General features: G+C 37.5%; 4 protein-coding genes and 1 long non-coding RNA gene across 12 annotated transcripts; 3 read left to right on the top strand and 2 right to left on the bottom strand.

The window, feature by feature from the left end:
• The first annotated feature begins 25,742 nt into the window (after window positions 1-25,742).
• Window positions 25,743-28,164, top strand: Sp9 (Sp9 transcription factor). Its single transcript, XM_027946150.2, has 2 exons — window positions 25,743-25,763; window positions 26,737-28,164. The coding sequence occupies exons 1-2, from the start codon at window positions 25,743-25,745 to the stop codon at window positions 28,162-28,164; spliced, it is 1,449 nt and encodes a 482-aa protein (XP_027801951.1).
• A 10,261-nt stretch (window positions 28,165-38,425) lies between these two features.
• Window positions 38,426-78,320, bottom strand: Cir1 (corepressor interacting with RBPJ, CIR1). 2 transcript variants are annotated; one of them, XM_027946122.2, is made up of 10 exons: window positions 78,161-78,320; window positions 75,056-75,150; window positions 71,354-71,427; window positions 70,257-70,267; window positions 70,105-70,169; window positions 69,682-69,730; window positions 68,492-68,609; window positions 42,635-42,741; window positions 41,384-41,469; window positions 38,426-39,420 (listed from the first exon to the last, which is right to left on the bottom strand). In XM_027946122.2, exons 1-10 carry the CDS (start codon window positions 78,230-78,232, stop codon window positions 38,721-38,723), a joined length of 1,377 nt encoding a protein of 458 aa, XP_027801923.1. In that variant the 5' UTR covers window positions 78,233-78,320; the 3' UTR covers window positions 38,426-38,720. The 2 variants fall into 2 exon arrangements, with proteins under 2 accessions (XP_027801923.1, XP_071475158.1); XM_071619057.1 differs by lacking the exons at window positions 70,257-70,267; window positions 78,161-78,320 and having other exon boundaries at window positions 75,056-75,146.
• Window positions 78,321-78,350: 30 nt separating this feature from the next.
• Window positions 78,351-108,133, top strand: Scrn3 (secernin 3). Of its 2 annotated transcripts, XM_027946121.2 has the most exons (8): window positions 78,351-78,416; window positions 80,171-80,337; window positions 82,953-83,134; window positions 83,613-83,812; window positions 88,891-89,103; window positions 100,313-100,475; window positions 101,421-101,601; window positions 104,364-108,133. In XM_027946121.2, the coding sequence occupies exons 2-8, from the start codon at window positions 80,182-80,184 to the stop codon at window positions 104,532-104,534; spliced, it is 1,266 nt and encodes a 421-aa protein (XP_027801922.1). In that variant the 5' UTR covers window positions 78,351-78,416; window positions 80,171-80,181; the 3' UTR covers window positions 104,535-108,133. The 2 variants fall into 2 exon arrangements, with proteins under 2 accessions (XP_027801922.1, XP_071475159.1); XM_071619058.1 differs by lacking the exon at window positions 88,891-89,103.
• Window positions 107,858-151,008, bottom strand: Gpr155 (G protein-coupled receptor 155). Of its 6 annotated transcripts, XM_071619053.1 has the most exons (18): window positions 150,499-151,008; window positions 149,922-150,032; window positions 149,020-149,068; window positions 146,361-146,857; window positions 138,267-138,666; window positions 136,398-136,563; window positions 135,373-135,528; window positions 133,556-133,639; window positions 132,817-132,934; window positions 129,109-129,193; window positions 128,923-129,013; window positions 127,738-127,948; window positions 121,538-121,642; window positions 118,511-118,647; window positions 116,593-116,688; window positions 114,428-114,492; window positions 112,683-112,820; window positions 107,858-110,120 (listed from the first exon to the last, which is right to left on the bottom strand). In XM_071619053.1, exons 4-18 carry the CDS (start codon window positions 146,824-146,826, stop codon window positions 109,823-109,825), a joined length of 2,616 nt encoding a protein of 871 aa, XP_071475154.1. In that variant the 5' UTR covers window positions 146,827-146,857; window positions 149,020-149,068; window positions 149,922-150,032; window positions 150,499-151,008; the 3' UTR covers window positions 107,858-109,822. The 6 variants fall into 6 exon arrangements, with proteins under 6 accessions (XP_071475154.1, XP_071475155.1, XP_027801920.1 ...); XM_071619054.1 differs by lacking the exon at window positions 149,020-149,068; XM_027946119.2 differs by lacking the exon at window positions 149,922-150,032.
• Window positions 151,009-151,271: 263 nt separating this feature from the next.
• LOC139707646 (uncharacterized) lies at window positions 151,272-152,784 on the top strand. The gene is made up of 2 exons (XR_011709106.1): window positions 151,272-151,410; window positions 152,358-152,784. It is a non-coding gene; the product is annotated as an uncharacterized lncRNA (long non-coding RNA).
• Window positions 152,785-207,535: the final 54,751 nt, after the last annotated feature.

The raw sequence follows: 207,535 nt of genomic DNA, 5'->3' as shown, positions 1-207,535 counted from the left end.
GGGAGAAGTTTGATTTTTTTTTCAGGTCCTGCTTTTAAACTTTGTTAGGTGGGACCAAAAACATTTCATCTTGCCGCAGTCTGGCTGGGCACAAATCACGAGCCACTGAAGCAGGAACAAACTTTATTTCTGAACTCCACCAGCACACTCCACACACGCTCCGGGGAAAAATGCCGAACCACGCCACGCGGCTCCTCCCGGGACACACTACTCCAACAGGAGATCCCTCCTCTGGAATTCCCTCCTATTGCACTTCCCCAACCAATGGGAACTCTCCTGGAGTCCCGAGAGAGCTCCAAAGTAGCAGGCCTAGGCAGACAGCAGGGGTGTAATCTCCAATTGAATGCACATCTTAACATAATCATTATCATCTCAATGGCTTGCTGGGGTCACCTTTCAACCAAAAATGCCATGTCATTCCTACTTGGCTATGGCTCTCAGCATCATCTAGGGTTAATTTTGTTTTATTACTCAAACAAGACTTTCTAGGTACTCTGCAGAAAATCTGCTGAATTATGAGATTTTTCCAGTCTACATGGTAGGAATTGGGCCTGTGTGAACTCCTTATGAGTGTTTTTTTCCTCTAGGATCTAGTGTAGTTTCTTCACATGCATGTGCTGATAAGTACTACAGCTGAATACCTGATAGAGGCCCTGGACAGTTTTGGGTCACCCCCCTGCGCCCCCACCTCACCCCTCTCTAAGAAGCTTTTTCTTCTCTAATAATTTGTTTTGCAAACCAGCAGCTTTATTTCCTCCCAGCTCCCTAGACTCTTCTTGGGTCTCCACCCCTCCCCTGTGCCAAGCTGGGGCAGTCACTGGGTACACTTGACTTGCTTCTCCTCTCTCAGGGGTCATTGTCCTTCATTGTCTTATGTCCAAAGTCTTGAAAATATTTTTTTTAAATATTTTGTATTATACATATTTTTCTCTTAGTTGTTTCAGGAAGAAGGGGATATCTGGTCTCTGTTACTCCATTTAGAAACAAGTATGTACTACATTAAAGTTTTTAATTTATTTGGAATTTATATGGGTGCTAAACTTTCTGAGTTATTGAATTTCTGAGAATAACTGTGCCTCTCGTTCTCACTGTTTATTGAAAACTTTTAATAGAAACAAAATTCTACACTTAATAATAATTTTTACTCCAAACATATTTCCTTTGTTTTCAACCATTCAATTTTAATAATAGGAAGACTAGTGTTTGATTCTTATTCCTTTGTAAATAACTTATTTTTTCTTTGTACAGAGTTTTAGAATCATCTCTTATGATCTACTTAGGTGTAGATTTTTGAAAAACAGTGTCTGTAAAGTCATGAATTTGATAGAGTAATTTTAATATTACAACCTACCTACTATAAAATAAATAAATATATGATGATTGAGATAGAAAATTTGTTGATGCCATCTAAAACCATCTCCAGTGTCATCAGTGTTATCTCTGTCATCTTTTGGGAAAATTTGGGCTGAACTATAGAGTTAAGAAAAATTATAACTGATTATCAGAGAAATTTCTGAATGGGTTAAGATTACTGGAAATATTCTCCATGGGTTTTGATACTTTGGAATTTTCTGTCTAGATCTGAGTCTGTGATTTTCATCATCTTCGACTGGACAATGTTACATAGAACTATTTTTTTTTTCTATTTTTTACACAGAACTATTAAATTACAAAAAACTGATCATGCAGGGGCTGGGGTTGTGGCTCAGCGACAGAGCGTTCAGCTAGCACATGCGGGGTCCTGGATTCCATTCGCAGCACACAGTTATCTCATTCATAAAAAGGGTTAATGATGTCTCATATGATGGTTGTGAGAATTAAATAAGCCACTATATGTAAAGAGCTTAGTACCCAGAACGATGTTCATGTTGTTATTGGATATGAACAAACTTTGGAAGGAACAGAACAATAATAGCTATGACCAATTTGGTAACCCTCAAAATAAAGTCTGATATCTGCTGCCAGCCTGCCTGTTTTCAAGCTTGTCTCCATTATTCCTGTACATTTCTCTTCTTACATTTCAAGAAATAAAAGCTGTTTGGTTAGTTGCAACACTCTAACAAATCTCACTAAAGCATCCCTAGCCAAAGTCTTATCCTTATTGTGCTAGACTGATTACAAAAACTCCTCCAAATTTATCTCCTCCCAGCATCTTTATGATGTGACTATGTAGTTTCTCTCATCTAGAGATGGAGTCTATTTTTCCTACCCTTAACTCTCTATTGGCCTTCCTACTTTCTACAGAATGCAGCAGCAATTTCTGACCTGAATTCTTCATTCCTTTCTTGTGCTCTTTTGGAACTGTACCTTACCATAATAGCAAAGCCTGAAGATAAACCACTGGAGGATGAGGGTGCAAAGATGAATTACCTTGGCTATGCCCTCATCTCCCAACGGAACTACCAGCTGATCACAGTCACAAGTGAACTCAGCTGAGATCAGCCAAGCCCAGTCAGATCCTCAAAACTGCCTAACCGACTCATAGATTCATGAGCAAAAATGTTTCTATATGCTAAAATATATAAGTGAAAAAACTTCTAATAATTTCCGTAATTGATTCTTGGCTATTGAATGATTATTTTTGTTTTGTTTGTGGTATACAGGATTGAACCCAGGGCCTTCCCACATGCTAGGCAAATGTTCAACCTCTGAGTTACATCCCATCCCTAAATGATTGTTATCTGGGGCCATTTGCTTGGGGATTGCTGAGCATACATATCCCACCCATCAAAATAAATTGTTCATCTGAAAACGTGCCCTTGTTGTATCAGGACATTGCCAACATGATCAACTCATATGCATACTCAAGTAGGAGATTTCCTCCATAATGTTTAGACAGAATTCACAGTTCTTAGCCACTAAGATTATGTAACAGTATCATAAGAAATTTTAAAGAAAAGAGTGTAAGTAGTTGTTCCATCTGCAGGACGAATTCTTATAATTGGGACCATTAGAACCAAAATGTTTGCATCACAAAAGGATTTGAGACCCAACTGGTTAGCCTCCTGTTTGGAAACAGTAGTTAATAGAACAAAATCTGAGCACTGCTGGAGAATGCACTGTTTCTTGGGAATAGTCCCTTTATTTTTATTTTGTAACAAGAAGTGATGTGATTATATTATGGCACATTTTCTCCAAGGTAGATGAAAACAGAATAACTTTCTCTCTGGGTTGCTGGTGTTTCCCTTATGATTTTAAGGATGATTATGACTTTTTCTCTTTCACTGAACTGAAACTCTGCCATCCTGTATTTTTAGGACTGGTCTTTTGCTCTGGGCCTCAGTTTCCTCATATGTAACATAATGTTATTCCCAGGTCTCTTCTATCCTTGTGAGTTCATGTCAATTTCAGAAACAATTTTTCCCTTAATTTTTGCTCTCATCAAACATTTATTTTATATTTATTATATTCCAGGAATTTTCCTAGTCACTGGAGAGACAGCAGTGCATAATGACATATGACCTCTGCCTTCACCTTATTATAACAAAAATGGCAGCAAGCACATCAACAACAATATCTGATGTTGTGTTTCATTATAGGTTCCAAAACGCTTTTTTTTTTTTTTTTTTTTTTTTGGTATTGGGGATTGAACTTGGCCACGGGCACCGAACCACTGAGTCACAAACCCAGATCTTTTTTGTATTTTTTATTTAGAGAAGGGTTTTGTTGAGTTGCTTAGGGCCTCACTAAATTTATGAGGCTGGCTTTGAACTCTCAATCCTCCTAACTCAGCAACCCCCAAGCTGCTGGGATTACAGGCTGCACCATTATGCCGGGCTCCAAAGCACTTTCACAGGCATTTTTATATTTGACCTTCACTGCAGTGCTGTTAAAGGGCTAGGACAAGTATTATAATCTGCATTTAACCTATGAAAAAATTCAGAAACAGAAATATTAAGTAAATTGGCCAAGGCTATGTGAAACTGTAGCCTTAGAACCACTTAGGAGCAAGATTTTTTTCCTGCTGTATTTGGGATTGAACCCAAGACCTTGTGCATGCTGGGCAATCACTCTACCACTGAGCTACACCTCTAGGCCCAGAAGTTAGAAATTTTGGTTCTGATTATTATTATTATTTGGTGTTTTTGGTTTTTTTTGTTTGTTTGTTTGTTTTTGGTACAAGAGACTGAACTCAAAACTCAGAGGAGATTAACCACTGAGTCACATCCCAGCCCTTTTATTTTATATTTTGAGACAGCATTTCACTAAGTTGCTTAGGGCACTAAGTTGCTGAGACTGGTTTTGAATTTGTGGTCCTCCTGTCTCAGCTTCCCAAGCCACTGGGATTAAAGGCTTGCACCACTGTGCCCACCTCATCACAATTTTTAAAATGAATGTTATAAAATATTTCAAGCATGTTCAAAACTAATAATACAATAATCTCATATACCTATAACCCCAAATTTAAGGCTATCAAGATTTTGGCCACATTTTCCACTTGTTTTTCTTTGTGGAAGTATTATAAGCAAATCCCAAAGATCATGCCATTTCAACACTTTATACTCAAATATAAATCTTGAAAAAGTAAGAGTATTATCTTAATGAGACTATAGTTCCACTTTCAAACTTAATAATATCAATGAAAATAATTACTTTGTCTCATTTAGATATGTCTTTGTGGGTGTGTATGTATGTGCAACGGGTATTGATCTCTGGGGCACTCAACCACTGAACTACATCCCCAGATCTTTTTGTATTTTATTTAGAGACAGGGTCTCACTGAGTTGCTTAGTGCCTCGATGTTGCTAAGGCTGGCTTTGAACTTGCGGTCCTTCTGCTTCAGCCTTCCGAGCAGCTGGGATTACAGTTGTGCGCCACTACACACAGCTAAATATAATTCTTTTTTTTTTTCCAGTTTTAAATGGACACAATACATTTATTTTATTTATTTATTTTTAAGTGGTGATGAGGATCAAACCCAGTGCCTCACACGTGCTAGACAGGTACTCTACCACTGAGCCACAACCCTAGCACTAGATATGATTCTTTTTTTTTTTTAAGAGAGAGAGAGAGAATTTTAATATTTATTTTTTAGTTATTGGTGGACACAACATCCCTGGTTGTATGTGGTGCTGAGGATCTAACCCGGGCCACATGCATGCAAGGTGAGCGCGCTACCTCTTGAGCCACATCCCCAGCCCTAGATATGATTCTTGATGCTCCTTTAGGTAGAATGAAGCTCAAAAATCATTTTGCTATTCAGTCACACACTGACTGACTTTCTAGCCAAACATAATATAAATTTGTCTTAAAACAGTAGCTTATTGGTTTCATCTCTCCTTTCCCCAAAGCCTTTATTTTATGTTAGGGAATGCTGCCTCCCTTTTTTCCTTAGTATCTCAGTCTAATTATTCTAATGTAAGAGAATACCTGAGACTGGTAAATTATAAAGAAAAGGAATTTATTTATCACAGTTCTGGAGGATGAGAAGTCAAGGATCAAGGCATTGGCCTGTTTGGTGTCTATTGAGGGCCCAGTCTCTGCTTCAAGATGAAGCCTTGCGCTGGGTGCGGTGGTTAACACCTGTAATACCAGCGGCTCCAGAGGCTGAGGCAGGAAGATTGGGATTTCAAAGCCAGTCTCAGCAAAAATGGAGGAACTAAGCCACTCAGTGAGACAATGTGTCTAAATAAACTACAAAATAGGGCTGGGGGTGTGGCTCAGTAGTTGAGTGCTCCTGAGTTCAATCTTTGGTACCCCCCTGCCCCCCCCCAAAAAAAATATATATAGCCTTGAATGCAGGTGCAGTGGCACATACCTATAATTCCAGCTACTTGAGAGTCTCAGACATTAGGATCTCAAGTTCTAGGCCAGTCTGGGCAACTTAGTGAAACCCTGCTCCAAAACAAATGGAGCTACAAATGGAGCTAAGGAGGAAGCTCTGTGGTAGGGCACTTGCCTAATATGTACAAGACTCCACCACAGAAAGAAGAAGAAAGAAAGATGAAGCCTTCAATGTCCACTCCTGCAAGCTCTTTTTATAGCACCATCAAGTTCTTTTAATAGCACCATTAATCCATCCTTGAGGGCTGAACCTTCATGACCTCACATTTTCATTAGGCCTCATCTTCCAGCACTGTTGCAATGGAGATTAAGCTTCCAACACACAAATTTAGAGGGAACAAAAACACTCAAATGATAGCACTTAGTGACAGAATTTTTAGCTAGAAACTTGGTCACAAGGAATAAAGTCTTCCTGCAGCTAGATGTAGCTAGAGGAGTAAATTTTAGTACATGAAATGTTTACTGAAGTGTTGAATTGAGCTTCTGGAAATGTTCTGAAGGAGAGAGAGCATATTTTCTTTGCTGACTAGAAGGTAGAAGCAGTAGCTGGAATTTAAGCATCATGACCTAAGTAAAACAGGTGAGGCGTTCAAGAAAGAAACAGATCCCTGAAGGTCATGAAGTTATCATGTCAGTTTAGAAGGATATTTCTATCCTCCGAATTTCAAGCCAGTGTTATTTATCTTTATCTAATTGTTTTGACATAGGTAGCCAAACACACACTAGCTTTTACATATTTCTGTATAGTTTTTTTCTTATCCCTCAATTTTGGTAGAGCTAGACACAGAAAAATGGGTTAGTTCTTCAGCTAATGACTCTTCAACTAACGTAACTATTAACTGAGTTGTATTCCATAAAACTTAATGTTTTAAAATGATAAATGTTGGGCTGGGATGTAGCTCAGTGGCAAAACACTTGCTAAAATGATAAATGTTAGCCGGGGGTGGTGGTACACGTCTGTAATTCCAGTGACTCAGAAGCTGAGGCATGAGGATCAGAGTTCAAAGCCAGTCTCAGCAACTTAGCTAGATCCTAAGCAACCTAGTGAGATCTGGTCTAAAATAAAAAATAAAAAGGGCTGGGGATATGACTCAGTGGTTAAGTGCTCCTGGGTTCAGCTCCCAGTACCAAAATAAAGAAGGAAAGCAAAAGGGGGTGGGGGAGAAGGATCGGGAAGGGAGGGAGGCAGAGAGGGAGAAAGAAAGGAAAGGAAAGAAAGAAAAATGTTCACCTTCCAAAACTCTTTTCCCTTGGGACCAGCCTTGCTATATAATGAACATCATTTCTGCCTTCTTAATTAATAAACTACACAAATATACCTATTGTTTGCTTCTTAAAAGTGTTCTGTTCCTAAAGTTTGCAGAAAAAGATTTGGAAAAGGGTGGGAGAGGACTGAAATTCTGAATAACAAAAATTGGATGTTCAAACAAGCTCAGACTCATGACCTGCCTCAGAGCTCTGAAAGCAAATCACAGATTTCAGAGCTAGTCTGGGTGAACACAGTGAGCTGTCACAATTGATGTAGTCATTATCAGAAGATCACAGTATATGTACAGAAGTTCAAATATTGTCAACAGTTCTACATTTAAAAGATTTTTTTTTATGTAATTTTACAGCTGGTAAATCAACCCCTGATGGCATAGTGAAATAGGGCCAGAATATTAAAGTGTTTAAACATGGGTTTTTAATTTACTAACCAAACATTAGACCATTTTCTCAGTCGCAAAAGAAAAAGGAAAAAAATTGCAAAATATCAAAGAAAAGTATTGAGTTTTTTTCAAAGATGCAGGCTGATTTCCACAAATCTTTGGATTATGTCATCAAATGGAAGCTAATAAAAAAGAATGCACAACCAAGATATTGATATTATTTTTAATCAATAATTCTCTACCAGAACAATATAGCAAATTTTATTTTAAAGTTATATGAGTGATTGAGTGATTAGATCATCACCCTTAGTTGTGGTTCTTTGAGCCAATAAGAAATTCCAGTAGAATTCTGGACTGACTGCCGTTCATCTGCTTATGAGAAATTCAAAGAATTGTAATGCACTTACTAAACTATACATGTGAGAACATAATGTTAATTAAAACACTGCAAATCTTACACTTTTTAATTTTTAAATACCTGAGACAGTAAAAAATCAACTGTCAAATGGCAATCATCTGCACTCAGGAAACTCCTTTTTTATATATATATATAAAGAAAAAAGAAAAATGTTCACCTTCCAAAACTCTTTTCCCTTGGGACCATCCTTGCTATACAATGAACATCATTTCCACCTTCTTAATTTATAAACTACACAAATATACCTATTGTGTGTGTGTGTATATATATATATACACACACACACAAATTTATGCCAATAAATTTTAGGGTATATATACACATACATACAATAGGTATATTTGTGTAGTTCATATATATATATATATATATATATATATATATATATATACACACACACACACACACACACACACACACACACACACACACAATTGCAGACTGTATTTTCTAAAAGTGGTTATTTCCCAAGTGTTTCTTTTTACAATGTGACCTTAACATTTCTTCCAAAGGAGAGATGGAATTTATGTCCTTTTCCCTTAAACATGGGCAAAGATTTGTGACTGCCTCAACCAAGAGAGTACTGGAGAACCATGCTATGTAAATTTTGAGGTCAGATCACAGAAATGCCAATTGTTTCATCTTGCTCTCTGGGAACAGTCTCTGTAGGAAATCATCTGCATACTATAAGGAACTCCAAACCAGCCCATTGAGAAAGACCACATTTGAAGGTGGCCCAACTGATGGTCAGCATCATTGGTCACATATGGAAGTGAAGATGAATTTAGTAATTTCAGCTTCCAGTCCTTGAATCCTTTCCCAGTCTGTGCCCCACTCTAAGCCTTTGAGACTTTCCTGATGGTGTTTTATTTATCTATGGATCAATCGATCAATCTATGCATTTACTTATTTAGTTTTGTTTTGGTACTGTGGATTTCAACACAGTTATATTCTACCACTGAGCTGTATCACCAGTCCTTTTTTATTTTTTGTTTTGAGACAAGGTCTTGCTAAATGGCCCAAACTAGCCTTGAACTTGTAATCCTCCTGCCTCAGCCTCCTGAATCACTGGAATTATAGGCATGTGCCATCATGCCCAGCTCCACTGAAGCTTTAGATGTCCTGGAGCAAAGATAAGTCATTCCACTGAACCCTACCTGAAATTCCTGACCCACAGAATCTGTGAGCATAATAAAAAAGTTGCTTTATGCCAATAAATTTTAGGATGGTTTGTTATTCAGCAAAGCAATTGGAACATACATGTTACTTATAAGCAATATGAAAGATAATACTCTTAATTTCTATAAACTTCCCCTGGATAGAATCATAATAAACTTCAACAACAATATTTGACCCTTATTTTGCCCATTAAAGAAGACCAAGGCAAGGAAAAGTTGCCATTCATTCACCACATGCATTATTATTAGCTAGAACTAAGACCTTCTGTCTTTCAGAAATCTTTTCTCCAAAGTAATGCTGTCAGCCAAATTAGTCATATTTCATTTTTTTTCAAATTTATATCATTATGAGTAATTTCTATCTTGAGTTCTAGGCCCTTGACTCCCAATGTCAACTGAGCTTTCTACTTGAATATCCTACTATTATTACAAACATAGCTGGTCTCAAACCAAACCGAAGGTCTTCTTTGTAAATCTGAAAGAGAATAATAAAGAAAATGATACAACATGTTAAAATCTGGTGACTGTGAATATAATAAAGGGTAAACAAAGTGTATCTTTGTGTAATTTTTTTTTCCAGTGTGAGGATTGAACCCAAGGCACTCTACCATTGAGTACATTCACAGCCTTTTTTAAAAAATTATTATTATTATGGAAATTCCTAATTTCCTCACTCTTCTACCTAATTAATTATTGTCTTTATGTTATTGTAGACATTTTCTTTTCTTGTTTGTCTTCCCAATATTTAGTACCCCTTCTTAACAGTGTAACAGTGCCAGAGGCATGATTTTCCTTTGGAGAACCATTCTTCTCCAGTTTTGATCTTGTATAAGGGTGTGATTCTATCCCTTCCCTGATTCCAAGGATGGAAATTTAACTCAGGTGTAGCATCTCCCAGAAGGTCAATAAAGAAGCAGGTTTTTTTTTTCTTTTAATTGTTCAAGTAGTTAAGAAAAAGTCCTGATACTATACTGGTTCTGCTCTTCTTTCTTGCCTTAGAAGAAGAAATATGCATATATTTGCTAGCAAATATTGTTCATGGTGAGCTTACTATGAAAAAAATATTTTTTGCAAATAGAGTTGATTTTCTCTTTTTTTCAGTTGTCAGCCTGGCTCAAAATATAATTCCTCAAGTTGAAATATTATACTTTAGTAGGGCAATCTAAAATATAGTCCCAAGCTGGACTCTTCATTCTTTCAAACTTGGTTGAGCCATTATATTGCAAACAGTGACTTCCTTTTTCAGAATTTTAAAATTTATTTATCTTTTATTTTTTATCTTCTGCAAAATGACTAAATAAATAAATCCCAGGAGACACCCCGCCCCCGGGGGGGGGGAGGGAGACATCTTACTAACAGAAGCAGAACCAGCACTTCTTTTGCCACTTTTGATTTATGTATACCATAGCTTCAGGTTTTGAAACTTACCTTCCTTTTGAGGTTAAGGCAGGAGGATCACAAGTTTGAGATCAGCCTGGGCATTTTTTTTCTGATTTTTTAAATTGTTTTATTTGTTTTTTTTTTTTTTTTTTAGTTATACAAGGCAGTAGAATATATTTTGACATATCATACATACATGGAGTATATCTTCCCATTTTTGTGGTTGTACATGATGTGAAGTTACACTGGTGGTGTATTCATATAAGAACATAGGAAAGTTATGTCTGATTCATTCTATTGCCTTTCCTATTCCCATCCCTCCTCCCTTCCCCTCATCCCCCACTGTCTAATCCAGTAAACTTCTATTATTCCCCTTGACCTTTCCTTTTTGGGGATTCAGCCTGGGCAACTTAAAAGGGCTAGGGATGTAGCTCCATGGTGACGTGTTCCTGGATTCATTCCCAGTACTAAATGAATTAAATAAAGAAGGAGAAGGACCTAGAGTTATCTGCGTTAGGGAACATGATGGCAAGGGGGATTTTGTTGAAACGCAACAATTGTTTGCCAACATTCAGAGTCCAGTTGCTCCAGGAAGTCCTAATGCACACCTTGTTCTCCTTGTTTATTCTTCTCTACCTCCTTGAAATGTCAACACATAGCTTATGAAATCTACAAAACTCAATGCAGTATGCACCACACCCTCTCTCATTCTGTTCTCTCACTAACCAACACCATTGCCTTCTTTGGCAATGGCACACCTATCAGGTATTTCCAGAAAGATTTCACAGTAGACTATTGGCTCTTCTACTCCCTTTTTTCCTCTTGCTAAGTCCCCAGGGACTGATCCAATGCCCTTTAAACATCCCCCCTCTTTTTTTCTTTTTGTCCACTTTCTTTTAATAAATAAAGCCTTTAGATTGTTTTAGTTTTTCTTCTCACCTAGAAGCTCCACTGTCAGGTTGAGGCCCTTGTATGGTATCCAGTGATCAACACTGAATTCCATCCTCACTGGTATTTGCTCCTTGGAGGTGAAAAAATAAATGTTTTATAAAGCTCAAATTGGCCTTATCAAACAAAACATCTGCTAGATCAGTGAATGACTGGTGACAGCAGGAGACAACAGTGCTGGCCTCTCCAATAGAAGTCACTGCAGTTAATGGAAGCTATTATGGGAAAATTCTGGCAAGAAGTTTTCTTTTTCTTTCTTTCTTTTTTTTTTTTTTCTCCTCCAGACAGCTAAAAAAAATTTTTTTAAAGAAAAAAATGTATTCAGTTGCTAGGGTAACTGTGGTTTCAAAACTACTGTAACAAAAGCCAGATATCACATATCAAACTACCAAATTGTTAATTTGACTGGTATTATAAAATAACTACTTGAAAGAGATGTTTTCTCCTTATCTAGCTATAGAGAACAGAAGAAAGTGGAGAACAAGAGGAAAATGAAGGAAGAGGTAAAAAGGAAACTGGTGAATTTGTTTAAGAAGTGTTTTTTGCCTTTCTAAACATTTGTTGGAAATAAAAATCCCTTTATGTTAGATGCATTTGCATGCATCTATTTAGTCAAATTCAAAATATGAGGAAGATACTGGAATATCTTGTTTCTGATGTTCTCTACCCAAATTTCAAACCCTGACTGGGTTTTACCGGAATGATTTTCTGTGGGTGCTTGGTCAAGAAACTGGTTACTCGGAAGAGACATGCATGTTCTGAAATCTCTTATGGATGATTGTGTTTTCTGGGTTTTGCTTCTTATTTCTTGATTTCAAGGGAATATAATAAAGCTGTTAAGTGCTCAGATTCTAGAGTCAAACATAGCTAGGTCCGAATTCTTTTTCAAACCTTTACTAAATTCCTTTAACCTCTCGGAGCCTCAGTTTCTTCATTTTAAAACAGGTATCAGAGCCAGGGAATAGTTGGGCACGGCTGCAATCCTACCTGCTCTGTAGGCTTAGGCAGGAAGGCTGCAAGCTCAAGGCCAACCTGGGCAATTTAGTGAGACCTGGTCTCAAAACAAAAAGAGAGGGGGCTGGGAATGTAGCTCAGTGGTAGAGTATCCCTGGGTTCCATCCCAGTATGGCAAATATGTAAATGAGGCTATCAGAACAAAGGACTGACTTCAACAAATTAATTGTAAGGAAAGAAAAAGAGAGAGAGAGTCTCAATGTAAAAAAGAAAAGAAAAAAGAATGGAGAGGGACCTACAGAGTAAAAGAGACAAGAGGCAATCAACTAAATGTCATGTGTGGCTATTTAGATATAATTAAAAATAATTGTAGGGTGGGGTTGTAGCTCAGTGGCAGAATGCTTGCCTAGCACATGTGAGGCACTGGGTTGGATCCTTAGCATTGAATAAAAAATTAACAAAATAAAGGCATGATGTCCATATCCAACTACAAAAAAATTGTAGCTGGACATGGTGGGGCACACCTGTAATCCCAGCAACTCTGGAGGCTGAGGCAGGAGAGGCAGGAGAGCCACCAGTTCAAAAACAGCCTCAACAACTTAGCTTAGGCCCTAAGCAACTTAGCAAGACCCTGTCTCAAAAAAAAAAAAAAAAAAAAAAAAGACCCTGTTTCAAAATAAAATATAAAAAGGGCTGGGGATGTGGCTCATTGGTTAGTCACCCCAGTTTCAATTGCCCATTACAAACAAAACAAAACAATCCAACAATTGTAAAAAAATCATTTATGAGCCACCTGGAGAGAGTTGAATATTGACTAGATATTTGATAATGTGAAGGAATTATTTAAAATGTGTTTAGGTATAATTTATAACATGATATTGTGTTTTTAAATTATCTTTTGATATTTTGATACATATTGGAATATGTACAAAGAAAATGATATGATGTTTGACATTTGCTTCAAAACTAGGAGGAAATCAATGGAATACAAATGAAACAAGTTTGGCCAGGAAGTAACAATTATTGATGCTACATGATGGACATTAAGGAGTTTCTTAAAGTATTCTCTCTACTTTTAATATATATATTTGACATTTTCTATAGTAAATTTTTTTTGGGGGGGATACTGGGGATTGAACTCAGGGACACTGAACACTGAGCCACATCCCAGTCCTATTTTGTATTTTATTTAGAGACAGGGTCTCACTGAGTTGATTAACACCTCGCTTTTGCTGAGGCTGGCTTTGAACCTGCATTCCTCCTGCCTCAGCCTCCAGAGCCACTGGAATTACAGGTGTGCACCATTGCACCTAGCTATGTAAAAATTTAAAAAGAGATATCATTCATACTTATCTGATAATTATTGATGAATTCAATGAAATGCTGTATGTAATGCACTTAGCAGAGTGCCTGGAATATAATAATTGCTCAATAAATGTTTGTTACTCCTGTTAGAAACAAGGCCCTTTCTTTCCCACATACAGAACTATGGAAGCCAGACCAGGAAACGTATTGCTGACTGTGGCTGCTAACCTTACTTGTTTCAAAATAGGCAGCTGCTAGCTGTTATTGCATTCTTCTTCACCTAATCAGATTCTGTATTAGGCCCTGTGCTTCCCCCCACCCCCCACCCCCCCCACACACATACTATAATTCTGTTTTAGAATGGCTGTAGATTTTGCTTTAGTTTCACAGGGTTTTAATTAGGAATACTATTTCAATGGAAAGTGGAAGTCAACAATGTTTTTTAGCTCAACTACTAATACTGAGCTCATTGCTAAAAATTTCTCTATATAATTTTATGGTTAACCTTCCTAAGAATTCTTGAAATGAGAGGAGAAAACTGACAAGATTTGAGGCCTGCAAGATCACAGAATTATGTGGTGGGCCTTAGCTCAAACCCAGGTCCTGAGACCTCCAAAACGCCGCCCATCTAGGATTCCTGGCTGTCAGCTGTCTTTCTTTATATTTCCTTGTCCTAGTTGAAAAATAACTACAACCCAGAAAAGGCTGACATTCCCAATCAAGACTCTGAAACCCTGTTCATGGGTCCTGTGACTGAGAGGCAGCCCTGGTGTGGACAAGGTGGTGAAAGATCTGCATATCTGATAAGAAGAGTCTCAGTCTTAGAGTAGTTTGGGGCCCTGCAGAGGGAAGACTCAGAATGAGATTATAGAAAGAAAAAAGCTTTGAGGATTACACTGACATTTGTGTTTAATTTCCCTCTTATTTCAAATGCTATGCAACTTTTACAGGAAGAAGAAAGCAGTTCTCATATACCCTATTCGAGAACCGTTCCACTTCAAAAATTAAAAACAGCCAGCTACCATCCAATATTGTTGGCCCTAAATTCAAACTCCAGCTGTAACTTAGTTTAGGAGTTGTGCCGACACCCTAAATTTGCAAATGATGAGAGTTTAGAATCCTGCTTACATAAAGCGGGACAATCCATGTAAGGAGGGTGTCTGGTTACAACCGGAGTTATTGGTTGTTTAGACCCAACGTTCCCAAGAATAGAGGGGAGGGAGAAGAACCAGGAGAAACCGAAATTCTCGGCAACCAAGTTGCCTAAGGAGAAGTGTTAGTGCCTCAAACTCGAAGGTCAGCCTCTTGGGTCCCTTTCCACGACACCAGGAGAGGTTGGATTATTTCCGCAGCCGCTTGGAAGATTCCCAGCTAACCCTTTCCCTGCCGAGGCCAAGAGGCCCTCACTCCAAGGCTAATCCTGCAGCAAGGAGCCAAGCTGCAGTAAGGAGCCCACATCACCCCTAGTTGAGGCAGACCGCCCACCGTCTGCTGTGAGTCCCTTACCTTTTCCCCAGCGATAAACTAAGGTCTTCTTAATCAGGAAACTATAGCTATTTAAGAAGAAGCGCAAATAGCTCGCGCTGCGCGCACCCAAGCGTGACATGCCCCACAGTCCCGGCACCCCGCCCCAGAGCAAGGAACTCAGAGCCTCGGAGCAGAAGGGGTGGAGAAGAGGGAGCTAGCGTGCGGGGGCCGAGGTGTCCTGAACGTGGGGGCAACCCGCCTCTGGGCCCCGCCTCCAGTCTTACCCCCAGGCTGGAAACTGCTAAGTGAACTCCCCTCCTCAAAGCGGCAGATTTAGGAGGAGGGGTCGAAAGCCGTAGGAAGGGGGCGCTGAGCTCTGGGTTCTACCGCTCCGAAATCTGGCTCTGTCTCCAGGCTGCCTCAAACCCCTGGGCCGCCACGCGCTCCGCCTAGGGCACGGGTTGGGGATCTTGAAGTTCTTTTCTTGAACTGATGGAGCCGGCCCTCGACCCCTTGCAGGGTGGAGATTTCTTCCATTCCCCCTTCCTGGTTTCTCGGGTCGGAGGAAAGATGTGGAATTGGGTTGGAGTGAATATTCCGCGTGCTCTATAATTACGCACACACTGAAATCTTCACCGTTGACTTAAGTTACTTGGCGTTGCGAGGGTTGGGGCCCTGCATATTGATTAAACGTAACCTCTATTTACCTAAACAATAAATGTAGAGATTAGCAACGTTCACTTGATCACAATAATGGGGTTGACAATTAAGGGGCAATGTAGCCCAGATGTAACCGAGCCTATGAAAGACGTGCAAGCGGGCAGCGGACTTCTTGCGGAGGGGCACTGGGGGCGGGTGGGATGGGGGGCTGCAGCTTCGTAGACAGCCAGCGAGGTGCAGAGTAGGAAGCTGCACGGAGGCATTGCAGGGAACCGGGAGGAGGCCCAACCGCCTCCAGGCCATCCGACCCCCGAGGCACGAAGTTGGTTTTGAGGGACCTGAACACCCCCGCTTCCAGGGAGGTATCTGGAGCTCCAAGCCCGCCTCCCCGCGGCGATGTCACCTGCCTCAAGGCCGCCTCTCTTGCTCTTGCCTGGCTGGGAAGGAGGATGGACGCCGCTGGCAAGTGCCCTGGTGAGTGTGTCTGTGTCATCAGTGTACTTTCCGCTGTGGCAACCGGAGCGGAGGGAAGAGGAGGCACAAGGGTCTAGAGCGTGTGGAACCTTCCTCTACCCCTATTTATACCCTCCATTCAATACTCCAAGAATAGAGACAGGGTGGAAGGTATCCACTTGGACTCTGGAAGGGCGTGGGCGAGACATCAGTGGGTGTGACAGAGGAGGGCAGCCTGCCAAGGCGGGGCTCTAGAGTGGCCGAAATCAAGAAAGCTTGGACTTGTCGACCCAGGACAAGCCTGTCCTGGGAGATGTCATATGAGTCCTCTAGGGGAATGTTACAAGCCAGCTTTCTCAGCCTCTCACTGGGCTGTAGAGGTCTGAGAAGAGATCCCACTGCAGGAGGGGATTGAAAGGGGATTTAAAAGAACTAAGAGAAGAACTCAGCAGAGTGGAATTCAGGGTAATAAAGGACAGACGAGAGCAATTGTGTGTGTGTGTGTGTGTGTGTGTGTGTGTGTGTGAGAGAGAGAGAGAGAGAGAGAGAGAGAGAGAGAAATCATAATCCACCTAGGAAGGTTTCTAATCCTGAGCTCCCATCGCATATTGGCTGCAAAAGACACATGCATGTTGTTTCTCTGCTCTCTTCTGCGTCCCATAATTAATCCGGAATGCTTCCTATTCCACATTTAGAATAGGAAGGAAACAAAAGGATTTGTCCCAAACACCCATGAACAAGCCAGGACGAAGCTCCTTCCCGCCAAACTAAGGCGGGGAAATAAACAGCGCCTGCCCAAGGCTCTAGGCGCGGGAGCCCGGGAGAAAACTAGGCTGGTTAAGAGGATCTGGAGGCTCCGAAGGAGGGAGGTAGGAAGAGACCCAGAGAGAAGGTTGGGAAGGAGAAGAAGGAGGAGGAAGAGGAGGGACCAGCAGGGGCGGAGTCGGACTGGGGTGCTGGGGTTCCGTTGTAATCGCCCCCTCCCTGCCCAGGTACTTTCCACCCCTTGGCCCCTTCCCCCATTTTAAAGCTGAAGGCAGACCAGGAGAGGAGGGGGTTAGACAAAGGGAATTCTCCTCCTCTGGGACGGGTGAAGTGCGTCTGTCCTCTCCTTGCAGGCTCTGGAAAAACTGGCAGGATTTTTCTTGTCGTGAGAAGACCTAGGAGTGCAGCGGAGGAGACAACTACAAACAGACTTTGGATTGGGAAGGAGGGCGGGAGGACGGGGGCGGGGGCCAGCTTTGATCGCCTCAGCTCTGTTGTAATTTTGTCCCCGCAAGATAGATTAGCTGGAAGTCAGCCCCAGCGAGGAGTTCCGTTCAGCGGAGTCCCCTCCCTCCTTACCCCCCTCTACCTCGTCATCTCACTCCCGGAGCTTGGTCCCTGCTCCTCCCCAAGTCTCGCCTGAAACTTCAAGGGCTAATGATTCTGTGTACCCGCAGTGATCAGGAGGCCACACAGTTCTCCAACCCTCCGTTAAACAAATATGTAAGTCATCCTCCCTGTCTCCTGGGACAGACCGGAGGAAAGGAGGCAGCTGGGACCTCTGCTGGCAGTGTCCTCCGCTAGGGAAGTGGTGTCTCTGTGACCTTCCGCTGCTCGGCACGGTCTCGGTCTCCCTCTCCCTCAGCTCTTCCTTAGAAGAAAGAGGGGCAAAGAATATGCATCTCGCCACCCACCGGACAAGCCGGGGAACCTATGTCTTTGCTTGAAAAGTTTTCTAAATAAATTACTCTGGTGGTTCTAAGCTGTGATGAACAGAGACCAGGACCGACTCTTCTCCACCATCGCGTCACGGATATAAAGGATATGGAGGCATCCTCCCCCACCCCTTTCTTTCTTCCTCATATAAATCAGCCATATAAATCATTCGCATTGTTTAAGGTACATTGATCAATCTAATGGCTTGTAATAGGCTCCTAATTGCCACTTGCAGAAGCCTGCAGGCTCATGTTTCTAGGGGAAAAGTTCTGAATGCTAGCCAAAATCCACCTTAAGCTTAAGACTGGGCCATTACAGAACCCAGGAAGAGCACCAGGATGGCTCAGTCACTCCAGTCTCAGTGCTTCAGGGGAGGGAAGAAGGGAGTATTACTGGGGATATTTGCAATTTTTTTCTTCCAATTTTCAGTTCCATATCAGTAATTCATTGATGAGCAAAGCTTAAGCTGCAATTTATTGATTATTGTGGACTGAAGATCATTTTTTTTAAGTATCAGACAAGAAACCTTCCTTATTTTCAACCCTTGTGTTTGTATTGACAGTTAAAAACTTCCTTAGTCACAAACCAGTATGCTCTTAGTCATATCTTTTTCTTGTTTCTTTCAGTGGTAGTGGGAAATAACAAAGTGATGGTGTGGGGAATTTTGTTAGAGTCTGTAAACAAGTCAAAAATAACACCTGGCATTTAGCCAGGGGAATGTTAGAGTTCGTAAACAAGTCTGGATGGTGCCTGGCAAAATGCCAGAGGGAGTGGTTTGAGAAGTAACAAAAACAAGCCATTAAGTGTGGAGATTCCTTATTGGTTGACTGATGTATCTAGTTTATGCTAATTAGATAAGCTGTGTGGAATGTATAAATACTGCTCCTGTCCTGCAATAAACGGCTCCTACTCCTGCTGTATCAACGTACACAAGTTGTTCGTCACCCCCCCGTTATTTTGCTGCAGCCGGACTGCAGCAGATGGTGGCCTGTTACGGGGAGCCCCGGGACACTCGGGGGTAAGTGACGAAAAAAGCTGCCCGTCCATAGATAGGACGGGAGCAAATCTGCTCGTCCCTAGGCAGATAGGGCGAGAGGAAAAATGGTCATTTCAAGAAAATGGAGAAGATTGATACAGTATGTTTGTGTCTTGTTTTGTCTCAGTGTATTGTATTGTCTTTGTGATGAAAATATGGAAGGGGTGAGAAGTAAATTACTAAGGGAAGAAGGCACCCCAGTGGAACCAAGAATAGTTAGGGCATGTGTTGATAAGAGCCCAGGAACTCTAGTCAGAAAGAAAAAGAAAGTTCAGAAGAAGAAGGATTATCAGGAAAAAAGTTGCAGCAAAAGGCTATTACTAAATACTTTTCGTTACCGGAGGGTGCGTGAAGCGGAGAGGCGGCTGCCGAGTGTGCAAGCCAGTCACAGTGCAGCAAGGATTTTCCAAGAGGCGGCGGCAACTGGCTCTTCCCGGCCTCCTGGCGGGGGAGCTGGCTCTTCCACTGCTGCGAGCCCAAATCTAGACCTGACCTGGAGGCACAGTCTCGCAGGCTCTTGCTCCCTGTGCCTGGAAGCAGTTTGAGTCCGGGACACTCCCCAGGGCCATCTGGGGCTGCCCAGGCGCTACAGCCAGCAGAAGACGCTACTGGTGTCCCTGATGTTTGGTCATTTTCAATGCCAATAACTAAACTACAATGATTCTCCCACACCTGGAAGCTGATGAGTAATGAGCACTATTAATGCTTATTTCAAATGCAAAAAAACCTTGAGATAATGTACTAAATTGTTCAGAAGGTTGTTTTCTTAGCACCTGCTGGAATACTACAGGATTTTCTTTAGCCATCCGGGAGTTCCTGTCTTCGTTCCAGTGCCGGTAAAGACCAAGGTGGAAGAATTTCCAGTGTTGCTGAAAACCGGATGAAACTTCGGCTGAAAAACGGACGAGACTTCAGAGCTGTTGCTGTTTCTGCTGCTACAGCTTAAGCTAGCTGCCTGCAGAACTTACCTGGACTGTGATTTAAGCTAGCTGCCTGCAGAACTTACCTGGACTGTGATTTACCTGGACTGTGAGTTAATCTATTGAGACACTGCTTTACCTGGACTGAGACAACAAACTGTAATCTATAACAAATTGTAACTCGGTATCTTTGCTAAAGGTGTCATTGCTGGTATAATTTTTCCAAGGGCTTCTTGCATGGAGCCATCAATTGGCTTGGTATTGTGGCATTTTGTATCCTCCCTTTCTGTTTGTAGCAGGTTATTTATGGTGTTTCTGTAAAAACCACTATGGTCGTTATTTAAATTAAACAAAAGGGGGAAATGTTAGAGTCTGTAAACAAGTCAAAAATAACACCTGGCATTTAGCCAGGGGAATGTTAGAGTTCGTAAACAAGTCTGGATGGTGCCTGGCAAAATGCCAGAGGGAGTGGTTTGAGAAGTAACAAAAACAAGCCATTAAGTGTGGAGATTCCTTATTGGTTGACTGATGTATCTAGTTTATGCTAATTAGATAAGCTGTGTGGAATGTATAAATACTGCTCCTGTCCTGCAATAAACGGCTCCTACTCCTGCTGTATCAACGTACACAAGTTGTTCGTCACCCCCCCGTTATTTTGCTGCAGCCGGACTGCAGCAGAATTTGTTAAAGAGAAGGAAGAAAAAGCCAAACTTTCTGTAGGAGAGTCCTGCAAGGTATGCCTGAATGGTTGTTTAACATGGTACAGTTGTGCTTTCTTCAATCCCTGGATGAAGGAAGAATGAGTTGGAAGTTGGAAGCCTCCTCAAAAGCTGCCTGTGACATGATTAAACTGAGGAGGCTGGTCCTTTGGCTAGGAGAAGATGACTAATGACCAGAATCCCGTGACCATTGGCTTTCTTGATATTAGTTTAGAATTTATATGAAAAAAGTTAATTATTGTCTCCAATAGAGTAGAGTTGGCTAAGGCAACAAATGTGGATCATTTTGATAGAGATGCTCTGAAAAAGAGGAAAGTCAACACTGAATTCCACATTTGCTTAGTTTGAGGACCCCTCTACCATGGTTGATGAGAAAGGGAAGAAGGTACAACCCTAAGCCCAATAGGCCTCCCATAGTTTTCTAGTAATGCAGTAAACAAATCTATGATGCTTGTTTAATAATCTTCCAATAATTGCAGTCATTAAAATCATCACAGTCTACAGTCACCTTCCTTCCTTTGACACACCAGAGTCTTGTCTTTAATTGTTAATTCATTTTTGGCTCAGATAAACAGATCAAGGCAAGCTTAAAATATATGGCCCAAATACATCTAGCAGCAGAAAATTTAAACGTTTGGACTGTACTTGACAGACTAGGGCTTTTTAATTTCTCCAGTAGATCTTATAGAGGCAAGAAAGATTTGCATCTCTCACTACCTGTAAATATCAGTGATACCTCTGAGATAGAAAAAAAAAAGATGAAAGTCTCATTGGCCTATTGATTCTTCCTGGCTCTTTTATTTGCCAGGGTTGGACTGGAAGGAGGGAGAGCATTATAGAACAAATATTAAATGAAAGCTCAACAGAAATTGTGGGAGAGTTCCTCAATTTTCAATTAATTTTCTTGATCCATTTGATCTCAATTCGGGTGCTTTTAAAGATATAAATACATGTTAACCATAAAAGATTCCCTTCTAATCAAAGGCTGCATTTCATTTTCACTCACACTGACAAATTCCAACTGCAGGAAGGATTCACCCGACTCAACAGGCGTTAGGAGACTGTACTGGGCTTCCTTGCCTTTGCTCATGGCAGGCGAAGATGGCACACAAGGGCATCTTTTTTTCTTTTTTAACTCAAGTTATTAATATGTCTCCCCAACTCCCACACGGAGCTGACCTGATAATCACTGCTCTAGTGTAGATCATGCAAATGAAAAGCATAATTAATTGCGCAAACGATTCAAAAAGAGAGCTCTGTGGCTTAGCAAATAAATAAATAAAGGCAAGTGGGAGGACAGGTAAATGCTTTTTGCAAGCTCCTCTCCCTCTTACCCCCAACCCTACTCCACATCCTGGTTCTGGTGGCCCGGACTTCGACTGCAGCCAGCTCTGCCAAGGCGAGAACCTTGAGTCCATCCTCTTTCACTGCCTCCCCTCCTGCAGATATTCTCCATTCTCCCCAACTCCATCCCATGCCACCCCGGTGCTGTACATCCGCTGCGAAACTCTGCTTCTGGTCAAAACTCCCCAGGAGACTGGGCAGCTACCTAATATTTACCCAGCTACAATACCGAGGAGTGCAGACAATAACTGGTCTTCCTGCTCGCTACTCTGCTTAGTGCATCAGGGAAAAGCATTTTATCTGTAGCGTAGGAGCTCCAATTCTTCCGATCAGCCCTAAAGACGCAATTGTTTCCCCAGCTTTGCCTCTTTAACACAGCAACTTGAGCAGTTGCTCAGATCAAAGCTCTCTGGAAAGGCAAGATGGGAGAAACAATATTTGTTCAAAGGAAGTGAACTCTTCCCTTTAATTACCCCATTCTTCTTTATTAGGATTCATATTGAATTTTTTTTTTTGCAAAAAATTATGTTGATTTAACCATAGTGTATTTACGATGTAAATATATTCCAGGATGAAAACGTCACGGATCAATTGTAAAGGACCCGGATACATAATTTTAAAAAATCAGTTTCAGTGTATATGAGGTTCTCACCCCACTTTCTCTGCTCAGTCAGATTTGTTTATGCAGAATCGACATTTAATAGTGCTAATTGCACTCCAGTTAAATTGCCCTGATTGCAGAAAGGGAAGCAATTTTCATGCTCTCTGTCTGGGTTTGGAAGAAATTGTTTTATATTCACCTCTTTATAAAGAAGTGGAGATAAGGCACCGGGGCCTTTGCACAAATTGCACTTAGGGGCTGACTGGCAGCATTCAGGCGCTATAATAGAGCATTATTTGGCCGTTTTGAATAATGTAAAGCGTTTGCTGAAAGCTATTCTCCTGAAAATTGCTTTAACTTTTAAAAGGGTGATGATTCACTCCAAACCAGGCCTTTGTTACATTGTCATTATTTCCCCAAATGTTTTAACAGTCAGCTCAACACTTTAGCATAACACATTGATCTTTGTTTAAAAACTAGATTTTTTAGCGGATGAAAAAAATCTGTGTGTGGGGGGACTGGACTTCCTACGAAAAGATTTCCATGGGGCCCCACCTTAGAGTTGATCTGGCCCGAGTGTTTGTCTGCGTTCGTTTGGAAGATTTCCCTAACTTTTATTGTGATGCGGACGCGTGTCTAAAGGAATATCCGAATGCCCACGTCGAGAGTCTGACAGCTGCAACAACGTGGAAAACGGTGGGAGGGGTGGGGAGAGGAGGCGGAGAAGGAGACAAGCAGGGCGCTGGGAGCCCGAGGTGCCCGAGAGAACCGTTTTAAACGGTTGGCTTGAAAATGTCACCAGTGCTAAGTGGCTTTTCGGATTGTCTTATTTATTACTTTGTCAGGTTTCTTTAAGGAGAGGGTGTGTTGGGGGTGGGGGAGGAGGAGGACAGGGGAAACCTCTGCGCTTCTCCTCCTGGGCTGCACAGGGTGAGTCGGAAACGCCTCACTGCCACTTAACAATCCCTCTATTAGTAAATCGACGCAGAGACTCCACAGGAAGCCTAGGACTAGTCTCCCACTTCCAGGGCAGAAGTCACCTGTTGGGAACGGCTGCTCGGTCCCCCTGCCGGGCTTTCCAGCTCTTCCAGGCGGCTCGATTTCCCCTCAACCTTCCACCCCAAGTCCCTTAGGGGATTTTCACAACCCCACCCCCTCTCGGATTTCCGCCTTAGCCCCCCCAAGGGCACAGCGCATCTTCTTTTTCCCCCCTCTCTCCTTTTTCTTTCTCTGTCATAATTTGGTGCTTTCGCCACCTTAAAGCGTTAAGTGGGGGGAGCATTCTGAACAAAAGTATTCTAACAAAAAGAAGAAGAGGAGGAGGAGGAGGAGGAAAAAGAAGAAGCAAAAGCGACCCACATAGCCCTCCCCACCAACGAAGTGTGCCAGGATACACACAGGCTCCATCTTAGGGCTGAGAGAAGCGCTACGGTTGTTCATACTTTTGGGCCAAGAGATATTGCAAAAGAGGAGACAAAACACTGGGAGAACAGTTCCACATCCTCCTCATTTGCTCCCCCTCCGCGACAATTTGTCTTTTGCACATGAGCATTTGGGGTTAATTATTATTATTATTATTTAAGTGCAGGATGTGAGTTTGGAGGGGAATGAGCTTAAAACCAGTACCCAGGTTTGCCTGAGGGCGCTGGTATTTCTAGTTCAAAAGCAGCCTCTGACTACCCCAGAGAAGAAGAAAGTGGGGCCCAGAAAGAAGGGAAACTGTTCAGAGTTTGCCAGAGACTCGAGCACGCGTCCTTGTGTGTGTAAGGACACCTCTTTTCACACCAAGGTCTGGGGAGCGCTTCAGGATGATTCCAGAGTGCGGAATGTTGAAGGCGCCCACGTGTGGCCTGGTGGTCCGCGCTCGCGCGTGAAGGTCGGGGAGACGCTCTTTCACAAGTCTGCGAAATCAGGGCGCTCCAGGATGAGTCTATCTCTTAACAACGCACTCCAACCTTGCAGAGGACCCTCTAGGCCCTGATGGTCGGGCGTAAGCATAGGTTGGAGCTGGCACAAGAAAACTCGACTCCAGGCTGAAACGCGACATGCAAATCTTCGCTGGGTTAAACAAACAGCCGAGCAAGCTGCAGCTTCAGCGGGGGTGGCGATGGGGGCGGACGCCGCTCTCGTCGGTCTCTGTTTCCAAAGTTGTTACAGTGTGAAAATAAGCGGCTTCGTGCAGCTTGTTGTATGGGCTGATGCTTCCCACCCCCACTCCAGCCCCCAGCAAAACCTGGCAGATAATCAGTACGTCCCACTGTTTAGTCATATTTGACAACTGGGTTAAGTTGGTATCTAGGCGCTGGTGAAACCGTACAAAGGGTGCCCTCAATTACCACCAGAAGCTTCTGGCGTGAGTGGCACTTGTATTACCCCCCGGGTCAGAGGCCAGAGCGACAATTAGGAAGTCACTTAGACCGCTGGAGGGAAATGGCGGGATGCAGTAGGCTCCAGGCCCTCCCAACAAGTCTGTGGTTGTAGACCTGTATGCAGAGGCCTGTTTTTCTCCTCTCAGAGGAGCTGTCCCTTTACGCCCCCACCTTAATGTGACTGAGTAAAACTGAATCCGGTGAAAATAAGGAACCGGGTAATAGACCGACAATGATAAAACCTCGAGCGAGAATGATGGATAAAAGCTCAAGTTATGCTCCTCAGGCAAGAGCCTGGACACACAAAGTGAACGTTGACATTTCTCTCTGTACTTGGGCTCCCGGACTCGGCGCCCCCTCCCCTACTGCCTCCTTTCCCACAAGTGGAGTGGAATCGGACTGTCAGCCCTAACTTGCAACATCTTGGGGCAGCTGGGGTGGGGGAGCTTATGGCTCGGTCTCTACGGTACTTAAACCTGGCTCGATGCGTGTGTGTAAATTTTTAATTGCACTGTAATTTCTTCAGTCCCCAGCCCGCGCCCCCCACCCCCGCCCTCACCCGCATACTTGACTGGCACGCGCCGGGAGCCCGGGCTCGGGCCCTTCGGCACGTCTGATTGGCTGCGGGGCAGCTCCCGTCTGCTCTGCCTGCGCCCTCATTGGGCGAGAAGCGCAGCCAGCGGCACTTCAAAGCGGGTGCTCCTCGCACTTAGGCTGAGTTTAGCCGGCGGGAGCCCGGAGTCCGCTCGGCGCTAGCGCGGGGACACGGGAGCCGCGCGGGACCCGAGCAGTTTTTCAGAGCAGTCGCCAGGCTCAGCCCCTCTCCCGGCCCCGCCGCGCAGCTCAGAGACCTGCTATGGCCACGTCTATACTTGGGGTAAGTCGCAAGCGCGGCAACGCATTTGCTTGTTTTAACTAATTTTTCGTTATGGCTTCACCGGGTCCGCGACTCCCAAGGAACTGTTGCTGCTGGACCGCAGCTTCAGCTTATTTTAGCACTTTCCACATTTCCGGGATTGATTCTTTCAGAGTTATTGGAACCCAGAAGATGCTTTTATAAGAAAAGGGTTTCTTAAGCAAGTTTCTTTTCATTTGGTTTTAAAAGCTAAAGATTTCCCCCCCTCCTTGATTTATAGCCCATCCCCCCTTGCTTTGGGGATTGTTGCAGTTAGACGACTGTGGTGTTTCCAGAAAAGTCTTAATCGTTTTGCAGTCCATACACTCACCGTTAATAAACATTTACATTTACGCGTCTCCCCAGTTCGCCCCTGACTTTGAAAACCGTCGCTGGGCCGCTATCTTCATATTGTTTTTGTAATCGGTGTGTGTGTGTGTGTGTGTGTGTGTGTGTGTGAATTTTAAAACCAAAATTTTCTATTTAAAAAACAGACAAGTCGTGTAACAAGCCTTGGAAGAAGTGCTCCAAGTTTCGCCCATCCCTGGGTTGCAGTTTCGGCTACCTCCGCCCTCGCTGGGTGTTTGTTGTCTGTGTTTACCTTCATGCTTCACCCGGAAGGGCGACTTGGGGGCTTCTGGGAGAGAGTCTTAAGTCCGGTTCTAGGCAGGTTTTGCAGCAACTGAGGTGGAGAAAACCGAGATATTTATGATTTGTAGCCTCACCGAAGAATAACTTCCCGGCGCCCGGACCTTCGCTCTGGCAATCGCCTCTGCCCCGCGGAGGGCGCGGGGCATCCTCCGCGAGCGCGTGGGGAGGAGGCGCGAGCCAGGGACCCACGGCACCCCGGGACCAGCTGTGGAGGACAAGGCTGCTCACGGGTGCACTTTGTGTCTCCCCCCACTTCCTCCTGCCCTCCTCCTCCTTGCTCCCTCCCTCACCCCACCCACTCTAGGAAGAGCCGCGCTTTGGAACGACCCCGTTGGCCATGCTGGCGGCGACCTGCAACAAGATCGGCAACACGAGCCCGCTGACCACGCTACCAGAGTCAAGCGCCTTCGCCAAAGGAGGCTTTCATCCCTGGAAGCGCTCTTCGTCCAGCTGCAACCTCGGCTCCAGCCTGTCAGGCTTCGCTGTGGCCACTGGCGGCCGTGGCTCGGGCGGCTTGGCGGGTGGCTCCAGCGCCGCCAACAGCGCCTTCTGCCTGGCCTCCACGTCGCCCACGTCGTCCGCCTTCAGCAGCGACTACGGCGGCCTCTTCTCCAACTCGGCCGCTGCCGCGGCGGCGGCGGCCGGGGTGTCCCCACAGGAGGCGGGCGGCCAGTCGGCCTTCATCTCCAAGGTTCACTCGACGGCGGCAGACGGCCTGTACCCGCGCGTGGGCATGGCGCATCCTTACGAGTCGTGGTACAAATCAGGCTTCCACTCGACGCTGGCGGCGGGCGAGGTGACCAACGGTGCGGCGTCGTCGTGGTGGGACGTGCACAGCAGCCCGGGCTCGTGGCTGGAGGTGCAGAACCCCGCTGGGGGGCTCCAGAGCTCGCTGCACTCGGGCGCCCCCCAGGCCTCGCTGCACTCGCAGCTGGGCACCTACAATCCCGACTTCAGCTCGCTTACGCACTCGGCCTTCAGCTCCACGGGCCTCGGCTCCTCTGCCGCTGCCGCCTCGCACCTGCTCTCCACCAGCCAGCACCTGCTGGCTCAGGACGGCTTCAAGCCCGTGCTGCCCTCCTATTCGGACTCAAGCGCCGCAGTGGCGGCCGCTGCCGCCAGCGCCATGATCTCCGGCGCTGCGGCTGCCGCCGCCGGGGGGAGTTCGGCGCGCTCGGCTCGCCGCTACTCCGGCCGCGCCACCTGCGACTGCCCCAACTGCCAGGAGGCGGAGAGGCTGGGCCCTGCCGGGGCGAGCCTGCGGCGCAAGGGCTTGCACAGCTGCCACATTCCGGGCTGCGGCAAAGTGTACGGCAAGACATCGCACCTGAAGGCGCACCTGCGCTGGCACACGGGCGAGCGGCCTTTCGTGTGCAACTGGCTCTTCTGCGGCAAGCGCTTCACGCGCTCGGACGAGCTGCAGCGGCACCTGCGGACTCACACGGGCGAGAAGCGCTTCGCCTGTCCGGTGTGCAACAAGCGCTTCATGCGGAGCGACCACCTGAGCAAACACATTAAGACGCACAACGGGGGCGGCGGGGGCAAAAAGGGCAGCGACAGTGACACGGACGCCAGCAACCTGGAGACGCCCCGCTCCGAGTCCCCCGACCTCATCCTGCATGACTCCGGCGTCAGTGCCGCCCGGGCGGCGGCGGCGGCGGCTGCGGCGGCGGCTGCAGCGGCGGCCTCGGCGGGAGGCAAGGAAGCCCCGACTGGCCCCAACGATTCTTAAAGGCTGGACGAGAAGCGCGAGCGAGCGAGTAGAGACACGGAAAGCGAGTGAGAGGTTCGGAGGGCGAGCAAGCGGGGCACGGGAGGGCGAGGGCTCCAGTGACGCCCCGAAGCCCGGATGGGCGCGAGGTGGAGCCACGCGCGGCGCCTCGGCCCTGGTTTGCCGGCTTAGCCTGGAGCTCCCCTCCGCCGTCCGCGCCCAGATGAGAATCGAACGCGTGGTCCAGAAACAAAAGCAAACCATCCTTCGACATAAACACCTTTTAACACTGCACACACAGATATATACATACACCAGAGACCCACAACCTCAAGTATCCACACTCGTGCGCGCGCGCGCACACACACATACACACATCCCTTACACAAACTTCTCAAGCGAAGAGCAATACACAGAATCGCCCCTTCCTCCCCCACTGTCCTTCTCTGTCCTTTTCTCAGAAAACTAGCCACCACCCAGCAAAGGACTGTCAGAACATTTGAAAACAAATGGACCTATAAAAACAGACCCTTTGTGTGGATTATATTATATATAAAATGCTCCAAGTCCTGCTTGATATCTACTTACAATGAGACTTTTTTTTTTCCTAAAAAGGAAGCATCAAAAAAAAAAAAAAAAAAAAAAAAAAGGCCTAAGGTGAGAAATTAAACTGGAAGTCTAGCGACAGTTTCTCTGTATTTCATAACATCTGTATAAATAGGGTTCAAAAGATTGTGTTCGCTTTTATTTTCTTGTAAATGTTCATTCGAATAGAGTTTTTTTTTTTCTTTTTGGTGAATTCCTGAAATTCAGGGAGATTTTTTTTTTTAATTTTCTGATGCACTTTGTGAAAGTCAGTATATATGTAAAAAGATATTTAAAATGTTGAGTTATCATTTCACTCAAACACGTAAGTTAAGGTCATCTAAAGAAATTAAATGCGTTTATCTGTATGAAGAAAATCTTGACATATTTTCATTTGGGTATTATTAAAGGACTCTGAACAATACACTTCCTTTTTTTATTTTAAATCCTGTTTCCCCCTTAATAACCTTTATGTGGTTGACTTTTTTTGTTGGGAAACAATTCCATTAATGTTAGTTGTAGGTAATGTAAAGTTTATGTGGGTTATAAAAGCCATAATACATATACATTTTTGAGAAGTCAAAATTATTTATTTGTATATCAACAGCATAAATTAAATTGGGTTATAAGAACGTGCAGTTGTATTACTTAATGGGTGGGCTCTGGAAAAGTGACATTTTAAGTATCTGCATCACCTAAAAACAGCAGAGTTCCTTGGCAAGTCTAACTGGGGAGACACCTAACTTCCCATAGGGGTCAGAGAAAACTCTGGTGGATTTGTTTGTTTTTTGAAAGTAATTTGAAAACAATCTGTGAAAGGAAAAAGCTTTTTAGAGAGAAGTCTTTTAGCTCTTAAGACCCTCTAGGTTGGGAGGTATCTCAGGGGAATAAATCGCTAGAGTCAATACCCCGGAAAAGACATTTCATGCCTAAATGAAAATCTTGTTAAATGTTATTAATTTTGACTTAGAGCACACAGCAGCCCCCTGTGCCTTGTATTCCCTTATTAGGGATTCATGTCTTATCAAATATCTAATTAATCTCCTAGACATCATTTGTTCTGGCCAACTTTATCTCAGCTGGTCCACGGGGAAAACTCCAAATATTCTCTGTGACAAAGCTCCCTTGAAGATCTTTTTAATTGTCTAAATTAACTGCACCAAATTTGCATGTCAAACAGTAAAGGGCAACCTGAGATAAAATGTAAACGTTTTAAAAGCCCCCAAACTAAGCACTTGATTTGATAACTAGGCTTTTTAATGTTATGGAAGACAACTGCTCCTTTCCTTTTCAAAGAAGGCTGATCTATGCAAATAGTGAATTGGAAATGCCTAGGTCCCCGAGCCGTCAAATGGCCCTCGCAGGTTATTTGAATATCAGTGGCGCTGCTTCTGAAAAGGTTCAAGGATGCTCTCTGACTTCTTTGTGATTACTCAGTGCGGCGTCTTATTCTGAAGAAAAAAACTCAGGAATAATTAAAGGCTGGGATCAGGCCTGGGAACACATTTGGGACAGGAATCTCATTTAGACAGTCTCTTTCAAAATAAGGCACAGTTAAATTGACCAGAAGGCAATTATTGAAATGAAAATTATTTTCACTCTCTTTGTCTTCTGACCACCAACTTAACAGCACCAGTTTAAAAAGAGGGAGAAGGGAGGGAGAGTCGAAAAGAAAATTGGTAAATGAGACAATTTTTGCAATTCGAAAAAAAAAATTTAATTTGGAAAATAAAGTACATATTTGCAGAATAAAAATATTTCTAAAAGGCTTCCTACACAATAGGAAATACAAGAGAAGTCATCACCAACAGATTTTTTTTTTTCTTTTTCGATTACTGTCCTTGGAAACTTGAAGATTTTAATTCTTAGAAAAGAAAAAAATTAATTATTGTTATTAACAGTCATCAGAACTCCGCTCTGAAAAGCCAAGTAGTGAAGTAGCGATTGAACAGAACGAAGGTCCCCAGCGGGGCGTTTGCAATGTGAGGTTCAGTGGCTTCTTCCCTTTGCTTCTTTTGCTCGCTTCCCCCAACCCCCACCCCCGGCTTCGGCAGCCCTGCTCTTCCACGGGGAAAACTCTATTTTATAGTTTTTCTTCACTTTGGCCATTTTCTTTCACCGCTCAAGCCGTTTCTAACTGAGACTCTTCGCCCCTCATGCTCCTTCGGGGTTCATATCTGGTCTTGGGGAGAAGCTGGCAGAGAGGTGCTTTGGACAGAAGCGCTGCAGGCCCAGAGTGTGCCGGGTAGGTTTTGGGGCCGTGGGCGGGCGGCGTGGAGGTGAGGACGTGGTGAGGGTTCCCGAGGAATGAGGGCGCCCGGGTGTCGGGTCCAGTAAGCTTTGTTTCTCCTTTATAATAAAAGCAGATCAAAGGGCCTGGCTGTGCAGGTCCCGCTTGCCGCGCAGCTCCCTCCGCAGGCCAGTGATCAAGGCCTCTGCGCCCTGCCTCTGCCCCGCGGGTCAGCCGATGTCCATCACCGCGGCTCCCGGGAACGGCGGGCGGCGACACAGACCCAAGTGTCCTGCGGGGAGACCAGAGTGCGCGGAACCTGAACCCGGTGGGAGCCGGACAACCGTTCTTGGCCGAAACCAACCTGGGAACACGGATTCCAACTGCCTCCAGCCCCTCCTCCGTCCCTTCCCTCAGCCGTAGGCATCCCAGGGGCGCAGAGAACCTTGACCCCAGTGGGTGGCGACCAGCTGAGGCCGAGCAAATTGGAGAGGGCGTGAGTGAGAAGAGAGAGTCCATAAGCGAGGACACTAGCTGGGTCCCCAACTGAGGTGGGGCCGTGCCTCCCCAGGGCCACCTCGGGGCCCGGGTGGCCTGGGCCTCTCTGGCTTCGCGACCCAGAGGAGGTGAAGGCCGCCGCCTGAACCTGGGTACAGATGTGGAGGTCGGTGCGAGGCTGGAGGTCGTTGCACCGGGGCCCGGAGTCCCTCCCGAGCCGGGGTGAGGGAAAATGCGATTTCGTTTCAGCGGGTTTCTCAAAGTTTCCTGTTCCGCAGCTTCTAGGGCAATAGAGGAACCAAGACCAAGCGTTCCTCGGCCTGCGCCTATCCATCCCCAAACCACACCCTCCCTCGGTGCTTTCCTTTCCGGACGCTGCTGTAACCCCCTGGAGTGAATCGGATCCTACCTGGTGAGGAAAAAGGAAAGGAAAAAAATTTTCTTTATGCAAAGGAGAGAAAACATTACTTTGACGAGATTAGATTGTGCACCTGAACGGCGTGTCTGGACATTCCGTCAAGTCGTTGCAAATCGTGTAAAATTGAATTTCTTATTATTCAGATGGAAACTTTATTTATTTTAACTCTAATCTTATTTGCATCTATTATCTGTATTCACCAAAGCTCTCTTCCACTACAAAAATGCAGATGAAGTAAATCTCACATAAATCCCGCCCATTTGGGTAATTGGTATACTAAGTGTTTATTTTAAGTGAGAATAATTTAGCTACAAATTTTCTTAAGGAATAACATTCTTAACACATTAAAAAAACTGAAAACTCTGATTTGCTTTTATGTTTGACAGTAGCTCTTGATTCCCACAAGAGGAGCGTGGCGAGTGCGGCTCGCTGGCGCCATCTAGAGCTCCAAAATGGGAGAGCCGCCCTGTCTGCCTGGAGCTTGGCTCTTAGCGTGCGGAGACCGGCTTTTCCTGTGAGCTGCAGCAACCCAGCGAATCAAGCAAAGAAAAGCGGGGTTTTGTGTTCTATCAGGGAACGAGCTCCGCTACTGGGGGGCACTGCTTAGCCGTGGTTCTCAGGGAAGGGGGTCGTTTCTGGAATGTGCTGGCCGGAAAAGCCAAGCAAAACAAAATAACGCCCCGTTCGGCCCTGGTCTTAGCGTTGTTGCATTTAACATCCTTTTCAAGGCAACTTCGGGGTCTATCAACTCAGAGAACGTTGAGCGCAGCCGGCGGCGCGTGAACCCTGAGATTGGAACTTAGCTGTGGGAGCAGCGCCCCCCACTCCCGCATACTTGGCTCTACGACCCCAGATTGAGGCCTCCTGGTCCGGAAGCCCATGGGGCCGGAACCAAGCAGATAAAACCCGGCCACCAAAACCACCCCCACATCCCCAGACACCCCTGGATGGAAAGGAAAGACAAGGACACGCAGCTTTGGCCAGCCAGGACGCAGGGACCTCCCAAGTTGCTTTCTGCTTAGCCGCGGTCCTCCAGGAGGCCACCTCAGCCCAAGTCGGGCGCCGGGGACGCCGGTGCAGGCCGAGGCCGGGCGAGGAGCCCCTAGAGCCCTCGCTTCGGACCCTTCCGAAGGGTGCGAACACCCCTTGGGCACAGACCGACCTTCTTTGTCCTTTTTCCCTTTGAAACCCAAATCTAAAATCAGATAACAGTTGGGGGCGTTGGCCAATTTTCTCTCCTCTGTGCATCGCCCTCCCCCCGCCGCCCCTTTCCCTCCTCTTCCTAGTCCACTACCCCACCCCCATCCCCAGTCCTCAGACGTCGTGCAGTGACTTCATCCCTCCCCCACCCCTCTCGCATTTATTATATTTTAATTTTAACAGCGACACCTTCCAAACCCGTGCCCGATGCAGCGGAGGCGCAGTCGCCCGAAGCAGCGAGAACCCGGCCGAGGCGTCTGGGCGCCTGGCTCCCCGAACTCACGCCAGGGAAACGCAGTGCGTTTCCGGGAACTCGCAGCCACCTTTGCAGCGGGTACTCGGCTGGGCTTGTATTTGCTGTTTTAATACAAACCCCGCCGCACTGCCTATTTCAAAGATGTGCTAATTACTACTTGGATAGCAGGGCGCAAAGTCCTTGTCCATTTCCCAGTACAAAGTAGGTTGCTAGAAAATTTGAAATTGCCTTTCAGCCTAAAGCTGCCTTACCTGAATGTCATAATTACAGTAATTATGTACATCCAAATTACATGCTAATTAAATTAGAATCAAATCGTTCTAAATCGAAATCAAATGAGGTAGTGAAGAATTAATCAATGACAACATAAATAGAGAGCTTCCTTCAGAGATATTTATTGTAACGATCCAAGGAGGAATTTGATCTGAAAAAGTCACCTGTTTATTTACTTTCAAATTAGTAATCAGTTATTATCCCTTCTCCATAATTTTAACCGTTCAGTGTTATTTACCCCCCACCCTTTCCAGATGCTGGAGTTTATAGAAATATGTATGAGGTAAATACATACAGACATGCCTCCCCCATATATTATTGATATAAATACATGCGGTATGTTTTCATCTCCAGTTAGGGAGAAGGTTTCAGAATGTCCATTGGAATACATCCATCCAGGGCTCGTTCTCAGGGACCCAGGAAATGTTAGCACCTTGGAGTTTTCTGTTTTTTCGAAAACCTTTGCACACTCTTCCTTTGGAAACGCACGCTGGGCATTTTGCATTGTTTTGTGTGCATCTTATCTTTCCAGGGTGATTCATTTATAAAAGAAATGCAAACTGATAGGGTGTGACTCCCCCAGTCCGTTATATGATTGCAGATTGATGACAAGCGTTGACATTTTCTTTTTTTTTTGCCCCAGGAGCGAGAGATTAGCACTGGCTTCATAAAAGCGCCTTCTTCACCTGTGGAGCCCCAGCCACCAGAGAAATTCGCTCGCCTTCCTAACTATTGCTGGCGAGTCCGCCCTCCGACCCGCGCACGAGAGACGCGCCGGAGGCCAGGCGAGCTCAGGCGGGAAGTGGCAGGCGAGGCCCCTGGCGCGCAGCTCCCCTGACCCGCAGCCTCGAGGCCTGGGAATTTCTTCGGGATGCGTTTAGGCCACTGTGGTGGAGAGGGGACGAAGGACCTGTACAGAGAGCTAACTTGGACCCTTTCCCGCTACACTTTATGGGTAGGGGAGTCTAGAGGCCTCCTAGCGCAAGAGGCGCATCTTCCAGAAAGGTTGTGCACCCTAATTCTCAGTCCATTTGAGAGTGCTCAAAAGATTGCCAGAAGCGTGTCGGGAAAGAAAACATCAGAGAATGCAGTGTGGCGTCATTTCTGGGGAGGGGAAGGGGCGACCCCAGTTCGGAACTCACCCTACCACCCTACCCTAGCCTCTTCCTGCTTCCTTTTGGTTTAGGGTGATGTCCTTGGAAGCCCGGCTCTGAACCGCACCAGAGTTCCCGGACCTCTACTTCTTCCCACCCCCTCGGGAAGTCTTTGGAGCAGTAGGGACAGAGGTTTTGTGTGTCTCCGAGTGGGGGAAGGCGGCTCACAGGCAGTGCAGCCGGAGCGTGCATTTCTCTCCAGTCCAAGCAATTCTTGGCATTTCATTCCGAACCTCGCTTCATTATTACTGTCACATTCTGGGGGTTCTGGGGTTCTATTAAGTGTGGTGTGAGGGAGGAGAAAAGGATAAGGTGGCGAAAAGTCTTCCTTTTCTGCCAGCAGGAACCGGGATTTAGGAGCCTCAATCAGGACAGCTCTCAGTTGCGTTTCCCAAAGCTAAGTTCCCTCGTTTCTATTTGTTCCTCACAACTTTTAAAAAGCATTTCTCCTTTTGATCTTAAAATGCTCCCAAGGCCCGCAGGTATTGCATGCCTTTCTTTATTTCTTTTCAAGAAGTGGTAACTATAGCAAAGGTTTCTTTTCAGAAAACCTAAATAAGATGTTTTAGTATCCTTTAGCTACTGGAGCTAAAAATGCAGCTTTCTTCCTGGTCTTAAGCACAGGGTGTGGAGGATGTGGCCTTTTTGACAGGCCTCCGCCAGCGTCTTGGCTCGCTGGTCGTTAAGTAAGAAAAGTGAAATGGGCCAAGTGGATTTTGAACTCTGAGCTTCAGGGCTAAAGCATACCAAAAATGTTCCTTGATTAAAATTGGGAAAGCCTGCTTCCAGCAGTGGGGATTTGATCTGTTTCTCTGTCAGCAAGCCGTCTCATGGAAGAACAGTAAGAAAGGTCGCTCCAAATCTTTCACATAAAAAGCTTTCTTCAGATTGCATCTGTATGATTCAAAACAAGATCGATTTCACATTGCAAGGTAAGCAGACCTGCTGCTACGCTGCAGCAACCTCTTACTATTTTGTCATTTATTAAAAGAAATTATAAGTAATTCACTATGTAGACATTCAGATAACTTAAGTCCTAACCTAGCAACCTGATCGTTCCTGGTCATTTGTAAATCGACAGCACCTCCTACAGGAATCAGTTTGTTAGTGTTACTTTAAGTGTTAGGCTTGGGGTAAAAGGATTAAGGGGATGTCCCCCAAACGTGTTCTATGCCTCTCAGTGCAGTTCCAGGCCTATGGACAAATCAAGAAATGTCTACATGTACCCAGATTCCTTTAAAAGAACTTCTCTATTAAGGGTAAGAAATATGACCAACCTCACCCGATGGATTTTCACAAAATTGTCACTTTGGAGTACTAATTTTGCCTGGTAATGGAGATTAACCTAGGGCCACTCTACCATAGATTAAAACTCAAGCCTTTTTTTACTTTACTGAGCTGGAGTGTGGCTAAGTTACCCAGGCTAGCCTCCAACTTGTGATCCTCCTGCCTTAGCCTCCTGGGTAGCCACTGAACCTAGACTGTTGAGGACTTTTGTTTGGGTTCTTAAATCATATTAAACTTGGAGGATTCTTCTTTGGCTTCTGTACTTCGAGGAATCTCTACACATAGAACTAGACAGATCCCCCCCTTTTTTTGAGGTTCATCTCTGGTTTTTACATTTCAAAAGCAAAAGTAGAATTAGGTGCCTAGAATTTTTATTAAAAAATCACTTCCCCCCTATATCATTAGGATGCACAAAGTACACTAGAAAAACCTCTTTAAAGCTGTTTATTATGTGTTATGACTGTGTGAAAATGCTTCCCTTCCATTTTTAAGTTTATGAAGTTAGAATGCTAGCTTATTGGGGTTGTTTAGCACACGCTTGGGTGACCAAGGCCATAAGACAAACAGCAAATTGACATCTTCCATAACTACGTGGGACTTTTTCTCTAAGAAAATTTTTCTCATAAAGAAATAGCACTTCATGGTTTCTCAATCTTAACAATGAAGAATTAAATCAGAGATTTAAAAATAAACAAACAAATCCTTACCCTAAGTACATGTATGAAGACACGAATGGTGTGACTATACTTTGTGTACAACCAGAGACATAAAAAATTGTGCTCCATGTGTGTACTATGAAATGCATTCTGCTGTCATTTGAAATTAACAAATTGGAATAATTTAAAAAACACACACACACACACCAAAAAACAAACAAACAAAAAAATACCTAACAGCTACTTTAAAGTTAAAAGTGGACTACACTTTTGTGAAAGTCAAAGTGAAAAGAAATATGTATTTCTTTAATTCATTCTTAATTACAAGATTCATTTTCAACATTTCTCTTCCTGAGTACTATATTGGTTCAGAAACCATTTTTAAAGCACTAAGTATTGCATAGGTTTTTACATTATGAAAATGATAAGTCTAAGAAGGTATAAGATAAAATAATCACTACAACACCGATGAACTTAAGGTGTAAATTAGCAGTCTATCAATTTTAAATGCACACTTATTAATACATATAATGTGAAGGAATGGGGTCTTTGAGATGAACTGTAAATTATGAAAGAACAGTGAAGGAGGAATTCAGGTTCCTCTCCCCTCCTCTAGTTCTCTTAATCTAAATAACCAAAGTGTTCCTTATACCTTAGTTTCTTTTAAATTGTAGCACACTTGTTTTCTGTGTGTGCAGACAAGAATAAGAGATATGTATCAGACTACTTGGAATGATTTTATTTAACTTTTCTTTCAAATTTACTTTCTTACAGAACCTAAGAAATTGTGACTGCCAACTATCAAAACCATCTAATCAATATTTATTTTGTATTAAATAACAGATGTCTTTAAAAAAGTAGAGCCCTAATAACAAAATATTATGTCCATGATGTGAAATGTTTTTTTTTAAATTGCATGTTACTTATGATTTGTGCTATTTTTTTCTAAATCTTTCCTTTGAAATATAGGAGAATTTACAGTTAAGTTTAAATATGTCTTATATTCTTATACTCATGAAATGTATTGAAATAGTCCATATTATTTCATTTGGGACATAATCTAAATGCTTGATCTTTTTAAGCAAAATCTGATAATAGTTATATGCCGGTAGTAGAAGGGCCATCTATGGTAGGTAGGATGGTCCTTCACAGATATACATGTCCTAACCCCAGAACCTGTACATATTACGTTACATGGAAAAGGAGGATTAGGATTGCTAATCTATTGATTTTAAAATAGGAGATTATCCTGGATTCTGCAGGTGGGCCCAATGTAATTTCAAGAGTCCTAAAAAAGTAGAAGAATGCCGAATATGGAAGGGTCTACTACTTGACTCCCCTTTGTTAGTTTTGAAAAATGGAGGAAGGGAGCCGGTAAAAAGCTGCAAAGGTGAGCAAACAGAATTTTTTTCCCCTGGAGCCCCCAGAAGGAACACAGTCCTGCCTCTGCCTTGATTTTTATTATGTTGTTCTAAGTTTGAGGTAAAATTCTATGCTACTTCTATGGGAGCATAGAAAGCTAATGGATCATCCAAATGTAAATAGCTTCCTCTGTAGAACAAAACACCTGAAAGGAGTTTAAAAGCCTTAAAGAAATATTAATAAATATCCCTTGTTTAATTCACACTAGTGAATTTCAATGATTACACTTTGCTTCAAGCAAATTCAAATCTTAAAAGTAATAACAAATTTGAATTGACCAAAAAGAAAATCAAATTATAACCATTCAATGTACTATCACTCTTTTAATGATGTTTCAGAACAAAGAAAATGTCAGAATTATATGGGGTTTTATCTAGTACAGGGGCACAAGAAACAGTTACCAACAGAAAATATTTCTACATTCTCAAAATACATTACTTACAAATATTTGCAAAATTCATTCTTATGGTTTTATATTTGAAATGACAGTTTACAGAGATGGAAAATTAAAATAGAGCTTTATTTATTACAAAGATAATAGTACGTAATTTAGCCCTTACTAAAAGTGTTTAGTAAGAAAGTGGAGATGCTTTTATTACTAGGTAACTGTTACATGTGGTCTCTTTATTCTCTCCCGACTTCTGCTTCTTTCTCTGTGGGTCCCTTTGGTGTGCTTATCTCCGGGATGCTCCCTGTGCATTCTTTCTCCTCTGTATACACTGGTGCCAGGGCTCCTGCTGTCATTTCCTCTGCTGCGCTCTTCACTGGGACTCCGCTGTGGCTGCTTCCTTATCTCCCTTTGCTTATAGCTACCAGGACTTCTGCTTCGGCTTCTCCTACTCCTCTCATCCCTGCTACAGCTTCTGCTGCTCCCCTCTTTTTTTTCTGATCCTCTTTTCTCTGGGCTGTGGTGGTGGCTTTTGGACCTGTGGCTATCAGGATAGCTCTGTTTGCTATTCTCTCCGGAACTCTCTTTTTTTAAAGACCTATTTTTTTCCTTGACTTTTTCCTTGTTACTATGACTATTAGAAAGTTTTTCATGAAGTTTTCTCTTCTTAGACTTGTCTTCTTCAGAATCACTGTTATTTCCTGAACATTTGTGTTTCTTTCTTTTCTTCTTTTCTTTGTCACTCTCACTACTGCTTTCTGAAGCTGTACTGGAGGAAGAGGAGGAGCAGGAGGAAGAGGAAGAGGAGGAGGATTTGCTTTTATGTTTTTTGTGTTTACTTCTGTTCTTCTGTAACTTTTTCTTTTTTCTATCTTTTTTCTTTTTTTTCTTTTCAAGTCTGTCCAATTTCCTGTAATTGGGGAAAAAATAGTAGCAAACTAAAAAATAGCCACTTCACCAACTATAAAATTGTTAATGGATAATATGCTTTCTTAGAAGCTACTAAAAAATAGTATTCATATATAAACAACTTATTTACTTTTATTAAATGACAAATCATTTTTTCCTTTTAAATTGTTCAAGGCATGTTTACATTATATTTAAGTAAATAAATGTATTAAGTCAATTCTCTGATTGTACTTCATCAATGGAAATGACTATTAAATTCTTACTGGGTTAGAATTTGAAGTTATTTAGTACTCTAAGGGAATGGTAATCCTGATCTAAAGAAAGCCTGTGAGGGATGGGATTGTGGCTCAGTGGCAAAGTGCTGGCCTCGCATGTATGAGGTACTGGGTTTGATCCTCAGCACCACATAAAAATATATACATAAAGGTATTGTGTCTATCTGCAATTAAAAAAAAAAAAAAGAGAGAAATATCTATATATATCTGAAAGCCTGTGAACGGTGTACACATTAGTTGAACCTATTGGAAACTTTCTGTGTATTATAGTATGAAAATATTAATATTACATTATCAGTATTCAAGAATAAATATTAATATTACATTATCAATATTCAAGAATATATTCTCCAAAAATTCCAAATAAAAATACTTTAAAAATTGATACCCTTAGGGCTGGGGTTGTGGCTCAGTGGTAGAAAGCGTGCCTAGCATGTCTGAGACACTGGGTTTTATTCTCAGCACCACATATAAATAAAATAACATAAAGGTCCATTGACAACTAAAAAAAAAAAAAGATACCCTTAGCTGTGCATGGTGGTGCATGCCTGTAATCTTAAGCTACTTGGGAAGCTGAGGCAGGAGGATGGCAAGTTCAAGACCAGCCCTAGCAACTTAGGCTCAAAACCCTGTCTCCAAATAATAAACAAAAAGGACTGGGGATGTAATTCAGTGGTAAACCACCCCTGAGTTCCATCACCAGTACCACAAAAATAAATAAAAATTGATGACCTTTCTAGGTTTGTGTAACAAAACAATCACATACTACTTTTCAACAACTGTTCAGTTTTCTAAATAATTAGAGCAATTCTATCAGGGCATTGAGAATTTCTAAAGACTAATATGCAGTCTCAGAAGAGTAACTTCTTGTTTATATGGTATGTTTGAGTTTCTCTGAGGTAAGTGTCTTCACTGGCTTTTGTCAGCCATTCTTAAAACTCTACTTCCTGAGAACATCATGAGCTCCCTCTATTGGACTCAGCAGACATTTCTTAGATTTATTAATCCAAAGGTAGTCTAATATAAAGTTTACATGTACCTTAAACATTCTTTCAGCATTTCTCAAAAATTTATAAGATGTAGAAAGAAAACAAAGACACATGGGCAAAAACATTTTCTTTCTTCCTTTTTTTGGTACCCGGAATTGAACTCAGGGGCACTCAACCAGTGAGCCACACCCCCAGCCCTATTTTGTATTTTATTTAGAGACAGGGTCTCACTGGGTTGCTTAGCAAGCCTCCTTTTGCTGAGGCTAGCTTTGAACTCGGGATCATCTTGCCTCAGTCTCCTGAGCTGCTGGGATTACAGGCATGTGCCACCACTCCCAGCACCAAAAATATTTTCTAAGAACAAACTGTGCAAAGATACACACAAATCTATTCTGAAAAGTAAAACCTACAAATAAGTCAATTTTCAAATTAAATATACTGAAAAGTGCAATAGTTTGTGGTATTATCCAAGTACACAATCTTATATTATTGAAAAAAAAAAGACAACAGAATTGTATTACTATGGCTGAAGAATAAATCAACATATGCATATTAAATAGCTTCAAGACCTCTTAGTTCTGCTGGGGGTGTAGCTTAGTGGTAGCACACTTGCCTTGTAGTGCATGAGGCCCTGCTTCAGATCTCCAGCACCACAAACATGCACACACAAAATCTATTAAATGTATGCTTTTCTAATTACCTGAGAAGTTTTTCTTTTTGTTTGGTTGTGAGTGACTTTAAGAATTCCACTTCTGGATCCTCTTCACCCTCACTTGCAACATACTCCTGAGTCAACAAAGACATCAAATTGCTAAATTTTCAGACAAGTAGTTATCAGGAAAGAAAACATTCATAGAACAAGAATTTTTTTTTTTTAGGGACATACTATAGATGAATATGGTATTTTGGACTAGGAACTGCAAATGGAATTTTTTCTTTTTCTTCTTTTTGGTACCAGGGATTGAACTTAGGGATGCTCAACCACTGAGCCACATCCCCAGCCCTATTTTTTGTATTTTATTTAGAAACAGGGTCTCACTGAGTTGTAAGTGCCTTGCCTTTGCTGAAGCTGGCTTTGAACTCGTGATCCTCCTGTCTCAGCCTTGTGAGCTGTTGACATTACAGATATATCTTACTGTACTCGGCTGCGAATGGAATTTTTAAAATTTCTTTGTAGTCTACCTGTTACAATGGATCATAAGATGTTAATACAACTGCCTTGCTAACATTAGAAAACTTTATCAGGAAGAAAAGAAAAACAATCTTTAGATTTCTTGAATTTCAGCATTTTCCTATTTAAATATTTTATCTTTAAAATAATTTAATGAAATTTAAAAAAACAAGAAGATCATGAGGGGCTGGGAGTGTAGCTCACGGGTAGGGCACTTGTCTAGCATGTAACTAATTACCAACACTGTAAAAAAAAAAAGAAAGAAAGAAAAAAAAAGATCATGAATCTTATAGGAAGGTCAAAATATCCACAGATATCCATAATTTTAGCCTTTATAATTTTAATTGTATGTTATCGAATACATACTAATACAACCCTTCAAACTCAACTATTTTCTAACTTTAATAAATTAAAAAAGTTTAAAAATATTTTCTATAATTTTTAGGAGTTTGCCTATATATTTCTTACCATTAGTTCAATTTAATGTCATGTCAGGGGTGAGTTGGCAGGAAGGGAAAAACAATCTTAACACTCATTCGGTTATTTTATCCATATAAACACAGAGGAGCCGTTTCATTTATTAAAATATAGGTTTATAAACAATTTCTCATTTAGGTTAAAATAATAAAGAGGCAAAATCAAAATGCATTTTAGGAATTTTCTTTGCTCTATGTGACTTTCCTATGGATATATGCATATTGGAAACATTAAGTAGCAATTCACAAGCAATCACATTTAGATTTATAGACATTTTCAGCTTACTGATAAAAAGATCATTACCTGTGATGGATCATTTGCGGTCAAGTTTCTCCCCAGTACATTTCGTTTCAGTGCAAACCCACTGTTTCTCATCTCCGCTATTAGCTCCGAGGGGTGCATCGATGGCCCTGTTCACAAAAATCACAGTTTGAATGTATCATTTATATCTCTCTACCTTTTTCGGACTCCACAGTAGGAATGCAGTTGAAGCTTTGTTAAGTAAAATCACAGCTAAATCAACTCAATAATCTTCTGCTGAGCAAATAATCAGATATGATTTTCTAAAACAGCAGTCTGGAGATTCAGAATAGAAAATAATTGCATTTTTCTTTACGTGCAAGGGGATTCTCTTATGCAACTTTGTCATATTGAAAAAGATATATTTACATGTTGTTTGGTTGGAAGTTTTTAGTATAAGATCAAAACAAAATGACAAACTACAATTAAACTTTTAATAGTTACTCTCTCAGTAAGAATTCACTTAGAAGAGATATTTTTACAGGTACATACACAATTTATTATCCTACTTTCCAAAAGAAAATTCCTTACCCCTGCTTATCAAACACCAATATTGAATACAGTGCTGTGGGGTTGATATTATCAACAGTCTTGCCCCCATGTCTACTGAGTAACGACTAGGCTCTTTAATCTCACTTATAGAATATGCCCAGATTTTGAAATTTCTAGTTATTAGTTTTGGGTTGATAAAAGCAATTTTAGGATAGGTATAGGTGTGCATATTTTACATTTTTCATAAGCTACTGTTTGCAAAATCCCAAACTGAAAAGTGTGATATGGACTAACAGAATATACATTATAAAAAAAAGTTGAAAGGTCTGTCCTATTCCCTCAAAATAAGGCTATGTAAAGCAGAAGAGATTCTTCACTCTTAATTTTCTTTTTCTTTTAAATATTTTTAGTTGTAGATGGATACAATGCCTTTATTTTACTCATTTATTTTTATGTGGTGCTGAGGATCGAACCCAGTGCCTCACATGTGCTAGGCAAGCCTTCTACCACTGAGCCACAACCCTAGCTCCTTCTTTTCTATATTCCTGTTCCATTTTATTTTCCATGTAGCTAGCAAACTGACAACATTTCATGTTAACTACATCCAAATTTATGTACATTAGCTTAAATGAACTACCCTGGGCCACATGTCTGTAATACAAGGAAGACCGAGACAGTTACTGAAGACAAGGACTTCATAACAGATGGTAGGAGACAGAGAAACATTCAGAAACAGATTCTCTAGTTTGCTGATTAAAAATTTTGTCTATTTTTTTCCTTTTCTCTTCTTTATTGGTCTTTTACCACTTATTTATTAATAGGGTAACTATCTGTTACCATGGAAAACAAAAGGCAATCAATCCAAATCTGTTCACTTGTCAATAGCAGCTTTGGTAAAACTAGGTGGAAAAGGGTACTGCTCTCTAGGCTTTACCATTCTAGTCATGTTATCAAGAAAAACTGAATGGCTACTCTAGCTATGAAGGAGAGAATAGGGAGGAAACTGCCTATCATTGACATATGGGGAGAGTTCATATTTAATTCCTATGGATTATTTTAATGACCCTTTAAAAATTACAATATGGTTGCATATATTGACAATAAAAATCAAATTTCAGGGGCTGGGGTTGTAGCTCAGTGGTAGAGTGCTTGCCTACTACATGTGAGACACTGGGTTTGATCCTCAGTACCACATAAAAATAAGTAAATACACTGGGGCATGTAATCCCAGTGGCTCAGGAGGCTGAGACAGGAGGACCACAAGTACAAAGCCAGCCTCAGCCAGTGGTTAAGTGCCCCTGGGTTCAATTCTTGGTACCTCCCCCCCACCAAAAAAAAAGTAAATAAAATAAGGGTATTGTGTCCATCTACAACTAAAAATTTAAAAAATTCAAAATTTAAGTATTAGTTACTAGTTGTCTCTAAATGGCATAAAAGTGCTCATACGATTAATGGCTTCACATGAATGAATAACAGCTCCGTGTATTTCAGTGGTAGAATGCTTACCTAGTGTATCTGCAAAGACGTGGATTTGAGCCACAGCACAGCAAAACCCAAAAACCCCAAACCCCGAACCCAAAACAAAATTGGTGGGATTCTCAAATTTCACATGTAGGAACATACTTTTAGAAAGTAGAAAATGTGTCCTCTGAACTGTCAAAAATGCAATTCCCTGTTAACTTTATTAGATGTCATATAAATTCAGAAAGCAAATATGCTAAGAATTAAGATAAAAACCACTCTAGTACAGGGCCAAAGAGCTTGGTCATTAGGATGAGAGGTTACCACTAATTTCATTAGTTTCCATCACAAGATGGATAATTTTAATGTTTTAGAAAGCATGCATTTTTTACAGTACTTCCAACTACTTCAAGAAAATGATCTCTTTCATCAATGTGACAGAGTATACAGATTACACAACAACTATTACTCTTATGGCATTTATATTTCTTAAAACCCCAACCGAACTTTGTGCAGTACAAAAACAGCATACATTACTACTTTGTAAATAGTGTTTAGTGAAGTGCCTGACAAACAGTACTCAATTAATAGTAACAATTCATTTTTACCAGTAGCAATATAATCTGTATGATTATTTTATAACTGTTTATAATTCTTAAAAATTGTTCTTAGTAGTAACATTTTTCAAATCTAGTCTTATTCACCTTTATTTTTTGGGTACTGGGGATTTATTTAGTTGTTTTTTTTTTGTGTGTGTGTGTGTGTAGTGCTGGGGATCAAACCCAGTACCTCATGTGTACTAGGCAAGCACTCTTCCACTGAGCCACAACCCCAGCCCAGTATTGGGGATTGAACCCAGTGGTTATTAACCACTGAGACACATTCCTAGCACATTTTACTTTTTATTTTGAGGCAAGATCTTGCTGAGTTGCTTAGGGGTCTCAACCTTGTGATCTACCTGCTTCAGCCTCCGGAGTCACTGGAACTACAGGAGTGCACCACCATACCTGGCTTATTTTTGTACTTAAATCTCCTAGCATCAAAAGTTCTAGGTTTAAATCTCTGTGTTTAGAAGATGTGACAAGTTTAATTAAGATATATTTAGCAAGACATCTTTATACTTTCATGTCACTATGGCAGTGGCTATGTAGAGTTACAATGACAGAAATGACACTAGGCTGAGAACTCAAAATTCATTGATAATACAGATATGCTAATAAAATAGATTATGCAAATGTTCAAATACAAAAAATACTACATTTTTAATGTATGATATCTTAATTTAAATTACAAATGGAGTTGGGTCTCAGGAATATTTAGTTAACTCTTAAATTTACTATGGCAGAATAATTCTAGAGATTTCAGTAAAACGTAGACTTGCGAGGGCTTTCTACATCACTCAGCCACACTAGGTTAGGCCTCTATAGCATAAAAAACAATTTCTGATTTAGAAAGCAAGTCCATTGAAGGAATTACTCTCAATATTAATTTATTCTGCAAACTTTTCTTATTGTAATATGGCAATATTGTAAAGTGTCAAAGTACCAATAGTGCTATGGTGTTCAGTTCTATATACTAATTAGACATGGACTATGTTCTCCCAGGAAAAATACCATGTAATCAGTAACTCAGGAAAGAAAAAATTCTCAGAAGGTAAATTAAGCTGCACAAATTATGTTTGTAAGGGGCTGAATCTACTCATTAAGGACATTTTTTTTTTAAATTTTTTTTTTTATATTTATTTTTTAGTTTTTGTCAGACATAACATCTTTGTTTGTATGTGGTGTTGAGGATCGAACCCGGGCTGCACACATGCCAGGCGAGTGCGCTACCGCTTGAGCCACATCCCCAGCCCAAGGACATTTATTTTAGCCAGGCTCACTAGTACATACCAGTAATCCCAGCTATTTGAGAGGTCAAGGCAAGAAGATCACAAGTTTGAGAGCTGTGTGGGTAATTTAGCGAGACCCTGTCTGGGGAGGTGGGGTGTATATGGGGATGTAGCTCAGTGTTAGAGCATGTTTGAGGCCCTTGGCTCAATCCCCCGGGTTCGATCCTCAGCACCACATAAAAATAAAATAAAGATATTGTGTCCACCTAAAGCTAAAAAATAAATATTTAAAAAAATATATAAAACTGAACAAAAGCAATGAGCAATAGAAGGTCAAAAATATTCTGTAGTAAAATAGGTATTTTATCCCAGATAAATATACAAAGCCAAAGGTCTGGCTATGAGGAAAGGCCACAAATCTGACTCCTCCACAATTAGAAGACAGCAGTCCCAGGTGAATGCCACAAATGGCACAAGGGGGAGACTAAGGTGGAAGACAAGACAGACCCTTGTTGTGTTCCGCTTCTAGAGTTAGGTCCATCTACTATTCCCACTGTCAGATGTATCTTCCATTCTGAGTTCATTATTCTTTTTAAATGAAGTATTGTCTAAAAATTTATGGTATAAGAGAGGATGAATTGTAGGTTGAGTAAGGCTTCATTATAAATGCCTTTTTATCCTTCCCCAAATTTTACATGTTAATTTATAGGGATGTTGTTGTTTGCTAAACTAAACTGCTATTCTGAAAGTGAATACAGTTTTGCTCGCTTTTACTATGGTGATCTATTTTTTTCCCTTTCCAATATATGTGTGTGTTTAGTGGTGTCGGGGATTGATCCCAGGGATTTTGTGTGCTAGGCAAGCAATCTTTTTCTTAACTATATCCCTAGCCCAACTATATCTTTTAAGTTTAATTTTATGGTACAGAATGTTTCAAACCTATGTAACATAGCTTCAAGCATTTACTATTTTACCATTCTTGTTTCATCTATTACATCCAACTTTCTTTTCTGGAAAAGTATTTTAAGTAAAATCTCAGATATCACTTTGGTATGAATCAGTAAGGACAATTTCTTAAAACTGCAATATTTTTATTATACCTATCAATATTGATAATTTAAAAAACCATCTAATATCCAGTTTATATTTAAATTTCTCCAATTGTATCTAGTTTTCTAATCTTAAAAAATTTACCCACTCCTTCCCTTCACCCTGCTATTCATTTGTTGAAGAAACCAGGTAATCTGTCCTGTTAAATATCCCACATTATGGAGGGTGATACTGTTGAACATGTTCTTCTAGCTCCTTAATTTTCTGTAAATTGGTAGTTGGATCTACAGGTTTATTACTAGATTATTTTAATATTACCTTTGGAATAATATATAGAAAATCTTCCAAAAAGTTTGTATTCCAGAAAATGATAGCCCCAAAACATATCTCTAATTAAGCAAATCAGGCTAGTAAGACTTCTCCTTGGTATGTTCTGTAACCCCTTTTACCATGTATTTACTGCGGCCTTAGTTGAACAGCAGCATAAACTTGAAAATGTGTATTTTAAAATAACACTCCTTGGCTGGTGGTGCTGCATGCCCCATAACTTTAGCTACTCAGGAGGCCCAGGTAGGAAGATCACAAGTTCAAGGCCATCCTGGGCAACCTGGAGACACTGCTGGAGAGACACTGCCTCAAAATAAAAAAGAGAGCTGAGGATAAAGTTGGGTGGTAGAGTAACCCAGGATTTAATCTCCAAGAATGTATAAGTAAATAAATAAATAAGATCAATAACCCCCCTGCACTGGGGATGCAGCTTAGTGGTAGAGCTTTTGACTGACAATTCTGAAGCCCTGTGTTCGACCCCTAGTAACACTAGAAACAAACAAGCAAGCCAAACCACCACTACCAACAAAACCCCCCAAACACCCAGTGGTTGGTTGGGAGTATACAGCTCAGTGGCAGAGCACCTGCTTAGCATGCACGAGACTGTGGGTTCAATCCCCAGAATGAATACAAATAAGTAAATCATCATATATTATCACAAATAAAAGAAAACATGACTATCATTTCCATGAAAGCATAATCTTCTGTCCTTTTTTCTTTCCTAAGGTTAAACTGACTATGACACTTAGAAACACTATTTATAGTACATTATTAAGAGGGAGATCTAGGTCTTGTGGGAATTATTGAGAATTACCTCATACTTATTTTACTGTAACCATTTTGCTTTTAAGAAAGCTTATAGAAAGTTGTCTTTTTAAAAAGACTAAAAAAGGGGCACAGTAGGAACATGCAGCATAATTCCCAGGGAAAAAAGTGAACAAAGCTATTAATAAAGTGTGTGGGTGATTTTTATTTATATAGATGAGAATGTTTTATGTATGATTTTCTAAAGGTTATGCAAGAACCAATTGTACTGAATTGTAATAAAACTGCTCCATACTGGGAATTTTCCTGACACACTGCCAGTTCATCTTTGAGGAGGCTGGAAACAATAGGATTTCTTATTGCCCTCATCCCAAGTTCATACTGAAGATAGCTAACTGATCTCTACTAAAACACACAATATAAAGGAAAATTAAACATTTCATTTTAGTCCATGTGTCTAAAAAATATACAAAGGCAAAAAAATATCAAACTGTCCTTATTATATGCTAGTAAAAATTACTATTTATTAAAATCAACCTTGATTTACAGAATCAGTATGAAGATATTTGACACATATTTGATTATATCTTTATAACTTGTTTTCAACTTAATTTATATGCAAATATTACAGTGGTGATACAACCAGCAATAATAAAGTTAATCATGGTGGCGCAGGCCTGTAATCCCAATGAGTCAGGAAGTTAAGGCAGGAAGATCACAAGTTCGAGGTAAGCATCAGCAACTTAGTTAGCAAGGCCCTAAGCAACACAGTGAAACCCTGTCTCAAAATAAAAAGGGCTGGATATGTAGCTCAGTGGTAAAGTGCCCCTGGGTTAAATCCCTAGCGCCAAAACAAAAAACTAAAAACTAAACCAAACAAAAAACCAGGTATGACTAATAGATGGGATTAGAAATTCATGATTAGAGGAGGCAGACCAGAAAGGGACAGATAGGAATTTTCTAGGGTGATGGTAATGCTCCTTATCTTGTCAGGTATGTTTGTTACCAGGTGTGTACATTTGCCAAACTTAAACCCTATACTTAAGACTAGTGTATTTTATTAAAAAAAAAAAAAAAGTTACATCTTTTCAGTCACTAGTAATTACTGAGTGACTATGATACTATAGACTCTCGCTATACCCATATATATTTTGTATGTATATAATTGAGGAGAGCCCTGTATAGGGAATTTGAACTTATGTATCCCTAGTACATAACACAGAAAATTCTTTTTTAAAATTTGTGTGTGTTAGTGAGGGCTTGTTATTTCATCTTACTAGAACTTCTCAAGAACTTGGATTTTACCTTTAAACTTATAATATTTTGGGGAAAATTAGTTCATAAGTAAAACACATTATAATTTCTATTATAAAATATAATCAGAGGAAGCCAGCACATGCCTATAATCCCAGTGGCTAGGGAGACTGAGACAGGAGGATTGAGAGTTCAAAGCCAGCCTCAGCAAAAGGGAGGTACTAAGCAACTCAGTGTGACTTTGGCTCTAAATAAAATACAAAAATGGGCTGTGGATTTGGCTCAGTGGTCGAGTGTCCCTGAGTTCAATCCCTGGTACCCCTCATATATACTCATATATGTATATATATAATTAAGAGGAGATGATCAACAATGATGTTTATTAGCAAAGCCTTTCTATTCACTAACTATACTATTATTTACTAAGTATGTACATTGTTTAAGGCAATGGGGATACAAAAATAAATAAGGCCCTATCTCAGAAAAACTTAAGATTTTTCAGGAATAAGATAGAATTTGAATTAGATTTTCAAATTCTCGTAGAATTTAGAAAAGGTAAAAAGCAAAGCATTTGGAACATGATGAAGGTTAATATTAAGTTTATTATGTTTGATTTGGGTAGAAGAATTAGTTTTACTAGGTGTACTGAATTCCATTCATTCTCCTTTTCCTTCCTGGGTAATCTCAAACTAATTTCTATTACTTGAGGCTGGCAGACCTTGAAAGGATGCAATGATGTTAATACGAAGAGATATGTAAGAGAGAATTATGATTGTTATCTGAGAATCATAATACCCCTTTGAGAATGTGGGAGTTGTAGCCTCTTCTAGTCCCACACATGCCTTTAACACAGAACAGAGTCATTTAGAACAGGACTGTAATTAATTTGTTCACATCAGTAGAATTTCAAGGAACAGACACTTTAACAAATTTAATCACTAATTTATAATAATATATATAAATAGTCTGAAATAACTTAACCACTGGTGTCACTTAAAATTTAAAGTACTAGTAAAGAGTATCATTTTGACTTCTGCCACAATATGACTTGACAAGTTTTACTAGATAAACTTCTCTCTCTTTTTATTTGGTACCAGGGATTGAACCCAGGGGCGATTAACCACTGAGCCACACCCTAGCCTTTTTTAATATTTTGAAACAGGGTCTTGGTAAGTTGCTGAGGGCCTTGCCAAGTTGCTGAGGCTGGCTTTGAACTTACAATCCTCCCTCTTCAGCCTCCTGAGCCACTGGGATTATAGGTGTGCACCACTGTGCCCAGCCTAGATAAATCTCTTTAATAGTCCACATTTTTTTTCAACTACTACCTAGCTTGCATAAAATATTTAACAACATAAAATCATCTACATATAGAGGAAAAAAGGTAAATCAACCACAATCAAGTATAAGCACTTGTGATCAACTATCTTATAAAGGAGAGAATTGGTGCTTAACTTCTTTATTTTCAAGTCAATTTTTTGGTAGTTGTAATATCTGCCTGTTATGGTCTGAATATAGTTTGACCCCACCAAAACACATGTTGAGCCTTGGTTCCCAGTGTCATGGTACTGAGAGGTAGTGGGACCTTTAAGAAGTGTTTAGTCCCTGAGGGATCAACGCTCATAAAGGGATTAATGCTCTCTAGTGTGAGGAAGGAAGGGAAGGAAGGAGGGACAGAAGGAGGGAGCTCTCACTCTCTCTCATAGGACAGGATTAATAACCTCTGTAGAGGATTATTATAAAGTATGCCCACATGTTCTTCCGCTTCCCAAGCTGAAACAGCATGAGGCCCTTACTAGGAGCCAAGCAGAAGCCAGTGCCAACTTCCCAGCCTCTAGAATCATGGGCCATAATAAATCTCTATTCTTTATAAATCACCCAGTCTGCTGGGCATGGTGGCACACGCCTATAATCCCAGCAGCTCAGGAGGCTAAGGCAGGAGGACTAGGAGTTCAAAGCCAGCCTCAGCAACTTGGCAAGGCCCTAAGCAACTTAATGGGACCCTGTCTCTAAACAAAGTCTAAAACAGGGCTGGGGATGGATGTGGCTCAGTGGTTAAGTGTCCCTGGGTTCAATCCCCATTACACATCAATCAATCACATATTCTCAGGTATTTTGTTGGAGCAACAGAAAATGGACTAAGATACTGCATCGCTTTAATGAGATTTTGGTAACAAATGTTTTTTATGGAGAAGGATTATGTTGGAAGACTGAAAAATGTCTGCCAAGGATTGCAGGGCTGGGGCTGGGGATGTGGCTCAAGCGGTAGCGCGCTAGCCTGGCATGCATGGGGCGCTGGGTTCGATCCTCAGCACCACATTAAAAAAAAAATATGTTGTGTCTACCGAAAACTAAAAAATAAATATTAAAAAATTCTTTCTCTCTCTAAAAAAGAAAAAGAGATGCAGGGCTATCTTCATAGATATGCTGGTAGGACTGAACCTCTTCAAGGAGCTGTATATAAGAACTCCATAACAGATTCAATATAACAGATTCTGGGGGTGCCAGAAGGGCTAAGTTTATCATTTACCTTTCTACAGACAGTCCCTCCAGCATGCTTCTAAGTGTCTTCTTAGCAAAGCTTATGATAAGACAATTATTAAATTTCTCAAACATGTTCCCAAGCAATAAAAAATGCCTTCAAACATGAAAGGCTGATGATAAGACTGAGGAGCAGCACATGGAAGTTTCTGTTGTAGAAAAACTTTTATCAGTACTATGGCTTCATAGAACACTCTTCAAGAAAAATCAAGAGGGAAATTTAGGCAAGGAAAAGAGCACTGTACACGAATCTTTGTGCAAATGTACAATAAGGCTTTCCTTAGGGCTGGGGATACTAGCATCCTTGAGACCCTGGGTTCAATCCCTAGCATTGCAGAGAAGAAAAAAAGGCATTTCTTACTTTGAACATTTATTCATTTTTTGGATTGTTCCAGAATGCTAAAAGCTACGTATAAATGAGATTAGGTAGAGATATTAAAACATTAAGTACCTATTATCATCTTAGCTGTTTGTGGGATGTCTGGAACTCAAGACTTGGGCAATATAAAGAAAATGCAATTTTGTCTAATATATCTAGTAATACTGTTTTAAATTTGCTTTTATATAAAAAGCTTGAAAGTCCTCCTATTTTCACATGAAGAAAAGAGCTAAAAAACATGAAAATCGACCAACTCAGATCTTTAGAAAACTGAGGATGCAGGGCAAAATGACATCTGAAAACTGGAGACAGGTGACATACAGAATTTATAGCTTGTTGGTATCAGAAACCATTGCTGAGAGAAGAGAAAGCAACTGGTAGGAATATTTAAGGTACTGCCTGATTGTTGGAGTCTTGAGGGACTAACTTGAGAGAGAAAAACTCTTGAGGGCCAGGCTTAGAAGGGTCCCACACTTTGATGAATCTTGTTTCTAGGAGTCTTATCTGGTTCTCACTGTGAAGACCAAAGAATAATCCCCTTGTCCTTTCCTTGTATCAATGGGAAGGGGAAAGTAACCATTTTGAAATATGCTCAGTACACTTTTTTGTCTTTAACAAATGCTTACTCTTTAGGGAAACTCTCTTGCCAAAGGTATTTTGTCAAATACCTACATGGGGTAAAAAATCTGAGAAGTGTAGGGGAAATGCTGAGAAGCATTTGTGAAGGTTACAACCAGGAGGGGCATAGGCTAACTAAAAGACTAATACCTAATCACATGACTATAGAATGCTTCACCTTCTCCCACATCTTATTACCACCTTAAAGGTATTATAAATGAAAGAAATGAAGCGCTCAGACTCGACTCTTTTTTTTTTTTTAAAGAGAGAGGGAGAGAGAGGGAGAGAGAGAGGGAGAATTTTAATATTTTTTAGTTTTCAGCGGACACAACATCTTTTTATTTGTATGTGGTGCTGAGGATAGAACCCGGGCCGCACGCATGCTAGGTGAGCGCGCTACCGCTTGAGCCACATCCCCCGCCCTCAGACTCTTAATGTTAAAGAAGGAATCTCTTGGGAAATCAAAAAATAAGGAGACACTAGAGGAATTTTAGCCTCAAACATCTATAGCTACAACAAACAGTCCATACTGCCTAACTCCAAGGCAGATAAATATAAAACCTCTCAGTAAAGACCTATTTACATAAGTTCCATTTATCTGATACACTATGTCTGGCTTTCAACAAAAAATTTCAAGGCATGTGGTAGGGTGGGTGGGGACGGAGGAGGAGGGGAGAGGGAAAGAGGGAGAAGGAGAGAAGGAGAGAGGGAGAGAGGGAGGGAGGGAGGGAGGGAGGGGGGGGAGAGAGAGAGAGAGAGAGAGAATCTGAAGAAAAAGGCAAGTATTACAACCAAACTCAGATATGGCAGAGACTGTGGAATTATCAGACTGGAGATTTGAAAGCTAAGATTGCTATGCTAAGGGCTCTAATGAAAAAAGTGGACTACATTTATAATAGATGGATAATACAGGCAGAAATCTGGAACTCTAAAAAAAGAAGCAAAAAAGAAATACTAGCAATAAAAAGTACTAACAGAGGGCTGGGATTGTGCTTAATGGTAAGAGCACTTGCCTAGTATGTGTGAGGCACTGTGCTCAATTCTCACCATCGCACATAAATAAGTAAGTAAATAAATAAATAAAATAAAGGTGCAACAACAACAACAAGTTAAAAAAACCCCCCAAAACCAAAAAAGTACGAGGCAAGAGGATTGTTAGTTAGAGGCCAACTTGGGAAACTCCAAATAAAAAAAGCTAGTGATATCGCGCTGTGGGAGAGCACCCCTGGATTCCATCCCTAGTACTGCATCTCCTCCTGACAAAAAGATAAGAAAGAATGCCTTGGATGGACTCATCAGTAAGAAAGAATCATTGAGTTTTAAGATATGTCAACAGAAGGTGCCAGGGGTGTAGTTCAGTGCAGTGTGTGCTTAGCATGCATGAGGCCCTGGATTTCATTTTAAGAACCAAAAATAAATAAATAAATAAAAAGACAAAGCAATAGAAACTTCCTAAACTGAAAAGCGAGAGATAAAAAAAGAACATCCAAGAGTTGTAGGATTATTATAAAATGTGTAAATATATATAAGAGGAATACAAGAAAAAGAGAAAATAATAAAAGAAACATCTGAAAAATAATGACTGAGAATTTCCTAAAGTTAATGATATACATCAAACCACAAGTCCACAGCTCAGAGAACACCAAACAGGATAAATGCCAAAAATAATCATAGCTATGCACATCATATTCAAACTGAGGAAAATCAAAGATGAAGAGAGAGTCTTGAATGATGTTAGAGGAAAAAAGCACCATGCTTAGAGAAGAGCAAAGAATTACACTGGACTTCTCTTAAAGAACCATGCAAGCAAGAAGAAAATGAGGGGCTTGAGGATGTGGCTCAGTGGTAGAGTGGATATATGTGTTCTATACTAAGTGAATTCATCATTCACACAGAATTGAGAGAAATGAAATGTTAAAAAAAAGAAAAACCTATCCATTCACCTGCAAATGCCATCATTTTATTCTCTTTTATTGCTGAGTAATATTCCATTGTGTATATGTACCATCAGCTTCTTTACCTATTCATCTGTTGAAGGGCATCGAGGTTGCTTCCATAGTTTAGCAACTGTGAATTGTGCTGCTATAAACACTGAAGTGGTTGTGTCACTGCAGTATGCTTTTTAAATCTTTAGGGTATAGGTCGAGTTCATGCACAACCAGAAAAGTGAAAATTTCTGCTCCATTTGTGTACAATGAATTGAAGAACTTTCTACTGTCAGGTATAACTGATTAGAACTAATAAATGAATAAAAAGAAAGAAGAAACCCACCAATGTAGAATTCAGTATCAGTGAAATTATTGTTCAAAAGTATAAAAACAAAGACCTTCTTTAAAATACAAAATAAACAAACAAGGAATTTGCTGTCAGTACACCAGTCTTTAAGTTTTTCAGAGAGAAAGAAAATAACCTAGGTCAGAAACTCAGGTCTACATAAGGAAGAGTGTTCAAGAAAGAATAAATAAAGGTCAAATAAAATCAATCAGATCTTTTATTTTTCAAATTTTTTTTTCTTTATTTGCAGTGCTGGGGATCAATTCATGGCCTTGTGCATACTAGGTAAGTGTTCTACCATTGAGGTATATTCCCAACCCATTTTTCATATTCTTAACTGATCCAAAGGATAACTGCTGATTCAAAATAAAGATAGCAAAAATAAATGATTATAGCTTATGAGTAAATGAAATGTATAACAGCAATGTTTGAGGGATAGGAAGGAAGAACTCTGTTATATAACAGGAACTAGGTACTTTGTTAAAAGGCACCTGCACTATCCAGGAAGTTGTAGAGTGTTCTTTGAAAGTAGACTTAGTTATACGTGTATATTGCAAAGTCTGAGATGACCAATTTAAAAAAAAAAATCAAGAAATAGTATAATTGAAATGTTGAGAAAACATGAAATCATATAAAATGCTCATTTAAAACCAGATGAAGCAGAAAAAGAACAAAAATGAAACGATGAACGAGGGCAATGAATAGAAACAATTACAAAAAACAAAAGCTAGGGGCTGGGGTTGTGGCTCAGAGGTAGAGTGCTCACCTAGCATGTGTAAGGCACTGGGTTCAATCCTCAGCACCACATAAAGTAAAATAAAGACACTCTGTCCACCTATAACTAAAAAATGAATGTTAAAAAAATGAAAGCTATTAACTATATCAATCATCACTTTTATATAAAGAATCTTAACATACCAACTAAGAGACTATAAGAAAAAAAAAAAGACCCAACTGTATGATATTTAAAAGAAATCTACTTTAAAGATAAAGGCACAGGAGCTGGGGGAATGCACACTTATAATCCCAGCAACTCGGGAGGCAGAGGCAGAAAGATCTTAAGGACAAGGCCAGTTTAGTGAGACCCTATCTCAAAAAAGAACTGGGGATGTAGTTCAGTGGTTAAGTACCCTTAGGCCCAACCCCCAGTACTAAAAAAAAAAAAAAAAAAGACACAAATTAAAAGTAAAAGAATGGGGGATGGGGTTAGTTCAGTAATAGTGCTTGCCTAGCATGTGGTAGCCTCTGAGTTCGATCCTTAGCACCACAAAAAAACAAAAATAAAAACAAAGCAAAACAGTGCATGAATGGAGAAAGATATACCCCAGGCTAACAATAACCAAATAAAGATGGAGCATAATATATTAATTTTATTGAATCCAGGGGAACTCTACTACTGCGTTAAAACCACTGAGCCACCCTTTTTATTTTTTAAATCTGTGACGGGATTTGCTAAGTTGCTCTGGTTGTTAAGTATGATTACCTTATACTTGTAATCCTCCTATCTCAGCTTTCTGAGTAGCTGGGATTACAAGCATGCACCACTGTACCCGGCACCAAATTAATTTTAGACAAACAGATTTCAGAGCAAGGACAAATACCAAGGCTAAATAGAGTATTACATAATGGTAAAAGGGTCAATTTTCCAAAAAGACCCCAAATATGTGTATGTGCCTAATAGAGCATCAAAATGTGTAAAGCAAAAACTGATGAGTATCTTTAGAAACAGGCAACTCCAGTATTATAGCTGGAGACTTCCCATCCCTCTATCAATAACTGACAGATACAACAGGTGAAAAATCAGAATATATTGAACTGATCCATCAACTGGATCTAGTTGACATTTTTTTTCCTAGTTGACATTTATAGAATACTTCATTCACCTAGCAACAGCAGAATATATATATTTTCTCACATTCATATAGAACATTTACCAAATAGACCACATCTGGGCCATATAACACAACTTAATAAAAGTAAAAGAAAAACCTAAAATATTTTGAGATTAAATAACAGAGCTCTAAACACATATATCAAAGAAGTCTCAGGAGAAAGTAAAAAATATTTTGAACTAAGAATAGACAATACAACTGCTGTATAAACAGTTCCTGTTTTTTTTTTTTTTTTTAAGTACTAGGGATTGAACATAGGGGTGCTTAACCACTGAGCCACATCCCCAGCACATTTTATTTGTTGAGACAGGGCTTTAATAAATTGCTGAGGCTGGCTTTGAACTTGTGATCCTCATGCCTCAGCTTCCTGAATGGCTGGGCTGGCCCCCATGCCTAGCCTTTGTCCCCAGTTCTGAGGGAACCTCAACTCTTTTGACATTTCCTGAGTGATAAGAGTATCTTTGGTGGGTCCTGATAGTTTGTTATTGATGTGACTCATGATGGTGACTCATGATTGAAATATTCCACTGTGGTTTAAGAAAAAAGAAAAAGATTTTTAATTTCAATATACATGATCAGATCATGCTAAAGAGATGACTCAAGGGCTGGGGTTGTGGCTCAGTGGTAGAGCACTCACCTAGTAGGTGAGAGGCCCTGGGTTCAATCCTCAGCACCACATATAAATAAATGTAATAAAGGTATTGTGTCTACCTACAACTAAAAAAATACTAAAAAAAAAAAAAAAAGAGCTGACTCAAGATGGTGGTTGACCATATCAGAAAAATAAATCATGTGATTAGAGGGCTAGACTTTGAGCTAGGTGAGAGAAGCCCTTTGAGGAAGAAAGAAGGGCTGGAGATAGAAGAGTTAAATCTCATGGCTAATGATTTTGATCATTCACAACTATGTAATAAAGCCCAATAAAAAATTAGACAGCTTGGGTAAGCTTCCCTGGTTAATAAAACTCTGTGCAAGTTGTTATATATTAATGTACAAGAAGAGTGACAGGTACTGACTCTACAGGGAGACTTTGGAAGACTGCCAGACCTTGTTCTATGTACCTCTTCTTTTGGCTTACCCTGATTTTTATCCTTTTACTATAGTAAAATTATAATCACAAATATAGTGTTAGTTTCTGAGTTCTATAAGTCAGTCTAGTGAATTATCAAACCTTAGGCAGGTAGAAGGAACCCTGGATTTGTAGCAGGTTTGGTGGGTGGTCTAGGAACTCCCAAATTTGTAGCTGGTGTCTTAATTGAGAATAGTCTTTGGAGAACTGTTAACCTGTGAAGTCTGGCCTACTTCTGGGTAGTTAATGTCAGAAATCATTGTAATAAAACCTATTAAATTTTGTAGGACACAGCAAAGACCAAATCAGAAAGAAATTTATAGTACTAAATACATGTATTATAAAAAAGATTTAAAATCAATATGTAGAGCTGGAGTGTAGCTCCGTGGTACAGAACTTGACTAGCATGGGTGAGGCCTTGGTTTCAAACTTCATCACCTCTCCCAAATCAATTACATAATCTTCTGTCTTATAAAACTAGAAAAGGAAGAGCAAATTAAATTCAAAGTAAGAAGAGAAGAAATAAAAAGAGGAAAACAAGGGAGAAAAATCAATCACAACAAAAGCTGGTTCTTTAAAAAGATCAGTAGGTTGATAAAGCTCTAGCTAACCAAGGAAAGAGAAATGAAATAAGGGTCACACACCACTACAGATCCATGGACATTAGAGGGGTAATAATGGAATACAACAAATGATTCTATACCATTAAATGATTTACATGAAATGGACCAATTCTTTGAAAGACACAATCTACCAAAGCTGACAAAAGGAGAAAAAGATCATTTGATAGGCATCTATCTAGTAAAGAAATTTAGCCAACAATCAATAACCTTCTAAAATAGAAAGTGACAGGCCCAGATGGATTCACTGGTTAATTTTATCGAATATTTAAAGAAAAAATTATATTAACAATCTCTTCTAGATAACAGAAACAGAAGGAACATTACCTAACTTATTCTATAAGACTAACATCATCCTGATACCAAAACCAAATACAAACAAGAAAGAAAAATTACATACCAGTACCTCTCATGAGGTGTAAAAACATAGGTGTAATAATCTTTAATAAAATATTAGCAATGGAAGTGCTTCAGCATGTCTAGCTCTCCTATAGAGTAACTATTTAGAGCTAACTATTTGCTTCCTGAAGAAAAAGATCTGAAAGTCAAACATGGAGAGAGATGCAAAATCCATGTTTAGGGAAAAGAGGAGTTTAAAAATAGAATTTTGCTTTATGTTTTTTGAAGAAAATCTTACACATTTACCTGTTTTATAGGTGCCTACATATAAACTTGTATCCTGGTGGGCTATTATAAGACTGGTGTATGTGTTTGTGAATATCTGAGCATTTAAGCGTAATGGGAAAATACATTCCATGGAATAATGGAATGTCCAGAAGAGGCAAAGATATAGGGACAGAAAGTAGTTTAGTGGTTGCCTACAGCTGGGGACTGGAGGGTGAGGGTCAAGGGATTTTCTTTCTTTCTTTCTTTTTTAGGAAAATGAAAATGTTCTAAAATTGACTATAGTGATGGATGTACAACTCTGTAAATACAGTAAAAGCCATTGCATTGATGGCATGTAAATTATAGCTCAATAAAGCTGTTTAAAAAATACTTGCTCAGTTTGAGGTCAGCCTCAGTTTGAGGGCAACTTAGTGAGACCTTGTCTCAAGATAAAATAAAAAGGCTGGGGATGCAGCTCAGTGGTAGAGCACTTGCCTAGCATGCATGAGGCCCTGGCTGGCTTCAATCCCTAGTACCAGAAAAAACAAACAAACAAATCACTTGCTCTGTTGAAATATTCCACTGTGGTTTAAGAAAAAAGAAAAAGATTTTTAATTTCAATATACATTAAAAACACAAATAACTGACAGATGTTAAGAGTCAGTGATAAAAATAAGGTCTACAGAGTATAGATAAAAGATATATGGATTAGTCATTTAATTACGTTATAGAATATTTTATAAAAATTCAGTTATCACTGAAGCTTACAAGTTTTAAGGATAATTTTGATGTATCTGGAGTGGATGAAAAAGGTAAGATGATCTTTTCAGTAGAAAAGATATTCTAAACCAGCTTAGCCCAAAGAAGCATTTTGATTGCCTAATTTAACTTTGTAAAGGAGAAGTAAATCTTATAGCTGGTCTCTGTAAACCTCACAGCTGGAGCATTCTAACAGCACCTTGCAGTTTCCAGTGATCAAAGTAAGTTACTTTATATACTAAACTAAGAATTTCATAATAGAAATAATGTAACACCAGGGGGTGCAGTTATCATGAAATAATTACACTCCTGGGAGATTACAGGCACAAGGCTGTACCCCAGGGGTGTGATTATCCCATGATAACCACATCTACTGAAATTGCCTTATTGCAAAAATAATCTCTATTCACTGGTGAGACATTATTCAATAGGTGATTTTTTTAAATGAAAAGATTTTTTTTTTTTTAGTTTGAATCACCAAGTGGATTAGGAAATTGGTCAGTTTATTTTTCATTGCATTCAAGTTCAGAATATTACATCATTATTACTCACTTTTCTATTTAAGATAGTAAAGTTTTGATTTTGTTTTTGAGAAACCTTTAAGAGTTTCTATTAGCTTTAGTTAAGTACTACTGCTAAATTCAGGTCAAACTTTAGAGTCATTAATGGAGCAATACAATTTAAAATAATTTATTTCTATGTATAATTTTTAATTCTTTTAAAGTAATGCTCACTTAAAAATTTATAAATGTAATTTATCTTCACTGTTGGAAATATGGATAAGCAAAAAGATAAAACTAAAAATCTTAGTAATCCTACTACCCAAACACAACCACTATTAATTTGGTCTATCTCCTTCCAATCCTTTTCTTTAAAATATCTGTTTCTGTGTCTACCTATACACATAAACAGATATACAACTGTAATTTCTCTGTCTTATAACCTATTTTTAAAAATTTCACTAAATGTTTTAAAAAATATCCCCATCATTAAGAAATCTTATCATTTTAAATGCTGCATAGTACAGAATTCCATTATAACAATGTTCCATAATTCACTTAATTTCCTTTTAACAGTCCAGGTTCATGTTCATAATCCCAGGTACTTGGTAAGCTGAGGCAGAACAATCACACACAAGTTTCGAGAACAGCCTCAGCAATTTAGTAAGACCCTGTCACAAAATAAAAATAAAAAGGGCTGGGGATATAGCTTATGGGTAGAATGCCCCTGGGTTCAAACCCCAGTACAGGGGAAAATTTGTTTTTTTTACTAGATACTTTAGTATTGTCTCTCACTATCATACACAATTCTTTGTGACTAAATCTTTAGGACATATTCATGACTATTTCCTTAGGATAAATTTATGACTTTATGATAAGTAAAACACAAGTTAAACAAACAAATCAACAGTAAAAGGTACTATCCTCCCAAATCTTCAATTATTCTTATAAACAGCTTAAGATAATGGTTTTCAACCTTGATGGTACATCAGAAACAGATTGGTAACTTTCACCTTATGTAATACCTAGATAGTGAAAGCTACTGATTTCTTTTTCTTTTTTTGTGGTGCTGGAGATGGAACCTATGACCTTGTGCATACTAGGCAAAGGCTTTACAACTGAATGAATCCCTATTCCTTTCACAATTTTAACAGAGTTCAATGTCTTCAGATATTCTTAGACAAGTCGGATACAGAATTTAAGAAATTAAAATACCCTGTGTAGGGCTGGGGATGTGGCTCAAGCGGTAGCGCGCTCGCCTGGCATACGCGCAGCCCGGGTTCGATCCTCAGCACCACATACAAATAAAGATGTTGTGTCCGCCGAAAACTAAAAAAAAAATAAATATTAAAAAAAAAAAAAAAGAAAAAAAAAAGACCTGCTTAGGTTCAAGGGCTTTTTAAAAAAAAAATTAAAAAAAAAAAAATTAAAAAAAAAAATGAAATACCCTGTGTATATGGCAGTATTTACTCTCATACCTTGTCAGTTTGAAAGAAAAAACTGGAAATGGAAGTTTCCCTAATATCTTAAAGATATAAAGATAGTTTCCCTAATATCTTAAAGATATAAAGATTAAGGCAAAGAATTAATTCAGTCTGTTAGGTATTTCTCATTGTGAACACAGCCTTTGCCCACAACCATGACTCTGCTTCCTTTAGCTGTTCTAATTATTCTGAAAATAAACTTAACACGGGAATAGAAAGGAAAGCATTAGCTTTCTGAAGAGTATCAGTGTTTAAAAAGGCTAAATTTTAAGTTTATTTTAAAATTTTAATACAAAATAATATTGCTTGTAATTTCACCAAATTAACATCTTAACTATTTTCATTTCTTCATGTTTCCTTTCAGTTCTAAATTATATGCATGAGTTTTATATGAGAATTCCAATGCAAATTCAGTTAGTATTTTTTATCTGGAGTACTGGGAATTGAAATCAGGGGTGCTCTCTAACACTGAACTATATCCTCAGCCCTTTTCATTTTTTATTTTGAATCAGGGTCTCAATAAGTTGCTGAGGCCGGGGCTGGGGTTGTGGCTCAGTGGAAGAGCGCTTGCCTAGCATGTGCGAGGCACTGGGTTCGATTCTCAGCACCACATATAAATAAATAAATAAAATAAAGATCCATGAACAACTAATAAAAATATTAAAAAAAAAAAAAAGTTGCTGAGGCTGGCCTCCAACTTGTGATTCTCCTGCCTCAGCCTCCTGAGTAGCTGGATTATGGGCCTGCGACACCACACCTAGCTTAATTAATATCCTTTAGTTCACTTAACATATCAACAGTTTATCGTGCCATTTCCCTATTGCACGATATTTAGATTCTTTACAATACTTAAAATAGAAATGTTGAAAATTTGTCCCCCCCCCTTTTTTTTTATAAGGCTCTTTCAACACATTTCTCTTTCCTTTTCCTCTATATTATTTGCCTTCCAAAGACAAACAACAGATCATAAGCATTATCTGAGGATAAGATTCTCAGACTTTTCCCTGGACTCTTATTCAATAGCCCCATATGGGGTAGGAGCTTGAGAACCAATATTTAAACAAGCTGTGTTAAGTGATTCCTTACAGTAGGTAAGCTTGGGAAACACTGGTTGCAGGATGAATGGACAAATTCCCTCCATCCCATCTTGAGAGCCATTCAAATTTTATTCTATTCAAGTTAAATTCTTTTGTGCTTATGTTTTTCTTCAGGTCTTTTTTTTTGGGGGGGGGGGTCAAACTTTCTTTCTACCTATCTAAATTTTAATTCTTCAGAGATCATTTTAGTCCCTCTTACTCTGTTAACTACCTAATTTAACAATGCTTTCCTCTATTAAACAGACTCTTAAATCGTATTCTAATTTTGAGTAGATTGTCACTAGCCCCTTTTATTTTTTATTTAGAGTTAGGGTCTTGCTAAGTTTCTGAGGCTGGCTTTGAACTTGTGATACTTCTGCCTAAGCCTCCTGAGCTGCTAGAATTATAAGCATGCACCACTGTGCCCAACTGTCTCTTATGTGATATGTTAATGTTTCTGATTTGATTGAAAACTAGGAATAGTCTATACCTTCAATAAACCAGAACATAAAGTTTAAAAAACTTACTGGCTAATGTGTAGGATGTCAAATACATAGTTGCTAAAAACAAGTGTTTGAAAAATAAACAATAAACTCTGGTTTTAAGAATTAATTTTCAAATAGGGCTTTTCTGGGGGGTGTGGGGGGTTAGGGATCAAATCCAGAGGCTCCAGGCAAATGCACTACCACTGAGCTACATTGACAACCCTAAAAATAGAGGCTCTTATATCAGTGAGTCACCCTTTTATCATAAAAGGTAGAGCATCTAAATTCATACAGATTTTAAAAATAACTTCATCCTTGAAAGCCACTTTAATTATGGAATGCCTGACATTTTGTTTATCCTACATACTTTTAATTGATACCATTTAACTTTCTTTACACTTGATACATCCTCCTATATCCTTACATATCAACATAGATCTCTAGCTATATTATATATGTATATATATTACATATGGTTGTAGAGTATTCCATTTGTGGTAGATACTCCACAATTAATAAAAAAATACTCAAGAAGTGATTATTACATGCCAGGCACTATTCTAAGCATCATGTATTAACTTATCTAGTTTTCATAACAACTTTATGAGGTGTAGGTACTATTATGTTTTATACATATCAGCAAGAGATGTTAAATAACTTGCCTAAAGTTACAATTAAGAAGCTGCAGAGTAGAAGTTCTAAAGCAGGCATCTAAGGAGTCATCTTCAATCAATATTTTTGTTTTTTTTAAATAGTTATTTTTTAGTTGTAGTTGGACACAATACCTTTATTTGTTTATTTTTAAGTGGTGCTGAGGATCGAACCCAGGGTCTCACACATGCTAGGCAAGCGCTCTACCGCTGAGCCACAACCCCAGCCCCTTCAGTCAATGTTTTTAACCACTAGGTGAGTGCCACTAAGTATGTGCCCTATCAGGATTGATGGGTCCCTCTGTATGAAAGGCTGTTCCTTTTGCCTGATACTGATACGCCAAATGCTCTTTTCCCAGATCTCACATTGCTGTATTCGTCTTGTCATTCAAGTCTCATCTTTTTTTTTATAATAATCTTTTTTTTTTATAAGAGAGAGAGAGAGAGAGAATTTTAATATTTATTTTTTAGTTTTCAGCGGACACAACTTCTTTGTTTGTATGTGGTGCTGAGGATTGAACCCGGGCTGCACGCATGCCAGGAGAGCACGCTACCGCTTGAGCCACATCCCCAGCCCTCAGGTCTCATCTTAACATCACTTCCTCAGAGGGGCCTTTCTGACCACTTAATACAGTAACTCCCCAGTTAGTTTTGATCACAGTTTCCAATTAAATTTTCATCACAGAACTTATAATTGCTCTATAAATAACTGCTGATGGACATTCATTGGGGTATCATTGTAGAATTCCTCTTCAGTCAAATGAACTTTTTCCAAATAACATGAACGAAGTAGAAAAATGCATAAATTGTTGAATCCTATTGTTTTACCTATATTTAACCATACTTGAGAAGTCTACATGTTGTTTCTAATCTTTCATTACTGTGAATCTTTGAGGGTGTACCTTATTGCTTTCTTTTAATTACTGGAAGGTAAAAGGATATGGTGGATTTTTGTTTGTGTTTTTCTGAGACAGGGCCTCAGTAAATTGCTAAGGCTGGCCTCAAGTTTGCAATCCTCCTGATTCAGCCTCCTGAGTAGCTAGGATTACAGGCATGCCCCAAAGGATGTTTTGAAGACTTTTGATATATATTATGGCCCTTCAAAATGGCTGTTCAATTTACTAACAAAGGATTGAAATATTCATCTTACCATACTTGCTCCAACACCCTGTATACAGTTCTTTTAAGTCTTTACCAAATTTCACAGACAAAACAGACAATATATTGTATGTAACATATGTCAATATATGTAGACTTCTTAAATATGGTTAAATATAGGTAAAACAATAGGATTCAACAAGTTATGTATTTTTCTACTTTATTCATGTTATTTGGACAGAGTTCATTTAACTGAAGAATAGTTCTACAATAATACACCAATGAATGGCATACAAAAACCTGAACTGCATACACTGAATTACCATAAGGTAAATGGAGGGCTAAAGAAGAGTCCATAATGAGCTGCATTATACAGGAATTTACTAACGGTGTGGCATATGGCTGTGGGGTTTTATTGTTTTCAATACTTATTTTTTTAAAAAAATATTTTTAGTTAAACATGGACATAATATCTTTATTTTTAAAAAATATTTTAGTTGTAGTTGGACACAATACTTTTATTTTGTTTATTTATTTTTTGTGGCACTGGGGATCGAACCCAGTGCCTCACATGTGTGAGGCCAGTGCTCTGCCACTGAACCACAACCCCAGCTCTTGTTTTCAATACTTTTAAAAATAGGTTAATACACAAGTTCTTTGGGTTGTTGTTAGCATACTTTCTAATACAGACTCAAGACAAGGCAGGCCTACTGATTATTAAAAGAAAGGGCTTAGCCTGGAGTCTATCCTACTCATTCTCTCAGAAGCAGGATCAGAGTAAGATGAGGCTGGGGAAGAAAGACAGCTACTACTTCTGCTTGTCTCAAAACAACCCATGAATCATGTAGGTGTAAGGAAACTATAAGATTGGCATGAAGGAAAAGATGAGAAAGAAGCAACCCTATCTAGAAAACAGAATATACTTTTAAGATGTAACAATGAATCTCTGGACTAATAAAGGGAAGTGTCAAAAATATTTGAGCCAAATGGGTTCTTGATGTATGACCTACTCCACTCCATTTTCTTTGGGGTTTTATTTCCTTTGGGGCCTTTATCCCTTCTACTAATTGGGAGAGGGCAGGGAAGGAGGGAGAATTAGCTATGTGGGTTATTAAGAGTATCTGTATTGTGGTATCAGTGGTAAGTTCTTTTATAAGGTATTTTGCCAGAACAAAGACTGTATTAACATTGTCTTACAACTGAACAAATAGTTCTCCTTCTCCTTAAAAGGTGGTTTCTGAACCTATTTTACAGGAATAAAGATTTTTCAAAAATTAATCACAGTATTTTATAGGTATGCTTCCTTCACCAACTCTAACATCTATACCACCACTAGGGAAATGCCCAAAATTATGATGGATCAAATTCCTAAACTCCTAATATTAAGATGAACTTTTTTGAACGTGGTTTTCTAGAAGAAAGCAGGATCTCTAGCTGTAAGAACAGATGCAGAAGGTTGTAAGTTGAATGAGGATGAACCGTAGGCTCAAGATTGAGGTGAACAGCAAAAACCATAGAGATTCTAAAGAGATGACTGGAGGCCTTGGGACTGAAAGAAGGGGACTTAATGCCCAGAGGACTTGTTTCAATAAAGTAGCAGTGCTTTTATGTTTTAGGGTTTTATGTAAGATTTCTTTAAAAAAAAAAAAAAAAAAAAGAGTTCTATAGCTGCTTTATAAAGTGCTGAAAATCTGAGTCATACTATCATCCTTATTGTAAAATCAGGAGTTGAGCTGGGTGTGATGGCTCATGCCTGTAATCCCAGTGACTAGGGAAGCTCAGGTAGTAAGATCTCAAGTTTGATGTCAGCCTCAGCAATTCAGTCAGACTCTCAGCAAATTAGTGGAACCCTCCCTCCAGGTAAAAGATTTTATAAAGGGCTGGGGATGTAGTTCAGTGATAAAGTGCCCTGGGGTTCAATCCCTTGTACCAAAAAAAAAAAGATCAGGAGTTGAAGCCCATAAAAGTGAAATTACTCACTGAAGGTTATAGAGTTAAGTAGGGTATTTCTATTATGACTTATTCTGAGACAGGATTAAATTAGTATGGCTATCTCAATGAAATAGTAGTAAGATAATGATAAACTTAAGCTAAAACTTCACAGTTTTAGTATCCTTTTTATGAAGAGCCAAAATGATGCAAACCCAAGTGGACAAATTTTTTTTAGAAAGTAATACGTAGTAAGATAAATAATTTTCCAATAAAAACCCAATTTAAACATATTTATCATCTTTTTTTTACTCAGTTTTGTTTTTAATTCCATGAACCAAAGAGAAATGATTGCTGAGGCTTTCACTCCAGCCTTTTCTAAAAATCAGGAGAATCTAAATATGAGAATGAACCATTTATTTTCTAATTTTAGGCCACTAACCTGATAAAGCATTTATTGTTATCTTACCTTAAAAATCAAGTTCATAGGGCCTTTGGTTGGAAAAATTACATTTTAATTCTATTATAAAGCATTTCAGATTCAACACAGAATTTCTCAATGATAATCATATTTTGGTAATATGCCTTAGTCTAAAACAATAAAACTCAAATAAAACAAAAAATACTCATATTAAAGAAAAAAATGTTATTTTTCTTTCCTTGTTTACCTAAATTCTAAAAAAAAACCATGTCTAATGCCTACCTGAGCCATCAGTGGGAACCGAACTTGCATTGATTCCAGAAAGACCAAACAAAGGACACTCTCGATCTGTGTTGACATGACCCCATTTGTGACATTTAATACATCTTACATTTCGAACCTGAGAAAAGTGAATATTCTTTTGGTTACTAAAATACTAAGAATCTAACCAATGTTTGGCAGGATTCAAGTTAAATTATTCACATTTTAAAAAGATCTGTAGGAAAAGAGACTACAAAACTAAGTTTGGTAAATTTAATACAAATACTAAAATCTTACTATAAATTCTGCCCAATACCTAAGTGAATCCTATTGTTTTCTACTTCTTAATTGGTGGCAATATAACAATATCATCTTAAAATTTCTTAGTTTTAATAAGTCAAAATTAAAAGTTTCAAATTTCTAAACCAGGAGCTGGCAAAATTTTCCTGTAAAGGTTCACATAGAACTTATTTTAAGCTTTTTAGGCCCAACCTCTGTGCCAACTGTAATGACCCAGCTCTGCTGTTGAAGTGACAGATAATACATAAATGAACAAGCAAGGAAAGGTTCCAACAACATTTTCTTTATAAGGATTCCCTCTAGTGACAGGCTGCCCTGATTCTAAACAAATGACTGTTTTAAATCTTTTCTTGGTCATGAACTAATTCTCCAAATTCTTAGAAAAGAGCAGACACCAACATCATTATAACTCCTTTTTTTAAAGTATTTATTTTTTAGTTGTAGTTGGACACAATATCTTTATCTTATTTATTTATTTTTATGTGGTGCTGAGGATCAAACCCAGGCCTCACCATGCTTGGCGAGGGCTCTACAGCTGAGCCACAACTGCAGCCCTATAACTCTCTCTTTTTTTTTTAATATTTATTTTTTTAAGTTGTAGTTGGATACAATCCCTTTATTCCATTCATTTATTTTTATGTGGTGCTGAGGATTGAACACAGGGCCCCACGCATGCTAGGCGAGCGCTCTACCGCTGAGCTACAATCCCAGCCCGCCCATAACTCTTATTAGTAATTTTGATTCCTGTTTTGGTCAGTCTACCACATTTAATGTTTTCTCCTTATTCCTACCATTGTCTGATACAAATACAAACCATATTGTTCTTTTTCAGCTTGAACACCTTTTTGATAATAATGTAGATATTCACTAAATAAAAATTATTCGTAAAGGGTAAAATACATGTCACTTGCCTGAATGCCAAAGGGCTGATCTCTGATGTTCATGTCATCTTTGGCATATCTATTAAGTAGAGAAAATGTATAAATAAAATATTAAGAATAATTTAATAAATTCAATGGTAGTTAACTTGAAAAAGTTATAGTTCTCAGAACAATATGAAATGTGTTATTACTTCAATAAGTATACAGAACTATAGTCTATTTAATATTTCAAAATAGTTATCAAATACCTAGGCTTATAGTTTGTAATTTATAAATAAAAAGAACAAGTATATAAAACAAGACTATGATAAAAGTAGATTGGTTGCATAAGAAAGTTCAATAAAAATGTTTTCATATTAGTTACTTTCTCTAATGCATATAAAGGTGATAACATAAGATGGGATTGCAGATATAGTGATATATATTGTATCTTAAAAGCAAACCAGACCGTACTTTTCTCGTGGAGCTCCTTTCTGCCATTCAAATTTGTATTCTGTTTCTCCTTCTGTTTCTTCTTTCTAAAACATTCATTAAAAAGTCTTTCAATTTTCTCCATAAAATCAAAATTAATTATAAGTAAATTCAAACAGTAAATAGTGCTTTACCTCTTTGTTTTCTTGATTGCATATCAAAAATACAGGAGGGGAAAAAGTAGGACAAGTTAAAATTATCAGTGTAAAAGTCAAATGTATATTACCACTATGATATGTTATTTGATTATAATTTGTAAGATTGTACTGGTTTGACTTCTTTCTTCTTGCATGAGATAAAAATCAAGGACGAAAGGATAAAACACAGTACTGAATTTAACAATACTGTATTTAACAAGCATGTTAATTGCTAATTGTTAATTGCTAATTTTGAAACTTTTATGCTTTTTACTGACAGTGAATATCGTATTTTATACCCACAAGTATATTTAGAAGGAAAGATTAAAGATATAACCACATTATAAAAGAATAAATGCATTTCTGCTGGTGTTGAGATTTTTTTCCTCCCAAAAGGACACCTCATGAAAAATTACTAGAATAGAACAATATTTTAAATATTTATTCTACTTTATTGGTTATAATATTATTCTTTATTATCTCCTCAGAAAATCAATTTTATTTATTATTTTGTAGTACTGGGGATTGAAGCTAGGGGTGCTCTAACACTGAACTACAAACCCAGTCCTTTTTATTTAAGTGAGGGTGTTACTAAACTTGTGATCTTCCTGTCTCAGCCTCCCAGATAGGGATTATAGGTTTGCACCATTGCACCTGACATGATAACAATCTTTAAAAACAAAGAATACTTTTAAAAAGTCTGTTAGCGGGCTGGGGATGTGGCTCAAGCAGTAACGCGCTCGCATGGCATGTGCGGGGAGCTGGGTTCTATCCTCAGCACCACATAAAATAAAGATGTGTCCACCGAAAACTGAAAAATAAATACTAAAAAAAAAAAAAAATTCTCTCTTTCTCTCTCTCTTAAAAAAAAAAGTCTATTAGCAGTTTTCAATCTTTTTTTTTTTTTTAATTTTGATTGATTAATTTCTTTGAGATGGAGGTCACACTATGTTGTGCAGGTTGGTCCTGAACTTGCCTCTTCCTGTTTTGAGACTCCCTGGTAGCTGCTACTACAGGTTTGTGCTATCCCACCCAGCAGTTCTCAATCTGTAGTTGTAAACACATAAAATATTTTAAGGAAAGGGGGCAAGTACCTTTTTTGGCTCCTGGTGGGGCTTCATACATGAAATTAAGGCCATTCTTTACACGTTCATCTCCCATAAGCAATCTAAATGACATAAGAAATAAACTTAACAGTTTTATCCTTCCACCCCAAAAGGAACCCCAAGAGAATAAAAATAAATATTTTTTTTGTTAGAGCTCAAAAACTAAAATTTTACCCCCCTGATTAGAGGACATTTAGAATATGTGAATGGAAATCAAACAATACTGTTTCTTTAGAATATGTGAATGGAAATCAAACAATACTATTTCTTTAATAATAGGCTGTAAGTTCTGAAACTGTCTTCTTACTTGAAATATTCTGGTCCTCTCAACAAAAAAGAGGAAAAACTCTACGGTCACTCTAAAGGCCTTTTCTTAAATTCTGAAATGCTGTTGAAATCCTGAAGGTCATCACAGAGTTGGAATTAAGTTAAACAGTTGGACAAGGACAAGGTTGCCAACAGTTTTTCTTAATTGTGAGGAATCAGTTTTGAAAATGAGTCTGGGTTTTCTTGAGAAAGTCAAAGCCAATTAATGCTTTTAAGAATCTAAATGAGAGACTCAAATTCTTTAGTGAGGCCAATGAAAAAAGACTCATTTTTAAAAAACTCTCCAACTTAATATGATAGAATCAGTGCCTGCTGTACCTCAAAAATCTTATTTTTATTGTTCCATTTTAACACTGAAAGTTTCCTGTTCAGGTTCCATTTACAGAAAGAAATGTTTGGCTTTTTATAAAAAATCCTCAGCCACAAATTGTATGTCTGAGTTAAAGTTTAATTCAAAAAATACAGGTAAAGTGCTAATTATAAAGAAGAAAGCCAACGAGGAAATAGAATTTCCTCTCATACTTGGAAAACACAATCAAAATGGATATGCTACATGATTGAGATTCTTCTCTTACTTCCATTGGATTCTATAAATAACTGTTATGGAAAAAAAAAAAGAGAAGCAAAAGAATGTAGGTACAGACATCCATACAATGGATTATTATTCAGCAACAGAAAGGAATTAAGTGCTGATACATGTCATACCATGAAACATGCTAAGAAAAAGAAATCAGTTACAAGATGCCACATGTACAGGACATGTCCAGAATAGGCAAATTTATAGAGATAGTAGACTTGCAATTACTTAGGGCTGAGAGGTAGAAGAAGGACAAGGTTGGGAAATTGGAAGTAATTGCTAATAGGTATAAAATTTCTTTTTCGGAGATGAAACGTTCTGAAATTAGATTATGGTGATGACGCCAAAACTCTTAATATACTTAGAAGTCAACATGTCTTTACACAAGTATGTAAATTTTGTATTATATTAACACCATTAAAAAATGAAGATTAAGGGCTGGGTTGTGGCTTAGCAGTAGAGCAATTGCCTAGCACGTGCGAGGCCCTGGGTTTGATCTTCGGCACCACATCAAAATAAATAAAATAAAGGTACTGCATCCAACTACAACTAAAAAATATTTTTAAAAAAATGAAAATTAAAAAGCTCAGCATCACTAAATATTATGGAAATGTAAATCCAAAACTGCAATGAGATACTACTTCATACTTACTAGGATGGTTACTGCTGAACACAAAAAACCAAAAAAAAAAAAAGTTAAATAGAGCAGTTCAGCAAAGGAAATTATTAAAAGTATGGAGAGAGAGCTACAGAATGGGAGAAAATCTTGACCAGTGACTTCTTCAATAGGGGGTTAACATACAGAATATATAAAGAATTCAACTTAATACCACCCCCCAAACAAAACAAAACAAACAAAAAAACACAACAAAAACTCAAACCAACTAACTCAATCAATAAATGGGCCAAAGAACTAACCAGAAACTTCTGAAAAAAGAAACACAAATGGTCAAAAAAATCTATGAAAAAATGTTTAACATCTCTATCAATCAGGGAAACGCAAATCAAAACTACACCAAGATTTCATCTTATTCCAGTCAGAACGGCAGCGATCAAGAACACAAACAGTAAATGCTGGCAAGGAAAAAGTACACTTGTACATTTTTGTGGAACTGTAGACTAGTACAACTACTCAGGAAAGCAGTATGGAGATTTCTTACAAAACTAAGGATAACCTAGCTATCTCATTCCTTGGTATTTTCCTAAAAGATCTAAAATTGGCATACTACAGCAATAAAGTCACCTCCATGTTTATAGCAGAGCAATTCACAATAACTAAATTATGAAATCAACCCAGGTGCCCACCAATAAATGATGGATTAAGAAATTGTGGCCGGGAGGGGCTGGGGTTGTGGCTCAGAGGTAGAGCGCTCGCCTAGCATGCGTGAGGCTCTGGGTTCTATCCTCAGCATCACATAAATATAAAATAGATATTGTGTCCACCTATAACTAAAAAATAAATTAAAAAACAAAAACAGTGGTACATGCCTGAAATCCCAGTGGCTTGGGAGGCTGGGGCAGGAGGATCATGAGTTCAAAGCCAGCCTCAGCAAAAGTGAGGCGCTCAGCAACTCAATGAGACCCTGTCTCTAAATAAAATACAAAATAGGACTGGGGATGTGGTTCAGTGGTTGAGTGCCCCCGAGTTCAACTCCTGATACCAAACAAACAAAAATCAACAGGGAACTTCACCATTATGCATAAGTAAAAAGAACTGATCAAATATAAATAAATAAGCAAATGGAAGTATAGTAGAGGAAGGAGAATGGGAGAGGGGAAGGAAATGGGAGGAAAAAGTGGGGATCATGACCTGAATTAAAATTTCATGCATGTATGAGTTTGTTGGGATGAGCCCCCCAACTACTATATATAACTATAAAGTTCTAATAAAAATAAAAGATAGCACAGTCACTATAGAAAAGAATTTTGGTGATTCCTTAAAAAGCTAAACATAGAATTATATGATCCAGTGATTCCATTCCTAAAAATATATTTATTATTTTTTTAATTTTAATTTTTTTTTAATATTTGTTTTTTAGGTGTAGATGGACATAACACAATGCCTTTATTTTTATGTGGTGCTGAGGATCAAACCCGGGTCCCACCCGTGCTAGGCGAGCACTCTATCGGTGAGCCACAAACCCAGCCCCACCTAAAAATATATTTAAAGAAATTGAAAACAGGAACTTGAACAGTTACCTCTATGTCAAGATTTACAGCATTATTCACAACAGCTCAAAAGTATAAGCAACCCCAATGCCCATAAACAGAGGAGTGTTCTACAGTTTACTTGATTTTCATTGATTGGTTTACTTATATTTATTATTTATTTATTTATATTTTTGTACAGGGGATTGAACCCAGGGGCACTCAACTACTGAGCCACAACCCTATCCCTTTTTTATATTTTATTTACAGCCAGGGTCTCAATGAGTTGCTTGGAGCCTTGTTAAGGTGCTGAGGCTGGCTTTCAACTCCAATCCTCCTGCCTCAGCCTCCTGAGCTGCTAGGAATACACTGTGCTTTGTTTATTAAATCTATTTTTGTGACAGTGGTCTCACTATTTTCCAAGGCTGGTCTCAAACTCCTGGGCTCAAGCAAATCTCTTGCCACAACCTCTGAAGTAGCTACCACACCCAGCTTTGCTCAGAAACTATGAGTCGTATGAAAATACATTTTACGTGAATTATGGGTAAAGTCAAATTAAGTGGCCATCTATGAGAGTAAAGGGATTAGTCTCCTGTAATTGATTATTCTAAAAACAATGGCAGAGAGGCATATCTCACCTATTATCATATGACTCTTGTTCTTTAAGGTACTGTTGCATTAATTCTTCTTGTTTCTTCTTATCATATGATATTTTCTGTTCTGCCATCCATACCTAAACGAGTAAAGTAAAAAAGTAAATTAAATAGTTGGATTTAAGTTAAGTAGCAAGTTTGTTTTTTTCATAATTAAATATAAAATGGCATTGTTTATGGCAGTCCAATTTAGTAATAATGACATCATCACAAAATAATATCTAAAAATATTATTTGTATATTGATATAAATCCTAAAATTCAACCATTCAACATAGCTATACTTTCACACAAACATGAGAACTGCTTTCAGTATGTGTGGTACAACAGCACCTTGTACCGGTCCCTGCGTTATTTCAGAGAGCAAAAAAAGCATTTCTTTACATAGAATATGTCTAACATAGATAACCCATTAGTATAGGACATAAGAAGTAGTGTTATGCAATGGCCACTAATGCTACTGGGTGTCACCAATACTCTAAGAGAGGAGAACTGGAGAAAGAGAAAAAAGGGAAAGGAAATGAAATTGTAGGAAAAAAAGGAAGAGACAAGAAAAGAAACAAAGAGATAAGACAGGGGCTAGGGGCTTAGTTTAGTGGTAGAGTGCTTGCCCAACACGATGGAGGCCCTAGGTTCAATCCTCAGCACAAAACAAAACAAAAACCAAAGAAATAAGACAGAAGTGCTCAGGAGCATGAACACCTTAGGGTAAAGGTGTCGGTGTGAAATTCTCAACACCATAAAAATAGTAAAGAGAATGAGACATAGATTAGAATGCTTTACAAGCATAGAACGCTTTATAAGTTTTGGTTATTTATTTTTTAGTTTTGGTTATTAAAAGTTATTTTTTATCAAGTAATTGTATTCACAGGTAGCTAGTGTTATCCATTTATTGCATATCCTGCCAAAGATTCTTTTTAAATTTTTTAAAAGTTGTAGATGGACACAATATATTTATTTGACTTATTTATTTTTATGTGCTGTTGAGGATTGAACCCAGTGCCTCACATGTGCTGGGCAAGTGCTCTACCATTGAGCTACAACCCCAACCCTTGCAAAAGATTTTTTTTTTTGGCACCAGGGATTGAACCCAAGGGTCTCATCTACCAAGCCACACACCCTCAGCCCTTTTAAAATTTTATTTAGAGACAGGGTCTCACTATGTTGCTTAGGGCCTCACTAAGTTGCTGATGCTGGTTTTGAACTTGTGATCCTCCTGCCTCAGTCTCCCAAGCACTGATATTACAGGTGTGCACTATTATGCTCTGTTCTGCCAAAGATTTTCTAATGCACATATATGCATTAGTATATAAAACATAATTCTATTTACATGGTGGTAACATACTTTACATATATATGTACATATTCACATGGCTATATAAAACTCAAAAACATAAAACAAGCTATATATAAAATTAAAAGCCTAGTTCATTTCACAAGTTTGTGTGTATAGTCAATTAACAGTTTTAGTACCCCCTGTATGTGATGCACACAGTACTAAGCACTCACTTTGTTTCAAATCCTCTACCCACACTATCTCATTTTTTCCCCCTAAAGGCCCAGATAGAGATTTAGGAAAGTAGATACACATTCAAGGAAGAATGCAGGGTATAAAGAAAAGGATAGAAGTTCAATGGTATGAGGTGTTAATATTTATGGAGGACAGTCCTAGGGGCTGGATGAGATACACCATCTCATTTACTCTTCACAACTTTACAAGTCAAAGCAAGTGATACTGATCATCCTCAATTTGTAGATTAAGAAATTTTGGATCAGGGATATTAACTATTTTGTGTGGCAATGCCTGTAATTCAGGGACTGCAGGAGGATTGCTAAGTTTAAGGTTAGTGTCAGCAACTTGTAGAGAGAGACCCTTAGCAACTTAGCAGAACTTGTCTCAAAATAAAAAATGGCTGGGATGTAGCCCATTGGTTCAATCCCCAGTACCAATAAACAAATAAATATATAAATATTTTATGCAAGGTCTAATACCGACTATGCTGGAATGGTCAGAATCCTCGTCTGCCTCCAAAGCTCTGACTTTTTACTTCATCCTTTTGCTTTTCACCACAATCATTTTCGCTATGGTTTTTCTGCCCTGAGCTTAGCTGAACTGTAATTAATTAATTAATTAAATTTTTTTTTTGAGAGAAAGAGAGAGAATTTTAATATTTATTTTTTAGTTTTCGGCTGACACAACATCTTTGTTTGTCTGTGGTGCTGAGGATCCAACCCGGGCTGCACGCATGCCAGGCGAGCGCGCTACCGCTTGAGCCACATCCCCAGCCCTAATTAATTATTTTTTTAAAAATATTTTTTTAAGGTGTTGATGGACCTTGATTTTATTCATTTATTTATATGCGGTGCTGAGAATTGAACCCAGTGCCTCACACATGCTAAGCAAGTGCTCTACCACTGAGCCACAACTCCAGCCTCTAATAAATTAATTTTGCCTTATTTATTTTTGGTGCCAGTGATTGAGTCCAGATGTACTCTATCACTAAGCTACATCCTCAACCCTTTCTTCTTCTTTTTTTTAAATTTTGAGACAGGGTCTCGAGAAGTTGCTGAGGATCTCGCTAAATTGCAAAGGCTGGCCGCCAACTTGAGATCCTCCTGAGTGCGTCACCGCCCCGACTGTAATTAATTATTTAAAACGCTAATATTCAATGAGGCCATAAGGTGAGCTGAAGAGAGGAAGCAAGGGGTGATTTCTTTTATACGATCTATCTTAAATAAACAGTCGTCTCTGTAGAGGAGAGAACTAAGGAGCCGTGAACCTCGGATTCGAAAAGACCAAACCCGAACCAGTTAAGGCAAGTATTGAGCAACTGTGAGCGCAGGCTCCACGTTTTATGGATTTACACTTTGACCGACAAAGCCAACGAGGGCCTCCCAACTCGTCCTGGATGTAGAACAAACGTAGAGCGCCTGCTTCATCAGTGAGGGAAAGGGGGGCGAGAGCACCTGGGCTTTTGGCCTGGAGAGGAGGTGATACCCCGGCATCCCAGTGACATCACCACTCTCACCTCAGCAGCCCTTGGGAACCCAGTGGCCGTAAGCCAGATCCCTTTGGGTATCCTCTACTCACCTTTTTGATATTGGATTTGGAGGCAGGATGAAAGTCCTTTTTGCACATGAAGTTGGCGAAGGATTTCCCCATCTTGGCATCCGAGCTGAGGAAGGCAACCGACCGGTCAGCAAGCAACGTAAACAAACTCTGCCGCCTAACCGGAACTGCGCCTCCAGCAGACGCGGGAACTTCCTAGGTCAAAGGTGACAGCTTCCGTCAACAGGCGCCTCCTCCCGCTACTTTCAGCTGTCACTTCAGGAAGCGCAGAGGCCAGGTGAGGGGCTTGCAGAGGGAGGAACGTGCGCAGCGGAGGCCAGAGCCCTGGACTAGCTGCGGCGCAGCGCTGCCTGACCGCGGGACTCGGGGCCACAGCGGTTTGATCGTCTCATGCAGTGTATGGGGTCCGCGGTGACGGCTCTTTCTACCAGCTGTCAGATGTTCGAGCCCATTGCTTTCGTTGAACGCTGACGCGAGTTGCAAAAACTTTTCTGCACCGGGTTTCTCACCTGTCTTGTGGAAAGAGTAATTCTCGCTTTAACTGGAGTACGATTGTGAGGTTCAAACGATGTGATGATACTTTTTGAAAGCTATAAAATAGAATGTCAGCTCTACAAGAGCGGGAGCTCTTTTTGTTTCTAGTTATTTCCAGCTGTACGTTCCTGGTGCAGAAAGATGTTCAGCAAACAATTGTTGAGTGATAAATGGCGTGAGAGTCCAAGTTTCATGTCCTCATGGGCCAAGTACCATTCTAACTAGGCAGCAATTGTACCTAGCTTCCCTGACGACCCCTCTTGGATGGTTGAGATCTCCTAGTGCAGCTTGATGGACGTCAGGACTCCAGGGTTTTGAGTAGATGTGGCAGCTATTATTATAGAGCACACATCAACCAAGTCCTCTAGCGGGGTTTAGACTAAACTATTTGTGTACTTTACTCTTCTGCCAGATAATAACAGCTTTCATTTGAGGATCTACTATGTTTCATGTTAAGCAAAACGCTTAACATGTCTAATTGAAATCCCCGTAATAGCTCTGTTTAATCTTTTATTCTACTATTGAGCCTGCAAGCATAGAACAATTAAATAGCTTGCCAAAGTTATGTAGTGGTGGAACCAACTTTGGAACACAAATAGAAGGAGATGCAAGACAGAAAAGTTGAAATACTCAAAGGAAAGAACAATAAGGATAGTGACCTCTTTCTCATCATTGAGAAGAGAAAAACTTCAGGAGTTTGGGCATTATAAAATAAAAAGCTAAAACAATGTGTCTATTCTGAAAGCAAAATAAAGCATAGAATACTTAAGTATACTACTAAAATTGATGATTTAAATTTTTCAAATTTCTAGTGAAGACAATCTACATATGAAATTCTACAATCAGGATTTACAAATTATATTTGTGAACTTCCACCATGAAATATTGACAATTGGAATTTCATTGACATTTTTTATATTTGAAGTAGTGAATGTGTTTCAAAATTTCTGTCTTTTTAATATTATAATCTGTGCATATTCTTCCTTAGGTCAAAGGAAACCTTTTCTTTCTTATTTCGAGAAAATACTGAAAACGTTTTTTTTTTCCCCTGTAAGTTTCAATGATAACAATACAAAGATAATTAAGGCATACTCTTACCTCTTAAGGATTTTATTGCCAATAAGAGGACTGGTGCACAAATATATAGAATATAGCCTTTATAACAGTAGGCTAGGTGTAGAGATTCCCAAATATAGGAATAGTGAAAAGAAATTCAGGGGAGACTTTAGGAGAGAAAGGTTTTAGAGAATAAATTTGACCCATCAGCTAGAAGAAAGTAGTTCACATTGCTATTTTCTTGTTGATTCTTGTAGTTCATGGTTGATTCTTAAGTCATATTGATTATTGTATTATAGTATATGATATTTAAAGCTTTAATGAACACCCTTCATTAGACATGGTAATAATATCCCTTGGCCAGAGAGTAGGAGTATTTGTTTTGTATATACTTAAAAATGTTTTCTCTTGTTATTTAAAAACTTCTATGTGATTTTGTAGTTGTTTAGAAAATGGAGCCCTATTCCTGTGATACATTTGTGGCATTACCCCCAGCAACAATTGATAAGAGGATTATTTTTGGAAAAAATTCAGACAGACTCTGTGATGAAGTACAAGAGGTAGTTTATTTTCCTGCTGCAGTTCATGATAGCAGAGAACCTCTTAAGGTAGGTGAAATATATATTTTTATTTTCTAGATATTCAAAACTTTATTTTTAAAAATTGTCTTCATTCCAAGTCTAAATCTGGGAAGCACCTTCACCTCACAAAGAGTGCATAAATATGTACAACAGAGGAAACTCATTTTTTAAAAATATTCGTTTTTTAAAAAAATATTTTTTAGTTGTAGATAGACACAATACCTTTATTTATGTATTTTTTCAACGTGGTGCTGAGAATTGAACCCAGTGCCTCACACATTCTAGGTAAGTGCTCAGCCACTGAGCCACAACCCCAGCCCAGAAACTCATTTTTAAAAGAATGTCATTAAAAAAGTAAAAGGTAACACCCATAGATATTAGTCCATCTTCTAAGAGGCAGTGCAGTCCTCACATCGCCAGAGTACCAAGGTTGTCTTAAACACCAGAATCTATAGCTTAATTTCTCCACTTAATACCAAGCAATAAAAATTAGACAGTCCACCAAGGGAAAAACTGCTTCTGTCTGACACTCTTAGAAGGGTCCCCAACTTTCTATTTGAGATGATGTTGAATTTTTGTTTCCCACTGGCCCTTGGATTGTTTCTCCAGATGTAGCACTATTATTCCGTAACTCTTTTTACACAACAGTGAATGAAAACTTCCTTTGAACAGAGCATGATGTTAGGTGTAACCTCTAATATTTAAAAACACTGGTTTATATGTGACAACTTTCAGTGAGAATATCCCATGGGTGTTCATATTTCTTGATGCCACAGAAGGTGAGTATAAATGAATTTTAAGAAGTCAGGCATCACTCTGCCTACAAGACAACCAGTTCCTATATGAGTTCTGGGGTGGCATGTTATTCACAAAAGGCATTTGTCTAATTCTGACCAGGAGCCAGAATTTAGAATAGTTTACAGACAAATCACTAAGGCCATGAATTGACACAAAAAAACAGGCAGAGCCCTCTAGCATGTCAGAGATATTCATTGCTTCAAATTGCAAACCAAAGTATCCCAGAAAACAGGAAATCTGAAATACATGTTTTGTTAGCAATATGCTACTTTTAAAATATCATAAAACAGTTATTACTATCATTAACTAGCAATTTGGAAGAGGTAATAGAAGTTAAAATTCAAGAATTCAAATATGAAAAATAATTGAATTAGAAATAGGCTTCTGGTTTTTATTTCAATGATTTGGAAGAAATTGAAATAACTAATGAAAATTATTCTTTGATCAAATATTAGAATACTTTTCACATGCAAGCATGTTAGAGCAAGGAGTTTAAAGTCAGCTGTAAGATTCAGATGTTGTCTGATGGGAACTTAGAGTCTACAGTTGGAATAGGAGGTATATGCAACTAACTCCACTCACTATAAATTAAATGATAAATTTAAGTAGGAGCAACATATTGCAGCATAGGAGAAACATGTAATTCAGACTAGGGATCAAGGAAAGCTTCACTAGGAAGTTTGTTAGACAAAAAAGATTTTGATTGGTGTAGAATAAGAAAAGTTAATCCAGATTCTGGATAAAGGTTTATGATTCGTTAAAAGGTTTATTGAGCCCTGCAATAGCACTAACAACATGCATTTTATTCAGTCACTTGATAGTATACAAATGAATTGAAGGATCCTTTAAAATTTTTATTTAAGAAATAATTTACTATGGAACTTTAAAGTGAAAGTTTCACTTTATATTTTATTGCTAAGTTATGTATTTTTTGTATTTTAATTCTGTGACATTCTAACACTCAGATATATTAGACATTTTCTATATATTAGGCTATATATTTTTTCTTTTTCTGAAACTGTTTATTCATCTGGGATACCAGTTCCACTTTATCTCTATATTTAAATCTGGCTATCTTGTAAACCAGTGGTTCTCATTCTTTCCACTGCTGCAGACATACCTGATGGGCTTCTTCCACAAGTGATATAGACTTCTATGATAATACTCCTGTATTTAGGGGTTACCATATGTGTGCCTAATTAGGAAACACTGGACATTGAGGTTGAGAATTCATTTCTTTTTCATATTTTATTTTTTAGTTGTAGATGTACACAATATCTTTATTTTATTTTTATGTGGTGCTGAGGATCAAACCCAGGGCCTCGCACGCAGGGCCTCGCACGTGCTAGGCGAGTGATCTACTGCTGAACCACAACCACAGCTGGAGAATTCCTTTCTTAATCATCAATTCCTATACATCTTCCTTTGCAAAAAATGTTCAAGATTTTACAACTAGAATTCTTTCCTGAGCTTCTGTAGTGCCTCATGTTCACTTCTCTTCATGACCCTTGTACTTTATATTTTGTTGTGTCTTAATGTAGAAGTCTTAGTTTGTTAGAAGTAAGCTTTGTATTGATTAAGTCTTTATAACTAAGATCTCTTTTAGCAGAGTACTTTATGGTAGGAGATACTCAGCCATTATTTGGATGAATAAATGATTTAGCATTAATTCTGAATATTTTAAGAGTAATGCCTTTATTACTAAAAGTTTCAATTTAGTTATATTTCATTGACCTCTTTGATAATGGTGTATCTTTTGAATGATTTTTGAAATTCTAGATTTTGATAACTTTTTTTGGTTTTGTGGTTATGGATATGACTTTTTTTTTTTTTTTTTTTAACAGTGTACTTATATAGAAATTGATCAAGTTTCGGAAACATATGCTGTTGTCCTTAGTCGCCCTGCTTGGTTGTGGGGGGCAGAAATGGGAGCCAATGAGCTTGGAGTTTGCATTGGGAATGAAGCTGTATGGGGAAGAGAAGAAGTTTGTGATGAAGAAGCACTACTGGGCATGGACCTTGTCAGGTTATTTGTGTGTTATATTTTTTCATTATAGAACTTGTCTAATTGTTAAATCTTGGTATAATTCTTACCTATTTTATTTTTCAATTTTTATTTTTTTGGACTTTGATACTTTATAGTATCAAAGATAAAAATGTTTTAGAGTTTCAGCATGCAATTTCATGGCTATCAAAGATCATTAATTGGGAGAAGGGAAGGAGGGGGAAATCATGATTCATTGGAAGTACCTAATATAATTGTGTAATTTACACAATAACCTTATGGAATATGTATTACTATCATCATTTTACAAATGAGATATCTGAATTTCAGATATAAAGTAACTTGCCGATAAATTACCAAGTCAAAAAGTTTAAAAATTAGATTTCATATTATTTGTTAACTTGAAAGAATTTTTGCTTTGAATGTAAACACAAAGTCATATGAGCATGAAAATATTTCAGAAAAATAAACAAAGTTTATTTTAATATTTTTATTTTAGACTTGGCCTTGAAAGAGCTGACACAGCTGAAAAAGCCCTCAAGGTCATTGTTGATTTGTTAGAGAAATATGGCCAGGGTGGAAACTGTACAGAGGGAAGGGTGGAATTTAGTTATCACAACAGTTTCCTGATAGCTGATAGGAATGAAGCCTGGATTCTGGAGACTGCAGGGAAGCATTGGGCAGCAGAAAAAGTAAAAGGTATGGAAAACTTTTTTTTTTTATTTATAAGGGAACAAATATATTTTGGCTCACAATTCTGAAAGAGGGGGAAATCCAAGAATATGGTGGCACATCTGCTCAGTTTCTTGTGGCAGGTCTTACTGCTTTGGCCTGTGGGGGAAAGCAGTAGGGCAAATGGGCACATGCAGAAGACGAAGAACATAAGGAATGATTTTGCTTTAATAACTTACTCTTGTGGTAATTAATCTAGATGGACAACTTTTTTTGTGTGATTTAATTTAATTTACTATTAATAAAATATACCCTTAACTGAAGATATTGCATTTCATTGTCTTTGAAGATTTATATTCCAGCAAAATAAAGGGTAACTTGTAGGGGAAAAGTTAAAAATTGGAAAGAACATGTACTATGAAATGCATTCTTGAAAAGGTTAAAAGGTAGCATTATCTCGGCTATATGAGTTTCATATAATGTGTGTATATTTTATGTGCATCAGTTTTTGGCTATTTTATAGTGCTTTTTTCCTTTTAATAACCCCTTGCTATCTTGTTCTCTTTTAACTTTGGGCTGAACACCAAAATTCTTTCATGCTTAAGTATGGAGGTGAGAAAAGGGGAATGGAGCTGGAGATGGATGTCTTTGGGTTGGTGGTTAGAAAGGATATAGTGAAACAAGAATGTCCACTCTCACGAGTATATATATTTCAATACATTTTCTGAAATTTTAGCAATTATGTGAGAAGGAAATAAAAGGGATACAAAGAGTAAAGGGAAAAGTCAAATTATCACTGTTTGCAGGTGATATTATCCCATACTTATAAGATCTAAAAAGTTCCCCCAGACTTCTAGAACTAATAAACAAACTCAACAAAGTATCAAGATACAAAATCAATATTCAAGAATCAGTAACTTTCCTATACGCCAATAATCAATCCATTGAAAAAGAAATTAGGAAAACAATCCCATGCAAAATAACCTAAAGAAAGAAAGAAAGAAAGAAAGAATAAATCTAATCAAAGAGGTGAAAGACCTTTATAATGAAAATTATAGAACACTGAAGAAAGAAATTGAAGAAGACACTAGAAGATGGACAGATCTCCCATGTTCATGGATAGGCAGAATGGCCGTAGTACAAAAAGTGATCTACAGATTCAATGCAATGTCCATCAAAATACCAATAATATTCTTCACAGAACTAGAAAAAACAGTCCCAAAATTCATATGGAAGAATATAAAATCCAGAATATCACAAGCAACTCAAAGGAAAGAAAAAAATGCTGATGGCATCAGAATACTCAATTTTAAATTACACTACAAAGCTAGTAAGAAAAACAGAACAGTACTGGCATAAAAACACACATAGAGCAATGGAATAAAATAGAAGACACAGAGACAGACCCACACAGATATATTCATCTGATCCTTACAAAGGTTCCCCAAATATACTTTGGAGAAAAGATAGCCTTTTAAACAAATGTGTGGAAAAACTGAATATCCAGATGTAGAATAATGAAACTCACCCTGAATTTGAGGTTGAGATCCCTCTCACCCTGCACAAAAGTCAACTCAAAATGGATGAAAGACCTAGGAATCAGACCAGAAACTTGGCAACTTTAAAGTGGGTCAGCACTCCAACATATAGGTACAGACAAGCAACAACTTCCTCAACAAGACTCCTAAAATTCAGGAAATAGTACCAAAAATTAATAAATGGGTTTGCATCAAATTGAAAAGCTTCTGTACAGCAAAGTAAAAAAAGAGCATGAAGAGAGTATACAATCTGGGAGAAGTCTTTGCTAGCTAGTTTTTCAACAAACGATTAATATCCATAATATATAAAGAACTTTAAAAATCTATAAAATAACCCAGTCAATAAATGGGGAAAAAATTAAACACTTCTCAAAAGAAGAAATACAAATGGTCAACAAATATATGAAAAAAATTTCAACATCTTTAGCAATCAGGGAAATGCAAATCAAAATTACCCTAAGAGTTCATCTTATTCCAATTAGAATGGCAGTAATCAAGAAATACAAATAATAATAAATGCTGGCAAGAATGAAGGAGAAAAAGAATACTTATGGGATCTTTATGGGATTATGACTTTGTATAACCAGTATGGAAATCAATATGGAGGTTCCTCAAAAGACTAGGAATGGAACCACCATATGATGCAGCTATGGTATTCCTCAGTATTTATTCAAAAGAATTAAAGTCAGCATAGCTATACATACATACCCATGTTTATAGCAATGCAATTCCCAGTAGCCAAGGTATAGAACCAATGTCTGTCTGTAAGTGTCTATCAATGGATAAGTGAATAAAGAAAATGTGGTATATATACACAATGGAGCTTTTTTAAATTGATTTTTTTAAAAATAAATGACAGCGGAATGCATTACAATTCTTATTACACATATACAGCACAATTTTTCATATCTCTGGTTGTATATAAAGTATGTTGACACCAATTCGTGCCTTCATACATGTATTTTGGACAATGGAGTTTTATTCAGACATAAATATGAATGAAACTGTGTAATTTACAGGAAAATGGATGGAACTTGAGAACATTATGTTAAATGAAGTAAGCCAGACTCAGAAACTCAATGGTCATATTTTCTTTCGTATGTGGATGCTAAAGAAAATAAAAGGCAGGGGCAAGGATGTCATAAAAATAGAAAGGGGACCAGTGGAGTAGAAGAAAGGGACAAGGAGGAGGATAGAGGAGAGGGAAAAGAAGGTACTGGTGAATGAAATTGACTAAATTATGTGCATGTACTAATATGTAATAATAAATCCCACTATTATGCTTAATTTTAATGTTATCAGTAAAAAAGAAAGGGTACGCTGATATAATAGTAAAACAAAATTTTATGTCATTGGGTAGAACAACACAATTTGTTTGCTTTAGAATGCTTTGCTTTTTCTTTCCCATGGTTTTGTTTTGATCATATATTCCTTTTATTTTTTTCATGTGAGGAAATCCAGAGATGTAAGAGACTGGTATATGCAAAACTTGGAATTGAGATCTCCTGATTTCAGTTCAGTGTTCTTTCACTAGAGCACAACTTGTGTTCAAACATAATCATATGATTATGTTCGAGATCCAGGAGGATATCCTAGTTTTACTAAGGAGATAATATATACATGTAAAAATGTTAATTGTTGTATGAATGATTCACATAGATGCTGTGAATATTAAAGAAAGGAAAGGTCATTGTAAGCTGGGGGAGTTCAGAAAGGCTTCATAAAGGAAGTCTTGAGCTTTGGAGGATTTGGGTATTATTTTCAAAACAGATCATTGCCAGTTGTTTTGTTGGACATTTTGTTATATATTTTGCTTTATATATTTTGTTTTATGTTTTATTTTATGTATTTTATCTTTTTTAATATATAAAGTTTAACTTAGACTCTATTTTCTTATTGTGTTAATTGGCCCAATTATATCATTAAGCACTTTTAATTTTATCAAATATGCTACATGAAAAGGCAAATGAATTCTATTCAACATAGTTCAACATTCCGTGAAAAAGTCTCATTAGGTCATGCAAAATAAGCACCTTCACTGGGTCTCATTATCCAGTTGTATGTTAATTTTGTCACCAGTTTCTCTACTTCTAAATGAGCCCAAGAACTAAATTGTTGTCTTTGAATGTTCCTAACACAAAGAAATGATATATGTCTGATATAATATACACCCATTTGCCCTGGTCTGATTATTAGACATTATTATACATGTAATGAAATGCTACACTGTACCACATAAATATGTACAATTATTATGTGTCAAGTAAAATATATGTTGATTTTAAAAAACTGAGTTGTTAAATTATAGGGAGTCATCTCTTAGATGGAAACTTTATCACTATCCTTGATTCTATTATGACTTAAGTCTCGATTTTATAGTAAGAATATCCCAAGTATTATTTCAGTAGAATAATTACTTAGTTGATTTTTACTTTGCAGACTGTCTTTTAAGTCAGTTTCAAAACACTATCAATTTTAATTAACATTTATTTTTGTGGTACGGGGATTGAACCCAGGAACATTTTACCTCTGGGCTACATTCTCAGCCCTTTGTAAAAAATTTTGAGACAGGGTCTTCCTAAGTTGTCTAGGCTGGCCTCAAACTTGTGATCCTCCTGAGTGGTTGGGTCAATTTTCATTTATCATGAGCTATATAATTTATTGTGATCTTTTTAAAACAGACTTTTATTGTTTTTTCTCTTTTGTATTTTAGTGGAAAATTTTATTTGTGACTTGTGCCACAATATCTTTGCAAGCCTTATTTTTTCTGTTTTAAATGTATTTATGACTTAAAAAAAATAGTGTCACAAACTGTAGTAAATCCACATCCTTGAGTATTACTCAGCAATAAAAAGGAATGAACTGTTGATACCTACAGTAAGCTGGATGAATCTTTAGAGAATTATGTTGAATAAAAAAAAGCTAGGATTCTTAGAATTAATATTTAGAGAAATAAGAGAACACACTAGTGGTTGCCTGGAGTTCATGTGTGCTAGGGGTGGGAGACAAGTGGGTACGGCTCTAAGAGGGCAACATAAAGGATTCTTGTGGTAGTATAAGCATTCTTTTTCTTGACTGTATCATTACCAGTATTATGATTGTGACTTTATACTCTAGTTTTTCAAAATGTTTTTGTTGGGGGATACGGAGTAAAGGGAACACAGTTTCTCCCTGGATTATTTCTTATAACTGCATATGGATCTACAATTATCTGAACATAAAAAGTTTAATTCTAAAAATTGTCTCTTTTGGGGCTGGGGATGTGGCTCAAGCGGTAGCGCGCTCACCTGGCATGCATGCGGCCCGGGTTCGATCCTCAGCACCACATACAAACAAAGATGTTGTGTCCGCCGAAAACTAAAAAATAAATATTAAAAAATTCTCTCTATCTCTCTCTAAAAAAATCATTTAAAAATTGTCTCTTAGAATATGCAATAGATGCACATAGCACAAAATTTAGAAGTCTATGTTTACATTTAAATAGTGACTGAGAATTTATAATGTATAGATGGAACATTAATGTTAAACATAACTTTTCATTTTCATTTCCCTTTTCCTTGAAAATAGAGGGAGTTCGTAATATTTCTAATCAGCTTTCTATAACAACCAAGATTGACCAAGAACATCCAGACATGAGAAACTATGCTAAGCAGAAAGGATGGTGGGATGGTAAAAAGGAATTTGATTTTGCTGCAACATATTCTTATCTTGACACAGCCAAGATGATGACTTCATCAGGCAGATACTGTGAGGGCTACAAGCTTCTGAATAAACACAAAGGTAATTTTAGCATTTTAATAATGTCAAAAAACAAATTACATTTTGTGGATATAATGTAGGAGTGATAAATCTGTTTTGAGGAATTATATTTAGTAAAAATATAGTCATTAAAACTGAAAACAGTATGATGATGTAAGCTATTTTTTGAGATGTGTAAAATATATAATTGTGGGAAGGTAATGATTCTATGTGAAAGTTCAGATTTTCATTTCTTAGAAACTTTAAAAAAATTCTGTTAATATTCTTCAAACAAAATTGTGGTTACTTCTCAGATTTTTTTTTTTTTTTGGTACCAGGGTTGAACTCAGGGGTGCTTAATTACTGAGCCACATTCCCAGTTCTTTGCTAAGTTGATGAGCCTGGCTTTGAATTTGTGATCCTCCTGCCTCAGCCTGCTGAGCTGCTGGCATTACATGCTTGCACCACCCTACCCGGCTCTCAGAATTTTTTGAAACATGGAAACATGCTTCTTTGACTATTGCTGCTACTTCTTGTATTTATCTTTTGATAGTATTCTTTTTTAAAAAATATTTATTTAGTTGTAGATAAACATACAGTATGTTTATTTATTTTTACATGGTGCTGAGGATCAAACCTAGTGCCTCACATATACAAGGCAAGCGCTTACCACTGAGCTACAGCTCCAGCCCCTTGATAGTACTCTTATTGGTTATTTTATTACTGTAAATTATATCTAGAAGTTCTGGTTGAGAAGACAAACTGAGCAGATACAAGAATTCCCTCCTTCCCACTTCAAAACTTCAGAAATATTGAATAAAATAGTCATTAAAAGCATATATAACTAAATTTGAATATAAGAATAGGAAATCACCAGGTTCTAAAAATGAAGAGAAAACCTATAATATGAGCAAGATTTGGAATATTTCCGCCCCCAGACAGTCCTCCTCATCTCTGGGTCAAAGGGCAGGGGGATTCTGCATTGGAGCTAAGCCTTACAGGCTAGAGTTTTAACATCCATGAAAGCACAGATGGCTAGGTCAAAGACTTGTTTGGAAAATAGGAGCTAGGCTTTTTCCCAAGGTACAAATCTAAAAAATGCTACTGTATTTCTTGCCTAGATTCCTAGCCTAGAGTTGAGCTTCCTGCTTTTTCAGGCTATAAGTCAATACAGTCTCTTATGAGAGATTGAACTCTCAACCACATTTATTTTGTGGGCTACCTGTGTGGGGCTGAGAAACAAATGTTGGTTTGGAATTAGTAAACCATACAAGACCTCAGCATATGTGTATTTCTAACTCTACTTTGTGAATATTTGATACAATACATATTCAGATTTTACTCAAATTACCTATCTAATGGAAAATGTACTATAATAAATCTACATGTAACTGCACTGAAAACATTTAAATTACATGGGATTCTGATGAAAGGATGAAGTTTCTATCTATACTATAATAGCTTCTCCTGTAATGTCCTCAAGTATTCTGACTTTTCCTGTGTATTATCTGATCTGCTGTTAAATCTCATCTAGTGATGTTTTCATTTTCGATATTGTATTTCATCTCTACAAATTTCATTTGGTTCTTTATCTTTCATTTGTCTACTCATTACCTTTGTGTTTTTCTTTAAATCCTTGAGCATATAGCAATGTAATAGAAATTTTAGCATTCTTGTCTGCTAACAATATCATCTCCATAATTTTTGAGTCTGTCTTCCGGTGACCAAATTTTCATCTTTTTTGCGGGAGGGGGAGTTGCATTTTCAAGGATCTAGTAATTTTGATTGGATGGTGGGCATTATGATTTTATTTGATGAATGCTGCAATTTTGTATTCTTTGGAACACTGTTGGAATTTTAGTATTTTCATTCCTTTAGGCCTATTTTTAAGCCTTATTAGGGTAGCTCTATAGTAATCTTTCCTTTGGGGCTGGTTTAAGTCTAATTCTGGGGAGGAAGAAGATATAAATGACTAGTGTCAGAAATAAGAGTTCATGATAGGCTCCACAGACTTTAGGAAAGTAACAAAGGAATACTACAAATAACTCTATGCTCCTAAATTCATTAACTCAGAGGAAATGAACCAATTCCTTAAAATCCACAGAACACCAAATTTACCTAATAAAAAATGGATAACTTGTTTTAACAGATACTTCATCTTAATTGATTATACTCAATCTGCAAACTATCATTGGCTCAAATTTCAGTCCATTTCTTGCATTCTGCCCCACATGATTATTTAGGGATCAGATGAATATTTGGGCTATTTGGGCACGTGTTTTTTTTTTGTTTGTTTGTTTGTTTGTTATTGTTTTGAACAGAGAATTTAGAATTTCTTCTGCCTGACTCTCTGCATTATGGGATTTGCCCTTCACTTTCCAGTGCTTGTGGTTGACCTCTGGTTCTTGAGGTCAGAAATACCAAGGTTATCTACTGCTGCCAGTACAGCACTGACTGTGGACGTCCTATAAGTTGCAGTCATAAAAAAATTGGGAAACTCACCCTATGCATCATCCTCTCATCCACATCACCTCCAAATTTTCTTGCCTTTGTTAGTTGTAAAGAGCCTTCAGGTTAATTGTTCACTGCATTTTTATTCCAAGTTTATATTAGGGAGGGTTGGTCTGATAGGAGCTTACATAGTGATGTTCAAAGTAGAACTCCTTCACATGTCTTTTATTATTCCATGATATTATTTTACTTTTAAAAATAAATATATTCACATGATTGAAAATTTAAAGGTGCATTTGTAATCTGTCCCCAAATACTTAGTTTTTTCCCCCATAGGCAATTCTTTATGTATTCTCCCAGAGATGATACAGGTTTAATGAGACAAATATGTATATGTATTTTACTGAAATGGTAGCATGCCATTTATACTTTTCTACATATAACTTTCCAAAGTTAGTAGTATATAATACAGATCATTGTATTTTAGTATCTGCAGAACTTTCCTTTAAATAGAAACATATTTATTATTTTGATATTGCCTTAATTTTTATGTAGTAGTATTTTGATCATTATATAATAAAGAATGATTTATGAATCATACTTTAGCTAACAAATAACTGTTACTTAGGTAATTTTTAGTTTTTCGTTACTGAAAATCATATAAAGTGTTCATAGCCTACTTATATTCATATCCATGGTTATTTTAATAGAATGAGTTTTTAGAAGAAGAATGTGCAGTCAAAATGTATATATATTTTAAAGTTTTTGAAACACATTGCCACAGTGGCCACCAGAATAGATACATCAATTTAAATTAACCCCAGCAATATATGAATAGTTGAGTGCCTATTTTCTAAATACTTATTTTTTAACCTTTATAATTTTGTGGGGGTTACCCAGGATTGAACCCAGAGGCACTTAACCACTGAGCCACATCTCCAGCCTTTTCTTATGTTTTATTTAGAGACAGGGTCTTGCTGAGTTGTTTACAGTCTTGCTAAATTGGTGAGGCTGATCTTATTTTTATTCATTTTTAAATAGTTCTTTTTATTTTTTTAATTTTTAAATTTTTATTTATATATGACAGCGGGATGCATTACAATTCTTATTACACACATAGAGCATAATTTTTCATATCTCTGGCTGTATACAAAGTATATTCACATCAATTCGTGTCTTCATACATGTACTTTGGATAATAATGATCATCACATTCCACTATCATTTATAACTCCATGTCCCCCTCTTTCCTTCCAACAACTCTGCCCTATCTAGAGTTCATCCCTGCCTCCATGCTCCCTCTCCCTATCCCACTATGAATCAGCCTCCTTATATCAAAGAAAACATTCAGCATTTGGTTTTTTGGGATTGGCTAACTTCACTTAGCATTATCTTCTCTAACTCCATCCATTTACCTGCAAATCCCATGATTTTTTTCTCTTTTATTCCTGAGTAATAATCAATTGTGTATATGCCACATTTCTTTTAATACATTCATCTACTGAAGGGCATCTAGGTTGGTTCCACAGTTTAGCTATTGTGAATTGTGCTGCTATAAACACTGATGTGGTTGTGTCCCTATAGTAAGCTGTTTTAAGTCCTTTGGGTATAGACCCAGGAGAGAGGGATAGCTGGGTCAAATGGTGGCTCCAGTCCCAATTTTCCAAGAAATCTCCAAACTGCTTTCTATATTGGCTGCACCAATTTGCAGTCCCACCAGCAATGTATGTACCTTTCCCCCCACATCCTCGCCAACACTTATTGTTGTTTGTATGCATACTAGCTGCCATTCTGACTGGAGTGAGATGAAATCTTAGAGTGGTTTTGATTTGCACTTCTCTAATTGCTAGTGATAATGAACATTTTTTCATATATTTGTTGATTGATTGTATATCATCTTCTGAGAAGTGCCTGTTCAGGTCCTTGGCCCATTTATTGATTGGGTTATTATTTTTTTTTTTTTTTGGTGCTTAGCTTTTTGAGTTCTTTATATTACCCTAGAGATTAGTGCTCTATGTGATGTGTGAGGGGTAAAGATTTGCTCCCAAGATGTAGGCTCTCTATTCACCTCACAGATTATTTCTTTTGCTGAGAAGAAACTTTTTAGTTTGATTCCATCCCATTTATTGATTTTTGATTTTAATTCTTGCGCCACAGGAGTCTTATTAAGGAAGTTGGGGCCCAATCCCACATAATGGAAATTAGGGCCTACTTTTTCTTCTATTAGATGCAGGGTCTCTGGTTTTATTCCTAAGTCCTTGATCCATTTTGAGTTGAGTTTTGTGAGTGGTGAGAAATAAGGTTTTAATTTCTTTTTGTTGCATATGGATTTCCAGTTTTCCCAGCACCATCTGTTGAAGAGGCTATTTTTTCTCCAGTGCATGTTTTTGGTACCTTTGTCTAATATAAGATAATTGTAATTTTGTGGGTTAGTCTGCCGAGGCTGATCTTGAACACATAATCCTTCTGCCTCCGCCTCCTGAAACACTGGGATTATAGGTGTGTGCCACCGCACCTGACTAGCCCTTATAAATTTTGTAGGTAAAAGTGGCATATTATTATCTCAATATATATTATTTTATTAGTAAGATTAGACATTCCTATATTTATTGAAAATTTATAATTTTCTTATAAATTGTCCACTTATTAGTGTATCTTTTTCCCATTTTTTATATTGGGTCACTATTAACTCCTAAAAAATAACTTTTAATGTATTTTTCCCCTTTGCTACCAAATAATTCTGGCAGAATAAATTTTATTTAGATTACTGAGTAGCAGATAATAGCTAAAAGAGTCATTTTACTAATAAAAACATGTGACTGCTCTATCCTCCTTCACTTAAAGAATAAAATGGTTCTATAAATCAATCAGATACCAACTACTCAGATGGATCCGTCAGTGATTGATATTTGCTTTTTTCAAGTATTCATTAAACAAATTAATTTCACATTAGTTATTTTTCAAAGTATTTAATATCGTATATTTTAATTTCTAAAACAATGTCAAAATTTGAAATATTTTCTACAAAGTTTCTTAATGTTAGTTTATCATTTTATTTTATGTATTAATTAATTTATTTTTAGTACTGGGATTGAACACAGGGGCGCTGAACCACTGAGCCACATCCCCAGCCCTTTTTTGTATTTTATTTAGAGATAGGATCTTCCTGAGATGTTTAGGGCCTCGCTAAGTTGCTGAGTATAGCTTTGAACTTTTGATCCTCCTGCCTCAGCCTTCTGAGCCACTGGTATTACAGGTGTGTACAACCATGCCCAGCTAATTTATCATTTTATAAGTATATTTAAACTATTTTTCCATAGGGATAGGTATATAAAAAATGATACAGAATGTTATACTAAATATTTCAATTTTAGACTTATTATAAAAGTAGATTTAAAAAAAGTTGTAGCAGCATCTACTCTCATTTATTGCAAACTTATCCAGGGCTAGGTACTGTATTAAGTTATTCACTTACATTTTCTTTTTAAACAGCCATATGAAGTAGATATCATCTTCATTTTACAAATGAGAAAACTACATGTATTTGTGCTCTTCATTTATATTCTCTATGAAACTGAAAAAAGGGCTTTTTAAATTTACCTTTATTTTTCTCTTAATACCTAGCTCAATGTCTTGTACTACTATGTTGTGTGTGCTTAATAAGTGTTGAAGTGATTAATTAAGAATCATTGGTTGAATTGAATTAAATTGTAACTTCTAGGTAGTTTAGCAAAGATCACTGTTGTGTATTTTTTTCAGGCAGTAAACTTAAAGTCCAGGAAATAAAATTAGCAGATAATTTTTAAAAATGAAGAGCAATTAAGATGGAAAGGAAAATGTCAAGAATGTAAGGTTTAGAGTAATTGGACAAAAGGAAGAAAACCAAATAGAAATAATAAAACATTAATTACCCAGTGCATCATAATACTTGTTATATTTAACTACAAAATACTGAATTGTAGATTTGATAGTTATACATGAATATATTAATATATGCATCTGACATGAAGCTTATTTTTTTCAAGTGTGAAGTATAGTTCATCTAGCTTTCTGTGCTTTGCCAAAAGAATAAATGTATTTCCAATTCTTTCATAGAAAATTGTCCACTAGTACATTATGGCTAATTTTTCTAGATAGAAGAGCCTACCTTTCTCCTTTCTAACCATCCCTACCTGATGGCTATTAACTGTGCTGCATGTATATCCAAATTGTATCTATATTCACTCATGTATTTTAAATAACTAGTTTAAATTGCAATGAAATTGCACCCTATGTTTTGCATTTATTTTACTGAACCCTGCCACTGCAGTCTCAGTACTTATTCAATGCTTGCTAGTGGATTACTTATAGCTACCCTACTCAAGTGATCATGTAAATCCTCCTTTCATTTTGAGAATTGTAGGTTTTGAATACAGAAAACATTTTTGTAATACTTGTATTATCACAGTGTTATGTTCTGCCACTGTTTTTATTAAAACTTGCATTTATAGGAATTTAGACTTGAATCATTTTTAAATCTCACTAGGTATTAGAGCTATGTATCTGGTAGTAGTAGATCAGTATGGATGCTAGGCTTTTGTTTTATTGCTGAGTTTTAACATTAAAGGTGCTTTTTTGGGTAACACCCTTTTTTCTTCCTGTGTTTTTCAAAATTAACAGAAAATTATGACTCCTATAACAAGTTACCTATAAATTCAGTAAGTTATTTTTCTTGTTTGAATTTGAAGTCATGGTTATACTGTGAAGAAACCAGATAGAATATGGACTTGTGTAAATCTATTTTCATTACCATAAAATTGTTGGTAAGTTGCATGATTAACTGATGACAGAACATTAGGTTATTGTATATGAAAGTTAATTTTCTTTTGAAGTATCACAAAAATCATATTTTGGGTATAGACTTGCTATGAGCTTTTTCTTTTCTTTCTTTCCTTCCCTCCATCTTCCCTCCCGGAATTGAACCCAGGGACACTCAACCACTGAGTCACATCTCCAACCCTTTTTGTATTTTATTAGAGACAGGGTCTTGCTGAGTTACTTAGGGCCTTGCTAAATTGCTAAACTCTGGGTTTGAACTTGCAATCCTCCTGTCTCAGCCTTCCCCTGGGATTATAGGCATGCACCATTGCTCCCAGTGAAGCTTTTTCTTTTAATCCCCATGTTAGGGGAATTGTATGGGGAGATTCTTGCTTTTCCTATTCTCTTTATCTTTGTGAGTTACTTCATTTTAAAATTTCTTTCTGGTAAGTATTGTAAAATGTTGTGTTTATTATTTGGTGCTAAGGATTGAATCCAGGGCATTGTGCATACTAAGCGTGTGCTCTACCACTGAGCTATATCTCCAGCCCCAAAACTGTAGAGTTTTGGGAGAGAGGAAAACAAACAAACAAAAACTTGTGGTCAATCAACCATGTTAAATGAAAGTTATTTATTTCTTTAGAACTAAGTTTAGCTGGGCATGGTGATGCTCGCCTGTAATCTTAGCAGTTTGGGAGACTAAGGCAGGAGGATAGCAAGTTCAAAGTCAGCTTCAGCAATGTAGCAAAACCCTGTCTCAAAATAAAAAATAAAAAGGGCTGTGGATGTGATTCAGTGATTAAGCAACCCTGGGTACAATCAAAAACAAAACCAAAAACTGATTTTAAGGCAACAATTAAATATTTCCACATAAGCTATCTGAAATACCTGATGACAGACACTATGTTTTATTACTTAAAAAACAAACAAACAAACTGTACTTGTTACAATATGGATATACCATGTTCATTATTGTTATTAAGAACCTGGTACTATTTCTGGGTAAAAAAAAAACTGATGTATTTAATAAATTGGAGGCATAATAATGGAGTGGTTAAAAGAATACTGCTACCTGTGTTGGAGTACTTGGAATTAGACTTACCTTCTTCCAGGAATAACTATAATAACTGGATTAGGGGAAATCTCCCTGTTTAAAAACATAAATGAACACCTGAAACAGTCAGAACCTGACTTTTTTTTTTTTTTTTTTTTGCAGTCCTGGGAATTGAACGTTTTTCAAGTATGCTAGGCTGAGCTATACCCCACCCCTCTTTTAATTTTGAGACAGGTTTTGCTGAGTTACCCAGCCTGGCCTCTAACTTGCAATCCTCATGTCCCAAGTAGCTGGGATTATAGGTGTGCCCCATGGTACCCAGTTTCTCTTTTTCTTTCTTTCTGTCTTCAGTGCTATGTATTGAACCCAGGGCCTCATTCATGCTAGGCAAGTACTCTACCTCTGAGTTACAGAGCTATATCGCCAGCCCCTCAAAACCTGTTTTATGAGCTAGAGAACAATATGAGAGAATTTATAATACTGTTTTTTATGTGACATGAAAAATACCTCCTTATTACTCTGCTTTTTCAGAATTATCCTGGCAATTTTTTTAATAATCATATATTTTATTTTATTTTTAGTTGATTTAATTTATTTCTGGAAATTCTTGAATGTTCATTTTTGCCAATGAATTTTATAATATTTTTTCAGTTTATCCCAAGAAAAGTCTCATACAAAGTCAATGACAAATAACACGTGGATAGACAGTTAGACCTATTAATTGAAGAGAAAACTAAGGATGGTAATATGGCCAAGTGCTTTCAAAGAAAGTGACTTCAGTATTAAAGGATTAAGAGAGTGACAACCCATTATTGGATGCTGGGAAATGATGGGTTAAGAAACTTGATGTAATCCTCAAATATTTTTGTGAAAATTGTCTTTATGATCAACCTGCAATAGTCAAATAAAGTTGTATTCTCTTAAAATTTTGTTGGAAAAATTATACTGCATTCTTTGTTCTAACAATTAGCATGTTAAAATTTCAAACTAAATTGTTTTCTGTAAGTTTATATAAACTTATTTCTGTAACATTTTTATTTTACATTAAAAGTTCAATCAATCCTTTTTACTCCATTATTTACCATGAAGTTTTGATTCTCATTTTAAATGTGTTACTTTGAGTAGTAGTCTTTTCTGGTGTCAGTTTTCTTTTGATAATGAGAATTTCTTATATTCAAAGGAAAACTTTTAAGCCTATTCTGAAACTTTTTAGGAGAGATTGTCAATGACTTGTTAACTGTTGTTACTTTAGTTGAAATTGGATCATATTCATGAAGAGATATATCTTTTCATATTTATATCTCTATATAGATACACCTCTAGTTTCTATGACAGTGCCTGGCACTTAATAGATTCCCCAAATTGTTTTTTTTTTAAATAAATGAGAACTAAACAGAGGGAAATATCATCCTTTTCTATAGGGAATGTATAATCTAATGATGGGGCTACAACAAATAAACAAGAGATTAGTAATGCTTATAGATGGAGAGGAAAAGGTCATTTCAGTTGAGCTTAATGGTAAGTTTTAATTTTCAGGAGTTTGAATTTGATTTAGGAGGAATTTGGAGTGATAAATTTTGCAGAAGAAAATTAATGATAGGTCAGAAGAAAAACAGGCTATTTTTGTAGGACTGCTGTGTTAGCTTTTTAATTGCTGTGACCAAGATACTTGACAAGTACAACTTTGAAGAGGAAGTTTATTTTGGCTCACAGTTTCAGAGGTCTCAGCTGATTCCATTGCTCTGAGCTCATGGTGAGGCATAACATCATGGTGGAAGGGCTGATGGAGGAAAACTACTCAACTCATGATGTCCAGGAAGCAGAGAGAGAAGGATCAGGGACAGATACAAAGGTACACCTCTAGAGACCTAATTCCTCCAGTCATTCTTACCTGCCTATAGTTACTGCCCAACTAGTCCATTCAAATTATTAATCCATCAAGTGGGTTAATCCACTAATTAGGTTTCAACTCTTACGGTCTAATCCTCTCACTGCTGAACATTCCTGCCTTCACACAGGAGCTTTTGGGAAATACCTTATATCCAAACCATAATAACTACATCAGGTAGGTTAGGGTTTTTTTGTTGTTGTTGTTACTCTAAGGTAGTTCTGAGCCACATCTTTGACTATAAATGTGTATAGCAAGGAACAGAGCTGTCTGAAAACATCAATGACTTTAAAAAAATTTTTGTGATGCTTTCCAAATACTGAATTCTGAAACTCTGTGTAACCAGGGACATGTTATATTTACTAAAGATAGAAAATAATTTTTTCTATTTTCCTCAAAAAAATTCTGAAAAACAATAAACATTAAATATAAAAGCATAAAACAGTATAATCACATGCAATATATCATCACATACATATTTCATCTCACACATGGATGTTTAATCTTTAAAGTAGCCCAGCAGGATTATGTACACCCAAATTCCATTAACCATAATATGTTTTGTCATCTTCATTCTTTTTCAAGTTCTAGCCCACACTTTCATGTAAGATTATTAATGTCAGACACAAAAATTAATATAGTAAAAATAATGTTTTATTTTATAAAAATAATCTTTTATAATATTGGAAACTAAATATAATATTTTTTATTGATTGAATGGACAGGCTCAGATAATAATTATTGAAATATCATCAGTTCATAACTAAATATGCCTTAAAAATTCTGTAAGTGCAATAGGATTGAATGTATTTTTTACTTGATTGCTTTTGCTTACAAAGTTTTTGCCTATTAGAATGTTTTTTGAGATTTTGCATATTTTATATTTAAAAGAAAATATCTTTCTGTGACAATGTGCTGTTGAAACAGAGTTTCTTTATAGTTGATATCTCATTTATACCAAGATTGGTATCTCCTATATTATCAGTAGAGAAAGCAGTTTGTAATTGTAAAGTATCTATGTATGCAAACCTATTTGATGGATTTTAAAATTATTTCCCTAGGAAACATAACATTTGAAACAATGATGGAAATTCTCCGAGATAAACCAAGTGGCATTAATATGGAAGGAGAATTCCTGACCACTGCAAGCATGGTTTCTGTTTTACCTCAAGATTCCAACCTTCCTTGCATTCACTTCTTTACGGGGACTCCTGATCCTGAGAGGTAAAGTCACAAAATATTGTGAACTAGCAAGTGGTCATGGTATGGGGAAGAATCATAGTGTGTTGATAATTCTGTGAGACTAAATTTTTGTTACATAAATAAGACAACTTGTTGGTGGATTTTCTGGGCCAATTTTAGATTGCAATTTCCATATATGTGTAACTGTTCTCATTTTTTATGGGAAGAAAAGGCTTATAGTTTTGTATTTACCCTTATCTGTACTCCTCTTTCCTACAAATATATTTAACATTGTCAAGAAAAGAAGGTAGATAGGTTTTTCTGCTCAGATTTCAGACATTAATGACATTAGATGATTTATAAGTTAGTAAATTGAATAAGTAATGTAGTTGTGCTAGATTTACTTATGTACATACAGAAAACACATACATATAAAACTTAAACTATCAGTAGTTCAAGTTATATCTTTAGGACTTTATTTATAGACTATCTTGATTCAAGTCATTTGTATCTCTTACCAAATTTAACACCACATTACATTTAGAAATGATTTCGTACTTGCTATCCCTTAATGTTATAGACTTTCATATTGTTAAAGATATTTTAAGAAGTTAGAGTGTGAAACCTGTGTCCCCTCATTAACACTTGTGCTGATTTTCACCCCAAGTTATAATCCTCAGTCTATAACTCTGAGGATTGTTCTTACCTTAGGAAATGGAAAACTGTTCATTCACTGACATGGTGTATGTGCTGTGCTCTCAGTAGGTCAGTATAATGCAGCCCTAAATTAAGCATTGTCCCTGCCATAAATGAGATCACACTGTACACTGGGAATTGGGCATAAGCATAATTAATATGACAGGAACAACTTACTTATGTAGCATCATTAAGAGAAACTTCTCTAAGAGAATCTTGGAAAACTTAGAATAATGCTGAATTTTTTTAAACATTTTGTCATGTCAATTTAATTAAGTGTCTTTCTTCTAGATCAGTTTTTAAGCCTTTCATATTTGTGCCACATATTTCACAACTGTTGGATACCAGTTCACCAACATTTGAACTTGAAGATCCAGTTAAAAAGAAGCTGCACTTAAAGAGTAAGCCTGATAGAAGACACCCACTCTACCAAAACCACCAACAGGCTTTGGAAGTAATAAATAATAATGAGGTATTATTATATTATCTGTTGTATCATTAGAATAGTTTAAAGTATGATTCAATCTGAATTCTAAACATTGAAGAACCAATTTCTTTCCTTCATGTAAAAAGTAGGTTTATAAATAGTATAGATGCTGCTGGAGATGATGGTGCCCACCTGTAAACCCAGCAGCTTGGGAGGCTGAGGCAGAAGGATTGGATTTCAAAGCCAGCCTCAGCAACAGTGAGGTGCTAAGCAACTCAGTGAGACTCTGTCTTTAAATACAAAATAGGGCTGGGGATGTGGCTTCCCCACCCACCCCCCAAAAAAAAGAAATAGTGTAGATGCTATTACTATAGTAAAGCTGTATTATTTTTACTTTTGGTTAAGAATATGTGTGTTGTGACTATTTTAGACAAATTTAGTATATTAAACATAACAATAACTAACATTATTGAGCACTTATCATATACCATTTTATATGGATTATTTTATTTAATCTGCACAATCATTTTATGAGATAGGTACTCTTGTTATCTCCATTTTACTGATAAGGAATCCAAGACTAGGAGAGAGGTTTAGTAATTAGCTTAGTATCTCACACCAAAAATCACAAAGACTCTAAAGGGCAGTAAATCTTAATCCTACAACTGCAGATGAAAATTAATTGAAAGTGATTAAAGGCCTCATAGACTTAAAATAATAAGTTGTTTTTTAAAAAAAATAATATATGCTTATTATTTAAAAAATGTGAACATTGTAAAGAGCAACATGTCACCTGAAATCTCCAGAAATAAGCAGATGTATTTATTTTCTGACATAGATTGAAAGTTAATTTTATAAAATATACCTCTTCAGCCCTCCCTATCCCTTGCCCGTCCAACTCCCCCCTCCTCCCCATAAGAATGAAATGGGGCTGGGGTTATAGCTCAATAGTAGAGTACTTGCTTAGCATGCATTAGCATGCATGCATGAGGCCTTGGGTTTGATCCCCACCCAGCATTGCAAAAAAAAAAAAAAAAAAAAAGGAAAGAAAGAAAAAAGAAAGTACAAGTGCTGTCTGAAGGCAACTATCAATTGACAACCTGCAATGAAGGAAAAGATTAACCATCCTATATCTTTTCTTGGCTATTTTTACCACTTGCTGATTTTTCTAGCTATATAATCCTTTAACTTTTTCAAGATCTAGGCATTTACATCTGTCTACATTTAAATCAATTAAATTAATTTTCCTCCATGTAATTACTCATTTTTGCCTGTAATATGTTTGTATAGTTATCTGCCTTTTCCCCCCACTTCACTATTTTGCTTTTGTTTGAAGCACTTTGCCAGACTTCCTATTTGCTAAGAATTCTTAATGCTGATTCTGCTTTACTGGGGACCAGTTTGTTTTTACATCTGGTCTACAGTCTAAATACTGTTTTGTAGCTTAGTGGTGTGAAATGAGAGGCAAGCAATAGGAACCCACTTAGTATGCTGACTGGGGCCCAAGTCACTGGGCCTGAGGTGTCTGTCATTCCTATGTGCTTAGCTTATTCTCCACACTCAGAACAGTGTGGTGAACAATGATGAGCACTCTGATTCTTTGGCCTTTGCTCAAGTCCCTTAGTGTTATGCTTTAGGAACTTCTACTGGATCCCTTTACTCCTCCTGTGCAGTTTCCACACAGCCTTTGTTGTTCATAATTGCTCTCATGAGCTTTCACTTCTCTTTTCCCCATTATACTGCTTCTGGGAGGTGACTTTTATAGAGTTAGTATTAAATATTTGTTGAACTAAAAAATTAAATTGCTTATTGGAATTACAAAGTAATTTGGGGATAAAAATGAAAAGCTTGGGGCTAGGGTTGTAGCTCAGTGGTAGAGTGCTTATCTGGCATGCATGAGGCACTGGGTTCGATCCTCAGAACCACATTAAAAAAAAATATCCACCTAAAACTAAAGATACATAAATAAATAAATTTTAAAAATTAAAAGCTGTTACTGTTTAAAAGATGTTAATTGTTGATTGACAATATAAAGTCATGGAAAAATAATGTAATTTGAGGATGATATCAATAAGCTATGTTCTAGTTCTGACTCTATAACTACTTTTTTGTTTTAGGGAGACTCAGTCCTACTGATAGCTTTAATTTACATTTCTTGATTACTAGTGAGATAGAAAATTTCTATATTTATTGGTATAAATATTAAATGACTTGGCTGGGTTTTTTTCATAGCTTATTTCTCAGTTGATTTAAAAAATTTTTTTAGTTGTTGATAGACCTTTATTTATTTATATGTGGTGCTGAGAATTGAACCCAGTGTCTCACACATGTCAGGCAAATGTGCTACACTGAGCCCCAGCCCCAGCCCCTCTCAGTTGACTTTTGGGTCATTTATGTTTGTGTGTTTTGCATCAAAGAGGCAACAAATACGAATGTTAACTTTGTTATGTGCAGAGATTTTGTTGTTGTTTTAAAATATATTTTTTTAGTTGTTGATGGACCTTTAGTCATTTATTTATATGCAGTGCTGAGAATTGAACCCAGTGCCTCACACATGTGAGGCAAATGTTTACCACTGAGCCACAATCCCAGCCCTTGTTGTTGTTGTTTTTGATGCTGATAATTGAACTCAGGGATTTCATTCAGTCTAAAATAGAGTTTCATTCCTTCTATATTTACATATTAGAAGGGGTAACTAATCCAGAAGTAGAAACCACAGTGAACAAATCTTGTCTGTGAGGGTGGGTTGGAATTTGGATAGATTCATGTACTCATGTATGTGTATTTGTGTGCTTTTCATTGTTTAGGATAAAGCCAGAACAATATTGGATAACATGAGGAAGCTGGAGAAAGAACTATTCAAAAAGATGGAGTCAGTCCTCCAAAACAAGCATCTTGATATGGATGAAATTGCTAATCTCTTTCCTCAGAGTACAAAAGATGAAATTAGAATTTATAAGGCAAATATTACTTCATAGTGAGTGATCATAGAAATGGTGGAAATCTCCCTTAAAGTCAGAATCCATTGTCTTGAGGTAAACCTACTTAGCTATTATTCTTTAATAGCATTCAAGTGATAGTTCAACTGTTAAAACTCATATAGTTTTGCTGAGATACTGACAAAGAAAACATTGGAACCAAACACATATATCATGGGGTAGCTAGGTGTTATTCCAGGCAATTATTTCTTTTAGCCACAATAACTTTTTTTTTTGTCACAATAATTAAGTACTCAGGTGCTGGGGCTGAGGCTCAGTGATCCAGCACTTCCCTCTCATGTGTGAGGCATTGGGTTTGATCCTCAGCACCATATGAAAATAAATAAAATAAAAGTATTGTGTCCATCTACAACTAAAAAAAATTAAGTATTCAATTCTATATAAAGCATAAGACATTAATATAATGCATGGATTTATACTTATAATTTTGTAGTTCCCTCAAATCATTTTATCAATTATTTTAAGTTTTTTTAGTAATGAAAAAAATATGAAGTAGTGAGTTTTCTTATGCTTTAGGCAAATATTAACCAGTGCTAACAAGAGAATTTTCTAGATTTACACACTAAATCTTTATCATTGTATTAATTCTGAAAATACACTTTCATTCAAACACACTCTATATCAAGAGTTGGCTTACCAGTGAACTTATAGCTCCAATTGTTTAGCCTTCCACTGTCTCTTAGAAACCACTATTTAGTTTTTAGTTTACTTTGTTTTGCTTTCCCCAGAATGTTGGAATCATACAGTAGGTGTTCTTTCAGATTGATTTCTCTTGCTTACTAGTAATATATACTTAAGTTACTCCGTGTTTTTCATGACTTGACAACGCCTTTCTTTTTAGCACTGAATAATATCCCATTGTCTGGATGTATCATTACTAAAGGACATCTTGGTTGCTTTTAAGTCTTGGCAGTTATGAATAAATCTACAAACTGCCATATGCAGGTTTCTGTGTGGATGTAAAATTTCAACTTACATTGGGTAAATACAAAGTGTGCAATTGCTGGGTCATATGGTAAGAGCATGTTCAGTTTTTGTAAGAATTCGCCAAACTGTCTTCCAGAGTCACTACCATTTGCATCCCCACTAGCAATGTTGCACCATATCCTTCCCAGCATTTTTTGTGTCAGTGTTTTAAATTTTTACCATTCTAATAGTTGTGCAGTTGTTTCTCGTTTTAATTTGCAATTCCCTAGTGACATGAAATGTTGAACATCTTTTCATTGTTTATTTACCACCTGGGTACATCTTCTTTGGTGAGGTGTCTGTTCAGATCTTTTGCCCATTTTGAAATCAGTTGTTTGTTCATTTTCTTATTGTTGAGTCTAAAACTCTTTCAAAGACATTGTTTTTGGGTTAAAGTCTCTTAACAAATACCACCAAGAGCCTGGTAATTAATCTTTCCTCTGTATTTATCTTATTACACTTTCACCATTGTTTTTTATGTTTCAACTATGCTGCTCTTTCAAGTCTTGGAATGTGCCCAGTTCCTTCCTCATGGCTATACCCTCTGTTGTACCATTCATTCCGTGTTCTCACCTTTTGTAGTTCTTTTAATGGTTTTGCCAAGACAGGAATTCCTTAAGGAAGTTTTCCTCAAACCACAAGGTCAGGTCTCTCTTAAATACTCTTGGAGCCACATGCTATCCTGATCACAAATTAATTATACATTAAACATTTACACAGAACATTAAACACAGTAGAACAAAGCTCTATGAAACTAGGAATCATATTTGTTCTTACTGTTGTATGCGCAGTGTTCAGTATTGTGTCTGGCATGTAATAAATGCTATTAATAGATATTTGCAAAATGAATATTCAGATACTGACAGGAAAAATTTATACAGTCCTCTGCCTATAAAAATGCAAGGTTGCAAAAATTATCTAGATAATTTATCTATACAACTTGTTAGCTTTTGATAAGTTTCAAATCAAGCTGTTGCTTCTTTCCATATTAGAAATGGGAATGTATCCCCATATGAAAGCAAGGATTATTGGGGCTGGAGCCATGGCTCAGTGGTAGAGGACTTGCCTCACACGTGTGAGGCACTAGGTTCAATCCTCAGCACCACATAAAAATAAATATATTGTGTCTATCTACAACTAAAAAAGTTTAAAAAAAACAAGGATTATTAATGTATTATTAATGTATGTAATTATTAATGTAAATTAATATAATATAGCTTGACTTTCACTGTATAAATGCAATGTGGTATTGGGCTATGAATACTTGTGGGGGTAATTAATGCCTTGGGATATATTGTAAAAAATTTAAGGTTTTATTAAATTTTATCTATTTTAAGAGTAAAAAAATATAGTTGCTGAATTAAGCTTTTTATTAGGTCAACCCTTAAATTATGTTATAAACCAAGGGAGTCATCTAATAAATTGAGTACTTTACAAAAAGCTACGTTGTTTGATCTTGATGAAAATATCAGTTTATATATTTATTGTTAAAAAAAAGAATGTTGTCCTAGAAATAATATGCAGCCTAGAATTTTGGAAAGTTAGTTCCTCCTTGTAAAATTTTCCAAAAACAGTTCTACATAGTGAATTTTTCTCTTTTGAATTAATTACTTCAGATTTCCATCATGCCAACTGCAGAACTTTAAAATCTGTCTTTTCCTGAAGAATAGTGATAATATGTATGGTCCTGAACTGTGTTTCCAGTCATCATTCATCACATGGGTATAAGATACAAAGGGGCAAAAACCAAGAGCTGTATTCTGCTGCATAACTTTTGGGTCACTAATCATTATTCTCCAAGTAAATATACTTTATCTTATTCTAAAAATATTAAAAGCAGAGCACAAGTTAGGCATGGACTTGTTCATTGAGAGTTAAGATAACAATAGACTATGCTGAAGATTAGTAAAAAAGGGGTAGATTTTAATCAAAATTGTATCAGATAATTTTCTCAGCTGTGACTCTACATATTAAAAATCATGAGATGTGGCTCAGCAGTAGAGTGCTCGCCTAGCATGTGCAAGGCGCTGGGTTCGATCCTCAGCACCACATAAAAATAAATAAAATAAAGGTATTATGTCCAACCACAACTAAAAATAATATTTAAGAAAAATCATGAAATGTATGTAAGGCACTCTTAATTTCATATTAACTCACTCATAAAAGGTGTTTAGTGAATTCATAATTGGGGAAGTTTCTATGCATAGGACCTAACGGGTCATGAAGAAAGGGACAGTCTTAAGAAACTCATTTAAGAAAACATTAAGAACTTAGATTAAAGACCCATTTGATAGTATCTGTATCATTGCAGTTGCCCAAAGAAAAGATGACAGCAGTGAAAGTTAAAATAGGTAGTTTATTCAGAAACTTGCTTTGTCAGTGAGAAAGTAACAGTTACAAATATTTTCATTTAATAAAATTAGCATATCCTTAATCTAAAAACATCTCTTAAAATCCTTTATCTGAAACTGCAGATCATTCTGATCTAGGATTTTCTTTTAGTGTCTCCCATGGAAAAAGAGGTTGCAGAATCCTTTTGTGCAAATAACAGAACATATGCAGTATGACTTATTTGTATGACTTGTTCATAAATAAAAAATTTCTCCACTTGAGTTTGAGTTGCCTGCATGCATGTGAGTGAGTTACATCTCTACTGGAACAGCAGTGAGGCTTTATGCTTACTCCTGAGCATTCAAAGAGTATTAACGTGGTCATATTTTTTTAGAAAAAGTTCCCCCACAAGACAGTTCTGTTTAAAACACGCCCATTCTCTAATGATAGCTTGAAATTTGTATAGGTTAATGGTATACTGAAGTAAAATTTACTTGTTAAATACACTAGGCTTCCATGCAGGTTTTTAAAAAAATTATATATCTGTTGCATTAAAAGGGCAATAATTTTCTAAACGGCTTTATATATAAAACACTAAACATGAGATAAACATTTCAACATATTTTGAGTAAGTTAAACTGACACCTAATAATTAAGTAGATGTTCAAAAATCATGTGAATAACTCCCTTTAATTTTCTGAAGATGAACTTTATCTGAGGGTGTTATGGTCTGAATGTGTGCATCCCCTCAAATTCATATATTAAAATGTAATATATGGGGAGTGGGATGATACTGGGGGGTGACTAGGTCGTGAGGGTAGAGCCCTCATGAATGGCATCAGTCCCTTTCTCAGGGCTGAAGAGACAAGAGTTTTTCCCTTCTACCATGTGAGGTAACAGCAAAAGGGCACCAGCTGTAAACCAGAAATCAGGCCTTCACCAGACACTGAGCCTGCCCATGTCTTAAATCTTAGACTACACAGCCTCCAGACCTATAAGAAATAAGTTTCTGTTGTTTATAAGCTATCCAGTTTGTGGTGTTTTGTTATAGCTGCCTTAATGGACTAAGATAGCAACATTTAGTAATTTAAAAATTTATAGATTTTTTTTTAATACATAGAATTCATAGACTGAATTCTAAAGGTAGTCATAGGGTGCTATGTCTAGAAGTTCTAACTCTTGACTTGGACTATATATATGGTCCTTTTTATTCACTGCAGGGAGAAAAGTAGTAGGGTTATTATTCTGTACTATGTTGCTTTGTGCAAATAATAAGTGATACATCACATGGCAATAATTTTTTAATATTTAAATAAATATGCACAAATTACTATCTGTAGCACAAAAGTTAGAAATTGGATTTTGATGATAATATTTATGGAGGTTTTTATTCCTTTCCTAATGACATAGATTAGTACTTTGGTTAGAAGAGCAAGAAGAGACAAGCCTATTTAAAAAAAAAAAAAGGCAGTGATTCTAATTTGTTAACGAGTTTTTTCGAAGAAATGGACGGGGGCTGGGAGGAATAAGAACCTCTTATTAGATTCAGTAAAATTATTTTTTTTAGGAAGTGCCATCAATAAATGTAAAATTACCATAATTTTATGTCCACTTCACCAGAACATCTGTCAAATTTGACAATTAAAAAGAACTGTCAATTGGATATTGATTTTGAAGTTATAGCAAACAGTTGCAGGAAGAAATCGTTTTATAATGTTGCCACACTAGTATTATTTATAGTAATTATTATATTCACTATCAGAACTTTTCCTTTTTCCTAGGTCACTTTCCTATGTGTTTTACATACTAAAACCACAGTGTTAGCATGGGGCGGGGGAAATGCAGCTTGTCAGATTTTACAGAAGTGGCAACTAAGACTCGGAGAGGTTCTAACTTGCCCAAGATCACACAGATAAATACTGGATCTGGGGCTAGAATATGATTCCACGGGGGATTCTCTCCTTTATCATTTAGGACTTAGGAGAAAGTGAGGATGGGGGTGAATGCTCAATTTCTTTATAGCTTTCCTGTTGGGGGCTGTTTGCACTAATAGCAGAAGTCTGTTCAGGACTCTTTTGAAGAAATCTGTAAAACAAGTACTCATCCCGAAATTCATATTCATTGGTAATATGTTGGATGACTCCCCCTTGCACCAGTCTGTCTCCATATATCACAGCTTCACCACGGTCAGAGGCAAGGCCAACTTCAATTAGCCAGTTCACCAGGTCACAGCCACAGAAGGTCCCAGCAGAAGTCTTTGCACCACACCTGTATGTCAAAGGAATGATTCACCCATATGTTCTGTAAACCTGGTATCAGCACTGTATGGTAGAGGACAAGCAAGGAAAAAATAGAAGGAAACAAGGGAAGACGGCACGATAGTTAAAAGCATGGCAGGAATGAAACTGTTCTGAATATAAAGGAATTGTTAACTTTCCTGACCCCAGAAAGACTCCTGGAGAAAAATAAAATATGCCAATAATGCTTGTGAAAACAGAAACACTTCAACAACAAAAAATGGACATAGGTAATGTCTGAATATTATATGTTATAATTTCTTATATTCTTATTTGTGCTAAGTAATTTTAATTGTCTCAGGAACATTACGTATTTTTTGTAAACTCTTAAGAAGTGACTATTTTTATTAAACTACTCAAATCAAACTTTATTTCCAGCTTATCGTGCCCACAAGTAGTCTTTCTTTCCATCAGCAACCAAAGCAATCATACTTTTGTGTTTGTCAGGATTTGTTTCATTAAAAAGCAAGAAAAGAATAAGTGAGATCTGTCTTGCTACATATCTTAAGATTTTTTAAAATGTGCTTTATAAATCTACTTCTTGATCACTTAAATTTTTTTCTTCTTAATGCAAATATGAGGTCCTTCAAATATGTTCAAATAAACAAGGAAAAGAGAAATGAAAAAAAAAACCAAACCCAATTACATAAATTCTGTACAAATATGCAATAGACAACAAAAATCTGTCCACAAGCATCAGTCAAGCTGTAAAACCTAAAGTGCTTGACAATGGGAAATAGCGAATGAAGATTGAGATGAAATGAGAAACAGGTGACAAGAATTTAAAAACATTTTATCATAAATAAAATATACGTGTATCATATAAGAATTATAAAAAAGGTTAATAAACGAAAATGTTTCTCAAGTATGTAAAAATCACAGTATGTTTTGTTTTGAGGTGCTGGGGATGTCACCCAGGGCCTTCATGCTTGTTAGGCAAGCACTCCACCGCTGAACTACATCCCCAACCCCAGATTACAATATTTTAACTTAGTAATAAGATCTCTTAACTTAATTCTTTGCAACTGCAAACATCATTTTGACAGAAGCCTGAATGTTTCAACCCCTGTCTGAGCCTTCTTCCTGTTTGTTGGCTTTTAATTTATAGTCCTAATGACTTCTGTCCCAGACACCAATTGAATAGTTTCTTGAAGACTGTGATCAGGCAGCTGTAACAAAAGCCCATGGAGATGTACAGAGTGTCAGAGAATGTGATGCTGTACAGGCAGTAGAGCCTGGAAAGGGACAGGGAACAGGCCAGAACACTACCAGCTGGTGCCCATTCAACCATCTGGGACCAAGGCAGCCTGGCAGCCCTGCAAATGGTAAGAGCTACACTTCCCGACAGTTGGCAAGCACAAAAGGCCTGACAGAGATAACAACAGAGTTTTCTTTTTTTTAATTTTGAAAAGCAGTTGAAAAAAAAGTTGTTGATAATATCTTGAAATAATATCTTGAAATAATTGTGCTCAGCCCTTTAAGGGTAGAACATTAACTTTTCTCCATAGTTTACCATTAGGCTAGGCATATCACGGACATTTTGTCACCTAATTCAAACAATATTGAGAGTCAGATTTTTAAAGAAAAGGAAAACTAAGGCTAGAGAATTGAACCTGCCTATTGTCACACAGCCAAGAAACTTCAATTCAGGAGTTGAATTCTAGTATTAACCTACACCCAAATGCTTCCCCTTTCCACCATCTAACCTAGGCTACCTTCTGATTATAATGGCATGTATATTAAATATAGTGGCATAATAGGTGCAAATAAACTATCCTATATAATTTTCAGTTATACACATGTTACTTTCCTTATGTTTTATTTTTCTTTCATGACAACCAAAAATATTTGCACTACAAATTTGTTTATTCAAAGTTGATCATTTCTTGCTGCAGTATATTCCATACCTTGAAGATATAATGTTAATAGACCAAAGGAAGATTAGGACTTGAAGTGAAATATAAGCAGCAGAATTAATTAAGAGGCAGAAATTTTATTATTATTATTTGTGGTACCAGGGATTGAATCTGGGGCACTTTACCCCAGAGCTACATCCTTTTTTTAAAAATTTTGAGACAGGGTCTCACTAAGTTAACATGGCTGGCCTTGAATTTGCGATCCTCCTGCCTCAGCCTCCCAACTTGCTGGGCTTACAGGAGTGTGCCACCATTCCTGCCTTCATTTTGTTTTCTTGGAAACAGCATTAGTAATATGAAACAATATAACACTAGAAAATGGGAATAGAAAACCATTTATGAATCCAATGTATTTCAAAGCTTTGTGAGAGACACTAATGGCCAACATGAAGTGAATGTTAATATTCTACCACATTCTGGTTTGTTTTAAAGTTCTCACATTTTATGTAGAAATCAGAAGTTATATGATATTTTAAAATATTAAAATCAAAATGATATGTCTTTTTCATATGCTACTTCCTAAACTATAAACTGACCCATAACTATTAGCCTATTAAAATCCAAAAATAGTTAATCTAAAATATAATTATTTGGATCTACAATGGCAATTTGCTTACCTTCTTTCCTTGACGATGTTACGGATACAGAGGTCACGGTGATAATGGATAAATTGTTGACAGGTCATTTTTATTTCCTCAGAAACAGGAGAATCTCTGTTTTCTGCTGTTTCTTTATTGTTCCATAGAAATTCAAGTCTGAAAACCAAAATTTAAGGAGTTTATTTTTTCTTACTGGAGATTGAACCTGGAACTTTGTGAAAACCTAGGCAAATGCTCTACCACTGAGTGACATCCTCAGCCCCCCCCACCCCCCACCATTTTTGTGGTCCTGGGGATTGAACCAGGGTCTTGTTACATGCAAGGCAAGCACTCTACCAAACTGAGCTATATCCCTAGCCCCTCAGCCCCTTTTTAAGAAATGTTTTTGTCTTGATACAGATTCTCACTAATATGCCCAGGCTGGCCTCAAACTTGAGGCCTCCCAGGAGCTGGGATTATAGATATATACTACCATGCCTGACTAAGGAGGCTATTTTTTTTTTAATTATTCACTTTCTTAAAGCTTTTTTTCTAAAACTTTATTTTACTTTTATTTTTATGTGGTGCTGAGGATTGAACCCAGTGCTTCACATGTGCTAGACAAGTGTTCTACCACTGAGCTACAACCCCAGCCGAAGGAGGCTATTTTTAATGAAAGAAAAGCATGGAGAGAGAATCCTTTCTGCTCCATCAAAATGGCTGTTCCAAAGCCAGTCACCAAATTTCCCATCTCATCTACAACACAACTGATTCTGCATTTGGTTTCCTTTTCACAGAAGGCTGGGTGAGTGACCTAATTATTTTATAAATCCTCTAGACATTTTTGGCTCATTTCAGTTTTTACTAAGAAATATTCCTTATACTACATTTTACTGTTTTGAAACACAAAGATAACTTAGAGATCAAATAGTTTACTCAATCATTTTGAAATTTTGGTATCACAGAGGCAAATACTGGGCTCTGGAGTACAGACTGGTTTTGTTTTGGCCAGCTCACACAATAGAACTGTTGAGTAGTTCACATTATGAAGCTGATAACTAAGTTCAATAACTTTCTTACTATGCTTTTCCTTCATGAAATGATTATGACCCTAACAATGAAATCTTAGTGAATAAGATGATGCTGATGCTGCAGGATAAGAAAGAAAGAAGAAGAGATACTGTTTTGGGGCACTGTTCATAGAGCAGGTAGGATAAATTCTGTTAGCACTTCTAATTTCTACTAATTTTGACTTTAAAAGCAAATGAAGTACAAAGATTTGTCCCTCTGCCTTTTCCTCCCACCTACAAGTTGCAATACTTGTTACTTTTTTAAATTCTTGATCTTAATTCAAAGAAGCCCTTTACCAAGCCAATAAAATAATTTAGAAAGAAAAATTGAGTTTTCTATAAGTTAGTTTGATAGAGGAATCCTGTTGTCAAAAGTGAAAGACAATCAAATATACACCTTTGGGGGAACACCACTTACTACTTCCCTTTCTAAAGATATGTTCAAGTTTTATTTAACTTTATGTAGCTAATGGCATAGATCGAAATCAGAGTCCATCAGTTTTTGTTAAAATGAAAATTATATTGCTCCATTTATAATAGTTCTTCCAACATTTTCTCTGCAATTATTTACAACTATGTGAATCAACAGATAACCCTTGTATGGTGTTTAGTGGTGGTCTAACAGTTTAAAGGTATAAAAATATCAGTATCTTAATATAATGGCTTTGTCATCAAATTTAGGGATATAGAGATTTATTTCAAAACTAAATTTACCTTCTTTTGAAAGGCAGGATGATTAAATGTTTGTCCAATCCAAAGATTCCAAAGGAAATAAATCCCTAGGGAAGAAAACAAAATTATTTTTTCTGAATGCAGCAATAAAATTGTAAGAGTAGGAATTAAGGAAGTCACCAAATTTAGTGCTTGAGGAGGCAAACCTATAGTGTGATTAGAGCAACATTTCAAATGGAGCATACAAAGCAGGTACTCTAAAGTTCAGTACCTGGAACCAGACATGTTTGCTGCCTCTTCCCAATCATTCTGTTCTAATTATGATGGGTGATAAAAACTAGTGCTGAGCAACCATATTCCTATGACTTCTTACTAAAGAAAAATGAAAATATTTAAGGATTATATATCTTTGTTTTCTTGTTTTTGAAAAAAAAATCTCCCACTGTGCTTAGGTATTTATTGTTTTTTTTTTGTTGAAACTTCATAAATTACATAATTAACAAGTGCTGCAATATCCAATAATAATAACTGAACATAATTTATGTGAAGTGATACTGGCTAGTGGTTAGGGAAAGGGCTTGAAGGAATTGGAGTAATAAGGCAAACTGGCACCAGATATAAGCCACAGATCAGGAAATTTAGGACTGCCTGGGAGAAAGGGAGCTCAGCTGCCATTTGTGAAGCATACTGAGGTGCAGGTTGGTGGAAGGTGGGATGGAGAAGGCAATATAACATTATACGAAGGGCCCAATTTTCTTTACCCCAAACTATAAGCAGTCAGAAGGGAATATCTTTCTCCTCCTCTCCAAGAGGAAGACTGGATGAGAGTGAGGTTTGTGTGTCTCTCACTCCCTTGAACTACTTGTGTGGGAGCATTCCTGGCACTAATTCAGTTCATGACAAAGTGCTGTGCAATGAAGCTTTCTCAGCCCCAGGACTAGGAGGGCTAAGCTTGAATTGGCTTTCTAAATGCGTAATGCCACAGAAGACTGAGATTTTTCAATCTAGTATTTTATAATTCTTGGATACAAAGTCAGATCTTAATATCACAATGTAAGATATAGTTATCAAGTAAATCTTGGGAAGTTCATATTTGTTGTAATAAACTGACACAAATAACCGAGGTAATTTGTACCTTTAGATATAACCATTTGTTTCCCACAATAATGGCAAAACAAACTGGAAATACTTCAAGAAATTAATGTTAGGAAAAATCTTGCAGGAGCATTTATTGACAAGTCTTAACTAACTCTTGGCAAGTTATTTTACATTTAGTAGGCAACATACTGATTTCAAATACAATATTTTTTCAAACTGATATTCAATCTCTGGATGAGGGATGACTATTCTCTAATTAAAAAGTAAGGGGCTGAGCTGGAGATGTGGCTCAGTGATAGAGCACTTGACTAGCATATGCAATATCCTGGGTTTGATCCCCAGCACCACCCCCGACACCCACAGTTAATGAAAAGATCAAATTTTGAAATTTGCACCTAAAAATATTTTCCAATATGTAAAACGTATTGTTAAATATGTATTTTAATAGTGTCATGAACATAGACAATAGCACCTTTTACATCAGTTTTTTTCATGGAATTTTAGTTTTCTATGTTTTAAACTGGGGATGATAACATCTATGTTGCAAGTATTATTGTGATGTTTAAATGAGGTAATGAATATAAAATGCATAGCAATTTCTGGCACACAAATAACTATCAAGGAAAGACAAGTATTACCCCTGACTAAAGTTTTATTTACACACCACATGATTTTAAAGTAAAGATTTAAGTATCTGTTGTTCAAAATGTAAATGAAATAATATTTGTCCATCTAAGGGGATAAATCCTTTCAAGGAAGGTGAATTATTTTTCCCAAAGTGAGTTTTTAAGATTACAAAAAGTTTAAAAAGAACTTAGGACATCTTGTCCCTGCTTAAATTATGATTCTTTATCTCAAAACCAAAGCAAAAAAATTATTTGGTATTGCTGGTTGAAACACTCAATGTACATTCTGATGACTTTAACCAATATAATAATTCATCTCTACTAGAAGACAGGCAGCAGCTGTCAGCTGTCATGTATACCAGCAGCTGGCAAACAAACTAAACCCTATTGATTTAGAAGAAAACAACAACATCCGCATACCCTTCTCTGCATTCAACTCATCCAGGAAGACAAAAACCCCTCAAAGTTTCAGTAAATAAGTACCTGGCCAAAGTTAAACACAGCACAGAAAAACTGTAACTCAACATATAGTCTTCCAGGCTCTTGGTTGAATAGCCACCATAAACAACTGGAAAGATTCTATAAAGAAAAAAAAAAAAAAGAGTTTTTTAAAATGAAGCATGCTAATCATTTCTCTCCATCCAGAGCACAGTACAATAACTTTTCTACCTAATAATTAGGGGGGGAAAGACTAAAAGGAAAAACACTGAGAGAATACAGAGGCTTTGTCTTTCAAACAAGAGGTTTCAACTACTTCTTCTGACAGATGTCTTTCAAACAGCATCTATTCTGATCAGATTTGAAGCAAGAAGACATGAGCCATAATACAGAGACTTACATAATATACCAGGACTGCCGACTAGCCTAAGACAGGACTGATTTTAAAATTAGTTCTACACAATGAAAATAATTATATCACTAAGAGGAATTCTTGGCAGCCTTTTTTTTTTTTTTTTTTTTAATTTTTGTCCTTAAACAGCAGATAAAGTGTAGCTGGCTGATATCATACTATGTAACAAGCATTCTGTATGAAAAGGGCTCGTAGGTTATATGGCCTATCTCCCACCTCTAGGCAGGTTACACTTAAACTACCTTTAAAAAATTATAATAACTAGCTGGGCCCGGTGGTGCATGCCTATGTAATCCCAGCGGCTCAGGAGGCTGAGACAGGAGATCACAAGTTCAAGACAAACCTCAGCAACTTAGCTAGACCCTATCTCCAAATAAAATATAAAAGGGTGGAGATATAGAAATCATATCTGGGTTAAATCCCTCCCCCCAAAATCACAATATTCAATATTGGTGAGAGCACTTTATAAATCTATACTATCTACCCTTTGAAAAACAATTTAGTAGAATACGTCTAAAATCATAGAAATATTTATTCTCTTTGATCCAGGTTTCTCAACTCTGGGAATATATCACTAGAAAATATAATGCATGGAGATGTTTTTTAGAGTATTTTGAAAAGTTAGGAATAATTCATAAAGAAGTGGTTGAGTATATTATATAGCTCTCTACTGTTTACTGGGGAGCCATTTAAAGTATTAATTTTGGACACTCTGAAAATGCTTGACATAAGTGAAAAAGCAGGTTATAAATATATGTATTATTAGAACCATGAAAAATGTGTTAAAAATTCAAAAGCAGGGGACAGGGGTGGTGCTCAGTGATAGAGCCTGTGCTTAGCATGTGTGATAACCCTGGGTTCAATCTCTAGCACCCCCTTCCCCACAAAAATGTTAGATGTCAGTAATTTTTTTTTTTTTTAAAGAGAGAGAATTTTAATTTTTTTTTTTTTTTTTTTAGTTTTCGGTGGACACAACATCTTTGTTTTGTATGTGGTGCTAAGGATTGAACCCGGGCCGCACGCATGCCAGGCGAGCGCGCTACTGCTTGAGCCACATCCCCAGCCCCAGATGTCAGTAATTTGATGGGCATTTTTCCTTTTTTCCCTACTGCATGAAGTAGTTAGGTTGATTTCCATAATTAAATCTTATTCTTTCAAGTTAATTTATATGAGAAATATCTTGTGAGGGATAATGTAGGCATTTGTCCACTTTGGTCAGTCAAGCGTGTTAGGGATAACTAACCCTTGGACACATGATGGAGATATCTATCTGATTTTACCAAATTTACGTTCAGAGCACAGAATGAATAAGTAATTCTAATAGAATAGGCTACTGGAACACTTAGGCAACAGAGTAATATGAATGATTCTCCCCTCGCCACCAAAAAAACTAAAAAAAACAAAAAATACTTAAACTAGATTAGAATTTAGATAGCCTAGCCACTCTACTCTTGAAAAGTAGCAACTAAGTTTCAGTCCCAGATGCCTAAATAAAACCTTTGCCAGACATTTAAAGAAATAGGTCCCAAAGAAAACCAGAGAAACATTTACAGCAAATAGGCCAATAATGAGAAGTAAACACAGCAAGACATGTCGAGTCAGTTGCTGGTCTCCACTCTGCAGATACTGTTCTTCTTCCTGGGCTAATATGCAGCTCTGGGAGTTACAGCGACTCACACAGTGATCATCTATGAAACAGTAAGCACAACAATTTGTAATCAGAGCTTTTTATTTGAATGCATTTTAAATTTATAATGACTTCCTAAGAGAAACAACAAAAAAGCACATTCAGCTAAGAATCAGTATGTAATTTCGATGAAATCGGGGGAAAGCTCCGTCATGTTGTTTTAGCTGGAGAGTGTTTTTATATGAAAAAAAAAAAACCACTAGTATGTAATATTTCCCTTTTATACCATTCACCAATGTTTTCTATCTATATAATTTGTTATATAATTATATATTAATATGTTTTATAATTATACATAAAATTTTAAAAGGCTAAATTAATAACTCATGTTTCACCTGCATTAAATCTTCATAGTAGTCATGAATACACTATTTTGACTAACTGTGAAATAAATTTACAATTAACTCCTGCCTTTTCTGAGTTTAAAATTTGCCTTACAAAAGGCCTTACAAGGTACCAACTAGGTCTATAGGCTATGTTTTGTTCACATATGAGACCAAACCCAAATCACAGAATTGACTCTTTTCTGGCCTAAAACAGGGGTGAGGGATCTTTCAAAAGAAACTTGTTTTTCCACTTCAGCTCCACTTTGTATATGGTACTAAAGGAAAAGGAAAAATTTTTACATAATACATGCCTAGTCTAACATACAATCTTATATAAGTTAAAGATCAAAAAACAATTTTATAGCTCTTACCCTAAAAATAAAAATCTCTATTTCTTAAGGCCACTTTTTGGGAAAGGACATATACAACCACTAAATGTGGTCTAGCATAATAGTTAATGGTAGGGAGAAAGTTTACAGTCTTGCTAAGTAAAAAGAAAGTAGGTCATCAAACTATCTCTGTAGTATGATTCTATTTTAATAATAACTATTTGTATATATCTGCTCTAGTTTGACTCTTGAATGTCCCCCAAAGACCCAGTATTAAAGGCTGGTCCCTAGTCTGAGGCACTGTTGGGAGGTTGTGAAACATTTAGGAGGTAGGTAAGGCACAGTGGAAGAAAAGATATTGGGACTCCAGCCCCTCCTTTCTTTCTCTCTTTGCTTCATGGCTGCCATGAGATGAGCAACTTCTTTGCCACATGTTCCCATTACGATGTACTGTGCTGCCTTAGGCCCAAAGCACCTGAGTCACTTGACCATGAATTGAAACCTCCTAAACTATGAGCCAAAATAAACCTTTTTTCCTTATTAAGCTGATTACCTCAGGAATTTTGTCACAGTAATAGAAAGCAAACATAATATGTGTAGAAAATTTGAGTTATATTTATATATGTGTGTATATATATTATGAAAAACCTGGTTTTAAAATATTATGTACACACATTATTAAAATGCATAAAAATAAATTTTACTAGTTTTTCATTTGCCTTTTCCCACATTGTTGCCATTTAGCAATCTAAATGTAATATTTATTTTGCCTTTGTGCAACAGCAGGGAATGGGGGACAAATTATATTGTAAAGCTCTAGAAATTCTCATTTGTCTATGGTTTGATTTCCTTTAGGCTTTTTTTTTTTTTTTTAAATTTCAGGCTTAGGAATGATACTAAATTATATGGTTAGATGAAGTCCATATATGATGGCTTTCTTTTAATATGATTTTTACAAAACATGATCAGAAAATTTTGACAGTCCCTATAGTATAAAAGTTTTCATGAATCAGTATTAGTAATGAAGAAAATGATAGTTAAAGAAAGACTAAGGATAATTTGAGAAGCAGAAAATGACTTTACTATTATATTGGGTAGAGAGAAAAAAATTAAGAAAGAAAGCCTTGGGACATAAAGAAACACTACTTTACAAAAGAAGCACATAAATAAAAACTAAGACAATTTAACTGAATTAGAGAATGGATTTCCTATTAGAAAATTTGATGAAGGCTGATAATCCGATATTTCTCTCTATGGAAACCTAAGTTCTACTACTATTTAAGATTCATTCCTAGCCAACAGATAGCAGACAAATATAAATGCCACCTGAATAACAACTGTTGCCAGTACTACATTTAATGAGCATTTACCACGTATACCATATACAATGCTAAGTGATTTGCACCCATAATTTCTTATAATCCTCCCAACATTTATTATATAAAGACATATGCCATGGGCTGGGGTTGTAGCTCAGTGGTAGAGTGCTCACCTTGCATGTGGAAGGCACTGGGTTCGATCCTCAGCACCACATTAAAAATAAAAATAAAGGTACTGGGTCCATCTATAACTAAAAAAACTTTAAAAAATGCCTTTTGCAACAATGTAATTGACAGATTCTCCATCACAAAGAGCAAAATCAACTGAAAGTGCATTGCAATTCCAATTCTATATAAATATGTTCAATTTTAAATAATTTAAAATTCAGAAAAAAGTGATTTAGTCTCTTAGTTTACATGCCAAAAGTTTATTACTTTTAAAGTTGTTTTTCTTATTTTTTAAAGAAGTTATATTTAAAGCACAATATAATTAAGCACTAATTAATTAGTCCTGGTCATAAGGGTTGGTGATAGGGGAAAGTCTCAGCTTCTAAAATAAGAAAAAATACCAAAATAATAATAGCTTTTAGGGCAAATTTCTTGGGTTTTTCTCTTGAGTTAAATTTATTGGAAAGTGTGTGTGCATGTGTGTGTGTGTATGTGTGTGCGCGCGCGCGCGCACGCGCGCGTGCATGCATGTGATACTATAAGAACTTTATCTTTTTTAAAATAAATGTTCTCTCTGCACAATTATTATTCTATTCACATCTTTTTCCTATTTTATTTGAGAATCTGTTCTCAAATAGTGTTCTGTAGTGTTACAGCTGCTGAAGAAATACTATGTAGAGGTTTCGTGACACAGAAGGACAAGGGCTCTTCTGTTCCTTGTGCCCTTCCTCATATCCCAGGGCACTTACTTTTCTCAAATGAAGGAGTCACAGGCCCACTGGTGCTTGTGTTTGCTGCTGGCTCTATTGATGGGTAGCATAATTCACCATTTCCCATGGAGCAAGAGCAGCAACCTATATATAGAAAAATAATGTGAGAGTAGAGCCCAACCACAACAGAAATGGACAGTTCAAGAAATTCCAAACAAAACCAAACCACCCAAAACCTACTCATGCTGCCTCCATGGAAATATTTTCGCATGACAATTATCAAAAAGTATTCAAATGTGCTGTACAAACATTAACATTTTAAAAAGTGTCAGATGAATGATCATCATCTTTATATATTGTCTTCTTATATGAGAGAAGAAAAAATTCATTCATTGCTATTTTAATTCTACTGTATTCGGGGAACTAAAAATTCACTTTCCTAAAACACAGCTTTTATTTCATCCCTTTTCAAAAATATATACTAGTATTCTATTGGGAACTGTGGAAAATTCAAACTCAGTCTAAATTGATAGCTGCCTATGACTTGGCCTCTTTTCCTAGCCAGCTACCCATCCTAAGCAACAAAAAGCATTTCCTTCTTTCAGGACAATTCTTCACACCCTCCACAAGTCCCATCAAGACCTAGGCTGACTCAAAAGACCTAAATATGGCATACTACAGGGACAAATCCACATCAATGTTTATAGCAGCACAATTCACAATAGCTAGACTGTGGAGCCAACCTAGATGCCCTTCAATGGATTAATGATAGAAAAAAATGTGGCATTTATTCACGATGGAATATTACTCAGCACTAAAAAATAACAAGATCATGGCATTTGCAGGAAATAGATGGCAATTAGAGCAGATTATGCTAAGTGAAGTTAGTCAATCCCCAAAAAACAAATGCCGAATGTCTTCTCTGATATAAGGGAGGTGACTCAAAATGGGGTAGGGAGGAAGAGCATGAGAAGAAAATTACCTCTAGTTAGGGAAGAGAGGTGGAAGGGAAAGGGAGGGAGAAGGGGAATTGCATGGAAGAGGGAAGGAGACCCCCTTTGTTATACAGAATACAGGTATGACGATGTGAGGGGAAAAAAAAAAGAATTGTGTCACATTAGATTGGGAGAAGTGATGGGAGGGGAGGGGAGGGAAAGGGAGGAAAAGAAGGACAGCAGAATAAAACAGACATTATTATTGCTGTGGGTATATAAGTGACTGCATGACCAAGGTAATTCTACAACCTGTACACTTAGAAAAATGAGAAATTATATCCCATCTGATTCAATTGTATATGTCAAGATCATTGTACTGTCGTGTGTAACTAATTAAAACAAACAAACAATAAAAGACCTAGGCTGATCAAATCCTCTCCTGCTTTCTAAGTTAGGCTTGAAATCACTTCTTTCAGGAATCTGTCTCCTATTAGTTTAGATGATGCAGTAAAAACAATGATATATGTTTTTCTTTCAAATATATACTGCTGAAAATCTCTTGCAGGTTTATAGGCAGGTTGGCTTATAGAAGTCACACTGAGATATCTGTTATAGAGCTGTAATTTTTTCTTCCATATAGTCATAGAACTGTACACTGTGCTCTTTAAAATCTTTCACACTTACATAGACATGGTGCTCCTTGACATGGATTATAATTGAATAATAACTTTAATGACAAATTATTAAAATTTAATATGCTAGAAAAATGAATAATTCCCAAGAATAATCTTTCATTGACAACATGCTTAATTTCTCCAATGATGTTCTTAAAAGTATTTAAAAGTAACAAAACTGCAGTCTAAAATGGCCTTGCTAAATTTAAGATAACGATGCTATCTCAAGGTTAAAACAGAACCAAAGGATAACAGAAAAGAAAATACATTATTTAGTCCATACTTCTTCAGAAACTTGAAGGTTTCAATCAGCTAATTTTCTTTTCAGTGTTAGGGATTGAACTCAGAAGCACTTTACCACTGAACTACATCCACAAAACATTTTTTTATTTTGAGACAGGGTTTTGGTAAGTTGCTGAGGCTGGCCTTGAACTTGCAATCCTCCTGCTACATCCTGAGTAGCTGGGATTGCACCACCACACCCAGCCAGTCTATCAGATAGACAAATCAGACAAAGCACTTATAGTCTAGTCTAGTGGGCTATATAAACAACTTAAAAAGCAATTATAAAATAATGAGATAAGAGGGAAGTATAAACATCACAGAAGGTTTCTTAGATAGGTATAGCTATCATCTTGCTCTCCATTTATTTATACTATAGGTTCAAGTTATTTTCTTGCTGGAGATGATAATAATGGATTTAAAGAAAAGCTATTATACAGTTCATCTGCTATTTTTAAATAATAGGTAAAGATGTAGCAGCAAAAGTCTCTGGGCCTAAGACTCTTAGTCCACAGATGTCTGGCCTTTGGTAGCCTGTTTTAAAACACTTGTGGAAAAGAAAGACACAGCCAGCTGTAGGTGGGATGGTCTTCAAGCTCTGTCAGAAAACAATCAATATATGGGTTTGTAGGATTCCTGCAAGATTCTTCAAGAAAGTAAAGTAGGAAAGGAAGTTGTGCATGATCAGAACAGTACTCTAGGCCCATGGAAGTCAGCTTTTAAATATTCAATCCTTGAACTTCAGTTTTCAAAAGGAAAGTGGTCAAGAAACTTAAATGAAATTCTGATATAATCATGAATTACCTAAGAAAGAAATTAGTGAGCTTGGGTTTAAAGGCCATGAAGTATAAAAGAATAACAGAAAATAATATAATAGAAAAGAGGTATAATATATATATATATATATATATATATTTTATATATATATATAAAGAAGGTATAATAGAATAGAAAAGAGGTATAATAAAATGAATGCCATTTTGGGGAAAAGCATGGAAAGCTCAGTAGTGGAGAGAGGGGAAAGCTGAAGAGGAGATGGGGCAGAACTAGGCTGGAGCAGGGCATGGCTGGATTGTGGAAGATCTTGAGCACCATGTACAGGAGTGTGAACCTTGTCCAACTGCAGGGTCCTCCTAGACCTGCATCAGGAGTCTATGTGACCAGAGCTCTGTGAGGAAGATTTTGCCAATTCATATAAAACAGACTGGAGCAGGGAGTGATGGGAGACAGGCAGCCCAGTTTGGAAGGAATTACAAGAATCTAGCAGAGAGACTGGAGGCCACAGTGGGGAATAAAGGTCAGGTGTAGATGAAGGACCCTGCGGAGGGAGAACTGCCTGTTCTGAATGGCTAAACTGCCTGAGAAGGAAACAGAAGAGATGTACCTGGAAGGCCTGAAGAATGATCACACATTCACTAAAACCAGATTTCTGGAAGTTATACTCAGGTCCTCCATTAGCCCTCACCAGTCCAGTTGATTGCAAGTCCATCAGTACAGCTTCTGAGTCTGACCTATCCGGTCCATCCCACACCTACCGCCCTCTGCCCTGTATCAGGCCTAGCCTATTGCAAAAACTACTAATAGGACCCTTTACTTGTAGGACAAAACCTTCATATTTTCCGATGACACAGAATGCCCTCTGTATCTGCTTACTTTTCCAACTTTCTTTGAACTCTTCCCCATATGTACCCTGAGTTCAAGCTTTACTGAATTTCTTACAGTTATCTAAGAAGAAAAATTGTTATCTCATATTTCATTACCTTTGCAGAAGTTGTGGAACATTATGAATTGTATGATTCTACATGTAGATAAATAAATAGGAGAAAGAAGAATAAAATTTCTGGGTGATAAATAAACCATAAAATAACTCTGGGGAGTAGAGCCAAGGGCAAGGGAGGGGAAGAGTTTAGCTTCTCTTTTAATTGTCTTTGAATTCCTTTTTAATTGTATTTGAATTGTAATTGTAATTGTATTTGAATTCCTTACTGTATGAATGTCTTTTTTTTTTTTGTACTGGGGATTTAACTAGGGACAATTTATCACTGATCTATATCCTAGCCATTTTTATTTTGAGACAGGGTCTCAGTAAGTTGTTTAGGGGCTCTCTAGTTTGCTGAGGCTAGTCTTGAACCTTGATGTCTTCCTTTTATAATGAAATGTTATAATAAGCGGGGTGCAATAGTGCATACCTGAAATCTCAGGGACTCTGAAGGTGAGGCAGGAGGATTGCAAGTTTGAGGCTAGCTTCAGCAAATTGGTGAGACTCTGACTCAAAATAAAAAGTAAAAAGGACTGGTGATATAGTTCAGTGGTAAAGCACTCCTGGATTCAATACCTAGTACCAAAAATAACAATAACAGTAATAATCATAATAAAAAATGTTATCAGTACCTAGTCCTATACCTCCAGAGTCTTGGGGTCCCTACACCTGCATGTGGGTGCCCTTGGGATTATTGGCATTCAGGGATGTAGCCACAGTGTTTTCCAACAGGAGAAATGAAAGTGCCTGAACCCTGCTCAGAGGGTTTTGTACAGAGGTGTGATATTGGAGAACTATAGGAAACTGTTTTTCCTGGATAAGGATGTCTTGTCTTCAGAAAACAGGATCTGCCCTGTATCTTTGTATTTTTTCTTGTGTGCCTCTTGGGAGGCTCTTCATCAAGCCATATTAATTCAAAATGGAAAAGTTTCATATTATTGGATATTTTGATAATTTTGTTACGTTACTCTCTTTGTTTCAATACAATTGAGTTGATTTGCCATAGTTTGTCATATAAAATATCTTAGTTTTTCTGGAGTACACTTAAAATTCTGTAAAAAAATTAATAAAATGTTATAATAATAGCTATTACATACTCATACTTACTATTTGCTGGACTTTATACATGTTCACTCATTTTATACAGTAACATTCTTTTTCTTTCTTTCTTTTTTTTTTTTTTTTTGATATTGGGGATTGAACGCAGAGGCACTTAACCACTGTGCCACTTCCCTAGCCCTTTTTTACATTTTATTTAGACACAGGGTCTCACTGAATTGCTTAGGGCCTTCCTAAATTGCTGAGGCCGGCTTTGAACTCGGGATCCTCCTGCCTCAGCCTCCCAAGCCACTAGGATTACAGGTCACCACTGCACCTGGCTCCAATCACATTCTTACAGGTAGGTGTTACTAGATAAGGAAAGTGAAACACTGGGAACTTGCCCAAGATCAGACAGTAGTAAATCATGAAGTCAGGCTTTGAACACAGGCAACATGGCTCCAGGGTAAGTTTTTAACCACTCTTTTATATACTTCCAGTTTGGAACGGGTGAGGAAGGAAGAAAGGAAATTTACATGGCGAGATTTGTGGGCAGCATTTTAAATGCAACATTCCTAGCACTAACACAGTTCATGACAAAGTGCTGTGCAATGAAACTTTCTCATTTCTTCCTTTTGAAGATGAATAAATTATCTTCTATCTCTGTTGTCACTCTTTCTTCTTATACTTTACTCATCTTTCTACTCCACAAGCTATCTAAACAAAATATTGTAAACCATCATTTATTCTTCTGAGCACAATGTCCATTATCTGTGAACTTTCCACATGCCATCAGTGCATCCAAAATGCATACACTATTGCTGACTTCCCTTCATGAATTGAAACAAATCCTGTAACAATTGTTGACTCTTACTAACACATATACTAGTTAGGATCATATTTTTACTTATACCAAGAATGGGCAAACATCTTCCATAAAGGGTTAGATAATATTTTAGGCTTTACAAGCCAGTCTCTGTTGCAGTGACTCAACTCTGCTATTACAGCATGAAAGCAGCCATAGACAATGCGTAAATCAATAAGCATGGCTGTTTTAATAAAATTACAGACATGAAATTTAGGTTTCATATAATTTCCAGTAGTCACAAAATATTTACTAATTTTTCTTCAACCTTTTAAAAGTGTAAAAATCATTTTTATATGGTGGGTGTGATTTGGTCTGTGCTCTAGTTTGCAGATGCCTAATTTCTACTATCAACCCAGCCTCTTAGTAGGCCTCCTTTAGCTCACTTTGTTGATAAAATGTTGTTAAATTAACATATATATGTGTGTAGATTTCTAGGAAGAATATTCCTTTCCATTGTGACTTCTTTCTAAACTTTCTAAGCTCTCAGGTCTCAGGAAGTCCTACATTTTTAACAAAAGATTGTCCTCACAAACATACTTTCAGAAATAATTTGTAAACTCTTCCTATTATTGACTGTGATTCAGGTTCTTAATTTGGCAAATACCTATGATTTTCAGAATAGTTCAGGGAACCTCTCTTAAGCAAAATAATTAGGATGTATGCTATAAAGGCATGTAACATACTTGTTTCTGGTATTGAACTTGTAAAAAGTTCTGGTTCATTTGTTGGTGCTGGACTCTCATCAAAAGCAGTGTTTCCAGGCTCCACTGCTTTGTGGCTCTGAGACTGACCGAAACCTTCATAGTGTCCTGCTTGGGTGGTGCGGTTCATGCACATGAGTGATATACCAGCTATCAGAATGCTGCAGAACAGGGTGACTGCTGTGGTGATCATCTGACGATGTTAAAAAAAAAAAAAAAGACATTAGGCCACTTTTTACAATCCCATCTGATAATCTTAGCAGAATGCATTAAGAGCATTTTTTGATGGAAAATACATCTGCACAGTTGTAAATACTCTAGAACAGTGGTTCTTAAGAATGGGTAACAGCAAATAAGGAATGTATTTGAAGAGAAATCAGAGTCTGTTTATAATCATGTAAGTGTTCTAGATGCTTTGTTGTACAGCAGCTGATTAACATAGCCACTGGTTTCTTTTACAAGTAATTGGAATAATTTGTTATAACTTTAATTTTGAATTTTTGCTTATGTAGTTCAAGTATACTTCAGTTGAGAAATTTTATGATAATGATAGTAAAAATGAATAAATACAGCTAATACTTATGAGCAGTAACTATATGCCAGCACTAGTCAAAGTCCTTTACATGTCTTATTTATTCTCATAAAAACTCAAATTCAAAATTACAGAACAGGAAAAAAAAAGGATAACAAATGAAAATCTTCAGGGAGGTTTTTAAAAACACATTCTTGGGGCCTTCCTGAAGAATTCAGCAGGCTCATAAGCCTCCTACTCTATAGCTGTTCAAGTACACTTTTTCCCAGACACATTGTTTTCTGAAATTTATATTTTTGATAGGATTAAGAATCAAGAGTTTGACATTTACTATTACTGCTAGCTTGTTAAATGGCTTTAAATTAATCACTCTTTTCTCCAGTAAAGAAAACATAATTCATAAGAGTTTTTAAGAAGAATCAATTAAGCTTAAGCATTCTTCAGCTAAATACAGACTTAGCATGCAAAACGTTCATCATTTTGAGGTGTGACAAGGTGATATAGGATCACCAGTATAAACTGCAATAAATTAGAATAGATTTTTAAAGTTAATTTCAATGTAAGTATAATTAGGTACATTAATAAGCTAAAATGAGATGTTCTCAAGAACAGAACTGCCAATAAACTCTTCCCACCTGCTCTTTTCCATAAAAGAAGGCTGAGTCAATGCTATCTCCATTGTGTTTTCCAGTTATCAAAAGAACACCAACAAGGAGAGCAGGAATTCTATAATAACAAGGGTAATTGAGAGAGAAAGAGAGAGAATGAATAGTAACTGTGCATATGGAAACATGTAAGCAAACAAAAAACTACCAACTTACCCCCAACCAGATATTATGATGATTCCGACAGGAATTTGTACACTTTCTCGTTTTTTCAAAAGAAACAAAGAAATTGCTAGAAGGCCTAAGAACAAGAAATAAAGATAGAAAGAGAGATCATTATTCTTGATGTTTCCCTAATTTAAAAATTATTTGAGGGCTGGGGATGTGGCTCAGTGACAGAACACTTGCACATGTGAGGCACCGGGTTCAATCCTCAGCACCACATAAAAATAAATAAATAAAATAAAAGTGCAGTGTCCATCTACAACTAAAAATGAATAATAAAAATCATTTGAATTCTATCCTGTATCGTTTCTTTACTCAAATCTTGTTTTATCCAGCAGGAATTTTCTCCCCCAAAAGCCCTGATCATTTTATTCTTTGGACGTATGTGATTGGAATCTAAATATGATTGAAAGAAAATTAGCTGTATAGAAAACATACTCTGTCAGTGGTAAGAACTATAAGCAATTCTTATACAAGTTATGCTTCACATTAAGTGTGCTGATGGAGCTTAATACAAACATGGTGTGACCTTAATACAAACACGGATGTTTTCAAGTTCTTAGACTTTCCTTATACCTTATACCCAATCATTTATACAAGTTACATCTTGCTTAATAAATTCTACAGAGCTATAAGAATCTTAGGACTTTAGGGCTAGAAGAGACCTCTGTTTCAAATTAACACCTTCATTTTTTAGACATGGAAACAAAGGTTTGCCCAAGTCAGACAGCCAGCAGAGGGCAGAGCCAGTCTAGAAACTAAGCCTTTTGACATAAGGTAAGTTCTTCAATTCCCTGTTTCTCAAACTCATATCTGTAGGTCTCCCTGGGGTTGCTATCATATATGCTTCAGGATCTGAGGGAAAAAAATCTGTTAGAAATTTTAAGTCCTGGGCTGGGATTGTAGCTCAGTGGTTAAGCACTTGCCTCACATGTGTGGGGCACTGGGTTCAATCCTCAGCACCATATAAAAATAAATAAAATAAAGGTATTGTGTCTATAACTTAAAAAAAAAAAAAGAAATTTTAAGTCTTTTGGCTTATTTTCAGTGATAATCATCTGTATGCCCTCCTTATAATCAAGTATAGTCTCATGACTTCAGAGCTTGTATTTGGTTTTATATTAAGTTTGTAACAAGTTAGCTGGGTGTAATGGCATACACCTGTAATCCCAGCAGCTTTGGAGGCTGAGGCAGGAGGATCACAAGTTCAATACTAGGCTTAGCAACTTAGTAAGGCCCTGACTGAGACTCTGTCTGGAAATTTAAAAAAATAATAATTTATAAAAGGGCTAGAGATGTGGCTCAGTGGTTAAGTGCCCCAGAGTTCAATCCCTGGTTAGTACCTCTCACCCGCCCCCCCCACCGCCCCGCCCTGCCTTCCCAAAAAGTTTGCAACAGCTGAAAGCCAAATGATATCACAATACCCAGTCCAAATGAAGGTTCTGAGGTAATTTGAGGAAAGAAAAGTAGTAAGATAACCAAGTCATGACCTAATAAATTCAAGCCAAATTAAAATACCAGGGAATTGAGTTCCATTTTACATTACAAGTTATTAATTACATTAGTAACACAAGTTCCTTTGTTATGTTATTTAATTTGTTAATAAAGATTACTGGGTTTGTAGTTTTGCTTGACTCTAATCTATGAATTTGCTGTGCTTTTATAGTTGTATACAAAGAATTCATACCTAGATTTGAAATTATACAGATTAAATAACACTGCTAGAATGAATATTTATCCACCTCAAGGTCTTTGAGAATTTTTTTTTCTTACCACTACTCCCTCATCAATATATCTATATACTCTCTAGTTTTAGGTTTTCAAAGTGCCAAGGAAACAAGTAATTCATCATCGAATGGTGCTAACTGTGTTACTGTGTAAGAGCACTCCTTAAGATTCTGTTTATCGTTTCTGCCTTATGAAAGGAAGCATATACAATAAGGCAGAATCTAGTCCTGCTTCTCACTGAGGGAGCTGTGAGATCTCATGCCTGAAATCAGTTGAACTCTCTGGGCCTGTTTTCCTAATTTGCAAAATGAAGGGTTTAAACTAAAGCAGCAGGAAGATGGAGATTTTTTGACTAGCTATGCATTTAATGAGCATTTGAAAGATTATAATTAGCATATGAAATCTGGGATTTCATTGACATAAAGCTCAATTGATTGAACTAAAAAAAATGAGTCGACTTTAAGAAGAAAAAAAGTGGTATGTAGACAGGGCAAAAATTGTGAGAATGGTATGCAAATGAATAAAATTGAAAATAACCGAACAGTAGATTTAAAAATATACTTTGGGGGGGTTGGGGTTATGGGTCAGCGGTAGAGTGCTCACCTAGTACATGTGAGGTGCTGGGTTCGATCCTCAGCACCACATAAAATAAAGGTATTGTGTCCAACTACAACTAAAAAAATATATAGTAAAATATATACTTTGGGATTTAAAATTCTGTAATATCATAATAATCTGAAGGTTAAAGGGCACCTCTTCAGGGTCAGGGAATTCAGAATAATTTCTTGGGATAAATTTTAACATGCATACTTGAAGAAGGTTTCAGAGAGAATTGGGAATTTTTTAATATATTGATTTATTTGCTGTTCTTATTCTCATCCTAAATTTTACCTGAATAAACCTAGGTATTAGAGATCAGGTTGATGCTTCTATATTTGTAAGTATAGTTGATAGGCTCTTTTAATTTGACATTTCATGAAAACTCATGCAAGGTGTACTTCTCTTTAAGAAGTACAAACTATCTTCTGTTTGTACTGAATTTTTCATTCTACAATTCCTCACCTCATTGTTGCTTCACTTCAAAAGACTGTTAACTTGGATGGGACCTGCTTTTGATCCTGAAGGCATGAAACCAAAGGTCTGTCCTTGGAAGCCTCTTTCTGACACTTTCTTCTTAACCATTATGCAATTTCCTTTTATGTACAATTTTACAGGTTCAAATTTGTGGTATTAATACAAAATAGCCAGACAGAACTTTTAATACACAACCAAAATGCTGGCATCCAAATAAATGTTCTACTTAAGAATAGCAATGTGCTTAAACACTTTAAATACCCTTCTGGAGCCAGTTGAAATGAGAAACAGTCTTATTGACTCATATTTCCACATCCTTTTATTCTCCTACTTTTCTTGTTCTTCTATTTAATAATTAATATAGGTCCATTTATTGAGCACTTAGCACCCAGCAGACATAAATATCCATACTTTGTTTCATCCTCAAAATAATTGTAAAATACTATAACCCAGATTTACAGGTGAAGAAACTAAGACTCCAAAAGGCAATTAATTTGCATAAATCAGAGCCACAATTTTGCAGGTCAGTGGGATTCTAGTAGTAAGCTCTGAGATACACACACCTCTGTTCTTTCTCTACTTTCTCCACCTGCCTTCAGCACCTGCCCCTTGGTGTCTCCAAAGGGGAGCTGTGCTGATAGTGGCCTAGATAGAGCCAAAGACTCCAAGAAAAAGGGTCATGCTATTGGAAAAGGCTCTGAGCCCAGGGAGAAATAGAGTACATTAGGAAACAGAAACCAGCTTTGTAGACTGCTCATATTAGTGGGCATATCTGCTTGAAAGAACGCCCTGATCCTGTCCTACCAGACTTCAAGTAGATCACTAGAAGCTGAGGTCTTCTAAACATGGGGGAAGGGGAAGCACACCTCAATATCCATCCATTCATGATCAACTTACCTGTCCATAGGTAGGTGCTATACAGGGAGCTGTACAATAGAACAAACACCAAAATTTGTCCAACAAAATTTTTTTCTTTAACGAAATTCCATATCATCATTCCAGCACAGACAATAGACTAAAGAAAGAATTATTAAAAGACTTTGTAAATAGCTAAGCAAATCATATGATTCAACATTATTATAGAAAATAGCTATTGAATCAACTATATTTGTATAAGTTTCATTCACAGAAAATTATTCATTGTAAATTATTTCTGACCAATTATCAACTAGTTATATGAAAAGTTCAAGCTTTGTAATAAAAACTTCTGTATACAGAGTCTTTAACAATGTACATGTTTAACTGAAACTGATAATGAACATATTCTAAATACTAACCTTAAATTTAGTAATGATTTATATAGAAAATGCTAAATTTCTTTCCATTATGATTTGTGACATGCAAAGATCTAACCAGAAAAACAAGATTGTGAGAGTTCAGATTTTAATGATTCAACTGATTCTATTAATAACCCAAAGTTATTATCCAATGCCATTATTAGCCTCAATAATAGGCCTCAAGTGCAAGGCCTATTGCAATATTTAATATATTAGGCATAAACTAATTATGATCAAATTTTAATTGATCATATTTAATAGTATTTCTGACTTCATAACTGGAAAAACCTAACATAGTAATTTTCTCAGGAGCAGTAGAATAGCCCTGAAAAATTCTAAATATCTATAGATATACTAACCTGAGCAATGAGTAAATTGGTTGTAAGCATATGAGGAAGCTGCTTATATTTTTTACTCAAGAGAAGAATAGCCAGAGACCAGATCTTGAAGACAAAAGTTTCAAAAGTTATTCATGTTTCTAAATATTTAAAATTACTTATTAAATAACATTGATTAACTCTTTTTTTGGTGGCATTGGGGATCAAACCCAGGGCCTCATGCATGGTAGGCAAGTGTTACACTGAGCTACATCACCAGCCCTGTGATGATTATCTTTAAAGAATCCTCTTATCAAGGCACAGTGGCACATACCTGTAATCCCAGCAACTAGTTATATGAGGCTGAGGCAGGAGGATTGCATATTCAAAGCCAGCCTCAGCAACTTTGCGAGGCCCTAAGCAACTTAGTGAGACCCTGTCTCAAAACAAAAAAGGGCTGGGGATGTAAGTCACTGGTAGTGCCCCTGGATTCAAGCCCTGGTACAAAACAAACAAACAAACAAAAACTTCTTTATCTTAGTTCAGAAAGAAATTCCAATGTTATTTACTTTACCTAGTACCAAAAAGAGTATTAAGGTAAATAACTACATCCAAAATAAAATGAAAAGCATGGGAATCTCCCATAGTAATTAACCATCTTAAAATTACATGATCTTTAAAAACTAATGCCTTGACTAGAGCTATGTTCTAACTATGCCTATCTTCCATGGCTGAGAGGGGACACTGGGTCACAGCTAATTATTTAGGAAAGAAGTTTTAGTGGAGATATAATAATAATAATAATAATAATAATAATAATAAGATCCCAAGTTTTCCCTTTTTTATTTCTACCATACTGGCTGATAAGGTAGCTAAATTCAAAATTCTAAGCTGTCTTTCTTTAAACAGACTATCTATACTGAGAATTATCATCTTGCATTTTTCATATTTAAAAGGATTAGGTTTCTTTTCTTTGTTGTTCTGGGGATTGACCCAGAGCCTTATACATGCTAACTACATGCTCTACCACTGGGCTATGCCCTGAGTCCCAGGTCTGGGTTTCTATTCTATCCACATAGTGGCCAAGTAAGTAGGCTAGTCAATTTCCTTCTTTTTCCCATCATTGCCAATAGATTTTATATCACCGTTCTCTTTTCAATGGGCATAGATTTTACCATATGTGACATGTTGAATTTATTAAAAACTACGTTAGCCATACACTTATTTGTTGCCAATATACATATTCATCCCCACCCCACCCCCTTTATCATTCAAAATATTGCTTGAATTTAAGAGGCAAGTTGATCTACAAGATATTGTAGTTGTCAAATGCTTAATTATTTAATTTGAACTAGATATATCCAATTTGAATAGTAATCTAAATTGTCATTAACAAAATGGGCAATTGAACAGGGCCCCAAACATCTCTTCTGACCTCATGATTCTACAACAGCTAGTATTTTATGGTAAGTCATCATTCACAGCATGTTTATCACATTTATTATCTCATTTATTCCTTAAACGACCCATGGAGATATGTGAAATTATTACCTTTCTTTTATAGCTGAGAAAACTAAAGCTTAGAGAGATTAAGTTAACTTTCCAGGGATACACAGCTAATTTGTGATAGGGTCAGGAGTCAAATCCAGGTCTGACTAAATCTCACACCTTGTCTACTCTATAACTCTCCCAAATGAAAAGACAAAACTCATTTAATTGAAAGGTTGATATTCCATTTTATGGGCAGGCTTTAACTTTATTTCCTAAGAAACTAATTTTTAAATCTTTTCTTCTATTACTAAGCTATTTTCAAACTTGTTCTATGGTTTCCATTCAATTTTACACTGAAACATACTTACCAAGGAGACCAGGCTGATAATACTTATATCGAAACTAACATTCTGTATGGCATATGCCAAAGGCTTAGGGTCCATAGTGGGAAAGGTCAATAACCAGGCAGAAACATACATAATTGGAGCTGACACAAATGTGCTTATTACCATCCCTGAGGTTATCTGTAAAAAAATAGATCAAATTGAGGAGTCATGATCTCATTCAATTACTTTAAACTTTAAATACCCACAACACACTAAAGGTTTCTGAAATAAAAATAAATCAGTAAAAAGACATTATAGAATCCAGCATATTGTCTAATAACATATTTCACCTTTCTGAAAGTCTTTAAAAGAAACCATAGGTAAGTTCCCTGGGTCCCTCTTCTAATCTAGGTTAAATCAATATTTATATCACAAGTACTAGAGATTCCATTGTTATTTTTAGGTTCTAAAAGTGATCCTTTTAATGATATAATTAAACTTATGAATAGTTTCCTTACATACTATTTCATAAAATATAGGACAAAAAAAAAAAGCAATTTGCAAAGAGAAAAATAACCACACACACATTCTTCAGATTATATAGAATTGACCTTCAGTAAATAATTCAGTTCTTTCATATTTCAAAATCTTTGATGCTGTAGACACAATACACGTAGACACTGATAATTTGATGTTAATTGATTTTAGATATTTACTGCTATAGGTTATGTGGTATTTTGTATCTGGTGATAAATTATCATGAATAAAATATATATTTTTGCTCAAAATTTCCAAAGCTACCCTTCTTTAAATAACTTTCAGGCTTAAGTATAAGTATGGAAACAGAATACTTGAAACTAAAAAAGAATAGTAAGAAAGCAAGGATGACTAAAGACCCTGGATTAAATAACTATTGTTACATAATGTTACACAATACCTCCTTATTTACAGTGAGGTAGCTTAGAGATATCAAATTATCATAGAAAGAATGTTGCTTTCTGGGTTTCAAAATGTCATTTTTCTATTACCACAAAAACAATCAAACTTAGAAAGTAGTATATACATACAATCTCTACTTCCATGTTGAACTGTGTAGCAAAGATAGCTACTCCTGGTGCTACAGGGAAGACACCATACAAAAATGCATAATTTGATAAACTTGTGTGATTCACTACACTGTCACCCTTGTCCAAGAGTTCCACCATTTCTCTGCACAGAAGTGGCAGCACCAAGCTGAAGAAAGAAGAAATGCATAATTTACTTGGTATCAAGGCATGCTTATCCCTCAATAGTAGATTGCGCTAGTGAACTGGCATTAGGTTATTTTTCTGTTCTTTCCCAGAGTTGTATCTATTTGAATATATTCTATGTATGCCTACTTATGAACATTTTATTGAAAGAATTAAGAATTCAGATTGGAACCATTTCAAGAGTTACAACATTCTGGAAATACTTCAAACATTGGGATGAGGGGAAAATATTATTTCTATACCAAAAATATTGGTAAAAGCTGCAATTATAGCTATCTTCCTTACTCTATTGGTTCACTGAAATATTAGAAGGAAAAAAAACCTGATCATTTTGGGGAAGAACTTCTTTTAAAAAAATAACTAAAAAAACAAAATATTAAGAAAATAACTAAATTACTTTTTGGAAAATAAGATGAATTTTATTAAATGATTGGGAGTTTAAATGGTAATAACACTGCTTGATTAAATTCTAAAACCAGTAGAAAAAATACGTATCTTACAATTAATTCTTTGTGTGTGTGTGTGTGTGTATTATGTACGTTCAGCAAAAGGAACTCAAACAACTGAAGTAGAGCAGAAAAATTAATGAAACACAGATCTGGTGAAGAATAAATTATTAAACAAATTCTTTTAAGATTTCATTGAAGAGCATAAAACCAGCTACTAAAATAATGGGGTTCTCCTTTAAGAAAACAGCAAGACCGAGGTTGATAACATTGTCATAGCAGCACCCAGAGAGAAGCTCCAGGATGAAATAAAGGACTACTCATTTAATTTTTTTAATTGGAAAAATATATATATACTTAATAAGAATTTAACTAGAAAAAATTTTAATTGGACTAATTAAATTCTACTTTTAAGTTGAAGTTGATAATACTGTTATCATTAGAACAATATTTATTACTGTGACAATTCTATTTAATACTTTGTTTCTGAGGAGCATAACAGCACTGTAAATGATTTTCAGAACTTTTCTTTACTTTGCAAATATAAATACATATCTTATTGCACCACTCTCATGAACTTAACTGCCTATACAAGAGCTGAGTCCCATAGTTAAGTATGCTTCAAGTACTCTGAGTTAATATTGTAGTCAAATTATGTCACCTGCACCATGAAGTGTGACTCCATGGTTAATGATACACATAAATTGAAAACTAATTAAGAAGCTAAGAAGAACTTTTTATTTGACAGGTTAGGATCAGGTATCCAATAATATTCATCAACATCTCTATTTAGAAAGTTCATTCAAACTCGGAATTACAGAATATTTTCCCAAATTCATGAAAAAAATTTGTTAAAAATTATTGTTCTTACATAACTAGGATGCCTCTTCCTTTAGGATTTTAATAGATTCAGAAATCCTGCAAAATTTCTTGAAAAATAAGATCTAACTAGGACATTAAGAGATAATTAACAAACTATATAAAAGTAGGATAAAAAAAGCTAAAGGGAAACAGTTATTAATATCTGACAGTAAAATGCAAAGAATAGCCTACATGGAATAAGGAAATGAAAGACCATTTTTCAAAATACACCAATATTCCATTCTCCTTTAAATCATAACTATTCTATAAGGAAGGATTAATAGTCAAAGGAAAAAAATAATTTCAGACACATCTCAATGAATTAGTTAAACAAGGTTTTTACAAAGTATAATTCCCAAGTTAAATAAGTGAAACTTACAGTTTAGCTGTGATGAGAAGAATTAGTACAACAAATGCTGACTTCTTCAGTCTCCTTATTTTTCCTACCATTGTAAGACCAAGATAAAATAGGGCTGCTCCAGAAAAAGAATTTGCAAGTCCATCAAGAAAATTTTCCATATATACAGGCACCTTTTTATCAAGAATAAAATTGAAGGCAATGCCAATGAAGACCATAAATACTATTGGGTTCTGTAATACACGCAGGAATCCAAGTCCCACAATTTTTACTTTGTTTTGAGAAGCATTTTGAGAATCTTTCCACTTCTGGATTTCACAGAAGATAAACCCAATTGGGTTTAACATCATAAGAGATATTGGTGCCACCAAATAAATGTACTGAAGATATTCTGGGTATGTAGTTTGATATAAAGCTTCAACTGCAAAATAAGAATATTGATCTTAAAATGATTACCATAGAAATATATAAATATGCAAATAACATTTTCTGTGCTTAATTTTAGCATATTGCAAATTTATCTAAAGAGTTCCAAATGACCTCATTAGCCTATTTTTTGAAAAGTCGATTTTAGTAATAAAAAATTACTATACTAAATGTAATCTAGTTTACAAAATGATAACCTAAAAAATCTTTTTAATATTTATTTTTTAGTTGTAGTTGGACATAATACCTTTATTTAATTAATTAATTTATTTTCATGTGGTTCTGAGGATCGAACCCAGGGCCTCGCACATGCTAGGCAAGTGCTCTACCGCTGAGCTACAACCCCAGCCACCTAAAATTATTTTTAGTAAAACATAATTAATTTTTACTATCTAGGATCTAAGATTAGTCTTCAAAAACAAACATAAAAAAGGCAGAACTGTAAAAGTTTTAAAAGAAACAATAAAAATAAAAATCTAGTATCAAACTAAATGTTTAAGTAGTAATAGCAACAAAGTGATTGACTGTATCCCTGGAGAGAGCAGCTTCATTGGAGTCATGAGGCATAAGTCAGATTTCAGAGGACTGAGGAAGGTGTAGAGAAAAGGAACTAAAAATGAGCACTGAAGTAATGGAGTCCACACTGTATAGGAAAAGAAGTAAAGATGGGAGGTGACTGACTGAAAGTAGAGAGGTCAGGGACTGGAGGCCCTTATGAAGCTCAAGAATTAAGTGCAGGTGGAAGTATAGGATTCAGAATAGGTCAGATAGTGAGTTGAGTTTAATATTTTCCAGATCACTAGGTCCAGGAAGTGGCCACAGGAGTTGTTCACTGACAGGGAGTAAAGTTATCATTAGAGATGAGGAGGCCAAGGGATCTAGAGGGCCGAGAATTTGATGGGAAGTTCACAAGGATGCTAAAGTCAAACAAGAGAATAGCAAGACTTAGGACAAAGAAGATGACAGCAAGCAGAACAGTAAAGTCTTCAATGAATGAAGGGGGATGGCTAGAATGAAGTCAGAAGATGAGAGCAATGAGGATGAACAGATTGGACAGATAGCATGAACTTCAAAATAGTTGTCAACAACAGAGTAGGGAGCAATGGATTAGCAGTGGTTCACGGCAGCTAGCCAGGTGAGGATGTCAGTCTCACCTACCTCTGGCTCAGGTGGTATGTAGGCTACGGGGTAATGAGTATCCTCCATTTGAGAGGGAATGAAAGACAATGAATACTTTCAGAGAAAACCTGTGACGACACTAAGCAAGTAGGAACAGAAAGTTGGATCTAACAAACGTTTGGGAGAGTAATGAAGTGGAGTCACATAATTGTATGTTTAATAAATACACATTCAACTATACCTTCTTGGGAAAACAAAATCTTTTTTTCTCAAATAGCATGTTCTCAAGTACAAACTAATTATTTCACCTGTTGTTCATTAAAGAACAACAAGGCTCAAGGAAAAAATCTGGCTATGTTAGAGTTATAAGAAATAGAATAAGACAAAGTATGTGTGCTGTGTATTATAGGTAATTTAAGGAATTTTCCCAAGGGTTTGAGTATCCATGATGACTTTATAATCTGACACTATATAAGATGTGTTTCCTTGGAGGGAGGTAAGTGGATTGGATCTGACTTCTAACAGTTTCCTGGAGGAGTTAAGGGTTGGTGGCCTGGTCTGGGATTATCAGGGCAACTTAGAGTCATGGAATAAATAACTTGGTCTGTGGGCACATTTTTGGCAGTAGGTCCCAAATAGAAAAACTGATATAGAATTGAAGTTAAAAAAGATAAAATGTGGACAGGCAGTCACCAAGGAGAGACTCAATCTTGTGGAAAAATGTAAAGATTAGGTTTCTCTGTTTATATTAAGATAAAGTGACACAGGCAGGAAAATATAGTTGTTTACTTACTCAGGATACATAAGTTCAGTTAATGTCATGCGCATGACCCGCTAAAGTTATGTAACTAGATTATATAACCTTTAGAAGTTCACCTTGCTCTCATTAGCCAAAATCATCTTTGTATAAAATTCACCCCCACCCCGCTTTTTTCAGCAAAGCACATAGGAAGTTCTATTATATCTCCAAAATGAAGAAGTTAAAAGATATTTGATTACATAAAGATTCATAATTTTCACTGAATTCTAAATTATGCTAGCTTTATAACTCTTAGTGGTTTTCTTTCATGTTTCATAAGGTTCATTTTACTTCTAATTAAACATCGTTAAGAGAAAGATACCTGCTCACCACTCAGTTTTTAACTTGAGTGGATATTTTGGAAATGTCTTATGTTTTAAATCTGAGTATAAGAATTTTTCCTAAGCAGGCACACTACAATGCAAAGGTGTTTCCTCTAACAACTTACAGTTGCATGATCTACTCAAAGCCACTTATATTAATGCCCTTTTTCTGAAATTTACTTTCCTGGTACATTAGTAATCCTCATCACATAATAGATTCTGATTGTTTTAGGAGCTCAATGCAACTTTGAGCAACCAGTTTTATTACCTAAGGCTGCCCAATCATCAAATAGTATTTTTGCTTTCCTCAGGTTCAGTAACCTGAGGTCAACAAGAAAGGTGAGTATGTGGAAGGATGAGATATTCTGAAAGAAAAGAGAGACTACATTCACATAACTTTTATTTCAGAAGAATATTATTATGATTGTTCTTTATTGTTAGTTATTATAGTTAATCTCTTACTGTGCCTAATTTATAAATTTAATTTTCTTTTAGGTAGGTGTGTGTGTATAGGATTAAAACATTGGTACCCTCAGTTTCAGGCATCCACTAGGGATCCTGGAACATATTCCTGGCAGATAAGAGGAACCACTGTATTTACTTTCTTCTTTGGCAGGATCTTCTTTATTTTCTCTGCTTGATTCTTACCACTGTTACTAGTTAGAAGTCTCAAAATTAGACTACCTAATGTACTTACTAACATACATTACTTTGGATTTTTTCAATTACTCCCTTCATCCATTTTATTTACTGCTAACAAATCATAACAGTCAAAAGTCAACATTATCCTGCAGTTCTCACTGCTCACAAGAACAACTATAGGGCTGGGATTGTGGCTCAGAGTTAAGAGTGCTCGCCTAGCACAGATGGGACCCAGGTTCGATCCTCAGCTCCACATAAAAAATAAAATAAAAGCATTGTGTCCATCTACATCTAAAAAAAAATAAATGTTAAAAAAAAGAACAACTATAAAGCCTCTTTTGATTTTTTTTTTCTTGTGGTGCTGGGGATTGAACCCAGGGCCTTGTGCATGCGAGGCAAGCACTCTACCAACTGAGCCATATGTGTAATATGAAATGAATTGCATTCTGCCATCATGTATAACAAATTAGAATGAATAAATAATTTAAAAACAAAACCAAAAAAACCTCTTTTGACATAAACATCCCAGTTGCCACAATTGAATTTGGTATTTACCTACCTCAGCCTCCCTAGTCACTGGGGTTACATACAACTGCACCCAGCACCCTCTCTTTCCTAAGTCTTGCCTACTATTTAAGGCCAGTCTCTCATGCTACTTCTTCCACCAAGTCTTCAATTTATAACATCAATCTCTCCTCTGGAATGCTATGGTACTTTGTTCCATATTAGTACTACTTTGGCAAATTCTAAGTTCCTTAAAGGCATCATTTTATGACCCATAGTCCCTAGCACAGTGCTGAACAAATCTGAAAATACTTGCTGAATGGGATTAACTTCCCATCAATGAATGCTAAAGTTTTCAGACTAGCAAAAATGTATTTTGTAACACACAATAATTTTTTATCTAATCAAAATCAATTAATCCACTTCTTTTTAGATCAGTTTTTCATGTTTTTTGCTTTTATGTGTGTTGGGATGAGTTCTGCAGATTGTACCCAGGGGCACTCTACCACTGACCTACATTCTCCAGCCTATTTTTGAGAGAGGGTCTCATTAAGTTATTGAGGCTAGCCTCAACTTGAAAACCTCCTTAGACTCACACGTAACTGGTGTTATGAACATGTGCCAACATGCCCAGCTGTTTTTTGCTTTTAGAAAATCTATTTTTTAATTGACAAATAAAAATTAAATATAATTATTTGTAGATACTGTTTGTATACATTGGGGAATGGCTAAATGGAGCTAATCACATACTTATCATTTTTGTTATGAAAACACTTATAACCTACTCTTAGCAATTTTAAAAAATATAAGACATTAACTGTAGTCACCATGTTGTACAACGCATCTCTTGAACTTATTCCTCCTAACTGAAATCCTATAAGTGTTTTTTAACTTTTTACATACTATGAATATTTACAAGCTAGTTACAATTGGGGTTTTTAAGCTCAGCTGAACAAGTGTTCAAAGGCAAAAGTAGTATAGTCTAGTGGGAGAGCAAAAATTGTGATTAAATGCTTATTAAATTATTAGAAGAATAGGGTTCAACATGGGAATTTTAGTCTATGTCAGCCATTCACTTGCATAATTATTTAACATTATATCTTTATCTATAAATTGGCATTGCTTTTGTTATCAATCTGAAGATGGTTTTTCAATCTGAAAAGAAATTACATATGTACATGGAAACATACAATAACTAAAATTAGATTTATAATCATTATATCAACTATTAAGTTATAATTAATTAATGCTTGTAAATAAGGCTCTTGGAGGGAGGGAGAAATCCCATTATGAGGACTTATTATATAGCTTTGAAGAACTAAGAGATAAAATTAGCCACCTACTGTGGCTCCTATTTTGATTCCTGCAGGGCTTCAATCTCTAGCAAATAACACAAAGACTCTGACAAGATCATTCTATTATATAATGGCATATAGTTAAATGCTTCATTTCCTTTCTGTTTACAGCTCAAGCACTAGGGCATAATTATGATTAGTCAGGGTACTTATGCTATCAGCATTGTTTGAAGAATAAATTATAGGACTTAACTATGCCCTATTAGTATCTTTTAATGACAGAGGCAGGGAACCATTCTGATTTGCTGAAATCAACATTTCACCTTGGTAGATTCTTGGTTTCTTCTACACTTGGATTTTTAAAGTACTTTTGAAAATAATTGTTCTAAAAAACAGTGGGCTTTTTTAAAAGTCTGTCATAATGCACTATTCTGTCACTTGAGTAAAAAAAAATCACTTTAATGTAATTTTATAGACCATTATAAATGTCATGGTATTCCAAAAAAAAGGAAATGTGACTACCCTTTTTCTTTATTTATTAACTTATCTGCCTTTTCTTTGCTAGCATTTTTCAAATCACCTATAAATTGGACAGATATGGAATAAATGCAGTCTTAAAAAGGACATCTTTTTAGAACTCCCAATTGATGCTCCTCTGTGAACAAGAGAGTGGGAATTCTTGGGAGAGGCTACAGAACAAACAGAAAGGTCTTCTCTCTGGAGAGGCTTCTCTGTTCACCCTGTACAAGGCCAAAAGGCAGATGGATATAGGCAGCAATAATAAACAACCTCACCCAGGAGCAGACACATGCCTATATAGTTCAGTATCACATTTTCCAATCTGAAGGCATATGAGAAAGTTGACTATGTTATTGGGTTTTAGTAAAATTATAGACTACAACCTAATGTTATAAGAGTTCTTATTATTTGGGTGTAAAAATAAAATAAAATAAAATACAAAAATTGCAACCCAAAATTGGCATACACATCAAGGAAATTTGGGCAAGCACATGCCCAACATGATTATTACTAGATTCACAAAAATAACATGGGACACAAGAAGAGCAGGATGAGAATGGCTGGTTACATTCTTTATTTAGATATTCTGCCTTGATAAAAAATTTGATTAATTCATCTAATAGATCTTTTTTCATTACTGCTCATTTCATGGAAAATGTAGGAATACCATAGGGACAAAGAATTTTGATTCTGTCTGAAAATAATGTATAACAAGGGCTGGTTGGGTGTTCTGAGATAAACTTGGCATGTTATATAACTATGTGGCACAAGAGAATGCCCAGGACTTAGAATCAGAAAACTTAGGTTTGAATCTCAGTCACCTGTTAGCTGTGTGACCTGGAATAAAACAATCTCTGTAAGCTTATCTCCTTATTTGAAAATGAGGATAATAGTATCTGCTCTATTCAAATGAGATAAGTGTAAGAAACTACTCTGTAAACTACAAAGTTATAAATGTTAGTTTTGTTTAGTTATGGGTTTACTAATCTATGAGATTATATGAAACTTATATACTTCTAATTGATGTCAAAGTAAGATAAATAAGATAAGCAATATTTATTAAATATATAAACCATGGTACTGAGCCACTTCTAAAGTTCTTATATCATAAATATATTGACCAATCTGTTATTAGTTCTGAGGAAATGGTCAAACACATTAACTCCTCGATCTTCTATTTCCAAAAATCTTTTCCTTTAAAATTCAATAACCTTAAAGGAACACCTATTTAGTTTCTTACTATTTATAGCTCAGTTACCTAAGATTCTAGTTTTCCATCTCTTAAGCCCCCTGCTTTACTCATGGTTATTTGATTTCTTTGGTATTTTTAAATTTCGGGTAAGTGAGATGGAGGAAGGTCAAAGGTGGAAAAAGGTATGAAGTATAGTTCACTAGAGTCTCTTTGGTACCAGTGGTGAAATAAGTTGGGGGTGGGAAGAGAGGATGAAATGAATGGATAAGAAACTTAAAAGTTAAGGTAGTTTTCAGTTGTATACTTTAAAATTCCAATCACATTTCTGCTCAGAAGATGTCATCAAATAAGCCTTAACTGACCACCTTGTCTCAAATGGCATCTTCTCATTCCTCTTCCTCTACACTACTTATTTGTTTACAGGGGTATTCCTAGCAGCAGGCACAGTCACGGGCATATAACAGTGCCTTATGAGTGAATGAATGACTATATCCATACAAGTCAGGTCTGCACATTGCGATTCATGATCAAAATACACATAACTTTAATTTTAATATATAAAAAAGAAGCTACTAGGTGTACTTTTTCTTGGTGGCCGAGTGTTCTGAAAAATAGAGTACGTTTCCTTCCAAGATATCCCAACATTTCAAATTGGTTTATTTATTGTTTTTCAGGAAAACATACACATATAGAAACATAAAATTAGGGTGCTTAAAGAGATGGAAAGATAAAAATACCCTTACCATTTCTGTTCTTAAATAATAATTTAACTTCAATGAAAATACTCTGAAATTTTGAAAAAAATAAAAGCTTCAAAATAATTTTTAAAGTAAAACCAAACATATATATAGTAAGAAAAATAAAGAAGGGGAAAAGATCACTCTCAATGAGCATAAATTTCTAATGCTAATACTTAGTAATGACTATTTTTATATAAATGTAAGTTTTCTTTACATAATTTAAATCAGAATCTGAGCCCTTCTGGGAAATTATATTTCTTTCATATGTGATTTTTAAGAAGAAATAGAATACTATTAGAAAGAATATTTACAAAGGTTATGAGGATATGACCATTTATTTTAGGTAGGTGTTTTAAGGATCCTTAAACTCCGATGTTGAGGGAAAATTATAATCCATCCTAATTTATGATATATTTAAGAAAAAATTTGAAAGATTTCTTAAATTCAAGAATAAGAATCTATTACTAACAAATGCTTAGATTTAAAGCTTATATTTGTTACCTCCTTAAACACCTGAATTTTTTAAAAATTGAAAAAACAACAACAAAGAACTTACCTATAGGGTATCCCAATGCAAAGTCATTACTTTGTGTAGCAAAAATAGGGAATAGTCCAGCTTTGCTAAATCGACTATCAGGACTGGCAACCAGTAAGGTTAATACACATACAATGAAAAACACAGAAGCTTTGCCAATTAAGATACTGTATAAGAAAGCCCAATCCACATTGGAAAAGTTAAGTACAACCATGTTTTTGAATAATAAAGCCGGAAGTGCAAATCTGGAGACAAAATTTCCCAGTCCTTTAGCCTGTGTTGATGTTATAACATTGGCCCTTCCTGCTATGTAGCCACAAAGGACTATGCCAAAACATTCTAGTAAGGCTGGAAAAAGCCTTGTTATTGACATTGAAGGTGAATCATTAGTGGAATTGAATCCATGTGTTACTGTGGTAGATGAAGTCTCAGATACATTGACGGCAATGGTTGAATTCTCTGTAGGCAAATTAGAAAAGGAATCCATTTTCTCTCACTCTCCAACTCTGGTCAGATCTCTGAAAAGAAAAGAAAATTCAGTGTAACAATACGAAAAATTCTAGCTGAAAGGAAACACTGCAAATTTAGAATTATTTACTTATTAAATGGTTAAATAATTATACATACTTCCTTCAACGATCACCAAGGAAAAATATAATGCAAATAAAGTGGGGGTGGGGAGGATGCTAACATTAATATTTTTAGTCTCAAAGGTAGGTCAGCTCAAACATTTGTATTGCTACTCTACATTCCTATCCAACATATGTTAAATAAGATTTACAAATATTACAGCTGCAGTGATGCCCTGTGGCTCTTCTCTCCAGTGATCCACAACTGAGGTATCTAATATTTAAGAGATGGGATCCACAGAGTCTCTATTGTTGTCCACTTGCATCCAGATTCTCTGGAAATTTCAGAAGTTCTCAGGGGATGACCAAGGGGTCATTCTGAGTCCCTTCCAGACTGTGATCATAATTGAGTATAAGGAAAAAGAATACAGTATAGCATCGCTTATCAACTTTGAACCAATAACTTTAACTTTTCTATGCCTCACTTTATCTGTGAAATGGCAATAACAGTCTATACCTCACAAAAACGTGAGCCTATTCAAGTAAAGTCCTTATGATCACATCTGGTGAATTAAACAAAGCTAAATATAACTTTAGATTGAATATGAGAGCATAAAAGACAAAATTATGAAAAAATGATGGCATTCCATCAACCTACACATACTGACTGGCCCAAGAGTTCCTTTGTACCACAGCGACTTTGCACATGCAAAACCACTCTAAAAACATTCCCTACCTACCTGTCTACCACTATGCACATAATTAACACCTACTGATCCTCCAAACCATATAATTCATTAGCCAAGTCAAGTTTCTTTCAAATGGAATGATTATTCTTACCTTTAACCACTTTTTTTCTCATTTTGTAATTATACTATATATTAGAGTGACTATAGAACTTATGTCTGTCTCCCTCACCAGACGTAAGTGTAACAGAAGAAAGAACTAAGCATGTCTTTGTTCACTGTTGTGTCCCTAACATCTAGCATAATATCTGGCACACAAGAAACATTGAAAAAAAGTTCTTGTTTAATGAATCACTAAAACAGTATCTTGTACATAAATAAGCTCCCTAACCTTTCATGGATCAATGTTCTCTTTCAAGCATTCTCTAGTTTGTGGATTTTTTTTCTGATTAATAAAATATTCTATTTTTTTTTTCACTATAGCAACAGGCCCTAGAACACAAAATGAGCTCTAAAATGTTCTAAAGATGTTCATAAAATGTTAAAGAACACAAATATGTTGTAAAACATTATGAAGATGTTCCAAAAATGCTCAACAAAGAACAAATTCTGGATGTTAATATGACAAAAAATTATCAGATTCTCCTCTTGCTGCCAGGGACACAATGAAGAAAAGGTTTGGATGACTCTGAAGTTAAACAGCTTTTATTAGTAATTTTATTAGTAATTTGAAGTTAATATGATAATTATTGCCAATTTCTAAGTAATTATTCTGGGTTTACCATCGAAAGTGGCCTTATATAAGGCAGAAAGTAAAAAGGCTCATGCTTCCTGAAATTTATAATACCCTGCCTGGTTAAGTTATCAAATATCCTCAGCACATTAAAAAAGACTCAGATGACAGGCCAGAGGTCAACAGGTGATATATGGAGATGTGTAAGAGAATTTTCTCTATCCTACCCTTGTATAAACCAAACCACTTTAAAATCTTACATTCAATCTGGATTAGGACAAGTATTTTTCTACCAGGATTAGACAGGAGTGTTTCAATATAAACAAACCTGACAATACTCACGTACTTGAAGTTTACCAAATGAGCATCAAATTATATCCTGGGAAAGTTATTCATTGGTACAAATACCCATACTTGAAGCAGCTGGTAAACAAAGATGTTAAACATTTGGAGCCATTAAGAAATGTGGACTTGGAAAGGCAGTTGTAAAGAAGAAGGTGATAAAATATTCCAGTCTTCTGATGTTTTTCAAAAGTTCTCTTTGTTTGGAGTATTAATAACTCATACTGCTCCACAATCTCTTATTTGGACCACAAAAACATATCAATGTAGTCCAATATTTTTAAAAAACAATTGTAACTAACAGTAGTTCAGTGAAAACAATCTAACAGATTCTGGACCATAACACTTACCAACACCTTGGGTCAGTGACTCCACCTCCCTGAATTTCAGTTTCCTCAACTGTAAAATGACAGTAAAAACCATCTCAGAGGGATATTGGGTAGATGGGCTATTTTATGCACAGCATATCACAAAGTAGGCCTTTAAGAAATGGTAGCAATTGCTGTTAGAAGCTATAGTCCTAATAAGAATGGTAACAAAGTTAATAAAATGTATTCCTGGTTCTCCAAATGTACTAGGTATTAAAGATCCCCCAACTAAACTAGAGGATAGCATATGTCAGGAAGTTATAAGCTTCTGTTTTATAATCAAATTAAGGGAGGTTGAATTTAATTTGGTTTGATCTTAAATAGCTGCTAACAGTAAAGGGAGCTCTTCATTTTTCTCTGTGATAGTCAAAAAATTGTAGCAATGTTCAGAGTTAACTTTCAATTAATTGAAAATTAAAAGAAAAACTTCGAAAAGTAACTTCTTCCTTCCTATGAGGTTTCTTTTAATGTTTTCCAGTATTATAAAAGCAACACCTGCTGAGGGAAAAGTCAAAACAATCAAAAGGATTTAAAAAGTTTTATCCATCCTAATCTTTATTTATTTATTTTCTTTTAGAGGTGCTAGGGATTGAACCTAGGGTTGCTCCACCACTGAGTTACATCCCAGTCTTTTTTATTTCTTATTTTGAGACAGGGTTTCTCTAAATCGCTGGCCTTAAACTTATAATCTTCCTGCCTCAGCCTGCCGAGTAGCAGGGAGATTACAGGCTCATGCCACCACTCCTGGCTCATCTTAAATTTATTTTAAACGTGAAGAAAATATGCTTCCAAAAGCATATTTTAAAAATGAACAGAAACCATAGCAAGGGAAGTTTTTAAAAATTACATCCAGTCTTTTCATCTATAAAAATAAGGCTTCTTACAGAACAAACAAGTTGACCTGTCACAGTACAAGACGGTTCACCGGACCAGGTACTGGAGAAATTATGTATACAAACTGCGTCTGGCCCCTTCATATTTGACTTAGAAAACATCTGCAAACCACATAAATTGCAAATAATTATTAAGTGAAAACAGTGTGTGTTAACATCAAAGAGAAAGCTGTAAACTCTTAGGCTATTTCTCAAACACGGACATCCTTTATCCCATGGGAAAAGCCCAATACAGTGAGAAACTACTAAAGAATTCTACAATACGAATAGTCATACCATTCATCCACTCCCACCTACTTGCTGGGGACCAAATGTCCTCCCTAGGGAACCCATGGTGGGGAGCGCTGAGCATTGCCGTCTTCCTTTATCTTCAGGGACAGACTTTAGCCCTTCCAGATAAGGAGTGCGGAGAGTCCCTAACTAAATACTGTCCAGAGGGCAGCTGCCACCCAACGCCTTGGGAAAGCAGTGGAAATGGAAAAGGCAAATGGGTAAGAAAAAGGTGGTCGCTCAACTTTGCAGGGCATGGAAGTCACAAGGTCATGGTTAACTAAAATGTTCTAGGTACCTGAGCAGATGCTTTCAGGAGGGCAGATACTGTGGCCACCCGCGGGATAAAAGGAAGAGTCGGAGAATGACAGGGTGGATACACGTGCAGTGAGGCGCTGTCCACACGGGGGAATGGTAGTTCTGCCACGGGAGGGAACAAGCCGCCCTTCCTGTGCAAGCCTTCCCAGGTGGTCCCACACGGGCCAAAGGCAGGCGATGAGAGGCAGAGGCGAGCAGACGCAGGCAGCGGGCCGCGGGGCCAGAGCGCGGAGGGAGGGCCGGGCGCTGTCCACCAGCCCAGCCCCGAAGGGCGGGGGCGGGAGCATCGGGTGCCCGCTAGGCAGAGTCAGGGCGAGGCGGGTCCGCGCCCAGGGGCCCTAGCTCACCTGCTACGTCTGCAGCCCTGCGGCCGCGAGAAGGGAGTCGGTGCTTGCCGAGGGCCAAGCAGCTAGGAAATCACTGTCATCTCCCGCCCCCAGCCCTCCTCGGCAGAGTGCGGCCGCACGTTCCAAGAAAGTGAGGTGGGGTAAGCCACTGCGGCCGGGTCGGCCCCTCACGGTGCCGGCTTTTGGCCCCGCCCCCGTCCCGCCTTCAGCCCCCGCCCCCGGCCTCCAGCTTCGGGAAACCTGGCGCGCGCCTCGCCTGCAGGCCAGCCCCAGCCTCCAGTCGCACAGCCCCCGCCCCTTCCTCAGGCCCGCCCCCGGTCCCTAGACTAACCGCACAGCCCCGCCCCCGCTTCAGGCCCCGCCCCAGTCTCCAGCTTCTGGGCCACACCGCCCCCGCGCTAGGCCCCGCCCGGCCACCACAGCCTGCCGCCGCGCGACTTCCGGCCCGGCCCCTAGAAGATGGCGGTCGGCGCGGGGGGATTTCCAGGGCTTGCTGGTCTTTCTCCTCTGGTCGAGTGCGGAGCTCTCTCGTCTTTCTGGCTAACGTCAGTGTCGTGTATTGAGATCTGCTAGTTCCCCTCTTGGTTAGTGTAGTCTTTGCATAGCACAGAATATAAAAGCAAGGACTGAGACTCAGATCAGTGTCGAATCCTGCCTCCCATCTTTCCTAAGGAAGTGTGACCTTGACCTTCGAAATCAGATTAAAGTGTAAAGCTTTAGCATTGTGTTTGATTTAGAATAAGGGCCTTATTAGTAACTGCTTGTATTTCTAATTTTGGGGAAATATAAAGGCAGTATAACCTCAATATACTGAGAAGAATCTGCCTGTATCGGAGGCTAACCTCTGAGCTTGAAGTGAAGGTCCTCAGACACAGTGTGCCATTTTCAAAACTGAAGAAGCCCAGTACTTGGCTAATGCCATGAGAATCAAAATTATTTCATATTTTAAAATATTTATAACCTGATCCCACTTAATATCTCCACAGCATTTTTTTTTAAATCTTTGCATTTTTAAAAACTCTTCTGTCTGGCAACTTAAGGACATTCTTGTCATCCTGTCATCTCTGCAGTTTCAGTGCAAAGATATAAAACTATGTAGCTTCCGAGAAATGACTCAGTAAGTTAAGCATAGGTTAAAGGGTATGGAACTTAGAGAAAATGAACGGAATTGAAACTATAGAAAAGGCATGCATCCTCCTCCTGCTTTCTTACACTTCTTTGTTCGTTGTGTTTTTCATTTTAACAGCCTTTTTTGTTTCCCTTGAACCTGGCTACTTAAAACAATCTTCTTAATACCCCAGTTATCTCTATTTAGAAAGTTTAGAGATTAATTCAATTAAATAAATACTTACTAAGCTTTGAGTATTAGGGGACTACTAAGAAGATAGGCCTAGAAAGTTAGCATCAACCTGTAGGAGGTTCCTTAGATTAGCCTTAGAATTTGAATTTCATTCTTTGACCACAGTGAAACCATCAAATTTTTCCCCCACAGAACCATATGATCACACTACTTTTGGATGTGTGATCTGGAAGCTTTCCCAGGATTAGTTGAAAGACTGAAGGCAAGAAAAGCAGTATGGTGATTTGGGGAAAACCCAAGACATAAGGAAATGAAGGCCTACTCTAGGATGATGGCAGTGAAAAGAATGGAATTGGCTTAAGAAATATTCTAAAATGAGAACTGATGTGACTAATAGGGCTAACAAAGAAGAAGGCGTTAATTAAACTATGTATTTCCTCATGTATTGCAATGAAGAGAAGATATTGGTGTAGTGAGCTTTTAATATCTCTTCCAGTTTTAAAATCCATTGTTTTCTGTAATTCTTTTATCTGAAGATGAAAGGAAGAAATATTCCTAAAACAGTTACAAGGAGGGTGAATTTGATTTTAGACCTAAAATCTAAAACTTTGGGAAGCAATCTTGTGTCATCTTTTTTCTTGAAGAAGTTATTTGCTCCATCTGAGGCCTTATGGGATTAGAACACCCAACTGGCTAGGGGTGAGAATTGGCATATGTGCATAAACATTTCTGGTATATACCCAGAGAGAAAAAAGAGAAGCTCAAGAGATGGAACAGCACTAAAGATGTGGTTTGAAGAGACATCTGTGTGGACTGATTGAGTTTTCCAAGAACAATATCTTGTGGAGGGAAACTGTAGGAACAAAGTGAAGAAAAAGATGACAGACTTCAGTGAAAAGTCATGTTTATGTAAGCAATTAGTGGTAAAAGCCATAAGAAAATCGTTTGATTTCATTATCAAATCTACTAATCATTCTGTGTAATGCAGATCTCTATTAATTATAATGTTAATTGAGTGAGGAAAAGCTCAAAGTTATGCAGACCAATGAATAAAAACTATAAATTTATCTTAACTTCCACTACTTACAAATAAGTTATTTGTAGCCATTCTTGAACCCGTTGCCTTCAACTCCAGCTGATTGAGAGGAGGAATAAAACAAGTGTTTTGACTCAATGATAAGTGTCCTGTAGGTATATGTTGAGACAATGTGATGTGCATATAGATTCCTGATAAAATTTTGCTTTTTCCAAAATGAAGTAGTTCTGATTTTTCTCTGATTTTTAAAGTGTAAATAACCATTATAAAATATTCAGATAATACAGAATGGAATGAATAAAGTGAAATCATACCTATAAATAACCTGTTAATATTATAAATGATATTATATCACTTTCTGTGCACATGCAGCTTATTTAAGGAAAATGGGATTATAATACATATGAGATTTTAGTACCTTTTTCCTTTAATAATATTAACATTTTAACCCATAGATATTTTCAGCATTTCTAATGAAATGGTGAAAATTAAGTATTACCTAATGAAAAAAATTTTTAAATATACTTTTAGTTATAGTTGGACACAATATCTTTATTTTATTTATTTATTTTTATGTGGTGCTGAGGATGGAATCCAGCGCCTTGCACATGCTAGTTGAGTGCTCTACTGCTGAGCCACAACCCCAGCCCTACCTAATGAAAATTTGAGGATGATCTTCCATGAAAAAGTGGCAATTAAGTGTAATTGAAGAATAGAAATGTAAAAGAATGACTTAAAATGTGTTGTTTGAATATATCTAATATGATGTAAGTTTCTTTTAAAACAGCTTCTTGTGTGTTTGTGTGTGTTTAACTTTTTATTGGACTATTATATTTACACAAATTAGTGGAACTCATTGTTATTTATTTGTACATGTACACAATGTAACAGTATACTTTTGGTCAATTTCATCCTGAAATATTTAGTTTCTGGAAAACTCTCCTCCTCCTTACAACAGTACCATTTTTCTCTAGGTATCCATATGTTCCCAGAGAAGTTGACATCCTTCCACCTTAAGTGGTAATGTAACCTTGCCTATCCAATCAGTACATGGCATGCTTTTGAACTTAGTGATTTAAGTCAGAGTGGGCATTTACCCTAATGTACTTCAACATAATGACTCTTAAGACTTTTGCAGAAAATATTGATGTTCTTTTTTGCTGGACAAGAGGAAGATGCTGACAGCCTTCTTGGGACCGTGAAAGAAATCATCCTTAAAATGATGTAGATACCAAGTTTGGCACAACAGAGAGAAGGAAGTAATAGGTGTTAGAGTCTGTAAACAAGTCAAAATAACACCTGGCATTTAGCCAGGGGAATGTTAGAGTTCGTAAACAAGTCTGGATGGTGCCTGGCAAAATGCCAGAGGGAGTGGTTTGAGAAGTAACAAAAGCGAGCCATTAAGTGTAGAGATTCCTTATTGGTTGACTGATGTATCTAGTTTATGCTAATTAGATAAGCTCTGTGGAATGTATAAATACTGCTCCTGTCCTGCAATAAACGGCTCCCACTCCTGCTGTATCAACGTACACAAGTTCTTCGTCACCCCCGGTTATTCTGCTGCAGCCGGACTGTGGCAATAGGGAACTTGATGACATACTATACATGTGAAGTAGCCTCACAACTTTACCTGGGGATCTTTCATTTGTGTGAACCAGTCATTTTTTATTTTTATTATTTAAACAAGTTTGAGTTGAATTTTCTGTTACCTGAAATCAAATTCATGGAAAAAATTCTAAAAGAAAATACCTACAGTGATTATCTCTGTATAACAAGAGTACATATGATTTTTTTTCTGTGTAGAAAAGTTCTCAAAATTTCTATCAAAAATGTGTATTAATTTTATCAGGAAAAAGTCTGAAGTAAGTCATAAAGGATATATTTTGGTTATATGGAAATGTTAAAAAATACTTAATAAAAATTCTTCTAAATCACTACCAAGTACTAAAACAGGTAGGTAAACTAAATTCACCCATAAAACAGAACAATTTAAGAGCACTGATACAGTGAAGTACATAAACTTATATTATACAAAGGCTTTGTGTTTGTTAATCTTTGTACCCTTAGCACTTAGACTAGTGCTTTCTCTGACATATGATAGACATTCAGAAATGTTTTTGAATGATTGAATAAAACTGATTTCCACTAGATATCTAGGAAGTTGAAGTGTACTTCTATTTAGTGGGAGCTATTTGATATAAGCAATGGAGATACAGCTCTTTTACAATAAGTGGATTTCTTATTTTTTCCTAGCTTTCACTTGTGCTTTTTGTTTATAGCCTTATTTAAATATTCTTCCAAATTTCTGAATTCTTTTTGTTATTATAAATGCTTTAATTTAATAATTTAGTTTCTCATCTGTCAGGGTAACACCCTGAAAATTTTCTTTTAACTTAATATTTGTAATAATATGTGTGTTTGAAGAAATGGCTACTAGTTTTTTCTTTCCTTTCAATTTTATTACTGAAATATTCTCACAAAAGCAATGAAAGAAAGTGGAGCCTAACCATCTCATATTATTATTATTATTATTATTATTATTATTATTATTATTGCACTGTGGATTAATCTTAGGGGCACTCAACCATTGAGCCATATCCCCAACCCTATTTTTGTATTTTATTTAGAGACAGGGTTTCACTGAGTTGCTTAGCACCTCACTGTTGCTGAAGCTGGCTTTGAACTTGTGATCCTCCTGTCTCAGCCTCCCAAGCTGCTGGGATTACAGGTGTGTGCCACTGTGCCTGGCCTTTTATGTTTTTGATGTTGTTGTTTTGTAGTACTGGCCATTGAATCCAGGAACACTACCACTGAGCTACATCCCAGCCCTTTTAATTTTTATTTCAGGACAGGGTCTCACTTAATTGTTGATGCAGGCTTTGAATTTGTAACCCTCCTGCCTCAGCCTCTGGAGTAGCTGGGATTATGGGAATGTGCCACTGCTTCTGACTTTGATCTTTTTATCGACTTAGGTAATGTTTGAATATGGGTAAATAGGCAGAGGCTTTTAACTGGGCCAGCACTTAAGACATTAAGAAGAGAAACAAAACAGAATTATGTGATGAAATTATAAGCTAATTCAGTTACTTAGATAAGACAGAGAGTAGAAACTATTCAATAGAAGCATGGTAAGTTTGGGGGCTCAGCCAGTCTCTTTCAAGACTTAGTTTCTTAATACCACACTTTTTTTTAAGGTCAGAGATATGAAATAGGAAATGAAAGACAAAAAATACACTTGTTTCTTCTAGCTTGTTCATTAAAAAGTGGGCTCACTGACGAATTTAATAAGCATTCTTTAGTGAAGTGACCTTGTAACTGCAGAGCATTTTCTAATGTGAATAGTGTCTAAAATGAAATACTGCTGGATGTGATGGTGCAGGCCTGAATCCCAGCCCCTTGGGAGGCTGAAGTAAGAGGATTGCAAAATCAAAACCAGTCCCAGCAACTTAATGAGGCCCTAGGCAACTTAGTAACCCTGTCTCAAAAAAGAAGGGCGAGGCGTAGTTCAGTAGTAAAGCACCTCTGGGTACAATCCCCAGCACCAAAAAAAGAAAAAGAAAAAAAACGAAATACTTAAAATAACCAATTTTGTACATTAGAAAGAGGAAGTGGAGAAAACCTCAGATTTTAACGTTGATTTGGAATAAGTAGGTTTTTAGCCACTTCTAGTTAGAATATGTGTAGAGCTGGTGAATGAATAGTTAGCTAAGAGGGAGAGAAAAGAAAGCTCTCACATGCGCAGTCCAACAATTAAGCCCAGTACCTCAGAAGCTTTCTTTTTGTAGAGTATGTATTTCAAGGGTTCCAGTCTTCTTCCCTCCTTGAAGGGGCAGGTCCTCCATCTGTTGATTTCCATAGTATTCTAAGTGCCTAGAACAGTGCTTGTCACATAGTAGGCACTTGTTGACTTCCTAACTCTTGGAATACAAGCCAAAAGGTTTGTGAAGTTTTCTGTATTTAGAGAATCACTTAAAAAATGGAAACACCTGCTCTTTCTTGGCCTGTTTCTTTCACTTTCGGTAAAAGTAACTGATGGAAAAGAAGAATCAGAACTCAATTATCTGTGTGGCAACAGAGGAACCAGATCAGTAGTTGAAACAGAATAAATGTTGAGGAATCATCACTGGTTGTAATACAGACTAAATATGATAAAGTGCTTCTATAATTAATTGTACAAATATTTAAATGTCCCTATAAGTCCAAAGGGACTTATGTATATTTCCTTTACTCTCTTATGCATGCTTTCCCTAACCCTTTCCAAAACATTGAAACTAGAAAGAAAATTTACAGCTTCTGAGCTGCAAGAAAATTACCCAGACCTTGTCACAAAGAGGCCTAGTCACTAGTTTGACAGTCATTATTGTTGGAGAATAAAGTGGATAAAAGTGAGTTTCTCATGCAGTGTTAATTGAGGTTTCTGTACTATATAGCTAGTAGTAGCCTGGTTAACTATATCCTCAAGTCTGGCTTATTATTAGTCCTAAAGGCCTATCCCAAACCCTCCCACATAGGTTTACAATATGCATTCATTATGGAGATGATATTTATGGTGATGTTAAGATTTGGTTAAATTCCTAGAAAACACTTTAAAAAATTCATTTCATATGTTGCCTCAATAAACTGATCAATAATTTTCCTTTTTTTTTTTTTTTAACCCACCTAGGTCTAGTATAAAAAGTTGAAGCCCAAGACTGGGGCTAAGTTTCACTGGTAGAGCCCTGGGTTCAATCCTCAACAGGAAAAAAAAAAAAAATCACACCCAATATTTACCATAGTGAATTGATTTGTTTGTTTTAGTGACAAAATTAGATCATCCCTGAGGGCAATAGGAACATTTTAAGAAATCTTTGAACTACATACAAAGACCCCAATAAAATTGAGAAGACCCTCTCTGAATCTCTTCTCAACCATTGGAATTTCACCCATCCAGCTGCAAGTGTTAAAAATTGGAGAATTATGTTTGTCCAAAATCCTTTCCTTACTATGGAAGGTGGTAAGCAGGGAACGAGTGTGACCTCTGTTACATGGAAGTTAGCTTGTATACGAAGGTTGGAGAGGAGAAAGCCTTCATTTCAAATGATGTAGAACATTAGTGAACATAACTGCAAAGTAACTGAAGAAGGGAAATTTGTCTCCCCAGCTCTTGGAAATAGAGCAGTGTTGCAACGGATCCACTGAGTATAGGTGACCAATGGAAAACTCCTGTAAAGAGACAGCAGGGACAGGGATTATACGGTGAGGAATGTTTCCCAAAACAACAGGGGGTTAGAGTTTAGACCTTTCCTCCCAACAGAACGATAGCTGTTCTGTTCTTTTTTCTTCAGGCCTCAGTCTTAATGTGCTTCCAGGCACTCTATCATTCTTATACTTTCTCAGCATTTTCTCATCTTTTTAGTCGTCTCATCTTATTATTACATGCTAGTGATTTGGTGCTACCAGGCTACTGCTTGTTCTACACATTATTTGTTCAGTATGACTTGCATGTGTGGCTACTGGACAAGAGCCTCAGAAGGCCAAAATGGGAAGAACATGGAAGAACATGGGGTGAAGAGCAGTCATAAAGATTGAGGATTTAAGCAATATTCTTAATCACAGTCAGGAATCCAAAGGTCTGTCACAACAGTTTTCAACTAGAATCATCTGGGGAAAACGTGTTTGTGTGTGTGTGTGTGTGTGTGTGTGTGTGTGCATTACTGATTGAACCCAGGGTCTCACGCTTGCTAGGCAGGTGCTAAGTGTACCACTTGGCTAATTCTTCGGCCCTTTCTATTTTTAACAGGGTATACTAAGTTGCCCAGGCTATTCTCAAACTTACAATCCTCCTGTTCCAGCCTCTTTTGGGGAATATAATGCTTAAAAATATAGATGCCAGAACCCCACGCAGACTTTCTAAATCAACATCACTGCAGTTGGGTCCTTGGTCTGTATTTTATTTTTTCATATTCTCAGATGTTTCTAATATAAATTCTTGGTCAAGAGCTACTCATCTAGGTAACAAACTGAAAAGTAGAAATAAATCTTAAAAGCAAGTAGTATTTGTATGAGAGGAGCACAGAAAATTTTTCTAGAGTCTTAGTACTCTCTGGGGAGAAATGTATTCTCATTATAGGAAAAAAGTCACATTGAATCTGGCATCTTCCTTGAGAAAACCATTTCGGTAACCTTTTCCATTTGTTTGGTTTGTCCTTTGTGGAGAAGAGCAAAACAAAGTACAACAAACCACTCTCTTTATGTCTTGTGAATATATACCACATCTTCACTATAGTGCCATTTTTCAAATCCCAGGCACAAAGTTCACATCAAGGGAGAATTAGTTTTCTGTCAATACGTTAAGCATATTGTGAATCATGTAACAGAATATCAGTGCAGTCATTTCACCATCTCTTAAAACTAAAGTTTTTGAGAAATAATCAAAATCCCTCCCATTTTTCCTCAGAGATTCTATTTATAAAATATAGCTTTTAAATAATCTTTTCTTTAATATTTGTGCATGTGGCATCTTATTTAAAAAATTCCTCCCTGCATCAAGGATGTGGGGAAAAAAGCACACTCATATACTGCTGGTGGGACTACAAATTGGTACAGCCAAAATGAAAGCAGTATGGAGAATCCTTGGAAAACTGGGAATGGAACCTCTATTTGACCCAGCAATCCCACTCCTTGCTCTATACCCAAAGGACTTAAAAACAGCATACTAAATGTTTATAGCAGCATAATTCACAATAGCTAAACTGTGAAACCAACCTAGATGCCCTTCAGTAGATGAATGGATAAAGAAAATGTGGTATATATACACAATAGACTATTACTCAGCAATAAAAGAAAATAAAATCATGGCATTTGCAGGTAAATGGATGGAGTTGGAGAATATAATGCTAAGGGAAGTTAGCAATCCCAAAAATCCAAATGCTGAATGTTTTCTCTGATATAAGGAAGCTAATTCATAGTGGGGTTGGGAGGGGGAGCATGGGAGGATTAGATGAACTCTAGATAGGACAAAGGGAGGGGAGGGTAAGGAAGGCGGCATGGGGCTAGAAAAGATGGTGGGATGTGATAGACATCATAACCCCAAGTACGTGTATAAAGACACGAATGATATGGATATACTTTGTATACAACCAGAGATATGAGAAGTTGTGTTCTATATGTGTAATATGAATTGTAATGCATTCTGCTGTCATGTATAACGAATTAGAATAAAAAAATTCCTCCCTGCATCAAGGTGATAATGATATTCACCTACATTTTCTTCTAAGAGTTAAATGACTTTTAAAATTGTTATTCTTGGTACCATCTTTCAAATTTCCATTTGTTATTAGAACCCCACTCTACATACACTCAAAAATGTAGAAAGTTCCTGCCCAACACAGAGAAAAATGCTTTTGTAGTTTCTGCTATAATCTAGATAAAAAAACCCTTAATGTAAAGTCAAATAAAATTAGAATGTACAAAGAGATGTAAACATCTATAAAATGTATTCAGAGAAGATAGCACAGTGGGATTAGCTAATGGAAATATAAATTTTTCCATACTGAAGAGATAAGGCCTATAGCACACGTGGCCTAAGGGCTAGTTATCACTCCCACTGTAGGTAGGCATATCACATGTTTGTTTAATGTCTAACTGGGATATGCTTATCATATAGTAATGTCTGTCAAGGCCTTGAAGATGCCCTTGAGCAAAAGTCACTTCACAGCTCCAGGTCAAATAAAAAAAAAAAGATCATTTCTAAGAAAGCAATATTTGAACAATTTCTAGAAGATGTTCCCACAGATGATTAGGAAGAGTTGTTTTCCTGCTTTGACACTCACACCCACCATTTCCCTAGAATCCTTGACTCAACTTTGGAATTGGTTGTTGATTTCCAGCTCCTGCTCTTGCACTGTGTTCTGAATATTTATCCCCTACTGTCTTCTACATGCTCCCAGGATTGCCTTAGGTACCCAGTTGCTTACTTGTGTACTGTGCTGTGTCCCATCAGAATCAGAGGGCCTCCATGCAGAATCCTCCATACTCTCTCAAGATGAGCATAAGCTTTCAACCGTAACTGGCCAGCTGTTACCTTCTGAGACTATGGTTTATATTAGCATAACCAAATCTTGATGATACTTTCCACTTACTCATAGGATTAGATTGAAAATCATCCTAGCAAAGGCGGCATCTCCACGGACATGGAATTATCTGTTTTCAAAGCTGTAACTTGTATGAGGCTGCATTGGGCTAAGTAGCTACACCCTTTGTGGAAAGACCTGTTTTCCTCTTACCAGGTAACTCCAATAGTTGGGTGGGCCCAAGGGAAGATTCCTCTCCTCCCAGGCAGCAGTGTTCCCCACTGTTCACTAGAACAAGTATCACTGCTGTAACTGAAACTCTGAGCAGGTTAGGGTGGGTCTCTGGGTGTGAGGGTGAATGAAGGGGTTGAACTGGCTGCCCTGGCTGGCTAGGTGATGGCACTTTTCTTTCTCACTACTCTGTGTACTCCCCCCACCCCCGCACCCCGCAAGTCAGCTTCCTCAGTAAAAAGGCATGGACTGACACTGTCACATTTCTACCACTTCCATGTTCAATACCCCTTAACAGCCCAGGAATCTGAGACTCTGATATCTTAGTCCCCCACCCCTCAAATCATTGGCTGTCATCTATGCTGTGCTATGAACCCCAGTGGTTAGCATTCTACATGGAGGCAATTTTGTGCCTCTCAGTGTGTACAGATCTCATCTGTCAACAGAGTTCTTGCAGTAGCAGAGCCCTGGCCATCATAGAAGCCTCATAAGCTTAGCTATAATTCATGAATTGTAGGTCTGGAATTCTCTTCTGCTTTCTTCAAAGTCTTAGGTGGGCTATTGCCACTCTCAGTGTTCCTTCTCTGTCCCTATCAACCTCCCCCGAATCCCTAAGGGATAGCTTCTTTGCAAGCCCCATGAGACATTCCAGTCATTTACAGTTTGCAATTCTGTACTGGGTATTCAGACTAGATCAATGAGGAGTGGCACCTTCACACCATGGGGACAGCCTCAGTAGCTGTATGTATCTTGTACTAGAGCCAACATGTGCCTGTGACCCAGGTAAATTGTTCTTCTGCCTCCCCCAGAAAATACCTCAATTCTAGCAGAAAGGTTTTCACTGAGGCTCCATACATGATTTTCCTCCTGAGAGGAACTTGGTGTTAGGTTCTGTGTATTCTTCAGAACCATTGAATACTTTGGTAGATCTTTTGAGTCCCTCACTATCTGGGAAAACATGCATATTATGCATATTTGTTTTCGATTGTTGATATAATAAATTATAATGAACTTAATGACTTAAAACCATACACAGTTATTATTTTGCAGTTCTGCAGGTCAGAAGTCCAAAATCGGTTCCACTGGGTTAAAGCCAACGCATCAGCAGAGCCAGTTTCTTCAGGAGGCTCTAAAGAAAAATTATTACCTAGGTTCTAGAGGCTACTCCCATTGCTTGGCTTGTGACCCACTTCCTGCACTCTCAAAATCAGCAATGTTGCCTCCCCATGACCTTTCTTCCATGATCTCATTTCCCTGTGACTACAATCTAGAAAAATTTTCTGCTTTTAATGATTATACAATTGGGTCCACCTGGAAAATTCAGAATAATCTCTCCATCTCAAGGTCCTTAATTTTATCAGGAATTTTCTTTGAGTACTTTTTTCCAAGTCCCTTTTGTTGTGTAATGTAACAGATTCTGAAGATAAAAACATGGACATCTTTAGAGTGCTATGATTTAGCCTACCACATATATTTTTGTAAGAATACAACAAACCAGATTACTCACAAATTCCATCCTGTAAAAGGATAATTTTCCCTCGTGCATGTATTCCTGAGCAGATTATAAACCCTGTTTTTGTCCTCTACTATTTAGCTTTGTACCCTGCATACTGAAATCACTCAAAGTCTTTGTTTCAAAAATAAAGATACCCTAGTCTTATGGGGAGAGACACAGTTCTGTTTGTGTGTGTGCTGGGGATGTGGAAGGTTCATAAGAACAGAGAAGATAACTGAAGTTATGTGGGTTAGTCTCTGTTTTCTCTATTCTGTACCATTGGTTTTCCAGTCTATTTTGGTGTCAATACCATGCTGTTTTTGTTACTATTGCTCTGTAGTATAGTTTAAGATCTAGTATAGTGATGCCACTTGCTTTAGCTATTCTGGGTCTCTTATTTTCCAGATGAATTTCATGACTCCTTTTTCTATTTCTATGAGGAATGTTGTTGGGATTTTGATTGGAATTGCATTAAATCTGTATGGTGCTTTCGGTAGTGTGGTCATTTTGACAATATTAATTCTGCCTATCAAGGTAGATCTTTCCATCTTCTAAGATCTTCTTTAATTTCTTTCTTCAGCATTCTGTAGTTTTCATTGTGGAGGTCTTTTACCTCTTTTGTTAAGTTTATTCCTAAGTATTTTATTTTATTTTTTAATGCTATTGTAAATGGGGTAGTTTTCCTTGTTTCCCTTTCAGAGGATTTGTCACTGATATACAGAAATGCCTTTGATTTATGGGTGTTGATTTTGTATCCTGCTACTTTGCTGAATTCATTTACTAGTTCTGGAAGTTTTGTGGTGGAATTTTCTGGGTCTTCTAGTTATAGAATCATATCATCAGCAAATAGTGCTAATTTGAGTTCTTCTTTACCTATCCAAAAATTTACATTGGAGAAAAGATAGCCTCTTCAACAAATGGTGCTGGGAAAATTGGAAATCCATATGCAACAAAATGAAATTAAACCCCTGTCTCCCACCATGTACAAAACTCAACTTAAAGTGGATCAAGGACCCAGCTATCCCATTCCTCAGACTATACCCACAGGATTTAAAAACAGCATACTACAGGGACACAGCCACATCAATGTTTATATCAGCATAATCCACAATTGCTAAACTGTGGAGCCAAGCTTGATGCCCTTCAGTGGATGAATGGATACAGAAAATGTGGTATATATACACAATGGAATATTATTCAACATTAAAAGAGAATAAAATCATGGCATTTGCAGGTAAATGGATGGAGCTGGAGAATATAATGCTAAGTGAAATTAGCCAATCCCCCAAAATCGAACACCGAATGATTTCTTTGATTTAAGGATGTTGATTTATAATATGCTGCTGGGGGTGGAAGGTTGATGGGAGGATTAAATGAATTCTAGATAGGGTAAAGGGGAAAAGGGGAGGGAAGGGAAGAGAGGGAACATAGGGGTAGGGAAGATGGTGGAATGTTATGGTCATCATTACCCTAAGTGGATGTATGAAGACGCAAAGGATGTGACTCTACTTTGTGTACACCACAGATATGAAAAATTGTGCTCTATATATGTAATATGAATTGTAATGCATTCTGTTGTCATATATAACAAATTAAAATTAAAAAAAAAAGAACAGAGAAGATAACACAGACTGTGATCAATTGTCAGTTATCACTGGAGGATCTGGTCTGATTGGGCATGACCTCTGATAGAGATGCCCTGAACTAATGTGTGGAATGTGGAATAACAGGGAAAGATGAGGATTCCATGGCCAAGGTGCTGAGAGAGCAGCTTTGCTGATAAAGCACACCTGAAGAGTGGGACCTCCATCTGGTCAGAACTTCTAGTCCTAGAAAGCTGTTCTTATCCCACTGATTTTCTGCCTGTCAAATCTGTCCGTTTCGGACACCGTGTTGTTGAAGTCACCAACTATAAAAGAAGATTCAGCTGTTTCTCCTTGCAGTTCTATCAGCTTTTGACTCATGTATTTTGATGCTTTGTTGCTAGAGGCATGCCCATTAAAAATTATTCTGTCTTCTTAGAGAATGCATTTTCTAATCCCTGATAGCTTCCTTTGCTTTGAAGTGCTCTGTCTGAAACCAGTATAGCTATACCCACTTCCTCTTTTTTCCTTTTCTTTTTTTGGTACTGGGGATTAAACCCGGGGGGGGGGGGGGCTTTACCACTGAGACATCACCACCCCTTTTTATTTATTTTATTTTAAATATTTATTTTTTAGTTGTAGTTGGACACAATACCTTCATTTTATTTATTTATTTTTGTGTGACGCTGAGGATGGAACCAGGCCTGCATACGAGCGAGGCGAGTGCTCTACCGCTGAGCCACATCCCCAGCCCACCCCCTTTTATTTTTATTTTGAAACAAGGTCTTGCTAAGTTGCTCAGAGTCTCGCTAAGTTGCTGAGGCTGGCTTTGAACTTGCCATCCTCCTGCTTCAGCCTCCTGAGCTGTTGGGATTACAGGACTGTGCCACCATGCCCAACTCCCCTTTCTTTTTATTAGTGTTAGAATGGTAAATCTTTCCCTAATTGTTACTTTCAAATTATATGTATATTTACATTTAAAGTCAGCTCCCTGGGTCTTGTTGTTTGATCTACTTTGGCAATTTTGTCTTTTAATTGGTACACTGTCTTTTAATTGGTAGATTGATATTCAGAGATTATTGATATAGTTGGATTAAATCTACTAACTATATCAATAATCTGTTACTGTTTTCTATTTGTTGTCCTTGTTTTTTGTTTATGTTTTTGCCTTTAATTCTTTTTTGTGGTTTTAATCAAGCCTTTTTATATGATTCTATTTTCTCTGCATTTTTTTTTATTATATCCATTGTACTTTTGGGGGGAGCACTGGAAATTGAACACAGTGGTGCTTTACCCCTGAGATACATCCCCAGTCCTTCTTATTTTTAATTTTGAGGCAAAGCCTCACTAAGTTACTGAGACTAGCCTCCAATTTGCCATCCTTCTGCCTCAGCATCTTGAGTAGCTGGAATAATAGGTATGCGCCAACACTCCTGGCTTCAAGTTATACTTTTTAAAAACTTTTTAAAGTGGTTGCCCAAGAGTTTGCAATATTCATTAACAACTAATCCAAACCTACTTTTCTATAACACTATGGTACCCATGAAATGGTATAAGTACAATAACAAAATAATTTCTCCCTTCTATCCCTTATATCATGGACTGTTATTTGTTTCATTTATATATGTTTATATGATATATACATAAATTATACATAGTCAAACGCATTAGTGATGTTATTTGCTGTCTAAGTCAATTAAGAATAAGAAAAATAAAACTGTGCGTTTTCCTGATCACATCACCGTGATCAGGAAACAGACTCCACTTTCCAGATACAAATATATACACTAAGCCACAGCCTAATTCCCACCTCCTCCAGCCACACCCCAACACTTCAGTTACCACTCAGTTAATCCTTAGCAGAGGATTATATCACTGATTTGATTAAGACTCTTACACCCAATCATTTCTCCTTAGAATATTCTTGCATTGTCTCACACATGAGCTTTTGGGGGATACCTCACATCCAAAACACTAGTTGGGAGGCTGAGGCAGAAGGATTGCTTGAGCCCAGAAGTCGAAGCCACACTGAGCAATACAGTGAGACTCCATCTCAAAAGAAAAAATTTTTTTAAATAAAAGTTTTTATTTTACTTCCTTTAAAAATGTCCTTATTGGGGCTGGGGATATGGCTCAAGTAGTAGCGTGCTCGCCTGGCATGTGTGAAGCACTGGGTTTGATCCTCAGCACTACATAAAAATAAAATAAGGATATTGTGTTCACCAAAGCTAAAAAATAAATATTTATGTTTGTAGATCTGAGTTTCTAACTAAATTAATTTCTCTTTTAAAATTTTTTAATATTTATTTTTTAGGTGTAGTTGGACTTCTTTTAAGTTTTTTTTACAAGTTGATCTACTGGCAACAAATTCCCTGTTTTTGTTTATCCAAGAAAGTCTTTATTTCTTTTTCACTTTCTAAGGATAGTTTCACAGAATTCTAGATTGTTGTCTTTTTTCTAAATTGTAGTCTTTTTCTCTCAATACTTTAAACATTCAGCTTTATTTTGCTTGTGTAGCTTCTGGAGAGAGTAATATATATCTTATCTTTGCTCTTCTTTTGACAGGGTGGTTCTCTCCCCTTGTCCCACCCTCATCCCACCCCCAAGCTTATTCAGGGCTTTATCTTTGATTTTTCTGTAGTATAAAAATGATATATTTAGATGGATATTTATCCTGTTTGGTGTGGTCTGAGCTTCCTGGTTCTGTGGTTTGGTAGCTGATCTTAATTTAGGAATTTTTCAGTCATTATTGCCTCAAATAATTCTTCTATTCTTTTCATCTTTTCTTCTAATTCTGGTACTCCCATTATATGTATTTACACCTTTTGAAGTTGTCCCACAGTTTCTGGATAGTCTGTTATATTTTGTTGTCATTGTTTATTCTTTGTTCTCTTTAAGTCTCAGAGGTTTCTATTTACATATCCTCATATCCTCAATTTTAGAGATTTCTTTCCTCGGTCATGTTGTTTATTAAGTCTATCAAAAGCATTCTTCATTTCTAAAACAATGTTGTTCCTTTTTTTTTCCCCCACTGGGGATTTGGGGATTGAACCAAGGTGCACTTAACTGCTGAACTACAGCCCCAGCCCATTTTATTTTTAGATGGGGGTCTCATTAAGTTGCTTACAGGCTTGCTTAGTTGCTGAGGCCAGCCTCCTGCCTTAGCCTCCCAAGTTGCTGGGATTACTGGTGTGTGCCACAGCACACAGAGTGTTGTTGCTTTTTAAAGTCCCTAGTGTTTTGATTTTTAAGGATTTCTACCTCTCCATCTTTGCTTACATTGCCCATCTGTTCTTGCAATGTTGTCTGCTAACCAATCAGAGCTCTTAGTATATTCGTCGTTGATATTTGAAATTCCCTCTTTGATAATGTCATTGTTCTTGCCACATCTGATTCTGATGCTTGCTCTGTCTTTCAAACTGTGTTTTTTGCCTTTTAGTATGCCATATATATATATATATATATATATATATATATATATATATATATATATATTGGTAGCCAAATATGATGTATTGGGTAAAAAGAACTGGGCTAAGTAGGCCTTTAGGAATGTGCAGTAAGGTGGAGGCAGATAGGAAGCACTCATGGTCTTGTGATTAAGTCTCACTATTTCGTGAGCCTATGCCTCTGAACTATGAACTTCAGAAGTGTTCTCAGCTTTTTTTCTCCCCACTTAGGTGGGATGGAATGACTAGAGTAGGCTGGATTTGGGTATTTCCCTTCCTCCAGGTTAGTTAAGTGCTAGTAAAACTCCAGCAGGTTAGGTTCTGGTAAACTAGCTTTTCCTGAGGGCAGACCTTGGTACCAACTGAGGGTTCTGCCATATTCAAAAATAGGACCTTTTCTCTTCTCCCACCAGAGCCCTAGGGGAATTTTTCCAACATTTACTGTGAGAATGTAGTTAAGCACCTGGAAGTAAAAACTCACAAAAGCATGGAGGCTCTCCATGACTGTGTCCCCTGGAGTCTTTAGCTCTTAGTCTTGTCCACCCCTAGCCTCCAGTGATTTGTCAGTTAAAGCTCAGATATTCCTACCTAAATGCTAGCTCTTGCAAACCTTTCTGCTCTAGTAAGTTGTCTCTGTATCCATCTGTCTGTCTCTCCAATTTGGGAACTAGCAGTTTACCTGTAATTCTACTCTGATGGATCTAAGAAGAGTTTTGATTTTTCAATTTATTCAGCTTTTTACTTGTTAGAATGGAGTGGTGATTTCCAAGCTTTTTAGAGGTGAAAACTGAGACCAAAAGACTCCACTTATTTTTAAAATTTCCTCTTTATATGTTTCATTGGTCATTGGTAAGTGTTTAGGAGCTCAAAGTATGAATGTACATGTTAGCCTTACTATATGCCATGTAAATTTTGTCTTTATAGCTTTAGCACATTTAAAACTTTCCCATGAGAAAAAAGTACACTCATACGTTGCTGGTGGGATTGCAAATTGGTGCAACCACTATGGAAATCAGTATAGATATTCCTCAGAAAACTTGGAATAAAACTATTATTTGACCTAGCTATCCCATTCCTCAGTTTATACGCCAAAGACTTAAAGTCAGCATTCGACAGTGAGGCAGCCATGACAATGTTTATAGCAGCTCAATTCACAATAGCTAAATTGTGGAACCAATCTAGATGCCCTTCAACAGATGAATGGATAAAGAAAATGTGATACAGATACACAATAGAATATTACTCAGTCTTAAAGAAGAATGAAATTATGGCATTTGCAGGTAAATGGATGAAGCTGGAGAATATCATGCTAAGTGAAATAAGCCAAACCCAAAAAACCAAAGGTTGAATGTTTTCTCTGATAAGTGATGCTAATCCTTCATGGGGGAAGGGGTCAGGAATGAAGGGACTTTGGATTGTGCAGAGGAGACTGAGGGGAGGGGAGGGGGGTTTGGGGGTGGGAAGGACAGTGGAATAAAACAGACATTATTACCCTGTATATATGTGTGATTATACAACCGGTGTGACTCTGCATCATGTTCAGCCAGAGGAAGGAGAAGTTGTGCTCCATTTGTGTACAATGTGTCAAAATGTATTCTATTGTCATGTTTAGCTAATTAGAATAAATTTAAAATTAAAACAACTAAAATTTCCCATGATTTTAACCTGTTACTCCCCAAAGGTTTTCATTATGGCACTTTCAAAGTTCATTTATTCCTGTGGATTCCTCTTTCCATACTGACCTTTCAAATATGTTAATCCCTACTCTTAAATTAGTTTAGGGTAAACTGCTCTCACCTTCCTTCTCATCCAACAAGAGCTCTACTTCTTTTCTTCTCATGTAAATAAATTCTACTCCTTTCACTCTTGAAAAAAAAAATTCAGAATGAGTTTAAGGTACTCTCTAAGGAAACTAATGCAATAGGTGTGAATCTACACCTTACCTCATGCTTTCTTAACTTTAACATAGGAACAATAAAGCCCTATTGCATGATTAAATGACATGAATTAAAAATGACATCTCGTTTAATTTGTCATACTACAGACACCCAACAAAATTCGTTTCTCACTATTATTTTGTGCCACTGAACCCTGCATCCCCAAGAAATGGTCTTCCTATGAAGTAATGAAGTAACATCTTCATTACTTCTTTTGAAAACTTTCCGTGTCTTTCTTTTTATAACGCCATGCTTCATCCACTACTTTATCATTCTTTTCACAGTTGCCCCTGTCCTTTGAATACTATTTCTTTTAAGCACTGGGCGCCCTTCCATTAGTCCTTTCAGTTGTTCCCATCTACCTTTTCATCACTGAAACATGAGAAGGCTCAATGATTTTGTGTGAACTGGGGCTGGGTCTCTCTCAGCTGTTTCCCTAATTTGTCCTGTTGTTCTACTGGGGCTTCCGGAAGATATATGTAAATGGACTTCATGTCTCCTAACTCAAAATATTAAAATGTGTGTAACTGAAATAGATTGGTCAGTCCTACACTGACCTCTAGTTAGTTTCACAATCTGCCATCTGGTCACCCTCCCTCTCTTCCTTTTTGTTCTTAAGCTGGAGATGCAGCCTAGTGGTAGAGCACTTTCTAGAATGTGTGATGCCCTGGGTTTGATCCCAAAACACACATACACACACACACACACAATCACAATTCTTTTTGTTCTTAATGTGATGCATCTGCCATGCCAAGACATAATCCGAAAGTTCTGTAAAGTTCTGTAAAGTTAGGTAGTTATTCTATCTTTACAGATGTTTGTTTTACGGTTTTACATAGTGTTTTATGAACTCTGGTTGAAGTTTTTTTGCTTGTTTGTTTGTTTTTTTGGTACTGAGGATTGAACCCAAGGGTACTTAATCACAGACTCACATCACCAGCCCTTTTTTATATTTTATTTAGAGACAGGGTCTTGCTGAGTTGCTTAGCACCTTGCTAAATTGCTAATGTTGGCTTTGATCTACCGATCCTCCTGCCTCTGCCTCCTGAGGCACTGGGATTACAGGCATGTGCCCCAGGGGCCAGGCTAGTTGAAGCTTTTATAGTGAGCTTTTGTTGCCAGGGTGAGATCATCTGTTGAATTAGTATTGGCTAAGCTTTCAAATAAGTGTCTCTTTCATCTTCAACATTTCAGTTCTGTTTTATATGTATTTCCTTGTGAGTAGTCTCAAATTCCCTCATTCTCTGTCTTCCTTAAATTTTTCCTTTGTCTCATATATCCACTGTGGAAATGCTGGCCATGTTAATATAGATTAGCCCACATTAACTCTCCCTCTTCAGTGGCCCAGAGTGTCCCTTTGCCCCTTCTCATCACTACCTTGTTCCTTATCACATCAGTCCATGTCTTCCTCTGATCTGGAGCCCTTCAGTATTTACCCATTCCATGTTATTTTGCTGTGACAGTAGAATCCTTGAATTTCAACTAATGGGAAACTCAGATGGATTTCAACAATGAAAGTGATGTATGTGCCAATAGAACTCTCCTGAAGGAGCAAGAGAGTCCCATTAGGTGGCTCCCTCCACAATGTGAGAAAGCTTTTCTCCCAGAAGGCCTAGTAAACTTACTGGGCCAAACTAAACCAGCTGCTCTCCATGAACCAACATCTGTGACTGACAAATGAAAGCACTAGTTGGCTTAGGTCTGGGATGCAGGGGCCAACATTGTGAAAGAGGGATGGTATAACCTGAGAGATTTATAGTCGGAGATTCCTCCTCTGCGGCCAGTGTATCAGCTTCGTCCTACACATGTGAGAGAAGCAGACATCTGACTGGAAGCCTAGAAACCATGAGGAAGGAGAATGGGGAAATAGATGCTGACTCCGTAACTGTAAAATGTATACTATGCTTGTACGTGGTCACTTAAAAAATTCTAATAAAACCCTGCTTTATTTTATGACACTACCTCTCTAGCCTAAGGGCCAATACTAGTTTGCCGCCTGTTTTCATAAAGTTTTAATGAAACACAGCCATACTCATTTTTGAAGTATTGTCTAAGGCTGCCTTCACACTGCAAGGAAGATTTGAGTTGTTGTATGGCCTGCAAGACTCAAACTATTTACTGTGTGGCCCTCTCAGAAACAGTTTGCTGACTTCTGACTTGGAAGGTCAAATCTAAACTTGTCCTAGATTTTAAAGCCCTCTGTCATCTATGGTTACTTGGCTGACCTAACTTTGGTGGCATTCTTCACTTTACCCTACTCTGATCAGATCAGTTTATTCACCCACCCTAAATATTGTATAATCCTCCACTCTTCTGTTTGTACCCTATCCAACCTGGAATGCTCTCCTTCAATTTTATTTATCTTCTTTTTTTAAAATTTTTTTATCTTTTGATTTTTAAAATCTTCTGTGTCTTTAAAGACCATTCTCAAGTTCATGGAGCTTTCCTTATTAACTTTACCCACACCGGAGCCTTCTTTCCTACATTATTGCCTCTGTCACGCTAGAAGGCACGTTGAGTCTGTGTGTGTTTTATAAATATGTCATATGTATACATCTTATCTCTCTAATTACATGCAAAGTTCCTAGATATAAGACTTGGTAATTTCTTTTTCATCCTTAATAGAATTTCAAGTAACAGTAAGCTCAGAGAAGCCACTTAAGTTTGCTAGTCCTGTGAAACTCTACCTCCCAATATGTAGAATGAGTCCACTTCTCTACAACCCCAGTAAACTCTGCTCTTAGCTCCACTTACTCTCACCTAGCCTATGGCTGCAGTCTCCCAGGCACTTCCTTCTCCTTGCACCCCACTGACCCTTTTCCTACACAGCATCAGACTGACTTTACATGTTTAAATCAGAAAATGTTACTCTCCTACTTATTATCCTTCATTTCCTTATGTTCTAGAAAAGACAGTGATCTGTCTCTGCCTAAGTCTCCTAGTTTAGTTCCTTTTACTCATCAGTGGTCACTCTGCCCTGGTTCTCTGAGATCTCTCTGCCTGGAATGCTCTTACCCCAGGTCATGAATGCTCCTTCTCATGATTCAGATTTCAGCTCTCTCTTCCTTGTCTCTCCACCCAATCTAAACTGGCTCTTTGCTCCGGGTCCATCACTAAATCACATCATCTAGTTTCGCTTTCTTCATAGCCTTGATCTCAATACTGATATGTCTTGTTTGTCGCCTCCCCTCTGAATGTGAGCTCTGTGATGAGCAGTGACTCAGTCTAAATTGTTTGCACTGTCTTTCCGGGTCCTCAAAGATGCCAGTGCATAGAGGCTCTTATGGAATAAACGGACTGAAGCATTCATACGTTAAGGAAACGTTCATTCAATGTTATAAAAATACATTTACTGGGTTTGGGGATATAGCTCAGTGGTAAAAGTGCTTGCCTAGCAAGGATGAGGCCTTGGATTCAATCTTCAGTGTAGCACATGTGTGCAAGCGTGCGCACACACACACACAAACACTATATATTTAATATATATATATATATATATATATATATATATATATATATTCACTAAGTGCTATAATTTGGATGTGATATTTTTCCAAAAAAGTTCTTATGCTGTAAGCTTGTTCCCTAGAGGGGTTTTACCCTCATGACCACTCATGATGGATTAATACCATCTGCAGGAGTGGGTCGGGTCTCATGTGACTGAATAAGTCTCTTCAGAACAGGTTGCTATAAAGTGAGGCCACCCCACAAGACTGGCCCTTCTGCATGCAGCTCTTTCCCTTTCTACATCTTCACCATGTTGTGATATAGGCTGGGGGTGAGGCTGGTGGGTGTCCTCACCAGATACTAGCATCTTGCTCTTTGGACCTTCCAGGCACCAGATTCAAGAGCCAAATCAACCTCTTTATTTTGTAAAGTATCAAGTGACAGGTATATTTTGTTATAATAACATAAAACATACTAAGATATAAGCATTCACTTCCATAGTCTTACCTCTTAGGGTTCCACAATAAAGAAATTGCTCTTAGGAGTTGTATTAGTTTCCAAAGACTACCACAAAAAAAAGTACAAACAGAATGGCCTAAAACAACAGATAAATATTCTCTCACCACTTAGAAGGCCAGAAGTCCAAAATGAAAGTGTGGACAAGGTAAGTTACTTCTGGATGCTCTGAGGGAGAAAACATTCCATGCCTCTCTCTCAGCTTCTGGTGGCTGCCAGCATTCCTTGTTCCACAGATCTCTTGGCTTGTAGATGTATCACTCTAATCTCTGCCTCCATCTACATATCTCCTTCTTCTCTGTGTGTCTTTGTGGGTGTCCTGTTTTGTCTTTTATAAGGATACTTATCAGATTTACAGTCCACCCTAATCCAGTGAGATCTTATCTTGAACCATAACTAATTACATGTAATAATTCTATTTCCAAATAAGGCCACCTACTGAGGTTTTGCATTTGAGGTGGGAGGGGCACTACTCAATCACTTATAGAGCTTTACAGTGCAACACAGAAACTCTGTTCTTGCTATACACATGGTTGGGCTGGGGATGTGGCTCAGTGGTAGAGCACTCACCTAGTAATACACATGGTTGATTTTTTTTTTGGTGGGGGGGGTCAGCCAGCAACAATTCTCCCTTCCTAGGAACACTCAATTTCCTCTTACCCTTTGTGGGCAGTCTTGTTAGGGGTGTAAATCAATATATCTCATCCCATTGAAACCAAGGAGCCACATATGACCCAAGGTAAGACAACTAGACTTCTGGAATGTTTTATTTTTTTCCAAACTGTATTACTTTATACTTTGCAAACTTTCAAGGTTCCATAGATCTATGAGTGCACAGAACACATTAGGCAGTCTAGCTGCTTGGAACTCTTCATCTTGAGACACACAGGTTGGGAAAAAACTGGAATGCATACATTGGAACAGCAGCACCCAGACAAGATCCTGAAGTGGTTCTTGCTATGTGTACTCCAGGAACTGACCTCATTCCTGTCTTGTGTCTGGTATTGTCCCTTCTGCCTCCCATCTATCCCATGACTTCCTGATTAGCTCTCTGTTGAAATCTGCTTTTGGTTTGGTTAGCCAGAATTGTCCTATCATTTGCATCTTAAGAAACTGACTGTTCCACAGATCCCAGATTTTGTTCAGCACTGTTGCTGTTTTGCATATTCAGCTGTGAGTTCTGACATGCTGAGTTTACTACTACAAGAGATACTACCCTCAAAATGTCAATTTCATCCCAAACCCATGAATTAGTGTAATTACAAGACAGCATATTCGCATTATTATTAATTTATTTATAACCCATCTTGTTCCCCAAGAATTGCATTGTGTTGAATTATCCTACAAAGATACAGGAAGAAAAAGTACATTTGAAATAAGGAACAAAACTGAGACAAAGGGGGAATAAGGACAGAAAGCGAAATAGAGTCATAAGGAACCTAATCTATAAAAAGGTTACTGACAAGGCAGGGCAATAGGTAGAGGAAAGATGCACTGATGTGAGAGGGTCCTCAGGCTACAGTTGCCATGGTATTTGGCAACAATATTTTCTACTTTAAATAGGACCAGCTCAACCTGCATTTCTATTAAAAGTTTACAATCTCTCTACATTAAAGTGGCTTCATGAGATTATTATGCAATGTGTGAAAAGAGACTGGACTAACCAAATAACAGAAAAGAAATGTATTTGCTTAAAGTCTTGAGTGTTATTTCTTTAAAGATTGTGAAACTCCTGAGATACTTGCTTTAATTTTTATTTCCTTTCCTTACTTCTGTCCTCCCTTCTTTTCTTCCTATTAATATTACTTATAAAGCCTTTAAGCAGTAGTGCTTTATTTTAAATGAACAATTACTTATTTTTCTTTACATGATAGATGGGCCTTGGAACATAGATTTTGTAATCTGTTTTTACAAATTGAAATATTCCAAGTGGAATAGAACAGTTATTTTAAAAACACCACCGGTCAATCTAAGTATAAATCAAATATTATTTTCTCTTTTATTATTTTAGTAATACTGGGTTTTCATATATTATAGAGATGTTGGCTCCCCTCTTATGGTTTTTATAAAGCAAAGCCCAGGTTTAAATGCAAACACTGCATAAAGATATTGCTCATACATATGAACATAGTAAACTCAATCATAGGAAACTGATCTTCATTATTGTAATGATGATTTTTCCATTTTAATATTTATTGCATTTTTCCCTTTTCTAAAAAGAATCTGAGGCAACAAATCCTTGATTGAATACATCACAAGTGCCATCTAGTGCTTTCTTTGAAAATAACATTTTTTCCCCCTTCAGACACATGAACAAACAACATGCAGAACACTCAGACTCCTTGGCCAGAGTGGATTTAAATAGCTCTAAAGCCTAAGAAAGAGTCAGTTTTCAATCAAACAAGATTTTAAAAGAAGAATTTAGAAGTGATTTCCTTGACAACAGTCAGATCTCCCAATACTGCACGGTTCTAATTCTACATAGGTATTGACAGGGTTAACTAAAGGATGCTAAAGAAAGGACAAATAAAATAAGGCCTTTCACCAAAGAAAAAGTAATGACAATAATTTCAAAAGGTAGTTTCTGCCAACTCCTGATAGCAGCTGGCATCTCACTAATCTCTATTTTCATCATCATTATTTTATGCCCCAAAGCATAAAATAACCTTTAAGGTATTGAAGCAGCAGCAGCAGTAGCAGCAACCACAGCATTAGCTGAGTGCCTGCTGCCAGGGGCCCCAGAACTCCTGTCAAGGAGACCAACACAAACTTTCACCTCTGCCAACACGGAGCTTAAAATCAACCTGGTGGGAAGGAAGAGGAAAAGGAAGAGGCCAAGGGCCAGGAGGAGGGGAAGTAGGTGAGTAATAATCAAACAGCAGGACCAGATCAACACCCTCATCATTTTCCTGTCTAAACACCCCAAAGTCTTGGAACCCTCCCCACCCATGTATCCAGTCCTGGTACCTGAGTCCTGCAGAGTCCTGCTTTGAGTGCCTTCCTGATGGTTCTCTTCTCCTTCCCTAGTGTGGGGCTATCCTCCTCCTCCTTGGGCCTGGAAAATTGCAACAGGTGCATCCTTCAGCTTCCTGCCTCTCCCACCGCAGGCTGGTGTTTACTTCAAAGCTGCCTTAACTTTTCGTTCCATTCTTCAAGAACCAGTTATGGTTCTCTGGGCCTCTTTAGACCACAGGTACACATTGGAGTGTAGCTTTGAAGGTCTCCCGTAATCTGCCCAGACACTTCAACTTGACGGCCACTCACTCCACTCAACACTGAACTTGGACCCCTAGAGGGCAGGTCTCTCTTGGGAACTTGGGCACATTGTGCTTTCACTTCCTTTTCTAATTGTGGGATTTTTCTATTTTCCATCCTCCCCCACCCCCAATTTTTCATTTTCTTATTTATTCTATCACTTGTTGCCATTCCTCTCCTTTAGGTACCTTTTCTTACCTCCTGTGGCATCACAGTCTCCTCCAATCTCTACAGATTTCTCATTAGTCTTGCTAAACAGCAAATCAAAGAGAAACTTCCTTTTCTGGCTTTTTGGGTTTGTTTTGCTGTTTCCTGGATCACTGGTCTTCCCCTTTCTTAGTTGTTCAAGGAACTTCCCCCAAATGAGCATGTGGGAGGTAAATGAATCAAGTCCTTGTGTATCTAAAAATGGTCCTATCCTACATTCACACTTCATTGTCTTTTTCTGGGTACAATTTGTCTTTTTCTAGTTCATAATCATGTTATGTCTGGCTAGGGTGTAGCTCGTGGCAAAGTATTTGTTGAGCATACTCAAGGCCCTGGGTTCAATCCCTTGTACACACACACACACACAAAATCATGTTGCCAAAGAATTTGTGTCTTAGTACCCATGTTGCTAATGAGAATTCTGATGTCACCCTGATTGTTGCTTTGTAACATGGGAGATTGTTTGTATTTTATCAAGTAAAATCCTAATAATCCATTTTCCATTTTCTAAAATTGAGCTGCAGTCTGGGTGCAGTGGTGCATACCAGTAATCCCAGAGACTCCAGAGGCTGAGGCAGAAGGTTCACAAGTTTGAGGCCAGCCTCAGCAACTTAGTGAGACTCTTATCTCAAAATTAAAAAAAGAAAGAAAAGGGATGTGGATGTAGCTCAGGGTTACAGCGCCCCTGGGTTCAATGCCCAGTACTGCAAATAAATAAATTGAATTGAACTTCACAGGTTTGCATTCTGGTTTTTAATAATGCTAATGAACGACACATCAGAACTTGGCTTTAAAAATATAAAATGTCATTTTTTTAAAGTCAAAAGTCAAATAAAGAGATGAAAAAAAAAGTTTCTTCTCCACAGCTGCAAAGGGAGAACCATCCTTTACAACTTCAAACTCAAAGGACCCAATAAGGAAAAGAGTAAATGTGAACTCTCCCAAAGGCATCAGTCTTTTTCCTTGAGTGTTCTGAAGTCTTGTCATGATACCAGTTTGTTCTGTTCTCTTTAATATCAATCTGTCACCGGAATAATTTGAAGAAAGCGGTCTTTCAGATGCTAGAGATTTTAGAAATTGTTGCCATGTTTTGTGAACAAAACCTTCAGTGTCACCTGTAATGCCAAATTACAGTTGTATTTGTTGATTCATTGCCCAGGGTGATAATGTAGTTGGCATTTATGTTCCTAAGTGACATAAATGTTAACAGGGTTGCTCAGTCCAATCAGAAGAGGATCCTTGGTCCTCTCCTCTTCCTACTTATGTAACAGACAAACAGAAGTCTTAGCATAGTAAATACTAATGAATAAAGAGGTTGAGTCTTGTGCCATTTATAATGCCACATAGATACCCAGTTGCATCAATACCAGGGACTACAGTGACAACTTCTCAAATCAAAAATTGGTTTTATCAGATATTTTAGTGCTGACACCTGACCCTTATTCACGGTATGGTGCCTGTTCAATATTATTTACAACATCTATCATTTCAATGCCATTTAGGAATTTTGGGAGGGGGGAAGAATACTTGACAACAACATAAAAGACAAAATGACTGTTCCTTTGATTTAAAAAAAATTTACCCCTGTCCTTCCTCCAAACCCACACTAAGATTCAGTGGGACAACTTTCCAGTAGGAGGGATATGGCTCAGTGGCTGAGCACTTGACTGGCAGGCTTGAGGCCCTGGGTTCAAGCCCCAGCACTGCAAATAAAAGGGGGGAAAAAAAGAGAAAAGGTCAACTTCTCACAGTCGGTGTTTTTAAATTATATTTTTTAATATTTATTTTTTAGTTTTAAGTGGATACAATATCTTTATTTTGTTTTTATGTGGTGAGGATTGAACCCAGTGCCTCACACGTGCTAGGCAAGCGCTGTACCACTGAGCCACAACCCCAGCCCCTAATTATATTCTTCTAAATATAATTAAAATATTTCTATCAAAACCCAAAGTATTTTTCTATACTACCATAGTATTGAATCTCACTGAGCCTATTGTAAAGAGTAACCAGCTCTAGAATATAGAACAGGAGGAAAAATAATATGGTGGAAAATTTTCCTTGTGGTTTATATGAACATCCATATCAACATTAAAACTGATGTAATATATAAAAGATAAACAGAATAAAATTGAGCCCAGAAATAGACCTGCAATAGAGGATCACTTAATTTATCACAAAGGTGCCAGTGAAACCCAATGGGGAAAGAAAAGGCCTTTTAAGATATTGGGTTAGTTCAAAGAATATCTGCATTGAAAACTAGGATAGATATTTAAATCTGGAAAGCTTACACTAATTTATACTCTTACCAACTTGGTTGAAGAATGCTCCGTGTTCTCTTCATGTAAATGTTTAAGGATGTTGGAAAAGATTGGCTATTCTATTTATGAAGCCCCAAATCCTCTTTCTGTATGTGTACACAATGCATTGTGTTCATTATTCAAGCAACAAGTATTTATTCAATGCCTCAGACATAACAGGGACTGCTCTAGGCCCTGGGGATTTGGCTGAAGCAATGTGCTTATTTCCTCAGAATTTACACTCTAGTGGGAAAAGACAGATCATAAACAGATAGAAAAATAGTAGAGTCTCCTATGGATCTCAGTATGAGGGGAAACCCCTGCAGCTGAAGGAGATAGAAAGAGATGGGTGGGGGTGAGAGCTCTATTTCAGATAGCAGAGTCAGGGAATGCCTGTCTGTGGAAATGGTCTGCATATTGAGAAGGGGGAGACATGCAGCCTAAGGGAAGACATGGGTCCCTCAGCAGGAGCTCAGGGAACATGCTGAAATTGTCTGAGAGAGGCCAGTGTGGCTAAGATGCTCAGAGTGGTAAGGAAGCCAGATCATATCTCGCTGGCTATAGCAAAATGTTTGGATTTTATTATGATGTAATGAGAAGCCACCAACGGTCTTCAGCCTTGGTGTGGCATGATCTAATTTACACTATATTGTGGAGGGAAGGGGTACTGGGATTGAACCCAAGGGCGCTCTACCACTGAGCCACATCCCCAGCCCTTTGTATTTATTTATTTTAAGACAGATGTGTAATCCTTCTTTCTCTGCCTCCCAAGTAGCTCAGATTACAGACATGTGCCACTGCACCTGTTGGTGGCTAGGGAAATAACCCAAATTGGGACAGATCTTGATGATACAACAATTGGGAATTGCTGATGGTTTGGGGTCAAGAGAAAGAGGAATCAATGATGTCTTCTAGGTTTGGAGCTTTAACAACCGGTCAGTATTTGTACCACCAACTGAGATAGAGATGTCTGTAGAGGGGAAAGAGCATAGGGCAATGAAAAGAAAAACCTTGGTGTGTATTGGTGGAAAAATTCATTCCACTGAACATCAGCAGGTAAATGGATAAGCCAAAGGTAATCAGTTTGCATGCCCTTAATCCAAAAATATGAAAAAAACAAAACAAAACATTTTTTTAGGTTTGTTCCTTAAACATTTTTAATTTTATTTTCTTACTTGTTCTCTTTAGTTATACAGGACAGTAGAATCTATTTTGATATATTTATACAAACATGAAATCTATCTTATTCTAATTAGGATCCTAGTCTTGTGGATGGACACAATGGTGAGATTCACTGTGGTGTATTCATATATGAATACAGGAAAATGATGTCAGATTCATTACACTGTCTTTCCTTTGCCCCCTCTTCCCCTTCATTCCCCTTTGTCTAATCCACTGGACTTCCAACCACCCTCTTTGTTGTGGGTTAGCATCCACATATCAGAGAGAACATTCGACTGTCGGATTTTTGGAGTCTTATTTCACTTAGCATGATAGTCTCCAGATCCATCCATTTACCAGCAAAAGTCATAAAATCATTCTTCTTTATGGCTTAGTAATATTCAATTGTGTATATGTACCATTATTTCTTTATCCATTCATCTGTTGATGGGCATCTAGGTTGGCTGCACAACTTAGCTATTATAAATTGTGCTGCTATGAACATTGATGTGGCTGTGTCACTGTAGTATGCTGACAAAGTGAAACTTTTGAGGATCTGACATGATGCCACATGAAAATCCCACACCTAACTTTATGTGGTGGGTTGCAGTCAAAATGCAGGCACCCAACACACAGTTTATTCAGGCTAAGTGTGCAAGTTATACATGAAATATAAACGAATTTATATTTAGAAATATAAATGAATGTTTAGACTTGGTTTCCATCCCCAAGATATCTCATTATATATATGCAAATACTCCAAAATCTGAAAAAAAAATCTGAAACACTTCTGGTTCTAAGCATTTTGTAAAAGGAATATTCAACCTGTATTCCACAAGTAGAATATTATTCAGGGAAGAAAAGGACGACACAATACGGATACATGCTACATGAGTGAACCTTTAAAACATTGTGCTAAGTGAATGACTTCAGACACAAACACCACATATTGTATGATTTCATTATATGAAATTTCCAGAGTAGGCAAATCCATAGACGGAAATCAGGTAAGTGGTTAGCAGAGGATTGGGCTGAGAAAAGGGCAATGGGAAGTGATTGCTTAATGAATATGGAGTTTCTGTTTGGGTGTTGAGAAGTTCTGGAACTGGATAGTAGAGATGGTTGCACAATTTTGCAAATAAAGTGCCATGGAAGTGTTTTAAAATGTTTACAGTGGTAAATGTTTTGTTATGTGTACTTTATTTAGCACAATAAAAAAAGAATCTGAGATATCACAAACACTTTAGAATGTATGTAGAGAATTTCAAGAGTTTAGTTTGAGACATTAAATTTGAGCTGCCTATTAGTTATTCAAGTGGAGTTGGGTAAAGGAATCTGGAGCTCAGGGGATAGTTCAGGGCAGGAGAAATACATTTGGGAGTAGTTAGCTTAGAGATGTCATGTAAAGACTGCACACTGGAGGGATCACCTAGGACTCATTCTCAGGCAAGTCAGTATTAATGTAATGAGGTCAGGAATAGGAGGAAGAGCCAGAGAAGTAAGTTCACCACACTGGACCCACTACAGGAACGTCAGGGGGAGTGGGGTCTCTAGAGCCCAGTGCAGAGCTTCAGGAGAGGGGATGCTAAACATCAATTGCTGCTGAGACAGGAAGGTGAAAATAGTGGGATTTTGTGGAGCAGAGATTCCTGATATCTTATAAAGTTAATTTTTAGTTTAAGTTGGTTATACACATTACTCAAATATACTTACTAACTTAAAAGAATGTCTTTTATGAAAAAGGTATTACAGTCCTCCCTCCCTCCCTTCCTTCCTTCCTTTTATAGTACTAGGGATTGAACCCAGGACCTCTTGTATGCCAGGCAAATACTCTGAACTACATCCCTAGCCCTTTTTAGTTTGTTTTGAAACATGGCCTCCATATATTGTTCAAGCTGGCTTTGAACTTGCAATCCACCTGTCTCTGTCTCCTAAGTAGCAGGGATTATCCGTGTGCACCACTGTACCTGGCTCAGATTATTGTAGTTTTCTTTTTTCTTTTGAGAGAGAGAGAGAGAGAGAGAGAGAGAGAGAGAGAGAGAGAGAGAGAGAGAGAGAGAGAGAGAGAATTTTTTAATATTTATTTTTTAGTTTTTGGCGGACACAACATCTTTGTTTGTATGTGGTGCTGAGGATCGAACCCGGGCCGCACGCATGCCAGGCGAACGTGCTACCACTTGAGCCACATCCCCAGCCCAGATTATTGTAGTTTTCTACCAGCATTGTAGATAGATCAACATCTTTTGGTTTTCAAATTTTCAAGTTCTATGTTAAGTGAATAAAGGTTCTTGATTATTTTGGTCTTGTTAGTGAATTGTGACTTTTATCATTTGGAAAGAGCCTTCTCTCCCTTTAATGTTATAGATATCTGTTTCATAAATAGCATAAAATTGGATTATTTAAATTTTTTTTTTAGTTTTAGTTGGACATGATATCTTTATTTTATTTATTTATTTTTATGTGTGCTGAGGATGGAACCCAATGCCTTGCAGGTGCTAGACACACGCTCTACCACTGAGTCACAACCCCAGCCCAAAATTGGATTATTTTTAACCTGAATCAGCACTAGATTTTTAAATAAGGGAACTTAACTCATTCACATTTATTATTGTTTAGCATGTTTACATATATTCCTGTTATCTTGATACATGTTTTCCATTCATTTTTTTCTTGCTGTTTCCTTTTTCTGCTTTTCTTGTATGTTGTTGTATTGATTAAGTTCTCTTTGTTTCATTTGTTTTCCTTGAAGGGTTGGCAAAGGTATATATTCTATTTCAATTATTTAGATGTCAACTTATTTTTTTTTAACTCCCATGCTGTTTTCTATCAGCATCTACAATCAATACATCTTTACATTGTAAGGGAAGCAAAGTTTTACCTCCATCCTCTCAGGGTTTTCAGTTTGAGAATAAATTGGCATGAGACAGATTAACAGGAGAAAAGCATCCAAATTCAAATAAGTCTTACTTAACACAGGAGGAAATGAAGGCACAAAGAAATTCCAAACCTAAATGCCTTTACACTAGAGAGAGGCAATTTTGGGGAAAAAAAAAACTAAACCATGTGGTGAGTCTAAAGTAAAAATAATTTTAACAAGTTCTGTTTCTACAAGTTCTCTTGTCTATGACTCCCTGCACAAGAATTTTTTTTCCTCTGGTACAGAGATGACATCTTTCACATGGTGGTTTTTCTTTCTTTCTTTTTTTTTTTTTGGTACTGGGGTTTGAACCTAAGGATGCTTAACCATTGAGCAACATCCCCAACCTTTTTTATTTTGAGTCAGTGTCTCACTAGGTTGCTTACAGCCTCCCTAAGTGGCTGAGGCTGGCTTTGAACCTGGGATCCTCCTTCCTTAGCCTCCTGAGAGGCTGGGATTACAGGTGTGCACCACTATGCCCAGCTCTGGTTGTAATTTCTAGTGTCCTGGAAGGAAAAGGGAGATTAGAATGTCCTGCTTGCATTGGCTATTTCTCAAGTGCCTTTAACTCAAAATAATCCTTAAACCAAAGTGTCATATTATAGGGTCACATATTCTGCCACCCCTCAAAATCTCCCAATTAAAAAAAATATATATATAATGTATACACTTATATATATATATAAAAGCATATATACTTTTAAATAAATTATATATATACATATATGTATATATATGCATATATATGCTCTTTCTCCTTCCCTTATAGTGTAAGCAATTCGCTAGATTAGTTTTATTTTTAGTTGAGTTTGACTCTTGGGGGTTTTGTTTTACTTCTGATTTACCCCTTTCTTTATATGTCACATGATCTTTTTTTTTGGAGTACTTCTTGTCATTGATGTTTTTGTTCTAGCACATTTTTGAGGGCAGAAATTATTTTATTTTTACTTATTACTCATATTTGGTGCTGGGGATTGGATTTAGGACCTTGTACATGCTAAGCACATGCTCTACCCTTAAACTACATTCCCAGCCCTATAATTCTTTTAGAGATGGTATATTTGCAGTGAAACTTCTGAGTCCGTGTATGTTCAAAAATGTCTCCAGGCTTTTCACCCTTGATTATAAGTTTGCCTCCATATAGAATTCCAGGTCCAAAATTGCTTTTCCCCTCAGAAATTTGCAGATATTGTTCGGATGCCTCCAGCATCCAGGATTGCTGATGAGAGGTGTGATACTCCTCTGCTTCTTCTCCTTTGTAGACTTTATTTATATGGAATTTTTCAGGGTGGTTTTCTTCATCTGTGTGTTTCTTAAATTTCACGAGGACTTGCCAGAGAAACTTTTAATCTAAAATTTGTGCTTTTTTCTGCTCCAGGATGTTTTATTAATAAAAAAATTTTTTTAATGATTTCACCTTTCATTGTTTTCATTCTTTTTTCCTGGAACACCTGTTCAATGCATTTTTGGTCACCTTGTTTTGAATTCTCCATATTGCTTAAGTTATTTCTTCTATTTCCTGCTTGCTTTTCCCTTCTTATTTTAAATTTTGTGAGCTTCCCATCTTTATCTTTCAGATTACTAATTTGATTTTCATTGGTGTAGGTTCTATCAATATTCATTCACTCAATAAATATGTATTGAGTTCCTGTTGGATGTAGACATTATTTCAAATACTGGGCTTTGGTGGTGAACAATGTCCTCTTATTGGAGTTTTATTATCTAAGAACTTTTTCACATTTTGGCAGTATTAGGGATTGAACTTGGGGCTTTTCACATACTAGACAAGAAAGCTCTACCACTGGACTAAATTCCCAGGCCTTTTTATTTTATTTTGAGTCAGGGTTTTGCTAGGTTGCATACGTTGGACTTGAACTTGATATCCTCCTGCCTTAGCCTCCAGTGTAGCTGGGATTAGAGGTGTGTGACACCTAGTGTGCCTCCAAGGTCTCTTTCTTGTGGATCTGGGTCCATGGGGGCGAGACTCCACCAAGGCTTGAGGCTCCACGAGGGTGTGAGGCTTCCCGGAGCCTGGGTCTCACCTAGCTATGAGAAGGTGGCTGGCTGACCTTTGTTCTTTCAAGATAAACCCCCAAACTTGGGTCCTCACATTGTGCAGGTTTCTGGCCTTGGTTAGAAAATAACTGTGAATGATAATATGCTTCAATTTTGTAAATGGAGCTGGAAGAACTACTTCATTAAAATAAGGAAATAAAACAAAAAGATGGGAGATGTGGAAGCATCAAGGAGAACCCTAAGGTGACCTGAGGGGATATCCCAGAGCCGCAAGGAAACAGCCGTGCCAGTGAGAAGGAAGGGAGAGGGCTCCAGAGGCAGCTCAAAAAAAAAAAAAAATCATAGATTTTTTTTCTCAGCTTTAAAAAAAAAAATAGAATTGGTTAGTATATAGCAGATATGCTGAAAATTGGGTGAAAAATTAACAATAGGTAGATGAAAAATGAAGCAAATGAGAAAACGAGGCAATTATTAACTTCAGAAAAAATGAAAGCATGTGGAGGAAAAGAGGTTGCAATGCATTATTTGGTGCAGTGAATAACATTGATATTGACTTAAGGTAACATTGACCATTGGTTTAACAAAAAATTACATATAACTAGCCATGGGGTAAGAAAAATGAAGTTGGGATGGGGAGAGATATTTAACATTTTTTCACCCTGCAGGGAAATTGAAAGACAAGGATTAAAGTTGACAAATCAATAGTGACATAGGGGCTGGGGATGTAGCTCAGTGATTGAGCACTGGCCTACTATGTGCAAGCTCTGAGTTCAACTCCTAGCTCCAAAATAAATAAATAAAAATAAAGAAAAATGGATATAAGTATATAGTTTTTTAAAAATATGGAGAAAAATGTCAGTGAAACTATAGGGATAGAACTGGGTGTTGGGAAGGTAGGAATGAGAGATTTGTTTTAATCACAAGTCTTCTAGTACTGTTTGGCTTCTAAAATGATACAGACGGATATGCTTATTTCTCTGTGTTTTCCTTTGATTAAAAAAAGTTTATTTTTAAACTTCAAAAATGAATGTTGTTATTCTCTTTTATTGCTGAGTAATATTCCATTGTGTATATACACCACAGTTTCTTTATCCATTCATCCACTGAAGGGCATCTAGGTTGGTTCCACACTTTAGCTATTGTGGATTGTGCTGCAATAAATATTGATGTGGTTGTGTCCCTGTAGTATGCTGTTTTTAGGTCCTTTGGGTATAGACCGAGGAGTGGGATAGCTGAGTCAAAAGGTGGTTCCATTCCCAGTTTTCCAAGGAATCTTCATACTGCTTTTCAGATTGGCTGATCATTTTGCAGTTCCACCAGCAATGTGTGAGTGTGCCTTTTCTCCCCATATCCTCGCCAACACTTACAGTTGTTTGTATTCTTGATGGCTGCCATTCTGACTGGAGTGAGATGAAATCTTAGTGTAGTTTTGATTTGCATTTTTCTAATTGCTAGACATGTTGAACATTTTTTCATATATTTGTTGATTGATTGTAGATCACCTTCTGAGAAGTGTCTGTTCAGTTCCTTAGCCCATTTATTGATTGGTTTATTTGGGTTTTTGGTGCTTAGCTTTTTTATTTCTTTATATATTCTAGAGACGAGCACTCTATCTGATGTGCAAGTGGTAAAAAATTGCTCTCAAGCTGTAGGCTCTTTACTCACCTCACTGATTGTTTCTTTTGCTAAGATGAAGCTTTTTAGTTTAAATCCATCCCATTTATTAATTCTTGATTTTAAATGGATTGAGTTGGAGAATATGATGCTAAGTGAAGTTAGCCAATCCCCCTAAAACAAATGCCGAAAATGTTTTCTCAGATATAAGGAAACTCATTCATGGTGGGGTTGGGAGAGGGAGCATGGGAAGATTAGACAAACTTTAGATAGGGCAAAGGGGAGGGATGAAAAGGGAGGGGGCAAGGGGGTAAAAAAGATGGTGGAATGAGATGAACATCATTACCCTAAGTACATGTATGAATGGTGTGAATATACTTGGTATACAACCAAAGATATGAGAAATTGTGCTCTATATGAATATTATGAATTGTAATGCATTCTGCTGTCATATATAACAAATTAGAATAAAATTTTTAAAAAATGGATGTTGCTAAAAATTTATTGGAGCGGGGGCTAAGGGTATAATTCAGTGATACAGTGCTTGCCTAACATGTGCAAGACCCTGGTTTCCATTCCCAGCCCTGCAAAAATAAAAACAATGAATGTTGTTGTTAAAAAGAAGATCTCTTTCTTATACACTAAATAAATGCTCTTGTGTGTAGGCAAAATATTCTCAAATCCCTGAGTATACCAAATAAATTCTTATAGTGTTAAGATTTGTTCTGATCTCTTTTTCTCCTAGGCCAGTTGTATTCTATTTTTCTCAAAATGCTTAGGGTGTTAATTTTCATCAATGCCTGGTGATCCTGGGTTCTAAATGAAGAACAAGGTGAATGTTTATAGATAGATAGCATGGGTCTTATCTGCTTTTGTGTAGGAGTGTTATCTAACAGAACTTTCCTATAAGTGCAAAAATGTAAGTTGGGTGTAGGTCTAGGGGGAATCCACAGGAAGCATTTACTTAAAGATAAATGGGTGTGGAACAGGCAGTAGGATATTTTTATCAGTCAGACTGGCTGTGTGTGTGGGGGGGGCTGCGGATGTAGCCTGGTGGTAGAATACTTGCCTTGCATGAACCAAGCTCTGGGTTCAATTCCCAGCATTACAAATGCAAATAAACAAAAACTGGCTTTGGCTAATTTATGCAGAAAAATAATTTATTGATAGGCTTTTGGGTGCTTGCAAAGTTGACCAGAAGGCTAAGAATCAGAATTGAGAAACCAATAGAAAGCAAGGGAAACAGCCAAGGCTACCCTGCAAAAATGGGCTGGCTTAAGCCACTGCTGCCTCTGCCCAGGGACATCACTCCAGCTTCAGGTGGAACCGCCAACGAGGATACAGGGGCATCTGCAAGACACCCAAAAAGCACATGTGGTGGGCAAAGTAATGGCCCCTAATTCCTGAAACCCTGTAAACATGTTCCTTTACATGGCAAAAGGGACTTTGATGAGATTAATTAAAGGAATTGTAGCTGAGGAGATTATCCTGGGTTATTCATCTGGGCCCACAAACAGGATTCTTGACAATAATGTTCCTGGCTGTTATCAGAGGGAGATGAACTACGAAAGAAGGGTCAGATGGGGTGGGATTGCAGCCCAATGGTACAGCTCTTGCCTAGCACGTGAGAGGCACTGGGTTCGATTTTCAGCACCGCATATAAACAAAGTAAAGGTCCATTGACAACTAAAAAAATATCAAAGAAAGACGGGCCAGAAAAGTGCAACACTGCTGGCTTTGAAGATGGAAAAAAGAACCAGGAGCTCAGGAATGTGGGTGGACATCAGTTGCTGAAAAAAATCTCCTCTGAGGTCTCCAGGAAGGAATGCACCTTCCATAGGCCTTGATTCTAGCCCTATAGGGTCTGTGTTAGATTTCTGACTTACAGGACAGTGAGAATATAAATGTGTGTTGTTGTAGGCCACTATGTTTGTGGTCTTTTGTTCTGGCAGAGAAAAAAAAAAAACTAATACCCACACATCTGCAGGTTTCCCTGCCATGGTGCTAAAGTAAGAGGGTTTCACTCTCAGGGCAGGTCATATGCATGACCCTCCTCATGGAGTTAGAAGTAACACTTCCTCCCAGGCATATCTCTGGTGCCCTCTCCCTGCCCTCTGCCCTCCTCAAGCCAATCACTACTGATGTTTTCCTTCTGCCAGTTGAGGGGCAGAAAAAGGCCATGGATTCCATGCTTTGAAAATAGATTTTAATAAATCATCCTGATGGTTTCTTCAGAGTCTTTATTGTAAATGCCCTTCTGAGTTGGGAACCTCTCTGGATTTGCTCTTGTCTTTCCATTGTCTTAAGAATTTATTAGGATCATTTTCTGCAGCCAGTTTTGGGATGTGAGTTTTTTCCCCCCAACTCTTGTTGATATTTATTTTATTTAATTTCTATCTACCAGAAATTTCAATTTTTTTTCCTGATAATAGCACACTTCCCTCTTTCCAGTGCTGTGTGTTCTTTAAAAGCACCACATTCCCTCCTTTAATTATAAAATAAAAAATCGGGGGAGGGTAATGGAAGGGGACACAGTCTTAAGAGCTCACTTGGGCATCTATTATTTAGACTAATTGTGTACCTGGGGCTCCAACAGAACAAAGGACTACAGTGTTTCCAGGAGAGTGGACTATGTGATCCAGTCTTAGCCACAGGCCACAGGGGAGATGCAGATTACTGGTGGGTTAACACTAACGCAGTCCAGGAGGAAGCAGAGGTTGGGAAGATCCCGGTTAGCATCAGGGAAGCCCTTTAACAGGAAAAGACAAGACAGACCTAGTTTCAAACCCTGATGGTGCCCTTGGCTAACTATGCAAACATTGTCTCTTTGAGCTTTAGTTTCTTCCCTTGTAAAATGGGGATGACAGTATCTATTAGAGGGTTGCTGCAAGGATTATAGCAGGTAATCCTGGTAAAATCCTTACTATGGCTTGGTGTATAATAGTATTGGATATCTCTGAGTGTGCTTACATGGATTAAACTTGTTTAATCCTGATTATTAAGCCTATTACACAGATCCAGAAACTGAGGAATGGAGACTTTAAGTAAGCTGCTTAAGGTCATAACCACCAGTGACAGAGCCTGGCTCTGGTACCTACATACAAACACCATGCGGCATGCCCACCATGGATGAGGATTCTTGGGCTGAGTGTTTTTCTCTAGCTTTTAAAATTTCTCATGCAATTTTGGGGTAGGGAACTATGTTCATTTTAGGAATTGGAACAGGCTTGAGTCAGCAAGAGGGGAAAAATGACCCCAGTAATAGGTAAGACAGAACTGGCAGGCTAGGTTATTGTTTAGTATCTGTGTTCATTTATTGGCTTGTTTGCTTTATGATGTATTTACTATTGCGGAGGTAACATTTACCTAACAGTAAAGTCCATGGATCTTATGTGTACAGCTCAATGGCTTCTTACATATGTGTGCACCTGTGGAACTTTTCATAACAAAATTAACAATTGTTTTTGTTTTTGTTTTTCCTGTAGGAAGCTTTAGTTATTCTCTCTTCCCAGTAAACATTTTAAAATCAAAGAGCACATCCTTTCTTTTAAATATCACTTAGGAGCTAGGTGTGATGGCACACTCCTCTAATTCCAGGTACTCAGGAGCCTGAGGCAGGAAGATGTCAGGTTCTAGGCCAGCATGGGTGATTAAGTGAGACCCTGTTTCAAAATGAAATAAAAAGGGCTGAGGGTGTTGTTCAGTGGTAGAGCGCCCCATGTTTGAGTCCCAGTACCTCCAAACAAAAGAACCACACACACACACAAAACTCACTCAGGGAAAGTCTGAATGGACCCCTGCTAGCTTTATTTTGGATAACACCTCTGAAGCATGGTCACTTTGATAACTATTTTTTGAGCCGGGGTCTAGCTATATTGCCCAGGTTGGCCTTGAACTAAAAACCGTGGTCTCAAGCCATCCTTCTGCCTCAGCCTTCCCCAAAGCTGGAATTCTAGGTTTGCTCAATTTGTGGTAATGATCACTATAAGCTTCCTAAAAAGAAATTTTGAGAAAGAAGCATTGTCTGGCTCTAACTGCTTAAAATCACAACCTTTCTCACCTACACCTGCAGAAAGCATCTGATGGGCAACCCTCTGGTGTCCCCCCAGGCCAGGCTAATGCTGCCTTTTTCTGACCCTGCATTCTGTGCAGTGCCATGAAGTTTGTCCACACATGTACCACGACCCCCTGTTTTACCCACCCCATAAATATTCGCAGACCCTGTCCTTGGGGAGATGGATTTGAGTCCATAGACTCCCATCTCCTTTTGATTGGCTGCTTTTTTGACCCAAGAATTCAAATGCTTTCTCTTTTGCAAAACTTGGCACTTGAGGGATTGGTTTTTCCTGAGCATCAGGTGGAGATGAGCCTGGTTTGGAAACACAGTTACTATCCAGACCAAGATAAAGAAGGTTTCCAGCACCAAGAAGGCTCCCTCGTGCCTTCTAGTCAATACCTGGCCAGAGATACTTGCTGTACAAACCTCCATTACCACAGGTGAGTTCAGTCTATTTTCTAACTTCACATAAATGGAACACAAACAGCTTGAACTCTTTCACATCTGGTTTCTTTCACTCATCCTATTTGATTCTTATTTTTATAACAAATAAGATGTTCGACAGGCCATGAATTAGAAAGCAGATGAGTACACTCCATGACCCTACAGCAGGGGCAGGAGGAAACGTTCTGGACATGGCCGCCTCTGCTCCAACTTGGACTCCCCAGAAGGGTCTTGGGTTCCACGGGTCCCAGAGAAAAGTGATCTTGGAACAGTAGAGGTTGCAATGAATGTCAGTTTCTTTTCTCTTCCTGCAGGTCCCGTGAGTCCGATTTTGAGATGGGACAACTGCCGAGGTTTGCTGAGGGTGGCATGTTCCTCGCTCCTTTGAAGCTATGGTGGAGGGAAAACTGAATTTCCCTACACACTGGATGCAGGAGATGTTCACACTGCCTTCCAACTTGGGGTGGGTGGTTCCATCTCTCTGGGGAGAGGCATATCTGTCTCTGACTTGAAACAATGTCTTACATCTCTTCTATTTTTAGAATAATCCATTTTTTTTAGTCTGTTTATCTATCATCTATCATCTATTTTGAGGAGTCAAGAACTCCTTTTGGGCCTTTTCCAGGATAACTTTTGGAACATAAAGTTCTTAAAACTCTTATACTTGAGCATATGAATGTCCTGTGCCTTGGAACAGGAATGAGGGACTTCTTTCCCAAGAGGAAAAGAGGGGGAAAATCAAATTTACTTCTATTCCTAGAAACAAAGACATAAATTACTATATAATTACCATTTAAATTACTTTATAAATTACTACAAGGGCATAAATTACTATGGCAATAATCTAGCCCACCCCATCACACTGGAACCTCGCCCCCCTTGATTACCCACAGAGGAAACCTAGCAAAATTAAACATCAGTTGTCTAGCCACTTCCTCAACTACAGAATTGAGCTAATACCAACCTTCTAAGGAAGTAAAGAAGTTAGCTGTTTGATACTTAGGGTTCTAATGAATTTATTTCCTCTTCTTATTTTTCCCCTACAGGAGGGATCACTGCCTTTTGTGGAAGTGCAAAAAGCTGAATTGGAAAAAAAAAAAAAAAAAAAAAAAAAAAAGCTGAATTGGACGGTCCAGACTCTAGGGGTCTGAGAATAGAGAACAGATGAACTTTGCCAGGCAGGGGATACCCTACAGCTCACAAAGTCTTTTCTTCCCTCTCTATGTGGTTCTGAGCAATAAGAGGTACAGCTTAGCAGGTACTGTAGAAATTTCTGTGCTCTCAACAGTGATGCCCAAGCCTGACTGATCAATAGAATTAACATGGAGAATTAAAAAGCACTCCATGGCCATACCACCCTTAAGGTGCCCAATCTTGTCTGATCTCGGAAGATAAGCAGGGTCCCGCCTACAATCCCAGTGATTCCGGAGGCTGAGGCAGGAGGATTGCAAGTTCAAAGCCAGCCTCAGCAACTTAGTGAAACCCTAAGCAACTCAGTGAGACCCTGCCTCAAAATAAAATGTTAAAAAGGGCTGGGGATGTGGCTCAGTGATATATATTTATATATTTTTTAAAATAAAATTCCTACCTCAGACTCTTACAGCTCCTCTCCCACCCTGGCTAAGAATGTGATTCAACAGGGATGGGGAAGATTAAAAATGCTTATTAAAAAAATTTAAAAAATTCCCAGGAGATTCTGATGACTAATAAGGTTTAGAAATCACTTTTGTAAAACTATTTTCCTGCCTGAAAGTCTAAAATTTAAAAATATATCCATATTATCTCAATGGGGGCATAAAAAGAGATGGATAGGGAAATCATGAGCTACCTTGACTTTCTGGAAGAAAAAATGCTTCTATGAAACTATCAAAACTACGTGAACCTTCTTATGTGCATCTTTAAAAAAATTTTTTTGTAGTTGTAGATGGACAGAATGCCTTTATTTTATTTATTTTTATGTGGGGCTGAGGATTGAACCCAGTGCCTTACACATGCTAGGCAAGTGCTTTGCTGCTGAGCTGCAGCTCCAGCCCTCTTATGTGCCTCTTAAAACTTAAGTCTTAATTTCTTTTCTGTGAAAATTTTCATGAGGTCAGAGAGCAAAACCTACTAGTCCTTTGTTCTGTTGCTTTGTACCACTCCTATTCCCAAATACTTAGCCAGGCTACACTTTTAATTTTTTTTATTAGAGCTTTATAATTATACATCATAATTGGGTTCATTTCTAATTTTTTTTAATTAGAATGATTAGGCACATTTGAAACTTCTTCTCATTCTCCTTAGTTTCTGTTATGCAAGGCCTGTGAATACCTACTTCTTTAAGATGCAACTTTTGAGCATTCCAAGAGAGACAATATGAGGCTAATAGGCCCTAAGGACTGTGAGCTGGTAGCTGAGAATGTCTGTTAGAGGTACAGTAATATGACCTTATTATCCATGGTCAATTGTCTTCTGAAAATAATTAAATGGAAAATTCTAGAAATAAACAATTCATAAATTTTAAATTACATACCATTCTGAGCAATATGATGAAATCTCATGCAGTGCAGTTTCCAGGACATGAATCATCCCTTTGTCCAAAATATACATGCTGTATATGCTGCCAGTCCATGAGCTGCTTATTAGACATCCTGGTAATCAGATCTGCTGTTGTGGTGTATAATGCTTGTGTTCCAGTAACCCTTATTTTACTTTGGGACCATTATTGTCCCAAAGCACAAGAGTAATGAAACTGGAAATTTGTGTATGTCAAAGAGAAGCCCTGAAGTGCTTTCTTTAAGTAGAAATGTGAAAATTTATCATAGGAATGTATTAATGGGGATAAACACGGTACAGTATGTATAGGGTTTGGAACTAGCCTCTGTTTCAGGAATCCACTGAGGGTCTTGGAATGGATCCTGTGTGGCTAATGAGGGACTCCTGTCGTTCAATTAGACTGCTTTTATAACTATTAGATTAGATCACACCAAGAGAATAAGGAGCAATGAACATTTAGTAAGAGGGCAAAAGTAAGAGAGGTTCAGGGAAGCCGGAAGACCTGAGAGCACTGGAATCCTAGGTAGGGATGAAGAGGGATGGAGTCAGAAAGTAAGTAAACAAAGGTGGAAAAATACCTAAAATAGGTATTATTTCTTTCTTTCCCTTATGGTCTTTTCTGGGCTACTTACATCCCACTTTTCCCCCCTACTCTTGTCCCTGTCTCATTGTGGTAGAAGTAAAAACCAAACTAGCATCTTTTTTTCCCCCCAAATGTGCTGTAACCAATTTATTACAAAGAATATATTAAAGGGTACAAATAACAGCTGGATGATGAAATACAAAGGGTGAGTTTGAATGGGTCCTGAGCACAGGATCTTCTGAGCCCATGGAGTTCTGGGGTGTGCCACTCACGTATCTCATGAATGCATTCTTGTCTGCCAACTGGGAAACTTGCTGAGCCTCATCCTTTTGGGTTTTTTGGAAGTTTTATTATATAGGCATGGATGATTAAATCATTGGCCATTGGTGATTAAGTTGATCTCCTGTGTCTTCCTCCATTTCTCTCTCTCTGTTACCCTCCATCTCTCCCTCCCTCTGGGAGATGGGGTGATGGGGTGGGATAGGGTTGAAAGTTATTTTTTTTTCCAAACTATCATCTTGAGCTACTGTGAAAGTGATTTACAGCAGAAGTCTAGGAAATGCTTAAAAGTAGTCAGGAGAACACCTACATGTATCAAACCATAGTTTTGTGCTGTGGTTCAGATGTTTTATTGGGGACTATGCCCATTGTTCTTTTGCAAGCAACCTGGAGCTAAGAGGGGATCTTCACCATTCATATATTTTTTAAAAGTTTGAATATTGTCTGTCTATTTTGGGTGTGTGTATGTTTTGCATTTTGTTTTCTTGTCTTTGGAAAGTAGGAATAATGAAGTCATATTGGAGCAAAGTTGGCTTACCACTCTGAAAAAGTTTAATTTTTTAATTTGCTCATATTTATAGCAAGCAAACAATCTAAAAAGTAAGTTTCTTATTTCTAAGTGTACCATGCTGCACCTTCTCAAAATGATCAGAGGTTTTATTGAAAGTGAATACTTATAAGTCTTCAGAGACTAACTTTAACAGCAACATATAGGATATCAAAAAATAAAAATCTAAAAATTACTTAGGACTTCAAGGGCACTTAACACTTTATAACTTGATAACATTTATTTAAATGGAATAAAGTTACTTTATTTGAAGATGCTGGGTTTAGAATAGTCAGAAATGCTTTTCTGCATTTTCTCATAATAATGGTACAGACTACTGTTGTGAGTATTCCCTTGAAACATCTTTGACTGAATCACTCTAAAGAAGCAGAAGGCCAGCTGGGTGCAGTAGTACATGCCTGTAATCCCAGTGGCTCGAGAGGCTGAGGCAGGAGAATTGAGAGTTCAAAGCCAGCCTCAGCAACTTAGCAAGGCTCTGAGCAACTCAGTGAGACCCTGTCTCAAAACAAAATGTAAAAAAGAGCTAGAGATGTAGCTCAGAGGTGAGGTGCTCCTGGGTTCAATCCCCGGTAACAACCCCCCTCCTCCAAAAAAAAAAAAAAAATTTGCAGAAGGCCTGTCTAGAGGAATTTCAAGTATCCATCACTGTCAGTTCCTGCCCTAGACCATAAAATCCCAGCAGAAGTCCATTGGTTCAAATGGATGACTGAGTCAGTATAGTTTGCAGTAGTTCTTCCTTCTTTTCTTAACCTTTTTTCATCTCTTATTTTTTTAAATCTACAAAAACTGTCATTTTGAAGTAAACAAAAACAGGAAAAATTGCATGATGAACTCCATGTACACATCACTCAACTTCCCAACTGTCATTCACAGCCAGTCACTTCCACCACCCTGACTGCCCCACTTCTGCTGCACTATTGTGAGGGCTCGGAGGTAAATCTCAGATGTCATATCATTTCTCCTATAGTTATTTCAGCATATGTCTCTAAAAGATGTGAGCTCTTTTATAGAATGACCACAATACCTTTACCACTCATGAAAATATTGATATTAATTCCTTACTATCATCAATTATTCAGGTTTAAATTCCCTGTTATTTACCATTGGTTGTTTGAGTCAAGATTTGTACAAGGTCTAAATGTTGCATTTCATAGATATATTTTAATCTAGAAATGTCTTTCTCTTTTATTTACTGAAATCAGATCACTAGTCCTATAGAGTCTGGGTTTTGCTGACTTTTTCTCATTTGGTGGTGTTTAATAAGTTCTTCTGTTCCCTGTACTTTCTGTAAGCTAATTTTTTTTTTTTTCAAAAATGCTTCATAGATGCCTTGTATATTTTCAAAGGAAGGCAAATAAGTTTTTTTTTTTTTTAAAGACCTCTTTTTGCAATCTTAACAGCTGTTGAGAGCCACAGCTGAAGGGACCCCAGCAAACTTCCAGCTGCTGGCTGATGATTGGCTCACAGCGGCCCCAGCAACATCTAGCTGATTGGCTCCTCTGCGGTGATGCTCATTGGGCTGTTTCCCTGCCCTTTCAGACCACTGAGCTGCTCATTGGGGGACTTTTTTGGCTCTGCCCACGCCACCCAGCCAATCGGCCTCAAGAGCAGGAGGATGGGGGAGGTGGTGAGGCTTGTGTTTGAGAGAGAGGCTTGTGGGAAGCCGGTGGTGGCAGTTGGGGCTCTGAGGGTTTTTCCTGAGGAGCTGTTTTGTTTGGCTTGTGTGGTTCTAAAAATAAAGTTAGTTTCTTTTGACAAGTGGCTCCTGATTGTGCCCAGCCAGACTGCGGCAAACAGCAACTAATTATCATTGTCTAGAAGATTTTCTTTCTTTATTATTGACCAACCCTTCAATTTAACCATCAAGCTATATACCCCCTCAGACCTGCCTTCTCCTTTTTATGGCTTTAACTGAGGAGAAAATGGTTACCTGGTTCTAAGCGCATTTCACAGATATCATCTCCCTGGAAAATAACCAGAAGGATCTGTTAATTTTCAGCACATATGATTGGAGTTTTTCTAAAGTCTCCTTATGATAGATATTGTTAGTTGTGTCTATTCAACTGCCATCTCCCCAACCCACCTGCCCACACATTTTTATATGCTCATGGAGCTCACCTCCCATTTTAGAGGTTGACCAGTTACTTACTCCTTTGAAGCCTGGATAGTTTTTTAATATTTATTTTTTAGTTTTCGGCGGACACAACATCTTTGTTTTTTGTATGTGGTGCTGAGGATCGAACCTGGACCGCACGCATGCGAGGCGAGCACGCTACTGCTTGAGCCACATCCCCAGCCCCTGAAGCCTGGATAGTTTTGAGGAAGCTTTTTCTCTTAATGAAGATACTGTCACCTTGTGCCTTTAGACAATATGTGAAGGTGCTGACTGTGCAGAGGCCATCTTCACCATCTGGTGCAGACTTGAGGATTAAAACCAACGTGCCCAGGATGGGTTGGAAATATGGAAGGAAGCTGGGTCCTTAGTAGGTCACTGAACCTCAGAGTTATTAAAGAGGAAAATTGGGATTTCTAGATCTGAATTTCTTCCCTTGCAAACAAACAGTTCCCAAGTTTCAAACTGAATGTATGGGAGTGGTAGACAGAGCCAAACATGCAAATGCCCTACCTCCAGACTTCCTCTAAGAGATTGTGAGTTTAGTCCACTTTTATTTGTTTGTGGCTACAAACAACCTAAAAGACACAGCAAATATGTTCAAATAAATTTATTTTATATTTCTGCTTACTATTTAAAACTCTGATATGGGGGAGGGGGAGAAGCTTGTGAACCTTGGCCTTGAGTTCCCCTAAAATTGAGCTCTTAAATACTCTAATAAAGTGCTTATTCAGATAGCACAAGTCATGGAAATATCAAAATTAACTTATGATGCCATATTTTTAAATCAGCTTTTGATAAGATATAAGTTTAAAAAGCACACAGCAATTTAAAAGTAGAGATGGAGGCTTAGAAACTTCTGTATTGCTGCTAGGAATTAGAATTAAAATATTTTCCAAGGCTTATTCTCAAAGCACATAACTGAGAGCTGACTTTGAGTGTTGGCAATAAAGGGAAACTTATCTCCTATTACATTACACTGGACATAACTTTCTTATTAAGTAGGAGAATTGGAATTTCTGAATATCTTCCTTTGCAGCAAAACAGCTCCCAAGTTTCAAATTGAATCAGAAGACTAACAAGCAGAGGAATGAGGACTGAACTTTAAAAATACGGTATGTTTTGAAATCTATGAAAGAAGCAGTTATAGAAATGGAAGAGAAAAAGACAACTGGTGATCTGCCCTGTTCTTGCTCTGGCTCCTGGTATTTTGCATTCCCAGACGGTGTTGTTTGGAAGCAAAGCTTCATTGTTTTTTGGTCAGGAGATTGCACCTTTGTGACTTGCAAACAACAAGGTGATGACAGCACTGGTTCCAGGAAGACCTCATAACAACCCTTCTTTGTGTCGGGTGAGGAAGCTCTGGCTCCTAAATGGATGACATCAGCAGGCTTCCCACCCACTCCACTGGGTCCCTCAACTCACAGAGATTCATTGTTCATGACTTAAACTCTGAACAGCTGCTGACTTTTGTTGGTTTCATTTACTGTGATCATACACCCCAGATATCAAATGGTTTGTCCTATTATTAGGCCATGGACCAGACTACCTGCCCTGGGGTCTAATTAGAAAAGTTAGATCACTATACCCTGGCACAGTGCATCCCAACATCTCAACCCACTCTATTCATTGGCTTGGATCTCTCTGTAGTGGTATCCTGTCTTCTTTGCCCAATAAGCAACTTTTCCACGTGTCTTTTTTTTTTTTTTTTTTTAAATATTTTAGTTGTAGTTGACACATATCTTTATTTTATTTATTTGTTTTTATATGGTGCTGAGGATCGAATCCAGGGCCTTGCACGTAGTAGGCAAGTGCTCTACCACTGAGCCACAACCCCAGCCCTTCCGCGTGGCTTGAGTAGAAATATCCTTTCTCTCTCTCTCTCTCTCTCTCTCTCTCTCTCTCTCTCTCTCTCTCCACACACACACACACACACACACACAAGGATTGAACTCAGGGGCACTTAATCACTGAGCCACACTCCAGCTCTTTTTCTTTTTTGTATTTGAATTAGAGACAGGGTCTCATTGAGTTGCTAAGTTACTGAGGCTGGCTTTGAACCTGCAATCCTCCTGCCTCAGCCTCCTAAGCCACTTGAATTACAGCCATGCACCAATGCACCTGACCAGGAATACTGTCTCTTTGGGGATCCTGCAGAGAAGGGGTTTAATCAATACTAAAATTAGACAAAGGAGCCATGATTCTAACTCCCTATGAAAAGCTACCTGAATCAGAATTTCAAGTGAATTGAATGACTATCATCACAGTAAATTTTATACATTTAAAATTCATACTTTATGCATTAAAAATGTATAAAGTAATGTATTCAAGGAATTGAATATAACTTGTCTTGGAAAAGTCACTGAAGGGAAGAAGGCAGGTTGGGGTTTATCTTTGGATATTAAAGATGAGCAAAAGGTATGATCAAAGCCCATGGGGCAGCTTGCTTTCCACAGGTGATGGGACAGGTAGTGGATTCACCATTTATTCTGACACTGTGTCTTGGATGCTGAGGACAGAGAAAGTGCTAGAATCTCTGGTATCTTTCATGGTACTTAATACAGGTATCACCACCATGCCTATATCACAGAGGTGTTCTGTGGATATTCGTGGACCTTTTTTGACAGATAACTTTTACCTAGATTGAATGTTGATCCAGATTAATACATTTGCAACCATCTTCTTCGTCCATAGTTTAAAAGCCTACCTGAAATGATATAAAGATTTTTTGTTAAAAAAGGTATTTTCTTAGGAAGGTGTAACTTTGATTTTCCTGATTTTTGAAAATCCCTGATTATGTAGAAAGAATAGGAGAATAAAATTTAGGAGAGGACAGACAGACCTTGGGTGTAAGGAGACTGGCTTGGGACAGCTGAATAATAACATATATTTATCTGGCTCTCTGGCTTTACCCGAGCCTTTTTACAACTACCAGGTATATTACAGACATGTTTTTCTATGAGGTAGTCAAACTGTAAACAGAGTGAATCCACACTAATAATCATGTGTTAAAAAAGAAAGAAAATGGAAGAGAAGCACCACAATCATTTCCCAATTGAAATGTCCTCAGTCTTCATCTTGGGAAGCACAGGGCCAAGGTATGAGGGCAGATTTAGGGTTATGCACTGTCATATGGCATTTCCTGTGCTTTCCATCCCCCCTCATATGGGCTGTTTAGGTCTGCCTATGCAGAGAACCATGGTGCTCTGAAAGGATTCACTGCGCCCCAAGCACAATTCCTATGACACTACCACAGTGTTTTGTACACAGAATGGGAGGTGCTTAGAAAATGCTTGTGGGGTAAATAAAGCATGTTTTGTTTTAGCAATATTTATGATCAGTCTAACTTCTCCTTCATGTTTACATGTTTCTTGGGTCAAGAATTCCATCTTACATCCCCAAGTACTTCCTAGTATACAAATGTATGAATCCATAAGTGTTTGTGACTGAGTAGGCAAAGGGCCACATTCCTGCCTGCCACGAGGGGCCTGTGCTATTGACCTCCATGCCTGTGTCATCAATCTTGCTCACTTGGCAATGGAAATGGTCTCCCATTTCCTTTCTAGGTCTCACAGATTCATGGTAAGAGTTGGAAAAGGACCTGAGAGATTATTCAGTCTAAACCTTTTATTTTATAAATGACAAAATTAGCAAGATGGAATGACTTACTAGTCTTTGGCCAAGCCAAGGAAGAATTTGAGTCTCCTTGAAAGTAATTTTTCTTCTTGAAGTATTTTTAAATTTTATCTAAAATATCTTCATTTCACTGCTATATATATGTCCTCAAATAGTTGCTATAATCGGTTACTTCTCAAGAAAACTCTACAAGCTTTTAGCTAGTTATTCCCCATATGACACATTTCAGAATATTAAATAAGAAGTTCTCACCAAGTCACCAAGGTAGAATATATATGACAAGCCAAAAAGAGGTGTCACAGAAAGATAAGACATTTTCAAAGGGGTTATCCAAAAAATGGTAACATGACTCAAATCTTCCCTGCCTACCTTCAAGGTATAAAGGTGTTGGCTCTCTGAGGGGGCTAGACAAATGGCACCTCTCTTCCTCTTCCAGATTCTGAACAAATTGAAAAACTCAATGAAGTGAAGTAGATGGAACAAAATCTTGCCTTCGTTATTTAGAGAGGCCACGCTGGAGGGTGGGCTTAGCATAGCAGCAAAAGGGGTATTAGCCTAAGCCCAGGTTTAGGCCCACTGAGCTCCCAAGCAGGACAGATGCAGCCTGAGGAGGAAGGGCCAGGCAGTGGTGTTGGGAGTGACGGGCTGGGGGAAGCCTGGAGTATTGGGGTTTGTGCAGTTCTCTCTACCACTGTCAAGGCTGGGAAGAGCCATTCTCCACACACACACACACACACACACACACACACAAATCAGAGGGAGAAGATGGGAGAGGAATCTTGTGAGGAGGTTTTCTCTGGGAGAGGACAGGCTGAAGAGTACCCCCACCTCAAAGTGGTTTTCTCATGCAAAGGACTTCCTCCAGAACTATTCCCTGCCACTTGGAGAATGTTTAGGGCACTGAAGATTGGTGTTTGGCTCCTGCTTGGAGAAGAGAGTTTCTCTCCTGGAAAATTCTCAACTAACAGCTAAAGGAGAGGTGACTGAACTTGATGGGCCAGGGCTGGTTGCAGAGAGATAAAGGGAGGGAGGGGGTTAGGGTGGGGGTAGGTGAAACTCAGCTCCTGTCCAACAGGGCCACCCAGAGGGATGCTAGGCTTCAGCAAGGGGAAGCTACAATTTTGCTACAGAGCTGAGGGAATTTTAGCCGATCAAGAGAGGGTCAGGTGAGAGACCTCCAGAAATGCAGCTATGGGGTAGAAGTGTTTCTAAAGTGAAATTATGCCACACAAGGAAGTGTCAGCTTTAAATATTGTACCTAGCCCAGAAATAGAGAAGCCACCTTACGAGAAACCAGTTAGTTAAGCACTGTTCTCCCCTCTTTCCTCTTCTTCCACCTTTGAGCCTGGAACAAACCACAGTGAGTAAAATGGGGCAGGGAGTTGGAAGCAGAAGGAGGAGGCAAAGAAGAAATGGCTTCCTGGCTGCAGAAAGCTCCAGAAGAGCAAAGGAGAAGTTTCAACTTTATATCTAATTCCAAGAAGTAATTATTACAGCTGGGCACAGTAACGCATGCTTATAATATCAGTGATTTGGGGGCAGGAGGATTCCAAGTTCAAAGCCAGCCTCAAAATTTAGCAAGGCGGCTCAGTGGTTCAGAGCCCTGGGTTCAATCGCCAGTACTAAAACAAAGTAGATAATTATTGCACAAGACTGGATACTTCTTCAGTAAGACTATTGGAAACATAAAGTGAGTGTGGGATTTTTTAATTACCAAAGAATGATAAAAAATAAGTCATAGGATGTTGGAGGTTTTCACTCAGGGGCAAGAAAAGAACTTTACTGAATAACTTGAAAGGAAAGAGTGGGACTTAAAGCCAAAGTTTTTTCCTCATTTGAATGTTTTTTATCTTCATCTTCCAAATGAAGAGCCTTATTGACTTCATTTTGTTTTTTATTTCTTTAAGCCATCAACATATCTTCTGGTATCTCTATTAAGCATTTGGGATATTAAGAACATTGGACATGCCAAACTCTGTCTCAAAATCAAAAAATGAAAAAGAGGGCTGGGGTGTGGCTCAGTGGTAGAGCGCTCGCCTAGTACGTGTGAGGCCCTGGGTTCTATCCTCAGCACCACATAAAAATAAATAAAATAAAGGTATTGTTTCCAACTACAATAAAAAAATATATATACATATATATATTTTAAAAAAAACAAACAAATAAATAAAAAAGGGCCAGGTATGTGGCTCAGCAGTTGAGTGCCCCTGAGTTCAATCAGTCCCTTGTACCACAACAAACAAACAACAAAACACTGGACCCTCCAAGCAATCAGGACCGGAGTCCCCAGGTGGCATGTTGCATGTGCAGCAACTCAACAGCTGTTCCTCCAGCAAGTTATGAGTTCAAGAGGGAAAACCGTAGATGGATTAAAGTCAATAATGTTTTCCAACTTACAACAAGGTGGTCGAAGCACTCTCCCAGCACAAAAACACAAAGCACTGCTATTATACCTGTTGGTGGGTAAGCCAAATGAAATATGTTAAAAGGCTCTCTAATCATGCCCAAAGCCAGGCAGAGGAGGCCAACTTGAGTCCTCATCACCATCTCACAGCACATTTTTTTTCTTTCTCTCTTTCTCTCTCTCTCTTTCTTTCTTTTTGGTATTAGGTTTGAACCCAGGGGTGCTCTGCCACTAAGCTATATCCCAAGTTCTTTTTATTTTTTATTTTGAGACAGGGTCTCACTTAGTTGCCAAGGCTGGCCTTGAACTTGGGATCCTCCTGCCTCAGCTACCTGAGTCACTGTGATTATAGATGTGCACGACCAAGCCCAGCTTTACCCTTTGTTTTTGAAGTGGAATAGTTTCCCTCTGCAGGATATTAAGGATCCCAAGACTGCTTTAAGAAGTTTCTTTATTGTATGAGATGTGATTGAAAACTGTCAATCATGGATCCGGCAGTCCCTGCTCATGAGCTTAAAGACTGTTCTGATTACGATAATTACATTTTTATGAATATCCTACCTAGAGAGTAACAATTTTACTATGTCAGACTACACCACACAAAGATGCATCAATTTCATCTGCAATGAAAAATAGAGACTAATAACATAGTTATATTTATATGATAGTCAAACATCAAGATGCAACATACGTACTTCAACTAAAAGAATTCTGATCATTATTTAACCTTGAGATGATTAAGGGTGAAGGCTTCTGAGCTTTCATGATTTGCTTTTTTTCATAGTTTGTGCGGTTTTGATTTGATTTTTTAAAATCCATAATTAACATTTATTAACATTTGGATTCACTCAACCCCAGTGATATGGTGGCAAAGCAAAAACAACAACAACAAAAGACCGATAGGCATGATTAATGGTCAAAGCAAGGGCCATTGGCCCTGACCAGGGAGGCCAAATCAGCAAGTTGTTTTGGCCAAGTTGGAAGGCTGATGCCTCTTGCTGGATTTTCTCTTCTTTGAATCTCCTCAAAATTGTTGAGGGGATTCAACTAGTCAAAATTGTTAGTCCATCATCCCTGGTAGAAGAGATGGTTATGATACCCTTCATAATGTCAAAGGAGGGCTGGGGCTGGAGCTCAGGGGCAGAGTGCTTGCCTTACACATGTGAGACATCGGGTTCCATCCTCAGCACCATATAAAAATAAACAAGTAAAATAAAGTCGAAGGATTTTCCTCACCCTGAATCCCTGTATGCCTTCCCTTTGTTACCAACCACTTCCTTGAAGTCATTTGACCTGGTTAAATTTTTTTTTTTAACCATCCAAAAAGTTAATCTCCTATATTTATTCTGTTAGGCAGGATCCTTGTTGTCACCTTTTGAGAGCACCATGGGTCAAAATTGTTTACAAGAACTCATTAGAAAATGGCACAGATAGAGGCCACCCTTTGCAAATGCTGAACAAATAGTCAGTACAGAGTGCTGACTCCCACTGGCCAGATCTGAACAGTGCTTTTGCTACATGATTTTTCTTTGGCAGAGAGAATGTATCATCAGTTTGGTAATAGATAAAATTTCCTTTTATTATGGTAAAAATATCATGACATAAAATATACTGTCTTAGCACTTTTTTTGGGGGGGGCGGTAATTGAACTGTAGATTGAACCCAGAGGTGCTTTACTACTGAGCCATATCCCCAGACCTTTATTTTTTATTTTGAAATAGGGTCTTGCTAAGTTACTGAGGCTGGCCTTGAACTAGAGATTCTCCTTCCTCAGCCTCCCTAGTTGCTGGGATTACAGGCATGTGCCAGCTTGTCTTAACCCTTTTTAAGTGTGCAGTAAGTGTATTCACATAAACTTAGTTTCCAAGCTGTTTCATCTTGCAAAATTGAAACTCCATATCCTTTAAGCAAATATCTTCTCTTCCCTTACCCTTAGAAGCCAGCAGCTACCATTCAACTTTCTGTTTCTATGAATTTGATTTCTTTAAATATCTCATAAAAGTGGAATCATGCAATATTTCTCTCTCTCCCCCCACCCCTCTCTTTTGGATTGATTTATTTCAGTTAGCATAATATCCTCAAAGCTTATCTGATAGATAATTTTAAAGGAAGGTATTTTAGACACAAATAGCATCCTGATAAGCAGCATACCCGAGGCAGTGCTAACTACTTTTTTGGTGATTTCATCTTTATGTTATTTCATATATTCTTTCATAAGAATATACTATTTTAAATGTCTGGTGCAAGAACAGAACATGTAGAACAGTGGTCCTGGAGCCTGAATGTGCATCATAATGACCTTGAAGTTTGTTAAAAACACAATTTCCCTGGGTTCTGAGGATTTCTATATTGAAGAGTCTGAGGTGAGCCCAGATATCGTTGGGGATTCTGGTGCAGGTGGCTCTTCACTTTTGTTGTAAGAAATACCTCTATTCTAAGCCAGAGGTGAGGGCGACCTCCAAGTGTGGCACAGTAAGGCTCCACCCGCTTTCCAGGAGCTTTACTTTCTGTGGATCCTCATGAGGTATTATTTTAAATGCACCACTGAGTGTGTTCTGCCTAGTTCTAGAGGTCTTCGAGTACTTGCCTCAGCACCCAATCCCTGCAGGAAAAAAGATATCAGCTCCTGGGACCTGAACAAGATGTAGCACTGAACTTCTGAGTCTTCAACTGAGCTCATCCCACATCTTCTTAACATTTGTCAAATGAATGAGAAAAATAAGGGTAAAAAATGTAATGAAATGAGCATGACTGAAATGGTCAGAGAGTGGTTTAATCCTGGCCTCCTTTTACCCAACATAAAAGTTGTGAGGTCTTGATTAACCAACCCCCACATCTCAGTGTCATTAATCCTGCATCTGTATCATGGAGGATTGGTTTCTGCCTCCTGCAGAGGGCTGCGGTGGGGTACAAATGAGGTAATGTATGGAAAAATACTTTGAAATTGTGGAGGCACTTATTTCAATTTTGTTGAATATGAATATGACTGTCTTTTTGCTCTAACCTCATTTCCCCTGTGAATAAGTGCTAAGTTGTTTGACTGCGGTGCACGAGGTCTACTTCGGGCTTTTACAAGAAAATCCTATTATTTGGTATTTTTAAAAGCCACATGGCTTTTCAAACTCTATGGAGATTAAGAAAAGAAATTCATTACTACAACTTTATGATATGAATGGTAGTAATACCCAACAAATAATGAGCAGTACAAAGGATGGGAGATACACCAGAGAGCAAATTAACTATTCATGGTGCAGTGTGACTCTTCCATGGGGACTTTTAGAAACCTGCAACTGTTCAGTGAAATGGCATTTGAATTTTAGCAGCTCCTTTGATATCACCTTAAAAAGTAGCAAGTATCTGATAAGATGAGCTGAAAAGCATGCGTATAAAATGCCACTTTTAAAGCCTTAAGTGAGGTTTATAACCACCCACTAAATTGTAAAGAACTAAAGATTTAGATTGCATTTAAGAAGCAATGTGCCTCAGGTGGCAATAACTGGTGTATGACTAGAGCCAGTCCATGGTCCAGTGAGGAAAAT

Source organism: Marmota flaviventris, chromosome 11 (assembly GCF_047511675.1).
Source record: "Marmota flaviventris isolate mMarFla1 chromosome 11, mMarFla1.hap1, whole genome shotgun sequence".
NCBI lineage: Eukaryota > Metazoa > Chordata > Mammalia > Rodentia > Sciuridae > Marmota > Marmota flaviventris.
Note: the sequence above shows the minus strand (reverse complement) of the source record. Positions and strands in the feature narration are given on the sequence as shown.

Coding starts and splice junctions, on each gene's coding strand:
- Gpr155 (XM_071619053.1), bottom strand. CDS start 146,826: ATGGATTCCTTTTCTAATTTGCCTACAGAGAATTCAACCATTGCCGTC. Junction 121,643..127,737: donor AAGTTCAATACCAGAAACAA/GTATGTTACATG, acceptor TTCTATATATAG/GTTGCTGCTCTTGCTCCATG. Junction 118,648..121,537: donor GACTCCTTCATTTGAGAAAA/GTAAGTGCCCTG, acceptor ACTGTTTCATAG/ATGATCACTGTGTGAGTCGC.
- Scrn3 (XM_027946121.2), top strand. CDS start 80,182: ATGGAGCCCTATTCCTGTGATACATTTGTGGCATTACCCCCAGCAACA. Junction 83,135..83,612: donor CTGGGCATGGACCTTGTCAG/GTTATTTGTGTG, acceptor TTTTTATTTTAG/ACTTGGCCTTGAAAGAGCTG. Junction 89,104..100,312: donor GCTTCTGAATAAACACAAAG/GTAATTTTAGCA, acceptor TTATTTCCCTAG/GAAACATAACATTTGAAACA.
- Sp9 (XM_027946150.2), top strand. CDS start 25,743: ATGGCCACGTCTATACTTGGG. Junction 25,764..26,736: donor TGGCCACGTCTATACTTGGG/GTAAGTCGCAAG, acceptor CACCCACTCTAG/GAAGAGCCGCGCTTTGGAAC.
- Cir1 (XM_027946122.2), bottom strand. CDS start 78,232: ATGGGGAAATCCTTCGCCAACTTCATGTGCAAAAAGGACTTTCATCCT. Junction 71,428..75,055: donor CAAGAGTCATATGATAATAG/GTGAGATATGCC, acceptor TATGTCATTTAG/ATTGCTTATGGGAGATGAAC. Junction 42,742..68,491: donor GGTTCCCACTGATGGCTCAG/GTAGGCATTAGA, acceptor TTTTGTGAACAG/GGCCATCGATGCACCCCTCG.